Source organism: Gobio gobio (genome assembly GCF_949357685.1).
Source record: "Gobio gobio genome assembly, chromosome: 13".
In the NCBI taxonomy this organism is placed as follows: Eukaryota; Metazoa; Chordata; class Actinopteri; order Cypriniformes; family Gobionidae; genus Gobio; species Gobio gobio.
This window is the reverse complement of record NC_137106.1, coordinates 44,909,341-45,139,742: the sequence shown is the minus strand read 5'-3', so window position 1 is coordinate 45,139,742 and position 230,402 is coordinate 44,909,341. Positions and strand designations below refer to the sequence as shown.

The window sequence follows — 230,402 nt, the reverse complement described above, 5'->3', positions numbered from 1 at the left end:
ATTATCTCATTCCATTTTAGTTAAAGTGTCCACGCCCACTCTGAACATTTTGGCATCCCATTGCGGACGTGAATATAAATTGTGACTTTTTTTAAAAATATAATTCTTGACAATAAGACTACAGAGAATCTATCGTGTTCTGATCTGGCGAAAAACCTAGGACTAGTTTAAAATCCAAACTATTTTGAGCCGATTCAGACGAAATAAGACACTTGAGCCTGCGGCAAAAGGTTCAGGAGTTATGAGCCATTACGTACTTATATTGTTGCAGCGCCACCCTCAGGCCATTTGGGGTAAGCCTTGGTGATGTTTTAGACAGGGTGGGTACTACCAAAGTTTTAAGTCTCTACTACTTATGGCTTGGTTTGCCTGATCACTTTTAGGGGAGAATGCTGATCCTTGAAAATTCCAACGATTACAGTATCAGCGCTACATGCTTGAATCCCTAATGACAATCTACAAATAAACATGCCAACATTTTTGAGTCAAAGTGTGAATACGTATATACAGCTTAGGGACATTTTAAGCAATATTGATTATAATCATACACACTAATCTCGCTGATCAAACACAAACATTTTAAATCAAAATGATAATAAATAAAAGTTCAAAATTAAACGCTTTCAACTATTACTATCATTCTATTACAGTTTTTCTCCATTGGTTTGGCTCATTTCTTGAAACAGAAATTACATTCTCAAAATTGTAAGATCATTTGGCAAAACTGTCTTACAGTTCAGCACAACACTATAGCTCACTTGCAAAAGCTAATATCTCTCCCAAAACTGTTCACTCATGCTTCCGAACTAAATTCCTTTCCCATATAAATAGTCAGTGCCACCAAAATGGCAAAGATCCTTCTCATTGCTTTGGCTCATTTCTTGAAACAGACCGGACGTTCTCAACACTCTTGGTGCTTTTGCCAAAATAACGTGGATGGTTCGGCACAACACCATGGTTCACCTGCAAAAGCTCATACCTCTCCCAAAACAGTTCACTCATGTGTCAAAACTAAATTTCCTTCTCATTTAAACAGTCAGTGCCCCCAAAATGCTTCGTCCCTTTGGCATTGTGTAAGCACTGCAAGTCAAAATGTTTAGATGTTTTGTCACTATGGCAGAGGACCATTGAAATATCCCTCATGTCCACCTTTCAGTCTTAGCCCAGTCCTTCATTTTTGTCTAGCCAACAGAATACAATTGTGTATAAAACTGAAAAAAAAAAAAAGAAATAGGATTTTAGGGTAAGAGTAGCCTCCAAGGTTTGACATCACACATTGCACTCATACTGCCAAGGAAATTGTAACCATTATCATTCACACACATAAAGTAACTTCCATACATCAGAGTATGTAAAAAACAAATCAGAGTACAAAAAAACAATGAAAATGACCGTCCTCACCCTCCTGGCCATCCACACGCTGCTGTTCTCAATCTTACTGTAAACACTTGTAATGTTGTAAAATTTCTACTTTTCTAATGATATAATCTGGGTTTGATTTTTTTCAGAGATATTGTTAGAGTAAAGTATATGAATATATTGACCAAACAGTACACACAAGACCAGTACTGCATATTGATGAAAATATTTATTTCTCTCCACATTTGTAAAATCATTCGATTCATTCATGCATTTTCAAAGGTTTGTTTTTTGTATATCTGCTGAGGTTGGGCTGAATTCTCTGTCCAGCCTCTCTCAATGTCAACCCATGGGTACTCAGTAGAATCGCATCTGATAAATTTGGTACCCGTCTTCTTTGGCCACATCCTACTCCCGGTCTACCTCTTCCTACCCCCCTCTTCCCTTCTCTTCTTTGATTGGTCATCTGAGATGTGTGAAAGTCCTCCTTCATTAGTCTAGTTTCACCTGACTGTCAATTGCTGTAAGAAATTTATCAAATGTTCCAAGGGATTCATATATGGTATTCATGGTATTATGTTTTTGACTAATTTTGACAATTGAACAGACTATTGTGCATGTGATGACTTATACAATGAAATGATGCTGATACGTTTTGGAGCGAACGACCATTAGACTGAGAATCTAACAATCAGTTTAGTTCAACAAGATCTATTCACTTGGAAATTGTGCTAAATGTAGGCTACCTGTACTTAATCATTTGCAAAGATGTACTGAGACATTGAGACATGTACTTAGACATTTGCAATTTGATGAAATGAATGAGAAATGCTATTCTGTTATGAACAATTGCCAAGTGGTTTGGAGATTTGTCCATGTTGTTTTGAGAATGTAATTTCTGTTTCAAGAAATGAGCCAAACCAATGGAGAAAAACTGTAAGCCATAGGCTGCAAAGGTTTATGACTTAATACAATTATACAACCCACAAGTATTACTAGCACAAAAGCCAGCTTGAGTACTGAAATAGTAAAATAATGCTACTTAATGATTCATGTGATATTTACATTAATACTTTTACATGTACATTTAATGCATGTGTATCTGAACAATTTAATCAATTTAATTATTTAAATTTAATTACTTAAAAATGCCATGGTGCTTGTTGGTATTTTTGTCAGGATCAATTGCCTACACATTTCAATATGTCACACTTTCTAAGACCCAAACAAGATAGATAGATAGATAGATAGATAGACAGACAGACAGACAGACAGACAGACAGACAGACAGACAGACAGACAGACAGACAGACAGACAGACAGACAGACAGACAGACAGATATATAGATAGATAGATAGATAGATAGATAGATAGATAGATAGATAGATAGATAGATAGATAGATAGATAGATAGATAGATAGATAGATAGATAGATAGATAGATAGATAGATAGATAGATAGATAGATAGATAGATCCTCCCATTCTTCTTATAATAATGTTAATGGTGATTAAAATACAGTATCTGGAAAATACGATTGTTATTACTTGGGACACTAAATATTAAACTATATTATATCAGCTCATTTCAATTATCATAAAGTCATAAGAGATAAAAATGTTGAAAATATGATTTTAAATGTCCTCATTGTTAGATAAAAAGTCGAAAATACGACATGCTAAGTCATTGTGAGATGAACAGTTATAGAACATAATTAAAAATTATGACTTAAAAATCTAAATTATGATTAAAAGTCCCAATTAAGAGATAAAAAGCTGAAATTAGATTTTTAAAAGTCTAAATTATGCCAAAAACACATACTAAGACATTTAAGAGATGAAATCGTGTTTTTTAAAATGCTTTACATTTTTTGATTCACACTTATAATAATAATATTTACATTATTGTTTACATTTTGTGCAATAGATTTTTTTACATGCGTTTTTACATTTTGAAATCAGTTTTTACAACAGAAATTAATCCATTAAAAACTTACTTGCTTTTCATCTAAAACAAAATGAATTTCCTATCATCACTGTAAAGAAACTGTACAGAAATAAAGGTGACTTGACTACTTCAGAAATGATAAACTGAGGGGAGGGTTGTGGTTAAATGACGTCATGACGGTGCTTTCCGCCTATTGGCCCCTGTACTTCCTTGTTTACCGTCCTGTCCGTGTTCAATAAGCGCTAGAGGAAAAAATATTCATCATTGCTGTTAATGGCGCGTCCATTGTGCGGTCAGCACAAGTGATAGCAGTGACATAATACACCCAGCTATCCATCAAGACAACTTGTTTGAGGTTGTCGTGTAGCGCGCTCGCTGTCCGCTCGTCTTTACAGGATTAGAGAGCGATGATGGCGACCAGCTATAACGCGAAGGATGAGGACGGTCACCACCCGGGATCGGTGGGCTCCGGCGGCCCGGGCTCCGTCAAGAGCAAGAAGCCGGATAACACGGCCTTTAAACAGCAGCGTTTGCCCGCCTGGCAGCCCATTCTGACCGCGGGCACCGTCCTGCCCGCCTTCTTCATGATCGGACTCATCTTCATCCCCATCGGCATCGGACTCTTCGTCACCTCTAACAACATTAAAGAGTTTGAGGTGCGTAACGTCAGCATAGCAACGGTTAAAGAGGCTCGCGAAGGCTCTACTGTCGTGTATAATGGATGTGGTCAGGTGTCAAGTTGTTCTGTGTTGGTTGTGTTGTAGATCGATTACACGGGTGTTGACGTGTTCAGTCCGTGTTACAACTGCGCGCAGAACTACAGCTGGAACAGCACCAGTGTGTGTACCTGCTCTGTGCCCTTCACCCTGGACCAGCCCTTCGAGGTACACACCATCTTCATCTTTCTCACCATCCTTACACTAAATAGAAAGTTTTCAATGCCTCAAACCCCAAAAATAACAATTAGCCCATGGTTTACTCATCCTCAAGTAGGGGTGGCACGGTTCACAAAACCCACGGTTCGGTTCGTATCACGGTTTTAGGGTCACGGTTTTTCGTTGTTGTTTTTTTTAATCGTTAACACTCCAGAAATGTACTTCAGCATATGGTATATATGGCTTAATCATCCACAATTTAGGATACAGTATTACAAAGTTGTTATATCAAGTTGTTTTCTAACTGGCTGTCTATCGAGTCCGACACATTGGCGTAACATTTTTCATGTTAATCATATACATTTTGATCAGAACAATGCACTGTGGCTTTAATTCAGCTGACCTGATTAACACATTTCACTATGAAGTGTAAAATACACGAAAACACAACACTGCTAGAAGTTTTTGCCCAAACTTCAATGGCATGTTTAAATTATTAAAACTGGAAGCATATCTTAACTTTTAAATGTTACAATTATCATGTGAACTACTTACAACATGTTATATATGCATGTGTGTATGAGACAGAGGGGAACGGATAGCATTTGCAGCAGATATATGCTGCCCATCATAAATCAAAGCACGAGACAGACAGGGGTCGAGCAGAACACCAGAAAATGTGACCGAATGGACAATATTTGTCTGTATTTGCAATACACGAGCCACGGTTCAGCTGCGCGAGACAAACACTGCCAGTGTGTGTATGCCAGGTGTATGCACAACGGGCGCGCGCCGCGCGGCTCCCGCTCTCCGCACTGCATCTGCCCTGCCTGCCTGACGCTAGCGCATCCTCCAACAACTCCGGGCAGCCTTCCTTACGTGACCTGACCTGCAGCACTCCACTTTTACTTTACTGTATGTCCACACAAAAGGACACCCACTGTCTGAGGTAACATACGGGCACGAGGATACATTGCGCATGCGTCGAACCGTGCGACGCACACACTCCGAACCGAGACAAGCGAACCGAACGGTTCGTTTTTTTTCCATGTACCGTGCCACCCCTACCCTCAAGTCATCCTAGGTGTATATGACTTTCTTCTTTCAGACGAACACAATCAGAGTTATATTAAAAAATGTCCTGGCTCTTCCAAGCTTTATAATTGGTCCTCGTCCATGGCCATGTAGACCTCCAGCGCTTGCCTGGACAGCAGTGGAACCAAACCATAACTCTTCCCGTTAATAGTCTTGAAGATGTTGGTTCTTATCAAACTTTTCTTTTGTTATCTTCATTTTAAAGGCCCCATACAGTTCAATCCCAGAGATATGGACAGGGTTTCCGCGGGGTCATAAAAAGTCATACATTTAACAATAAGAATTTAAGGCCATAAAAAGTCATAAAAACGTCCGGATTTTCCATACAAGGTCATAAAAAACATTTAGCCACGTCTTAAATTGATATGCTCGTCCGTTAATTTGTTCTTCCATCAAAATGCGCTCGCGGCGGCTATGGCATTAATTTGTTTCGCCTGTTGTATCACACTGGTATCACAGCTTTCCAGAACTACAAGGTCCATGCGGCAGCATACAGACTTGTCGGAAGGACTTTCACAGAAACCCGCGCAAACTCCGAACATACTGTAGTGTGAAATGGTGGTCCAGTGGGTTAAACCATGGAACTGATATGCAGAAGGTTGCTGGTTTGATCCCAGCGGTCACCACCAGTGTGTCCTTGAGCAAGGCACTTTACTCCATGTTGCTCCAGGGGGATTATTTCTGTAATCAGGGCACTGTAAGTCGCTTTGGATAAAAGCGTCTGCCAAATGTAAATGTAAATGTATGTCACTCCTTAGTTTAATTGAAATCATCCTGGCTATCACAATGGGAAAATGTACCTTTAACGATCTATGGCTCGAAGACGGTGCGTTTAGCTGGCTCAAGCCAGACCCGGTTCTACGGGGGTGCTAAGCACCCTCAAACGCACCCTCAGACGCACCCTCAGTTGATACTGTAATAATATTGGCGAAACAGATTTGGCAGATTTGCACATTTGTTTCCTCAGGAGAGCGTCAAATGCATCTATTACAGCGAGTGTTTGCAGCGGTGGGTATTGCAGCCAATGATTACAATCACAGATATAGTTATTGATCTCTTGAACGCGATCAGAATCTCACCGCTCAAAACAGCAGCATTTTTTAGGCTATGCAGTTAATGCAGGCTCGCGAAACCTCTCATTAAAGGGTTTGTTCACCCAAAAATGAAATTTCTTCCATTAATGACTCACCCCAATGTTGTTCCAAACCCGTAAGACCTCCGTTGATCCTCGGAACACAGTTTAAGATATTTTAGATTTATTTTTTGCTATCGCACCAGATAACACGTCGGCAGCGTCACTGTGGCGTCGTGAACGCGGATTCCAACATAACCTGAAGAGAAGACAATGCTTCATAAAGTCTTAGTTTTTGTTATTTTTGGACCAAAATGTATTGTCGACACTTCAAAAGAGTCTAACTAACCAAATGATGTCACATATGGACTACTTTGATGATGTTTTCATTACCTTTCTGGACGTGGACAGCAAAGTGTGCATACACTTACATTCAAAGGACTGAAAGCCCTCGGACTAAATCTAAAATATCTTAAACTGTGTTCCGAGGATCAACGGAGGTCTTACGGGTGTAGAACAACATTGGGGTGAGTCATTAATGGAAGAAATTTCATTTTTGGGTGAACTAACCCTTTAACAAGACACGATGTAGGTAAGATATTTATTGTTGACAGCTTAATTTTTATAACGGAGCTTTGTGAGATCGCGATGAACTGACAAAGCAACAGCGTTTTATTGATCGTAGCGATCTTGGCTCACTTTCGAGGCTACAGTCTGTAACATTCATTGAATAAAACTATTATTTCTAAGAGGACCGACGGCCAATCGCATGCAGCAAAGTTTAGCAAGTGACATCTTAATATAAATGCCACTCTGCTCGAGACAGAAATATCCTCCTGAGACCCAGAATAGAGGTTTTAATTATATTTTAGCGAATTTCTCTGACAACATGCACAGTTTTAAGTCTGTATATTCTTATGAAATAATTATTGCACGTCTTTTTACAATTACATATTGTCCCAAAACACATGAATATACAAATTATATTCAGTGTATAGATGCATTGCATAGAATGGGAATGGCATATGGCCATGTTTACACACATATTGCATAGTAAAATGGTATATCAAATAATTATTTTATATCTTTCATAACATTGAGAATCATCTTTATGCAAAGTTTGGATAAAAAAAGCTTGAAGCATAAAAATTGACTGGTGAATGAAAAAAAAAAATCCCTTTGTTTTTGTCTATTCATGTCTTTTCATTTTCTCAATAAATAGTTCTGGTGTCCTCTACAGAGCAGAGGATATAGCATATAACATAGGATTTTTTTTTAATGCTCCAAACAATGTTATGACCTAAAAAAACTTTTTTTCTGGTTCTCAGGAAGATGATGAGTTAAAATACTAGTAACGCATTAAAGCAATGCCTGTTCCAAAACATTACATTTCTGCTCATTTCATTGGTTCTTAAATACTAATACAGCCTTTATACTTCCACCACTGTGCTTTACAGTTAGGATGAGGTTCCTGTTTTTTTGTAGGAAGTGTGTGGTTTTTGCTTCTCATTTAAACCTGTATTACCATTCAAAAGTTTGGGGTAGGTAATATTTTTTTAAATATTTTTTAAAGTAGATGCTCACCAAGGCTGCATTTATTTAAGAAATTATTGTATTTGATATATCAAACCAAATTAAGTCCATAATGTTGGCTGTTAATTTATAGTTGTATATATTTACTGTATCTGAAGGTCCATTAAGTTGTAATATTTACTTGGTCTGTGAACTGTATAGTGGTGAAATAAATCGCCTAAGTGCTATTAGTTCTCATGTATTATGCATTAGCGTTTTAGAGGACATTTTATTGATCGTACCTTTTTGTATAGTTTAAAATAGAATATTTCCCGCTCATACAACAACAGGTTTCACATCAATTATGTATAAAATGCCTGTGAATAACATAAAAATAGCCCCGGGACAAAAGATTTCGTGGTTTTTCACAATGTTTTTTTTTTTTTATCCTCTGCCATCTTTTCGTTTGTAGAGTAATGTTTTCATGTACTATGGACTCTCCAACTTCTATCAAAACCATAGACGTTATGTCAAGTCAAGAGACGACAGTCAGCTGAACGGAGATAAAAGCTCTTTACTGGTAAGTGTTTCGAGGTAATGCCTATCAATATCTTTTTGATGACCGACTAAAACATGAGTTAAAGTATTTCCTGGCATATAGTTTTAAAAACATTTCATTTTGTTCACAGTTCTGCTGAACTTCTTAAATATGCTTTTCATGAAAGGTGCAATATGTAATGTTTTTATTTGCTTTTACTTTCATTAAATTAACACGCCGACTTTTTGGGACTTTAGCTTATTCACCGTATCCCCCAGAGTTAGATAAGTCCATACATACCATTCTCATCTCCGTGCGTGCCATAACTCTGTCTGACACCGCTAGCCTAGCTTAGCACAAAGACTGGAGGTAAACGGCTCCATCTAGTGCTGCATAATATCATTGCGCCACTGCACCCATGATTATTACGCAGGAATGAGAGTATAGTTCCTTAGTACACAATGTAACTATACACATCACAACATGTAATTGGGAAAATGTTGGTGTTATTTTGTCACTTATTGAGATGTAGGCTAGCTGGAGCCATTTACCTCCAGTCTTTGTGCTAAGCTAGGCTAGCTATGTGTGCGTCAGACAGAGTTATGGCATGCACGGAGATGAGAATGGTATGTATGGACTTATCTAACTCTGGGGGATACGGTGAATAAGATAAAGTCCCAAAAAGTCAGCGTTTTCCTTTAAACAGTTGATGTGTATTGCTTATGATTACGCTTGTCATGACTGGTTTATGCTATGCTACAGATGTCAAGACATTGTTTTTAAACGTTAGAGTCTTTGCTCTGCAGAGCCCAAGTAAAGAGTGTGAACCGTATCGGACAAGTGAGAAGAAGCCCATTGCTCCCTGCGGTGCCATTGCTAACAGTCTCTTCAATGGTAAGACAAATATGTGTTCAGTGACAAGCTTATGGCTCAAACAAACACACTTGTTTATTTAAAGGAGTGGTTGATTATGGTTGATTTCACTTTTTTAAAGAGCACCTATCATGGCATTTAAAATGTTCCAAATATTGTTTTAGAAGTCCCCAACAACAGTTTTGCATGCATGCAATGACAAAAAAGACTTTAGTTTTCTTATAATATGCATTTATTTTTACCTGTTTTGACAGCGATTCTCAAATGATTCCTTTAGTGATTCACTTTTCAAAACCCCGCCTTTACGCGACAATTCAACATCCCTCAGGGCTTTTAGTTCAAAAGTGTGCAGATGAGGAGAAATATTGATAGATTCTCAAATGTCTGTGTCAAATTTCTAATCAGAGGAGTATTTTTTATTCAATACTTCCTCAAAATGCGCAGATGTAGCCTAATCATGAGCGATTGAGTCTCTTATGTGTTGTTTTCAATTCATCCTGGCAGCCGGAGGGCGCTCTGTGCACATGTAGTCCATGTACAGACAGACGAAGAAGAACCATGTGCCATAATAGAAGTCCATAATAAAAGCTTCCTGAGATCGCGAAACATACATTTGACGACTAATAAACACTCAATCGCGACGATGTATGGTTTGTCTTCAAGCCACTTAGTCTTCAAATGCTCATCCTTGGGCAGATGAAAAAAGTTTGCTTTTGAGTCGCACTTCAGAACACAGGGTCTCGTCGCCATGATGTTTTCTAGTTTTCACTGGCGTCTTGGAGCGCAATAAGTGGGCGTATCGTATTCAAATAACTTGACAAGTTGACGTCATCTAGTCAGAGAAAAAGCTTCGGTCTTCTAACGATTCTTAAAAATGACTCAGAGTCGACTCTTACTTTTGAAAGAAAATAACTATATATACGGTGCACTCTCATATTTCAAACTATGCAGGATGTTTTTGTTCACTTAGATCTATGTTACACACTACATGAAAGGTCAATTTTAAAATTCCATGATAGGTGCTCTTTAACTTCAGTTAGTGTGTAATTTTGCTGTTTGAGCATAAAAAACATCTGCAAAGTTACAACACTCAAAGTTCAAAGCAAAGGGAGAAATTTTCTTTTACAGAAATCGCTTTTTAAGAACTACAACAAACGGCTGGTAGGAACTAAAACAAGCTTATTCACGAGTTAGTGACATAACTAACCCTAACATTTACATAAACCCCGCCCCCGGGAACACAACAAAGGCCATGTTGAGAAAAGGAAGAGTTGTAGTCGAGCACATTTGAGAGTCGCTCAAGCTGTCGCATCCGTCTTTCACATTTATTGTAATACAGTACAAACACAAATGCAATAGCATGTCATAAAAGCAAGATGACAACATAAGTTACAACCGTAATTAAACTAAACTAAACCTGTTCTCTCTTCATGCAGCAGATATTCTCTGGCTCTGAAGGATCTTACAACAGTTCCCACACGAGCGATTTATAGATTATCATGACAGAATATGCTAATCAATAACTTGAAGATAGTTAATTCCACATCAGCTCCATAAATTAATCAACTAAGCATTCAGAAACGTCCCGTCTCATTCTACATGTTGTCATTTCTTCTTGAGTCTCTCCATCATTGTCCGACTCCGGTTTGAACATTAAAGGCTGAATAGTTTCTGATATTTTAGGTGTGTGTCTGCGTGAGGTAATCGGAGCTGCTAACACGAGCTCTTGAAGCTCCGCCCTCTTCTTGAAAGTAGGGATGGGCGTATCGATATGAAGTATCAATATATATCGATACTGATGTGAGCATCGAAAAGTATCGATACTCAAATAAAAATACGATACTAAGGTGTTTTTTTTTGTTTCGTTTAAAAAGATTATTTAATGCATACAATACGAATAACCTATGTTACTGAATAGTTGTGTAGTATATAGCTATTTTCCTGCTCATCTGAACCATGATCTGAATACACGCAAATGCTGTAAGACAGAACCAGTCAATCACAGCGAGCGTTCGCACACCGATGACACTGTATTCAAACAGAGCTGCGTTTCCCAAAACTATCATAAGAAACCATTGATGCTTTTGGAAATGCAGCCCAGAACAATGCAAAACATATGTTTGAGTTCTTTCACAATAAACAAATAGAAATTGTAGCCTACATAGTGCATTACACTCTTTAATCTAATGTTAAAAGCTGATATTGATCATGTTCTATTCTGTAACTATATCATGTCAGAATAAAAAGCTTGCATTTTATGAGTGCAACGTCCTGTCACTGGCAGTCCATGAACCATGGTTTATTTTTTACTACAGTGGCCATAGTTCAACTAGTATTTGTACATTTCCATGGTTACCACTACAAGTAAACATATTTTAACCATGTTTAAACAAAAATATGATCTAATAAGTTGCAATTAAGGCATACTGAATGTTAAAATACCTTTCAAATATAATGTTAAGTGGGTATCTTTACCCATTTTACTCCTTAGTAATTTTAATAATTACTAATAATTAAAAAGTTCATTTAAGAAGTGTCGTATTGGTATCGATATCGGTGATACTGGCCTTGAAAGTTTCGGTATCGTATCGAAAACAAAATAAGTGGTATCGCCCATCCCTACTTAAAAGGGGGCTGGAAGCAGCAGCTCATTTGCATTTAAAGGGATACACACACAAATGGTGCATTTTTTTGCTCACCCTCAAAAAGTGACAATTTTAACATGCTGTAAAACATGATCTGTGGGGTATTTTGAACTAAACCTTCACATACACACACATCAGAGACTTATTTTACATCTTGTAAAAAGAGGCAATATAGGACCCCTTTAAAGACATGACGTCCTGATAACACAAATGATGCACTGTGCACAAATGTGCAAACTTTCAAAGTGTTGATAATAAAAAGATATTTAGCCAGAGATTTGATATGTATAACATTTCTTTTAAAATTAATACATTTTTGCATTTTGGCTCTTTATGTCCATGATGCAGATTTCTGTTTAAAATATTTGATCCGTGCATTAAGCTTTGGAGTGTAAACGCAGCATTGCACCATATGAGCCCCCAAATAAATATTCACTGCTTACACAAGCTGCGTGAAACAGACCTTAGGTCTTTCTGTAATTTGCTTCATATTTGCAGATACTTTGGAGCTGTTTTACATCCATCCGAACGGAAGCAGAATAGCTATTCATCTGGTGAAGACGGGAATTGCTTGGTGGACTGACAAACATGTGAAGTTCAGAAACCCAGGAGGAAGCAACAACAACCTCTCCATTGTGTTCCAAGGTACATAAAGCCCAACCCTATAAAGCCTACCACATGATCAAAACCTTTCCTGAAAACCTGTTATACACAATCTACTGTATGCCTTCTGTCTGATTGATAGTACTTTTTAGCAAGTACAGTGTCTTTTAGTATAATTGTACAAACATCCCCCTTCAGCTCGTGCTTCACGTGTCTTTCTGCTGTGAAATCTGCACTGATTTTAATAAAGCAAACGCGAGAATAACTTTTATATTGTTAGTAATATTTCAAGATGAACACTTGCTGGACTGCTTCAATACATTGAGCAATGTGACTATGATTATAACTCTTCATCAGAGCATGATTTTAATGTCAGAATAAGTGGTACAAAGTTATTGCATTTTAAAATAGCCCATCTCTACGTTTTTAAAGTTTCGCTGTCACTCTGTATTATTGCTAACCAGCATTATTCGTCCTCACAGATACAAGCAAACCCGTAAACTGGCGCAAACCCGTTTATGAGCTGGACCCGACTGATTCTGAGAACAACGGTTTCATCAATGAGGATTTCATCGTGTGGATGAGAACCGCTGCTCTCCCCACCTTCAGAAAACTCTACCGCATCATTCAGAAGAAGAAGGACAACATGACCCCAACATTACCGCCTGGAAACTACAGTCTGGAAGTCGCCTACAGTATCCTTCAGACGTTTACAAGAAAATACTTGTTCAGTCTTTCTACTTCCAAATTTCACGTTTAATTCAATGTTCTGAATGAAAATCATTTCAAAGTAAATCTTACACCAATTTTTTTTCATTGTGCAGGGTAGGGATGAAACGATATGGAAATTTAACATCACGATTATAGTGACCCAAATTATCACGGTTATCAGTATTATCACGGTTTTGTTGTTCAAAAAGAACAGATGCTCACATTGAAAACATTTCAACAAGTTTTATATTTGATCAACAAACAAATAAATCAAGCAGCTCTATGCACTTTTTTTAAGCTAGATTCTATTCTGTGGGATTTCCATCCTTATAATGGCCATCATCAATAGCAATGCATAAATAATAATAATGTGGTGTAATATTCTCATCAGTGTTCTATCAGCTATGACGCATTTAAATCTAGCATATTGTGTGTAAGAGACCAAACAGTATCCTAGTGAAATAATGCATATCCAAATTTTCATATTATGTGACAGTTTATTTGATTAAATATCAAAAATCCAAAAGGTGTGCATCATACATGACACCCAGATGAACACTTTACAGTCAGTTTTATGACTGTAAGTCATTCTCTTCAAATGCTATTGTATGTAACTTTAGAGGCGGTCCCTAAATTCGTGGATCTCGAATGTCAAGCCAGCGTTATGCCAATCATATCAGATGCGCTGTGGTTCTGCTGTGTTTGAAACTATTTTCGCTGCTGAAATAGAACAAAAACAGTCAACCACTGTATGATGAATGAATCTCCTGTCTACATCGCACGTTCATCTCTGCTTTGATTTCAGTGAGTGAGAGCGTGTTCTGAACAAAACTCTGACTAATCTGAACGCCTCTGATTATTAGACATTGCATTCATAAACTCAATAGAAACACGTGTGATTGGTTATAATGCGCAACGCGATTATAACAGATGGCTTTTGAGAAGACTGTAAGTTCAATCGCCAAAGTGGCTAGTGTGAGTGACTGTGTTACACACCACAGCCGAAATACACCCGCAAATGGTGGTTGTTAATATCAAGCCCTGATTATTATCCCTTAAATTTCACCCTAGTCTTGTCTTATCTTGTTCGTTCGTCTTTGGCTCAAGCTTCATGTTTTTATTTCCCAGTAGTTTTGGTATTGAGCTCAAAGTCCACTTGCCTTGCGTTCGCAGATGTGAAGTGTTTCCCCTATTACAGCGACTTTCTTCTGGCATGTTCTGCAGACAGGGTGACCATCTTCGATTAAGTTTCCCTCAGGACTTTTGTAAAGGCCAAAATATGACAGCGCCTCAGATTTGGTCCTTTTAGAGGCTGAAAAATCCCCCGAGCGCCGTCACTGCCTTCTGCCATTTCTTCTCATTCAGAAAACAGCGCTGCGCCTGCGCCAGACTGACGCTGACTGGACAAGATTTACAGTGAGTTTTCAAAATCGTGATGATCTCACGCGGTTTTAATGATAATTAAAATTTAAACGATATTACTAACCGTCAGTACATTTTATCATGGTTTATCGTGAAACCGGTAATCGTTGGGGACGATTATCGCACACGCTTATTGCCAGCGTATTTCGCCGCGTCTTTGTGTTCACACCCAAGTGATTTTCACTGGCGATGCAGTGAACGTGCTAATTCAGTAGATGGCGCTCCCCACAAGGTGGTGCTGCGCCACTTTACGCTTCTGACACTCACTTGTCACACAGAAGAAGAAGAGAGACAGTTTTTAAATGCTTGCCAAAACCATTCACACACTTTTGCTAACTAACTTTGACTGCCGGGTAGAAGTCCTCTGCGTAGCTCGCGAACTTGCGGGCTCAGCTGAAGTGCGCATCGAGGGAGCATATCAGCCGCAAAGGGGGCGCTCACGAGAACCCTTCTTTAAGCTTAAATGACGAATGGGACACTCTACAGTCTTGTGGACGCGCGCACGCAGCGGCCATTATAAGTCCACAAGACCGAAAAGTGCATTGATGTACCATTTGGGACAGGGCCTTTGTATACTTACTTCCTCTTCGTCATATTAATGTGTGCTCGGCAAGACCGGTTTTTGCTTGAGCGCCACCAAGTCATGTTTTACTGTTACTTCAGCAGCTCCAGGCAAGTGAACAAAAGCGCCGATCTCATTGGTCAGCCAATTTTTAAAGCGTTTATTAAAAAATTAAGCTTTTACGTCTGGCGTTTTTGGGCGTCGGTGTGCACACTCACATTGGCGGCCTTTATTTAGTCACAAGGCGTTAAACGTCGGTGATAAACGCGCGCGAAAATCGTCCTGGTGTGAACTGGCCTTAAGCCTCTAAACCAGCATTCGCGTTCATAACTTAAAGGGATAGTTCACCCAAAAAATGTCCATTCTGTCATCATTTACTCACCCTCATGTTGTTCCAAACCTTTATGAGTTTCTTTCTTCTGCTGTACATAAAAGAAGATATTTTGAAGAATATTGGGAGCTAAACAGCTGATGGACCCCATTGACTTCCATAGTATGAAAAATAAATACTACTATGGAAGTCAATGGGGCCCATCAAATGTTTCGTTACCGACATTCTTCAAAATATCATCTTTTGTGTTCAGCAGAAGAAAGAAACTCATAAAGGTTTGGAACAACTTGAGGGTGAGTAAATTGACAAAATTCTCATTTTTGGGGTATCTCTTTAAAGGGATAGTTCACCCAAAAACGAAAATGTGATGTATTTCTGCTTACCCCCAGGGCATCCAAGATGTAGGTGTCTTTGTTTCTTCAGTAGAACACAAATGAAGATTTTTAACTCCAACCGTTGCCGTCTGTCAGTCATATAATGCATGTGAATGGGATCTAATTTTATTAGAGTAAAAAAAACATGCACAGACAACTTCAAATGAACCTCTGCGGCTCGTGGCGGCACATTGATTTCTTTAGACACGAAACCATCGGTTTCTGCGAGAAATCGGATGGTATTTATGCTATTATTTCACCTCATATCAGACGAATGTCAGCTCTCCAGACCCCCATAACTTCATGTGAGTAAGGTCAAAATACCGGCGTGATCATAGAAATATATATACGTAGATTCCTCATTCGACCGTTCCGCGCAGGCACTAATGAGGCATCTATGTATATATCTATGACCACGCTGGTATTTTGACCTTACTCGCAGGAAGTTATGGCTGTCTGGAGAGCTGATGACATTCAGTATCAGCTTTCGTTTCTGCTCTGACAGCCGCATGATCAGCCGAACGCAGTGAGTGTGTGTTAGAAATCAGGAATGGAGAGAGAACATTGAGCTTGGGACATCTTCGAACCAAACTTGGGTCTTCAGCCAACAAAGTTTAAATCCCGTCTGGCTAGCGCACTTCCCATCATGTTTATATGTTAGGTCAGTAGGAGGAGAGTAGACGTCTTTTGTGGTTGTTCGAACACATTTATTCACATGAGCATCTACACTATGAAACCAATCCGGTCAAATGTGTTTTCTACTACCTCTGGAAGTGGTAGAAAGTGGGCAAACTCAAAACCTTTTAGACCCTGTTAACACCTGTATTTAGCATCACCCACTTGTGATCCGATCAACCAAAAGGCATCTTAATACCAGGTGTAAACAAGGTTGTGATGTTTGCTAACTGGTTTTTCAAACTTCTTTTTACCCCAAAGCAAAGAATAAAAAAGGAAAGCTTCGTCATGAGTATTTTGGGGCCTTTAAACAGTCTTCTAAATGTGTATGTTGAAATATGACATTCTTTAATAATATGAACCCAGATTACCCAGTGCGCAGCTTTGACGGCCGCAAGCGTATGATCCTCAGCACCATTTCCTGGATGGGAGGGAAGAACCCTTTCCTGGGCATTGCCTACATCACCGTGGGATCCGTGTGCTTCTTCCTGGGAGTCGTCCTACTGATCATCCACCATAAATATGGCAACCGCAACAACAATGCTGACATTCCCAATTAAATGCGACACGAGGCGGCGTGAGTTATCCGTCAGATCTCATGTGGGAAGATGCTCCTGTACACACAGGTGGCCAGAAGGACTGCTTGCTAAATTGTTGTGTATGCACTGGCAGTTTTTAATGATCTGTTTTAAACATTTCTTTCATCCACACCAAAGCTTTATATTGGAAATATGAGCAGTATCTTGATTTTGACACATGAAGTATTTGTGCTAAGGACAGTATAACGTCACTATGGCGTAACTGATGTGACCGTACAGTAGGACTGTATTTGAGTGAATCCCACACACATCTCCAGGTCATATTTTGCCCAAAAAAAAAACATATTTTGCATAAAGACAAAGAAGAACTTCGTATTGACTATTGACATGTTTTCGTGAGCACATTTTCCCCTAAAAATCCACCTTGGACATTTTACTTTTTAGTTTGTTTGTAATTCTTATGTCATGATTATTTAATTATTGATAAATACAAATTCTACTATGGTGTATTCATTATTTATTATTTTTCTGCCATTGTGGTGTTACAATTGTTACATTATTATATGGGGAATTGTGCTTATTTGCACTCACAATGCAAAAACATATACATCATCTTTTTTTCTTTTGATTTTGTGGTGAAATATGACCAGTCTTGACTGGCTGTGTGAGATTCATCCATTTTGGGTATTAATGCTGATGGTACAATCACAACCGTCATGGATTTGAATCAGTGATTTTTATAAGAATATTATCAATATTCTTGATATGATAGTTCGTCATGCAAATCAGCAAGGATTGTTGTGCTGTATTATTTGAAATGCTAAACTGTGATGCTCGAAGCTGATGTGCTCGTTTTTTGTCGTTTCTTCTTTGAAAAGCTGTGCAATGTGTATTTAAAAAGGATCTGTGTGTGTTTAGCAACTGCTAAGAAATCCTTTATCTAGCTCAGTTCTGTGTGTCTGTTTGTTGGGCCAAAGTCATGTCATTTACTTAAAAGAGTTGTGTGATAATAAACGACAAATGCATGAGAGATGTGCTGTGCTGCTTTTATGACCGGTCCTGTAAGTGAAGTATACAAATGAACAGAGCTGGGTAGTAACGGATTATATGTAATCTGGATTATGTAATCAGATTCCAAAATGTATATTATAAAATACTAATAATTAGACTACAGTAACTTTATATAATGATTGCATGGATACATATTATTCACACAATGGCAGTAAATCGATCATAATTTATTGATTCTCCCTAATATTGCTTATATACACATATCAGGCATAACATTATGATCAGGTGAATAGCACTGATTATCTCTTCATCGCAGCACCTGTTAGTGGGTGGGATATATTAAACAGCAAGTGAACATTTTGTCCTCAAAGTTGATGTGTTAGAAGCAGGAAAAATGGGCAAGCGTAAGGATTTGAGCGAGTTTGACAAGGGCCAAATTGTGATGGCTAGACGACTGGGTCAGAGCATCTCCAAAACTGCAGCTTTTGTGGGGTGTTCCTGGTCTGCAGTGGTCAGTAGGCTATCTATCAAAAGTGCTCCAAGGAAGGAACAGTGGTGAACCAGGGTCATGGGTGGTCAAGGCTCATTGATACACATGGAGAGCGAAGGCTACTGTAGAATACTGTAGCTCAAATTGTTCAAGAAGTTAATGCTGGTTCTGATAGAAAGGTGTCAGAATACACAGAGAATCACAGTTTGTTGCGTATGGGGCTGCACAGCCACAGACAGTCAGGGTGCCCATGCTGACCCCTGTCCACCGCCCAAAACGCCAACAGTGGGCACGTGAGCATCAGAACTGGACTATTACATAGAACATTAAGAGGCCACAAAACATTTAATCAGTGGATTTACAGAAATCATATAAATTTTTTTAAAGGAGTGTTTTCTCAACATTGCATATCAAATCAACTCCTGACAAACACATTAATTATTACAGTCATTTAAACAGATTGGTCTTATTTTCAATAAACGTTTTGTTAAATGTTCAGTGAGCGCGTTCAAATAATTATTAATTGGTGCAGTGTCACTAAATAATGTTGATATGGCAACTAGTAAATACATTAGGTTTCATCATCCCGGCATGTGTGGAAAGTTAAACTGTTACAACTAGCCCCACGTCAGGTTGTGCACCGCTCCCCACACTAACCTTGAGAAGTTTAAATTCCATACGGAGAAAAATAATAACTTCTGTACCTCTGCAAGTCACATAGCATGCAGCCATAGGGTTTGACTTATTGGGACTTGCAAAGGTACAGTCAGTTCCACCACATTTGCAGAATAAGGCACTCTTTCCAGGTCAAAAGCAGTTAAACCAGACATGAAGCAAAGTGAAAAGTCAGATACAAGCAAGGATTGATGTCAGTTTTATTGAGAAACTTTCTTTTGCCCTTGAACAATTACAGGACCAAGTGTTGCCTTGCCTTCCCACTGTACACCTAGAGAGAAGAAAGAGCAAAGTTAGGAGCACTTAAAACATCAAAAGCAAGCTTAAAGCAAGAGCTACCGACCTCCATAAGGAGAAGCAGCAATTCCACCATCAGGACCACATGTTGAGTCACAGCAACCACAAACTTGGTCATTTCCATCAGCAGCAAACCACCTGCAACAAGACAAAGCACTTTCAACATGAGCAAAGAAATTAAATATAATAATAAGTGCAACGTACCCATTGGCAAAGGAACAGGATTTGCGCTGAGCGTCACTGGGTGCAGAAGCAATAGTTGCCTTCAGAACACATGTTATGTAGATCTACAAGGGATGACAGACAAGTCAGAAAACCAAAGCAGATGGGAAGAGAAGTCAAATTAACTCTTGTGGTACATACAGATGGACTGGTGCTCTCCTGGAACATGAATGCCTCCAGCTGGAACTGGATCTTGTCAACCTGGGACCGAGGCATGAAGCGGGAGCTGGAAGCTGTAGCCTTGGCATCCACAAAGCACCTGACGACAAAGTCACCACAAAGAGCAACTCATGAATGTTTAAAAAGAGCAAACAAAACAGTCCTATAACATCTAGAGCCATGACCTTACCCATGATTCTCAATGAAGGAATATCTCGGAAGGGAGTTCACGTCAGGCACTTGAGTGGCCACACAGCTGTCCACAAACACACGCAGAGGCACATGATTGTACTGCTTCACAGATGCCTCGATGTTAATAACACCACCCAGGAAATAGGAGTATGAAGGCCTCTGGTAGGACCAATCGTCTACAAAAGAGAAGGAACACCCTAGGAAGAGCCACATTTGCAAGGTCGAAGGTCCAAAGAAAGTGCACTTACCCAGCATGAGCTTCAGGGAGAACATCAAGACTTCTTCACCAACCTTGGTTGAGGCATAAGGGACCCATGTTGGCCTCAAGGCATCACTGCTTACATTGTGTAGCCTGTGGTTCATGAAAGTACCCATTAAATGGTCTCCCAGTTGCACAAGCAGTGAAAGTCACAGAGGTCACTTACCTTTGATAGTGGCATTGAACGCCAACAATTGCACCATCGGCCCGGGTAATCGGAGTACCTGCAAGAGCCTCAGGGGTGTAGGTAAGAGAGAAGGTGTAGACAAGCTCATCCTCATTCATCTGTAAGAGATTGTAGTTAAAACATAAGTTCCTCATCAAGGTGTAATCATTATTATGAATGAGAGAAAGTGCATTGTGCAATACGGTGGACAAACACTTAAAGCAGGAGAAAACAACTGCAGAGCTTAAAACATGCATTGGTATGAACGGGCCTTAAGAAATGTTATGCCAGCTGCCCTGGCAATGCAAATACAACAGCAGTGTGAACGGACGGTCCTTGAAGAGGACTTTGGATATCCTCAATTTGAACAAACCCAATTAAGATTTAGGAGTTCTTACCATCTGCACACTGTTGCAGTCCTGTAATTCATACTCAAAGATGAGCACCCTAGACTCAGAGTCCTGACCAACAACAGAACATCCACCTAAAGACAGACCAGTTGGCTGGATCAACTGACCATTGCTAAACAAGTCCTGCTGGACTTCTACAAGAACCCGGTTCTCTCCGCATTGAACCGCTACGCTGCTGGGAGTCACGGGTTGCCTCAACTGGAAGTCCACCGCCAACTCGCTCTGCACCTCGGGAACGACGGGATACCTCCAATCCAAAGGCTTCACTTCACCGGTAAGATGGCGCCGCCGTGTTCGGTCGCCGTTCAGGTCGCTCCGCTAAGACTTTGCTTTTATTTATTATTCTACTCTCTTTTACTCTCTATTTTTTCCAACGGATCATCTGCTTTGATCTGTTACGACAGCAAAACACTTCTGGAAATTGGTTACTGCTACACTGACCTGTTTCAGGACACTTTCTCCAATCTTCCATCTGATATTCGCCGGGACGCCGAGTTGAACAATGGCCACTCGAGTCGACGGCGAAGATTCAAAAAACACCGCGGGAAACGCGCTGGGATCCGCAACAGACTGAGAAAAAGAGCATTCAGTCCTCCTCTCCCGAGCATTTTGCTCGCAAATGTCCAATCCTTGGAGAATAAGATGGACGATCTTAGAGCCAGGATAAGTTTTCAACGGGACATGAGAGACTGCAACATCTATTGTCTGTCCGAAACATGGCTCACGCCAGCGGTCCCGGATACAGCCGTGACGCCGTCCGAGAACTTCTCTGTTTTTCGGATGGACAGAACAGCCGAGGCCGGGAAATCTAAAGGCGGTGGAGTGTGTTTCATGATAAACAAGAAATGGTGCGATCCTAGGAACATCTCCATTCTTTCGCGATCCTGCTCGCCTCACTTGGAACATTTAACTCTCATGTGCCGGCCTTTCTACCTGCCGAGGGAGTTTTCCTCGGTCATCGCCACTGCCGTTTATATTCCACCACAGGCAGACACGGGGCTGGCTTTATCTGCCCTCCATGATGTGACCAGCGGCTTCATAAACAAACACCCCGACGCTGCTTTCATCGTCGCGGGTGATTTTAACAAAGCTAACCTAAAGAAAGTATTGCCAAACTTTCACCAGCATGTCTCCTGTCCCACACGAGGAGCAAACACACTGGATCATTGCTACTCTCCGTTTAAGAACGCCTACAAAGCTCGTTCACAGCCAGCTTTTGGCAAATCGGACCATGCCGCCATTTTCCTCACACCGGAATATAAACAAAGGCTCGTTCAAGAGCCCCCGGTGAGGAGGGAAGTCAAACGCTGGTCATCCCATTCAGAGATCACGCTACAGGCAGCTCTTGATGACGTCGACTGGGACATGTTCCGCGCGAGTTCTGAAGACGTCAGCGAGTTCACAGAAGTGGCGCTCTGCTTTATCAACACACTGACAGAGCAAGCCACACAAACAATAACTATAACGTCCTTCCCTAATCAGAAACCGTGGGTGGACAGTTCAATCCGCACTGCAGTTAACACGCGCACTAACGCGTACAATGCCGGTCTCCAAACGGGGGATATGAGGGAGTACAAAGCTTCATGTTATGCCCTCCGGCGCGCCGTTAAAGCCGCAAAACTCCGCTATAAAGACCGAGTGGAATCTCATTTCCAACTCAACGACTCCCGGCGGATGTGGCAGGGACTGAGGACCATCTGTGCTTTTGGAACTAAATCCTCTGCAGAGGTGAGAGCTGATCCGTTGCTGGTGAACGAGTTAAACTCTTTCTACGCTCGCTTTGATGGTAATCGCGGCAGCGCGACTCCGGCGAGTGACGCGTCAGAGAGAGTCCCTCAGAGCAGCAACAGTCACGTGATCTCTGTCTCGGAGGAGGAGGTTCGGAGAGCACTCAAACGTGTGGATGTCAGGAAAGCTGCTGGGCCGGATGGTATTTCAGGTCGTGTTCTGCGGTCCTGTGCTGATCAGCTCGCAGGGCTCTTTACATCCATATTTAACGAGTCCCTTGCTACATCTGTTGTCCCCACCTCCTTCAAACGATCCTCCATCATCCCTGTACCTAAGATCAGTAAACCCTCTTGCCTAAATGACTATCGTCCAGTGGCTCTCACATCTTTAGTCATGAAGGTCTTTGAGAGACTCATTAAAAACAACATTTGCTCCTCCATTCCTGACACTTTGGACCCTCTTCAGTTTGCCTATCGTCCCAATAGATCGACTGAAGATGCCATTTCTCACGTCCTTCACTCCTGCCTCACTCACATCGACAGCAAAAGTGGGAACTATGTCAGGCTGCTATTTATTGACTATAGCTCAGCCTTTAACACCATAGTTCCCATTAAGCTAACACACAAACTCCTGGATCTAGGCCTGAATTCTTCTCTCTGCCTCTGGATTGAAGATTTCCTCACTGGCAGACCCCAGGCGGTGAGAGTAGGCCAGTTCACCTCCACCTCCATCACCCTGAGTGTTGGAGCTCCACAGGGCTGTGTGCTGAGTCCCCTGCTCTACTCTCTCTACACCCATGACTGTTTGTCCACACACAGCTCCACCTCAATCATCAAGTTTGCTGATGATACTGTTGTCCTGGGTCTCATCTCCAACAACAATGAGACGGCATACTTGGACGAAGTGGAGCAACTGACATCATGGTGCCAGGACAACTGTCTCTCTCTGAATGTTAACAAGACCAAAGAACTGATTGTGGACTTCAGGAAGAGACAGCATCGGTCATACTCCCCTCTCATGATCAGCGGGACACCGGTAGAGAGAGTGAGCAGCTTCAAATACCTGGGTGTGAACATCTCCGAGGATCTGACCTGGACTACACACATCCAGACACAGGTGAAAAAAGCCAGGCAAAGACTGTACCACCTGCGCCAGCTGAGGAAATTCAGGGTTTCACCAGCCATCCTGAAAACTTTCTATCGAGGGGCGATAGAAAGTGTCCTGACTCAGTGCATCACAGCGTGGTACGGGAACAGCACCAGTCACGACTGCAAAGCCCTGCAAAGAGTGGTGCGCTTATCCGAGCGCATCTCAGGCTCAGCTCTCCCGTCTCTGCAGGACATCTACACCAAACGCTGCAGAGGTAGAGCTACTAAAATCATCAGAGACATTAATCACCCTGCAAACTCTCACTTCACCCTGCTGCCATCTGGTAAGCGCTTCCGTAGCCTGATGGCAAAGACTGAAAGACTCAGGAGGAGTTTCTTCCCCCAGGCCATCAGACTCCTGAACTCAGTCACGTGACTTCACTTCACCCCCGCACACACATAAACATCCAGTTTATACATTAACATCCACATACTGCCATTGCACTGCACTTTACTTTCCTATTGTTACTGCGTAACAACCTGTAATAAACCTTGCACATTATACTTCTTTATATATACATATATATATATATATTTATGTTAACCACTTATTTCTAAGTCTACAGTTTATCTCACTTATCATATCCACTTATTTTTTTATTTTTTTATATTTTTATATTTTAATTTTTATATTTTATTTTTATCTTATTTCCTATTTTTATCTTTTACTTGATTTATTTATAATTCTACTTATGTTAATACTTTTTATTCTAATTTTATTCTATTTCTATTTTAATTTCTTGTAACTGTTATTTGCACTGTCCATGGAGCGGACCTGTTTACATTTCACTGCCAGTTGTATATTGTGTATATAACTGTGTATGTGACAAATAAAACTCTTGAATCTTGAATCTTGAATCTTGGACCCTGCAACAGCTGCTTCTCCTGAAGGCCAAAAGGCTCCTGTGCAAGGCCTCGGGAGGCAGGACCCAAAGGACTCTGAAATGGAGAAGCCACTTGCAAAGGATTCCAGAGTTCTGGAGCAGAAAAGGCAGGATTTCTGAAATCTGGATTTGATTTTGGCCCCATGCTTCTTGGACTTTGACTGTGCATCAAACTTCCCCATGCATCAGGCAGATCAAACACAACAATCACAACCACCACTAACACACCTTTCAGAAGCCCCATCCTAGCAAACTTTGACACAAATGCCACAACACACACCAGTGCTTGGCTTAGCCATTTTGTACAGCTTTGAATGAAGGTGGCTCATCCCCTTTTAGTTTAATTGATTGCCGTTGATTCTCCTCTGGACCTGTAGAGTTTATATGCATCTCTGGGACCTACAGCTCTGCACAATTTGTATGTCTCTCTTATCTGACAAATTGAGGGGGACATTTACATGACACCATTTTCAAATAAAACTTTAAATGCATTGTGTTCATTTACACAACAACAGTGCTTTGTGGCCCTTAAAAATGCAAACTTTTAAAAACAGGGCTTCAAAGTTCAAGTTTTTGAAAATGATACCATTATTGTCTCCATGTAAACTACAAAAACATGCATTTGTGAAAACTGTGACATCATGTGCATGCATATTGCGTGTTTAGTCTATAGGCACGTAGTGTTTCTTTGCAAAGTGTCATCGCCATCTACTGGATTCTCTGCAGAGATTCTCCTAGAGATTTAATCAGATCAACATCATATTTGCACAGTCTAATCTAAAGGCCTTGGTGATGTTAAATTGCAAAGATCTTGAGTTTTCCCTGATGGTCGTGTCAGTGGCGGCCTCACAAATTTCGATGGTTCGCCATAAAACAGGAAGTTGTTGTAACTCGGGCATACAATTTCCGATCTGCCCCAAACTTCACATGTTTGATAAGAGTCCTGACCTGAAGACATCTACATGCCAATATTCAGTTACAGTCATAGCGCCACCTGCGGGCAACAGGAAATGCCTTGTTTTACATTGTGATTAACTCCTCATTGAGATTTAACTATAACATCATCATATTTGGTCATCATATCAGGCCTTGGTGATGTTAAATTGTGACAAAGGCCTGACAAAGTCTGATGTTTCGCCACGACACAGGAAGCTGTTGTAAGTCAGGCATACAATGTCCGATCTGCCCCAAACTTCAGATGTTTGATAAGAGTCCTAGCCTGAAGACATCTACATATGAGTTTCAGAATTAGGCATGGCAAAATGGCTCGATAGCGCCACCTACAACATTTCAACAAAGTGCCCCTCCCACTACGTTTCACGTACAGGTATGAAATTCGGTACACACATGTAACAGCCCAATACCTACAAAAAATCTCCTGGTACAAAATCAACGACACAGAGGGAAGATAGGGAGGGAAGGAAGGGCATGAAAAAGTTAATTGAAACAGTCATTCCTTTGTCCACTTGCCCTCAGCTTCTTATTCTTTAACATCAGCAGTTTATGCAACTGGCCACAGACCTACGTTTTCTCAAATTTTCCACCAAAATGTGATACAAAGAGCAAGAAGAGTTAACAGGACTAAGACTTAAGTTAAGGATGGGACACTAAAATGGACAAATATAATAGACCCCATTTTGAAATGTTTATTTCACAAACCTAATTCACCAACAGTTAGCTCTTCAAACCAGTTAAATATAATTAAAATGGGATGCATTTCCTTGACGCCATGGATTGCCTTCCACATTCTGTTTTTAACCGTTCTGGAAACGGTTTATAGACCCCTTTCATGAGTAAGGTTAAAAGCAACAAAAAAAAACAAGACAAGTTTAAAACATTTTAGACCGCATTTACACCTGTATTTAGCATAGTCCACTTGTGATTGGACTGATAAACGCTTTATTACCAGGTGTAAACAGGCCTGCAGACAGCAACTCCAGTGTGACAGCAACTCCCACCAGTTAAGGGACTAAACCAGCTTTTATTAAAGCACCAGTCTACTTTTCAATAAACATTGGGGCTAGCCTAAAGAAAAAAGGCTGGTCACAATTTGGGATTTAAAATAAATAAGACAATGCAGGTTGATACTCATTTCGTTGCAGATGCAAAAAAGGGAACTCCTGTTTAGTAGTGTAGCCCAATAAATCAAACTGAGAACAGTCATGAAAAATCAATACCAAAGAGACAGTGGAGTTAAGAAGTTTATTAAAACTACTAAAGTCACATGACCAGGGTAACTTCTCCACTAGACACCACAGTTTGCCCACTAGAGATGGTCTTGACGTTAGCATCTCTTCCTGGAAAAGAAAATGGTAGAATCGTGAGGCATTTAAAAACCAAATTCTCATGGTTCCTGAAGTCAGTTTACAACAAGCACTCACTTTTCCTAGTGCAGCTTTGCTCACAGGAGCCAGAAGAGGGATGGCACACTGCTGTACTACAGTGGATGAAGATCTAACAGAGGGGGGAAAGGGATAAGCCACAGAAAGAAAAACACCTAATATTAAGGATTCAGGTAAGGCTGCAGAGCATACGGTTTCCTGTAGAGGAGCCAGTGATGCTGGATCCACAAATGTGAACATCTTCACAACAAAGCGCTTGTAGTGGGTTGGGAACTGAAGACCAGAAGATCCAGCCACCGGAACCAATGAGGTCAGGTAACGGTCATCCTGGTAAGGGCATCTGAAAGGTAAAGAGGCAGTCAGAACTGCCTTACAGCACACTAGATGGATAAAGACTGGCCTTACTCACCCATCAACCAGAAGGTCCCACTGGGGTAGACTGAGTGGACTGGGGGTTGATGTCGCCCAGCAATGTCCAAGCATTAGGACAATGTTGGGGTCGGTCCTCTCCAAAATGCGCACCTCAACATACACAGGCTCCCGCAGGACTTTTGTGACGGGATAATCAGCATCACCGTAGTAGGACGTGTATGCCTCATCCCCTGGGGAAGAAAACCAGCGTTTAACCAGAAACTGCTGCAATCTGGATTTTTAGAAAATACTTGTGCATACTTGGACAGACACTTACCTTCTGCACAGCCTTTGGTGACACATTGACCATTTGCCAGTCTAAGCTCCACCCTGAGGGGTCCAGAAGCCGCTACTAGTGGAGGTGCAGGAACAGTGTTGACCTCCACAACCAGAGCTTCCACAGAAGTAGCAGAGTACCTACACTGGAAGAGAAGCCTAGACAACAAATAGTGAGCTTGTAGCCTTTGTCAAGGATTCATATTTTTTCTAATTAAAAAAAACAACAACAAAACCTACTCAAAATGGCTGTCCCTTGTGATGGAACCAAGTGGTCCAACACCCACTTCATACGAGGAGGTCATTCGGTTCTCATACACCACATATCCACCGTCCTCCTGCAAATAGTAACTGTTGGCATCCAGGACATTCTAAGCCATGCAGAACTGAACCACAAGCAGCTACTCACCATCATGCTTGTGCCACATGCAGTGACAGGGAACTGGTATATAGCAAAGGAAGGTGTAGATCCCACAGGACTGCAAGGTGGGTCGTTTCCACCCAGGAGATGGACTGAATCCAGGCTCAAGCGAGGTAGTGTAACATCTCTTGCCACCACTACCACAAACTGACCATCTCTTATACACTGGACAGTCACTGGAACAAGGTACAAGAGCAGGTTATTACTGAGGAGTGGTTTAACATGAAAACCTTAACATTGACTCACTCTTACCTGCCTTCCCATAGAAACACTGCTGTCCATTAAAGCAGCAGTTGATAGCGTCACACTCAGCACCACTGATACCAGGTGGGCCACATTGGATCTGCTCATAATCAGCTACAGCACATTTGTCAAGGGGCTCTGCCTGCGCCACTGGCTGCTTAGACTGAACCTGCTGAGGAAACTTTTGACTAGCTTGTTGTTGAACCTGCTGAGGAAACTGTTGACTAGCTTGTTGTTGAATCTGCTGAGGAAACTGTTGACTAGCTTGTTGTTGAAACTGCTGAGGAAACTGACTAGCTTGTTGTTGAAACTGCTGAGGAAACTGTTGACTAGCTTGTTGTTGAACCTGCTGAGGAAACTGTTGACTAGCTTGTTGTTGAACCTGCTGAGGAAACTGTTGACTAGCTTGTTGTTGAACCTGCTGAGGAAACTGTTGACTAGCTTGTTGTTGAACCTGCTGAGGAAACTGTTGACTAGCTTGTTGTTGAACCTGCTGAGGAAACTGTTGACTAGCTTGTTGTTGAACCTGCTGAGGAAACTGTTGACTAGCTTGTTGTTGAACCTGCTGAGGAAACTGTTGACTAGCTTGTTGTTGAACCTGCTGAGGAAACTGTTGACTAGCTTGTTGTTGAACCTGCTGAGGAAACTGTTGACTAGCTTGTTGTTGAACCTTCTGAGGAAACTGTTGACTAGCTAGCTGTTGAACCTTCTGAGGAAACTTTTGACTAGCTTGTTGTTGAACCTTCTGAGGAAACTGTTGACTAGCTAGCTGTTGAACCTTCTGAGGAAACTGTTGACTAGCTAGCTGTTGAACCTTCTGAGGAAACTGTTGACTATGTTGACTAGCTAGCTGTTGAACCTTCTGAGGAAACTGTTGACTAGCTTGTTGTTGAACCCGCTGGTCAATTTGCTTTAACATCAGAGGATTCTGGGGCAGATTACTCCACTGTGGAACAGCATGACAAAAAGTACAAAACCACACACAAAGTGCCAGAGATTGAACAGCACACCAGCTTCCTGCCATTGTTCAACAACTAGTCACACTGTTGAGATGATGCCCTTTGGTCTTTTTGTATTCTACAGATTTTGGCTAATTAACAATGATCCCTCCCTCTTCATTAAGAGTCATGATTCTCCAGACTTGCCCAAATGGGAGTTTATGCTACCAGAAAATTCTCATCAAAATCATACGCATGTGATGTAGGGGAGTGCGGGGCACAAACTAACGCGGGGTTATGCCAAGTTCACACTGCCCGATTTTAGCCCCGATTTTGACTCGCCGACAGGTTTTGGGAAATCGCAGACAAATGGCTGAAATGATAGGCAAATCGGTGCTTGTGCACGCGAGTGACAATCACGCAGTGTGAATGATCAAAGACGCGATCAGAGACAATCACCGATGAGTTGCCGACGCTCGCGAGATATTTGGCATGCTAAATATCTGGACCTGTCGGCGATTCAAACTCCTGCTGTGTGAAATGAGTTCTGACTGAAAAATACATCTGCGATGACCGACAGCCAATGAGAGAGCAAGATACAGGGCAGCGGGAGGTTCGGGGAGGAGTTATAGACCAGAATATCCGTATTTTTTATATATATATATATAAGCAGAAACAAAGCACAAACATTTGCTTGACCAGCCGCAGCAGCAGCACACTGCAAAATTATTTATTTACCTCAAACTCTCTTTGCAGAACACAATCCTTGCTCCCTGTGTCTCCCCAACCATTTCCTCCACCATAATCTTTTTTCTTTTTCTCCTTTTTGCTGCAAATCAGCGCACAGACAATTTGGATAGCAAGTTTCTGAACTGCAGTCTATATTTTTAATAACAATTCCAGTCTGGCACAAGAACTCCGGTCTGACGCACGTGTTATCTCGCGTTGTTTCCTTCTCACTTCTTGCGTATGTTTGCTTGTGAAACGTAGTTCGCGGACGGGACAGAGCTGTCGGCGATTTTTCCTTTTGTACAGTCATGCAGTGTGAAACCCTCTGTCGCCGATCCATCGTGCAGTGTGAACACAGCAGTGACTGAATGCTGGCCCAGATAGTCATGCAGTGTGAAAAGAACTGTGATCCGACGAGTTTGAAAATCGTGCAGTCTGAACTAGGCTTTAGTTGTAACACACATGGTTTAACACTTTCCACACATGCCAGGATGACGAAACTTAGAAACTTAGTGTATTTACTGGTTGCCATATCAACATTATTTAGAGAAAAAATAGCCGCAAAATTAAATAATCTTTGGAAGATATTACTGAACATTTATTTAACCATAGCAAAAAGTAAATTTCTTACTTAAGTTTATTTTTCATCTCTGTTTTTTGTGTTTATTTAAAACAAGAAAAATCTGATATTATTTGAATCTTATATCTGTTATTTAACAGTTGAGATTGTTCTTTAATGTTGATCTAACAGCAGAAGACATGAGCCACGGTTTAAATCCCAGTTGCGCAGGTGGGGTGCGTTGAAACACTGCATTACAATGAGCCCCTATTAGAACTACGCTATTATATTCTATACTTTTATGAATTCTTTTGAGAAACCATGAGAAAAGGGTGAATAATGACAGAGTCAATGATCAGAAATTATTCATTATCATTATGTTTTTAACTATGCTGTTTAGCTGTATTTAGCCAAAAATCTGTATAATTTTAATCATTACAAATTAAAAAGTTAATAATTGTATTTTATTGACAAAATATTTTAGTTTGTCTTGTATTTTTTGTTATTATATCAGGTAACATTTTAAGCTGTCATTTGGTCATGTTACAATGTGCCCCACCCATGGGGCATGTTGTCACATTTCACTTCCATTCTTTCGGGGTAAATCAAGAAAAAAAGTATACACAGTATTAATGAAACAAAACCACATAATTGTACTAGACATGTGGAGAATTAATGTGAGAAAAAATAAATACTCTGAACCCCAAGTGAATTTACACAAACTGAGACAGTCAAAAAGCGTAAGGTTGTGCCCTGCTCTCCCCTATATTTAATCCAATTAGTCAGATTTGTCATATTGAAGACAAATAAAAAGGTTCATGCTCAGGTTTGCTACTGGAGCTTGCCCAAAGTACTTTGGGTAGATGTTTGGTGCATTCCGCTTTGCTTGTAGACATGCAGAAATATTAACTAGCATTACTACTTTTACAATATCTTTATATGGCAGAAATAGTAATAGTCTGTAGTTCCAAATTTAGCAACACACTCACAAACCTCCCTAAGCACTTCCCCTTGGGGCAATCCCTGTCGCCAGTTTGAAGTGTTCCACAAGTGGACAAGAGAGGTTTATGTGGACAGACCCTCGACTCCTTGATTATGACAGAGGGGACGAACCTACTCATATATACTTTAATTACAAAATAAATGTAACTGTAATCAGTTACTGAGAAAAAAAAAGTGTAATTAAATTACAGTTACTTATGAAAATGTTAATTATTACAAAGGGGGTTACATCTGAATATTTTCGGTAAAAAGCTAGGATATGTTGAATAATATTAATTGGTTGTTTTGCCTGTGCAGGATGCCTCTTGCCATTTACAGTGGGGGTTTTTTAATATACAATTGCTAGGACCCATTTCTCAATACTTAGGACACTTTTTCAAAACTCTTCACACAGTTCTCCTAACAAACTTTCAGCTCGGCGCAGCAGATAATTTCACATTCAAAATGCACTAAAACTACCAAAACACAATTCTTTCCCCTAGCAAAGGTTTCAACCAACACACACTTTGTCAATCCCCAAACGGACGAGGCGTTTATACTTGACGCACTCGCCGTTGTACTATTCTGTGAAACGACAGAGGGCGACTCAGAGTAATTGTTCTATAAACCATCAGGAAACCGCAGTGAGAGAAGTAGAAGAAAGTAGCTACACAGGTGACCATATTTATTTTAATAAACTTCACCAAAAAAAAAACACACTACAAAAGAATCGTGTAAAACTCAGTAAACCTTGATTGCTAATCATTAATCCAGTGTATGCTTTCGATTTACCCCAAAAGAAAGTGAAATATGACAGCCTGCCCCATAGGTGGGGCACATTAACATGACAGCTTGAGGTTCAGATACAATAAAACAAGACAAACTAAGTCAAAATACAAATTAACTTTCAAATAAAATAATGCCATTTAATCATTAAAACTATACTGACAAACAGTTATACAGAAGTTAAAAACCATAACTTCTGAACATTGACTGTTATTCTTTCCTCAATAGAATAGTTCTAATAGGGGCACATTGTAACAGTTACAACATGCCCCACCTGTGCAACTGGGATTTAAACCCGTCTAGTATCTTCTGCTGGTTAGAGCAGCATTAGAACTCTCAACTGTTAAACAGATTGGTCTTATTTTCAATAAACGTTTTGTTAAATGTTCAGTGAGCGCGTCCAAATAATTATTAATTGGTGCAGTGTCACTAAATAATGTTGATATGGCAACTAGTAAATACATTAGGTTTCATCATCCCGGCATGTGTGGAAAGTTAAACTGTTACAACTAGCCCCGCGTCAGGTTGTGCACCGCTCCCCACACTAACCTTGAGAAGTTTAAATTCCATACGGAGAAAAATAATAACTTCTGTACCTCTGCAAGTCACATAGCATGCAGCCATAGGGTTTCAGACTTATTGGGACTTGCAAAGGTACAGTCAGTTCCACCACATTTGCAGAATAAGGCACTCTTTCCAGGTCAAAAGCAGTTAAACCAGACATGAAGCAAAGTGAAAAGTCAGATACAAGCAAGGATTGATGTCAGTTTTATTGAGAAACTTTCTTTTGCCCTTGAACAATTACAGGACCAAGTGTTGCCTTGCCTTCCCACTGTACACCTAGAGAGAAGAAAGAGCAAAGTTAGGAGCACTTAAAACATCAAAAGCAAGCTTAAAGCAAGAGCTACCGACCTCCATAAGGAGAAGCAGCAATTCCACCATCAGGACCACATGTTGAGTCACAGCAACCACAAACTTGGTCATTTCCATCAGCAGCAAACCACCTGCAACAAGACAAAGCACTTTCAACATGAGCAAAGAAATTAAATATAATAATAAGTGCAACGTACCCATTGGCAAAGGAACAGGATTTGCGCTGAGCGTCACTGGGTGCAGAAGCAATAGTTGCCTTCAGAACACATGTTATGTAGATCTACAAGGGATGACAGACAAGTCAGAAAACCAAAGCAGATGGGAAGAGAAGTCAAATTAACTCTTGTGGTACATACAGATGGACTGGTGCTCTCCTGGAACATGAATGCCTCAAGCTGGAACTGGATCTTGTCAACCTGGGACCGAGGCATGAAGCGGGAGCTGGAAGCTGTAGCCTTGGCATCCACAAAGCACCTGACGACAAAGTCACCACAAAGAGCAACTCATGAATGTTTAAAAAGAGCAAACAAAACAGTCCTATAACATCTAGAGCCATGACCTTACCCATGATTCTCAATGAAGGAATATCTCGGAAGGGAGTTCACGTCAGGCACTTGAGTGGCCACACAGCTGTCCACAAACACACGCAGAGGCACATGATTGTACTGCTTCACAGATGCCTCGATGTTAATAACACCACCCAGGAAATAGGAGTATGAAGGCCTCTGGTAGGACCAATCGTCTACAAAAGAGAAGGAACACCCTAGGAAGAGCCACATTTGCAAGGTCGAAGGTCCAAAGAAAGTGCACTTACCCAGCATGAGCTTCAGGGAGAACATCAAGACTTCTTCACCAACCTTGGTTGAGGCATAAGGGACCCATGTTGGCCTCAAGGCATCACTGCTTACATTGTGTAGCCTGTGGTTCATGAAAGTACCCATTAAATGGTCTCCCAGTTGCACAAGCAGTGAAAGTCACAGAGGTCACTTACCTTTGATAGTGGCATTGAACGCCAACAATTGCACCATCGGCCCGGGTAATCGGAGTACCTGCAAGAGCCTCAGGGGTGTAGGTAAGAGAGAAAGTGTAGACAAGCTCATCCTCATTCATCTGTAAGAGATTGTAGTTAAAACATAAGTTCCTCATCAAGGTGTAATCATTATTATGAATGAGAGAAAGTGCATTGTGCAATACGGTGGACAAACACTTAAAGCAGGAGAAAACAACTGCAGAGCTTAAAACATGCATTGGTATGAACGGGCCTTAAGAAATGTTATGCCAGCTGCCCTGGCAATGCAAATACAACAGCAGTGTGAACGGACGGTCCTTGAAGAGGACTTTGGATATCCTCAATTTGAACAAACAACCAATTAAGATTTAGGAGTTCTTACCATCTGCACACTGTTGCAGTCCTGTAATTCATACTCAAAGATGAGCACCCTAGACTCAGAGTCCTGACCAACAACAGAACATCCACCTAAAGACAGACCAGTTGGCTGGATCAACTGACCATTGCTAAACAAGTCCTGCTGGACTTCTACAAGAACCCGGTTCTCTCCGCATTGAACCGCTACGCTGCTGGGAGTCACGGGTTGCCTCAACTGGAAGTCCACCGCCAACTCGCTCTGCACCTCGGGAACGACGGGATACCTCCAATCCAAAGGCTTCACTTCACCGGTAAGATGGCGCCGCCGTGTTCGGTCGCCGTTCAGGTCGCTCCGCTAAGACTTTGCTTTTATTTATTATTCTACTCTCTTTTACTCTCTATTTTTTCCAACGGATCATCTGCTTTGATCTGTTACGACAGCAAAACACTTCTGGAAATTGGTTACTGCTACACTGACCTGTTTCAGGACACTTTCTCCAATCTTCCATCTGATATTCGCCGGGACGCCGAGTTGAACAATGGCCACTCGAGTCGACGGCGAAGATTCAAAAAACACCGCGGGAAACGCGCTGGGATCCGCAACAGACTGAGAAAAAGAGCATTCAGTCCTCCTCTCCCGAGCATTTTGCTCGCAAATGTCCAATCCTTGGAGAATAAGATGGACGATCTTAGAGCCAGGATAAGTTTTCAACGGGACATGAGAGACTGCAACATCTATTGTCTGTCCGAAACATGGCTCACGCCAGCGGTCCCGGATACAGCCGTGACGCCGTCCGAGAACTTCTCTGTTTTTCGGATGGACAGAACAGCCGAGGCCGGGAAATCTAAAGGCGGTGGAGTGTGTTTCATGATAAACAAGAAATGGTGCGATCCTAGGAACATCTCCATTCTTTCGCGATCCTGCTCGCCTCACTTGGAACATTTAACTCTCATGTGCCGGCCTTTCTACCTGCCGAGGGAGTTTTCCTCGGTCATCGCCACTGCCGTTTATATTCCACCACAGGCAGACACGGGGCTGGCTTTATCTGCCCTCCATGATGTGACCAGCGGCTTCATAAACAAACACCCCGACGCTGCTTTCATCGTCGCGGGTGATTTTAACAAAGCTAACCTAAAGAAAGTATTGCCAAACTTTCACCAGCATGTCTCCTGTCCCACACGAGGAGCAAACACACTGGATCATTGCTACTCTCCGTTTAAGAACGCCTACAAAGCTCGTTCACAGCCAGCTTTTGGCAAATCGGACCATGCCGCCATTTTCCTCACACCGGAATATAAACAAAGGCTCGTTCAAGAGCCCCCGGTGAGGAGGGAAGTCAAACGCTGGTCATCCCATTCAGAGATCACGCTACAGGCAGCTCTTGATGACGTCGACTGGGACATGTTCCGCGCGAGTTCTGAAGACGTCAGCGAGTTCACAGAAGTGGCGCTCTGCTTTATCAACACACTGACAGAGCAAGCCACACAAACAATAACTATAACGTCCTTCCCTAATCAGAAACCGTGGGTGGACAGTTCAATCCGCACTGCAGTTAACACGCGCACTAACGCGTACAATGCCGGTCTCCAAACGGGGGATATGAGGGAGTACAAAGCTTCATGTTATGCCCTCCGGCGCGCCGTTAAAGCCGCAAAACTCCGCTATAAAGACCGAGTGGAATCTCATTTCCAACTCAACGACTCCCGGCGGATGTGGCAGGGACTGAGGACCATCTGTGCTTTTGGAACTAAATCCTCTGCAGAGGTGAGAGCTGATCCGTTGCTGGTGAACGAGTTAAACTCTTTCTACGCTCGCTTTGATGGTAATCGCGGCAGCGCGACTCCGGCGAGTGACGCGTCAGAGAGAGTCCCTCAGAGCAGCAACAGTCACGTGATCTCTGTCTCGGAGGAGGAGGTTCGGAGAGCACTCAAACGTGTGGATGTCAGGAAAGCTGCTGGGCCGGATGGTATTTCAGGTCGTGTTCTGCGGTCCTGTGCTGATCAGCTCGCAGGGCTCTTTACATCCATATTTAACGAGTCCCTTGCTACATCTGTTGTCCCCACCTCCTTCAAACGATCCTCCATCATCCCTGTACCTAAGATCAGTAAACCCTCTTGCCTAAATGACTATCGTCCAGTGGCTCTCACATCTTTAGTCATGAAGGTCTTTGAGAGACTCATTAAAAACAACATTTGCTCCTCCATTCCTGACACTTTGGACCCTCTTCAGTTTGCCTATCGTCCCAATAGATCGACTGAAGATGCCATTTCTCACGTCCTTCACTCCTGCCTCACTCACATCGACAGCAAAAGTGGGAACTATGTCAGGCTGCTATTTATTGACTATAGCTCAGCCTTTAACACCATAGTTCCCATTAAGCTAACACACAAACTCCTGGATCTAGGCCTGAATTCTTCTCTCTGCCTCTGGATTGAAGATTTCCTCACTGGCAGACCCCAGGCGGTGAGAGTAGGCCAGTTCACCTCCACCTCCATCACCCTGAGTGTTGGAGCTCCACAGGGCTGTGTGCTGAGTCCCCTGCTCTACTCTCTCTACACCCATGACTGTTTGTCCACACACAGCTCCACCTCAATCATCAAGTTTGCTGATGATACTGTTGTCCTGGGTCTCATCTCCAACAACAATGAGACGGCATACTTGGACGAAGTGGAGCAACTGACATCATGGTGCCAGGACAACTGTCTCTCTCTGAATGTTAACAAGACCAAAGAACTGATTGTGGACTTCAGGAAGAGACAGCATCGGTCATACTCCCCTCTCATGATCAGCGGGACACCGGTAGAGAGAGTGAGCAGCTTCAAATACCTGGGTGTGAACATCTCCGAGGATCTGACCTGGACTACACACATCCAGACACAGGTGAAAAAAGCCAGGCAAAGACTGTACCACCTGCGCCAGCTGAGGAAATTCAGGGTTTCACCAGCCATCCTGAAAACTTTCTATCGAGGGGCGATAGAAAGTGTCCTGACTCAGTGCATCACAGCGTGGTACGGGAACAGCACCAGTCACGACTGCAAAGCCCTGCAAAGAGTGGTGCGCTTATCCGAGCGCATCTCAGGCTCAGCTCTCCCGTCTCTGCAGGACATCTACACCAAACGCTGCAGAGGTAGAGCTACTAAAATCATCAGAGACATTAATCACCCTGCAAACTCTCACTTCACCCTGCTGCCATCTGGTAAGCGCTTCCGTAGCCTGATGGCAAAGACTGAAAGACTCAGGAGGAGTTTCTTCCCCCAGGCCATCAGACTCCTGAACTCAGTCACGTGACTTCACTTCACCCCCGCACACACATAAACATCCAGTTTATACATTAACATCCACATACTGCCATTGCACTGCACTTTACTTTCCTATTGTTACTGCGTAACAACCTGTAATAAACCTTGCACATTATACTTCTTTATATATACATATATATATATATATTTATGTTAACCACTTATTTCTAAGTCTACAGTTTATCTCACTTATCATATCCACTTATTTTTTTATTTTTTTATATTTTTATATTTTAATTTTTATATTTTATTTTTATCTTATTTCCTATTTTTATCTTTTACTTGATTTATTTATAATTCTACTTATGTTAATACTTTTTATTCTAATTTTATTCTATTTCTATTTTAATTTCTTGTAACTGTTATTTGCACTGTCCATGGAGCGGACCTGTTTACATTTCACTGCCAGTTGTATATTGTGTATATAACTGTGTATGTGACAAATAAAACTCTTGAATCTTGAATCTTGAATCTTGGACCCTGCAACAGCTGCTTCTCCTGAAGGCCAAAAGGCTCCTGTGCAAGGCCTCGGGAGGCAGGACCCAAAGGACTCTGAAATGGAGAAGCCACTTGCAAAGGATTCCAGAGTTCTGGAGCAGAAAAGGCAGGATTTCTGAAATCTGGATTTGATTTTGGCCCCATGCTTCTTGGACTTTGACTGTGCATCAAACTTCCCCATGCATCAGGCAGATCAAACACAACAATCACAACCACCACTAACACACCTTTCAGAAGCCCCATCCTAGCAAACTTTGACACAAATGCCACAACACACACCAGTGCTTGGCTTAGCCATTTTGTACAGCTTTGAATGAAGGTGGCTCATCCCCTTTTAGTTTAATTGATTGCCGTTGATTCTCCTCTGGACCTGTAGAGTTTATATGCATCTCTGGGACCTACAGCTCTGCACAATTTGTATGTCTCTCTTATCTGACAAATTGAGGGGGACATTTACATGACACCATTTTCAAATAAAACTTTAAATGCATTGTGTTCATTTACACAACAACAGTGCTTTGTGGCCCTTAAAAATGCAAACTTTTAAAAACAGGGCTTCAAAGTTCAAGTTTTTGAAAATGATACCATTATTGTCTCCATGTAAACTACAAAAACATGCATTTGTGAAAACTGTGACATCATGTGCATGCATATTGCGTGTTTAGTCTATAGGCACGTAGTGTTTCTTTGCAAAGTGTCATCGCCATCTACTGGATTCTCTGCAGAGATTCTCCTAGAGATTTAATCAGATCAACATCATATTTGCACAGTCTAATCTAAAGGCCTTGGTGATGTTAAATTGCAAAGATCTTGAGTTTTCCCTGATGGTCGTGTCAGTGGCGGCCTCACAAATTTCGATGGTTCGCCATAAAACAGGAAGTTGTTGTAACTCGGGCATACAATTTCCGATCTGCCCCAAACTTCACATGTTTGATAAGAGTCCTGACCTGAAGACATCTACATGCCAATATTCAGTTACAGTCATAGCGCCACCTGCGGGCAACAGGAAATGCCTTGTTTTACATTGTGATTAACTCCTCATTGAGATTTAACTATAACATCATCATATTTGGTCATCATATCAGGCCTTGGTGATGTTAAATTGTGACAAAGGCCTGACAAAGTCTGATGTTTCGCCACGACACAGGAAGCTGTTGTAAGTCAGGCATACAATGTCCGATCTGCCCCAAACTTCAGATGTTTGATAAGAGTCCTAGCCTGAAGACATCTACATATGAGTTTCAGAATTAGGCATGGCAAAATGGCTCGATAGCGCCACCTACAACATTTCAACAAAGTGCCCCTCCCACTACGTTTCACGTACAGGTATGAAATTCGGTACACACATGTAACAGCCCAATACCTACAAAAAATCTCCTGGTACAAAATCAACGACACAGAGGGAAGATAGGGAGGGAAGGAAGGGCATGAAAAAGTTAATTGAAACAGTCATTCCTTTGTCCACTTGCCCTCAGCTTCTTATTCTTTAACATCAGCAGTTTATGCAACTGGCCACAGACCTACGTTTTCTCAAATTTTCCACCAAAATGTGATACAAAGAGCAAGAAGAGTTAACAGGACTAAGACTTAAGTTAAGGATGGGACACTAAAATGGACAAATATAATAGACCCCATTTTGAAATGTTTATTTCACAAACCTAATTCACCAACAGTTAGCTCTTCAAACCAGTTAAATATAATTAAAATGGGATGCATTTCCTTGACGCCATGGATTGCCTTCCACATTCTGTTTTTAACCGTTCTGGAAACGGTTTATAGACCCCTTTCATGAGTAAGGTTAAAAGCAACAAAAAAAAACAAGACAAGTTTAAAACATTTTAGACCGCATTTACACCTGTATTTAGCATAGTCCACTTGTGATTGGACTGATAAACGCTTTATTACCAGGTGTAAACAGGCCTGCAGACAGCAACTCCAGTGTGACAGCAACTCCCACCAGTTAAGGGACTAAACCAGCTTTTATTAAAGCACCAGTCTACTTTTCAATAAACATTGGGGCTAGCCTAAAGAAAAAAGGCTGGTCACAATTTGGGATTTAAAATAAATAAGACAATGCAGGTTGATACTCATTTCGTTGCAGATGCAAAAAAGGGAACTCCTGTTTAGTAGTGTAGCCCAATAAATCAAACTGAGAACAGTCATGAAAAATCAATACCAAAGAGACAGTGGAGTTAAGAAGTTTATTAAAACTACTAAAGTCACATGACCAGGGTAACTTCTCCACTAGACACCACAGTTTGCCCACTAGAGATGGTCTTGACGTTAGCATCTCTTCCTGGAAAAGAAAATGGTAGAATCGTGAGGCATTTAAAAACCAAATTCTCATGGTTCCTGAAGTCAGTTTACAACAAGCACTCACTTTTCCTAGTGCAGCTTTGCTCACAGGAGCCAGAAGAGGGATGGCACACTGCTGTACTACAGTGGATGAAGATCTAACAGAGGGGGGAAAGGGATAAGCCACAGAAAGAAAAACACCTAATATTAAGGATTCAGGTAAGGCTGCAGAGCATACGGTTTCCTGTAGAGGAGCCAGTGATGCTGGATCCACAAATGTGAACATCTTCACAACAAAGCGCTTGTAGTGGGTTGGGAACTGAAGACCAGAAGATCCAGCCACCGGAACCAATGAGGTCAGGTAACGGTCATCCTGGTAAGGGCATCTGAAAGGTAAAGAGGCAGTCAGAACTGCCTTACAGCACACTAGATGGATAAAGACTGGCCTTACTCACCCATCAACCAGAAGGTCCCACTGGGGTAGACTGAGTGGACTGGGGGTTGATGTCGCCCAGCAATGTCCAAGCATTAGGACAATGTTGGGGTCGGTCCTCTCCAAAATGCGCACCTCAACATACACAGGCTCCCGCAGGACTTTTGTGACGGGATAATCAGCATCACCGTAGTAGGACGTGTATGCCTCATCCCCTGGGGAAGAAAACCAGCGTTTAACCAGAAACTGCTGCAATCTGGATTTTTAGAAAATACTTGTGCATACTTGGACAGACACTTACCTTCTGCACAGCCTTTGGTGACACATTGACCATTTGCCAGTCTAAGCTCCACCCTGAGGGGTCCAGAAGCCGCTACTAGTGGAGGTGCAGGAACAGTGTTGACCTCCACAACCAGAGCTTCCACAGAAGTAGCAGAGTACCTACACTGGAAGAGAAGCCTAGACAACAAATAGTGAGCTTGTAGCCTTTGTCAAGGATTCATATTTTTTCTAATTAAAAAAAACAACAACAAAACCTACTCAAAATGGCTGTCCCTTGTGATGGAACCAAGTGGTCCAACACCCACTTCATACGAGGAGGTCATTCGGTTCTCATACACCACATATCCACCGTCCTCCTGCAAATAGTAACTGTTGGCATCCAGGACATTCTAAGCCATGCAGAACTGAACCACAAGCAGCTACTCACCATCATGCTTGTGCCACATGCAGTGACAGGGAACTGGTATATAGCAAAGGAAGGTGTAGATCCCACAGGACTGCAAGGTGGGTCGTTTCCACCCAGGAGATGGACTGAATCCAGGCTCAAGCGAGGTAGTGTAACATCTCTTGCCACCACTACCACAAACTGACCATCTCTTATACACTGGACAGTCACTGGAACAAGGTACAAGAGCAGGTTATTACTGAGGAGTGGTTTAACATGAAAACCTTAACATTGACTCACTCTTACCTGCCTTCCCATAGAAACACTGCTGTCCATTAAAGCAGCAGTTGATAGCGTCACACTCAGCACCACTGATACCAGGTGGGCCACATTGGATCTGCTCATAATCAGCTACAGCACATTTGTCAAGGGGCTCTGCCTGCGCCACTGGCTGCTTAGACTGAACCTGCTGAGGAAACTTTTGACTAGCTTGTTGTTGAACCTGCTGAGGAAACTGTTGACTAGCTTGTTGTTGAATCTGCTGAGGAAACTGTTGACTAGCTTGTTGTTGAAACTGCTGAGGAAACTGACTAGCTTGTTGTTGAAACTGCTGAGGAAACTGTTGACTAGCTTGTTGTTGAACCTGCTGAGGAAACTGTTGACTAGCTTGTTGTTGAACCTGCTGAGGAAACTGTTGACTAGCTTGTTGTTGAACCTGCTGAGGAAACTGTTGACTAGCTTGTTGTTGAACCTGCTGAGGAAACTGTTGACTAGCTTGTTGTTGAACCTGCTGAGGAAACTGTTGACTAGCTTGTTGTTGAACCTGCTGAGGAAACTGTTGACTAGCTTGTTGTTGAACCTGCTGAGGAAACTGTTGACTAGCTTGTTGTTGAACCTGCTGAGGAAACTGTTGACTAGCTTGTTGTTGAACCTGCTGAGGAAACTGTTGACTAGCTTGTTGTTGAACCTTCTGAGGAAACTGTTGACTAGCTAGCTGTTGAACCTTCTGAGGAAACTTTTGACTAGCTTGTTGTTGAACCTTCTGAGGAAACTGTTGACTAGCTAGCTGTTGAACCTTCTGAGGAAACTGTTGACTAGCTAGCTGTTGAACCTTCTGAGGAAACTGTTGACTATGTTGACTAGCTAGCTGTTGAACCTTCTGAGGAAACTGTTGACTAGCTTGTTGTTGAACCCGCTGGTCAATTTGCTTTAACATCAGAGGATTCTGGGGCAGATTACTCCACTGTGGAACAGCATGACAAAAAGTACAAAACCACACACAAAGTGCCAGAGATTGAACAGCACACCAGCTTCCTGCCATTGTTCAACAACTAGTCACACTGTTGAGATGATGCCCTTTGGTCTTTTTGTATTCTACAGATTTTGGCTAATTAACAATGATCCCTCCCTCTTCATTAAGAGTCATGATTCTCCAGACTTGCCCAAATGGGAGTTTATGCTACCAGAAAATTCTCATCAAAATCATACGCATGTGATGTAGGGGAGTGCGGGGCACAAACTAACGCGGGGTTATGCCAAGTTCACACTGCCCGATTTTAGCCCCGATTTTGACTCGCCGACAGGTTTTGGGAAATCGCAGACAAATGGCTGAAATGATAGGCAAATCGGTGCTTGTGCACGCGAGTGACAATCACGCAGTGTGAATGATCAAAGACGCGATCAGAGACAATCACCGATGAGTTGCCGACGCTCGCGAGATATTTGGCATGCTAAATATCTGGACCTGTCGGCGATTCAAACTCCTGCTGTGTGAAATGAGTTCTGACTGAAAAATACATCTGCGATGACCGACAGCCAATGAGAGAGCAAGATACAGGGCAGCGGGAGGTTCGGGGAGGAGTTATAGACCAGAATATCCGTATTTTTTATATATATATATATAAGCAGAAACAAAGCACAAACATTTGCTTGACCAGCCGCAGCAGCAGCACACTGCAAAATTATTTATTTACCTCAAACTCTCTTTGCAGAACACAATCCTTGCTCCCTGTGTCTCCCCAACCATTTCCTCCACCATAATCTTTTTTCTTTTTCTCCTTTTTGCTGCAAATCAGCGCACAGACAATTTGGATAGCAAGTTTCTGAACTGCAGTCTATATTTTTAATAACAATTCCAGTCTGGCACAAGAACTCCGGTCTGACGCACGTGTTATCTCGCGTTGTTTCCTTCTCACTTCTTGCGTATGTTTGCTTGTGAAACGTAGTTCGCGGACGGGACAGAGCTGTCGGCGATTTTTCCTTTTGTACAGTCATGCAGTGTGAAACCCTCTGTCGCCGATCCATCGTGCAGTGTGAACACAGCAGTGACTGAATGCTGGCCCAGATAGTCATGCAGTGTGAAAAGAACTGTGATCCGACGAGTTTGAAAATCGTGCAGTCTGAACTAGGCTTTAGTTGTAACACACATGGTTTAACACTTTCCACACATGCCAGGATGACGAAACTTAGAAACTTAGTGTATTTACTGGTTGCCATATCAACATTATTTAGAGAAAAAATAGCCGCAAAATTAAATAATCTTTGGAAGATATTACTGAACATTTATTTAACCATAGCAAAAAGTAAATTTCTTACTTAAGTTTATTTTTCATCTCTGTTTTTTGTGTTTATTTAAAACAAGAAAAATCTGATATTATTTGAATCTTATATCTGTTATTTAACAGTTGAGATTGTTCTTTAATGTTGATCTAACAGCAGAAGACATGAGCCACGGTTTAAATCCCAGTTGCGCAGGTGGGGTGCGTTGAAACACTGCATTACAATGAGCCCCTATTAGAACTACGCTATTATATTCTATACTTTTATGAATTCTTTTGAGAAACCATGAGAAAAGGGTGAATAATGACAGAGTCAATGATCAGAAATTATTCATTATCATTATGTTTTTAACTATGCTGTTTAGCTGTATTTAGCCAAAAATCTGTATAATTTTAATCATTACAAATTAAAAAGTTAATAATTGTATTTTATTGACAAAATATTTTAGTTTGTCTTGTATTTTTTGTTATTATATCAGGTAACATTTTAAGCTGTCATTTGGTCATGTTACAATGTGCCCCACCCATGGGGCATGTTGTCACATTTCACTTCCATTCTTTCGGGGTAAATCAAGAAAAAAAGTATACACAGTATTAATGAAACAAAACCACATAATTGTACTAGACATGTGGAGAATTAATGTGAGAAAAAATAAATACTCTGAACCCCAAGTGAATTTACACAAACTGAGACAGTCAAAAAGCGTAAGGTTGTGCCCTGCTCTCCCCTATATTTAATCCAATTAGTCAGATTTGTCATATTGAAGACAAATAAAAAGGTTCATGCTCAGGTTTGCTACTGGAGCTTGCCCAAAGTACTTTGGGTAGATGTTTGGTGCATTCCGCTTTGCTTGTAGACATGCAGAAATATTAACTAGCATTACTACTTTTACAATATCTTTATATGGCAGAAATAGTAATAGTCTGTAGTTCCAAATTTAGCAACACACTCACAAACCTCCCTAAGCACTTCCCCTTGGGGCAATCCCTGTCGCCAGTTTGAAGTGTTCCACAAGTGGACAAGAGAGGTTTATGTGGACAGACCCTCGACTCCTTGATTATGACAGAGGGGACGAACCTACTCATATATACTTTAATTACAAAATAAATGTAACTGTAATCAGTTACTGAGAAAAAAAAAGTGTAATTAAATTACAGTTACTTATGAAAATGTTAATTATTACAAAGGGGGTTACATCTGAATATTTTCGGTAAAAAGCTAGGATATGTTGAATAATATTAATTGGTTGTTTTGCCTGTGCAGGATGCCTCTTGCCATTTACAGTGGGGGTTTTTTAATATACAATTGCTAGGACCCATTTCTCAATACTTAGGACACTTTTTCAAAACTCTTCACACAGTTCTCCTAACAAACTTTCAGCTCGGCGCAGCAGATAATTTCACATTCAAAATGCACTAAAACTACCAAAACACAATTCTTTCCCCTAGCAAAGGTTTCAACCAACACACACTTTGTCAATCCCCAAACGGACGAGGCGTTTATACTTGACGCACTCGCCGTTGTACTATTCTGTGAAACGACAGAGGGCGACTCAGAGTAATTGTTCTATAAACCATCAGGAAACCGCAGTGAGAGAAGTAGAAGAAAGTAGCTACACAGGTGACCATATTTATTTTAATAAACTTCACCAAAAAAAAAACACACTACAAAAGAATCGTGTAAAACTCAGTAAACCTTGATTGCTAATCATTAATCCAGTGTATGCTTTCGATTTACCCCAAAAGAAAGTGAAATATGACAGCCTGCCCCATAGGTGGGGCACATTAACATGACAGCTTGAGGTTCAGATACAATAAAACAAGACAAACTAAGTCAAAATACAAATTAACTTTCAAATAAAATAATGCCATTTAATCATTAAAACTATACTGACAAACAGTTATACAGAAGTTAAAAACCATAACTTCTGAACATTGACTGTTATTCTTTCCTCAATAGAATAGTTCTAATAGGGGCACATTGTAACAGTTACAACATGCCCCACCTGTGCAACTGGGATTTAAACCCGTCTAGTATCTTCTGCTGGTTAGAGCAGCATTAGAACTCTCAACTGTTAAACAGATTGGTCTTATTTTCAATAAACGTTTTGTTAAATGTTCAGTGAGCGCGTCCAAATAATTATTAATTGGTGCAGTGTCACTAAATAATGTTGATATGGCAACTAGTAAATACATTAGGTTTCATCATCCCGGCATGTGTGGAAAGTTAAACTGTTACAACTAGCCCCGCGTCAGGTTGTGCACCGCTCCCCACACTAACCTTGAGAAGTTTAAATTCCATACGGAGAAAAATAATAACTTCTGTACCTCTGCAAGTCACATAGCATGCAGCCATAGGGTTTCAGACTTATTGGGACTTGCAAAGGTACAGTCAGTTCCACCACATTTGCAGAATAAGGCACTCTTTCCAGGTCAAAAGCAGTTAAACCAGACATGAAGCAAAGTGAAAAGTCAGATACAAGCAAGGATTGATGTCAGTTTTATTGAGAAACTTTCTTTTGCCCTTGAACAATTACAGGACCAAGTGTTGCCTTGCCTTCCCACTGTACACCTAGAGAGAAGAAAGAGCAAAGTTAGGAGCACTTAAAACATCAAAAGCAAGCTTAAAGCAAGAGCTACCGACCTCCATAAGGAGAAGCAGCAATTCCACCATCAGGACCACATGTTGAGTCACAGCAACCACAAACTTGGTCATTTCCATCAGCAGCAAACCACCTGCAACAAGACAAAGCACTTTCAACATGAGCAAAGAAATTAAATATAATAATAAGTGCAACGTACCCATTGGCAAAGGAACAGGATTTGCGCTGAGCGTCACTGGGTGCAGAAGCAATAGTTGCCTTCAGAACACATGTTATGTAGATCTACAAGGGATGACAGACAAGTCAGAAAACCAAAGCAGATGGGAAGAGAAGTCAAATTAACTCTTGTGGTACATACAGATGGACTGGTGCTCTCCTGGAACATGAATGCCTCCAGCTGGAACTGGATCTTGTCAACCTGGGACCGAGGCATGAAGCGGGAGCTGGAAGCTGTAGCCTTGGCATCCACAAAGCACCTGACGACAAAGTCACCACAAAGAGCAACTCATGAATGTTTAAAAAGAGCAAACAAAACAGTCCTATAACATCTAGAGCCATGACCTTACCCATGATTCTCAATGAAGGAATATCTCGGAAGGGAGTTCACGTCAGGCACTTGAGTGGCCACACAGCTGTCCACAAACACACGCAGAGGCACATGATTGTACTGCTTCACAGATGCCTCGATGTTAATAACACCACCCAGGAAATAGGAGTATGAAGGCCTCTGGTAGGACCAATCGTCTACAAAAGAGAAGGAACACCCTAGGAAGAGCCACATTTGCAAGGTCGAAGGTCCAAAGAAAGTGCACTTACCCAGCATGAGCTTCAGGGAGAACATCAAGACTTCTTCACCAACCTTGGTTGAGGCATAAGGGACCCATGTTGGCCTCAAGGCATCACTGCTTACATTGTGTAGCCTGTGGTTCATGAAAGTACCCATTAAATGGTCTCCCAGTTGCACAAGCAGTGAAAGTCACAGAGGTCACTTACCTTTGATAGTGGCATTGAACGCCAACAATTGCACCATCGGCCCGGGTAATCGGAGTACCTGCAAGAGCCTCAGGGGTGTAGGTAAGAGAGAAAGTGTAGACAAGCTCATCCTCATTCATCTGTAAGAGATTGTAGTTAAAACATAAGTTCCTCATCAAGGTGTAATCATTATTATGAATGAGAGAAAGTGCATTGTGCAATACGGTGGACAAACACTTAAAGCAGGAGAAAACAACTCTAGAGCTTAAAACATGCATTGGTATGAACGGGCCTTAAGAAATGTTATGCCAGCTGCCCTGGCAATGCAAATACAACAGCAGTGTGAACGGACGGTCCTTGAAGAGGACTTTGGATATCCTCAATTTGAACAAACAACCAATTAAGATTTAGGAGTTCTTACCATCTGCACACTGTTGCAGTCCTGTAATTCATACTCAAAGATGAGCACCCTAGACTCAGAGTCCTGACCAACAACAGAACATCCACCTAAAGACAGACCAGTTGGCTGGATCAACTGACCATTGCTAAACAAGTCCTGCTGGACTTCTACAAGAACCCGGTTCTCTCCGCATTGAACCGCTACGCTGCTGGGAGTCACGGGTTGCCTCAACTGGAAGTCCACCGCCAACTCGCTCTGCACCTCGGGAACGACGGGATACCTCCAATCCAAAGGCTTCACTTCACCGGTAAGATGGCGCCGCCGTGTTCGGTCGCCGTTCAGGTCGCTCCGCTAAGACTTTGCTTTTATTTATTATTCTACTCTCTTTTACTCTCTATTTTTTCCAACGGATCATCTGCTTTGATCTGTTACGACAGCAAAACACTTCTGGAAATTGGTTACTGCTACACTGACCTGTTTCAGGACACTTTCTCCAATCTTCCATCTGATATTCGCCGGGACGCCGAGTTGAACAATGGCCACTCGAGTCGACGGCGAAGATTCAAAAAACACCGCGGGAAACGCGCTGGGATCTGCAACAGACTGAGAAAAAGAGCATTCAGTCCTCCTCTCCCGAGCATTTTGCTCGCAAATGTCCAATCCTTGGAGAATAAGATGGACGATCTTAGAGCCAGGATAAGTTTTCAACGGGACATGAGAGACTGCAACATCTATTGTCTGTCCGAAACATGGCTCACGCCAGCGGTCCCGGATACAGCCGTGACGCCGTCCGAGAACTTCTCTGTTTTTCGGATGGACAGAACAGCCGAGGCCGGGAAATCTAAAGGCGGTGGAGTGTGTTTCATGATAAACAAGAAATGGTGCGATCCTAGGAACATCTCCATTCTTTCGCGATCCTGCTCGCCTCACTTGGAACATTTAACTCTCATGTGCCGGCCTTTCTACCTGCCGAGGGAGTTTTCCTCGGTCATCGCCACTGCCGTTTATATTCCACCACAGGCAGACACGGGGCTGGCTTTATCTGCCCTCCATGATGTGACCAGCGGCTTCATAAACAAACACCCCGACGCTGCTTTCATCGTCGCGGGTGATTTTAACAAAGCTAACCTAAAGAAAGTATTGCCAAACTTTCACCAGCATGTCTCCTGTCCCACACGAGGAGCAAACACACTGGATCATTGCTACTCTCCGTTTAAGAACGCCTACAAAGCTCGTTCACAGCCAGCTTTTGGCAAATCGGACCATGCCGCCATTTTCCTCACACCGGAATATAAACAAAGGCTCGTTCAAGAGCCCCCGGTGAGGAGGGAAGTCAAACGCTGGTCATCCCATTCAGAGATCACGCTACAGGCAGCTCTTGATGACGTCGACTGGGACATGTTCCGCGCGAGTTCTGAAGACGTCAGCGAGTTCACAGAAGTGGCGCTCTGCTTTATCAACACACTGACAGAGCAAGCCACACAAACAATAACTATAACGTCCTTCCCTAATCAGAAACCGTGGGTGGACAGTTCAATCCGCACTGCAGTTAACACGCGCACTAACGCGTACAATGCCGGTCTCCAAACGGGGGATATGAGGGAGTACAAAGCTTCATGTTATGCCCTCCGGCGCGCCGTTAAAGCCGCAAAACTCCGCTATAAAGACCGAGTGGAATCTCATTTCCAACTCAACGACTCCCGGCGGATGTGGCAGGGACTGAGGACCATCTGTGCTTTTGGAACTAAATCCTCTGCAGAGGTGAGAGCTGATCCGTTGCTGGTGAACGAGTTAAACTCTTTCTACGCTCGCTTTGATGGTAATCGCGGCAGCGCGACTCCGGCGAGTGACGCGTCAGAGAGAGTCCCTCAGAGCAGCAACAGTCACGTGATCTCTGTCTCGGAGGAGGAGGTTCGGAGAGCACTCAAACGTGTGGATGTCAGGAAAGCTGCTGGGCCGGATGGTATTTCAGGTCGTGTTCTGCGGTCCTGTGCTGATCAGCTCGCAGGGCTCTTTACATCCATATTTAACGAGTCCCTTGCTACATCTGTTGTCCCCACCTCCTTCAAACGATCCTCCATCATCCCTGTACCTAAGATCAGTAAACCCTCTTGCCTAAATGACTATCGTCCAGTGGCTCTCACATCTTTAGTCATGAAGGTCTTTGAGAGACTCATTAAAAACAACATTTGCTCCTCCATTCCTGACACTTTGGACCCTCTTCAGTTTGCCTATCGTCCCAATAGATCGACTGAAGATGCCATTTCTCACGTCCTTCACTCCTGCCTCACTCACATCGACAGCAAAAGTGGGAACTATGTCAGGCTGCTATTTATTGACTATAGCTCAGCCTTTAACACCATAGTTCCCATTAAGCTAACACACAAACTCCTGGATCTAGGCCTGAATTCTTCTCTCTGCCTCTGGATTGAAGATTTCCTCACTGGCAGACCCCAGGCGGTGAGAGTAGGCCAGTTCACCTCCACCTCCATCACCCTGAGTGTTGGAGCTCCACAGGGCTGTGTGCTGAGTCCCCTGCTCTACTCTCTCTACACCCATGACTGTTTGTCCACACACAGCTCCACCTCAATCATCAAGTTTGCTGATGATACTGTTGTCCTGGGTCTCATCTCCAACAACAATGAGACGGCATACTTGGACGAAGTGGAGCAACTGACATCATGGTGCCAGGACAACTGTCTCTCTCTGAATGTTAACAAGACCAAAGAACTGATTGTGGACTTCAGGAAGAGACAGCATCGGTCATACTCCCCTCTCATGATCAGCGGGACACCGGTAGAGAGAGTGAGCAGCTTCAAATACCTGGGTGTGAACATCTCCGAGGATCTGACCTGGACTACACACATCCAGACACAGGTGAAAAAAGCCAGGCAAAGACTGTACCACCTGCGCCAGCTGAGGAAATTCAGGGTTTCACCAGCCATCCTGAAAACTTTCTATCGAGGGGCGATAGAAAGTGTCCTGACTCAGTGCATCACAGCGTGGTACGGGAACAGCACCAGTCACGACTGCAAAGCCCTGCAAAGAGTGGTGCGCTTATCCGAGCGCATCTCAGGCTCAGCTCTCCCGTCTCTGCAGGACATCTACACCAAACGCTGCAGAGGTAGAGCTACTAAAATCATCAGAGACATTAATCACCCTGCAAACTCTCACTTCACCCTGCTGCCATCTGGTAAGCGCTTCCGTAGCCTGATGGCAAAGACTGAAAGACTCAGGAGGAGTTTCTTCCCCCAGGCCATCAGACTCCTGAACTCAGTCACGTGACTTCACTTCACCCCCGCACACACATAAACATCCAGTTTATACATTAACATCCACATACTGCCATTGCACTGCACTTTACTTTCCTATTGTTACTGCGTAACAACCTGTAATAAACCTTGCACATTATACTTCTTTATATATACATATATATATATATATTTATGTTAACCACTTATTTCTAAGTCTACAGTTTATCTCACTTATCATATCCACTTATTTTTTTATTTTTTTATATTTTTATATTTTAATTTTTATATTTTATTTTTATCTTATTTCCTATTTTTATCTTTTACTTGATTTATTTATAATTCTACTTATGTTAATACTTTTTATTCTAATTTTATTCTATTTCTATTTTAATTTCTTGTAACTGTTATTTGCACTGTCCATGGAGCGGACCTGTTTACATTTCACTGCCAGTTGTATATTGTGTATATAACTGTGTATGTGACAAATAAAACTCTTGAATCTTGAATCTTGAATCTTGGACCCTGCAACAGCTGCTTCTCCTGAAGGCCAAAAGGCTCCTGTGCAAGGCCTCGGGAGGCAGGACCCAAAGGACTCTGAAATGGAGAAGCCACTTGCAAAGGATTCCAGAGTTCTGGAGCAGAAAAGGCAGGATTTCTGAAATCTGGATTTGATTTTGGCCCCATGCTTCTTGGACTTTGACTGTGCATCAAACTTCCCCATGCATCAGGCAGATCAAACACAACAATCACAACCACCACTAACACACCTTTCAGAAGCCCCATCCTAGCAAACTTTGACACAAATGCCACAACACACACCAGTGCTTGGCTTAGCCATTTTGTACAGCTTTGAATGAAGGTGGCTCATCCCCTTTTAGTTTAATTGATTGCCGTTGATTCTCCTCTGGACCTGTAGAGTTTATATGCATCTCTGGGACCTACAGCTCTGCACAATTTGTATGTCTCTCTTATCTGACAAATTGAGGGGGACATTTACATGACACCATTTTCAAATAAAACTTTAAATGCATTGTGTTCATTTACACAACAACAGTGCTTTGTGGCCCTTAAAAATGCAAACTTTTAAAAACAGGGCTTCAAAGTTCAAGTTTTTGAAAATGATACCATTATTGTCTCCATGTAAACTACAAAAACATGCATTTGTGAAAACTGTGACATCATGTGCATGCATATTGCGTGTTTAGTCTATAGGCACGTAGTGTTTCTTTGCAAAGTGTCATCGCCATCTACTGGATTCTCTGCAGAGATTCTCCTAGAGATTTAATCAGATCAACATCATATTTGCACAGTCTAATCTAAAGGCCTTGGTGATGTTAAATTGCAAAGATCTTGAGTTTTCCCTGATGGTCGTGTCAGTGGCGGCCTCACAAATTTCGATGGTTCGCCATAAAACAGGAAGTTGTTGTAACTCGGGCATACAATTTCCGATCTGCCCCAAACTTCACATGTTTGATAAGAGTCCTGACCTGAAGACATCTACATGCCAATATTCAGTTACAGTCATAGCGCCACCTGCGGGCAACAGGAAATGCCTTGTTTTACATTGTGATTAACTCCTCATTGAGATTTAACTATAACATCATCATATTTGGTCATCATATCAGGCCTTGGTGATGTTAAATTGTGACAAAGGCCTGACAAAGTCTGATGTTTCGCCACGACACAGGAAGCTGTTGTAAGTCAGGCATACAATGTCCGATCTGCCCCAAACTTCAGATGTTTGATAAGAGTCCTAGCCTGAAGACATCTACATATGAGTTTCAGAATTAGGCATGGCAAAATGGCTCGATAGCGCCACCTACAACATTTCAACAAAGTGCCCCTCCCACTACGTTTCACGTACAGGTATGAAATTCGGTACACACATGTAACAGCCCAATACCTACAAAAAATCTCCTGGTACAAAATCAACGACACAGAGGGAAGATAGGGAGGGAAGGAAGGGCATGAAAAAGTTAATTGAAACAGTCATTCCTTTGTCCACTTGCCCTCAGCTTCTTATTCTTTAACATCAGCAGTTTATGCAACTGGCCACAGACCTACGTTTTCTCAAATTTTCCACCAAAATGTGATACAAAGAGCAAGAAGAGTTAACAGGACTAAGACTTAAGTTAAGGATGGGACACTAAAATGGACAAATATAATAGACCCCATTTTGAAATGTTTATTTCACAAACCTAATTCACCAACAGTTAGCTCTTCAAACCAGTTAAATATAATTAAAATGGGATGCATTTCCTTGACGCCATGGATTGCCTTCCACATTCTGTTTTTAACCGTTCTGGAAACGGTTTATAGACCCCTTTCATGAGTAAGGTTAAAAGCAACAAAAAAAAACAAGACAAGTTTAAAACATTTTAGACCGCATTTACACCTGTATTTAGCATAGTCCACTTGTGATTGGACTGATAAACGCTTTATTACCAGGTGTAAACAGGCCTGCAGACAGCAACTCCAGTGTGACAGCAACTCCCACCAGTTAAGGGACTAAACCAGCTTTTATTAAAGCACCAGTCTACTTTTCAATAAACATTGGGGCTAGCCTAAAGAAAAAAGGCTGGTCACAATTTGGGATTTAAAATAAATAAGACAATGCAGGTTGATACTCATTTCGTTGCAGATGCAAAAAAGGGAACTCCTGTTTAGTAGTGTAGCCCAATAAATCAAACTGAGAACAGTCATGAAAAATCAATACCAAAGAGACAGTGGAGTTAAGAAGTTTATTAAAACTACTAAAGTCACATGACCAGGGTAACTTCTCCACTAGACACCACAGTTTGCCCACTAGAGATGGTCTTGACGTTAGCATCTCTTCCTGGAAAAGAAAATGGTAGAATCGTGAGGCATTTAAAAACCAAATTCTCATGGTTCCTGAAGTCAGTTTACAACAAGCACTCACTTTTCCTAGTGCAGCTTTGCTCACAGGAGCCAGAAGAGGGATGGCACACTGCTGTACTACAGTGGATGAAGATCTAACAGAGGGGGGAAAGGGATAAGCCACAGAAAGAAAAACACCTAATATTAAGGATTCAGGTAAGGCTGCAGAGCATACGGTTTCCTGTAGAGGAGCCAGTGATGCTGGATCCACAAATGTGAACATCTTCACAACAAAGCGCTTGTAGTGGGTTGGGAACTGAAGACCAGAAGATCCAGCCACCGGAACCAATGAGGTCAGGTAACGGTCATCCTGGTAAGGGCATCTGAAAGGTAAAGAGGCAGTCAGAACTGCCTTACAGCACACTAGATGGATAAAGACTGGCCTTACTCACCCATCAACCAGAAGGTCCCACTGGGGTAGACTGAGTGGACTGGGGGTTGATGTCGCCCAGCAATGTCCAAGCATTAGGACAATGTTGGGGTCGGTCCTCTCCAAAATGCGCACCTCAACATACACAGGCTCCCGCAGGACTTTTGTGACGGGATAATCAGCATCACCGTAGTAGGACGTGTATGCCTCATCCCCTGGGGAAGAAAACCAGCGTTTAACCAGAAACTGCTGCAATCTGGATTTTTAGAAAATACTTGTGCATACTTGGACAGACACTTACCTTCTGCACAGCCTTTGGTGACACATTGACCATTTGCCAGTCTAAGCTCCACCCTGAGGGGTCCAGAAGCCGCTACTAGTGGAGGTGCAGGAACAGTGTTGACCTCCACAACCAGAGCTTCCACAGAAGTAGCAGAGTACCTACACTGGAAGAGAAGCCTAGACAACAAATAGTGAGCTTGTAGCCTTTGTCAAGGATTCATATTTTTTCTAATTAAAAAAAACAACAACAAAACCTACTCAAAATGGCTGTCCCTTGTGATGGAACCAAGTGGTCCAACACCCACTTCATACGAGGAGGTCATTCGGTTCTCATACACCACATATCCACCGTCCTCCTGCAAATAGTAACTGTTGGCATCCAGGACATTCTAAGCCATGCAGAACTGAACCACAAGCAGCTACTCACCATCATGCTTGTGCCACATGCAGTGACAGGGAACTGGTATATAGCAAAGGAAGGTGTAGATCCCACAGGACTGCAAGGTGGGTCGTTTCCACCCAGGAGATGGACTGAATCCAGGCTCAAGCGAGGTAGTGTAACATCTCTTGCCACCACTACCACAAACTGACCATCTCTTATACACTGGACAGTCACTGGAACAAGGTACAAGAGCAGGTTATTACTGAGGAGTGGTTTAACATGAAAACCTTAACATTGACTCACTCTTACCTGCCTTCCCATAGAAACACTGCTGTCCATTAAAGCAGCAGTTGATAGCGTCACACTCAGCACCACTGATACCAGGTGGGCCACATTGGATCTGCTCATAATCAGCTACAGCACATTTGTCAAGGGGCTCTGCCTGCGCCACTGGCTGCTTAGACTGAACCTGCTGAGGAAACTTTTGACTAGCTTGTTGTTGAACCTGCTGAGGAAACTGTTGACTAGCTTGTTGTTGAATCTGCTGAGGAAACTGTTGACTAGCTTGTTGTTGAAACTGCTGAGGAAACTGACTAGCTTGTTGTTGAAACTGCTGAGGAAACTGTTGACTAGCTTGTTGTTGAACCTGCTGAGGAAACTGTTGACTAGCTTGTTGTTGAACCTGCTGAGGAAACTGTTGACTAGCTTGTTGTTGAACCTGCTGAGGAAACTGTTGACTAGCTTGTTGTTGAACCTGCTGAGGAAACTGTTGACTAGCTTGTTGTTGAACCTGCTGAGGAAACTGTTGACTAGCTTGTTGTTGAACCTTCTGAGGAAACTGTTTACTAGCTAGCTGTTGAACCTTCTGAGGAAACTTTTGACTAGCTTGTTGTTGAACCTTCTGAGGAAACTGTTGACTAGCTAGCTGTTGAACCTTCTGAGGAAACTGTTGACTATGTTGACTAGCTAGCTGTTGAACCTTCTGAGGAAACTGTTGACTAGCTTGTTGTTGAACCCGCTGGTCAATTTGCTTTAACATCAGAGGATTCTGGGGCAGATTACTCCACTGTGGAACAGCATGACAAAAAGTACAAAACCACACACAAAGTGCCAGAGATTGAACAGCACACCAGCTTCCTGCCATTGTTCAACAACTAGTCACACTGTTGAGATCTTCTTCTTCTTCTTCTTTAAAGTTATTGGCGGTTGGCATACCAATTTGGTGCATTACCGCCACCAACTGCTTGGGGTGTGGAGCTTCAATGCGGATTTATATGCTAATAAAAAAATAAAAAAAAATAAAAAAAAAAATTGTAGTGTTGTTTTTAAATTCTATCAAATAAACCTGTTTCTTTTAAGTACCTAATGAGAACTGGCCATACTGATGGTTTTGATGTAGAAAAAGAAAGTAAACCCTCTACTGATAATTGTGTATAACCTAATTCTTTGACTTGTTCTAATAGTATAGTTCTTTCCATGTTGTATGCTTCACACTCTAGTAATACATGTTCTACAGTTTCTCTCTTGTCACAGTTAATGCATAGTCCCGTTGCGTGTTTCCCTAAACGACTGAGATTATGATTGAGACCTGTATGTCCAATTCTTAACCTTGTGATCACTGTTTCTCCCCTTCGATTCCAACCACCCTGTCTCCTTGTTGTCACTTGTTTCTGTACTTTATATAAAAAACGACCTTTGATCTCCTTATCCCATTGTTCTTGCCATAACCCATTGATTCCTGATTTAATGACACTTTTCACTTCCATTTTACTCAATGGAACTATCCATTGCAGATCTGACTCAAGAGTCTTTTTAGCCAAACGATCAACTGCTTCATTACCCTCTATTTCAACGTGAGATGGGACCCACATAAAACTCACTACAATATTAAGATTTTGTAATCTATATAGACTATGAAAGATTTCATAAATCAAGTCAGGCCTACAGACAGATTTGCAGTTTGCAATACTTATTAATGATGCCATTGAGTCTGAGCAGATAATATATTTATTAGGTCCAACCTCCTCTATCCACGTGAGTGCTAGTAAAATAGCTAAAAGTTCCACAGTGTAAACTGCTAAATGATCTGAAGTTCTTTTAAGTATGGATTTCTGAAAGTGTGGTATATATACTGCAGCTCCCGTCTTTCCTGTATTTGGGTCTTTTGAGCCATCTGTAAATATTTGAATACTATTATTATAATTGAGAGCTAGATATTGCTTTACCAGATCGTTCATCCCACCATATTCCTTGCATTGTTTTAATGTATTTGCGATTTCAAGGTCCACAACTGGTAATGGAAACATCCAAGGGGGAATAGTAGGTAACGCCACTGCACAGCTGTTAGTTAATTTAACTAGTCCCAGTTTCTCGGCTTGTCCGTTTCCCACCCATCCAAAACTATTAAATTGCTTTCTTCCATGCTCCCAACATGAATTTAACACTGGTTTAGTTGGATGACCCTGCTTATGCCCCTGTAAGTTTACCCAATATACCATGGCAAGCTGAAGACGTCTCAGAGATAAAGGCATCTCCCCAACCTCCACCTGTAGAGCTGGGATTGAAGAAGTCTTGATTGCACCACTACATAGGCGGAGGGCTTGTGTTTGGATTAAGTCAAGCCTTTGCAAATGAGATTTTGCAGCTGAACTAAATGCAATGCATGCATAATCCAATGTTGATCTAATTAACGCAATATAAATATGTTTAAGAGAGTTCATACTGGCACCCCAACCACTTCCTACCAGGCATCTCATAACATTGACTGCCTTCTTACACTTGGTAACATTTTTCTGTATATGATCTCCAAATGTCAACTTATGGTCCATCCACACACCTAAAAACCTTATACTTTGAACCTGCTTGATTGATTGCCCATAAAGAGTAATTTGTATTGCAGGATTATTACACTTCTTAGAAAAACAAATAACCTGTGTCTTGTCCACAGAAAACCGAAAACCCCACCTATTTCCCCAATTCTCAACAATGTTGACTGCTGTCTGTAGCTTTTTTCCAACAAATGCTGCATTACGACCCCTTACCCATATTGCCCCATCATCTGCATATAAAGACCTCCCAAGTCTAGTATCAACCTCTGAAAAAACCTCATTAATCATGATATTAAACAAAATAGGACTACATACACTTCCTTGTGGTACCCCATTTTCTATAGAGTAAACTTTAGAGTAAGATACTCCAACTCTTACCTCTATAGTCCTGTCCTTCAGAAAATTCATAATCCAGTTGAACATTCTTCCCCCAATTCCCATGGATTCTAATTTAATCAGAAGACCCTCTTTCCACAACATATCATAGGCCTTCTCCACATCAAAGAAGACAGCAGCTACCAGTTCCTTTTTAGTCTGAGCCTTCCTGATTTCATCCTCCAAGCATATCACCGGATCCATAGTTGACCTCCCTCTACGGAAACCACTTTGTTGTGGTATTAGCAAATTCCTACTTTCTAATATGTAAGTTAACCTGTCAGTGACCATACGTTCCATTATTTTACATAAATTAGATGTTAGTGCGATAGGTCTATAACTAGTTGTTTCACCTTTATCTTTACCTGGTTTCCCAATTGGGATAACAACAGAGTGTTTCCATGCTGACGGCAATACCCCTAACTCCCATACCTTATTATATAGCTGCAGGATCACCAACTGCGCTTGAGGATTTAAGTTTTCAACCATTTTATAACATATTTCATCCTTACCAGGAGATGTTTCTCTGGCTCCTACCAAAGCTCTTTTCAGCTCAAAAAAAGAATAAAAATCATTTCACTGTTGAGATGATGCCCTTTGGTCTTTTTGTATTCTACAGATTTTGGCTAATTAACAATGATCCCTCCCTCTTCATTAAGAGTCATGATTCTCCAGACTTGCCCAAATGGGAGTTTATGCTACCAGAAAATTCTCATCAAAATCATACGCATGTGATGTAGGGGAGTGCGGGGCACAAACTAACGCGGGGTTATGCCAAGTTCACACTGCCCGATTTTAGCCCCGATTTTGACTCGCCGACAGGTTTTGGGAAATCGCAGACAAATGGCTGAAATGATAGGCAAATCGGTGCTTGTGCACGCGAGTGACAATCACGCAGTGTGAATGATCAAAGACGCGATCAGAGACAATCGCCGATGAGTTGCCGACGCTCGCGAGATATTTGGCATGCTAAATATCTGGACCTGTCGGCGATTCAAACTCCTGCTGTGTGAAATGAGTTCTGACTGAAAAATACATCTGCGATGACCGACAGCCAATGAGGGAGCAAGATACAGGGCAGCGGGAGGTTCGGGGAGGAGTTATAGACCAGAATATCCGTATTTTTTATATATATATATATAAGCAGAAACAAAGCACAAACATTTGCTTGACCAGCCGCAGCAGCAGCACACTGCAAAATTATTTATTTACCTCAAACTCTCTTTGCAGAACACAATCCTTGCTCCCTGTGTCTCCCCAACCATTTCCTCCACCATAATCTTTTTTCTTTTTCTCCTTTTTGCTGCAAATCAGCGCACAGACAATTTGGATAGCAAGTTTCTGAACTGCAGTCTATATTTTTAATAACAATTCCAGTCTGGCACAAGAACTCCGGTCTGACGCACGTGTTATCTAGCGTTGTTTCCTTCTCACTTCTTGCGTATGTTTGCTTGTGAAACGTAGTTCGCGGACGGGACAGAGCTGTCGGCGATTTTTCCTTTTGTACAGTCATGCAGTGTGAAACCCTCTGTCGCCGATCCATCGTGCAGTGTGAACACAGCAGTGACTGAATGCTGGCCCAGAGAGTCATGCAGTGTGAAAAGAACTGTGATCCGACGAGTTTGAAAATCGTGCAGTCTGAACTAGGCTTTAGTTGTAACACACATGGTTTAACACTTTCCACACATGCCAGGATGACGAAACGACGAAACTTAGTGTATTTACTGGTTGCCATATCAACATTATTTAGAGAAAAAATAGCCGCAAAATTAAATAATCTTTGGAAGATATTACTGAACATTTATTTAACCATAGCAAAAAGTAAATTTCTTACTTAAGTTTATTTTTCATCTCTGTTTTTTGTGTTTATTTAAAACAAGACAAATCTGATATTATTTGAATCTTATATCTGTTATTTAACAGTTGAGATTGTTCTTTAATGTTGATCTAACAGCAGAAGACATGAGCCACGGTTTAAATCCCAGTTGCGCAGGTGGGGTGCGTTGAAACACTGCATTACAATGAGCCCCTATTAGAACTACGCTATTATATTCTATACTTTTATGAATTCTTTTGAGAAACCATGAGAAAAGGGTGAATAATGACAGAGTCAATGATCAGAAATTATTCATTATCATTATGTTTTTAACTATGCTGTTTAGCTGTATTTAGCCAAAAATCTGTATAATTTTAATCATTACAAATTAAAAAGTTAATAATTGTATTTTATTGACAAAATATTTTAGTTTGTCTTGTATTTTTTGTTATTATATCAGGTAACATTTTAAGCTGTCATTTGGTCATGTTACAATGTGCCCCACCCATGGGGCATGTTGTCACATTTCACTTCCATTCTTTCGGGGTAAATCAAGAAAAAAAGTATACACAGTATTAATGAAACAAAACCACATAATTGTACTAGACATGTGGGGAATTAATGTGAGAAAAAATAAATACTCTGAACCCCAAGTGAATTTACACAAACTGAGACAGTCAAAAAGCGTAAGGTTGTGCCCTGCTCTCCCCTATATTTAATCCAATTAGTCAGATTTGTCATATTGAAGACAAATAAAAAGGTTCATGCTCAGGTTTGCTACTGGAGCTTGCCCAAAGTACTTTGGGTAGATGTTTGGTGCATTCCGCTTTGCTTGTAGACATGCAGAAATATTAACTAGCATTACTACTTTTACAATATCTTTATATGGCAGAAATAGTAATAGTCTGTAGTTCCAAATTTAGCAACACACTCACAAACCTCCCTAAGCACTTCCCCTTGGGGCAATCCCTGTCGCCATTTTGAAGTGTTCCACAAGTGGACAAGAGAGGTTTATGTGGACAGACCCTCGACTCCTTGATTATGACAGAGGGGACGAATCTACTCATATATACTTTAATTACAAAATAAATGTAACTGTAATCAGTTACTGAGAAAAAAAGTGTAATTAAATTACAGTTACTTATGAAAATGTTAATTATTACAAAGGGGGTTACATCTGAATATTTTCGGTAAAAAGCTAGGATATGTTGAATAATATTAATTGGTTGTTTTGCCTGTGCAGGATGCCTCTTGCCATTTACAGTGGGGGTTTTTTAATATACAATTGCTAGGACCCATTTCTCAATACTTAGGACACTTTTTCAAAACTCTTCACACAGTTCTCCTAACAAACTTTCAGCTCGGCGCAGCAGATAATTTCACATTCAAAATGCACTAAAACTACCAAAACACAATTCTTTCCCCTAGCAAAGGTTTTCAACCAACACACACTTTGTCAATCCCCAAACGGACGAGGCGTTTATACTTGACGCACTCGCCGTTGTACTATTCTGTGAAACGACAGAGGGCGACTCGGAGTAATTGTTCTATAAACCATCAGGAAACCGCAGTGAGAGAAGTAGAAGAATGTAGCTACACAGGTGACCATATTTATTTTAATAAACTTCACCAAAAAAAAACACACTACAAAAGAATCGTGTAAAACTCAGTAAACCTTGATTGCTAATCATTAATCCAGTGTATGCTTTCGATTTACCCCAAAAGAAAGTGAAATATGACAGCCTGCCCCATAGGTGGGGCAACATGACAGCTTGAGGTTCAGATACAATAAAACAAGACAAACTAAGTCAAAATACAAATTAACTTTCAAATAAAATAATGCCATTTAATCATTAAAACTATACTGACAAACAGTTATACAGAAGTTAAAAACCATAACTTCTGAACATTGACTGTTATTCTTTCCTCAATAGAATAGTTCTAATAGGGGCACATTGTAACAGTTACAACATGCCCCACCTGTGCAACTGGGATTTAAACCCGTCTAGTATCTTCTGCTGGTTAGAGCAGCATTAGAACTCTCAACTGTTAACCGTGTATTGCTAAGTCTTCGGGCCTATTATAGTTTGTATTATTTTAAAATTTGTTCGGTTAATGTTTAAACATTAGTAGGCCTAATGTTTAATGTACTATGTTGTTGATAATAAAGAAAGGAATATATTTTTATATAGTATTTGTATACCAATATGGTAGCCTACTATCCTATTCAACTCAATGTGATAAAAGAGTTTGATCAAAAAGTAGTCAGATTATATTTACTAAAATGTGTAATGCAATGTAGGTTACTTACTACATTTTTAGTCATGTAATTTATAAACAGTAACTGACTAGTTTGGCGGTGAAATGTACTTTACTTCTTTTGTGACTACTAATTTCCAATTTTTTTTTACTAAGTCAAGAGAGCCTAAATTTTGTATTTATACTGTGGACGGAACGACAAAAATAAAATCAGCAATGTGAGCTTTTATTCAAGCTGAAGTGTAACAAACTTATCAATAATGTTAATAACGGTATAACTATACATTTAATGTTTCTATAGGAAAAAATGTCACTCTGCTACTCGAATCGTCCCTAGGTTAGTAATACGGTTCATTTGAAGGAGTGAATGAAAACGAGTCGAAGTCAGTGTTGGCTGTTCACTCGTTATCGCGGTGCAATGTGAGATTGAATGAGTGCTCTCAATAACGTCCACTATGGTTTCGGACACCACTACAAATGGCTGTCCCCTCAAATAATGCGATTTCGGATCCAGCCGGACAGTTCCGGAAGGAACCGATTCGCTAGAAAGAACCGAATCTCCTAACTGTCTCCTGTCCGGTAGGTGTCAGTAACGCGCTGCTCATTCCGCCCACTCGAGCTGAAGAAGGAAGTGACATTTTCAAGTGTCCTTGTGCTGGTGCGGCTTCCTGAACATTGCAGTCTGAAGGAGAAACCATCACCATGTTTAGGCACTTAAGGGTGAGATTTAAGACCTTTATGTTATTTCTCATTGCATTTATCGTGCGAAAGCGATTGATTGTCTCTTCATAACACAGTTTGATTACATTTGACCAGAATTAGAAACACCGGCGTTAGCCTCGTAGCATCTCTCATGACCTCCTGCTCATTTCTGAAGAATATCAAGGATTTTTGTATATTTTAGTTTATAAACAAAGTAACTGTGTAAGAAATATACAAATGCTGTTGTATTGGTACATTGTATTGGTTCATATGTAAATCCGTGTAATTACATAAAGCAATTTGTCTCAAGCTCGATAAATTGGAGTTTCCTGGAGAGATTTAACGTTACACTGTTTATTATGTACGTGAGGGTTGTGTTTTTTATATTTGTTTTTTGTTGATATATATATATATATATATATATATATATATATATATATATATATATATATATATATATATATATATATATATATATAATATTATTATTATTATTATTATTATTTTATGGGTCACTGACAAATAAGGTTTCTAAGATTAAAAAAAATAAAAATGTTAAGCAAAACGGTTTTAAAATGCATTTTTATGTCCAAATAAATGTATGGTGGTGATTCATATGGGTTTTACAGCTTTTAAGACAACATTAATTCATTATTAAACAAGAGTTCTGGTTTTACCACCCAGAAAATGTCAGGTGGTGCGACCAAATATTCATTTAAAAATAATATACACTTAATGTACTTAGCACTGCTGAAAACTTGTAGATATGAATCATTGTAGTGTCTTAAATGCATATCACATAGTAAATTCGCTTTCCATTTCTTTTTGTGTTGCCCTTTTAGTCCAATTCATATAAACGGACACACTCCTCAATGTGTTCAAACCATAGACTGTAACACCCATTTTTCCATAAGTAGTTATGTTTTTTTTTTAACTGTAAAAATTATTTGTATACATTATGTAAGGGTTTACAGTTATATTTCTTACTTCATTTTGCAATTGCAGTGGGAATTGATACTTTTAAATGTAAATTTGCTGGTCGCACCACCTGACATTTCAAACTCCATTCAAATCCAACAGGCATCAACTTGGACACCTATACAAATGTTTGACCATATGTTCAAGGTTATACATACATTTTCTTAATTCAAATACACATTTTTATAATAACAACTTTTCAAAGTTTTCGTAAATGATTTGTGAATCAACTCTAAGACTGACACTTAAGATTTAGTCCTACACTTCGCTTAAATCATTGAGATGCTTGATAACTAACTTTTTAGCACAGCTTTGAGCCAAGATTTTTTTTACTCTCAAGTCAATTCTTAGCAGTGTTCTTGTGAGTAACTCTCAGATGCTTGATAAATACGGGCCCAGGTTGATTGGGACACTTTTTGCCATTGAGATATATTATATGTAATATATAATAGGATCAGCTCCTAGAGGTCCAGTGTAAAGTTTCAGTTTCCCCCTTTTTTTATTATTTTTTTATTTTATTATAATTCATCAAACAAAACACAGATCGAAAAGAACAGGAACCAGGAACAGTAATTTATACACACAATACAGATTGTCACCATCCACGATACATATTGTTGCATTTTTGTATTGCGTTTTATGTTGTTTTATATCATAGTTTTACCTTATGCAGATGAAATCCACTGAAATAATGAGCGTTGTTGTTGTTCTCCAGACCCTGCAGCAGGTCTCCAGGCGGACCGTATCCAGTAGCGCACGCAGGCAGCTGGAGAATAAAGTCCCTGGCAAGCAGAAGTTGTTTCAAGTTAGTTCTGATTCTAATCCATCTAGACATTTAGTCTCATCCTAAGATTTCACAGGTTTAGTTACTACTAGGGGTGTAACGGTACACGTGTTCGTTCCGAACCGTTTCGGTACGGGGCTTTCGGTTTGGTGCGCATGCGTACCGAATGGTTCCGAGTGCAATCTTTAACAGTTAACAGTCGGCTTGTTTTAAGCGCTGAACACACTTCACGAGTTCCCACACGAACATATTCCACCATTTTATCACGAAATTCAAACGATAAATGCTGTTTTGACGCTCTTTAATGTAGGGCTGGGACGGTATAGATTTTTTCTTACCGCGGTTGAAAAGCAAGAAATTCCCACGGTTCAGCGGTAAACCGCTTTAAAGGGCTCCCGATCGAGTTTTGCGCACACGCACACACCAGCGCAGGCAATTGAACATATAATAAGGAACATGTTTATTTTACATTTATTTTTTTCACGTTTAGAACAGGAACAATTAGAACAGAAATGGAATGATATCTGAAAAAAAAGTGCTGGCAAAACGAAATCTATATGGTTTACATCCCAGCCTTCATATTTTTTGCTGAGAGAGCAGATCAGATCCCGACTGAGAGATCTGAAGATGGAACAGCATAAACAAAGACAAACAAACACATTTCTATTTATCGGTATTGATCAGTAATATATATTTATTTGTTCATGTTTATTTATTTCCCATATTTTTACTTTCAGATTACAGTCGCCGTCATCAAACAATCACTTAAACTATAACGACTTTCGCGCACACCCGCCCATATAATATAATATATTATTTATATAGTATTTATATTTTTAAATTACATATTTTTACAAATTCAGGCTATTAATTTACATTTACAATTTACATCTCGTGTGCGCTTTTGTCTCAGTGGTTAATGAAGACTATTTAACGAAGGCTCAAGGCTATTTAATTTAACAAAGCTAGTCACTCGCTGCTCACACTACCGTGATTGTATATTATGCCACGTTTATTATTTATATTTATTTTTTATATTTGATAACATTTACATATTTATATTATTTTACATATCTCGTGTGGTGTGCGCTTTTGTCTCAGTGGTTCAAGGCTATTTAACGAATACTTTTTAATTTAACAAGGCTATTTAGGCTAATGATTGTATATATTATATATATATTATTTGTTATTTATATTACATAAATAATTTTTACATACTATATTATTATATTATATTAGACCTATTTTTACATATTTATATTAATTTATATATAGGCTATATGCCTATCTCGTGTGCGCTTTTGTCTCAGTGGTGCTATTTAACGAAGGCTATTTAATTTAACAAAGTGTCGCTGCTCACACCGTGATTGGATATTACTTATTATTTATATTTATATTACATATTTTTACATATTCATATTAATTTATATATCTCGTGTGCGCTTTTGTCTCAGTGGTTCAAATATTTAACGAAGGCTATTTAATTTAACCAAGTGTCGCACACTACTGTGATTGTAAGCCTGCCAGACGGATATCTTTTTCGATAGCCTTTTAATGAAATTGGAATTTCAGAATCACATAGCCTACTTATATTTAATTGCCTACTATAGATTATTTATTGATTATATTGAATGAAATTTCGCAGGCCCAGCTTATTTGTAGTCAATCTTTCCCAAACAGAGTTGGAAGAGAGTTAAAACTTACCAGTACTAAGGAGTACTGAGGCAGGTCCAGCTCAGTTTCTTTCTGAAGCAGTGTTTTTTTTCACAAACCCATGGCCCGGGCGGTGCGTTCTTCTGCTTTCATGACTTCTATCTCCCTACCCGCTAATGTCGGCTGCGAAACCATGTGAGAGAAGTGTTAAGCACGTGCAATTAAAAACCTGCTTATGCGCCTGTATTTTATGCTTTAGTAAAATTTAATTCAAATTATAGGCTACAAGACATTACACGGATACAAATGGAATGTTATAATGGAAAATTGCGCTCCCCAACTCGCGAAAGGTCGGATTTGCTCCATCTTTTGATTCAGTTTTGTTTAGAAAACCTTGAATCCATATAAGACACGCATGTCATTAGACACAATCCATGTCATTAGAATCAATGAATCCATGGAATTAGACACAACGTGCGCACATGTGCAGGCCAATGTTTTTTTTTTTGTTTTTTTTGCGGTGATGGCGGTGACGATCTCAGACCCGCGGTAGGCGTCACGTGACCGCGGTATTGCGGTAATGCTGTAACCGTCCCAGCCCTACTTTAATGTGACGTGACTGTATAGGCGCTGTATAGACTAGGGCTGGACCAGAATATTCGAATATTCGTTCGATGGGTTGGTATTCGATTTTCAAATTTGTGATTCGAATATTCGTTGTTGATGTTTTCCGCGAACACCTGGCATCCCGCTAAAAACGGCTCTCATTCATGCTTGCATATGTTTACACTATAAAATCACTATAAAATACCATACTTTTTTTCAATTATCTTATAGCCAAGCCATATTTAATAGCCTCGTTATACTTAATAAATATATTTGCTTCTTCATAGTGTTCCCTGCAGCAGAGCGCACAACTGCACGAGCTTATGTGGCAGAAGCCATGAGCTTGCATTTTGGGTTAAGCTGCGTTCGTTTGACATTGTGGAAAATAGAATAAAAGAATCAAAATGGATTATCCTTTTTACACGTTAGGGATGTGACGTTGAAAAAATGTTCCCTCACCGTTTCCCTCATTGCTGTGCTTGTGCACTTGAGCGGCTGAACGCATGCAGCCCTGCGCCGTTTACTTTCGGTTTGCCAATTCAGGGGCGGGTTGCTTGAATTGTAGGTTCATTAGCTATTATTCTTAATGAAAAGCATAGCAACAAAACAGTACAATGACAAATTCACTTAAATAGGCGCTTTTACATCGCTTTAAAACCAAATATTCCGCGATCATCTTGTGATTTAGCTCCTCGCTCTCGTGAAGAATATGATCTGACTGCTGCTGCTGATGTGCTGAAACGCCCGTTAGCTCAAGTGGCACGTTCAGTTTTTTTATTGGCGTTCACACCGGACGCGATTGACGCAAATAAATATATATTTATATATAAAATTTATTTATTAGGGGTGTCGAAAGATTAATCGCATTCAAAAGTTTGTGTTTACTTAATATATGTGTGTGTACTCTGTTAATTATTATTTATATATAAATACACACACAAGCATGTATATATTTAAGAAAAAAATATTATTTTTATATATAAAACATTTATATTTATATATATTATAGATTATATAAATGTATATACAGTATATAAATGCAAATATTTCTTAAATATATACATGAATGTGTGTATTTATATATAAATAATAATTAACAGAGTACACACATATATTATGTAAACACGCACTTTTATTTTGGAATGCGATTTTTAATCTTTTGACAGCCCTAATAAATATATATATATATGATTTAGAAGTTAATGCAAAAACTGCCTTATGTGAAGCTTATGAGTGTTGATTATTATATCTAAAAATAAATAGTAACTGAATTTAGGCTAATAGTTTGCTCTGTAACCTTATTATAGTAATGTGTAAGGGCTCCCTATGCATTATCTTTAAGAAACTGTTAGTTATAATTGAATTAATTTAAGGAGAGACACAATTTTTTCAGCAACTGTTGAATAAAAATAAATAAAAAGCAATTTTGTAAAACTGCTGTACCGAACCGTGATTTCAAAACCGAGGTGCGTACTGAACCGTCAGTTTTGTGTACCGTTACACCCCTAGTTACTACATCTTTTAATTCCTCTTTGGCTCTTGCTAATGGTAATGTAAAAGTTAAGATTGTAATTTGTTCCCAGGTTCTGGTCTGTTATTGTGGATGAACAGATAAGTACGAAATGATTCGCTAGTAGGGTTCACTTGTATAGTAGGCTTTATTACTAATCATTGCATGTGTCATAATACTGAAATAGTATGAAGTGTCAAATTGTTGCAAAGCTTCACTTATTCTATAACTGCGATTTTCACTGGCTTTGATGCTGGCACATTCTGCTTATGGCAGTCTGCCGCTACATTGAGGCTGGCTGTTGTTATATTATGCTGATATTTTATCATTCTTAAGAATAAAAATCTTTTCTTAATTAAATTGTTTCTATGTGACGGAGATCAATCTTAAATGTTGAGTTTGTGTTGGTGGTCTCGCCTACAGATGTAAAATTAGTTTGAAACTGAATACTTGTATCTTTTGCATTATTCTAACTTCCTAAAGTGCAAACGCAGAATTATGCTTTACACTTGTGGCCCCCTTTAAAGTAAGTGTTGAAGTATCAAATGCTAAAATACTGTTTCTGCTTCTTTCAGGAAGACAATGGCATGCCGGTTCATTTGAAGGGAGGCGTAACAGATGCCCTCTTGTACAGGCTGACAATGGCCCTTACTGTCTTTGGTAAGCTATAAATATTTGGCTTGCCATTTTGGCCTTCATTTGTTATTTGTGCATCATCTGTCTTTTATGTGGAATTTCATTGACATGGGAAGAAGTCATAATGAAGGCACACAACATTAACAGTTTATTCTTATGAAATATAATTAAATTAATTTAATCTTTCCTTTTATTTTTGGCAAGCTAGGTGCTACACTACACATGTTTTACTGGTAAAATTAAAACATTGAGGAAAAATTTTGTAATATTCTTACATTCAAGTTTTAATAATTGTATTATTCTTATTTTGTGGGTTGTGTTGACACAATACCAAAATTATGACTGTGGCACGATACCAGACTAAAATACCTCAATACCGATATTCAGTCCTTCCAGCAAAATGCAGTTTTCTTTTGTGATTGTTGCAGGCAAAAATTCTTGATTTTGCGGCACGTTTTCATAAAAAATGCGATGGAATATGCAGGATTTTTATGCAATGAAATTGCGGGAGCTTGTAAAAACTGCGGTTTGATGGAAAAGAGAAAAAAAAAAGTGATTTCCCCAACACCCTATTCTCGCTAGGCTACTGCCTTAATGTAAAGAGTCATTTCTTATTACGTCCTATGATAAACAAGCATACTACATCACAGAAAATGCTGGGAATATTTAACTTCTCATCTCGTTTTATTTCAGACCTTAGTAAACACATGGCTCAAACTTACAAAACATTGATGAGTCAAACAAGTTCTGTAGCTTTACAAAAGGAATATGCTACAACTTCTGTAAAAATCAATAAATAAAATATAAAAAAATTAAATGTGTGCTTCCTGTTTAACAGAGGTAGCTATACTTCTGTTAAAATAAGTGCTTCCAATACACAGTGCAATCTCTTACTGTAACGTACATTTACATACTACTAATACACTTACAACTGTAAGGTTTTTGAAACTAGTATGATTTAACCCACTGGTAACAAAAAAGTGCAATCTACCAGGGTCCGAAATTAACTTTTTGGCTCACCTGCCACGGGGGACTGGTAGATGAGAAAAATCCACCAGCCAAGCATATTTTTTTTACCGGCCAGAATAATAAACAGCCTTTTTTTGTCACATATACATTCATTTCAGTACATTTAATTGAGATAATAAGGTATTATGTTGAATACAAACATAAAAAATTGTCCAGAGCAAAATTTGAAATGTATAATAAAAAAAAAATCTATATATTGATCAAAATGTAATCAACTTCATTAATAAAGCACTTATAGAAACTGTAGCTGATGACAAGTTCTGTACAGAGTGCAAAAATGCAAACAAGTAGGTTTGGAGGTAGGCTCCGATTGAGCCAGGGACACAGACATGCAGGCAATGTGACATTTGCTGTGTTCATGGTCACGAATGTTCTCAAGTTTCATTGTTTTATTTCCGATGACAAATGAGTTGTTTCTGTTTTTATCTTTAGCATACCAGCGACACACCGAACAACTCATCACGACAGCGTCAGAATCATATTGTAGCCAGCCTCTTGAAACTCCATTATCTCCATACCTCCATTTCTCACAAAACTTTCTTTTTTTTATTTAACTCCCCCTTTTCGTCTGTGAGTTTTTGTTTCAAAGGTTGGCTCACTCCCGGTAAATGTCGCCACATATCAGCTAATATGCAGCAGATAGCTGCAGACCGCAAGTTAGCTGCAGTACTAGCTAGCAACAGACCGTCTCTAGTGCTTCAAGTCTCGCGGCACTGTTTACCTTCCGGCCCCCGAGACAGTGTCGCGAGACTTGGAGCGTAGAGACGTTCTGTGGCTGGCTCCCCAGATTAGTTACTGGCAAACACATTATATTGCATTACTATTTTGGTATGAAAATCACCCGCCAGTGTGGCGGATAGTCTTTTGAATTTTGTCGCCAAACGGAAAATCTACCCGCATTTGGCGCTTGGCGGGTGTTAATTTCGGACCCTGCTTACAACTATAAAGTCGCATCAACTCCTGAATGAAACTACAACAGTCCACTTTGAAAATGATTTGCCCCCACTGGCAACACACCGGGAAACTGCTTTGCGTGGTCTTTTGTGCTTATTTTTACTGGAAAATGAGAATAATTTGTGCATGCTTCATCATGGTTTCACCGCGGGGTTTGCAGCTTTTCGATGATGTTCACGTTGCATAATTACGTCACTTTATAACGTTCCCATGGCAATAGGAGGAAATGGCTGCTCTTGTGTGAAGTAAACGCAACATTTTTCAACTCTCTGCTAAGATATATGACTTTTTTTGCATGAAAATCATTCAAGCCCCACATATTTTGCGCACGGAAATCAGCAATTTATGCTGCGAAAGTGCGGCGTATTTGAAAATGCGGCCCCCGCATAAATATGCGGAGTTTGGCTGATTATGCATTGAATTATGCGATCGCATAATCACGTTTTTTTCCTTCCTACTTAAAATCAATCTGCAGGTGACAAAGAAATTGTTCAAAACAAGTTAACTTTATTGTTTTTGTAAAATATTTGCGGCTTGGTAGCGCATACCTGGGGTCCAAAACTTTCAGCATGTGAATAAACCAGTCAAAGGTTTATGAATTGATATGCAGATAAAATTAACTTTTATTTACAATAGTAATGTGCAAAAAATTTCAATATTCTGCTCTTATTAAATATAGGTTACCATTGTTCATCTATAGTCTCACACTGAACTGACCGACAGCTTCAGTGATTCTAAAAGGAGCTCTTTACTTGTTTTCTGGGTAATTTAGTCACAATTTGAAGAAACGTTTTTGTTTTTCATGAGACTTTGTGACTCCCTACTTTTGTCCTTATATTAGGGAGTGGAAATGGCACAAGGGAAGATTATCAGTGAATAACATTTTTAATTTTGGTCTCTTCCTCACACAAAGCCATCATATAACTTCATAAGACTTCATATAGTTAGCATTGTGATTTGTGTGTATGATGGAGAAACATATGATCAAACTGTGTAAGTATTTCTAAATGTAACCGCAGATGTACAGTTGCTTACAGTTCAATGCCTGTCTTGTTCAGGGCACCGTCATATTGTTTTGTTCTTTGTACTCTTTCCAGTGTTCCATATAAACTGAATCTGTAGTTCTTTCCTTCCATAAACAACAACCCCTCTTCTCTCCTCAGGGAGCGGTTATGTGGTGTATTCACTGATCGACGCAGCACTGCCCAAGAAGAAGAATTGAACACACCTCTCCGTTCATGTGTCTGAGTTGTAAAGATCTCTAATCCTCAGAATTATGTCTTGTCATTTATTTTGAATACAATGGATTAATATTTATTGATTGTACTAATAAAGAGCAATCATTATGTAATAAAAACGTTCCACTGTACCGACAATCTGTGTTTTAAGGTCTCATCTCAACTATATTTTCACTACATATCATTAGGTTTTAAGTCGGATAAAGCAGAATCTTTTCTTCTGCATTGTGACGTATATTTAAGTGTAACGGATCAACGAATAAGAAAAAATGTAGGGTGGAGACTTGGTTCCATGAATCGGTTGTTGATTGGATGTTGAGTTGTGGGTGTGGCTTCTCAAAAGTAGAGGCAAATGAAGGGGTGGACTTTAATCAAGACTAAATAATTGGAGAAGTCCTGCATACCTCGCCAGAAAGAAGTGTCATTTTCAATGAAAGATCCAATGAAAAAATGAAACCCATACATGGATAATTTAGTTTACAGTAAGATCTATAACGTACATTTAAAAAATGTATACATTACGTTTCAATACAGCATCTTCATCCAATTCTTCTTTGCTGAACTGAAGCAAAAGTGTTAAGATAAAGACTGTCTGTACGCACTTATATAGCTGATAATTGTTATTTGCCATACTATGTAGTGTGTAAGAATTCTGTTATGTAGAAATATAGCATCCTATTAGTGTGTTTCGCAATTGTTCTCCATGGACTTTTCTGATGTGTTGGAGATAAAGCATTACAAGTAACTTGAGTTATGTAATCATTACTTTTTCAAGTAACTAGTAAAATATTGCATTACTTTTAAAATTTACAACGAAATATATTTGAGTTACTTTTTCACATTTATTTGACTGACCGCTCTCCTGTCCCCTTGTTGAGAGAAATCAAGAGTAAGTGAAGAGGCGTGTGTAAACATGATGATTATTGTAGTTCTAGACTAAATGTGAGCACTTGCACAAAAAAGATTAAGCATTCATCAAAATGAGAATCAGACTATGCAAACCTCCAATAAGTAAATATTAAATAAAACAAAGATTTTTATGCATTTTATCTACCTTTATTAACCAAAAGCTCAAACGTGCTGCGTACCATGAGAATGAACCTCATTGGTTGTTGCAGAAGAGTAACCTGAGAATGAACCTCATTGGTTGTTGCAGAAGAGTAACCTGAGAATGAACCTCATTGGTTGTTGCAGAAGAGTAACCTGAGAATGAACCTCATTGGTTGTTGCAGAAGAGTAACCTGAGAATGAACCTCATTGGTTGTTGCAGAAGAGTAACCTGAGAATGAACCTCATTGATTGTTGCAGAAGAATGACCTGAGAATGAACCTCATTGGTTCTTGCTGAAGCTCAAACGTGCTGCATAACATGAGAATTAACCTCATTGGTTGTTGCAGAAGAGTAACCTGAGAATGAACCTCATTGGTTGTTGCAGAAGAATGACCTGAGAATGAACCTCATTGGTTCTTGCTGAAGCTCAAACGTGCAGCATAACATGAGAATGAACCTCATTGGTTGTTGCAGAAGAGTAACCTGAGAATGAACCTCATTGGTTCTTGCTGAAGCTCAAACGTGCTGCATAACATGAGAATGAACCTCATTGGTTCTTGCTAAAGCGCAAACATGATGCGTAACATGAGAATGAACCTCATTGGTTCTTGCTGAAGCTCAAACGTGCTGCGTAACACAAGAATGAAACTCATTGGTTCTTGCTAAAGCGCAAACATGATGCGTAACATGAGAATGAACCTCATTGGTTCTTGCTGAAGCTCAAACGTGCTGCATAACACGAAGAATTAACCTCATTGGTTGTTGCAGAAGAGTAACCTGAGAATGAACCTCATTGGTTGTTGCAGAAGAGTAACCTGAGAATGAACCTCATTGGTTCTTGCAGAAGCTCAAACGTGCTGCGTAACACACACAAATGAACCTCATTGGTTGTTGCAGAAGAATGACCTGAGAATGAACCTCATTGGTTCTTGCAGAAGCTCAAACGTGCTGCGTAACACACACACAAATGAACCTCATTGGTTTTTGCTAAAGCGCAAACATGATGCGTAACATGAGAATGAACCTCATTGGTTCTTGCTGAAGCTCAAACGTGCTGAGTAACACTAGAATGAACCTCATTGGTTCTTGCTAAAGCGCAAACATGATGCGTAACATGAGAATGAACCTCATTGGTTCTTGCTGAAGCTCAAACGTGCTGCATAACACAAAGAATGAACCTCATTGGTTGTTGCAGAAGAGTAACCTGAGAATGAACCTCATTGGTTGTTGCAGAAGAGTAACCTGAGAATGAACCTCATTGGTTGTTGCAGAAGCTCAAACGTGCTGCAACACAAGAATACATCTCATTGATTTGCTTCAAAAAGTTTATTATGAAATAATCATTATGAATTTGTGTTAATTGGGAATTTAATCTGTGTATGAAAAATCATGTGGCATGAAACTTGTTATGAAAGATATAAAGGAATGAATTGATATACCATTTTACATTATGCAATGGGTAAAATGGCCATACGTGTGTTCTCCCATTCAATGCAATGTATCTATACACTGGATCTAATTTGAATATTAATGTGTTCTTGAGCAACTTGAATGAAAAAAGAATATCTAATATTGCATAGGAGTATTGATATGTACTTTCCCTATTCGCTTGTGTCTCCCAAAATGCCTGATAAACATGATTTAAGTCCCGGTGTCCTCTACAGTGGACATGTATGATATTAATTGCCGTTTTGTAACAGAATTAGAAACCCCCTAAACATTTTCCAGAGAAGATTTATATCAAACAATTTGAACATTTAATTAATGATAAAATATTACAAAATATATTTCCATTAGAGTGCTAAATTTGATTTCAGTCATGTTTAATGACCAGGGAGAAGTTGTTGTCCTGGTGAAACCTCAAAACAAATGGTAGGCTATCTCTGAAAAGCCTTGAATGTGCTCTTTACAGGACATTCAGACTGGAAACTGTGACATGTATGTGACTATGTCAGAGAAATTCACTCAAATATAATGACTGGCACCCAGGAGGTTATAGGCTATGACGTGAGGTGAATGTATCTCCCTCTACCGGCTGTTTACGACACACTTAAAAGCACACACACTTCACCATCAGCAGCGAAGAATGTGTTTCTAGTTCGCAGCTGTAGTGTGTGATTGAGAAAGCAGTCAGTCTCTCTGTTCAGCGAGCTAAGCGACCTCATTAGAAATAACGAGGCGGTCTAACCGGCAAAACTTTCACTGATATATTTCGCATACACTTCGTTTGAAGTACAGTCAGCTTCGTTAACAAAGTGTTCACGTGCTTGTAGTGCAGATGTGCGACGACACTCAATAAAACTGCGTCGACTGCTTTTCCACTCAGATGTCGAGGATTTGAATAGCCTACAGTACTGAGGTACTAAAATATTACGCTAAATTATTAAATTACGTATGTAAATTAGCCTATTTCACAAATAAGTAGCCTATATTTTTTTCATTCTAATATTTTCGAGTGCCAAACTTTTCCCATGCAGAATCTGAGACATGATAAAAAAAATTCGCAATTACATTTTTTTTTGTGTGGCTTTCATAGGCTACATAAAACGTCCCCATTTCTCATTTAGCCTATACAAACGTAACCTCCCACTGAAGTGGATTTCAGCCCATTCTTCCAGCAGTCCCATATCTTTGACTTAAAAGTGGGGGCTCCATTCTTGAGGAATTTCGTCAGGGAGCAAAGTTGGGAACAACCCCCTATTTAGTGTCAGGTTGTGCCGAGACACCTCCCATTCTCTCAGAGGTTTCCCTCAGTGCTGGAGGAGCGAGAGGAGATCTCATTCTGGACTTCACTTTCCTTCTGTGATACTGACGGACTTTATCAGGTCTGATTACGGTCTCTTTTCTTCTTTAGACTTGCACGGCTTTTGTAATGCACGTGTTCAGTGAATGAAATAAACGTTAAACAAATATTATTTGTTTATGGGAAATCTCCTAGTAAGTTGTGAGGTGTTTGAATATGACATGTTTAGTTGATTTAAACAGAAATTATAAAATTATAGATTTTTTTTAATTTTTTTTTAGCACTGCAGCTTCTCTTCTTTATGAAATCCTGCAATTTGAGCAATATGCAACTAGAGGGGGAAACTTTTTTTATGTTTAAATGTTTAGCAGAAATCGTATTGAGATAATTATTCATTTATGTCGGTCCCATCCAATGTTGGGTGTAATTAGTTACAGTAATTTCATTATTTTTCCCTTGAAAAAGTAACGTACGGGATTACTCTTATTTCTTCTGTAGGTCTTCGTTTTATAGGTTCTGTATTTAATTAGTTAGTTCTAATTGAACTTAATACTGTGTATAGAACAATTATATATAATAGGAAAGTGGAATTAACATCAAAATTTCAAGTCTAACTTTAAATAGACGTTTTTAGGTATCCTTCTCACATTTGTAATACTTTAGTCAGTCAATAAGAATAATTTATGTAGTTTTATATTATTTATTTTAATGAATTGAAAGCTCCGTTTCATGTTGAATCATTAACTAGTCGAGGTCGATTTAGGATTTAGTAATTAAAGTAATTAAATACTTTTTGGAGAGAGTAATATGTACAGCAATCTAATTACAGTATTGAAGATGTAGGCCTAATTAGTAAATAGTAATTCATAACTTTTTTTTTTTTAGAGTAGCCCATCTATAGCCTTATAATCACTTGAACGGTTGTGCATTTTCACTGCACTTGTGTAAATCTCCACGTGGTGGCGCTCATGAGCCGTACTGCAAATCTCCGTCTAAGTAAATCTGTCTAATTGGCATTTACATGTTCATTGTTTAAATGAGTGTTTATACCACATTTAGGCAAGAATAAAATACTAAGTACACCAGGAATGTTTTGGGATGATGATACTGTTAATTAAGATAATGAACTGTGCATTGACTACAGAAATAAAGTTGATTTGTTTCTTCTTCTCTTTGTAGATTAATGAATGAGCTGCTGACTGTGTCTGTATAAACATGAAGACCAGGCTGTCTTTGGCCACTGCCGCTCTCTTTACTCTATTACTGAATTCAGTAGAGGCTCAAGGTATAGTCCATGCGCTCTTTTGGTATTTTTTTTTTACAGTGAAATATATTTTTGGACACCAAGTAATATCTTATATTAAGATGTATTAATACTCAGACCATCCTTAAGTTATATAATTTACTTCTACATAGTTATGTACTTTAGTGTATATATAGTCATAGATTTATAGAAATATAGATATAGTTTAATAAGCTAAGATTTACTAACAAAGTATGTGCTATGTTTGTTTAAAAATGTTACTCTTCATGTGAAGTGTGATTTCAGTGGTCCTAAAGACACACACATACATGCGCACACACATTGTGTTTTCATGTTTTATGGGCACTTTCCACAGACATAATGATTTTTATACTGTACAACTGTATATTCTAACTCCCTAGACTAACCCTACCCCTAAAACTACCCATCACACAAAACTTTCTGCATTTTTACATTTTCTAAAAACATTACTTGGTGTGATTTATAAGCAGTTTTCCTCATGGGGACCCAAAAAATGTCCCCACAAGGACAAGGATTTTGGATATTGCAATCTTTGTCCCCATAACTTTGGACACACACACACACACACACACACACACACACACACACACACACACACACACACACACACACACACACACACACACACACACACACACACACACACACACACACACACACACACACACACACACACACACACACACACACACACACGCACACACACCTCTACAGCATGAAACAAAGCAGTCTGGGATGGTCATCACCTCTTCTACAAGCCACCATAATTACGTGAAGAGTTGAAATGAACACATTATTACAAAAGCATCATTATTAAACAACAGAAAACTGTTCAACTGCTGCCCTGTTATCGATTTTTGCAGTATAAGTTACTACAGGACTTTTAACAGCTCAAAAGTGTTCTTTGTTATGGCAGAATTCGTTCTAATAGACGACAGTTTTTGTTCTCCTGCAGAGACTTGATTCTCTTGAGTCAAACTCAAAAGTGCAGAATTCACGAGTTAAAAAATATGCGACAAAATCACTTAGTTTTGAACTTTTTCACGGCACACTGTGTAGCAGGATCAGGGTTGCCAGATCCCAGGGGGAAAAATCAGCCAGAAAACCGACTCAAAACCCGCCTAAAAGGAATGAAAAAATAGACCGTTTTTTCCAGCGTCCAATCACAGTTAACAGCGACGGGATTCCCATAAAGCGCCTTAAAATAAACATTTTGATAATATTTATTTTATGCTTTAATTTAAAAAAAAATGTATAGTTAGTAGTTAGACTAGTTTATATGTATTATGGGAATATTTAATTATATATATATTTTAATTTTATAAAAAAAAAATATATATAATCTATATGTATATATACACACACATATATATATATATATATATATATATATATATATATATATATATATATATATATATATATATATATATATATATATTTTTTTTTTTTACTTTGTCATTTTTAAGCACTTTGATGATGAATTATTTAAAAAATGTGAGATATAAATCTGAAGAAATTTAAATTTCCATCTATAAGGTAGTTTTGTCTTTTCACTCCCTCAATTCTTTATACAATTCCTCGTACATTAAATTAAAATCCTCCTATTTTCTGGCATTTTCAAAACAGCCCAATTGTGCAGTAAAACGGTATGTACATGTACAATTTACTTCAAATATAAAAATACACATTACTTTAGCTATGCTTTTACTAAATCAGCGACGGTAGTAAAATGGATAAGTGTTTTCTACCACATGATTCGAAGTTGTTTTAGTGTAAGTCGGATATGTAATTAAAGTCGCCACACAGCATCAGTCCAGCCCAGCGACGGCTGTCTCGGGAGAAAATGATGTGAGAACGTGAGGATGGAGTCTGGAAAACCAAATGGAAACTCTCATTTTTCGTTTTTTTTTTTTTTTTTTTTTGGTGCTGTAACAGAATGGAAAGATGTAACACGAGAGGGCTGAACTAGTCCTCAGACAGCACAAAGACAAAGAGCCTTTTTAGGTTTCCTGCAGCCGCTCACGAAAACGCTGAGTTGCAATCCATATGGAAAGTTAATATGCAGTAATGTTTAATGTCAGCACATGTTGCGGAATTACTTTGGCATCTGTTCGGCTTCTCCGGGAGACTCCAACCTGGCAACGGCGCAAGCCAGAAAGAATGCCTGCCTGGCTGGAGGTTATTGACGCGGGGCAGACTTTCTCTCCGGGGGATGAGAGAATTAAGCTCTCTCCTGATGGGCCTCCTCATCCTGAAGTTTCCAGAAACTCAACACGAGCAGACGTTTGTGTCACTTTCGTTATTAAACTGTCAACAGAGTCAACAAAGCTGTCCGATTGCATTATTTCACAGTCCGCTGAGCTGGTGTCTTAAGCACATGGTAGGTGGTGTTTCGTACATGGTTTGCGCGCGCTGGTGCCGTGACACGTCCCGTAAGATGCCTCGGCTTGACGTCTGTGAATCAGTGAAGACTCGTGGTTTCGGAGAAGGGCAGAGGCCTGTTCGGACGCTGACCGTTTGAGTTTGATGCGTCAGGTTGGTGAGCATTCTTTCTCCAGCAGGTCGTGTTATTTGTCGTTTGCCTGGTGTTTTTCCTCCATCGTTTATTTGAAAATGATATTCTGCTGCTCTGGCCTCCACCCTTCTTTTTCTTTGTGCACGTGACACTTTGCCACGTCCTTGTTATCCAGCTGGGCGTGAGGTAGAATTAAGAACAGTAGTGCATGGAAAGAGATGATCAAGGTTTCACAGGAAATATCTGCTCTTATAGATGATAATAAATCTAGAGCCGACTCTGTGGATCTTCATCACCTTGTTGATGAAGAGGAGTAATAAATGCACTGGTTTAATCATCTTAAAAATAAAGGTTCCAATTCTCAACAAGGAACAAATATTCGGTATAAATATCTAAACGTTCTAAACGAGAAGCAAAATGAGAACTAACAGCTTGCTGGCCAAACCCTCTTTTGCCATTAAAAAACTAAAGACACGCAGTGAAAAATGAGCGCTGAAAATTCAGGGTTATTTTTTGCGGCTGACCTTATTGCATTTGCATTTGTAGGAGTTTTCCTTTCAGACGCTGTATTTATCGGAGGAGAGGTTTGTGCTCGTCAATTTACTGGGGTTTGTGTAATTATCCGCCCAAAAATCCTTGTCTTAAACCAGGCAAGATTAAAGGTAGATTGCGCTAGTAATTATGGAAATGATCTAGCTGCGTCTGTTAATTTGCGTGTCGTCAGTAGATCACGCACTGAACTGTCCACTCCCATCGCCACTTTCTTGTAATTGCGTTCTCACGCTAATTTAGTAAATCTGCTCCTAAGTCTTGCTTTCTGAAAAATGAATTAAAATGAGTTTAAACTACAGGACTGTTGAATGCTTGATTCTGATTGGTTGACGAACGTTCTAAGGTGTGCAACTATGGACCCTTTCCACAGATGGCACACCTTAGAATGTTCGTCAACCAATCAGATTCAAGCATTCAACAGCCACGTATATAAACAAAATGCTCAGGGAAATGCACGGCTAAAGTAGTTCCAGGCAGGTCTTGACCGCATTACAATTCAATATCACTACGCCAAATGATTTCTGTTATTTCAGCCGACAACTAGATTGGGTAAACCCAGCCCGCTCTGCCGGCGATTTGATTTAAATCTTTTTTGATTTGATACAAATCTGCAGGGACCAATCACAAACTGACGCGCTATTGGCGGGTTTAACGCGATGACGATAGAGAAGCGACGGCAAGCAGCTTTTTGTTTACATTCAACATGGCGGCCACCGAAGCGCAGCAACCCGTTGATGCCGCTGTCGCTGCTGTTTTAAGAGATTTCAAAGGCAAGTTTTCTTTAAAAAACGGAACAGAAACTTGTCCCGGAACAATTCCTACAAAATAATTATGTGTTTGCCGACCACTCTGCAAAGTACGTCACCCGGATTGTTGGTCTGATTGGTTGAAGGACTATCCAATTGCGTACAGATTCATTTGAACTATGCCCGTTGATCACACCTCTTGTGCAGCAGAAAATACAGAGCAGCCCAGACAGCAAACTAGTGTCGGCCTAGATCCGGGCCAAATCTGGTACATGAGGATTTAATGCGTACCAGATGTGGGCCGGATCTGGGCTGACACTGTGTTGCTGTCTGGGAGACTCCCCAGACTAATGTTCAATCTTAAAAGATTGAGCTTGGTCTGGTGATAGCCAGACAAGCCGACAACAGCAAAAGAAACAGAACCTACGACAACACTGAACAAGCAAATAAATACAGTAAACAACTAATTATTTCCATGTTTTTTGCCACAAAATTATGTTTTACTATGTACAGAAAGCACATACTCCCTTTCTCCCACTCAAACGCACACATACAGCATGGATAGAGAAGCGACGGCAAGCAGCTTTTTGTTTAGATTCAAAATGGCTGCCACCGAAGCGCAGCAATCCGTTGATGCCGCTGTCACTGCTGTTTTAAAAGACACACACTCGCACAGAAATATGTTGTCTGTGCTGCTCTGACGATTTTATCAGTAAAATATTTCAGCAGCTTAAAAGCTACATGACATTTCTTACTAGCGAGGTAATAAAGGTGCTGTTGTTGAAGCAGATAAACTTACAGTTTCGCTATTAGAGACGCTGCTGCTGAACACTGAGAGACAGACTCAGATAATTCACACACACTTAATCTCTCTCTATCTCTCTCTCTCTCTCTCTCTCTCTCTCTCTCTCTCTCTCTCTTATAACTGCATTAATAACTGCATAGTCTGCTATCAGTGGCTCAAGGGATTAGATGCAAAAGAAAATTAGTCCTATACACAAGATTTTTAAGGACAAAACCTGACAAATGTCTCGAAATACACCATCTTAATAATGTTTTGAGGTGTGGTAACCATACACAGAAAAAAAAAGTTGCCTTAAATTTTTAAGTACAATAATTTTGGATGTTTAAGTAATTTCAACTTAAATGACATTAAACTGACTTTAAAAAACAAGTTGAATCTTGTATAACTTAAACAAAAAGTTGAACATTGCTTAACTTATTTTGATTAGTTAAAGCAATGTAAAAACACGTTGTCACAACATGGATTTTTCTAATAAACTGTAAGTAAACTGCCTGTTGTCAATTACTTCTTACTCATGCTTAAAACATGAAAAAATGCCAATGGTGTGAGAAAAATAATCGTGTTTTTCTTGTTTTAAGCATAACTCACCAAACGTTGATGCAGTTTTTCAGAAAACAAGACTTAATATCTTATGTCATTTTGCTTCTCAAGAAAAAAGTTTTGATATTTGTACTGGAAAACAAGACAAAACACTACTTAAGAAAAGACATATTTTACAGTCTTAAAGTATTAAATCTGAAGAAACGAATCAATAAGAACTTCAATCCAAAAAACGCTAAAGTTTCAATCAACCTTTATTTTTAAGTGTGCTAAGCACTGTTGTAATATTGCACTCTGTCGGTAAAACATACTAACGAATTCCTGTGAAATGAAGCATGTTTAATGTCCTCTATTGGTAACATTTTGCATGAGATCACCTGCATTCCCTGTTTTTCCTCTGCATTCTTTGCATTCAAGACATTATCCTGACAGCAGAGATTTACATCAATCATCAGCATTCATGCATGCAGATGTGACATGGATGTTGAGTGCGTACTGTAAGTGGACATCTCATCATCGTAGATCGCCACCGGGTTGAGATGAGATCCACGACGGTTTGATGTAGATTGCATGTCAATGATGTCTACGACTGAATATCATTTTGAAATACATTTGTAGCCTCTCTGTTTTGTCCTTTGTGTACATGGAAACAGTGTGATAAGCAACTTTCTCATGTACACGTGCATGACACTTCGACCATCAGACGAATGTGGATAGATTTTCTCCTCATGTGCGTGATTGTACGTTTTCCTTCAAACCTCCCAATTAGGAGTGTTGTCTTCTGTGTGAAAAGGAACTACACAAAAGTCTGTCACGACAACTTGTGTATTCTTTTTATGAGATTTGCAATGGATGTGTGGCTTTAGTAAAACCCGTTATAGCCTCGTTGGAATATATGTATATATACAAAGCGTATATATAACATATATGTTTAGTTTTGTTTTGACAGAGCCATCTGGACATCTCTGACATCTTGAAAACTCGATTCCATTGTATAATCAATATCTTGGGAATGGATATGATTAGAGTTCTGTTTCCGGTGAACGGGCATGCCTTGTATTGACTGCATTCAGCATGTATTGGATGGTTGTCTGCACATGGATTGGCGTGGATGACGTTTTGTTTGTGATCGGTCTTGAAATGTGTTCTTCTCTGCTTGAGCTGCAGACCATGAGATTCCAGGTTATGCAACTCAAGAAAAGGCCATTTGATCCGAAATGGCTTCCGTCACCCTCTTATGTTGTGTTTTGTCATCTTCACTCTTGGTTGTGTTTGTCTTGCCCAACAATAAACGAGTCAACTTCAGTCCTGAAGTGTTTGTCGTTGGGGTTGTTAAAAATCATCTTCAAAATTTCCTGTTAGTTCCGATATGGCAGTTTCTCATAATCTTGACTCTTTTATCCTCTTGTTTGCAGTGGAGCCTCCTTCAGACTTGAAATTTAAAATCCTAAATGAAAACACAGTGCAAATGTCATGGAGGAGGCCTGCGTCTCAGATACGGGGCTACAGAATACAAGTAATATCGGACTCAGGTGCGTGATGGCAGCAGCTGCACTTATTACAGCATCTGCATGTCTTTTGCATCAGCTTCGACTGACTTTGATATCTCATTATCTGTTCCAGATGATTCTAAAGATTTTACTCTTCCTGCCTCGGCCACAAACACATCAATCACGGATCTAACTCCAGATGTAGACTATTCTGTGTCAATCAATTCATTTGATGGTGCGGAAGAAAGTATCCCTATTCTTGGACAATTAACAAGTAAGTGCACACTCTACACCCTTTCTCTTCTGAGTTTTGTTTGTTAAGGTAAGTAACAATTCTGACTAAATGGCAAGTTTATATCTCTCATAATTCAAACTTCTTTTTTCAGAATTGTGAGATAGAAACTTGCAATTGCGAGTTATTAAGTCCAATTCTGAGGAAAAAAAATCCTTTTTGCATTCAATTCTGACATATCACCCAATTCTGAGAAAAAAAGTCAGAATTGTGAGATAAAAAGTCACAAACTTTTAATTTTTTTATTCAGCAGTCATAGAGTCCTGCACATGACATGCGGACAAAAATATATATTGTGGACCCAAAATGACGGAATTAATTATTGGTCACACTTTAGATTAGGGTCCAATTCTCACTATTAACCAGAGGTGGGTAGAGTAGCCAAAATCTGTACTCAAGTAAAAGTACAAGTACTTACTGAAATATTTACTCAAGTAAAAGTAAAAGTAACAATCGTAATATTTACTTGAGTAAGAGTAAAAAAGTATTCGATGAGAAAACTACTCAAGTAGTTAGTTACTAGTTACTTTCGATCTGATTGATAAGCGAAAACCCTGAATTTCAGGCTACTTGGAGAGCTTTCACACACCTCTCTGTAACACTTTACAATAAGGTTGTATTAGTTAACATTAGTTAATGTATTAGTTAACATGAACTAACCATGAACAACACCTCTGTTCAGCATTAGTTAATCTTTTTCAACGTTAGTTCATAAAAATCCAGCTGTTCATGGTTTATTCATGTTAGTTCACAGTGCATTGACTAATGTTAACAATATTTTAATAATGCATTAGTAAATGTTTAAATTAACATAAAGATAAATAAGTGCTTTATAAGTGCAGTTCATTATTAGTTCATGTTAACTAATGTAAGCTAATGAACCTTATATATATATAATATATATATATGTGTGTGTGTGTGTGTGTGTGTGTGTGTGTGTGTGTGTGTGTGTGTGTGTGTGTGTGTGTGTGTGTGTGTGTGTGTGTGTGTGTGTGTGTGTGTGTGTGAGAGATTAATGGTTAAACAGTGTAAATTAATGGTGTGCTGGGCTAACTAGAGCTCTTTTTAAAACATACTTTGTTCTTATATTTGTATAAGTATATAGGCTATTCTTTAGGTAGGAATAAAATACAATACCGTTTTTATTTGTATGTATTTTCTACACTTCAGACAGGTGTCTGTCCGGATTTGTGTATAAATGCAAGACGTCACATTAGGCTATTCAATTTGTTTCGTTTTGTGAAGAAAAGGATATGTGAATGTGAAGATGAGAACGTTTGTTCGTGGACGTGTTGTTTGGAGGATTCAAACGATTCATTGCTTGCACAAGAGCGCATATGAGGAAAACACTGGGACAGTGTGTGAAATAGTATTATAATAAGGGAAAATTCCCCATAGTTACCAAATGACCGTTAATAGTGTTCAAATATAGGCATCATTGTGACACTTACCGCTACATGTTCTTTTCAGGGTGGAATTCTTGTATGCTGAGAGATGTCAGTTCGTTTTGGTGCACACAACATGCATCGCATTATGAAACTATTCTTTTTAACATCTTGGAGTGAAAACATAGACTGAACTTGAGGCCACGGGCAATCTGCCTCCCGTAGCTCACACACATCTTCCGACTAAACGCGCGCTAATTATAAGCGGGTGATGCGTAGCAACCTCTCGCGAAGCAGCCTCTCCAACGTTTCGCGAGACTTGCGAAAGTCATATTCACTTATTTTAATATATATAATATAATTATTACCATTTGACAGTAACGGAGCAACGCCACCGAATGTAACTAAGTAAAAGTACAGTTTTTTCACAAGAAATTTACTTGAGTAAGAGTAAAAGTTCCCATCTTTAAATCTACTCTAAAAGTACAAGTTACCCAAAAAATGTACTCAAGTAAATGTAACGAAGTAAATGTAATTCGTTACTACCCACCTCTGCTATTAACTAACTATTAACTATGACTTTTGCCTCAAACTCCTACTGCTTATTAATAGTTAGTAAGGTAGTTGTTAAGTTTAGGTATTGGGTAGGATTAAGGATGTAAAATATGATCATATACCCTAAGGCGATAACACTTTTTAATAACTACACGCTATGAAGCATTAGTTAAGCATTAGTAAATAGTTAATTCATCATTTATTAAGCATTAATAGACATTCTCCTTAATAAAACTCCTTAATAACTGGTTCGTAAATAATGTAATACTTAATTTAGAAATTATAAATTGATAATTTATAAAGTATGAAAATACAATTATTAAACACATTATAGATATGCTTATAAATCAAGAATAAAGCATTTATAGCTGTATTTATAAACTGCTTAGTAATGTCTATTAATGCTTTATAAATGATGAATTAACTATTTACTAATGCTTTACTAATGCTTCATAGCGTGTAGTTATTATAAAGTGTTACCAATAAGGCATTTATATGCGTATCCTAGTAATATGCATGCTAATATGCAACTAGTTAATATCGACAATTGAACCCTAAAATAAAGTGTTACCGAATTATTTTATAGTGTGCACAATTTAGTAAAACAAGGAAACAAATTATTATAGCAGGTGCACGTTTACTTAAAAGAGGGATTTAATTATTATATAGTGTGCATGATTTAGTAAAGTAAGGGAATTAATTATTATATTGTGCGCACAATTTAGTAAAATAAGGGAACAATTTGTTATATCGTGCACTGAATTTACTTAAAACGAGGGAACGAATGAGTAAAATGTGCTGATGTATTAGTAAGTCATTGGAACAAATTGTTAATTCACGGCCATGATATACATATTAAGCCATAATGCAACAACCCACAATACTCTGAGAATCGCGTATAGCAATACACTTAAAAACGTTCAGAGTACTTTAGTAAATGCATAGCAATACCCATTCATCTACCCACAAAACTCTAGGTTTTGAGGATTTGCATGAGCAAGGACCATTCATTTTCTTACGAAAGAAAGAGATCTTGAGATCTACTAAGCAAAATTACACAACAAAGTATTGTTAATAATTGGATGTGATAAATCCATTTGCCAAAAGGATTCATAAGCTTTCAAGACACAGACCTAACATCTTCTCCTATTACAGTTCAATCCAGCAACACAAGTGGAACAAGGAAGCCGTCAGAGGCTGTCAGTGAGTATATTCAATCAAACCATTTCTTCATCATTCCAGATACTCTTGTTTCTTGTCACCTATGAAATGGAACTCTATATGCAATGAATTAGATCACATTTTTCCTTTAGACTTTTTTCTTTTGACCACTGTAGGCTTTATGAACTTGTTACAGCTCGCAAAGAAAGATTGCTCAAGCTTGTGGTTGGCAATGTTCAAATTGCCTTTAATTAAAAGCATTAAAATAGAATCAGAGCTTATGAAACATTTTCTTTGTGCTGTTAGAAGTGGCTGTTATAACACAGAGGAGGGCTGAGGTTTTTTCTAGCCTCATTCATTGACTCTCACACACTCAGACATCATGTTTAAAACCAGTGGAAAGGATTACGGTCCTGACCCAATTTCACTCCTTTTCTTGTGAGTCCAAATCATGAGTACTGGAGCCAAACAAAATCCCACTGAGATTCCAGAAAACCAGTTCTCAAGATGTACATTTCACTGTAAAGTTAGTCACGTCTAAAGAAACAGAAATATGTTTATTGAAAGTATCCATTGCATTGCAATGTGGAAATGCTGGAGGACACTGCCAGAGTCATTAATAATAGAGTAAGTGTAGCTGCAAAATAAACACGTGTAAAACAGACAGCTTATTTAACAGCAACAACATTTATTGCTTATTAATGTGTCAAAACAAATAAGCGAAAGGATGAAGACTGTAGCAGATAGTATGCTCTCATGATATTATTTGGCTTTCTCTCATGCCTTTCCTCTCATTTCCTCATCATGCAGAGTGTTCAGTAAGTGCTATCACAGATCTGGTTTTCCTGGTGGATGGCTCTTGGAGTGTGGGAAGAGAAAACTTTAAATTTATCCGGAGTTTCATTGGGGCCATGGCGGGAGCTTTCGACATTGAAGGGGATAAGACCAGAGTGGCTGTGGTACAGTACAGCACAGATACCAGGACAGAGTTCAACCTGAACACGCATTACAGACGGCCTGATGTCCTACGAGCCATTAAAAATCTGCCCTATAAGGGTGGTAATACCATGACAGGTGTGTAAAAGATTTACCATACCATGATTTTGCCAATTAGGAATTGTTCCTGGATGAACATCTTGTTGGTCCTGGAACAAATATAGTCAACATTAATCAACCATTAGGGGATTTGGGGTATTGGTAAAGGTGTAGGTTTTGGGTTAGCTTTAGTGAATAACATTCTCATCAATTTTAACTTTACTTATATAGCACATTTAAAACGAAAGTTGACCAAAGTGCTTACAGTATAGATAACCAACATCATGAAACAAACATGCAAAATAATTGCGGTGACACATAGGTAATGCAGCAACACGTCCTAGGTCCTACTTGGCAAAAATATGCTCACAATGCCATCTATTGTCTGAATTTCAAACATGAGTTTACAGGTATATTTTAACACCAACCCGATTAAAGCGATACTTCACCCAAAAAAAAAAATTCTGTCATTAATTACTCGCCCTCATGTCGTTCCAAACTCGTTCATCGAACACAAATGAAGATATTTTTGATGAAATCTGAGAGATTTCTGTCCCTCCATTGACAGCTACACAACTACACTTTGACACTTCAAAAAGTTCATAAAGAGACCGTAAAAATCATCCTTATGAATTGAGTGGTTTAGTCCAAATTTTCTGATGAGACATGGTCACTTTATATGATGAACAGATTGGATTTAGGCATATGGATTGGTTTTACGATCTCTTTATGAACTTTTTGTAGTATTAAGTTGTCTAGCTATCAATGGAGAAAATGACTTAGATTTCATCAAAAAGATCTTCATTTGTGTTGGTGAGGGTGAGTAATTAATGACAGAATTTATATGTTTGGGTGAACTATCACCTTAAGGTTCCGTAGCGTCATTCAACATGTGCAAATTTGTATCTTGGTGTCTTACATGCTCAACCAGGTGATGCAATGGACTATCTGGTGAAAAACACTTTCACTGAGGCGGCTGGAGCCAGGAAAGGCTTCCCAAAAGTGGCCATGATCATCACAGATGGAAAGTCGCAAGACCCAGTAGGGGAGTATGCCGAACGGCTGAGGAAAATTGGAGTAGAGATCTTTGTCCTTGGTATGTGTCTACACATCTGTTGAATATGCATCTCTAATATGGAACTCTCTTTCAAGCGGCAATTCATGTCTTCAGGTATCAAAGGAGCAGAGGAGGATGAGATGAAGGAGATGGCCTCCACTCCCCACAGCAAACATGTCTATAATGTTCCAAACTTTGACATGATCAATCAAGTGCAGAAGGAGCTCATCACTGAGGTCTGTTCCGGTGTGGAGAAGCAGATAAAAGTCTTTGCAAGCGAGGAGAAAGGTACAACCAACCACAAGCATTCATAATCTAGCTAAACTCATAGAGAATTGACCAGTTAATGGAAGATCTATAAATCATCTACCCATGTTTTTGCAGTTGTTGAACCAGCTTCGAACCTCAGAGTAACTGATATCTCCTCCAAATCCATGAGAATTACGTGGGATTCGTCTCCTGGCGAAATCACAGGCTATAAGCTGCAGGTCTTCCCCTTAATTGTTGGTGCCAAGAAGCAGGAGCTCTACACAGGGCCCACATTCACCTTGGCCAATGTCAGAGACCTGTCCCCTGAGACAGAGTATGAGATCAGTCTGTTTGCCCTCAAAGGTCTGACCCCTAGTAAACCACAAGTTGTCACAGAAAAAACCCAGCCTGTGAAAGTGTCTACAGGTAAGATGCTAACTACTCAAAGGTGTATGGTATCCATCCTGAGTTTAAAAGAATAGTTCCTAGAAAGAAAATGTTGTCATCATTTACATTTATTTAGTCTCAAAATGACCAGGGGCTTTCAAGCTCTAAAAATGACAAAGAATACTTTGTACAACAATTTGACTCCTCCAGAGTATATATTTGGTAAAAGTCGTATAGTGAATTCCAGCCTTAAATCTCACAGATATGGTCCTACTGGTCCTTGCTGATATCTGTTTACCTTCCCAATGCTCATTCCAAAATTAAAATTTCCATCAGACAAATATGTTGTACAATTATGCGTTTTGTGCCCTACAGAGTGTTCCCTAGAGGTTGATGTCCAAGCTGATATTGTCCTCCTGGTGGATGGCTCGTACAGTATAGGACTGGCTAACTTTGCTAAAGTCAGAGCCTTCATCGAAGTGCTCGTCAATTCTTTTGACATCGGACCCAACAAAGTGCAAATCAGCTTGGTTCAGTACAGCAGGGATCCTCACACTGAGTTTGCCTTGAACAAGCACCATGACATTGCAGCTGTGGTCAAGGCGGTCCGCACCTTCCCCTATCGTGGAGGCTCCACCAACACTGGCAAGGCCATGACCTACGTGAGGGAAAAGATCTTCATTTCAGCCCGTGGTGCTCGTGATAACGTGCCGCGAGTCATGGTGCTCATCACAGACGGAAAGTCCTCGGATTCTTTCAAAGACCCTGCCAACAAACTAAGGGATACAGACGTAGAGATTTTTGCCGTGGGAGTCAAGGATGCTGTGCGCACCGAGCTGGAGGCGATTGCCAATGCTCCTGCTGATAACCATGTGTTTGAGGTGGAAGACTTTGATGCTTTTGAGCGGATCTCCAAGGAACTGACCACATCCATCTGTCTAAGAATTGAGCAGGAGCTCCATAACATCAAGAAAAGAAGTATGTGGCAACTTTCGTTTATGGTTTTCTTTCTGAAATTTCTGTTCATACGTATGTGTGTGAGCTTACCATGATTTCTCCAAGCAAGATTAACAGCCTTGATGCTCCTGGAACAACATTCTTATCCAATAACATTTTAGGAATGAGAAAAGTGTAAAGGTTAGGGCTAGGGGCTTCAACAACATTCTTATCAGCCTAGTCTATTCCCTCTGATAGGCAGTTTACTCTGGGTAGTTTTATGGTTAGTTTAGGATAGGGTTCAGACTGTGTTTGTTTGATGGGAATGTTGTTCCAGCACCAACAAAAAATGGTGATCCAGGAACACACCCTACTTCAAAATCACAGTTACAAATATTGTTTCATAACACAAATATTTATGGAAGTACCAAACTCTGGAAACATCTGTTAAGGGCTGCTTAGGCACAATAAACATCATGAGCAATAAATAATCATTATCATCATACTAAAAATAATGCTAAAATATAGCTGAATGCTGCCATTGGGGGGCCAAGCACTTTATTTGGCCATTATTGGACATTTTATTTTTAAACAGAACATTTATTTAGGGAACTTTATAGGTATTGTACATTCATATGGTTAAACTTTTGCCACTCATTTGTTTTGATCAAACAATATTCAAACCTCTTGCATTTTGCTTTACACCGCACACCACTCATACACCTTGATTCGTTTAAGTCTTTAAGTCTTAAAACTACTATATAACAACTTAGGACTCATTGTAATAAAAGTGTGAAATATAGCAATTTTGGATCTAACTGTTACTTTTTAATTGTTTCTTCTATTTTCTATTGCTTTTATGAAGTATAGTTAGAATTTTTGAACTAGTGGTGGCACTATAGAGATAGTCATTACTATTCATTACTACAATTGTGCCAATTTTCACAATTTTCCTACGCATTGTTCATAGTGCTGCCATAGACTCCCATTGGCCAAAATAATAATAATAAAGTAAACTTACAATTCCAATAGGGGCTTTAGCACATTCGGTGCTTGGCCCCTAATTGTTGTTACTCACCACACATTTTTGTCATTTCATGTACAGTTAGAATTTATAACTGCAATGCTTTTAAGGTCCTCCTAGAGAAAATAAGCAAGCAAGCCCAAACTCAAAGCATTGAAAGTCAGAGGATAAACGTATACACTGTAAAAATGTTTGCCTTTAACTTATGGTGTTTCCCACAGGTTTGCTTCCACCAAAGTCGCTAAGCTTCTCTGAGGTGACCTCCAGGAGCTTCAGGACCTCATGGATTACTGATGGAGAGGATGTCCTGTCTTTTCTGGTGCGATTCAAACCAGTGGCTGACATAACTGGACACTACATCTCTTTGGTGATTCCTCATGACTCCTACTCTACAGTTTTGCCCAATCTCACACCTCTGACCACCTATGAGGTTTATGTCATTTCCCAGTATGATAAAGGAGACAGCTTTCCTTTGATAGGCGAGGAGACGACTTTAGAAGGTATTTGCACATATTCAAAGTTGTTTATCTCTGACATACACAACTTTGTTTTGCGTTTGACTGATAACACGCTTTGCTCTCGTAATTCAGAGATAGGCCCTGTCCGTAACCTCATGGTGAGCGAGGAGGCCGTGGACAGCTTCCGGGTGTCGTGGAAAGCTGCTCCAGGAGCTGTGCTGAGGTACAGACTGTTCTATGAGCCTGTGAGTGGAGGAGATAAACTGGAAGCAGAAACCGATGGGAGTCAAGTCACCACTGTGCTGCAAAAACTGCTCCCCGTCACCACCTACCGTGTAACAGTGTACCCTGAATATGCAAGTGGAATGGGTCCCTCCATGGACACTGAGGGCACCACTAAAGAAGGTCAGCACTGTTGGAGGATCTGCTGCTTTCACTCCTGATTCTTTTCTCTTGAAATTCCAAAAGGAGTCATTTAATCTTATATTTGTTATTCTCTCTCAGTTCGGGGCTCTCCACGGGACTTGAGGGTCTTCAACGAGACCGTGTCCAGCATGAGGGTTTCATGGCGGGCTGCTCCAGGCAAGGTGCTTCAATATAATGTGGCCTACAAACCTGATGGTGGGGAAAGGAAAGAAATATTTGTTAAAGGAGACACAACAACTGCTTTGCTGAAGAATCTTCAGCCAGACACCGAGTATGAGCTGTTTGTTAGTGCCCGCTATACATCTGGCCTTGGAGCTCCACTTATGGGAACAGGCACAACTCTGGAAGGTAAGAGTATTTCATATTACAAACAGGGCTTGACATTAACACCCGCCAACCTGCCAGAAGCGTGTATATTTCAGAAGTGGCGTGTAACGCAGTCACCCCTACTAGCCACTTTGGTGGGTTGAATTTGATATATGATATATATATTTTTCATTTGTAGTCTTTTATAAAAGGCATCTGAAATAATAAACTAAGTGCAATGTAATGTTGTTCAAAATATAGATTTTTCGATACATAACGATACTGAAATATTTGAAACTTATTTTAGGCAGATTAGACACACGATACCAGCGTTCATTTGCTCCGGATGAATATTGGTATTACAGGTTGGCCTGTCACGATAACTACTTTTTGTTTCGCGATATATCGTTCCAGAAATAATTGCGATAAACGATATTATTGTCATTTTTAGACTCTTTTATGCCACTGAATATATAATCATAATATAACAACAGCATAATAATGCAAGTAGACCTACACACTTTCAAATGAAAGCCTTTTAATTCTTTAGATCATGGAAATTACGGGGTACAAAATATATTATCCTAAATAAAAAAAAAAAAAATTGAATATAAAGTTAAATAAACATTTTCCCTTGTGAAACGGCTTTAACCCATCATTCTGCATTGACATTTATATGTGCACCGGAACAGGGGATTGCGGCTTTGAAATCGAGTCCATTTGGGCTTATTCTTCCAAACTGTCAGTAGTTGTCAGGAAAACACTATATCGCCTCAAATGGTGCCTTCTTTTCACTTGTCGATAACCGCTCTGTGTATGAAGGAACTGTCCGAGAACCACTTTCGCCTCCGTCACGGAAAACATACAAGATGACAGCACAATCAAGTAAAATGTTGGTGACATTCATTATCATGTAAACATAATAGGCGATATATTGCATTACAAAAAATTCTTGAGGTCATGTACATTGTGCGATATATCAATATATTGATTTTTGTGACAGGCCTAGTAACGGGGCTTGAATTTCGACGTGGGATTGCATGTATTGCACATAATTTTACTCATCCCCACAGATTTTGTGCTAACAACCAAAGTGCGCTCACCTCTAAGGACTAAATTTAGTTTTTTTTCACTGCTTAATGTGCTTACACCAGGGTTTCTCAAACTTTATGATGCCAAGGACCCCCAAATATGATGAACCTTTATGAGGGACCCCCTTCCTAAAATCCATCTATTTTTATGTACAAAAAAAACATTTTAACTGTTAGATAAATAGTGTGACATTATAAATACAACACATTGTTTCCCAACTTAAACTGGATATTATATTGGATGTATAAACCTGAAGTTAAAATGTACTTGTATAAGCCACTTTCACAATAAATGTTTGTAAGCAGCTCACATACTGCGTTAAGAAAACTGCTTTACAACCCCAGTGAGCAAGATAAAGGGGACTATAGTCAGAAATACTCACTAAAGATACAAAGCAAACATATACAATTCTGGAATGTATGCAGCAAGAAAGGAGAGAAACATATAAAAATGAAACAGAATGAATATTCGGTAGACTTTATCCATTTTTGCTTTGTCTTTTTATTCTCTGAAATTCTCTGGGGACCCCTTAGAACCTTCTGGAGGACCCCTGGGGGTCCCCGGACCCCAGTTTGAAAACCCCTGGCTTACACAGTCAAACACACACCAAATAATGTCAAAATGCCAGTCTTGGCGAGTATTCACATAAACACAGTCAGTTATGTTTTAAGTGAATGTAAACAATTGAGAAAGAAAACGCATGTGCATCAGTGTAATGGATCCGTGCATCAGGTCTTAAAGTGACAGCAGCCTAATATTCCTGCTGACAAATTATGAGATACTATTAAAAATATCTACAGTATATGGCAGTTTTTCCCCAATGGTATCGATGTCAAAATTGTGGTCAGTGAAAATGCTGAGTGGCTAGTAACTTTGGAAAATCACTAGCCACAGTGGCTGGTGAGCAAAAAAGTTAATGTCAAGCCCTGACTACAAATGAAGCTTGTGCTTTTTACATTGCAATTCAAATGTCTGATGTATGCTGTATTATTTGAAACAAAAAAAACGATGGGTTATGCATGGTTCAAGAACCCAGATGGCAGTCAGCACCAATGGTTGACTGACATTGCTTTTGAAGGCAGGTTGTCTGCTATATGAGTATGCCAATATATATGATGCAAATACAGTGTAGTGATATCAAATGAGAAATTGAATTTGAAGAAATTATAGAGCTGAAATCAATTTGTGAAAACCAAAAATTTGCATTATCAATTGACAAAGGCTGTCAGAAGATTTTGTCAAATGCTAAAAATATGATAATCCCCAAATATCGGCAGATATAGAACTTTACAGCAAAACGTTAAAACTGTACATTTTAATGGTTTGTTTTAGACAGTGCCTTCTGCTACCCTAATCATTTCTTTGCACGCTTCCAAATCACACTCTTAACAGAGGACAGATGTACTTAAAAGAATTTCAGTATTGTCTGTCAGTTTGAAGTGCACTCCGTAATTTTGGGAACCAAAATGACCTTTTAGATTGTGTCATCTAATGACAGATCTCACTCTGTGGATTCCCCCACGCTGTGGCTTTATACATTTGGTGTGTGGGCAGCAGATGAATTAGCTGAGCTTGTAAAAATTTCCTCACTCATGCTTGGCATTGCATGAATAGTGAATGGAAACAAAACCTCAAGAGATTTTAGTTTTTTTAAAGAAATCTTTTCTAGTGTCTAACCGTGGTCTAGCAATCAGAATTTGTGGTTTTAAACTTAAACCAAAGTTACTCATTTAAAACCACATCATGTCAATATATATATATATATATATATATATATATATATATATATATATATATATATATATATATATATATATATATATATATATATATATATATATATATATATATATATGTATATATATATATATATGTATATATATATATGTATATATATATATATATATATATATATATATATAGATATTACATATCTATATATATATATATATATATATATATATATATATATATATATATATATATATATATATATATATATATATATATATATATATATATATATATATATATATATATATATATAGATATTACATATATATTACATACTGTTTTGATGATGTGCAGCCAGAAGGATTTTTTAGTGATTGCTAGTTATTTCTTAACAAATGACAGTGTCCTGTTACAGTCCGGCTTACATGAGTGGTCTCAAACCACTAAGAGCCAATTGCTTCCACATAAAAATGCTTGTTGTTTTTTTGCCTTCGTAAAAAGTAAAGTCCATGTCTCTCTCAATATTCTCTTGATAAAAAGCATGTCACTGTGAGTTACTGTACTACTAACTTATGGGCTTGCTTAATTTGAGTCACTGCCAAACAATTTAATCCAAGGTTTTTAGCCTAAACGTATTTGCCTTAAAGGGTAGTTCACCCAAAAATTAAAATTAGCCTATGATTTACTCACCCTCAAGTCATTCTAGGTGTATATGACATTCTTCTTTCAGACCAATACAATTGGAGTTATAGAAAAAAATGTCCTGGCTCTTCCAGGCTTTATAATGGCAGTGAATGGTAGTTTGTGTCTGTGTCTGTTTTTGAAGTCCATATAAGTGAATCTGTCAAGATCAAGGAGTTTGTGTGAGAAAAATATCCATATTTAAAATGTTATTAAGTAGACAGCGAAATAATGACACATGCGCAGAGGTTTTGCTCTATCCATATTCAGTTGTTATTCTTTCGCTGTCTACCAGAAGCTAGTTATTTTGCTTTATAACGTTTAAAATATGGATATTTTTCTCACACAAATGCATTGATTCACTTCAGAAGGCCTTTATTAACCCCCGGAGCCATGTGGATTTATTTTATGACGGACAGATGCACTTTTATGTACTTCAAAAACAGTCATCATGGGCTAATTTTAATTTTTGGGTGAACTAACCCTTTAAATGCCCAGTACTTGCTGCACCTCTTTTTTTGGGATGGATTACAAGCAGCGTCATATTAAAAATACTGATTACAAGATCTAACCGGAGCCGCTAGTGATTGTCCATTGCACATTATACAAAAGCACATATTTCAGAGGCTTGTCATTATGAATGCTGACTCGAGCAGCCTTTCAACACAGAGGCGAAGGAAACATTTGACTAATTTCTGGCCGATGACAAGGCGTTTCCAAACTGAGCTTCGTTATACTCCATATCCTGGAGGATAACACAGCTTTCTTTGTTTTAGTTGCCCTCAGCCTCCAGAAAATGGCCAAGCCCAGTCAGGGCAATTAGGAAGTGACCTTAAATAAGGGCTTTAGGGACTTATCAGTTCATTCTGAGGGTGTGAGAATCACATTGCATTTCATGTTCAGCCTACTGTTAAAAATGTCATTATAATAGGTGATTTGCATGTATTCTGAATGCAAAAAAATGTCAACTTGTTCTTCTAAATCAGCCAGTTTGCTCCAGGGGTCTCAGAGTGTCTATGTGTTTTAACATCTGGTGAATGTGGTTGCAGTCAGCATGAGTTTTGTCTCATGATAGTTTTTGTGGAAACTGGGCTTGGGCTATGAGATCTTTGCCAGCACCAGATTATGTCTCTTAGCCAAGAGCGCTGCCCTGTTTTACTGAAAATGAGCTGAATTCTGCGGGAAGAGAGAGAGGACAGAGCTCATTTACTCATCAGGAACTGTCCAGATGGATCCCAGGCAAATTTTGCAAAGCTTAATCAGTGTGCTATTGGAAATAAACTTCTGTAATGTCCAAGTGTAAGACATGCTAGATTGTTTTCGTCAGCTTTGAATGGCAGTTGTTCAAAAGCACGTTCAAGATGTTCAATACTTAATTCTTAGCTTGTGACCACCCAATCTGTTCATTACCTTTCAAAGATTGATTTCTCAGATGTGTCATACTTTATTCCACTCAGTCAGTGGCAGAATTTGCTTTTTCTGAATGTGGACACGGGTGAGAAGATCCGGAAATTAGATCCAGGGCCTGAAATTGGATAAAGTCTATATGAAATAGCTACAAAGAGGAAATCATTGGAAAATGCTTCTAAATTGTTCATGATGTAGTTATTAGTCTGTTTAGTTAAAGTTGGCAACCATGACCAGGCGCTCAAGGTTTGACTGGTTCGATTTAGGCCCTGCTGGTTGATACTGCAACTGCATTCTGTGGGCAAAAAGCATGTGTCTGAAGTTCAAATGCAGCCGTTTAAGCCACATTTCATAGTCTGACGTCGTCATTCTAGTCAGAATATGAGTCTGATACTGCTCCATTGGGCTGTGATAATGGGGTGTTTCAACCGAACCAGGAAAGAAAATTCCTCTGCACTTAATTGGATAGACCTACAACCAATCAGAGCAATGGAGTGAAGCATAGTTGTCAACAGAACTCAACTGCACGCACGCTGGAAGAAGTAGAAGAAGAAGAGTGTAAACGATCTTTGCCGGTGTTATAAAAAATAATTTAAGGATACACGGAGTACTTACCAACACGCTCATCATTTCTGAGAGAAATAGTGAAAGTGAATGCATATACCAACAAGTTCTCCGTTTAGGATTAGAACGAATTCAACCCAAGCGCTCTTTGGTGACGTGGATGCTTACGTTACTGTTGAGCATCTGTCCATCATCGTATAAAGCCCGCCCTGACATTTTGATTGGTCCGAACAGCTCTGGTTCGAGCATGGTTGCTCCACAACGGATCAAGTCCAGACCGAACTTCCCGACCTCAAATGTTGTGGGCGGGACTAAGTTTGGCTGGCATCCATTCCAGGCTACACATTTCAGTCATGACAAATAGACTCTTGGAATAGTTGTAGCATGTTAACGGATATTGTTAAATGTATTTGGTCTTGGCGGACTAGATATAATGGACTTGATAGTAGGGTTGAGTAGTGTTTGATTTCAATTCTGCTTATCGATTCCAACTCTTATCGATTCCTAATTTTGATGCCAATAAGGTAAAAAAACCCACATAATTCTCATTTATTCTAAGTATAACAAATAACATGAACAAAAATCAACAGGCTTAAGAACACTTACACAAGGCACTTTGCCTGTGGTTTAAAAAAACATAGCAAAAGCAACTAGCCTAACTAATATAGATTTCAAGCATTATTAAAGACAAGTAAACACTCAGTAACTAAAAAAGAACAAATGAACAAATTAGCAATAGCACAACTGAACAAAGTGCGATTGAAATAAACCGTGTTTTTAGATTTTCAGGTAATGAGATACTCAAATGTGAAATAACAGTGCACTTTATAAATAAAATATACATTACAAATATAGTTATAAAAGTTATTCAATCAAGAACGAGTTAATTTTCTTGTTGTCTTTTGTTGTTTGATTGACATTTTAGTGTGTATTTGTCCATTTAAGTGCAAAAAGATGCGGAAGAGAACTCAGAAGTTCAGTATCGCTTTTTTATTCATTATAAAGTAATTGTTTTGGATTTGTGTGCAGCAGCGAAAACAGCGCGGGAGTCTTCTTGCGCTTGAATGGTTTAAAATCACTTTTTCCTGTGTGTGCGCTTTGGATGCGTGTGCAGCACAGAAAACAGCGCTTGGGTCTTCTTGCTCTTAAATGTTTTAAAGTCATATTAAAATTCACACAAAGGAATTGATTATAAGAATCAAAATTTTTGTTTGAGTCTGATTTCTGAGCTTAAGTGTCCGATTCCAGAATTGGAATCAATTTTCGATTCCCAACCCTACTTGATAATGCCAATAAATACATGGACACACTGGTGTGAGCATGTAAGATCTAGACAGGTGAAGTGGAGGGTTTTAGAGGAACCAACTTACAGCGAACTCTGAACCAGACCATTTAAATGTTGAGCAAGCAATCTCATTGGCTGAAGAATCATCAGAGATCAATCAGCTTGAGCCATGTAGTAAATCCGGCAGATTGCATGTAAATGACTGCCTGTATAGTTTGAATGAGGATGAACATGTCTTTAATATGTATAAAGTGGTCAGTCAAACTCATACCCATTGCCAGAAGCCATATCACCCTGTAGCCCAAGACTGGTTTCTCACTGAAGCTAAGCAGGGTTGAGCCTGGTTGAGTACCTGGATGGGAAAACTAGGTTTCTGCTGGAAGAGGTGTTATTGAGGCCAGTAGGGGGTGCTCACCCTGTGGTCTGTGTGGTTCTACAGTATAGGGATGACACTATACTGTAACAAGCACCGTCCTTCGGATGCAACACATTAAACCGAGGTCCTGACTCTCTGTGGTCATTAAAAATCTCAGGATGTCTTTCGGAAAAAGAGTAGGGGTGTAACCCCGGCATCCTGGCCAAATTTGCCCATTGGCCTCTGTCCATCATGGCCTCCTAATCATCCCTATATACTTATTGGCTTTATCACTCTGTCTCCTCTCCACCATAAGCTGGTGTGTGGTGGGCGTTCTGGCGCAATATGGCTGCCGTCGCATCATCCAGGTGGAGGTTGCACATTGGTGGTGGTTGAGGAGATTCCCCCCTTCTTTATGTAAAACGCTTTGAGTAGCCAGAAAAGCGCTAAATAAATGTAACAAATTATCATTATTATTATTATAGCCTTGTAGGCAAGTTGGAAAGTTCTAGTCATGGCTTGAGGTCATTTCCCGACCCTGTTCCCCAATGCCTGTCTACCCTTGCACTTTCATTTCGAAGTGAAGGCAAAAAGCCAAAAGAATTACTTAATATGCATGGAGCGGTCAGCCCTACTGTCAAGAGAATGTGTTGGGCTGAAGGACATAGCAGTAGAGAATTTGTCTTGCTTCCAGGTACTCCAAACTTTTCCAAAGTGAAATAATTCAGAATGACAGTCACATTTGTGCTAGAACTCCTGTTCCCAGTTAACATCAACATTGTGCTTGGCTGGAGCACTAAAACAAGGATCAAAGATGGAAAAATAGCATATGTGGAGGTCCAAAATGGTCTGGTTTTAATCTAGCCTCAACACATAACAATATCAGGACAGCGTTAATAAACTCATGCACAGTATTGCGTTGTTGCATCTCCGTTAAGTGACTGTGTTTTCTCTCTCAATACAAAAACACAAACGAATATTCATTAATAGCATGTGTTTTCTAGTAGATGTGCACTGTAGTGCCTGGCATTGGCAGTTTGTCTGCATTTTAATTATCAAAAGCAGCCCGCAGAAGACATTAACATATGATCTCCTTTCCTCTGCGCTCTTTCAGTAAAATCAGACCTCATTGCTGGCTGTAGAACCACTTTAGATCCAGGCAACCTGGCATGGAGTCCTGACTTCTCTGTCTGGTTCATCTTGAATGAGTTAATGGGGCACGCATCACTGTTGGCTTAGTGATTTGAACAAACTCTTAACCCTAACTATTCAACTTAAGTCTGTAAAGCCCCCGCAGAATTTGTGCTACGAACATTAACGGTACCTCATAATGCGAGGCTGGTTGGGGAGAGGTGTGCTGCTGCTTTACTAAATAATCAGACTTTTGCACCTGGTGGGTAAGGACTGAGCCACTCAACACCTTAGCAATGTGCACCACCCCAACCCACCACTCACATATTAATTGTAATGTAAATAAAATGTAATGTAAATATCATTCTTATTGTCCCTCCCAACAAAATGTCCAACCGCCAACTGTCTAAAATATTCCTAAGTAAAAAACCCTGTACAGATGTTCTTGAGGAATTAGACATTGGAGCACTCTCCGGAAAGAAATTGGGACAGTAATTTTCCTAAGCACTTATCTTGTCATTTTCAATCCCTATCCTCCCAGGTCTTTGAGATATCTAGTCCATGTTTAAGCTATGACGCAGAACCTGGTAATTGCACTTTAACTTGGGCTGTTGAATTAGACTGACAAATGGTCAGTTTGCCGTGTTTTAGACGAGCAGAGCTCAACGGGTTTGAGACAGGTGACTATGCTGAGGTCTGGAGAACATGAGGATGGGCGAGGTGTTACTGGGGAAGTTTCACACTGTGGTTTATTCTAGTTGACTACCCTGTCAGCACTCCCACATTTTCATATCATTTCTGGTCCCTCTCCTCTTCTCTCTTCTGCTTCTCTCAGCATACACAACTGAGAGAAAGAGAGAGAGAGTGAGAAGATAGGTAGGTGGTATGGCGCAGATCAAAAAGAAAGCTACATCTGCAGTTTTAGCAGTCTGTGTTTAATGGATCGGGTTTCGTGTTCAATGGAAAGTAGATGTGGTGACAGATGTGTGGCAGCAGGGAAGAGATTATTTTTGCAGACTTGTTTTCCATGGTATGCGTTACTGACAGAGCAAATCAAAGCAATTGAGAGCTACCGGCATCTTAAACAGTGGAGAATTAGATAAATGCTCAGATAAATGCTTAAAGGAATAGTGCACTCAATAATGAAAATCCTCTAGTCGATCCAAACCCATATGACTTTCTTACCTCCGTGAACTACTGAAGGAGAAGCTTAGCAGAATGTCCAAGTTGCTGGTTTCCCTCAGCAAATGTAGACAGAGACCAGGGCTGTCAAATGTATATGTATAAATGTATTATTCCAATTTGAATCCAAAACAATTCATATGACCCCAGCTTAAACACACCTACAGTATTGTGCTGGTTTTACTTGGTCTAATCACTCACTAAGCCTGGTGTTAAAGGGGTCATGAACTGCAGTGTTTTTGTTTTATAATGTTTCCTGGGGTGCACTTTAAATTTTAGCATGATTTTTACATCACAAATTGTCAAAATGTAGAAATTGAGGCATTTTTTCCTACCCTGATTTTAGCCTCTGATTTGAGACTTAAGTATAAATGAGGTGATTGGCTGCTTTGGGTGATTGAGACTTCGGTGTAAACACTCACTGCTGTGATTGGCTGCTGTGAGACTTCAGTGTAAACGCCCGCTGCTGTGATTGGCTGCTGTGAGACTTCAGTGTAAATGCCCACTGATGTAAATGGCTAACATCTTTGCATATGAAATAGCAAAGTTTTACACATGGAACTCTCTCAAAAATAACTCTCAAGGTTAACTAATTGTGAAACGTGTTGATTATAGCATTATAATTAGATCTCATTATCATTATTATCTATATCATATATATCATCATCGCGCTTTCCTGTAGCTCAAACAATAGAGCATGGTGCTAGCAATGCTACGGTCATGGGTTTGATTCCCAGGGAAAGCAAGAACTGACAAAATGTAAAATGTGTACCTTGAATGCAATGTAAGTCGCTTTGGATAAAAGCGTCTGCCAAATGCATAAATGTAAATTATATTTAGATTGTGGCATGAAAGGTTGCAGTGATGAGCATTGTAGCCAATCACAGATATGAATGCAGCGATTTCGTCATTGCAACTCGATTTCTGCACACACACAAATGCTTTCATCATAACTAATAGTGCAAACACAATGTAAATAAGAGATGTGTTGATTCTAACGGGAGTTTTGGCACAAGTCCACAGTTTAAATAACAGATTATTTTCACCCTACTAAGAGAAACAATATGATGTTGTCCGTTTAGTTACTGGTTTAATTTACTGACACATAGACAAACATCTGACTGTATGATTTATTATATCACTGGTCACAGATCAGGCATTAGAATTAACCCAGTAACTTGCATGCTGTGGCATTACTGTTTAGTCCATATTGTAAAAGTCTGTTTGCCAAGCCTGCACCAAAATTGCGACTGATTTACCAAATAATCCACAGTGAAATGGACTGAATACAAATAAATAATGCTCAACTGAGACATTCCCATTGTTGAAAATAAATAAGCACATTCCTAGCTTTAGGATCCTTTGGAAGGTAATGTTATTTTCAGTGCAGTGATCCTGTATCGCTCTTCTCTCCTCATCATCTCACTAACACACCACTGGGCGGGGCCAAAGTTGCAATGATGAAAAAGGCATTGATCTTCTTCTGCAGAGGTGGTCTTTCACCTATCGTAGATAGGCACATTCCACAATGAGTCTTTTTCTGGACTTGGTTACAATAAAAGCTGTTTTGGACTAACAAGGAAGTTTTCAGTTTGGAAACTTACAGGATATTCTTATGTTATGATTACTTCTTATATGTCAAAATCTCAAGGAAAATTTAATTTCTCAGTTCATGACCCCTTTAACTGATTTATGTTAGTTTTTCAAGTTGGTCTACCATCATGACTAGGTATCAGAAACCTCTTTAAAACCATTAAAACACACACATGCCAAAACAGCTTGGCCTGGCTGGATGACCAGTTAACCAAAGTAGCCTGGTTAAACCTGCCTACAGTATTTTGCTGATCTAAGCTGGTCTGTTCAGTCTCTCTGCTTGGCCAAACTGGTGTTAACTGGATTAGGTGATTGGCAAGTTGGTCTCTTAGCCTGTCTTGGTGTAAGAAACTCTTCAAAACACATCAGCCTAACCAGCTTGGCCAGGCTGGTTGACCAGTTAACCAATGTAGCCTGGTTTAAGGTGTTTTTTTTGGTGTATTGGTGCTTCTTTGTAACCAGACCTTGTGAGATTTTGCTTGTAATATGATCCGTTTTTAAGTCTTTTTTTTGTCTTTTTTCTCAATCATTCAGAAATTGGTTCACCTTCAAATCTGGTTACTTCAGATGTCACTGAAAACAGTTTTGTAGCATCCTGGACTGCCGCCCCTGGCAACGTCCGTCTATACCGGGTCACCTGGAAGTCACTCTTTTCAGAGGAAGCTGGCGAGAAAACTGTCCCCGGGGACATAACCACCACTGTTCTGGATGGTCTTACACCGGAGACCCGCTACAAGGTTTCTGTCTATGCTGCCTACAGCCGTGAGGAGGGGCAGCCACTGCATGGAGAGGAGACCACAGATGGTAAGTCCATTCCCGCCTGCATAATGACTTCAGCATATGACCGGGCGCGCTTTACCTCGCTCTGTGTGTCTGGGGTGGGCCTCTCGTCCTGAGGTAACCTACCCCAGAGAGGAAAAAAAACTTGATATACTGTATATAATGTCAGAATATTCCACTGACATGCACATAAACCTCGTTGAAGTATATCTGCCCTACCAATTTGAATGGGAACACCAGCAGTCAACGAAGGGTCTGCAGTCTGCACACAGATTAAACTTAAACTCTGCTACAAGCAAAAGAAAGATATGTGTGGTGCTTGATAATGTGCGTAACTCAGATGAGTTTAGTCGCTTGCCTCAGAAACAAACCAGACTTATGTTTTTCACCTGAAAAATGACAAAACCCACAGACATACACCCAAGACATATCTAGAGACCAGAATATCAAACAGACTTGAGGGTGGGCCAATAAGCAAACACCTTGTAGGAACCACTGAGAACAAAAGTGTTGTCAAAAATATTGATATTTCGATATGTATCGATACCAGCTGCGCGTTCTTGCTCTCGAATTGACACACACCCGCCTCCTGTCACTCACTCGTCTCGTTCGCTCCAGTTGAATAGTGCTTGTATTGCACATAATTTTACTCATTCATGCATGTTTCATGCTTACACCTAAAACACTTGCATAATCTATATAAGTGGAGCACTTATAAATCCAAATTGACTTATTTTTGGTCTTATTGTGCTTAAGCGGTCAAATACATAAGAAATAATTTCAAAAGACCTGTCTTGCTGAGTATTCAGGTAAATACAGTCAGTTTTGGAATGTAAATAGTTGAGAGAAAACACATGTTGTATAGCAGTATATTGGATCCGTACATAAACTCTTAAAGTGACAGCAGCCTAATAAACATGCTGCTATCTGTCATGTTAATCAAAGAACAAAAGACAAAGAGAAAATCACTCTCTGCACTTGATTGAATAACTTTTGTCATTTTAATCGTAAGCATTCATCTATAATGATTATTTTACATTTGGTTACTTTCATTTCTGGAGTATTTCTTATCTGAATACTGATAGACCCACCTGAAAAAATTAAAGCCATGTTTATTTCATTTTTCTGTTTATTCTATTGTATTTATTTGTGCTATCGTTTGCAATTTGTTCTTATTTTATTACTGTCTGTTTGTCTTTTTTTTTTTAAATGTAGTTCAATGATTTAAATAAAGCCTCCTGTGCTGTGTGTAAGCTATTGCAACCAAATTACCCAAATTATCCAAAAAATATGAGATGATAAATTATCTGTATGCCGGTATTTAGTTTTCCCCCATTGTATTGAAAATGGTATCGAATATCGATTTTTTTTCAAAGTATCGTATCGAAGTTGGAAATTCCAGTATCGTGACAACACTACACCCTACATTCTAAAAAGTGTTGGGTTAAAAATAACCCAATTTGGTTTGAAAATGGACCAGCAATTGGGTTGTTTTAACCCAGCAATTGGGTTGTTTTAAGCAAACATTTAACCCAACCGCTGAGTTAAAACAACCCAATCGCTGGGTTAGTCCATTTTCAAACCACCTTGGGTTGTTTTTAACCCAGCATTTTTTAGAGTGTAGCAATGACCACGCAACCACTTAAGGTGTGGTCACATTAACCGTTGATTGTCGAAATCCAGTCATTTTCAATTGGAATACTTATGTAAGGGTGAAAATTTTGGTCACATGAATTCTATGTGCTAAGATACAGAAAGCTGCTTGCTTTGAAAGTAACCTCTGTGAGAGCAGTGCTTTGTGCATTGCTAGACTATTGGCAATGCACAACAGACCTTTTTTTGCCTATGAAAGTTTACCGTGCCATTAGAACTCAGCAATCATATAAAAACGTACAGCTTGAATACTTTGGCACCCTGACACCCACCCTCAACACCCAAGAAAGTTTGTTTCACATCGTTCATGTTTAGTTAACGGCTTTTTTAGAAAAAAACTCTGCATGGTCTCTGAAGTATGCTGGAGGCAAAAACTCTTATACAGAAATGTCTCAGTGTTCATTCCGATATGGAAAAAGTGGAAAAGTGACTATCATTTCCTTTCATAAGCTCAACACCAGGCGTGGGCAGAGCGTCATTGCCATAGGTTTGCGTCATTGCCACTGTTTCCTCTAAAATACCTCCGCACATATGGTGTCGTGTACGGAGGTGTAGGAGTGTGTGTAGTGGCTGATTTAATGATTTACACATGCTCTCAATTATCAAGGGATGCAGGATTTTAACACACTCTACAGCACTTACTGCATCCTCATACTTAGCAATCAATGGAGCAACTCAATCCAGTTTAGAACTGGTTAAGCGTGCTGTAAATTTGTAATTGGATTATCTTGCTGTCTGGCTGTTTATTTATCATCTGTCATCTAAAAAGTCCAGCAGTTGAGCCGAAAAGAGTCTTCTGGCTCAGGTGGCTGCATTTTATTTCTGCCATCACTTTATTCCTTACCTCCTTCAGGACCAACATTAACAGACAGTGTCCTTTTGGAACAGGGATTCTTTGAAAACTTGGAAGTGTTGTTTTCCATCCATAAAACTCCCCATTTGAAAGTATTCTGTGTGTCGATTAAAGCGGACAATTCATTCCTTTCCCTCCTGCGTAAAAACACTCGGTCATAGCATAAAAAGAGAACATTGCAGACAGTCCTAGAGCGTCCGCGTTATGCATGACGTACAGCCGTTTCGGCATGTCTGGTTTTACCCAGTTTGGAGCGGCCTGTGTTAGATCAAGCTTATCTTGGCAGACGCACTTTCATTATTCAGATGGTTTGGTTTTCCTGACCCCTAGGAATTGTGGTTGAATCAGTCCAACATTTAATGAACATTGTCCTTCATTTATCCCCCCGACAGTGTCGGCCGCTGCCAGAGTTCTTACCGTGTCAGAAGAAACAGAGAAGACCATGCGTGTGACATGGAAACCAGCACCCGGCAATGTTGTCAATTATAGGGTGACGTATAAACCTCAGGGTGATACACGTCACTTGGCCTCCAAAGCACCGGGAGGCACCGACACTATAGTCTTGAGGCGCCTGCAACCCCAGACCACTTACGATATCACTGTGGTTCCCGTCTACAAGTTTGGTGATGGAAAAGCAAGACAAGGAGAAGGAACCACATGTAAGTTAATAGAAGATATATGACAACTTGTTTTGGTTAAAGGTCCAAATGTATTTGACTGTGAATATCCTTTCGATAACTGTTTGTTATGTCTGCAGTGTCTCTATATAAAGCTCCCAGAAACCTGCAAACTTCAGAGCCCACTAAAACCAGTTTCAGGGTGACCTGGGATCATGCTCCCGGGGATGTGAAGGGTTACAAGGTCACCTTCCATCCCATTGGAGAGGATGTGGACCTGGGAGAGTTGCTAGTAGGCCCCTACGACAACACAGTGGTTCTGGAGGAGCTAAGGTATGAGACGCCAAAGCAGACACATAAAACACTTAACAGACGTCTGAAGACATGCCCTATAAAACACCTTTAAAGTCAACGTGAAATCAAATGTACACTATTTATCTTCTGAAAGCATGTTAATGGTCTTAGTGGTCGTAGTTTTCAGTCATGTGAATGGCGTGGGGCTGATTGCATAAACTGCTTTGACTAGTCTTACAAGTTCTTTGAGGCTGGACATAACTGTAAGTAAGTTACATAAAAAGTTTGAATTAGTGGCCCCTGGAAAGCAAAACATCCATTGAATTCCAGCACAGGCCTGTCAATGTTCCATCCATTTCAAGCCTCAAATATTTAGATCACCTCCCATAAGGAAAACAATGGTGAACAACAAAGACTATTCATATATAGTTTTATTGAACTGCACCGACACTCTCAGATGAGAACAAAATTTGAACTGAATTAAGCTTGATAATGACACTAAAAGTGCAACACTAGCACTGTGGTTACACTTTATTCCGATGGTCCACTTTAGACACTCTACTAAATATAAGTAACTTTGCAGCTACATGCAACAGCATGTCAACTAACTCTCATTAGAGTATTCGTAGACTGTTAGGTATTAGTACAATACGTTTACATGTAGTTGCAAAGTTACTTATATGCCTATGCCTCTGCGTTTGTTGGGGAGCATCACAATAATGTGTTAGCAGATATTAAGCAGACGGATATTAACTCTTTCCTCGCCATTGATGGAAATGTACAGCTTTCTGTGTTTTCACTGTTATATACGGTATCTATGACACATCTTCTGAAAGAATCTACTGATCAAAACACAGGTGAAGAAGAAGCAGAGACAAGCGATAGCACATGTAGAAAATGTGATAATCAACATTAAATAGCATATAAATCAAAACTATCTAATGTTACTGAATGAAATGTTGACCCAGGACAAGCTACAGGACTGTGAAGCTTTGGCGGGGTTGATCTACTCAATCTATGTTTTGATCATCGTTCTGAAACTGATCTGGATGTAGTCTTTGATAAAAACGAGATTTTCTCAGCTTTTTGCTCAAAATGTTGCTTTTTTTAATGAAACTTACCCATATTCAAGTGTTGATAATAAATGCATGAAGCTAGAATAAAATGGTAATACAATGTATATTTTGTTATATTGCACGTTCAGATATTCATAAAACAAAATATTCTATGTGAAAATGATAAAAAATGCTGGCGGTGACTGGCAACTTTTTAAAAAAGCTGGTGGGGAAAAAGTTAAGCAGACAGTCAGATATCAAGCAGACAGTCTAATACTCATATGACTGCTTGTTGACATGTAGTTGCAAGGTTACTTATAGTTAGTAGATTGTCTAAAAGTGGAGGACCATTGAAATAAAGTGTTACCAGCACTGTTATTGAACGGAACTGAATCAAAATTGAACTGACTTCAGCTGAATAATGACACTTTTGTTTTCCGTAGAGCTGCTTACAGCGGAATTGAAATTGTTGTGTTCATATTCTGGGCTCATCTGCTTGCCTGTATACAGTATTCATCCTCAATTAGGTTCACACTGAAATTGGTCTTTTAAAATCACTATAAATGTCTTGGTACATTAGTATTTAGTACATACCTGGCTAGAGAGGAAAGCCTTGTTGTGCACTCATATAAGGGTGAAATTGTGCTTGATCATCTTTTAAGGTTGATAGATGAGATTGTTGACTGATTGGTGTCACTCTCATTATCTCAGGGCCGGCACCAAGTATACAGTGAGTGTGTTTGGTATGTTTGATGGAGGAGAGAGTATGCCATTGGCTGGAGAGGAGAAGACCACTCTCTCTGACGCCCCTCCACCTCCAACCTTTCAAACTCCAGGTAAGATTTATAAAAAAAAGATTGGATCTCTTTCTGACCCCTGGCACTTTAACCCTTCCAAATTAACCAATCAGATCTCATATTACCGGAGAGCATTCAGGTCGTTATGCACAAAGTAAGTTGAGTTCCAAAACAATTAGCACGCACCATTCGTTCTGAAATATAGGACAAATCTGTTGGTCTGCTATGCATTTAGTTCATCATAAAGACTACATATATAACAAAGCGTAACATTTTAAAGCTCTTTGTCAGTTTGGAATGGGAAAATAGGCAGCTGTCTAGTGCTTTGAGTAATGGCAAATACCTTTCAGCACAGCTAATTGTGTTGTGAAAGAGCAGACAGGGTGACTGCGCCACATGGTAGCCATGTCTCTGCCATCGCAAGAGGTAGAAAGATCTATCTGCTTACAATTACTAATGCTTTACAACTTGGTTAGGAAAAAAATGACATACAGAATGAAAGCTTTGCTCATGGTCTGCTGACCCTGTCTGGAATGTCGCTCCTAATTGGAAACAGATCGGATGGTGAGGGTCGGCCGACCAATACCAGCGGGAGAGGGAAAGGGATATATTCCCAGGCAAGAGATGAGGTGTAGTCATTTGCATGTGACGGACACTAGGAAAAAAAAAAAAAGTTCTATGGAAAAATTGGTACATGGTATACATGCCTTTAAGTTGATTTGGTAACACTTTACATTAAGGTTCCATTAGTTAAAGGCACAATATGTAAGATTTTTGGATTAAAATATCCAAAAACCACTAGAACAATGTTATATATTTTGTTGACTTGTGTTAATTACATTATCCCAAATGTTTCCAAGAATGTCTCAATCCAGAGAAGTAAGCAATTTTAACCCGGACACGGACCGTGCATCGTCTATCAATGACATAATATCCACGTTACCCTCGATTTCCGATTTTGTAGAATCAATGGAAACACCAGAGACACTTTTAAATATGATGTGTTTTATTAGACAGGTGAGCAACTGTTTGGATACTTTCATCGACAGAAAACTAATGATTGTTATGCAGCTCAACACAGTTAGTCTTATTGTTTAAATCTGGTTTTCTTGATTTACCGCGTGTACCATGTTTTACCATGGATAATATGGATCTAGCTCACTGCAGTGTGAACAAATGTCTCATAGTAGCCGCCGCCGAGCGAACGCACAGAGTAGCGTTATAACAACTGTCAACACACTCAAATGTGTGTAATATGATAAAACAGCACTGCGTTACCCCACATACACAAGAAGAAGCGGAAGCGCTCGTCTGCGGCAGAATAAAAGCTCTGTGAAATCAAGGAGTCATCAAGCTACACCTTTGTTTTGAATAAGCGACCTCTTATGCAGTGGTTTTCAAACCTGTCCTGGAGGCACCCCAGCCTTGTACATTTTGTGTCTCCCTCATTTATCACACCTGATTCAACTCATCAGCTCGTTAGTTGAGAATGCAAGAACTAAATTGGGTGTGTCTGATAGAGACATACAAAATGTGCAGGGCTGGGGTGCCTTCAGGACAGGTTTGAAAACCACTGCTAATATATTGTGGCTTTAACTACATTATGAACTGGCAATAATAAATACTAGTAAAGCATTTATTACTATTCTTAGTTTGTCAATTTCAAAATGAACTAATACATTGTTAAAATCAAACTTGTAACTGAGCTAACATGAACTTACAATGAACAGTTGTATGTTTATTAACTAACATGCATACTGTAAAAAAAATGTATTGCGTTTTTAGTTAAAATAAATAACTAACATTAACTAATGGGACCTATTAGTTCATTGAAAAATAACATGAATTTCATAATTTTTTAGTGTTTGGTCTGTGCTTTAGCTTAAATGATAGCAGCACTCAAGATGATCATGTTATCCCTGGTTTAAGGATATCAAAGTTAACATGGTCAATATCACAAATGTGCTTATTTCATTAGTGAACTAGTGAAGAATCTTAAATATTTATTGTTTGTTTAATCCACTTTGAGGTTGTTTCCACTGTTAAATTAAATATTGAATTCCAGATTTTCAATATTGCCTTAGCTATTTTGTATGGAAGCTTGTTTCCATCACAGACTAAAACATTTTAAAAGATAATTGTGTCTCACAATTCTGACTTTATATCTCGCAATTTGCAATTCTGATCTGAAGTTATAAAGTCAGAATTGCGAGATATACAGTAAAGTATTGCGAGTTTTTGTTTATTCTGTGGCGGAAACAAGCTTCCATAATTGTGTGTGTGCAATGCATTGACCAATCATTTGCATGTGTGTTTGTTTACTTGCTTAAAGTATGTTCCTGGCCTTAGTGTTTAGGGTGCAAGGAGTCGTAATTTAAGGGCGTTTTCACACCTACCTTGTTTGGTCCGGATTTTCGGACTTTTCAGTTTGGTCCGAATCAAAATTACAGGTGTGAAACCTCACCCGGAACCACGGTCCGGACCAAGCAGACGAAATTTGGTCCAACGAAAAGAGGTAGTCTCGGTCCGGATCAAACTGAACAAAGGTTCGGTTCGTTTCTAGTGTGAAAGCATTTTCTGTATGGTTCGGACTTTCAGACATTTTACAGGAAGTTCCAGTTTATGTTTAAATATTATAATGTTATTTTTAAATTCAATCTAGGCTACATTGATTATGAAAAGTGAAAATATGCGCAATATGTCAGAAGACAGAAAGTCAAAAATAATTTTAAACGAAATTTTGTATGATTTTGCTTAGAAAGCATTTCTTTAATGGGAATTTCGTTTTGTATAAATTGTATTTTAATTTTAATCAACGTTTAATCAGATAATTGCCTGGATTTAATAAATAAGAAGCAAATAGTCTATAGCAGACAATAATAGCGGGAGCGATCACATGCTTTACACATGAACTGGAGCGGGTCTCAAATAAACCGAAACTCAGCAGCTATTTGCCTCACGAAAATGAGAAATATGTGTATATAAGGCTTGAAATGTCCACTTTTAAACGTAACGAATAAAAAATAGTCAAGCAATGCGCACTGTTTAACGATATGCGTCCGTTCATTCATTCTTGTCAAAGACGCTGACGTCAGACGCACGTCCGTTTACAAACCAATCAATGTCCAGACGCCGCCCACATAGATGATGACGAGTGGACGCAAGTGTGTCATGTGAAGTTCTTTAGTTCGCTCGCATGATTGCAATGTGAAACCAAACCAAAACTAACCGAATGTATAAAAAGTATCAAAACATGAACTTCGGTTCAGACCTTGGTGCGGACTTTCAGGTGTGAAAACGCCTAAAAGTGAGAATTCCACATTACATTTGAGAATGAACACCTGTTTAGGTAATAAATCTCTTTTAAAGCCTTAGATAATTCGGTTTATTGATACTAAGAAATTCACACACAGTGTCAAGATAAAACATTTCATAATAACCACAGCAGTTTAATATATTAGCTGGCTATATCGATTGAGTGTTATCTATCCATGTTTTGTTTTTTTTCTTCTTCTTTTTTGTTGCTTGAGGGAATGATCTATAAATCAGACAATTATGCAACATGTTCTCTTTGAGCAGGGCCAGATGGGCGGCACCTTCCCTCTTTTCCCTTCATTCAGGTATCCGGAGAGACCGCACAATGGGACACAGACCAAGACATCTCTTTCGAACAAAGAGTTTATAGTTTAAAAGATGTTATTTAATATAATATGTAAAATGTATCACCTTTTCAAAATGCCAAATAAACTGTTTTGTCATGCTTTGCATGACTGTGTGAATGTTTTGTGTGTCCTACGCGTCGATCTGCATCCTACAAATCACAATCCATTTTTATCTTTGTGACTGCTTAATACTAGAATTTATTATTATTATTAATTGTATGATAATTAACTGACTGACTGAATTGTTCTCTGGTCAAACAGATGTAATGTGCAAAACCACAGCCCAGGCCGATATCGTCCTGCTTGTGGATGGATCTTGGAGCATTGGTCGTCTAAACTTCAAGACCATAAGGTCTTTCATTGGTCGCATGGTGGGTGTCTTTGACATCGGGCCAGATCGTGTCCAGATTGGTAAGAGAAATTTATCCTGAATCTTATAATAGGGAAAAGGCCCACAGCTAAGCGACACTCGTAGGAAAGAAAAATCTTTGGCAATTCAATTCTTTCCCTTAGACAGCAGTTAGATTCAATGGAGATCAAATGGAGACTCCTCAGATGTTTCCCCTAAAAATGTCTCTTGTAATCTCACATGTGTGCTTTAGAGAGTTCTCAACAATGTCTGATACCAAATTTTGCAATCAAAAGTCAAATCTCAGTATTACCTTAAACATTTCTCATTACATTTTTCCAAGATTAAAAGTCCTGAGCTTCTATCCACATGTGTTTTATAGCTCTTACCGTGTCTTCAAACATTTTGGGAGAAACATCTTTACTATATAATAGAACTTTCTAAAATGGTATCGTCGTCTGTGTATAAATGTGAACACTATTGTCCGTTTGTAGGTCTGGCACAGTACAGTGGAGACCCAAAGACAGAGTGGCACCTAAATACTCACAAAACCAGAAGCGAACTGCTGGAGGCCGTGGGCAATCTACCCTACAAAGGAGGAAACACACTGACTGGTAAATCATATTGTGTTCTGATCTATACGACACACCCAGCATCATTCATTCGTGGTGAAATCCCAAAGTGTGTGTGGAAAGTTTGTAATGTTGTCATCAGTTCTCTAGATTGTCTTTGTATGGCGTAGCATAAACACAGTAAAGCCTGACATAGGAAACAATAGTCATACTTAAAAAAAATGGAACAGTTGATTGAACTTTTAGACTGAATGCATGTGTTTTTTGTTGAGTATCATATTAAACAGATCAGGCTTTTATGGCTCATGTAGTCTGATATTGTGAGAATGTGGAGCTCAAACTCGAGCAGGAAAAACATCGACATTTTATTCAGAGGCCCAAACTGAGCAAAAATATGCAATTTAGTGCAGATGCTGATATTTATATGGCCAAAAAGTAAGATGAATTTCTGAGGCTTGTAATGTAAATCAATGAGATCTTTATAACAGTATAACAGATACTTATATAAAATGCATATAAATATCAATTATCACTCTATATCTGCCCATAATATGTCTTAGTACGATGATATAGTTTATGATCAAAGCTCTGTAGTTTTTATTACAGTGCAAAACAATGACAATTGAGAGATGAACAAATAAACCTTCCTCAAAAGCTGGATGATCATATTTGATACTCACATTTAAACATGATTTTTCTTGATAATCAAGTAAACCGGCTTCAGTCCAGTAAGTGTTCATCTTGAAATATTACTAACAATTTCACAGCAAACAGACACATGAACCATGAGATGGATGTTTGTACAATTATACTAAAAGGCTGTTTACTTGCTTAAAAAAGTAGAAACTATCAATCAGACGACAGAAGCCATGTAGTAGATTGTATGCAAAGTTTTCATCATTTAGAGACCTTAAAAATGTGAGTATCAAATATGAAACAGTATGTTTATAGAGTTAAGGTCTTCACTAGACGTTGTGTCCATGTACTTTTGGCCAGGTTGTGTATTTAGACTAATATTAGCAATATTGCCTTATTCCACAGGCCTTGCTTTAAACTACATCCTTCAGAACAATTTCAGACCTAACGTTGGTATGCGTCCAAACTCCCGGAAGATCGGTGTCCTGGTTACTGATGGCAAGTCCCAGGATGACATCATGGTCAACTCTCAGAACCTTCGGGACCAGGGGATTGAACTATATGCCATTGGTAAGAACAAGTTACCCCATATGGTCAGAAAGTATTTGCGGTCTGATGTGAAAGACACTGGATGATGAGTCACTCTGCAGCCATATTTGCAATGCCTCTGGGCAGCTACTCAATATTGCCAAAAGTTTTGGGACGCCTGTCTTTACATGCACATGAACTTTAATGACATCCCATTCTTAATCCGTAGGGTTTAATATGGAGTTGGCTCACCCTTTGCAGCTGTAACAGCTTCAACTCTTCTGGGAAGGCTTTCCACAAGGTTTAGGAGTGGGTTTATGGGAATTTTCGACCATTCTTCTAGATAGAAGCACATTTGAGAGGTCAGGCACTGATGTTGGACGAGAAGGCCTGGCTCCCAGTCTCTGCTCTAATTCATCCCAAAAGTGTTCTGTCGGGTTGAGGTCAGGACTCTGTGCAGGCCAATCAAGTTCCTCCACACCAAACTCGCTCATCCATGTCTTAATGGACCTTGCTTTGTGCACTGGTGCGCAGTCATGTTGGAACAGGAAGGGGCCGTCCCCAAACTGTCCCCACAAAGTTGGGAGCATGAAATTGTCCAAAATGTCTTGGTGTGCTGAAGCATTAAGAGTTCCTTTCCCTGGAACTAAAGGGCCAAGCCCAACCCCTGAAAAACAGCCCCACATCATAATCCCCCCCCCCCCCCCCATCAAACATTACACCTTTGCATCTTGCACTTGGTGATGAATAAAACCCATTCCATGAAGCTCTCTACGCACTGTTCTTGAGCTCATCTGAAGGCCACGCGAAGTTTGGAGGTCTGTAGCTATTGACTCTTCAGAAAGTTGGTGACTACTGTGCGCCTCAGCATTTGCTGACCCCGCTCTGATTTTACGTGGATTTTAATAGTTGCTGTTGTTCCCAATTGCTTCCACTTTGTTAAAATACCACTAACAGTTGACCGTGGAAAATTTAGCAGTGAGGAAATTTCACGAATGGACTTACACAGGTGGAAACCCATTACGGTACCACGCTTGAGTTCACTGAGCTCCTGAGAGCGACCCATTCTTTCACAAATGTTTGTACAAGCGTCTGCATGCCTAGGGGCTTGATCTTATACACCTGTGGCCATGGAAGTGATTGGAACACCTGAATTCAATGATTTGGAGGGGTGACCTAATACTTTTGGCAATAGAGTGCTTTTTGGGCATCCAAGACCAAGTCCTATCTACTGAATGGGGGAATCCTGCAATCTCAAAAAACTGCTTGCAGAACATATTTCAAATCAGCAACAAAATCTGATATGAACGGTCCCATAAATGATGTTCAAATAGCGTTTAAATATATTATATTTCAGGCTGGACCAACACATATGCAGTCCTAAGCATGTTGATTACCTAAAGTCTTTGGTTTCCTGTAGAATGGACTTTAACATGTTCTGTGATCTCTAGGTGTAAAGAATGCGGATGAGAATGAGCTGAGAACCATTGCTTCTGATCCCGATGACATCCACATGTACAACGTGGCTGACTTCTCCTTCCTGCTGGACATCGTGGACGACCTGACGAACAACCTGTGTAACAGTGTCAAGGGTCCAGGTATGACTGAGGTCAAACAATACGCCTGAGAGACTGTGTGTTGCACTATTACAGTTATATCTCAGAAGGGCAGAATGAAAAGTGGTCTAAGTGACATCAGTGGAACAGCAAAGTTGTTTAATAGGAATGGCTCATTATTTTTTGATTAACCCTTTAATGCATGAATGTTTTGCAAATCATTATTACATATTTGGGTCTTTAGCGACCCGGATCTATATCTAACACATATGGATCTCTACCTGTCGCGATAATATAAAACTCTCCTGATATTACAGTAACAGTTACAGAGGAATACAATAAAGCATATTTTGTGACCTTTTGGAGCATGTTTGAGCATTTGAGCACATGTTGATCACTGTCCTCGTCAGAGCTCATGCCCCAGTACATTCAGCATCTGGCTCATATTCGCCATCTCAAACATATTCTCAAAACTATCATCTTCAAAATCAATGTTGTGATCACTGACAGCTTATTTCACGAGATCCACCATCAAGTGACACGAATATTTGATTGCGTTCAGCACTTGCTCTGCAGTGAATCACTGAGCCATTCCAAGTTTTGCTGCTGCTTTCCTATTCTTTTGTTTTCTGTCTGCGGTAACTACGAGTGAAACGTCACTTCGTCATTTTTTCTTGTTTTATTGTTTATAATGAATTGATTGGGGAATACTAAGAAGGTTCATGTCTAACTATAAAAAATGAATGAGGATGGTAGCGAATGACGTCCCGGGTATGTATGCGTTTAAGGGTTAAAGATTAAGAACATAAGGGCTATAATGGGATTTTAAGGGGTATTTTAAGCATGATGCAAAGTAGAGTACCTAAAACTTAACTGTCAAAAAATCATGGCAAAAAATTATTGTGGCAATGGCAACAGGAAAAAATACAAGATATTAATTATAACAATCATGATTATCAGATTTTTTACGGGTGATATTCTTCATTAGGCTGTTTTATGGAATAGAGCACAACAGCTAGGTTCCAAAAGTTACAATTCTCATACATCAATTTTTATGGTACTTTCAACACAGACCTACCATGAGTTCTGACATTATAATTATCATAAATTATATTTGCAATGCTTCAAGGGATTGTAGTTCTTTCCCTTTTAAAAGATGTTACACAGTCCATTTTTGTCTGATTTTCCTGACAGCTTTGCCCTTTTTTCTAATTTTCAAATATTTTACTTTTTGCTTCAAATTAAATTTAAAATTTTGTAATATGATTTCTCTGAGCTGGATGTTTTGGTTCATGGCAAAGATTTCTACATGGAAACCATGTCTCATTTTTCCTTTGCTACACTGGAAGAAGCGAAAAATTTCCTCAAGAGATTACATTAACTATAACAAGAGGAAGATAAAACGAATCGGTCGAAAGTTCAAAAATATTAACAGTATCTGTTGTTTATTTTAGTTTATTACAGACAGTGCCATTTCTTGACTGGGCTGCTTCTAGCGTGTGTGTGTGTGTGTGTGTGTGTGTGTGTTTTGTTTTGGAGCCTGTCTGTCTGCGCCTGGATCAAGTATCAAGAGTGTCAAAGTTTCATCACAAAGAGGTCAAAGCCTTCAGGGGCTCAGTTTTGTAAAAAGAGGAAGAGAAAAGGAAAGGTGTTTTTTTTAGACCTAGCACTCCATCGACACGTCAACATAATGGCACTGCAATTTAGCCACAATTCACATAAGCAGCATTAGCATAAGAAGATGGATTTTTTTCAATGTTATGAGGGTGATCAGAAATAAAAAATATTTAGTCAATATTGAAAATATATATATTAAAAATGAATGATGGTGTAATAATGATTGTCAGAAAACCAGAAAACATGACACACATGGAAATAGATGGATAAAAACATTACATATTTGAAATATGCATATCATTATTCTAATGCATAACAGTATGAAATTGAACTCTAAAATAACTCTAAAATTCTAAATACGTTTAAAACATTCTAGGAACATCACAACCTTTATTTCGTTTCACAGAATTATGGGTCAGTTTCTGAAACAACCCTGATGACAGTAAACATGTAGCAGTGCAATTCTGCCGTATATGGGGGGTCAAAGGCTAAACCCTAATTACCATCATTACCCCTCACAGGAGGAGGCCCGGAGCCACCCACCGATCTGACGACCTCAGAAGTCACCCATTACTCTTTCCGGGCCACCTGGGTCGGCCCTGATGGACCTGTAGAGAAGTTCAGAATAGAGTATGTGAGCACAGCAGGAGGAGAACCACAGCAGGTATGAGCACTTCATATCTATGCCAAGATGACTATTGCTCATGCTTAGGAATTTGAACTGAAGTAATAAAATCAGTGTGAAACTTATCTGACATTGTTTAGGCTATGCACATAAACAGTGTTGGAGAAAGTTACTTTTATAAGTAATGCATTACAATATTAACTAAGTACTAGTTACTTTTTAATGTGTTACGTTACTTTTTCTCACCTGGCTGTGGCTCGCTGTCTTCCAGGTGTTTTTTTGTGTGTGTGTGTGTTTTAAAGAGAAATAATTTTTTGTTATGCATTCAACAACACAGCCTATATAACATACCCCTAAATTTTCTTTTAAAACACATTTACAATATTGATGTATTCTGAGAACTTTCCTGACCTCTAGAGAGCTAGAGGGCTATATTGAAAATGTTTCATATCGGCCGATTTGAAAAAATTATGCCGATATGCCTTGCCGATATGATAACATGTTAATATGCACCTGCAATAACTCACGTGTGCAAGGAGTGCTATAGCGATAAGACCACGGCAGCAGAGTGTAGTCATTCTTGAAATGAAAACAAGCAAATACATTGCATGTATGTTGATTTATATTGACAGTTTTTAAACGCTGCTTTGAATTTATGAATGTGCATAGGTTTTCACAACAAAACTAGCCCAAAATGAGCACAATCGCGTCTCCCCACTCTCTAGTGCGCGCAGCAGCCTCCACAGCAGCAGAAGCTTCTCCAGGTCCTTGTGCCCGCCCGCTAGAATGTTATGTAGTGGGGGGGGGGGGGGGGGCTGTTGTTACAGTAATAAAATGAAAAAGTAAAAATTTAAGTTACTTCTTTTTCTGAATCAATAAATCAGTAATGATGTCATAAATCACAAGCATGACACTTGTATATTAAATACTTGTACGTACAGTTTATTAATCTGTAATACAATTTTATGAAATGGATGATGAAAAATAATCCAAGGAGCTCTAAAATAATTGTAGATTTTTTTATTTGAAGCTAAAAACAGCATCAACTGATAAAAATAATAGCATAAATAGCGTAACAGCATCAAAAATAATATATATAGGTTACAATAGCATCTGTCTGGCGTGAAGAGTTACTGACTTTATTATTGTTATTTTCAGAGCTTTTAATATACTCTTATTATAAAAAATAACTTTATTAACATTTATTTCTCTTTATCAATTATCATTTCAGAAAGGTGACCTCAGAAATCTGAAACCGAATGAAAAAAAAAGGTTTTACTCAAAATCGTGTCTCCAAACAAAGGGAAAAAAATTAACGGATATCGGTATCTATATCAGCATCGGCCAAAATTAGTTGAAAAATATCGGCATATCGGATATCGGCAAAAATCCAATATTGTGCATCCCTAATATAAACTTTAAAAGTTTATTTTAGTCAGTCTTTTTCCCCCTCGGAATTTGACTTTATAACTCGCAACTGCGAATTTATCAGAATTGTGAGAAATTATCTTTTAAATTGTGTTTTTCCGTGGCGGAAACAAGCTTCCATATGAGTCTAAGTGACTGCGATAGGGAGAAGAGACCGAATTTTAATTCAGTAGTTTAAAAAATGTTTAAGCAAATGAATTAAACTGAAAAGTAACACCACGCATTACTTAATCGTAATTGTTTTACGCTGACCCTTGCGTATTCGTAAAAAGTGTACTAGAAGTATACTATAAGTATGTGTAATAGCCCCCCCTTCCGTATAACATTGAAAACATGGATTTTTGGGAAAACTCGTCATTGCGAGGCAGTGCTGTGTTGTAAATGACAGAAAATCTTGTCAAAGCCATGTTTATAGTGTTAATTAGTGTTAATGCATTACTTTACTCGTTACATCAAAAGTAATCTGATTACATAATGCATGTTACTTGTAATGCGTTACCACCAACCATGCACATAAATGATGCAGAATGAACGAGCAAAGAAGGACAAAGTGAGCCAAAACTAGTCTGGAAACAATTTGGAAAGGCTAACTTGTATTTGACCAAGAAATTAATCGTGTTGTCATTGCAAACCCAGTCGTGTTCTATTCTTGTGTGTTCTCACCTTTATTTTGTTCCTCTATTGCAGTTGTTTGTCGACGGGACGGTGACGACTGTGGTCTTGGAGAGTCTTACGCCACTGACGGAGTACATAGTGAAGGTTTACTCAGTTGTGGGAGAGGAGAGCAGTGACCCCCTCAAAGGCACAGAGACCACATGTAAGTGTGCATTTACCCATAATTTACTCATCATCAGAACTACCAGAGCCAAGTCCTCAACAATATGTGCTAGAACAACAAAACACACAGCAAAACATAATATGAAACAGAAGAAATCCAACAATCGACAAATATTATCACTGTTTTGGAAGCACATATTAATGAGGTTGTGGTTCTGCACCATTTTTAGTTGTAATTGTTTGTTTTGGACATTTTATATGCTAAAATTACCTTAGAGTACCATGGAAATACCATGGTATTTATACTAAGTAATTGTTCACATTGTGTCACAACTTTTTTTTAAAGAAATTAATTCTTGTATTCAGCAAGGATGCATTAAGTTGATCAAAAATGACAGTAAAAACGTTTACATTGTGAAAAAAATCTGCTTTTTTACTTTCTATGCATCAAATTATCCTGAAAAAAATATGTATCATGGTTTCCACAAGCATATGAAGCAGCGCAACTGTTTTCAACACTGATAATAATCAGAAATGTTTCTTGAGCATCAAATCAGCATAAGATAATGATTTCTGAAGGATCATGTGACTGATCAAATTCAGCTTTGATCACAGGAATAAATTACATTTTACAATATATTCACATATAAAACACTTGTAACGATATTTCACAACATACCTGTTTTACTGTATTTTTACTGTGTGATCAAATAAATGCATCGTTGCAGAGCATAAGAGACTTTTGTTTCTGTATAAAGTAAGCAAAAAATTGATATTTTAGTAGCATCTTTACTGTTTAAAAATGACCAGGATTTGCTGATGTTTAGCCAGTCACTGAGAAGATGCAATTTAAATGCTACGCAAAGTACATTGCTGATACATGTGCTAATATTGCTGTACTCTTTTTGCCACATTTAACCCTAATGCCATCATTCCTTTCACAGCGCTCTGAATGTAACCGTGTTTCATACGGCATGATGCTGCTTTGCACCGCAAAGTGTCACTGTATTATTTCATGTACATCCATGTTGTCTTTACACTGAAAAAAGGATTTTCTCACTCAGTACTTTGACTTGTGTTCCAGTACCAGTATCTAAAGGTTCTTAAACCAAGATCACATTTACTTGAGAAGAAAAATGAAAAATTATGAAAAATATATCAAAGTTAACCAAGCTTATGCTTAAAACAAGAAAAAATGGCTGCCGATAGGATAAGAAACATAATATTTTTGTCCCTTAGAATTAAGTTGATTTTTGCAGATATTTGTTCTTGTTTTATGACTAACTTAGTCATTTCGATTCTCAAGTACATGTATCTTGATTTAAGAATTGTTAGATGTTATAATACTATTGTAAGAAAATCATTTTTGTTTGCAGTGTATGTGTCGACATTCGCATTGTCTGTTTGTCTGTCAGTCATTTCCATCACGTGAGTATCCCATGATCATTCTCATCCAACCATCGTCTATCATGGCATTCCATTCCACCTGGTCACGCATCCATCATTCCATCCGGAATGCTTCCATGTTCCCATTCGAGCTTCAGTCCGCTTAGAAGGATAGTCAGGGCTCGAAATGAATAAGAGAAAGAGAGAAAAGTCATGTTCCCCTCTGTAGTGCCTCTCAGTCTCACTGGTTTGAAGAACATGAACATCTACAAAGTGCGCTCCACCACCATGAATGTGAGATGGGATGCGGCCAAAGGGGCCACAGGCTACATGCTTCTCTACAACGCCCTTAACGCCACTGAACCCTCTGCGGAGCAGGAGGTACGGTGATGCCACACATTTTGCCCAGCTTGCTGGCCCAATCTCACTATGTCCACACTGCAAAAATTTTTTTTAAATTTAAAATCACTTAAAGGGATACTTTCAATAAAACTTGCCGTTTTTTGAAATCGTGCCACCTGACTAGAGTAAACAAAGAAAGAAGGCTGTTGTCTTCCCTTTTTCCTAATACCGTTAAGTAGGAAAACTTCAACACCCATAATGCACTGGGCATGTTGCAACCCCGACTAGTGCTCTGCCATTAATACGCTTACCAAAGTCAAGTATGGGTGCATTCAAGTCATGTCGAAAAGATTGTATTTATAAGTTGAACGCACATGACCGCCACCACAATGTCTTAAATACGAGCGGGAAGCTCTGGATCTTCTTTAAGCCCCGATCTTTATGAGTTGGGGGTGTGTCAGTGAAAAATGTGGCAGATACCACAATACTTATAGGTATTTATTTAGCAGTGACATTGTCAAGCGTTTTTAATTTAGCCTACAACAAAATAAGCACGAAATATAATAGCATTGTAAAATAAAAATATAATGCGTAACAATAAAGTTTACAGTGGCTTCATAAATGAATTAAAAACATTAAAAAGCAAAGCGACATGATGCACATTCTTTGTTCTTCATTTTCTAGAAGTAGAGTTTAAAAACCGTGCTGTATTTTTGTGTAGTTAATCAAAGGTGCCGTATGTAAGTTTTTCACTTTACTAAAGCATAAAAATACCATAATATGCTTGCAGATATGTAGGAAACATGCTAAACTCACCCACTTGTTTCTCTGAAAAGCAATGCTAGAGCCAGTTTTTCTACTTTGAAATGTGTGTTTTTGTTTTGGTCTATGCGATACCGCACGCCGCCAGTTTACCCAATAGTATTTCGACACCACGGGTTGTCAGTTGGCGGAAAACACATCGTATTGCTGCAGCCATGGAAGCCAGCAAACAAACTGGGTCAGAGATCCAGAGGTGGACAAAGTACACAACTTCATTACTTGAGTTAAAGTAAAAGTACTACTGGTCAAATATGACTCAATTACAAGTGAAAGTTGTAAAGATAGATTTTTACTTAAGTAAAAGTACAGAATTGCTTGTTTTTAAAAGTACTTAAGTATCAAAAGTAAAAGTAAACATTATTTTATTGTTGCATTGTTTTATGAATCACGCTGTGCCATCGTGGTGGTTTAAGCCAGTCATGTCCATCTGACATGCTAGCATACCTTGAACTCATTTAAATACTTGTTTAAAAGTTACAAAGCTCTTATCAAAGTCGAAATCGTACTAGAAAGGAAAGGTTTCTAAATTGTGTTTTTTTGACAAGATTATTTTAAAACATATTTCTGAAAGGACTTCAGTTAACATTAGCCCAACTACATTTTTGCATGCTAACTAACGTTATTGTCAAACTTTACCTATGCGTTAGCATTGTATTGCCAAGGCTATGGCAACTTGGCGGGCAAATCCATAAAAAAAATATTTGACCGACAATACTTCATACCAGTGTTAAATTTAACAGCAAATTTTGATTTAGTTTTAGTCATAGCTTTTTACTAAAATGCCATTTAGTTTTTGGCATCATTTTGGCAATTTTAGGCATCTGAATTGTTTTCGTTTTAGTCGACTAAATATAATACGATTTTATACATTTTATAAATCAGTACTTTTGCTCTGGCATCTGAGAGATAGCTTTCTGTGTGCGCATCCGGATTGAATTGAGCTCTTTCTCTTTCGTGTCGTTGCCACATGTCTGCTCTTCTCTTTCTCCCAGACTTTCACATTTTTGAGCAATTCAAATTCAGTTCTGACTGGATCTCTTCCTAAATCATCCCTCTCTAACATTTGTCTCATATTTATTCGTTGAGGAAAAAGTAAATAGATTTGTCATCGTGTTTGTCATTCACGTTTTAAAGAAGAAGAAAAAATCATCCACTGACTTTCAAAGCGGCAACATAGAAATTACTTTCTACTTCGAGGACCTTGATAGAAATGTAGCGGAGTAAAAAGTACAATATTTGCCTTTCAAATGTAGTGAAGTAAAAGTAATACATTTCCAGTAAAAGTACTACTCAAGTAAAATACAGATACTCAAAAAGTGTACTTAAGTACAGTATTCAAGTAAATGTCCGCCTCTACCCGACCTAAAAAGCCTCAGCATCCATCTAAAATCCAAGAGCATATTAAAACACGGATAAATCAACTCATCAACTTACAGTGTGGCTTTCATTGTCAATTGTGCTCGCTCCTGTTGCATGTCCTCAAGCTGGCAACCCGCGTGAGAGTCGAGTCGAGTTGAGAGGAGGAGGGGGCGGGGGAAACAACATTCTCTAATATTTTGAATTTGGACTGCAGTACCTATTTCAACCCTACATACCGCACCTTTAAGAGAAGGTACAGTGCCATCTTGCTCCGACGAAAGTGACTTGAACGCATCTGACATTGTAAACATGACTTCCCAACTCGTAAATACGAACTTCCCAGTAGGACTTGAATGCACCAATACGGTGGCGCAGACATGATGTGAGAAGCTGGAAGTCTAATTCACCACTGGTTCCTTCAAGATTTTCCTATGGGATTTTAAAATGGTGTTTTTCAATTTATGTGTAAAATAAAGCATGTGGTAAACATAGCTATACTTTGACGTTTTGTTCTACAACGAAGAATTCATAGAGTAGTAGACGTTTAGCGGGAGTGAGTTACTTTTGGTTTTGGCGGCTGAAGGCTGCAAAGAATAGGAAAAATACGGAGAAAACACAGACGGAAAATATGAAAAACCTTTGTGTTTGTAGTCAACATTTCAAACTGGATGACAACGGACAGTGATTTATGCCAAACGGAGGGGAAAACTGCCATTTTCATGAATTTTCCCTGGAGCTGTCAAAAGACTTTTGCTGACAAATAAATGTGAATTGCTCAGTTGTTCATTTATATAATACTGACATTGTAACAATAACAAACAGGTTGAAAATCGTCATTTTAAGATATTAAGTCCGAAAAATGAATGATAATTATGTGTTTATGCCATAAATATCTGCCATAGGGGGACAAAATAACAAAAAAACTAGATATTTCTTACCCTATTGGCAGATATTTTTGCTTCTTTTAAACATAAACTCAATTAACACTCAAGTAAATGTATCTTGATTTAGGAATGTTTAGATATTTGTACTGACAAATGAGTAAAAAATACTGAGTAAGTGCAGTGCAGTCTTCAATATGAAGACGAATATTTCCAAAATAAGTGCAAAAAGTGTAAATGAAAATAATTTTGGACTTACTGGAAGAGACAAAATGTTCTCATGGAAACCCAGTGGTCTTATGTAGCTCAAATCTGTCAACAACTATGACATACTGTAGCAGAAAGAGGAAATGGAAAGCATTTTTGGAGATATTGTTGATACCACAGGTGGTAGGTCTACATTTAATGGCTTCAAAAACCTCCTTTATATTGCAGCTTTTGGAAAATAACAGCCTATTAGCACTCTGGGGCTTTTTAGCACAGTTTCTCTTTCAAGTATTTCACATAATAGGAAGATCCAGAGGTCTCGACGTCAGTTCTGGCTAGAATCTGAAGTCCACAGGGTTCGTCTCAGAGCGCAGATGTTTCAAAATTGCTCCCCCATTTTTATTTTTCATTAGAAAGAAAGAATATGCTTTGAGATTTTCCTCTGCTAATTATGAGACCCTCTCATAATATCTTCACTGAAAAAAAATCTAAACATCTTTAAATCAAGATGCATTTACTTGAGAAGCAAAATTGTTTCCTTGCTTTCTGAAACATTTATCCAAATTTGGCTATTCGCATTAAAACGAGACAAAAAGACCAAGTAAGAACATGTTTTTTTTTGCAGTGCTGGGATACAGAAAGAAATAGAGGGCATAAATAGATTTTTTTGTTAGGTGCAAAATACTTTCTCTGTGGTTTTGTGTGCGAAAATATATCAGTCAAGACTGAAATCAGACTCTGTACCGTTATAGAAAACTATATAAAGGATTCACAAGTATTTGTGCTTCAACTGCCCTGCTGAAAAGACCAGCATATGTTGTGATTTGGACATTTCTGCACCGTCTTCTTAAATAGTTTAAAGTCCAGATGAAATCAAAATGAACCCAGTTTACTTTACTGACCATGATCCGTCATGTTTTTTTTTTAAGAAAGAAAAAGTTTTTAATTTATTTCGTTTTAGTTATTTTAGTGCACAACTTAAAGGTGGGGTAAGTGTTATTTCAAAACTGCTTTATAAAAGTGTCTCAGGCCGTGGACCAAAACAAACTTGTAGCCAATCAGCAGTAAGGGGCGTGTCTACTAATAATGGGGATAAGAGAGCGCTCAGTGCACGTCATTATTCAAATGTGTCCGAAAAGTAAGACAATAAACTCCTAATATATGTTTGTTTCCTTTGCTTCCTCTTTTCGTGATCGATACGTGCAACCCTCTAATCTTGTCATATTTACAATATGTTCGTTAGTTGGACTGTCGTGCTCGTGCTATCGAGTTGTTCATGAGAACTGTGTTCGTGTTTTTGGGATGTAAGGGATGACATTTTCATTGAACATTCGACCTGGATTACCATAGTAACACACATTGCTTTCACTTATTGATGGCATCGTACCCTCGGGCGGCTGGCACAGCAGATTCCGCTATAGTCGTTACCTGCGTTGTGTACGTATGTGTGGGGCGGAGCTATCAAAATAGGGGCAAGACCCTTTTGGGGTAGGGGCGTGTTTGTTTTGGTGATTTGAAATATCAACATTGGTTACCAGAAAGCAGTTACCCCACCTTTAAACGGAACAAAAATGAGAAATTTTGCATTGGCATCTACTTGAGATAAAACAAATTAAAAACAAATTACATTTGAATTTATTTCAGTTAGTGTTAGTTAGTAAAAATAGTTTTAGTTACTAAAAATCCTGGTTCATCCCTCCTCAAAGCAGCGCTGACCACTATAAACAAGCTTGGAAATTCATGCTGGTCTTATCAGCGAGGTCGTAAGCGATTCTGTCATCATGTTCCCATGAACAAGTCCACCATCCCTTTCATTTGTGATGTGGTTGACCTTCACAGATGCGTGTGAAAGGAAAAGTTACTGATGTCCAGCTGAAGAAACTTCGTCCCAACACGGCCTACAGCGTTTCCGTCTTCGCCCTGCTCGGCGATTACGCCAGTGACCCTCTCAGTGATCAGGGGGTGACCCGTAGGTGGCACTAGGGCTTTCTTCCCCTCAGCAGGGATGATTCGCAGACTATCAGATTCTCATCGTTTGTTTGTCTGTTTTTTTTTTTGGTTTGAATCTCTTCCCTCTACATAGTGCCTCTTCCTCCATCCGGTGAGTTGAGGATTTCGGATGTTACCCACAGCACTATGCTACTGGACTGGGATGCTTCTCCCGGCGCCGTTCGTAAATACATCATCACTTACAAGCCAGATGAGGGAGAGGCGAAGGAGGTAAGGCCATAACCCATACCTGCAAACTCATGGTCTTTTGGCAAAATTGGCCATTCTCACATTGAAATAAGACATTCATGAGATTCTTGATTAGATGAATGGAGGTCTTGACATTAACACCCGCCAAACCGCCGAACGCGGGTGTATTTCAGCAGTGGTGTGTAACGCAGTCACTCCTACTAGGCACTTTGGCATTTGGGTTAAATTTGATATATAATTTATACATTTCTCAGTTGTAGTCTTTTAAAAAAGGCATCTGAAATAATAAACTAAGTGCAATGTAGTATTGTCAAAAATTATGATTTTGCGATACATATCGATACTGAAATATCTGAAATGCTTTCAATACTCATTTTCCACAGAATAGACATGATACCAGCTGCTCTTTCTCTCTCTCTCTCTCTCTCTCTCTCTCATCTCTCCGACAGCGACTGACACACAAACCCGCCTCCCCTCACTCACTCGTTTCATTTGCTCCAGATGAATATTGTTGCTGTTACAGGGCTTGGATTTTTCTATGAGATTGCAAAATTTGCACATAATTTTTGTGATCACACCCAAAGTGCACGTTCGAATTGAGTTCTTTTTCGCTGCTTATTGCGCTTAAACAGTCAAATACACACAAAATAATGTCAAAATTGTGAGTATTCACGTAAGCACAGTCAGTTATGTTTTTAGTGAATGTGAACAGTTGAGAAAGAAATCCAATAGCCACAGTGGAGGGTGAGCAAAAAAAGTTAACCTCAAGCCCTGTATGAATATACACTCTATTGCCAAAAGTTTTGGGACACCCCTCCAAATCATTGAATTCAGGTGTTCAATCACTTCCATGGCCACAGGTGTATAAGATCAAGCACCTAGGCATGCAGATGCTTCTACAAATATTTGTGGAAGAATGGGCCGCTCTCAGGAGCTCAGTGAACTCAAGTGTGGTACCGTGAAAGGTTACCACCTGTGCAATAAGTTCATTCGTGAAATTTCCTCACTACTAAATATTCCATGTTCAACTGTTAGTGGTATTATAACAAAGTGGAAGCAATTGGGAACAACAGCAACTATTAAAATCCATGTAAAATCAGAGCGGGGTCAGCACATGCTGAGGCGCGCAATGAGAAGAAGTCGCCAACTTTCTGCAGAGTCAATAGCTGCAGACCTCCAAACCCTGTGTGGCCTTCAGATTAGGTCAAGAACAGTGTGTAGAGCTTCATGGAATGGGTTTCCATGGCCGAGCAGCTCATCCAAGCCTTACATCACCAAGTGCAACGCAAAGTGTCAGATGCAGTGGGGTAAAGCACGCCGACACTGGACTCTAGGGCAGTGGAGACGTGTTCTCTGGAGTGACCAATCACGCTTCTCTGTCTGGCAATCCGATGGACGAGTCTGGGTTTAGCGGTTACCAGGAGAATGGGACTTGCCTGACTGCATTGTGCCAAGTGTAAAGTTTGCTGGAGGGGGGATTATGGTGTGGGGTTGTTTTTCAGGGGTTGGGCTTGGCCCCTTAGTTCCAGTGAAAGGCACTCTTAATGCTTCAGCACACCAAGACATTTTGGACAATTTCATGCTCCCAACTTTGTGGGAACAGTTTCAGGATGGTCCCTTCCTGTTCCGAACATGGTCCATAAAGACATGGATGAGCGAGTTTGGTGTGGAGGAACTTGTCCTGACCTCAACCCGATAGAAACCTTTGGGATGAATTAGAGTGGAGACTGCGATCCAGGCCTTCTCGTCCAACATCAGTGCCTGACCTTACAAATGCGCTTATAGAAGAATGGTCAAAATTCCCATAAACACACTCCTAAACCTTGTGGAAATCCTTCCCAGAAGAGTTGAAGCTGTTATAGCTGCAAAGGGTGGGCCAACGATTAAGAATGGGATGTCATTAAAGTTCATGTGCATGTAAAGGCAGGCGTCTCAAAACTTTTGGCTATATAGTGTATATATGAAGGGAGCTGAGGCTTTGATTACATTTTCTTACAGTTTTGCAGTGCTGCTTACCGGGGTAACTGCTGTATTTCTGCTTTTAAGTAATTTTGCATTTTCATTTAGCCTGTGTGCTGTTTTTATTCAGACCAATTAGGCTGAAAAGTTAAGGTTTATCATTTTATAAAACTTTTTATTTTTGTCAAAACTTGTGCTATTTGAACTGTAAAATTGTTTAAATCATATTTTTATGGTCATTTTACAATTTAGCATGTTACCATACACATTGGTGTTGTTTCAAAAGAAGGTTGCTACGACTTCAACGACTTCAACTACTGAGATAACCATAGAAAGCATAAAGGGCATTTATTTCAGTAAGGGGGTTTTGAAGGTCTAGTAACAAAGGTAAAAAATTGTTTTGCTCATAATATTTACGTTTTCTGACGACACACATGCGTGTTGGAGGGTCCGCATGCGTCCTGCTGTCCACGCTTTGAGTAGCTCTGCACTTGGGATTAATTGTGTGGACATCTTATAACTCAGCTGTTAAACAACAATCTTGTTTTCATATGTGCAAAGCCTTCCTGGGTCACTGTGGAAGCCTTCCTGTGGAAAGATTCCTGTCTGTTTACACAATTCATCCAGGCAGACAACCAAGAAACAGACTCATGTTGATGGATTTGGGACCTTTTAACAGATCAGCAATTACGTTACACAATTCAGTGGAGACGGCAGCTGCCGAGAGAGTCCAGCTGCTCTCCAGGGATCATCTACCAAAGATTGTGAGAACAGACAGCTGACAAAAAAGATGGAGTTTTGAGTGGCAGGCAGCAGTCTAATGTTTTGGGATGTGTTTTTATGGATGGGAGTTTTTCCCTATGATTTTTTTTTAAACTCTCAGTGGCAGTTTTGGCATCAGTGCTGCTCCACATCCTGGGGCATTAATCATGGCTCTGTGCTGCATAACTCTTCCTTCTGGGATTAAAAGTGTGGGCCTGAGAAGCCCAACAGATGGGGGCAGCTCCTGTTACCTGACAGATGACGAGGATGATACGCGACTGGATCAAAGATCAGGTCAACTTCTGCAGGAACTTTAAGTGCTTTTACTACTATTGAGACACCATTGTTCCTCTTGACGTCAACCCCTCTCTAGCAAAAAATACATCACATGCGCATTGACTAGCCAGTCTGTTCAACATTACTGTGAGTGCTGGCTGAGGAGATATAATAACTGGACGTTTGCTTTCTGACAAAAACGCACACAATCTCAAGCTTTTCACTAAGCGAGTATCCTAAGTCCATTTGTTTATTTTTAAGAGCCTGGTAAAACATCATCCTTGGTTTTCTCCAAACCGCTTGTCCTAAGCAGGCCTTGACATTAACTTTTTTGCTCACCAGCCATTGTGGCTAGTGGTTTTCCAAAGTTACTAACCACTCAGCATTTTCACTGGCCACAATTTTGACATCGATACCATTGGGGAAAACTGCCATATAGATATTTTTATCAATACGATAATTTGCCAGCAGGAATATTAGGCTGCTATCACTTTAATGCTGCGTTCACACCAAACGCGAATAGAGCGTCAGGAGCGAGTGATTTCAATGTCAAGTCAATTGAAAGGCGCGTTGACGTGCGTCTGGAGGTCCTGCGGCGCGATAGACGCGTTTCGCGTGAGTGGTGAGTGGTACTTTATTGCATTCACGCGTTTGAAGCGAATTCGCGCCTGACGTCCATCGCGCCGCGATGAGAAATTGAGCGTCTTGCGCGATACGGGCGTTACACACGAGTGGTGCTTTATTGCATTCACAAGTTTGAAGCGAATTCGCGCCTGACGCCCGAGTTGAAAAATTTGGCGTCAATTCGCGCCGCCTTAACCAATCAGGAGCCTGCTTGCTGCTGTCACGTGGTAAAGTGACGTGATGAGAAACCCCGCATAATTTAAAAATACTACTATTGTGTCACAAAATGAGGTTTTAAGACTTTTTCAGTTGAGAATGTAGTTGTTTAAAGCTCAAATCTGTGGTTTATTTATAAAGAGAGCGCCTATTTAAAAAAAAAAAATAGTCTTGCGGTTTTGGAGTTGTGAGATCCAGGCGATCAGCGGTGCTCATTAACCCGGCGAGAGCAGCCTTTCCTCGGCTAGTCCTTCTGACGTTTGCCGCTGGCTCTGATGTCCTGTAGTGGTTCGTCTTGTGTGGATCTAACAGGCGATCTTTGGTGTCATGAATCTATAATTTGTTGTCTGCCAAATCGTTTTGACTGAGGGCAAAGAGAAGTTTCATAACTTTATTTTTTTAAGGATATTTAAATATACATGCAGTGAAGATAATGTAGGAGTTGCCTGAACCACATTTGTGTGGCTATTAATGCTTAATATATATTTTTTAATGAAAATGAAAAGAGGCAGAGTGGTGTTTTATGACAAATTTCTCCTGGAGCAACTTGAACGCGCGTCTATTTCGCTTCAAACGCACCAATTCGCTGTGGACGCGCGAATGGATTCAGAATGTTCACGCGCCAAACTAGACGCTCTATTCGCGTTTGGTGTGAACGCAGCATAAGACCTGACGCACGGATCCATTACACTGATACACATGCCTTTCCTTTCTCAACTGTTTACATTCACTCAAAACATAACCGACTGTGTTTATGTAAATACTCACCAAGACTGGCATTTTGACATTATTTGTGTGTGTTTGACTGTTTAAGTGCAATAAGCAGCGAAAAATGAAAATATTTTGCACAGGAATTTGAGTTAAATTATGCACAATACGCGCAATCCCACGCCGTGTGAAACACTAACAATATTAATCCGGAGCAAATGAGACGAGTGAGTGAGGGGAGGCTGGTTTATGTGTCACTCGCTGTTGGAGAGATGACAGATCTCGAAAAATCTATATTTTTGACAACACTTAGTTTATTATTTCAGATTACCTTTTAAAAGACTACAATTGAAAAATGTATATATTATATATAAAATTCAACCCATTAAACCAAGTGTGCTGCACAAGTCCTAAAAACTGAAGCCAAAATGTCTTGATCGCCCCGCAGGTGGCTGGTCCCAGTATAGGTCTTAAACCCCGCCCGCACCATGTATTTTATTGGGATGCGAGACAAACTAAACAATCTAATTACACTTCAAATAATTTTTTTCCAAAGATGGTTTCTCTCATTTTAGGCAGTTTTTATCAAGTTCAAGTGTTCGTTTTTTAAAATAAGTTTGCTTTTAGTTAGTCATTTGATGCTATAAAAATGGGTGTGTGACGTTCTGATTGACAGCTTCTCTGAGACACCAACAGACTTTTTCAGGATTTTCAGGAGGAGATTGGAGCTTTAGCTTTAATTTCTACATTTCCATAACTGGTTAACTCACACCAACATAATGAATTGTTCTGCAGTAATCTGTACTGGCAGATACTGCGGAAGTGTGGGGGGGGGGGGGGGGGGCTTGATATCGCGGCTCTACTTCCTGCTCTCTACTGCGCAGACACAGGTCCCAAATCAGTGCAAAGATGTCAGTGCCATATTCGGACATTGACGGCTTCACTTTTCTACAATAGAAGATAGTGAAGGGGCGTCGTCTATCTTTTTTACAGTCTATGCACTAAACTTGTTAGTAGGAGTGACTGCGTTACACACCACTGCTGAAATATGGCTGTTAATGTCAAAACCCTGGTCCTTTGTATAGTCGCACGGATATCTTCTCTCTATATAAATATTTTCTCTTTATGTGTTGCTTGTAAATAGATAAAGACGCTTTTTGCCCACAGAATGTTGTAATTACACCTTCCGGCCAGTACAGCATTACAAGAGGGCATTACTGATGTATTTTATGTCGTAAAATAAAACGTGAAAAATATCTTGAGCTTGTGTTGACCACGGTCCTTATCTTTATATAATAGTTTGTGTTACTGATTATGCTTTACGTCATGAAATTTATAATCAGTAATGGTTTATCATTTGTAAGTAATCTACCCATCTACCCTGCTTACCAGCCAAACCTTGACCTCCTGCTGGATTGTGTGGCCATAACTGCACTTCTCATGTTTCAATTTAGCTTGAAGTTGACGGAGATGTTACGTCTAGAGGACTGGATAATCTCTTTTCCCAAACGGAATATGATGTGGCTGTGACTCCGATTTATGATTCTGGGACCGGAAACCCAATGCTTAACCAAGCCGTTACAGGTAACATCAGGCATAATACTTGATTTTTAAATGTTTTGATATTTTTGATTGTAACTCAAAACTCAACTGTTCTTCCTGTTGTTTTTAGATGTTGTTCCTGCTCCGAAGAACTTGAGGTTCTCTCAAGTGACCCAGAACAGTTTCAGGGCTCACTGGGAGCATGGCGCTCCTGATGTCGCCCTCTACCGCATCGGCTGGACCAAGAGTGGAGAGAACAACTTCCAATATGTAAGACATCAGAGACTGAACTCGAGTTCTGATTCAGCAATGAATCTCCTCCCATAAATGCATTCATATTACATGCAATCATAAGTGTGAAGTATTTGAGTAATGGTGCTTAAATACTATGCTTAAGTATTATTTTGGGGAATCTGTACTTTACTTGAGTTCTGTTAAAAGTTCAGTCAGACGCTAGGTCAACTTTTAAAAGCAAACGATTTATTACTTATCTTCCTTTGAAACCAAAAAACTGTGATTCCTTGTTGCATCGCTGCATCAATAGAAAGAGAGTTATAATCATACGAATATTCCAAGTGCCCAACCAAAGTGAACACTGATCACCATAATGGTGATGTTTTTTTTGCTTGACAAAATGGCACTCAAACCAATTAAAAGTTAACTAAGTGTTAGTTAGAATCACTGTTGGATTGTACAGTGTAATAACCATTGCTGTAGAGGATATATACGTTTCATGATTTAGTCTTGATTATTAAAATCACTATATTCAAATTTCTGCTTTTTAGCTGAAAATATCCAGGTAACAGGTTTTAGGATATTGGCTTTAGTTTAACATCTGCCGTGTCATAGAGTTTTAAATAGTCAGAACATTGAGAAAAAAAGTGTTTTTCACAGGTTTCTTTGCAAAGTTTTTGAAAAATACTATAAAATACACCAAAAATACTAAATTGTGAAAATATGCTGCTTCTTGTTTTCAAAAGCTAAGAAGTGTTATGTTTAATTTTTTAAACTATTAAATACTTAAGTAAATGTTGATATTTTTTACTTTAACCTTTTTTTATAATAATAATTTTAATTCCTTGTCAAAGTTTGGGTAATTTTGTTGTGTCTATATAGTATTTATTACACTTATTTCAGGTTTAGTTATTTTAGTGCATCAACTTAAACAAATAAATAGTTATTTTATTGTAGTTTATTTAATTTCAAGCAACTGATGTGTTTTTTATGGTTTTAGATTTAGGTTTAGTTATCTATAAAAACCCTGATTTTACTCAAGTATTTATTTTGGTGGGGGGGGGGGTAAAATTCTTTACATAATATTTATTATTTACATATAAAATTCCTCAGTACTTTTTACACCGCTGCATTTACATTTATGCATTTAGCAGACGCTTTTATCCAAAGCGATTTACAACTTGGGAGTACAGGAAGCGATTGGTCATGAAGAGTCGACTAAGCGCAACAAGTGCCTGAAATACTGAGTCTGTGTACATTGCTCAGTGTAGCACAGGCTAGAGAGTAGGGAGGGAAAAAGGGAAGAAAGAGGAAAAGGAAGGTTTTAAAAAAATATATATATATATCAGGTTAAGTGCTCATTGCGCTGCATGCAATAGTGATTAGTATCTAGCAATAGTAACTAGCAGTAGTATTGTTTGTATCTTAGTATTGGTAAATGTAATTTAATGTTTAGCAGATGTTCAGTACTGCATGAGTCTAATACCACACTCTTCCTCAGGATATCCTGAGCAATGAGGACACCACTACCGTCCTGACGAACCTGGAGGTGGACACCCTCTATGATGTTTCTGTCACTGCCATTTACCCTGATGAGTCTGAGAGCGAAGATCTTTTTGGCAGGCAACGCACATGTAAGAAATCACAAAATCCATATAATAAGTTCTTTCATATACTGTACTTCAGCCATTTATTCCATATGTGAATTTGACAAACTCTGACTCTTTTTCTCTCCGTACTCAGTGGGCAAACTGGTTACACCCGGTGAGTCTCTTGTTTCCAAGATATGACATTTGTCATTTGGATGCTATATGGATATAATTCGGTTTTAGAATGCAAAACTGAAAGATCAATATTTTTTCTTATAGCTCCTAGTGGACCTCCTCAAAACCTCCAGGTGTTCAACGCAACCACCACCTCCCTCACCACCAAATGGGATCACGCTCCTGGACGAGTCCTGAACTACAGGATCACCTACGTACCAGTTGCAGGAGGAAGACCACAATCTGTAAGGAACATTTCAACATTTTTCTAAGTTGATATTATCTGGCTGATGTATATATTTTCCACTAGCGGCATCAAACGAAATTGCGCACATGTTTCCCAGTGGTTTTGACTGCTTCTGAATGTGATTTGAGTGATTGTAATAAAATATTTTGGACCCTAAACCCTAAAGTTTTTGAACCAAACCAAATCACCTTTCATTTACTCATCCAATACACAAATCTCAGAATGAATCTACTGGTCTCGTCTTGTGCATGCATGTACCTCATAAGTTCAGTCTTAAAGATGAAGATGTGATTAGGATGTAAAAAGGAAAGGAAATATATTAATTATTCAATATAGACATTTTAATTGAATTAATTAGTCGATTAATGAGGTTATAAAAACTGCATATACACTACCGTTCAAAGTTTGGGGTCAGTATGATTTAAAAAAAAAGAAGAAATGAATACTTTTTCAGCAAATGATACAACAGTAAAGACATTTATAATTGTACAAATGATTTCTATTTCAAGTAAATGCTGCTCTATTGAACTTTCTGTACATTAAAGAATCCTCAAATCATTAATTTCCACAAAAAAATTAAGTAGCATAACTGACTTTGACATGTTTGACATGACAAACAGCAAATCGTGTCATGTGACAATGAAGACTGGGGTAATCACATGAATAAATTACAATTTACTATATATTCACATAGAAAACAGCTTTTTTAAACTGTAATAATATTTCACAATATAACAGTTTTTACTGTGTTAAATAAATGCAGCCTCAGTGAACATTAGAGACTTCTTTCAAAAACATATTACGACCCCAAAAATATGAACAGTAATGTACTGTATAATATCAACCACCTTCACACTGTTAACTTATATCTGTAGCTTGCATTATGTCTTTAAATAAATGCTGTCATTGTATTGACATTATATTTGATATGAATAGCTGCACTGGCTGGAACAGCACATTTAATATTCCCTACAGGTTGATGTTATTTCAGTGGCATTGATTGTTCTGGTTTAAGCTGGTCTCCCAGCCTGGCACTTTACCCAAAACCACTCTCAAACCAGCAAACCAGGCCAGGCTTGGAGACCGGCAAATCTTGCGCCGTTTAAAGATGTTTTTGTCTTCGGGATCAGCTATCATCTTACTATTTTCCATGTTTTCGTGGTATCTGAGTGGGTGTAGAGGTGTTGTTTTTTTGTACTCAAATCATTGCAGTGATTTTCTACAGCCTCTGTTTTCTGCATCAAGAAGGCAGATTTATACTGGCAGCAGTCGCAGAAATAACAACATAAAACTGCATCAATGAAAAACAGTCCTATCTGCAATCGTATTTGTGATGTGCTGTTCCTGACATTAATGCAGTTTCCCAGCATTGCTGAGGATTGCTTAAGATTATTTAATGGAATATTCTGGGCTAAAAACAAAATGCCTTTCAGCGACATGGTGCTGATTACCAAATAAAATTAGGTAACACTTTATTTTACAGTGTCATTGTTACATATGTTACATGTAGTTACTATAGTAATAACTATAAATTATGCATAATTACATGCAACTAACCCTAAATCAAACCAAATCCTAACTCTATAGTAAGTGCATGTAGTTACTTAATATTACTCAGTACTTTAATGTATAATTACACTGTAACAAAGACACCTTAAAATAATGTGTAAAGCATGTGTAACATTATAATGGATCTGTGCATCAGGTCTTAAAGAGACAGTAGCCTAATAAACCTACTGCCAAATTATCAGATAATATTAAAAATATCTATATAGCAGTTTTCCCCATGGTATCAATGTCAAATTGTGGTCAGTGAAAATGCTGAGTGGCTAGTTACTTTGGAAAAACACCAGCTACAGTGGCTGGTTAGCAAAAAGTTAATGTCAAGCCCTGATTAACAATAAGGTTTCATTAGTTTACATTTGTTTATGTATTAACTAACATGAACTAACCATTAGTTAATAAAAATCCAGCTATTCATGGTTTGTTCATGTTGGCAAGATTTTAATAATGCATTAGTAAATGTTGAAATTAACATTAACAAAGATTAATAAATACTGTAACAAACAAACTGCTTATTGTTAGTTCATTTCAGTAATGCATTTACACAATAAACACAATTAATTTTCTCTGTCACAGACACAGATTGGAGGAAAGAAAAACACCGTCATCCTGCAGAAACTGACTCCAGATACCCCCTACTCCATCACTGTTGCCGCAGTCTACGCCAGTGGAGATGTCAAAGACATTTCTGGCCAAGGAAAGACATGTACGTGACTTTACTGCATGCTCGGGACCTGTTGAGCTACATTAATGCATTTTCAAATAGTATGTAAATGACACAAATTAGGTCATTGTTGATACGCTGAATAGAGTTTACTGTGTGTTCCCATAGTACCGCTGGGCAGTGTGAGAAACCTTCAGGTCACGGACCCTACGGTCAGCACTCTGAATGTACGCTGGGAGCCGGCTGATGGGAGCGTACGGCAATACAGGATTTACTACCAGCCCGTCACAGGGGGCGCAGAAGACATGGTACGTCCCGGGGCACCTCTTAACTATTATATCATGTTGTCAGAAATACTGGTGTACCTAAGATGTTTTTCTTGAAATTGCGTGACTGTTTCTCATTTGGGGTCACGAACATGCCTGTTGTTGTGGAATGTGTGTACGAAATTTCTGTTACGATTGTGATGTTAGCGGGTCAATTTTGACCTGTAACTTTAATGGCTAAAGGCAGGTGCTCAGACCCAAAATAAAAAAATACATATATATTTGATGTCTCAACTACCCTTTGAGGGTATATATACATTTACAACTAGGCATTTGGCAAACGCTTTTATTCAAAGAATTGTATGTTGTGTTGAAGGAATACATTTTTAGCAGTTCATGCATGTGTATTTTGCTGGGAACTCATGATCTTGTCGTTGTTAGAGCCATGCTATACTGTTTATGCTTCAAGAAAGTACAATCAATTAATTAATACAATTTATTTTTGAATGCATTATACAGTAATAATACAGTAATAATATTCAAGTTTCGTGAAAAAAGTTGTGCTGTCAAATCAATTAATCGCATCAAACATAAAAGTCTGTGTTCACCTAATATTGTGTTGGTCCTCGTTTTGCTGCCAAAACAGCCTGACCCGTCGAGGCATGGACTCCACTAGACCCCTGAAGGTGTGCTGTGGTATCTGGCACCAAGATGTTAGCAGCAGATCCTTTAAGTCCTGTAAGTTGTGAGGTGGAGCCTCCATGGATTGGACTTGTTTGTTCAGCACATCCCACAGATGCTCGATTGAATTGAGATCTGGGGAATTTGGAGGTCAAGTCAACACATCAAACTCGTTGTTGTGCTCCTCAAACCATTCCTGAAGCATTTTTGCTTAATGACACGATGCATTATCTGCTGAAAGAGCCACAGCCAACAGGGAATACCGTTTCCATGAAAGGGTGTACATGGTCTCAACAATGCTTAGGTTGGTGGTACGTGTCAAAGTAACATCCACATGGATGGAAGGACCCAAGGTTTCCCAGCAGAACATTGCCCAAAGCATCACACTGCCTCCGCCGGCTTGCCTTCTTCCCATAGTGCATCCTGTTGCCTTGTGTTCCCCAGGTTAGAGACGCACCCGGCCATCCACGTGATGTAAAAGAAAACGTAATTCATCAGACCAGGCCACCAGGCTCCGTGGTCCAGTTCTGATGCTCTCGTTGGCATTTTGGGCGGTGGACAGGGGTCAGCATGGGCACCCTGATGGTCTACGGCTATGCAGCCCCATACACAACAAACTGTGATGCACTGTGTATTCTGACACCTTTCAATCAGAACCAGCATTAACTTCTTGAGCAATTTGGGCTCCAGTAGCTCGTCTGTTTGATCAGACAACACAGGCCAGCCTTCGCTCCCCACATGCATCAATGAGCCTTGGCCGCCCATGACCCTGTCGCCGGTTCACCACTGTTCCTTCCTTGGACCACTTTTGATAGAGACTGACCACTGCAGACTGGGAACACCCCACAAGAGCTGCAGTTTTGACCACAGGTGTATAAAATCAAGCAACTAGGCTTCTACACTTTGGGATGAATTAGAGCAGAGACTGTGAGCCAGGCCTTCTCGTCCAACATCAGTGCCTGACCTCACAAATGCGCTTCTAGAAGAATGGTCAAAAATTCCCATAAACACACTCCCAAACCTTGTGAAAAGCCTTCCCAGAAGAGTTGAAGCTGTTATAGCTGCAAAGAGTGGGCCAACTCCATATTTAACCCTACGGATTAAGATTGGGATATATATATATATATATATATATATATATATATATATATATATATATATATATATATATATATATATATATATATATATATATATATATATATATATGTATATATATGTGTGTGTGTCTGTCTGTCACACACACATATATTATGTAAACACAATCTTTTATGTTAGATTCAATTTATCACGATTAATTGATTGGACAGAACTAGAAAAAAACAAATGTTTAAAAATCATATGTTTTTCATGGTTGCATTTTATTTTAAGGTGTCCTTTTTACAGTGTAATTATACATTAAAGTGTTGAGCAATATTAATTAGTATTAACAAAATGTACTTACTATAGGTTTAGATTTAGTATTAGGATTTGGTTTAGGGTTAGATGCATGTAATTATGCATAATTTATAGTTGTTACTATGGTAACTACATGTAATGTGTAACAAGGATACTGTAAAATAAAGTGTTACTAGTGTTATTTTTGTAATGTATGAATAGCATTAATGTAAAAGGTTTACTTACCTGATTTTTTTTTCATAGTGTGATTTTTGGCGAATTGTATTGAATCTGATTAGAAAGAGAACATAAAGATTTTTACCCAGAAATGTAATGCTATCAAGGGTTAAGCGTGGTTCTCAGCAGGTTTTGCTTTAGGACAGTATGACAGATGCAACAAAACAAAAAAATCCCATTGACTTACATTTAAGGGCAGAATATCACAGAGACTTAAGATTGCGCTCTTTTGACTTGGACAATAAGCAACCACCAAGCAACAGCCAGGCAATCACTTGGACAAGTGCATAGAAATGTACTAAATACACCTTAGCAAGCTCGTAGCAACGTTTTGTCAACCATTCAAAGCATTGTGCCAGCGACTTTTTCAGAGACCAGACAAACAAAATAAATAATCTGTTTCTTTTATTTATTGTTCTCTTAGGTTCAGGTTCCTGGAATCACCACCAGTACAGTTCTGAAGAACCTGCTGTCTGATACCGAGTACACAGTAACAGTAGTGCCAGTGTACGCACCTGGAGAGGGCAAGCGCATGTCAGAGAACGGAAAAACCTGTGAGTTGATGCAGCTTATTCTTATTTTAGCACGATTGGAAAGGAAAGAATTCCCATATTCATCCATCATATACTCCCCAAACGCACAAAACCTTTTGACAAAGATTTCAATGCAGAAACTACGTGCAGTTTTCTGGCTTTACCATTCAAGTTTTGTACTTATAAATAGAATCTCAGAGACTTGCCCAAAGATTGAGTCAGCTTTATTGGATTGATCACCAAGGGAGGAATACCGATGTGCTGGCAACCCCTTAAATGTGACTCCAGTCTGGGCTTAATGAGTCTTCTTTATGGGGTGTAATGACTGGAGATGCTGGAGCGAGGGCTACAAAACAATCTATTTCACCGAATGGAAAACCCAGGGAGGTGCAAGGACATAAAAGCACCCTTATTTACTGCTGTCAGCTCAATGCTCCTCATTTTGGAGTCAAAGTAACAGATTTTTGTTCCCATCATCTGCATTACTTTGCTTTCCAGTTTTCTTTGTGTGGCTGTGCCCATATACACTACAGACAAACAGACAGTCAGAGAAGTGTTCGTTTTGTTTCAAATCTAGTAATAGTGTTTTTGTTGTCGGAAATCTAAAGCGCTTTCCATAGGCTTTGTGTTTTCCATGTTGTATTGATGATGAAAGCTGAGCACATTTACTATGAAAAGCAAAGAATAAGGTAAAAAGGTTCAACTTATCACCATACTTCCCCCGGTTCATTTATTACATTAAGAATTGCAATCATTTTTGTATAAAAAAAATTCTGAAATGTTATGTTTAAATATGCAAATTAGGCATTATGAAAGCTTGCTTCTGCCACGAAATAAATTCAGTTTGTGAATTAGGACTTTTAATGGAACAATTTTGACTTTTTATAAGTTATAAAGTCAGAATTACAAGATGTAAGAAGATATAAACTTGCAATTGCAAGAAGAAAAGTCCAATTCTGAAAAAAAAAAATCAGCTCACAATTTTGACATTTTCTCAGAATTGCAAGTTTATATCTCAAAATTCTAAGAATAAAAGTCAGAGATAAATGTGCAATTGCGAGACAAATCTGAATTATGTGATATAAACTCTCAATCGCAAGTCAGAATTGCTAGATATAAACGTGCAACTGTGTCATAAAGTCCAATTCTGAGAAAAAAAAGTCAGCTCACAAAAAAACGTTTTCTCAGAATTGCGACTTTATAGCTTATAATTCTGACTTTATATCTCGCAAATGTGAGTTCATATCTCACAGTTCTGTGAAATGCTGTTGCAGTTCTGAGAAAAAAGTCGAATTGCGAGATAAAAAGTCACAATTACCTTTTTTTATTTTTTATTCTGTGGAGGAAACAAACTTCCATAATCATCTACAGAACACTGGATGATATCTTTACCTTGATACTGTCAAAAAACTGCCAGAATAAAATTAATTTTCACATATGATAAATGGTAAATTAAGAAACCCCTCTTTAAAAACCTTCAGAATATAGATCTGTAAAGTTCTGCTGAAGTGAGTGGAGATTTCTTGTTCAGTGCATGAGAAAAAATCATTTTGAGAAAACAGCCTTTAAAGATATGAATTGTAATCTACAGAGAATAGTGAAATAGAATACAGAATAGTGTAAAAATCAAATAAACACACACACTAACACAAAAAACACTTTATGAAAAGCCAAATAGACCAAAATGTTTACAATTGACCAGTGCATGAAGAAAAAAAAAAGTAATTTTTTCTCAAAAGTGTTTTTACCTCCATTGTCCTGCCAAATTTACTGCAGATAAAGAAGTGCTAAATATGAAATATATAAAAATAAGTATTTTTATTTTATTTTGGGGCATAATAAACCCTAGACATTCCTAGGAGTTAGTAGATTTCTTGAGACCAGTGTTGGGTGTAATTAATTAGTAATTAATAAGTAATAAATTTTTCTGTAATTTAATGACAGTTACTTATGATTTAATTGCATTAAATACTGTATGGACTATAGAACAATTCTATATAAAACAATAGTGGATTTAACATCAAAATGTAATTTTAAAATGTATGTTCTTAATGTAACCCTCTCCCTTTAAATACTTTGGTCAGTTCAAAAATAATTTGTGCAATTTTACATTCGATCACAATTTAGATTAGGGTCAAATTCTCACTATTATTAACTATGACTTCTGCCTCAATAAACTCCTAATTATTGTTTTTTTTTTAATAGTTAGTAAGGTATTTGTTAAGTTTAGGTATTGGGTGGTGCTCATGCAGAATAAGGCATTAATATGTGCTTAATAGGTGCTAATTAACAGCAAATCCCAGAAATATATATGCTAATATGCAACTAGGTCATAGTGAGAATCGAACACTAAACTAAACTCTTACCGTATATTGTTAATTTGAAAGAATCAAAAAAGCAGTTCCGTGTCTGTCCTTATATTGTTCAACTGGTCGAGCTTGATATGGGATTTAGAAAGTAGTTAGTAATAAGTAATCCAATACTTTTAGAGAGAGTAATTAGTACAGTGATCTAACTACATTGTCGAAGATGTAATCAGTAGCTAGTAATAATGAATTACCTTTTTTTTGGTAACACTGCTTGAGACTAACCCAAATGCTGTGTATCAAACATATTGAGTTGGCAGTGGTTTCAGTTCACAGACCATTTAACCAAACACGAGACGGGTCTCTCTTGACCCTTTAGAAATGTTTAATTTGATTCTGAGTGGTTGACATTGAAGCTTCCGTTGCTGCTCCTGTGTTTAGTCCTGGATGTTGGAAATCTGTAGTCTTGTAAATAGTTGTACATTTCTTTACCTCTTTAACCACTCGCTTATTTTACTGTCTCTTGTTTTATGATACTGCTCTTGCTCATGTCTGAAACAGTGGTGCGGACCCCTGCCAAGAACATCCAGGTTTACAACCCCACCACAAACACTCTGAACGTGCGCTGGGAGCCGGCCTCCGGAGAAGTGCTGCAGTATCGCATCGTCTACACCCCCGTCTCTGGAGTCCGGGCCGCTGAATCTGTAAGTCCTCGGCTTTAGACTCGCGTGACAGGAAATGCTGCGGTGACAAATGTCCGTCTCTGAACCTTTCGAGTTGTAATCTGTCCCTCTGCAAAGATGTTTGTGTTTTTAAGGTCGTGTAACCTCATTCTCACATGGACTTCATTGCCTGAGAGGGATTTTCGCTAAGCTCCGAAAATCCATAAATGGCTTTTATTGTCGTCAGACCCTTGCATAAAGAAAGCAGCTGTGGGAAATGTTCAGTCTGAACCTGTTTTATTTCAGCACTGGGGAAAACAGAACTGTCTTAACAGAACTAGCTTCTTATCTGCAGCCACAAAAACCTTGTGGAATATTGTTATGGACGCAGAACCTTTTCCGTTACTATGGCCAGTTTTCCAAATCAGTTGCATTGAGTTGTTTTAAGTTTAACCTCTGAAATGCAAATTCTTTCACCTTTTTCCACTGGAATTCTGAAAAAGAGACCCAAGAAGTACAATAAATCATCCACTGGTCTCAATCTTCAGAATAAAGGATAGTGTTGTCAGGAATGAAAAAAGGGAGTTCCCATGTAATTAATTGGGAAGTCAGTGACCCCCATGACCTAGCATTGGGAAGGGCGGTGAAAGGAGGTGATTGCCTGCCACTGTCAGCACATTATTCACTGGTATAACTGCCAGACTATTAACACATCAAAGGAACGTTTCCGCCGCCTCTTGCTTTGCATTGGCTGAGAAAGTGATTGCTAATGATTGGGTTAAGAATCAGTGGTGACACAAACTTCAAGAGTGCAAGAGGTCATCTCTAGAAAAACAGCCAAGCTTCTTTCTCAGGGTGTAATATATCAGAGATTTGAAAGCCAGTGATTCTCTTGTGTGACCATAAGAGATTATAATATACTTTTTTATTTTTGGGAGGTTGGGGCATAACAATTTTTTGCATTCTGACATTTTCCTGACAATTAAACCCCTCAAATTCACAATACTGTGATGAAAACAAATCGTGTTACCATAATGCAAAAACAATCATATTTTATTTCTAATGTATTTTCAGCCACGATAGTCAGAGAGACGGTCAGACAGTCCAATTGACAGACAGACATAGACAGACAGACAGACATACAGTATAGTATACAGACAGACAGATAGACATACAGTGAGGAAAATTAGTATTTGAACACCCTGCTATTTTGCAAGTTCTCCCACTTAGAAATCATGGAGGGGTCTGAAATTGTCATCGTAGGTGCATGTCCACTGTGAGAGATATAATCTATTAAAAAAAAATCAAGAAATCACAATGTATGATTTTTTAACTAATTATTTGTATGATACAGCTGCAAATAAGTATTTGAACACCTGAAAAAAAAAAAGTTAATATTTGGTACAGTAGCCTTTGTTTGCAATTACAGAGGTCAAACGTTTCCTGTAGTTTTTCACCAGGTTTGCACTGCAGGAGGGATTTTGGCCGACTCCTCCATACAGATCTTCTCTAGATCAGTCAGCTTTCTGGCCTGTCGCTGAGAAACATGGAGTTTGAGCTCCCTCCAAAGATTCTCTATTGGGTTTAGGTCTGGAGACTGGCTAGGCCACGCCAGAACCTTGATATGCTTCTTACAGAGCCATTCCTTAGTTATCCTGGCTGTGTGCTTCGGGTCATTGTCATGTTGAAAGACCCAGCCTCGACCCAACTTCAATGCTCTAACTGAGGGAAGGAGGTTGTTCCCCAAAATCTCGCAATACATGGCACCGGTCATCCTCTCCTTAATACAGTGCAGTCGCCCTGTCCCATGTGCAGAAAAACACCCCCAAATCATGATGCTACCACCCCCATGCTTCACAGTAGGGATGGTGTTCTTGGGATGGTACTCATCATTCTTCTTCCTCCAAACACGTTTAGTGGAATTATGACCAAAAAGTTATATTTTGGTCTCATCTGACCACATGACTTTCTCCCATGACTCCTCTGGATCGTCCAAATGGTCATTGGCAAACTTAAGACGGGCCTGGGCATGTGCTGGTTTAAGCTGGGGAACCTTCCGTGCCATGCATGATTTCAAACCATGACGTCTTAGTGTATTACCAACAGTAACCTTGGAAACGGTGGTCCCAGCTCTTTTCAGGTCATTGACCAGCTCCTCCCGTGTAGTTCTGGGCTGATTTCTCACCTTTCTTAGGATCACTGAGTCCCCACGAGGTGAGATCTTGCATGGAGCCCCAGTCCGAGGGAGATTGAAAGTCATGTTAAGCTTCTTCCGTTTTCTAATGATTGCTCCAACAGTGGACCTTTTTTCACCAAGCTGCTTGGCAATTTCCCCGTAGCCCTTACCAGCCTTGTGGAGGTGTACAATTTTGTCTCTAGTGTCTTTGGACAGCTCTTTGGTCTTGGCCATGTTAGTAGTTGGATTCTTACTGATTGTATGGGGTGGACAGGTGTCTTTATGCAGCTAACGACCTCAAACAGGTGCATCTAATTTAGGATAATAAATTGAGTGGAGGTGGACATTTTAAAGGCAGACTAACAGGTCTTTGAGGGTCAGAATTCTAGCTGATAGACAGGTGTTCAAATACTTATTTGCAGCTGTATCATACAAATAAATAGTTAAAAAATCATATATTGTGATTTCTGGATTTTTTTTAGATTATGTCTCTCACAGTGAACATGCACCTACGATGACAACTTCAGACAGATAGACAGACAGACAGAGAGTCTGATAGACATGGACAGACCGATAGACAGACAGACAGTTTAATAGACAAACAGTCAGATAGACAGCTATATAGACAGACAAACAGTCATATAGACAGACAGTCAGATAGACACATGGACAGATAGATAAACAGACAGACAGTCAGATAGACAGCTATATAGACAGGCAGAGAGCTATATAGACAGACAGACAGACAGACAGACAGTCTGATAGACATGGACAGACCGATAGACAGACAGACAGACAGACAGACAGTCTAATAGACAGACAGTCAGATAGACAGCTATATAGACAGACAAACATTGATAGACAGAAAGTCAGACAGACTGACAGAGAGAGATAGATAGATAGATAGATAGATAGATAGATAGATAGATAGATAGATAGATAGATAGATAGATAGATAGATAGATAGATAGATAGATAGATAGATAGATAGATAGATAGATAGATAGATAGATAGATAGATAGATAGATAGATAGATAGATAGATTTAAAAAAAAAATCAACCTACTGTACATATGTTCTTTGTGAGATTCATTCATTAATCAATGTAAAAGTATTTGAAGTATCTCAAATGTCACAAGTTAACAAAGACTCTGTGTCCCTGGTGGTTAATTATTACTTTTTTTATTGTCGTCAGGTCCTTGTTCCAGGGAACACCAACACTGCCCTGCTGCAGCAGCTGGTCTCAGACACACCGTACTCTGTGAGTGTGGTGGCCCTGTATGCTGATGGAGAGGGCTCCTCGGTGACTGATAATGGGAAAACATGTGAGTCTGAGCACAGGAAGCCCTTTATTATGTGCTCATCATGGTTCATTCTCAGGACACAGTGGCATTTGTCCATTGAAATTTCAGGATTTATATTTCTGTATTTATTATTTAATATTAAATATATAATTCAATTGCAACGGTAGCTGCTGAAATTTCAGGAAATCTAATTTCCCAACAAGGATTGTTAACAGTTTGTTATCAGATTTATCATTGAAATTCTTGAGCTATTATCTCCAATTCAAACTCAATACATTATTTCAACTCCATCACATGGCTTTACTAACCAATGCCATTGCACCACTCTACACTTGTGCCAAAATATTTCTGCAAAAAATGACTTTTCCCATGACACTGCTGAGCTCTCTGAGGCATGTGAAGGTTCAGTATGCGAATTATAGCAGTAGTAAGTCATAGGGGCACAAACAGCCCAATTTCTTGAGAATGACCCTCTTGTCTGCCAAAAGCATGATTTTGAGAGGATTTCTGTTCTTCTGCTCGCAGTGCCCCGCAGCGGCCCCAGGAACCTGCGGGTGTATGATCCGACCACCAGCACGCTGTCCGTGAGCTGGGAGCACGCAGAAGGGGCTGTGCTGCAGTACCGCATTGGCTACGCACCCACCACTGGAGATCCCATTGAGGAATTTGTACGTGGTGTTGAATTTTATATAATCATGCAACATGTCATGCAGTTGTATATGTTAACATCAGATATTTATAATCATGATTTTATGAGCCTGTGGACATCATTTGACTGGATGTGTGCTAGAAAGATGATCTTGTACTGCTGTTTTTCACATAGACAAGTGTGCCTGGCAACAGAAACTCTGTCATCTTGCAAAACCTGCAGCCAGACACTCCTTACAACATCAACGTAGAGGCCATTTATCAAGATGGCCCTGGAGGAAGCCTCTCTGGAGATGGAAAAACATGTAAGGATGGTTACACATATTACTGCCTTATAGACAGACAGACAGACAGACAGACAGACAGACAGAAAGATAGTGAGATAGACAGACAGTCAGACAGACAGAAAGAGGCAGACAGTCATTTAGACAGACAGACAGACAGAGAGACAGTCAGTTAGACAGACAGACAGACAGACAGTCATATAGACAGACAGACATATAGACAGACAGTCATATAGACAGACAGTCAGACAGATAGACAGAGACAGACATATAGTCAGATAGACAGACAGAGACAGACATATAGACAGACAGACAGACAGACAGTCAGAAAGATAGACAGACAGACAGACAGAGACAAACATATAGACATGCAGACATATAGACAGTCATATAGACAGACAGTCAGTCAGACAGACAGATAGACAGAGACAGACATATAGACAGACATATAGACAGACAGATAGACAGACAGACAGACAGACAGACAGTCAGACAGACAGACAGAGAGACAGACAGACAGTCATATAGACAGACAGACATATAGACAGACAGTCAGACAGACAGATAGACAGAGACAGACATATAGTCAGATAGACAGACAGAGACAGACATATAGACAGACAGACAGTCAGTCAGAAAGATAGACAGACAGACAGATAGACAGAGACAAACATATAGACATACAGACATATAGACAGTCATATAGACAGAAAGACAGATAGACAGAGACAAACATATAGACAGACAGTCAGACAGACAGATACAGAGACAGACATATATACAGACAGACAGTCATATAGACAGACAGTCAGACAGACAGATAGACAGAGACAGACAGTCATATAGACAGACAGACAGATAGACAGAGACAGACATATTGACAGACAGTCAGATAGACAGACAGTCATATAGATAGACAGAGACAGACATATAGTCAGATAGACAGAGACAGACAGAAAGATAGACAGACAGTCAGACAGACAGTCAGTCATATAAACAGTCAGACAGACAGATATACAGAGACAGACATATAGTCAGTTAGACAGACAGACAGATAGACAGATAGACAGACAGACAGACAGACAATAGATAGATAGATAGATAGATAGATAGATAGATAGATAGATAGATAGATAGATAGATAGATAGATAGATAGATAGATAGATAGATAGATAGATAGATAGATAGATAGATAGATAGATAGATAGATAGATAGATAGATAGATAGATAGATAGATAGATAGATAGATAGATAAAATGCTGTTTCATGTAAATACACACTGGAAAGATGTTTTGGCTCTCATTGAATGTTTCTTTGGCACGTCTCCTTCAGTGGGTCTCCTGGAGCCTCGTAACCTGCGTGTTTCTGATGAGTGGTACACTCGTTTCCGTGTGTCTTGGGATCCTGCACCTGCGCGGGTCAACGGTTATAAACTGGTCTATACACCAGTCGGTAAGACATTTTTTGATTATTTTACCATGTCGTCATTATCTAGACATCATGTTGTAGGTCAGACCGTGACACATGTTCTAGTGAGTTCTGTGTTTGCGTGTTGTTCCAGGCACGGATAACACCATGGAAGCGTTTGTTGGAGATGTAACTTCACATAACCTGCCTAACCTCCAGCCTGGCACAACGTACGACCTGAAGGTCTACGCTCAGTATGACTCCGGCATGAGTGGAGCTCTGGTCGGACAGGGAACCACCTGTACGTGCTTGTTCCTTCCACTGAGAACTTTTACGGACGTGTTAGGAGATTGTTTATAAATGCCTGTTTAAACTGTGGAATGCTGTTTGCCATTGCAGTGTATCTCAATGTAACTGACCTCAGCACATACAACGTCGGCTATGACTCATTCTGCATCAGATGGACTCCTCATCGGGCGGCAACCTCTTACAGACTGAAAGTCAATCCTTTCAATCGTAAGGACACATTCACATTACACCTACTGTTATAAAGGTTCGATAGTCCATATTAGACATTCTACGGACTATAAGCAAAGTCCTTTTAAGACTCAAGTCATTTCACTTCGGCGGCCATCTTTGAAACGCCTCTCAGGCATGCAAGTGCAGCTCCAATCTCTTTGAATGGGGAAACATCAAATTCTCCAAAACTGTTCGCCGAGCTTACGATTAAATTTCATATTTGAAATCACCAATGAAATCTGACAACAACTGTCTCATAAATGTTGTTTCTAAACACTCGAATCATGACAAAAACTGCATTTTCAGCCTGGACAAAGCTAATGCGCATGTACAGTCCTAAGCGCGCGTCTCAGAACGCTGCCTGTTTCTACGGCAGCTGCAGTGATGCGATGACTTTACTAATCAACGATTGGTTCTTTCATTTAGAAGGCGGGGCTTATTCACCATATTGGGCGTTGCACTTTCTCCCATTCATAAGTAACCGGAGTGCACCTTCTTCCTATAGATAAAGACGTAACTTTGCAACTACATGTCAACTAACTCTCATTAGAGTATTAGTCGACTGTTAGGTTATGATTAGTAGTATGAGTTAACATGTACTTGTAAAGTAACTTGTAGTCAGTAGGGGAGCATCAAAATAAAGAGTTAGCAGATATTAAGTCTACTAATACTCTAATGACTGCTAGTTGACATGTAGCTGCACATAGGGCTGTGTAATTAATCGTAGTTGATTTTTACGATTTTATACAACGATTATGAAAACAAGATAATCAAGGTAAAACAACTATTGTGCCGCTGCCACACTCAGCGGTGCGCTTTCGTACCTCCCAAAAAGCTCAAACTTAGCATCCAAATCAGCTGAATAAGTGAGTGTTGTAAAATGTCATCTATTGTTGCTACTGTAGGACAAGTTTGATATTAAACAGTGTTATTAAAAATGCATTAAGACGCAAAAAAGACACTGTTCCTCTGGTGGCTTTCTGTGTGCGTGCTCAGAGTCGAACACCGATAAGCAAAAATGTCAAAAATGTCGGTTATGTCTTAAGTAAACGGACACAGTTGAGAAAGAAGATGCATGTGTATCAGTATAATGGATCCATGCATTAGCTCTTGAAGTGACAGCAGCCTAATAAATCTGCTATAGTCTGTCATTAATGATAGTCAAACAACAAATGACAAAGGAAAATCACTCACCGAATAACTTAAGTAGATTTAATATGGGTTAATCTATATTTAATGTGTACAGTAAGACTATGCAGTGTTATTTTATTATTATATTTTCTGTTGTAGGCTATTATTTATCTGAATACCACTTTAAAAAAAACAACTTAAAGCACCGTTTATTTAATTTGTATTTTCATTCTAGTGTATTTTTTAGGGAGTGTCTATTTACATCTTTTTATCTAAGTGCAAATAGATAAAAAAAGATATGCATGGTGTAATTTCTTAAGTGGCGTAGTCAGTAGAGCGTATGGTTTATGAAACTAGGTTTTGATGCGATCGACCCGGGTTTTGCAGAGCTCGCTCTTCTCCCTTTTCCCATCACGTCACATCGGAAAGGCATTTACTTTCAATAAAAAATGAAGAACATGTTCTAAAAGTGGACATAACGTGCCTAATGACTGTTTAATAATATGACTGTTTAACAAAAAATATTTATTGTGTAGGGTTAGGGGTAGGTGTAGGGAGGGCTTTTATTGTCATATTAAGGTGGCATCCATTTAATAATTTTAATAAATATAATCATTTACACTCTAGGTTATTATTGCATCCTGTTAATTTACAACAATACTGAGGTGCAAATATTATGCATCTGCCAAAATAAAGTATAAATTGGAACTAATTACTAGTTACTCGTATTGCAAAGAACTGCTACATGGTGTAAATAGAATATATCACTATTTTCACTTAGTCTAAATAGCATCGCTAAGACAATTCTGCTCATGTCACAGTGTAAGTAGAATATATCACTATTTTCACTTAGTGTAAATAGCAGCTATCGCTAAGAAAATATACTATTTTCATTTAGCTGCCTTTTTTATGGGTTTTGTTTGTAATTAGTTTCTTTGTTCTTATTGTATTTCTGACTGTTATATACTTTTTTATTTCATTAGGTAACCTTGTTTTTGTTGAAGTATCGATAATTGTGAAATTTCACTAATATTTAAAAGGACTAATCTCTACTGATATTGTGAAATATGACTTTGATCATATTGACCAAAAATAATCGTGATTATGATTTTTGCAATAATCGAGCAGCCCTAGTTGCACAGTTACTTACAGTTAGTAGAATTGCTTGTTTAAAGTGTTACCGTTTGTATAACCTCACATTGCTCCTCTTCTGTGTCATCATTAGCGGCTAACCATGGAGCTCAGGAGGTCACCATCACCGCTGCTGAGAGCCAGTACTGTTTTGACGGGTTGACGCCAGACGCACTGTACAACGCCACAGTCTACACGCAGACCCCCAACCAGGAGGGGCCAGGAGTCAGCGTCAAAGAGCGCACGTGTAAGTCATGACGCCTTCAGAAGAATTCAGTCCCACAGCTCTGTTCTCAGTGTACTCATGGTGTCTGCTTTCTCCGCTCTGTAGTGGTGAAGCCCACCGTAGCCCCAACACTGCCTCCGACTCCTCCACCACCACCCACCATCCCCGGAGCACTCGATGGTAAATACACTGCAGAAAGATGAATAACTTTTGCAAAATGATTTTTATCTTATTGTCAGATATTAATGCAGATCACGGTTGTCATTTGTTGTGTATTTCATTCACTAGCCTACCGTAAGATTTGCTTAAAAATAAATGAATACTTTAATTCAGCAAGGATGCGTTAAATTGATCAAAAGGGAAAGTAAAGATATTTATAATGTTACATGTATATTTCAAATAAATGCTGTTCTTTTTTTTACTAAATAAGGTATCATGGTTTCCACAAAGACATTGACATGTTTTTTGAGCAGCAAATCAGCATATTAGAATGATTTCTGAGGGATCATGGGACACTGAAGACAGTATATTCAAATAGGAAACAGTATAGATGGATGATTAGTATACCTCATTACACTTTGTTCTGTAATGGCAGTGTGTAAAGGGGCCAAGGCTGACCTGGTGTTCCTGATCGATGGCTCGTGGAGCATTGGAGACGAGAGCTTCGCTAAAGTCCGTCAGTTCGTCTTCAGCATGATCGGAGCATTCGATGTCATCAGCCATGAGGGCATGCAGGTAACTGACCTGTCTGCAGTCATGTGACTGACCGCATGTGCATGACTCCCCGACTCCCTGACTGGGCTGTGATTCATTTGGTCTTTTGTCTCATTCTGTGAAAACAGGTGTCTTTTGTGCAGTACAGCGATGGTGCTAAAACTGAGTTCAAACTGAACACCTACCACGACAAGGGAATGGTTCTGTCCGCCCTTCAGATGGTCAATTACAGAGGAGGAAACACCAAAACAGGTTTGTGATACATTGAGCATGTTTACATACCCACCAATTGACTGACAGCTCCCAAAAATCAATTTATTGAATTAACCTTTTAACATGCAAACCAATAAACCAGCAACTCTTTATTAAAAAAATCCCTAGTTATTCCCAAAGTTATTCCCCAGTAGTGACGTCAGAACCTAATCATTCATGTATCTGACTCCAAGTAGCCTATTATATTTGTTATGTGAGATGTGATGTTAAATAACTGCACCACTTCTGCTTCGGCAGCACGAGATGAGAACATTTTATAAAAATGTCTTGGGTCAAGAAAGAGTCAGATTTTGCAGTCTGGATGAGCTTAAATCTGCAGTAAGGGCTCTTTCCTGTTATCACACATGTGCACTGCAATAAGCCAACAAAACACAGGTTACTGTGTTTACATGCCTGGGAAAATGGGTTTAATCTAGCAGTTTGATTGCTTCATGCTTAAACTGTTTAATCTGATAAAGAAAATAAAAGCATGTTTACATGACCACATGCACTGTCGGCATATAAAGCATAATCGGCTTAAGTACCTGCATGTAAGCACACTCAATGTCTTTGTTTACCCTAGCTGGGGTGCGTATCCCGTACAACAACGTTACTCACTGCTTAACTACCATAATATGTTGCATCATTGAAGAAATCAACTAGCTAGTCACGACTGTTTCCCGAAACCGTATTGTCGCAAATCTGTCGAGGACTAATTCTTATTTTTTTTATATTTCCAGATTCAATCACAGGCTCGTTCTAGCTACTAGAGCACATACGCACATGTGCACTCTTCAAAGAAGGTGCTTTAAATCTCTTGACAAACTAAAAGACATAAACGACATTTGTATGTATTTTAATAAAATATATATATTGTACTAAATGTCAGCTTGCTTATTTTGCTCAAGACAAGGATTTATTAAGTCCACATGTCATGCGAACAAGAAACTATGCTTTTAACCACAGGTCGAGATCTGTCGTTGCAACCACGCAAGTTTGTGATGCTGTTTGCGAACGTTCGTTGGAACTACGGTTTCGGGAAACACAGACTCGTTGAACCATGTTGATAACGATGGAACTTGCGACCATACCATAGTTGGCTAACGATGCTTTTGGGAAACGCACCCCTGACAAGCCACAGGACTGAACTTGAAAACATCTGAAGTTATGGCTAACATTCTCCCACAACACAAGCTCAGACTCTTACTCGAATCATACATTTGGGGCCAGATTGACTAAACAGGGAAAATTAGTGGGAGACAGTAATCCCATGTGCAAAGTGCAAAGTTCTGCGAGGGAATCTACTGACAATGTTCAAATTAAAGAACGCTGCCAGAACATTTCCATTATGACCAATGCAAATTAGCGTAGGGTCGCAAACAAGGGAGCCAATGATAATCAGGTGAGGGTAATCTACTAACATCACAGGCACAGTAAATTAAAAATAAAGTGGCTTGGGAAACTATACATTTGGATAACGTCTTCCTCTAGCATTCCAAGTATACACCGATCAGGCATAACATTATGAAGTGAATAGCACTGATTATCTCTTCATCACGGCACCTGTTAGTGGGTGGGATATATTAGGCAGCAAGTGAACATTTTGTCCTCGAAGTTAATGTGTTAGAAGCAGGAAAAGATTTGAGCGAGTTTGACAAGGGCCAAATTGTGATGGCTAGACGACTGGGTCAGAGCATCTCCAAAACTGCAGCTCTTGTGGGGTGTTCCTGGTCTGCAGTGGTCAGTATCTATCAAAAGTGCTCCAAGGAAGGAACAGCGGTGAACCGGTGCGCTGGCACAAGCTGTTAGTGAATCTGGCCCTAAATGTTTGAATTCTGTTCAAAAACAAAAGCTACAAAATAGAAATTTCTTGTTTTAATGTGTGAATGCATTAGGTTCTGCGCTGAAGCATGTTGGGGATAAGGTGTTCATCTCAGACAGCGGTATGAGGAGAACCGTTCCCAAGGTTCTGGTTGTGGTGACCGATGGACGTTCTCAAGATGATGTGAAGAAGAGTGCTACTAAGCTACAGCATGCAGGTAACACAAATCTCAATGATCACGGCCTCCTTTTCTTTATGCGACGTATCTCAAATGACTGCAGGCAAAGCACTGTCCATGCTCCCTAAAGCCTCAGTGTTGTCTTCTCCACAGGCTACAGTGTGTTCGTGGTGGGTGTCGCAGACGTAGACACTGCTGAGCTGAGGAACATCGGAAGCAAGCCAAGCGAGAGACACGTCTTTATCGTTGATGACTTTGATGCATTTGCTAAGATCCAAGACAACCTCATTACGTTCATCTGTGAAACGGCAACATCCTGTAGGAAGTCATTCTTTTAGTCTACATTGTTCACTCTATCATGAAAGACAAGACTAAAACAATTTCCTGAATTCTTTTTTTACAGCGTGTCCTTTGATTTACCTCGATGGATTCACATCACCAGGTCAGAACTTGACTCTCAAATCCATATTTCTGTGTCTTAGTTCATAGTCTTGTTTTCCTCTATCATCACACACTGTTATGCATCTCGTGATTAATGTTTTGATGAAAACGCACAGGTTTCAGGATGCTGGAGGCTTTTAACATCACTGACAAGACGTTTGCTGGCATGAGCGGCGTCTCCATGGAACCAGGCTCCTTCAACAGTTACATTGCATACAGACTCCATAAGGACGCATTCATTTCCCAGCCCACAAAGTAGGTTGGAGCGCAATGCATGCGTTTTAAGCTGCTCCCCTACAGACTGTAATGTAGTCAAGCAATTACAATTATTTTAACCGTCTTCAGAGGGCTTGCAGTCTATGGTCTCTGCAGCTTTTTTTTTCCCCCGAGAGGCATTTCTCTTTGTTTGTTGTTGCAGATATTGGAGACATTTCCAGCGGGAACTCATAAAAAACATTCTCATGATTGACCTTCTCAAACAGAGGAAGACTAAATTCTCCCCCTGCTACTTTTGAGGAGAAAATCGTATTTTAAAGAGTTTTGTTTGGCTTGAGTGAAGTGCAAAAGACAGAAGTCACTGCCAACCGGTTGCTTTTGTGGTAGAAATTTGTCTGGGAAAGTTTTTCTATTTATAGTTGTTACAATAGTGTATTAAACTTTTTTTTTTATTAATAGTATTATTATCAAAATGTCTTGTTAAAGATCTGTATTCTGTAAGTTGTAGTGGACACCAGCATCAGAGTCGGGTTTATTATCGTTAACCAAAACGGACATTTATTACACACATTTTTATAAACTGAAATACAGGTTAAAAAAAAATCATAAAATAAAATATAAAACGGAACTAAAACTGAAAATAAATTAAAATAGTTTTTTTTTAAATAACGACAAAAGCACAGCAATATTAATAAAATGAAACTAGATGGAATTAAAATGAAAACTGAAAATATAAAAACATTGTGAAAAATGTTGAAAGCTAGTTCAAAATATTAAAGAAAAACTATAATATACATAATATTAAAATGACAACAGATTTCTTAAGTAATAATTTGTTAATTAATTTGTTACATTTTCTAGGCACTCAAAGCTCTTCACATAGAAGGGGGAATCTCCTCAACCACCACCAATGGTGGTACAAATGAATAGTCAAGGAAAGTTTATTTATATCGTACACATTTCAGAATTTCATACACATGGTAATTCAAAGTGCTTTACATAGAAAATGAGTTAAAATAATCATAAAAAATTATCATAACATATACAGTACATAGGAAATACAAATATCACAAATAACATATCACTAAACATAACACTAAGAATATATTAAGTGAAGGGCAAAAGACAAGTTCAAGCAGAAGTCTCTGGTTGCTTTAGTGGTAGAAATTTGTCTAGCAAAATTGTTCTACTTATAGTTGTTAGAATAGTTACTTAATGCACAAAAACCCAATAGTGACTGATGTTTCAGAAAGTTCAATTTTTTCTCATCTTATATTAGTGCATCTATTGAAAGTAGGCATTTAAAAACTCTGCAGATTTGTGTGGCAGATTGTTTCATTGGTTCTGTTCCCATTACGTTATAGCGAGCGCCTACAGGCTATTAGTTCAAGAAGCGTTCCTCTGATTGCCCACTGAAGATCTGGTCTGAAGGTCTCTGGCCAAGGCATGCTTGATTCATTTATCTATAATGGTTTTTATTTGTGCGCGGGCAAGCAGCTGTTCAAGTGGAAACATTCTGAGCACCAGAGGAGGGAAAATACTTTCAGTGTGTTGTGATTTCTCAAGGCTGCAAGTCTGTTTGTATTTTTCTCAGCGGGTGGTACATGAATCTGTTCTGCGCTTTTTGATTCATGTCTGGTTTCACGGCGCAATAAATTAATCTGTATAAAGCCTTTATTTTTTTGTTTTCTCATCAGACACATGCAATATTTCCAATTTCATCAAATCTGGAATGATTTTATGAAAATTAAGGCTGATGAAAGGTTTTTTGCATTGCTAAATGAGCTGTATTTTTCTTTAAAGGGAAATCCATCCAGATGGTCTTCCTCCCTCCTACACGCTGATTCTCCTCTTCCGTCTTCTTCCCGACACCGGCAAGGATGCGTTTGATATATGGCAGATATCAGATAAGAACAACAACCCTGAGGTCGGGCTCACCGTTGACCGTAAGCACCATTTTTATCTTCCATGTCTCATGTGTATGTTCATGCAGTCGGTGTCTGATAAACCTCATTTAGAAACTGAGATCCTCTAAATGGGTTCCAGGTTTTAGGGTTGCAGTGATTTATAGCAGTAATTGCTCAGAAACGTACAATCTACCTGTTGCGTCAGGCTCAAATTAGCATGGAAATTCTTTGTTTTGGTGTTGTTTTTGTGTCATATTTGCCTGGGCAGTCAATGCAGAGCCATCCGTAAGTGTGTGTTTGTTCTCAGCCTCCAGTAGAGTCATCTCATTCTACAATAAGGACTCCAGAGGTGAAATTCAGAAAGTCTCCTTTGATAACGAGCTCGTGAAGAAAGTTTTCCACGGCAGTTTCCACAAGGTACAATGATTTTGCTTACTTCGGCTGATTACTTGGTCATGTAAAGGGGTCCTTTCATGCTTTTTTACAACTTTCTTTAGTGTGTAATGTAAGTGACTTAAACTGCAATTCATCGACTGGCCGCTAGAGACAGGCTCCAAAAGGGAGTCAATCCCATAGAAACCCCATGTTAAAATGCCCAACTTTACAGCAGAAAAAAATGTTTACAGCGTGGTTTTGGTTGCTAATTTTCCCTTCATGACAACTGTGAGGGTGGTGAATTTTTTCCAATTCAACGCTCTCCATTGACTTTGTATTGCTTGAAGCAGCCTCCTTGTCATTTCTGACTTATAACAAAAAAACAGAGCAAAGTCTAAAAGCTGATATGTGACAAGGTGTACAGCAAACAAGCTAAAAAAAAACAGAAATAAGTTTTTATAAGCTGTTGACCCAAAAAATGTGCGTTTAAGGAGACAAAAGTGGATACAGGCAAGAATGGGTACATTTTGGGATCCTGACACTCAGTATGCCTCAGTATGCCTATGTGTGCAGTAAACATTTTGTCACTGTTAAATCAAATATCCAAATGTCAGTTTTATATATTATATTTCCTGCTGATTACGTTCCCCTCCAGTGGGTGTAGTTCTCAGTGTCGCGCTCTGTCTCAATTGCCTGTATCCACTTTTGTGTCCTTAAACGATATTTTTTTGGGTCAACAGCTTATAACCACTAATACGTTTTTGGTTCTGTATTTTTTAGCTTGTTTGCTGTACACCCTGTCACATATCAGCTTTTAGACATTGTTCTGTTTTTTGTTATAAGTCAGAAATGACAAGGTGGCCGCTTCACGCAATACAAAGTCAATGGAGAATATGGGGAAAATAATGAACATTCAAGCATGAAAATTTTTCAAGATGCTGAAAAAGGGCATAATATACATAACATTAAAATGATAAAACTGTATAGGTAGCTTTCATAATAAGCCAGATGTCCGTCATTGAATTATGTCTTCTTTATCTTGACCGGATGTCTTGAATGTGAATGTGAATGTGAATGTGAATATGCATATGAATCAAGAGATGGATTTGAACTTGCAGTCTCCCTTTTTAAATACTTCCAGATATAGCACATTAGGAAAATAGTGGAATTTCTCTGGATGAATATTAGTCCCTCCAAAGCAGTAAAGTTTGTTTGGTACAGTATAATGATTTTGGAAGCGATGGCTTGCGTTATAACTCTTGGCTGAGAAATTCAGAACAAGTTTCCCACTGAAGAATCTTGGAGCTCAAAGAAAGATTTGTCACTGTTGATTTTGCCTTTCGCTTTAAATCCCAATGTTTAACGGCCCATATGGTGCGCGCAGAGCTTTAGCCTGTAGACTCTCCAGCCATCATTGTAAGCAAGATCATAGCTGCAGGTTTGTGCAAGAGCAGTTTCCAGTTTGTGGTTCATGAGAGCTGAAAATCATCAATCATTACTATTGAATATTGTAAAAGTGGACGTTAATGATGTTATTTTTATATAAAGGGTTTTGCTTTCTCAGAGGTTATTCTAGGCCCAGTGCATACGCTGAGTCTCTTTAAAGCTAAACATGTCATCATTTTGTCATGTTTGTCCCAAGAGACCGCTGACAAAGTTTGATTTGTAATGTAAAAAACGTCTGACAACCAGGAGACGCTAATTTATACTAGCTGGGATTTGGCAGTTTTGGTCTAGTAAGTGCCTCTTGGCAAATCAGATTTCAAGATGTGCTAATTTTACATCCACACATGAAAGATTTCCCCAGTCTATGTGTGAAATTTGAAAGCACAGTTGAGCAATGGGGGTTCATCTCAAGAAGCCCGTAAAGACCACCAGAAAGTTGAAGAAAATTAAGCCTGTTTCCTATTACTGTAACATTAAAACATTAAGTATTATTTATAGGATCAGTTTCACATTTTAAAATGAAAATTACTCCATGATTTACTCACCCTCAAGTCATCCTAAGTGTATATGACTTTCTTCTTTCTGATGAACACAAGCAAAGTTATATAAAAAAAATATCCTGGCTCTTCCAAGTTTTATAATGGCAGTCCATTGAGTTTTGAAGCTCAAAAAAGTGCATCCATCCATCATAAAAGTTTTAATTTTAATAAAGGGGGTTAAAAAAGGCCTTCTGTAGCATAGACTGCCAGACCGCCTTCCATATTCAACTTACGGAAAAGAGTAACTGAGCGTATGACACCGGACGTAGCGTAAGCGTTTTGAACTGTGAGAGGCGTTACACTTTCTTCATAAGTTGAATATGGAAGACGGTCTGGTGGAAGCTAGATATTTAACTATATAACATTTTAAATATGGATATTTTTCCTACACAAAAACAACGATTCGCTTTAGGAGGCCTTTATTAACCCCCCATAGCCGTGTGGAGCACTTTTATAATGGATGGATGCACTTTTTTGAGCTTCAAACTCATGAGCCCCGTCACTGCCATTATAAAGCTTGGAAACATCAGGATATTTATTAATATAACTCTGATTGTGTTCATCAGAAAGAAGAAAGTCATATACACCAAGGATGGCTTGAGGGTGAGTTAATCATGGAGTAATTTTCATTTTAATGTGAACTAATGCTTTAAATTATAAAGCATTTAAACATCATTATAGAATTTTTCTACAGCGTTGTATTTGCATTTTAGTGTAAAAAAGCTGTAGTGCTGTATTATTGTAACGTGGCATAGTATAATTAGAATCACCAGTAATAATATTGAGAATTTACAAACAAAAACCAGACCTAACACAGACTTTTATTTGAATTTCTTTTGATTGTTTGCATGAGATTCACCCATGGACATCATCACAATGACTTCATTGACAAAGTGATGTCATATAGTGTGCATTTTGGCTTATCTAAGGGCCAATTTGTGGTCCAGGGTTCGTGCAGAAAAGCATTGGTTTGCAGCTGCAGTCTACTGTACGTTCTGGCATTACTGGCGACTTGAACACAAAACAGCAATTCTGAGCTAAGGTTGTGATTAGCTGACCACCTTGGTTACAAGATTACAGACTGGTGACATGCGAAGGAAACCTTTCAGTTTCAGCGAACCCATCAGGCTTTGTAAAGTTGAGACGGTTCTTTAACTGAAAGAATTTATTTCTTCTCTCTCAGGTTTGTTTGTGCTTTACTAAAGGCCTGTTCACACCAAGCACAATGACTGCAATGATAACGATAACTATAAAGTTTTGATACCCGTTCTTATTCTATGAGAATAGAGACATCCACACCACAATTATAACGATAAGGAGGAACAATATAGTTGGAATCATTTTCAGAAAAATCTTTTCCAGCTGATGAATGATAAAAACATTGACAGCCAATCAGAATCCAACTGCTCAAGCAGTTAAAGTGGCATGCGACAAAACTGTAGTGCATGCTCATAAGAAAAATAACGTTATCATGCATTAGACACTAATTTAGACTAGTTAATGTTATAATTATCTTTATTTGAACACAGTGTAGACTACACTGCATGTATCATCATGCGCCATTTGCACTAACAGGCATGAATGATACTTCAAATTATGCAGTTTGTTGAAAATAGGTGTGCTGTTACTCAACTGGACAAATAAAGTAGACAAAAATGACACCCTAGCATATTGTGGACAGTTTTGCATTGGCCATGTCATGGGGTGAATCTCATGAACCCTGTCAAGACCACCAGAAAGTCAACAAAAACGATGTTGCTTAATGAAAGTGAAGCCTAAATGAATCCTTCCTTATTCATCTCAAACGGTACTGACCGGAATTGTGCCACTTCCAAACCACATGAACATGCAACGTCTGAAGGATTATGGATTTGTAACAGTTAATTTCTTTGTAATAGTTAATAACAACCTACAAGCCTTTATTATCAGAATTAGGATACGAGTGTCCACAAAAGTGTGTACACTGTGCCAGTATAGTGTTTATAAGAGTGCTTAGAAAGCCATAGGAAATGAAAACAGCTATTAAAGGGATTCTATGGTCAACCACACAATACCACACAGAACACTGGCCCTTTCTTCAAGCCAGTTCCTTCCTTTTATAAAATCCCTTTGATTATGAATTTAGTAGCTGAAATTAATCCATGAATAAATGCTTTCCGAGTTAGATTTGAAGTTCATGTCATGTGAACGGTTTGGAAGCACTCCTCACATGAAACACCGATTAGACTAATTAATGCTTTTTAGTGTTGATGTGCGGTCACATTTACCATTGCTTGTGAAATTTTGTTAGTAAAATCAAAATGTTTTAAGTTTTCATTGACCAGTGGTTAGCGTTAAGGCCCGTTCACATCAATGGTCAGATTTACTAAACAAATTAGGGTGCGAGCGTAATCCCATAAAAACGCCAATGGGAGTGGAAAGTTCTGCGCGTGATCTACTGACGACACGCAAATTAAAGAACACAGACACAGCCGGATCATTTCCATAATGACCAACACAATCTACCTGTTAGTGTCTGGTTTAAGGCTTTTTTTGGGGCACAAACGCCAGTAAATTGACAAGCACAAACCTTAGTAAATCACCTTGCATGATTAAATACTCATTTAAATACTCTCCTCCCATAAATACTGCGTCTGAAAGGAAAACTCCTACAAATGCAAATATAACAAGTTCAGCCGCAAAAATTACCCTGTCCACACCATTTCAGCGCTCATTTTTCACTGTGTGTCTTTAGTAAATCCTGACAGTAGCTGTTAACAAATCTAGCCCCAAGAACGTGCTTGTTACAGCAGGATGGATTCTGATTGGCTGTAAATGTTTTTATCATTCATCGGCTGGATAAAATGGCTCTGAAAGTGATTCCAACAATACCATTTCTCTGTGCCGTTATCGTTAATATTGAGAATGATTTTAAGAACTATATCTTTATCGTTATCTTTATAGTTATCGTCTTTGGTGTGAACAGGCTTTTAAGGTGCGGTCACATTTACCGTTGCAAAATCCAGTCATTTCAATAGGAATCCATGCAATCAAGAGTTTCGAGTGAAGGCAAAACATTTTTCCTTACTTACGTTTCACTCATGTTGAAGTTGATCACACAAATTCACTACAATGACCAGTGTTAAGGTGCGGACAAATATTCCATTGCTCTGCAAAATTGCACAAGCAAAATTAAGTCTGTTCAAAAGAAATCCACTCATTGGGAGTTTCGTGAGAGGGTGATAAGTTCCCCACACATATTTTGCTTGTGTTCAAGTTGGTCACGCAAAATAAAACTTTTATAAGTGTCTACATGCATCACAACACTATTGACAATGACCTTTTTTTCCTTGTGAAATTTCGCTGAAATATTCTATTGTGACAGCACAGCATGTTGATAAGCTTACAACATGATATTCTGTTAAGCATAAATTGCTAAATAGCACACACAAATGCTGATAAAAAAGTACTTTCAGTGTAAAATGTATTATACTGTAAGTAAAGACACACTGGAAAGAACAGTCCAGGGTTTCATGCACCTCAAATGGAAATGCTATTTGTTTAGTGCATGTATGTACATTTCAGTTTGCTGTCTATGTAGACAATAAGGCCCAGATTTACTAAACAGGGCAAATTAGCGTGAGAGCACAATCCCATAAAAGTGCCGAAGGGAGTGGAAAGTTCTGAGCGTGATCTACTGAAGACATGCAAATTGAAGAACACAGACGCAGCCGGATCATTTCCATAATGACCAACACAATCTTCCAGTTAACATCTGGTTTAAGACGTGCTTTTTTTGGGCGGTAAATAATGCCGCAAACACCAGTAAATTGATGAGCGCAAACCTTAGTAAATCATTTAAATACTCTCCTCCCATAAATACTGCATCTGAAAGGGAAACTCCTACAAATGCATATGCAATAAGATCAGCTGCAAAAATAACCCTGTCCACGCCATTTCAGCGCTAACTTTTAACTGCGTTACTTTAGTAAATCTTGACAGTAGTTTTTTAATGGCAAAAGATGTTTTGCGCTGGCGCAAGCTGTTAGTAAATCTGGCCCTAAGTATCAATGAACCGCTTGGAAGAGACGAAAAGTAAAATTTGAAAATGATTGTTTGAAACCACTTCCTGTCTAAAACGTGAATTTACTCATTGAATTCATAAGGTATAGAGGAAATGGTGGGAGAAGATGGACAGCCAAACGTGCAACTATGAAATGGAGGCAGATAGATATAAGGAAAGTCTGACAGGACAGAGTGAAAGACTAGATCAGAGCAAAATGAAACCACATGGTGGGCATTTTCAGACACCCACAGTAGCCAGAATGGGAGGACTGGAGAAAGTGTGAATGCAAAGTACATGGTACGAAAGAACGAGACAATAGCACTATTTTTTGGCCCTGACCGTTATGACACACTTTCCCCGATACAAATAATGGTCTCTCTTCTTATAGTTTTTGAATTGATAGCGACAGTATTGTATTCTCAGCTTCCCAAAAGCTTTTGAACATATACTATTTGGATAAGCTTCTGAAGCTTTCTATCCAAAGCCTTAACTTCAGACCCCTTCTACTTGTGGGAAGCCAAATGCTGGTTGCCAAAGATGTTGACGGTATTGTGGCAAGAAATATGACCTTGCATTTGGACTGCTCATCTACAAAGTATGAATATCAGATGTATGAGACGGTCAGACTTTTTGACTGAAAAAAGGGGGAAGCAGCACATTAGATGGTCAGCCGCAGAATGACATAATAGCAACATGTGGTGATGCTACATAAAGAAAACGTTGTATTCCCCCTAAAAAAAAGGATGGAAAAAGCATTTCGGTGGTTGCATCCGCATGTAGAATCTCATAGTGTATTCAAAGGGGAAATTACAGATGGTAAACCAGTTAATATTATCTGCTGACATGATGATTCGTATTTGTGTTCGACAATTGGCATGTCTTTGCATAATGAACTAATTAAACTCATTATAGTTGGACAGAAACTGTTATTGGAAGAATTGAGAGCGTAACTCTAAACATAGCTTACAAGCCGTAGGGTTAATGTTGTCATGGGAAAATGGTTGAGGAAAGGATGACTTGTGCGATTTTTTTAATGGTTTTTTGTCAATCAGACAGTTTCGTGAATCTCTTTCATGAAGACTTATGAACCAACCTAAGATGTCTAGAGTACTGAGTAATGGTTGGAATAGCACTACTGAAGTATGTGCACTAATGCCTTTTTATTTTTCAGCTTCACATTTCTATTTCACCGAAAAATGTCAAACTCAACATTGACTGCCAAGAGGTGGCTGAGAAAGAGATCAAAGCAGCCAACAACATATCCACAGATGGCTATGAAGTCCTTGGAAAAATGGCAAAGTCTACCGGTTCAAAGAAGCAGTCAGCCACAGTAAGTGCAGATTGCTCGTTCCCTTCAATACGGTGAAAGAGCTAAACACGCACTAAACTATTAATCCTATGAATCTACCCTGTCATTCCCTTTGTCCCCTCATACTCAATCAGTTGCATGTCCTCCCACCCATTCATGCCTGAACGGATTCGATTCTGTCTGTATTCCTTTTCAACACACTGTTGGGTGCATGCGAGCATGTTTTTTTACTCCCAACTCCCTGCGCTCAATGCGAGCCATCTGTAACATCCGTTTGTGTTCCCATTTTTCTCTCCCTCAGTTCCAACTCCAGATGTTTGATATTGTCTGCAGTTTGGGCTGGACAAGTCGAGACAAATGTTGTGATATTCCAGCAATGGTAAGTAGGGATTATGTATAGATTGTCATCTTGAGGGGTGGGCTTTCTGACTCTCTGAGTTTTTGCCTTCTCTTTAGTCAGTATGATGGCTTTTAGAGAAACCCGATGAACCCTTTGGGGTCTGAGGTGTTTTCTGGGCCCTGGAGGTGTTTTGACATGCCCTGCCTTATTTCCTCATATAACATTTTTCATGGCAAGAGTCTGATTACACTGCAGCACAAACTAATGTATGTAAAAGTTTTTAGTTTTGGGGAAATTATGTTCATGCATGCCAATTAAATAGGGCCATAAAACCCATACTGAATATTTGTTCACAAGACTTTTGAGAACTGGATCTTGTAGCCTACAGTTTTTGCGTGAAAATAATCCTGCCCACTCATTCACAACTGAGGTAACTGAGAAAGTGTGATTGAGTTTTGCAGACTTCACAAAACGTTCCCCCTAAACACAGCTGTCAAGCTTCTGAGCAATTCATGGTTGTTTTTCGATATGCCGGTTGCCCTTTTCCATAATGTATCTTTGCACAGTCCCTTTGCAGCAATATGTCACTGTATTGCTGTCAAGCATGAAAAGGGCTGTCAGTTCAAAGGTTAATCGTCCTTAAATTCAAGCTTAGAGAACTGTTAGGGGAGACACATTAATGCATATTTCACATTATGCTAGTGATGCTAGTAATGCATGACTCGCATCAGACTATGAACGTCCACACAATTGGTGAATTTAAATGAACTTTACACAGTATTTACTCAAAAGTCTATAAGTAACTTGACCATAACGAAAATAGCACTAAAGGGATAGTTCACCCAAAATGGAAAATTCTGTCATCTTTTAGAATCACCCTTTCTGAACCTGTAAGAGTCCTGTCTTCCATGGAGCACGTGTATTTTTGTTATTGTGTTGTACATTTGTCTTCACTGGAATTAAAGGGCTTAGCCAAACCCGTTCATTAGAAGGGAGTGTGCACATACTTTTGTCCATGGAGGGCAGGTAGATGTACAGCATTGTGTTCCTCATGTGGCCAGTGCAGCATTTGTTTTTTTTCTTTACTTAAAATTACTTGTGAAATTTACAGTAACACACCGGCAAATGTGGTTGCCAGATTGTAAACAATGTTTGCAACATTTTAAGATTGAACTTAAATCTATAGTAAATAAAAAGGTGTACATTTTAATAACTGAAATAAACGTCTGTTTTTTACCTTTATAATATAATGACAACCACCATAAAAAACTGGTGAGAAAGCCACACGATGAATCAAAGTTCAAAAAGAACGGCAGATGTAAATATTACTATATAGAAGGTGCACAGTTCACACAACATAAGACGTAACATAAAACTCTTAGTACTTAACTGATAAAGAAAGGTTTTTACCATCAAAATTACAATCATTTTTACCAGTGACTTGTACGTCAAGTCAAGTTGCCTTTATTTATAGAGCGTTTTATACAATACAGATTGTTTCTTTACAGCTTTACAGTGATAACAGGAACATTTTCTGTTCACTGTTGATTCAGTTCCGTTTTAAATCTCATCAATTATTAAATCATTTAATTTAATCTATCAAACAGTTCTGCAAAAAATGTCATCGTCCAGCTCAGTTCAGTTCTCATACAGCAGTGCCAGTACAGTCAGATCAATATAATTGTTGACTGTTAAATGAATATTATGTTATACCAGCTGTCTTTATCTTTACAGTTCTTTTGGTTTTTTTATTTTTTTTAAACTAACTGTTTAGTGTTTAGCATTTTCAGCAGGATCTGATTTATATCTCCATCTCTGTAGCGAGAAGAAGCCAAATGCCCCGCTCTTCCTCACTCCTGCACATGTGCTCAGGACAGCATTGGCCCTGCAGGCCCAGCGGGACCTCCGGTAAGATCATTAGAGTCCCCTGACATTTCTTCTGTCTCTGAAGTCATCATGCTACCGCTGCAAATCTCTCTTTTGATGATGAGGACGAAAAGGTCCAGAGTTCAGGGATGGTGGGATATTTTCCCCAAAGCCCCAGCGCTGTAATTTCAGCCCTGCTCTTTACATTAAGCACAGGAATATGATTATGGGGCCTCTTCTCTCTACACCATTATGCATGGATTGAACATCTGGGATTACCGACGGTTAACAGCACAGCATGAGCTAATGACTAGTGACTTACTCATGGATTCGCTTATAGGTCAGAAAGCAGAAGTGAAGACCATTGGGTAGGCCTTGGACGTGTGCACTTGGAGACATGTCTGTCTTTAGAGCCGATTGATAGTGTCTTATAAAACAATGAATCCTCTGAAATCCACTGCCATTGAGATTCTAAGCATGCTTTGCTTTTTTCTAGGGCGGCCCTGGTACAAAAGGCCCACGAGGTGAGAGAGGAGAGTCTGGCCCCACGGTAAGCTCATCCTTCTGAAATAACCTTCTGATAAATGCCAAACGATATTTGAACAGGTTGCTCCATCAATACCTTAGAGCAGGGTTCCTCAAACTCAGTCCTGGAGGGCCGCTGTCCTGCAGAGTTTAGCTCCGACCCTGATCAAACACACCTTCCTGTGATTTTCTAGTGATCTTGAAGACCTTGATTAGCATGTTCAGGTGTGTTTGATCAGCTAAACTCTGCAGGACAGTGGCCCTCCAGGACTGAGTTTGAGGAACCCTGCCTTAGAGGAACAGTTTCTCTCAGCACTTCTTCCTAGAGTGTTTAACTGGATAAATTAACAGGATTTTAACCCATTCATTCCAGGGTTCAATGGGTCCACGTGGGGAGCAGGGTCCACCAGGCCAGATGGGACCTCCAGGCCCACAGGGCCCTAATGGATTGTCTATTCCTGGTGAACCAGTAAGTAAAACACAAAACTTTGCATTGTGAATTATTGTATTGTACAGCATTTTTGATCATTTTCACAAAACTTTCATGGCCCCCAGAATATTTGAAATCATCTGAAAATGCAATGTAAAAAAAAAAAAAACATTTTTCTTCATGCATTCTTTTTTTTATCAACACTTGAATGTGGGTAAATTGCATAAAAAGCGTCATTTTGAGAAAAAAGCTGAGAAAATCACATTTTGTCAAAGACTATGTCTGGATGAGATTCAGAACGATGATCAAAACACAGATGGAGTAGATCGAGTCCATCAACACCCCAAAGCTTCACAGTCCTAAAGCTTGTCTTGGGTCGACGTTTCATTCAGTAACATTAGATAGTTTTGATTGCCTGACAAGCCAGACCCACATCAAGATGTTGGGTCTGGGAACACACCATTGGCAGGGCTCAATCCGAGGGGCGGGATAAACGGTTGTCTTTCAAATTCCCTCTGCACGCAATAGGATAGCGCTACAACCAACCAGAGCAACGAAGAAGGTCCTTCACGGGACTAGTTGATAGATTCAACTTTCGCCGTATCCGGTCGGCAAAACTCCGAACACATTCTTAAGAATGACTTCAGTGCCGTTCTTTGTTCTTTTCTCAAAGAAAAGCTTAACTCCAAGTCTTCCAGAGTTGCGGCCAAAGCCGATTTGAAAGACCGCTGTTCGCCAGCTTCTTTGTTTACAAGTAGCACGCGGAACTGCCGCAACTCTGCCGTCATTATGTTAAGCCCGCCCACCGACTCTATACACGATGTGATTGGCCTCACCAGAGTTTGGTTTTTCCAGCTCGCAAGCCAACTGTGATTACAATTACAATTGCTGCCGCTAGGGTGCGTCTAGATTTCTAGGCTATCGTTTTGATGCTGTTTAATGTTGATGATCACAATATTTTACATATGCATCTGATTACATGTGCTGTTGCTCATTTCTGCTTCTTTTTCACCTGTGATTTGATCAGGAGATTCAGTACTCTTTCAGAAGATATGTAATAGCGCCCCCTTCCGTATAACAGTAAAAAAAACACAGAAAACAGGAAAATGCTGTCAATGGCGGTGAAAGAGTTAATTAAGATATTTCTAATTCAGCCTGAAACAGTGTTGTTATTGTTACCTTTAAAGGATTAGTTCACTTCAAAATGAAATTTTCCTGATATTTTACTCACCCCCATCTCATCCAAGATGTTCATGTCTTTCTTTCTTCAGTCGAAAAGAAATTACGTTTTTTGAGGAAAACCTTCCAGGATTTTTCTCCGCACCATTGACTTCCATGACAACCAAACGGTTGAAGGTCCAAATCAATGCAGTTTCAAAGGAAGGGCTTCAGAGACTCTGCATGATCCCAGACGAGGAATAGGGTCTTATCTCGCCAAACCATCGGCCATTAAAATAAAAATAAAAACATTTATATACTTTTTAACCTAAATTGCTCATCTTGCGCTGCTCTGCGACGTGCCAAGGATTGCGCAATCACATCGAAAACGTCACACTAGACGCAGGCGGAAGTACCGCCCCAAGTGAATGTGCGAGGACTAATACAAACACCCATTACCAAAAAACACTCCATCTTCAACTTAAAAATCGTCCAACATCGTTGTTTTACCTTTTTTTGTTAAAGGGTGTTTGTATTAGTTTTCATGTACGCTTCGTAAACACGGGGGCGGGACTTCTGCCTACGTCTAGTGTGACAGAGTCTACGTCCCGCAGAGCAGCGCAAGATGAGCAATTTAGGTTAAAAAGTATATTCATTTTTTATTTTTTTTGAAAATGACCAATGGCTTGGCTAGATAAGACCCTATTCCTCGTCTGTACCGCATTGATTTGGACTTTCAACCGTTTAGTTGTCATGGAAGTCTATGATGTGGAGAAAAATCCTGGAAGGTTTTCCTTAAAAAACGTAATTTCCTTTCGACTGAAGAAAGAAAGACATGAAGATCTTGGATAAGATGGGGGTGAGTAAAATATCAGGAAATTTTCATTTTGAAGTGAACTAATCCTTTAAGAAAAGTAAGGTCAAGGTAAAAAATAATAACACATTTTTTATGCATCGATTTGAATGTCAAATCAACGCATTTAAAGGGGATGATGCAGACATTGAATTTGTTTAAAACAAGCTACTTTTTATGCATTGCATTTATGTTCTATTTTTATGTCATACTTCGGCCCCTTTTGCTTAAGGGACACCAATTTCTACTCTATTCGTGGAAAGTGTTTTCTGTTTGTCTTTCTTGGGACATTAAAATCATGGACGTGTCTGGCTACAGTAGTGCATAGTGCAGGTCTAATTTATGACTGAAAGCTTCGGACCCATTTATTTAAGGGAGCCAGCGCTCACTCTGTCATCCACATACAGCCGAGAGGTGCATTCATGTCATGTAACAGAGGAATGAGTGTGAACGCTTGCTTCATTTCTTCCGTTTTCAGGGGCGTCCTGGAGCTAAGGGAGACCCTGGTGACTCAGGTTTAACTGGACAGCGGGTAAGTGCTTTTTAGTTTGAGCTGTTTTTGAGCGGCTTGTGAAATCTAATAAATTGTGGTGTATAACACCTGTGTTGGATTCTGAAAGGTTTCATAAACTGTGTTCAGGACTTTATCAGATAAACGGCTTTATGATTGGATTAAAGCTTAAGCTAAGAAAATTACACCACACTTAACTTCACCTATTAAAAAACGGAACAATTGGCAGACGCAACGCAAGTGCTCTTAAAGCACAGAGCAGAACGATTGCTAACACCTTCATCATAACGTCATTTTATTTCGGACTTCCAAAAGAAATACACAGACAGAAACACAATGTCTGTTCTTATTGCCGTACGGGATGAAGGCATTACTTTGCAAGAAGTTTATTTGTACATGGTCCATTTGGTAAAACCTTCCTTCTCTTCCATGGAAAGGTTGAATTTAGTCATATCCTGACAATATTTGTAATTGCTCAGGTTTGATCCACGAACAGCTACATAGTTGTTTGAAACAACCCCTGTATGTGATGAATGACATAACGTATTTTTCTTTTTTCCAAGGGCCCTGTTGGCGCTCCAGGTCCACTTGGCCCTGTTGGACCTTCTGGTGCAAGGGTAAGAAGTTTTGAAGTGCACCTTGAATTGGTTTGAAAGTGCATGTTTCCAGTTTTAGCTTTGTTAGGCGACTTGTCTTGTCAGACCGATTTAGTCGGTTGTGTTAGGCCCATCTCAAGGGCGTGTTTGAACCTCTCCCAGAGGTAAATCTTCTCCCAGACTCTATTAGCTGTCCATCTTGCACAGTCATGATGACATATGTTTTTGTTCAGGGTCAGCCAGGAAATGAAGGCCCATCTGGACCAAGAGGTCCATCGGGACCAATGGTATGTAATGTGGAAGCTTTTGAATATCTGATGAGTGTGTGTATGTAGCCAGAGAAATCAGCTGAAGTATCTGCCATACATCAAATGAAATGTTCTTCCTTTTGTTAACTTGATTAATAACTAAATTTAGCAAAGTCACACTTAATTTCAATGTAGCACAATACTTAAAAAGAAAATAACAGTGTATTCTTTGTTTTATCATCTTAGACAAGTCCCAGTTGTTTTGAAATGTTGTAATATAAATGCAGACATTTACACATTTTAATATGGCTTTAATGTCCAACTACACTGGAGAAAAATGTGGTGTAGAAACAATTTTCACTCAGAAATTGCTAGTAAATTTAACAAAAAAGTACAAAGTAGCAAGTAACACAATTAATTAAATGTGAATTTTTAAAGTAGAAAGACGGAAATAGTATTTTATTGCAAAATGCTTGTTTTATTTACTCGCTATACTTTTTGGCGCTTTATTTTAAGGTGACATCTTACATTTGTACTTACTATAGTAATAACGACACTAAACCTTAACCTTATAGTAAGTACATGTAGTTAATATAATAATATTACTCAGTAATCGAGTTATTACAGTTGCACTTTATTTTACAGTACATGCACTTATGTAAGTATACATTTCCTAAGAAAGTTCTTTCCTAAGAAAGTACTGGTTTATAAGGTTAATTCTTGGTTAATGTTAGGTTTAGGGGTAGTTTACTACCTAGTTATTACCCAGTTATTGTAATAACCATAATTAGCACATAGTATGTACATGAGGAACAGGACTGTAGAATAAAGTGCTACCATTATTACATGATAACAATGTCATCTTAAAATAATGTGCAAGTGTCCTTTTTGGAGCCACTGTAATTATTACCCATTATGCCATTAGATGTGCATGTGGGTTAACTTTCCCAACTGTAATGTTTAAAAGATCAGTGTTAGTGATCGTGAATGAGTTGGTATTGTGAGTTCAGGCTGTTTATCAGAAACTGATTGTTAAATATGTCATATATGAGTAATTCTTACTGAGATCCATTTTTAGGGACCTCCGGGATCACCTGGAATGCCTGGAAACACAGGAAAAACAGGAAAATCTGGAGACACTGGCCTCGCTGTATGTACATATTCAATGGCTCATATTAAATCTCATTTACTTGTTTTAAAGTTATATATTTGGGGGTGTTGATCAATTCACTATCAAAAGATTACACATGTATATGTGTGCCAGTGAATATATCCCAACCTATGGTCACTGGTTACAGATCTGCTTTGAGTGATTTCTGACTCCTCTTTTCTCATTTGTCAATCACAGGGACCTGTTGGCATGAAAGGAGAGAAGGGTGAAAGGGTAGGTATCACTTTCATATACTTCATCACAGGAGAGCCTCAGTGCAATCAAACTATACTAAACTGAATAGCACACTACAGTTAAATGTACAATCAAGTGCTTTACATGTGCTTTAATATGTTAGTCAACACATCAAAATATGTGTATTTCGTTAAAGCATGACTTTAAAGGGTTAGTTCACCCAAAAATGAAAACTCTGTCATCATTTACTCACTCTTGTGTTGTTCCAAACCCGTAAGACTTTCGTTCATCTTCAGAACACAAATTAAGATCTTTTTGATGAAATCTGTCTCTGTCCCTCCATTGACAGCTACGCAGTTACCACTTTGACGCTTCGAAAAGTTCATAAAGAGATCGTAAAATTAATCCATATGAATTGAGCAGTTTAGTCGAAATTTTGTGAAGAGACACGATCGCTTTATATGATGAGCAGATTTCATTTAGTCTTTTATTCAGAAAATATGGACTAATATTGACTACATACAATACAATTCAGTGGCCGTTTGCTTTAGTAATGTTATATTATTTGCAAAGTTATCTTATATTATCTTACAGTTTCGTAAAAATCTACTGTAACACTACTGTAACATGGGGAACAATTATCACTTTTAACTATTTGTTTATTAGTTTGCATATTGGCTATTTATTAGTACTTATAAAGCACATACTAATGCTTTATTCTGCATGACCTTATTCTACATCCCTTAATCCTTCCCAATACCTAAACTTAAATGCTACAAACTCTACCTTACTAACTATTAATAAGCAGTAAATAGTGTAATAATAATAGTGAATAGGGGTGTAACGGTACACAAAACTGCCGGTTCGGTACGTACCTCGGTTTAGAAGTCATGGTTCTATGTGTATGACAGGTTTATTTAAACCTGTATGACAGGTTTATTTAAACCAGGTTTATGACAGGTTTATGACAGGTTTATGACAGGTTTATTTAAACATACATGAAATAATCAAAACATCACTAACAGGTTCAGTAGAATATAATGAATATATAGGCCAATGTAGTGCATATATTTAGTGAAAGAGTTGATTTCTCTAGTGAATAAAATTCTGTGGACACTGAATGACTGCCTGAGGTAAATGTGATGCGACATGACATTGTTTAGTTTACAAGCAGTTATATTGAGGTCTTAATGCCGTTGAAACACTGATTGAGCGATGACACCACATATGATACGTGACAGTAAGCTGTAATGTATCCTCAACATACCTTAAGATATTAATTCATGTTTATTCTTTAGGAAGAGATGATCGATCGCGTTCACAGATGATGGCGTTCACGCGCACACACCGCGCGGCCACAGTCACGCCACATTAAAGAGCGTCCAAACGGCATTTATCGTTTGAATTTTGTGATAAAATGGACTGAATACTTAATATGTTCGTGTGGGAACTCGGATTGAAGTGTGTTTCGTGTGAAGCGCTTAAAACAAGCTTTTAACTGTTAAAGACTGCCTTCAGAAACCGTTCGGTACACGCGTGCACCGAGCCGAAAGCCCTATACCGAAACGGTTCGGTACGAATACGTGTACCGTTACACCCCTAATAGTGAATATGTGTTCCTCATACTAAAGTGTTACCAACACTAATGTTGCTGCAGCAGAAATGCTATTGCATGTGCAAACACAACTAACATTTTCTTCAGAAAATGTAAAAATCACGTTTGCTCTGCTTTCTGTTTTCCAGGGAGATACTGCGTCTCAGAACATGATGCGCTCAGTAGCAAGACAAGTTTGCGAACAACTAGTCAGCAGTAAGCCGTCTCAGCGAGTTATTTTGAATTTGCCAATGGTTTTGTTCATTTTATAAATGTAAATGTTTGATTTTCTCGTAGGACAAATGAGCAGAATCGATAACATGCTGAACCAGATCCCCAGTAACTACAGGAGCAATAGCCCCGGTCCTGCCGGTCCTCCAGGCCCACCTGGCAACCAGGGACCCCGTGGAGAGCCAGGTCAGACCGGACCCAACGGGTTCCCAGGAAATTCAGGATTGCCAGGGTCTCCGGGAGAAAGTGGTAAGTACGCACTTCACATTGGAAGCAATCAAAATAAAGCATTCCCACTGTGGCTTGGTGGATAAAAAATGGACCAGAATATCATAGAGACTCGAGGGTGGGAAACCACAAACCTCTTAGCTATAGCATATAACAACACCCCGACAACCACACACTTTAACCTAACATTGTGATTCCAAGGTTTGCACATAACACCAGACATTTTCTCTAAGTGTAAACAGTTTTTGTGCAAAGTAGATAATTGGATTTTAATTCAAATCCACCACCCCAACAAAAATTAGTCTAAAAAATGTTTTGATGCACATGATTCTAATAGATTGTCGACCATTTTTACTTAAAATAATCCAGATGTATATACTCTGCGTTTGACGTTACTGCCAATTGCCAACATATGGTTTACATTTTTTAATGCATTTCCCCTTAACATCCTAGGATCGCCGGGAGAGAAGGGAGAAAGAGGAAGTCCAGGCATTGGTACTCGAGGGCAGAGAGGATTACCTGGACCTCCTGGTATGTCTTCGTGCAACCTAACGCCACCTCATTTTAACCGCTCCATTTCACTGCTAATTATATCCAGAGTTCGTGTGCACACTTGTCGTTTCAAGGCTTTCAGATGCGGCCTATCCAAAACCTCCTGATTAATGGAACCAACTCTAATGATCGTTAACAACTGTGATTTCCACATTGAGTCATTTCCATATCACAATGTTTATCATTCTGAGAGTATTTAGGCATGATAGATGAACATGATGATGAATCATTACCAAATGAATGGTCTGTTACACAACTGCTGGTATTAGTTTTTCCAAATGATCAAGAACAACTTTTTTTCCCTGGATTGTTTGGATAGGTTGGCTCGAAAGTGTACTAACCCCTCACCAAACTGTGTTGTGACAGTTGGGATTAAGAGAACCGTAAGAGTTTTTTGAAAAGGAAGTCAGGAGAAGTGTTTGCCTCAATAGGCCTGTAGCAAAAGTCAGACAAATCATTTTTGAGTCTCAGATATGAAAATAATTAGGGTATTTCTCCTTCCTGTGCTGTTTATGTCTACTCTTAGCCTCTTCAAGTATCATAGGTAGAATTGAGAATCAGGGGCCGGATTCACAAAAATCTTCTTAAGAGAGAAGAAACTACAAGTAGTTTGTAAGAATGTTCCTTAGTGCAATTCTTGAAAAAAATCTCCCGATATACTTGAAATCAAAGAATGAACTGGTGTGATGTCATTTCGAACTAAATCAGGCCAAAACGAACTTCATTCGGGAGTTCGAAACAGCTTGCTAAAGCAAACTTTCTGGAAAAGTTTGCTCTGGCCGGTAAACACCTTTGAACAACCATTGGTCTGCGATGATGATGTAATAGGTGGGTGTGGCTCTGGGTCTCCACCTTCTTTGAAATCTCCATCCACTTTCAACTTTGAAATCTTCTTTGGTTCATTTCTTTTTACGCAAGTAAAAACATGAACACACTGGAGAGCTGCTTAACAGTAGAAATTGAAGCTGTAATTGAAAGAAAGATTGACTATGTTTTTTATGTTTAAAACTGTAAAGCTGCTTACTTTTAAACTATCTATTGTATAAAGTGCTAAATAAATAGACATGACTTGACTGGAGTGCTGCAAGCATATCCACAACGCTATGATCAGATGCTTGCTTAACTGCTATTTTCTCATCGCTATTTTCTCATTTTTATAGTGTGTTTATTTTGTTATTGAGTGGAATGCGTGCTGTTGGGATGTTTTTCGCAGGGCACTTATTTTTAAAAGATCTAAAAAGCTAAAAAGATCTTCGTCGTGAGTATATCAGCTCCTTAAGATGTTCTCAAATTTTTTGTTAAGAAGAAAATGACAGGCTTATTTGCCGATTCTTGCTGAAGACTTGCGTTTCGTTTTTTAATGTGTTGTGTATTTTGATTAGTTATTTTTAAAGTCTGCATGAACCAATAGTTGCAATTGTCTTTTCTTGCCTATTATGACATACCTAAGTGAAACGCTTCTGGAACAAGAACAAATGTAGGGCGGGCTTGATTTTGTCTGTGGGGAGTTGATTGGATGGTTGTGGTTTGCTATGGGTGGATCTCATTGGAGTGACAGGTTCCCCCGCCCTCATCATCAGAGAAGAGAAGAGCTGAAGAGGGAGGGGAATTCATTCTGATTCAAGATTACGATGAATAAAAAATGATATCATTTATGATACATTCAGCAATATTCCATAGAAAAACTAAGAATTGTCAATTTTGATTTTAAGCAGACTGTCTCAAGTCTGTTGGCAAGAATTTAAACAAACTAAAATATGAAATTCAATATGGTTCCATTAGCAGTTCTGGAAATAGTATGACAAAACATTGCATTGAATGCAAATTTAAGCGCCAGAGCCGCTGTCATGGCAGTCAGCACACTTATTTCCTGTTGGCTTATTTCGTGAACCAATAGTCAAAATGATTCATTATTACTGTTCAGTTTAAATCTGAAATGATCTCATAAACTGACTGGTAGTGAATTCAATAATAATTGTTGTCTAAACATTGGCCATTCTTTCTAGCTCAAAATAACTTAAAGAAGTGTTAACAGAACCGTAAAGTCAAATCAGATTGGTAAATGCTCTTATGATTACCATTCCTAGAGTCCACAGTTTGAGCAGATTTACCGTGCCAGTTTATTTATATAACACTTTGTACAATACAGATTTTTTTCAGAGCAGCGTAATGGGAATAAAGAGGAAAATAACAGTGTCAATGTTGCAAAGTTCATAAATGATGAAACACATTCAATGTGGATATAAGCATCTCTACAGAAGACAATAGTGTCATTAATCAGCTCAGTTTAGTTGATTCAATATAGCTTGATAACATTGTCAATGTTGCAAAGTTCAGTTATGAAACCACTTCAAAAGCTGATCTACAAAAGACAATAATGTTGTTGTTTACACGTTATTTCGATATAGATCACTTTATTCATTCTTCTAACTATACACTCTCTCTCAAAAAAAAAAAAAGAGTACAAAAAAGTGTCCGTCACTGGGGTGGTACCCTTAAGGGTACATTTAGGTCAGGGGTAGGCAAGTTCGATCCTAGAGAGCTGATGTCCTGCAGAGTTTAGCTCCAAGCCTACTAAGCCACCACAGTATAAAACTCATGGCTTCCAGCATGCATTGCAGCATTGTCACCATTGTTGAGATTCATATGCTGATTCTTGATATCTGTGTGCGTCTAAACTTTTTCCCCCCTTATAATGTATTTAAAAATCTAAATTCAGAAAGTCTGATCTGTGGCAAGAAAGTATTGTTGGTGAATATTATGTATTAATATTTTTTTAGTCAGTGTTGAGTTTAGTCAAATATTTTTCTTCATGATAATTTCTGTTTATGGCTTGTTTTGATTTGAACAGATTATGTGTTTTGTTAACACTGTAACAAAAACCACAAACTCACATAAAAAGCCAAGAGTCAAACTGCCCAACTAAAGGAAACACTGATCACCATAATGGTTACCAAACAATTTCAATAGAACATCAACCTCTAAACCTCTGTTAATTCTCAATAATAGCTTCTATAGATGTCTTTCAGGGTTGGAGCCAAACTCTGCAGGACAGCTTTAGGTAGAGGTAAACAATGCTATAATTGTACCCTAAGGACCAATTGTGTACCTTTTAAAGGAAGGAACAAAATTGTACCTCCACTGTCACTTTTTTTCTGAGAGTGTAAGTAACTTTGCAACTACATGTCAATTAACTCTTAGAGTATTAGGTTAGGTTAGGATTCGGGTTAGGTCTGTTTCCATCTGGTATTAAAATCGGATCTCAAGAGGGTGAGGCTAAATACAGGTATTAACAGGGTCTAAAACATTTAGAGCTTGTCCACTTTCGTTCACTTCCAGAGGTAGTAGAAAACCCTTTCGACCGGATTGCTTTCGTAGTGTAGATGCTTATGTGAATGGATGTGTTTGAACAGCCACGAAAGATGTCTACTTTTCCCCTACTTACCTAACACATAAACATGATGGGAAGCCAACTAGCCAGACGGGATTTAAACTTTGTCGGCTGAAGACAAGATTGGTTTGAAGACGAAAAACTTAAACATTTTCTCTCACCATTCCTGATTTCTAACATTCACTCACTGGGTTCGGCTGGTCTTGCGCCTGTCAGAGCAGAAACGAAAGCTGATGCTCTCTGTGTGTTTTTCCGTCGTCTCTGGTCATGTTCATATGTAAATTGCATGAGCTTATTTTGTCCATTAGATTAAAAGATCTGAAAAAGCCCATACATTTACCCGCCCATAGACCCTCCCCTCCCCTTGAAGAAGTGGTTGAAAGTGGACAAAAGTGACCAGATGTAAACAGAAATGTGCCTCATCTACTTGTGATCCAATTGACTAAATCTTAATACAAACAGGGCCGTAGTAAGGAGACTTTCTGTGGGGAGCATCTAAATAAAGTCTTAGCAGATATTAAGCAGACAGTCTACTAATACTCTAATGACTGCTAGTTGACATGTTACTTATAGTTTTTAGAACATCTAAAGTTGAAATAAAGTGTTTATCCAGCTTGTGTCCCCATCCCACTCAAATTGATACAATTTCTGAATATTACTGAATATAACTAATCGTCTTTTAAACCCCTTGCCTGTTAGGGGCCCATACGAAAGTTGTCACAGAACTTATAAACAACCTGATAAACACAAAAGCCTGGAAATAATTATACTTTCGGTAAACAAGGCGCTTCCACTATCATAAGAAGCAAAGCTGGCCAAAGTGGTAGTTTCCATGCTGAGCCATCATCAGAAGATCAAAGTAATCCAGTAATTAATAGAGGAATTTGTACAGACATGTTTGGTGTTTTGAGCTCAGTCACTCTCGATACAGTCATCCCCGCGCAACACAAAGGGTCTGAATGAATTATTGGCTCCATAGTAACTGTAACAACACTGTCTTCAACAAACACAATTCTACACTTTCTCCAGGGGACACGTTAAATTGCTGTCCAGCATTTGCCGGAACAAGCCTCTCGTAGAAAACTGTAAAGAAGTGGAAGCGTCTCCCTCGTGGAAATGATGCCAAGAGCTCTCTGTGAATGAAATACACAGCCGTCGTATACGTACAGTAGGAGGAAGCTTGCGGTGACTCACTGTTTGTAGTTTGACTTGTGTTTTCTGTGGAGGCTTTATTGGCAACACATGTGCTGACATCAGAGCGCACAAGAGCGAGAGTCAAGGGACGGCATTCCAGTTCGGTTTATACCGTCTAGACAGAAAAGGGTTGGGGGAAAGAACTTACCCCTTCTTCCTTTTAATTAAGCAGTCAAAATATTTAAATTACAGTGCTTGAAATCAGTTTTCTCCTTCCACATCCAGTGAAAAACCTAGAGGCGAAGTAAAGTGCGCTTTCTTACACCTCCTCTGCCATCTTTTTCTCTTTTTTTTTTTTCCCAGGGCCACCAGGGCAGTCTCAGACTGGGCCCCCTGGTCCCTCAGGCTCAGCAGGGCCCCGTGGCCCACCAGGGCGGCAGGGTGGGCCTGGAGTCAGGGGACCACCTGGACCTCCAGGATACTGTGACTCCTCCCAGTGTGTCGGCATGCCTTACAATGGACAAGGTTACCCAGGTAAGCACAGTACGGTTGATTGAAAAGCTCTGTTCCAAAACCTAGTTGAGCTCTTGTCAAGGTGTTTACCTTCTTAGGCAACATTCGGAATGAAACGGAACTGGAACACTCTTTACAGGCAACAACACAAATAAGCATTATACTCTAATAAGCATTAAAATACAAAGTACACACAAATATTGGGCAAAACTGTAAACATAAACCAATTTTTTTTTAGCATTACTTTTCATTTTGCTGAAATATAGGGTATGATGGGAGGGTCACTGAGAATTTGCCAAGTAAGACATGTTACTGGATCAACATATTTTCTGATCCTTTGTCAGAAAAACCCTATCCCTAACCCTAAACCTACCCATAACTTATCCTTAAAATCAGAGGGAATTGATAGGTGGATAACACTGATGTAGAAGCACATAACCCTGACTGTAAGCCTAAACTTGACATAAACTGTAAACTTGTCCCTCAAATCTGATTGATTCAGGTTGATTGTAATGTTGTTCCAGGAACATGTTGTACTTGGTGAAATCACATTCACCAAGATGGGAGATATGCCCCTTAAGAACAATGTGCAAAACTGTAAATATATTTTGATACGATAAGTTATTAAGGGAAATTAATAGAAACATTTGCTCTGTGTGTCATCGTCTCTATAAACGCACACATCACTTTATTTAGTGTTCATGTAAACAGTATTTTCGGATTCATCCACTGGAATGATTTCACTAGGTGTCCTGTAAACGTATTGACACCGGAGAATGTCATCGGAGAAGCGCTAATTAAACATCATTGTTTTAGTTGATTATTTTAAAAACAGAATTGTTTCTGCTGAGGCTGAAAATTCATTTTCGGTTGCCGAAATTTTGGTGCATTACTACTTTTAACGCTTTCCCCGCCATTGACGTAAATTTCTGTCATTTATGAGACAACGCTTCACCACCATTGACAGAATTTTCCTGTTTTCACTGTTATATGTTAGGGTGCTCTATTATGCATCTCCTGAACGAGTACTAAATATCCTGATCAAAACACAGGCGAAGAAGAAGCAGAAATGAGCGATAGCATATGTATGCATATTCACTTGCAAAATGACACATTTATCAACATTAAACAGCATATAAATCAAAACGATCTTATGTTACTAAATGAAACGTCGACCCAGGACGAGCTACAGGACTGAATCCGATCTGTATGTAGTCTTTAGCCCTATTGGTAATTGTTTCTCATGTGGACGTCTGTAAAAATACATTTGCATGCCACCTCAACTCATGGTGGAGGAGCGAGTTTTTTGATTTATGAGCAGATATAAGTTAATACAGCCTCTTATTTACATGAGGTAAACATTATGCTAATTGGTTAATTTAATGTATATTACGATAAACTACTGCCGTAATAACGGCCCATTACAAATGTTATGTGTTTTTCTTCTCTTTTGAGCGGAAATAAAAGATTATTCTTGTAAATACTTTCCATCATTTCAGTAATAAAAGTGTAGGCTAGATCTTTAAAATGCATCCAAATTACAGCGAAGCGCAACGATACGGTGCTCCGCAGTCGTCAAAAAGAATATAAACATTACATTTTTAAGTAATCTCGTTTTTTAATTTAAAAAAATTATTTTATGAAACTTACCCACATTCAAGTGTTGATACATTTTTTACATGAAGCTAGAATAAAATAGAATGTCTGTTCTTTCTTTTGATATATTGCATGCTCAGATATTCATACAGACAAAATATTTTTGGGGCCATGAAGCTTTTGTAAAAATTATCAAAAATGCTGGCGGTGGCTGGCAACTCTTTAAAAAAAACACTGGTGGGGAAAGAGTTAAAGAATGTCTGAAATGTACTTGAACATAACTCCATGAATTACAATAAGTATAGCATTTTTCAAAAAATAATAGCACTAGTAACAATACGCCACTTCTGTCCCATCTTACCCCAAGGGTCTGCTTTTATCTTTTCACTTCAACATAATATTTTTGACTTCACAAATCTAAAATCATGAATGTGTCCACAAATGCACACAAAAACATTGATATTCAACATTATCACAGATCACGATTTTCCAGAGACACACAATTAGATAATTTCACCTCGAAACCTTTCGATGTTCATATCCAGATGAAACGACAAAATCAAATCTTTTATAAGACTATCTAGGTTTGGAACAGAGCTCTAGCGTAAGCGACTAATGATCCGATTGCCACAAGTTTGCTTAACAATATAGCTAATCAATCAAGAACTGCATGTTTAGCATTTGTTTGTTTTTTTTACTCTTGAAGGTAGTCGTTTTGCCTCTGAGATGAACTAACCCGATCTTTAACCCATTCCAGGTTTTGCGTAGTATGCTATCTAGACTGCCTGATCCCTTACCTGATGTTAGCACTCGCTCATGAGCTAATAAGGATAACCACCATGGATATGATTGCTGAATATTTGCTGGCCAACTCTAAAACAAAAAAAAACACTCAAACCAAAGAAAGGACTGGACTGCCACTAACACCAGCTGAGCGCTACTATATCATACTGGAGCCAGTGATGGTTACGTACCCGTGGCCTGTTTGCATCTAGAGCAGCAAGAAAGAGCTTCGTTTTGCTGAGGACGCATGTGAAACTACTAACATTGAGCGTTTACGTTAACAGCGTTCAACGGCGGTTGCTCTTTAGGAGGGTGAAATGACTGTAAATAAACTAATTGTGCCTTGTAAATGTTAATCGATGACACAGTGGGCTAAAGTTAACAGCAGTCATCAAGCTTGCACCTGATAACTCGCTTCTTGCTGACCGCTGACGGTTAATTTTGTCACCTCTGATGATACGTGTAGGCAACGCTCAGGTTACAAATGTAGCGTGTGCCATTAGTGTATGCAACCATGAAGTTTTCGGGTGTGTTTGCAGAGTGCTGCCTTTTTCTTTAATCCGGGGTTTTTTTTTGTATTGTGATTTATAGAATTGTATGATACCTCACATAGATCAGCAAATTTCCACAAATGCATTCTTTTTTTATACATGTATGTTTGAGTAGCTCTAGTTCTAGTGTAGGAGAAAAATCCAACGCAAAGTTGTGGACAACTGGCGAATGGGTTGATATAGACCGTTTTTTTGTCTTTATTATTAACACTTTGCATAAATGAAGAGTTGAAATGACATGTTGGAACCCAAAAGCACATGCTCAGCTGGCCAAATAATATTTCCAAGCAGGCCCCTACCAGCCAGAACCTGAAACCTACGTAGTGCCCATTCCAGCCCAGCCGTCGGAAGATATCGAGACACAGTCGCCCGGTTTACGAAACCAGCGTGGAAAAAGATCGCTATCAAGACAGGAAGCGGAAAGAATAGAAACATAAAGTGAAACTGTCAAAAACTGCATTTAAATCCAGATCATTTAACAGCACAGAGAGGCGGATATTCAACTCTCGTAGAAACCCGTGTGCTTTCCGACGGTTCCACAGTGTGTCTCTGCTTGTAACATAACTGCATTTTGTATTTGTTCAGTAACATGTCCTATAAACACTATGAACTGATTCCTTGCACATTTGAAAGTGTAAACGTGCTTGCTGCGGTGCAATTTGTTGTTGTTCTTTCTCTCTCTCCCTCTCGCTCTCTCTCAAGGAAAATGGCAAACGGTTCAACTTCCTTTGATTCTTAGACCTGGCTTTTGTTTTCTTATCCTAAACCGAATATTTATCTGTTGTATACCAACTCGCTCCAAAAGAGGAATTGCATGCCTGTGTTGTATATTTAGTAAGGACGTTTACAATCAGAATATAGTTGTTTTTCCCAGTGATATCAGTTGAAATGCAGTCGGAATTTGTTGCAAGTCTATGGACATAGAATAGCTTTTTTTCATGTCTGAATTGCACATTGTGAATTCCACAGCCTTATTTTCTTATTTATTTCTGAATCAGAAGAGGCATTTTTCAATAAAACTACTGAAAATGTTTAATTGCTGTTGTCGTCTGTTCTTTCATTTTGAGGTTACATTTAAAATGACATTCAGTTCCTCAGTTTGAATTGAGGTAGCAAAAAAGTTGCTGCTTTAAAGTTTTAAGGACAATCAACTTTAAGTCATTTCAACTTGAATTACATTAAACTGACTTGGAAAAATGAGTTGAATCTTGTATAACTTATAAAAACAGAATTTGCTGTTTTTTCATAGAATTTTTCATAGCTTATTGATCATGTTATATTTTACAGTGGATTGTGATAGAAATGTGAATTAAAATGGCATAAAATAATCAGATTCATTTATTACATATGATATTAACAATCACTGTTTCAATACACTTTGCCATTGTCATAATCATAGTCAAGTTTAGTTTTCTGATGCATATTAATTATGAATATTGTCCAAGATCCAATGTTCTGTGTTCATATATAACAGGGATGTTACACTCTGAAAAATGTATTGTTATGGTTCCATGAAGCACGTTTAATATCCATAACCTTTCCATTGGACAAAAGGTTCATTCACACTTTATATTAGATGTCTTTAACTACTATTTACTATTTTTGTTAAAAAAATATGAACAATGTTCATATTCTATTGCAAAACACTTTTAATGCTACTGAGCTGGGAAACGGGTATGGTTAGGACAGGTTTGGTGGTATGGGTAGGTTAACAAAAGGGTAAAACAATTTTTAGTTAATATAGTGAAGGAGATTGGTTTAATTAACAGAAACTCAAAATATTATGTTATTGGAACCACCACATTAGTTATATAAGTTGATTTGACAAAATGTGATGAATCATGAAAATATTTTTTAAAATAGATATACCATGTAAAAACGTATGTATGTACACAATAAGTGCGCTGTATCAGATAACTAATTTAAATTTTAGTAGTTAATATAAAAAGGGGACCAAAGTTTCTTTATAGTGGAAAAAGGATCTTCAGATTATTAAAATGTAAAATGAAGAAAAAAGAGGTTGTTTTAACTGTTCATTGAAATGTTTTATCGGGAAGAATGAATCTTTTTTTTTGTTTTTTTGTTAGACATATCAAAACTCACACATACACTGTAAAATCTAATTAGTTAGACTTATTTTTGAAAAGCATGCAAACTGACTGCCTTAAAAAAGTAAAGTGAAATAGGAATAATATGTTGTGCTGACAAATGCTTAGTTAGTATAGTTCACACACCCAAGAGTTCTTCTAGTAACTAAAAAATAACTGAGAGAACTTTGTACTTTAAATAAGATGTAATTGTTACCATAGATGTGTTTTGATGCTGAATGTTGAAGTCTGTGTGTGACTCAAGCATGATCAATTGCAAGATATTGTTACTAATATAGAGGGGTTATATCAACACAATTACGAGGTTCACAAGGTGTTTGTGACATAAGTGTTAGCAACAGAAATGTAAAAGATCCTTATTTGACATGAAATATAGTTATGTTATACATCATTCATATAACTGTGATTGCTTGTTGCATCACTGCATTAATAGGAAGAGAATTACAATCAAATAAACTAAGTTTCTAGTGCCCAAATAAAGGGAACACTGATCACCATAATGGTGAGTTCAAACATTTTAGGAAATCAACATCAGTTTATGAAGTTTATGTGATGTTCTCTCAAATCTTTCAGTTGTATTGACAATTCAACATTCAAGATGACTTTGGGAAATCAGTGAATGCAAAATAATTGGACATGAGTTAAAAATCCCCGCCTCAAAACCTTTTTTGCTTGACAAAATGGCACTCAAACCAATCAATTAATCTAAACTTGGGTTTTCTAGAAAAAAGGCATAGCATGTGAATAGCACAGATTACTAGATTTGCACAATTAAGTTAAGATATTAAGTAAAGTTAACTAATAAGTGTTAGTTAGAATCACTGTTGGATTTTACAGTGCACTAACACAGGGTAATTTCCACAACATCTCAATAACACATAAATACATTAATTTATAAAGACAAAACTATTTTCTGTGGGTTAAATTGGGTAGAAGTAGCTCTTTATGGTAACAGTTGCAAGTTGCCACATTTTACAGTGTAATACAGCACTTCAGGCGACCTGTATAAAGCAGTGGATCTTGTATTTCCAAAGAAAACAATAATGTGGAGGAGTTCTTGTAAATGCCAAAGACGTTCATTAAGGTAAGTTTTGTTCTGCTACATTAAAACTGCAAGTAATCACTGTAAGACATCACGTATGTGCTCTGAGATTGATTTGACACATTAAAGGCTCATTGTCACGACACTTCTGTTCGTCTGTTTCACTGGACCTCAAATCATTCCATCAAAATCATTGCCAAAAGTCTGGAATGCTGGATTATATAACTCTCCGTTTCCAATACTATACTAGCGCTTTGACACTGAAAATGTAAAATCTTACATTTCAGTATTTTTCCATCAAAATGTAACTCTCTGATGCTGTTGTCTACTACAGGAGCAAATCTTTTCAAAGCCATTTAGGCTGAAGTGTTACATCCAAACACCCTCATTTTTTTTATTTCTGAAAACATAGATTCAACATGAAGTGGTGTTGAGAAACTCTCAAGGAATAAGGAATGGTTAAAGCTGCGGTCCGCAACTTTTTGCGCTCTAGCGGTTAATAAACAGAACTGCATGCGTCTTGCGGAAAAACATTGCAGCCGGATCTACTTCTCTCTGTTTATGTCTATGGCGAGTCACGCAGGGACTGTGCTCCTCCGCAGCGGTTCCTACCAGACAGGTCTGAAATAGTCCCAATATAAACACTTATTATAAGTGTACCATAATGATTCAGGGTAAGACACAAACACAGTTTGGAAAATGGTAAATTTGGTAAATTTTGAACACACAAAAAGTTACGGAAAGCAGCTTTAACAACAGCCATCATCAGTCATTGAAAAGTCTCTTGAGACATTATATCAGCCAATCCACCTTAGTTTTCATGTAAGAGTGCACGTGTTCATTTGTAAATTGAATGTGTCTGGCTTCCAGAGTCATTCGCTTCCAGGTATTTTTGGCTGTACATATGCTGCTTGATACGCACTCTCTTCTTATTTCCCTATAGCGGCTATAATCAGAAGTCTGGCATGTTTAGGTGGAATAAAAAGCAACATGAGTTAATAGGAAGGCCTAAAAAAGCCATCTTTTCTCCTTCACAATGAACATTTATTCATAAACGTTTCAGCCGAAAAACTCTTTCTAACCCTCAGTTTGTTGGTTTGTTCTGAAGTCCCCCAAGGGGTCTCCTGTTTTAATGGTGTTTCCTCGAATACATGTGCTCTCACTTAGAGCTGATTGTTTTATGTGGGCTGTTTTTTCTCCATCTTAACGAGAGAAAGAAAAAAAAATCCTTTAAATGCGTTAGCCACAAACGTCCTCTACCTCTGTGCACTTCCTCAACTCTTTCATCTGTCTCAAAGGAAAGCGGAGATCTTTGATCGTTTCACCTACTACAATTTTTTTGTTCCGTATAACTCAAAAAAGCAACAAAGTACATCACATTAGTGTGTAATTACAGTACTTTCGAAGCCCAGATAGGAAATGTTTAGTCGCTCAGGAGATTATGTCATAGAAGATGATTATCAAATCAGTTTTTCAATTTACTACACCACGGTTTATGCATCCACACTATAGTGCCCCGTAATTGTGCGTTTAGGTTTCAGGGTAATTGCAGGTTTTTGTGTTTAAATACAGAACAAGAAGCCTGTGTGACATGTCTTTAGGTTAAATATCTAGTATAAATAGCCAGCTGATAGGTCCTTTACATGCAATCTGCTAGCAATCACATCATTTACCACGACTATACAAGCTTGATTCTGCAACCAATGAGATTGCTTGCTCAACTTGTGAGTTCCTCTGAAACCACCTCCCCCAGCTCCACCTGCCTAGACCTGCTACCTACGGGATTTATGTGCGCAGCAGATCTAGTCCGCTATGACTAAATTATTCTAAAACTTTATCAGAGTAGTTTTATTTTGGGAATGGTTTACTTTTACTTCACTACATTCTGAAGCAGAGGTGTAAAGAGCACATGAAAACCATACTTGGATAAAAGTACAGATACCTTATAGCGAAAATGACTCCATTACAAGTTTAAAGTCACCAATTCCAATACGACTTGAGTAAAAATCGTAGAGTATCCAATTTTAACAGTACTTAAGTTATTTACTCATTCTGAATGTAGGCTCAAAGATGCTCTAGCCTCTCGACACCTAAGAGACATGCCAGTGAAAAATCAGAAACAATTGATTTGTAAGATGAGAAATCATGTTTATTTTCTAAACTCAAAATAAAACTGAACACGTCAGCATTGCACACAACAGCCTCTTAAATGTCTACAAAGCTCAAGTGCACAAAAAGGCCATAAGTAAACCAACATCCTTCAGGTCTTGTCAATATAGGCCCGTCCACACGTAGTGGACGCTGTGTACATAAAAAATTTGTATCGTATCAGCTTTTCGTCCAGACGGATCCCGCGTTTTAGGAGCCTGAAATCTGTATTTTTTGAAACGGGGTCCCAGATTGGATAAATCTAATATCTGACACCCTTGCGTTTTCGTGTGTACAGCCAATCCGTATATTTAGCGAAACGTGATGTCATCACACCACGTCCTGCACGGGTAACGACTAGAAGGGATACAGCTACGGGGCACTGGGCATGCACACATCAATATAGTGTCATTTAATTACTGTATTTGCATTATTGTAAGGGTAGGTTTAGGGTTCTGGTAAGTAGCTAATTTATTTATTGTTATTTTATTGTGAGATACCTCACTTCCAACTGTTGTTGTACCCATTTATATACATAATAAAGGCTAGATGTCTTGTCTGCGCTGCTGGCCAATGGAGGTCGACGTTCGCACCTGGTGGCCACACAGTCATTTTAATTCATACAAATTATACGTTTCAATCACTTGGTGGAATTGGCAGACGTTCCCTTAGGTATCATGCGCCGGCGTTCTCGAGTATAAATATGCAGCTATAATGCACGTAGGTGATTTTGAATTGATATTTCATGTCGATATACAATTGCACACTTAGGGTGCATTCCATTCGACAGGGTCCCTATGCACTGTTCACTGCTCCCTACTCCCTGAGCACGGTATATCAGCTGAAGTGGACTTCGCTGACATTAATCGCTCATTTGGAACACCCTGCAACGTCATCAAAGAAAGGCAACGACGGGTGCAGATTATGATATAGCCTAACATAAATTTATATTGTAATATACTTTACTTTCAAATTGAAAACCATATAATAAGCATATACATTTACAAAACACACAGTATAGGCTATCTAAAACATATAATCAAAACATTGTCCATTAGTTTTATTAGTTTACTTATAACCTTTATTGACTATGAACAGATTTGAAGCTGCACCTGTCATTCAATATGAAAATACTTTGATTTGGTTAACTATGTTTGTAGGCTATTCTTAATGGTCTTTGTAGCGGTCTCATCTCGTGCGCTTTCTTTCCCAAGTGCAGCTGCACAGTAAACATTCCTGAGGTAAATAAAGTAAAATATAAAACATGACAGCCCTCAGGTGCTTCTCAACACTTTTAATTTGTTTACATATTCATAAAAAATAATATACAAATGTAACAGTTATTGCCATAACCATTCATAAATACTCTAGTTTGTATAATAGCTAATATTCAAATGCATATGTAAACTCCTCAATCGCAGAGCTGTTTAAAAACTCTTCCAACCAACGGCTCTGCACCATCGTTAGTTCAGACAGGTGATGCACGCGACGCGCAAAGACAGTTGGGTGATTTTCACTCTCTACTTCCTGTGAAGTGATGTATCGATGTTCCCTTCTTCCCTGCACCGTTCGCAGTACCCTTCGGACTGAACATGTTCGCTCCCTTTGGCTTGGAATCTCACTTAAGATGGTGGAATACCCTCTGAAGTCCACTTCGCAGTCCACTTATGGTCGAACGGAACGCACCCTTAAAACTGATCGTAGGGTCTATATATATTTGTAAAACTGGCAAATCTATAGAACAATGCAAGGAAAACTAACTTTACAGCACTCAGAGAGCCCCCTAGTGGTCGGGAGCATTTCCGTTTTGTTGTGGTTTTTTCGTTGTGTTATGTCTTTTTTGTTGTGATGTGGCTTTTTTGTTGTGTTGTGGCTTGATTCTGTTGTGTTTTGGCTTGATTCTGTTGTGTTGTGGCTTGATTCTGTTGTGTTGTGGCTTGATTCCGTTGTGTTGTGGCTTGATTCTGTTGTGTTGTGGCTTGATTCCGTTGTGTTGTGCTTTTTTTCTTGTGTTGTGTCTTTTTTGTTGTGATGTGACTTGATTCCGTTGTGTTTTGGCTTGATTCTGTTGTGTTGTGGCTTGATTCTGTTGTGTTGTGGCTTGATTCCGTTGTGTTGTGGCTTGATTCTGTTGTGGCTTGATTCCGTTGTGTTGTGCTTTTTTTTCTTGTGTTGTGTCTTTTTTGTTGTGATGTGACTTGATTCCGTTGTGTTGTGGCTTGATTCTTTTGTGTTGTGGCTTGTTTCCGTTGTGTTGTGACTTGATTCCGTTGTGTTGTGGCTTGTTTCCGTTGTGTTGTGGCTTGATTCCTTTGTGTTGTGGCTTGATTCCGTTGTGTTGTGGCTTTCTTGTTGTGTTGTGGCTTGATTCCGTTGTGTTGTGTTGTGGTTTGATTCTGTTGTGGCTTGATTCTGTTGTGTTGTGGCTTGTTTCCGTTGTGTTGTGACTTGATTCTGTTATGTTGTGGCTTGATTCTGTTGTGTTGTGGCTTGATTCCGTTGTGTTGTGGCTTTTTCCTTGTGTTGTGTCTTTTTTGTTGTGTTGTGGCTTGATTCCATTGTGTTGTGACTTGATTCCGTTGTGTTGTGACTTGATTCCATTGTGTTGTGACTTTCTTGTTGTGTTGTGGCTTGATTCCGTTGTGTTGTGGCTTTTTCCTTGTGTTGTGTCTTTTTTGTTGTGTTGTTGCTTGATTCCGTTGTGTTGTGACTTGATTCTGTTGTGTTGTGACTTGATTCCGTTGTGTTGTGGCTTGATTCTGTTGTGTTGTGACTTGATTCCGTTGTGTTGTGGCTTTCTTGTTGTGTTGTGACTTGATTCCGTTGTGTTGTGGCTTGATTCCGTTGTGTTGTGACTTGATTCCGTTGTGTTGTGGCTTGATTCTGTTGTGTTGTGACTTGATTCCGTTGTGTTGTGACTTGATTCCGTTGTGTTGTGGCTTTCTTGTTGTGTTGTGACTTGATTCCGTTGTGTTGTGGCTTGATTCCGTTGTGTTGTGACTTGATTCCGTTGTGTTGTGGCTTGATTCCGTTGTGACTTGATTCCGTTGTGGCTTGATTCTGTTGTGTTGTGGCTTGTTTCCGTTGTGTTGTGGTTTGATTCTGTTGTGGCTTGATTCTGTTGTGTTGTGGCTTGTTTCCGTTGTGTTGTGGCTTGATTCTGTTGTGTTGTGGCTTGATTCCATTGTGTTGTGACTTGATTCCGTTGTGTTGTGGCTTTCTTGTTGTGCTGTGGCTTGATTCCGTTGTGTTGTGGTTTGATTCTGTTGTGGCTTGATTCTGTTGTGTTGTGGCTTGTTTCCGTTGTGTTGTGGCTTGATTCTGTTGTGTTGTGGCTTGATTCCATTGTGTTGTGACTTGATTCCGTTGTGTTGTGGCTTTCTTGTTGTGTTGTGACTTGATTCCGTTGTGTTGTGGCTTTCTTGTTGTGTTGTGACTTGATTCCATTGTGTTGTGGCTTGATTCCATTGTGTTGTGACTTGATTCCATTGTGTTGTGGCTTGATTCCATTGTGTTGTGACTTGATTCCGTTGTGTTGTGGCTTTCTTGTTGTGTTGTGACTTGATTCCTTTGTGTTGTGGCTTTCTTGATGTGTTGTGGCTTGATTCCGTTGTGTTGTGACTTGATTCCTTTGTGTTGTGGCTTTCTTGTTGTGTTGTGACTTGATTCCATTGTGTTGTGGCTTTCTTGTTGGGTTGTGGCTTGATTCCGTTGTGTTGTGGTTTGATTCTGTTGTGTTGTGGCTTGTTTCCGTTGTGTTGTGGCTTGATTCCGTTGTGTTGTGGCTTGTTTCCGTTGTGTTGTGGCTTGATTCCGTTGTGTTGTGGCTTGATTCCATTTTGTTGTGGCTTGATTCCATTGTGTTGTGACTTGATTCCATTGTGTTGTGGCTTTCTTGTTGTGTTGTGACTTGATTCCTTTGTGTTGTGGCTTTCTTGTTGTGTTGTGACTTGATTCCTTTGTGTTGTGGCTTTTTTGTTGTGTTGTGGCTTGATTCTGTTGTGTTTTGGCTTGATTCTGTTGTGTTGTGGCTTGATTCTGTTGTGTTGTGGCTTGATTCCGTTGTGTTGTGGCTTGATTCTGTTGTGTTGTGGCTTGATTCCGTTGTGTTGTGCTTTTTTTCTTGTGTTGTGTCTTTTTTGTTGTGATGTGACTTGATTCCGTTGTGTTTTGGCTTGATTCTGTTGTGTTGTGGCTTGATTCTGTTGTGTTGTGGCTTGATTCCGTTGTGTTGTGGCTTGATTCTGTTGTGGCTTGATTCCGTTGTGTTGTGCTTTTTTTTCTTGTGTTGTGTCTTTTTTGTTGTGATGTGACTTGATTCCGTTGTGTTGTGGCTTGATTCTGTTGTTGTGGCTTGTTTCCGTTGTGTTGTGACTTGATTCCGTTGTGTTGTGGCTTGTTTCCGTTGTGTTGTGGCTTGATTCCTTTGTGTTGTGGCTTGATTCCGTTGTGTTGTGGCTTTCTTGTTGTGTTGTGGCTTGATTCCGTTGTGTTGTGTTGTGGTTTGATTCTGTTGTGGCTTGATTCTGTTGTGTTGTGGCTTGTTTCCGTTGTGTTGTGACTTGATTCTGTTATGTTGTGGCTTGATTCTGTTGTGTTGTGGCTTGATTCCGTTGTGTTGTGGCTTTTTCCTTTGTGTTGTGGCTTTCTTGTTGTGTTGTGACTTGATTCCATTGTGTTGTGGCTTTCTTGTTGGGTTGTGGCTTGATTCCGTTGTGTTGTGGTTTGATTCTGTTGTGTTGTGGCTTGTTTCCGTTGTGTTGTGGCTTGATTCCGTTGTGTTGTGGCTTGTTTCCGTTGTGTTGTGGCTTGATTCCGTTGTGTTGTGGCTTGATTCCATTTTGTTGTGGCTTGATTCCATTGTGTTGTGACTTGATTCCATTGTGTTGTGGCTTTCTTGTTGTGTTGTGACTTGATTCCTTTGTGTTGTGGCTTTCTTGTTGTGTTGTGACTTGATTCCTTTGTGTTGTGGCTTTTTTGTTGTGTTGTGGCTTGATTCTGTTGTGTTTTGGCTTGATTCTGTTGTGTTGTGGCTTGATTCTGTTGTGTTGTGGCTTGATTCCGTTGTGTTGTGGCTTGATTCTGTTGTGTTGTGGCTTGATTCCGTTGTGTTGTGCTTTTTTTCTTGTGTTGTGTCTTTTTTGTTGTGATGTGACTTGATTCCGTTGTGTTTTGGCTTGATTCTGTTGTGTTGTGGCTTGATTCTGTTGTGTTGTGGCTTGATTCCGTTGTGTTGTGGCTTGATTCTGTTGTGGCTTGATTCCGTTGTGTTGTGCTTTTTTTTCTTGTGTTGTGTCTTTTTTGTTGTGATGTTACTTGATTCCGTTGTGTTGTGGCTTGATTCTGTTGTTGTGGCTTGATTCCGTTGTGTTGTGTTGTGGTTTGATTCTGTTGTGGCTTGATTCTGTTGTGTTGTGGCTTGTTTCCGTTGTGTTGTGACTTGATTCTGTTATGTTGTGGCTTGATTCTGTTGTGTTGTGGCTTGATTCCGTTGTGTTGTGGCTTTTTCCTTGTGTTGTGTCTTTTTTGTTGTGTTGTGGCTTGATTCCATTGTGTTGTGACTTGATTCCGTTGTGTTGTGACTTGATTCCGTTGTGTTGTGACTTTCTTGTTGTGTTGTGGCTTGATTCCGTTGTGTTGTGGCTTTTTCCTTGTGTTGTGTCTTTTTTGTTGTGTTGTGGCTTGATTCCGTTGTGTTGTGACTTGATTCTGTTGTGTTGTGACTTGATTCCGTTGTGTTGTGGCTTGATTCTGTTGTGTTGTGACTTGATTCAGTTGTGTTGTGGCTTGATTCTGTTGTGTTGTGGCTTGTTTCCGTTGTGTTGTGACTTGATTCTGTTATGTTGTGGCTTGATTCTGTTGTGTTGTGGCTTGATTCCGTTGTGTTGTGGCTTTTTCCTTGTGTTGTGTCTTTTTTGTTGTGTTGTGGCTTGATTCCATTGTGTTGTGACTTGATTCCGTTGTGTTGTGACTTGATTCCGTTGTGTTGTGACTTTCTTGTTGTGTTGTGGCTTGATTCCGTTGTGTTGTGGCTTTTTCCTTGTGTTGTGTCTTTTTTGTTGTGTTGTGGCTTGATTCCGTTGTGTTGTGACTTGATTCTGTTGTGTTGTGACTTGATTCCGTTGTGTTGTGGCTTTCTTGTTGTGTTGTGACTTGATTCCGTTGTGTTGTGGCTTGATTCCGTGTTTTTGTGACTTGATTCCGTTGTGTTGTGGCTTGATTCTGTTGTGTTGTGACTTGATTCCGTTGTGTTGTGACTTGATTCCGTTGTGTTGTGGCTTTCTTGTTGTGTTGTGACTTGATTCCGTTGTGTTGTGGCTTGATTCCGTTGTGTTGTGACTTGATTCCGTTGTGTTGTGGCTTGATTCCGTTGTGACTTGATTCCGTTGTGGCTTGATTCTGTTGTGTTGTGGCTTGTTTCCGTTGTGTTGTGGTTTGATTCTGTTGTGGCTTGATTCTGTTGTGTTGTGGCTTGTTTCCGTTGTGTTGTGGCTTGATTCTGTTGTGTTGTGGCTTGATTCCATTGTGTTGTGACTTGATTCCGTTGTGTTGTGGCTTTCTTGTTGTGTTGTGACTTGATTCCGTTGTGTTGTGGCTTTCTTGTTGTGTTGTGACTTGATTCCATTGTGTTGTGGCTTGATTCCATTGTGTTGTGACTTGATTCCATTGTGTTGTGGCTTGATTCCGTTGTGACTTGATTCCGTTGTGGCTTGATTCTGTTGTGTTGTGGCTTGTTTCCGTTGTGTTGTGGTTTGATTCTGTTGTGGCTTGATTCTGTTGTGTTGTGGCTTGTTTCCGTTGTGTTGTGGCTTGATTCTGTTGTGTTGTGGCTTGATTCCATTGTGTTGTGACTTGATTCCGTTGTGTTGTGGCTTTCTTGTTGTGTTGTGACTTGATTCCGTTGTGTTGTGGCTTTCTTGTTGTGTTGTGACTTGATTCCATTGTGTTGTGGCTTGATTCCATTGTGTTGTGACTTGATTCCATTGTGTTGTGACTTGATTCCGTTGTGTTGTGGCTTTCTTGTTGTGTTGTGACTTGATTCCGTTGTGTTGTGGCTTTCTTGTTGTGTTGTGACTTGATTCCTTTGTGTTGTGGCTTTCTTGATGTGTTGTGGCTTGATTCCTTTGTGTTGTGGCTTTCTTGATGTGTTGTGGCTTGATTCCGTTGTGTTGTGACTTGATTCCTTTGTGTTGTGGCTTTCTTGTTGTGTTGTGACTTGATTCCATTGTGTTGTGACTTGATTCCATTGTGTTGTGGCTTGATTCCATTGTGTTGTGACTTGATTCCGTTGTGTTGTGGCTTTCTTGTTGTGTTGTGACTTGATTCCTTTGTGTTGTGGCTTTCTTGATGTGTTGTGGCTTGATTCCGTTGTGTTGTGACTTGATTCCTTTGTGTTGTGGCTTTCTTGTTGTGTTGTGACTTGATTCCATTGTGTTGTGGCTTTCTTGTTGGGTTGTGGCTTGATTCCGTTGTGTTGTGGTTTGATTCTGTTGTGTTGTGGCTTGTTTCCGTTGTGTTGTGGCTTGATTCCGTTGTGTTGTGGCTTGTTTCCGTTGTGTTGTGGCTTGATTCCGTTGTGTTGTGGCTTGATTCCATTGTGTTGTGACTTGATTCCATTGTGTTGTGGCTTTCTTGTTGTGTTGTGACTTGATTCCTTTGTGTTGTGGCTTTCTTGTTGTGTTGTGGCTTGATTCCGTTGTGTTGTGACTTGATTCTGTTGTGTTGTGGCTTTCTTGTTGTGTTGTGACTTGATTCCTTTGTGCTGTGGCTTTCTTGTTGTGTTTTGACTTGATTCCTTTGTGTTGTGGCTTTCTTGTTGTGTTGTGGCTTGATTCCGTTGTGTTGTGGTTTGATTCTGTTGTGTTGTGGCTTGTTTCCGTTGTGGCTTGATTCCGTTGTGTTGTGGCTTGTTTCCGTTGTGTTGTGGCTTGATTCCGTTGTGTTGTGGCTTGATTCCATTGTGTTGTGACTTGATTCCATTGTGTTGTGGCTTGATTCCATTGTGTTGTGACTTGATTCCGTTGTGTTGTGGCTTTCTTGTTGTGTTGTGACTTGATTCCTTTGTGTTGTGGCTTTCTTGATGTGTTGTGGCTTGATTCCGTTGTGTTGTGACTTGATTCCTTTGTGTTGTGGCTTTCTTGTTGTGTTGTGACTTGATTCCATTGTGTTGTGGCTTTCTTGTTGGGTTGTGGCTTGATTCCGTTGTGTTGTGGTTTGATTCTGTTGTGTTGTGGCTTGTTTCCGTTGTGTTGTGGCTTGATTCCGTTGTGTTGTGGCTTGATTCCATTGTGTTGTGACTTGATTCCATTGTGTTGTGGCTTGATTCCATTGTGTTGTGACTTGATTCCATTGTGTTGTGGCTTTCTTGTTGTGTTGTGGCTTGATTCCATTGTGTTGTGGCTTTCTTGTTGTGTTGTGGCTTGATTCCGTTGTGTTGTGACTTGATTCCGTTGTGTTGTGGCTTTTTCGTTGTGTTGTGTCTTTTTTGTTGTGTTGTGGCTTTTTTGTTGTGTTGTGGCTTGATTCTGTTGTGTTGTGTCTTTTTTGTTGTGTTGTGGCTTTTTTGTTGTGTTGTGGCTTGATTCTGTTGTGTTGTGGCTTTATTTCGTTGTGTTGTGAACTTATGTATGCTTTTTAAATTGTGTTGTGTTATGCACTACTGGGCCACCGTAGAATTTAATAGAATATTACTGTAACATAGTCCACTGGAGGTAAGTTGTAGAGGAACCCAAGTGCAGAATTTGTTAAATCCAGGACGTAAACAGGAATACGATGAACATAGGCTTGGCTTGGCTTGGCATAGAATCGACAAGAAACATGACCTCATCAACAATGGTACAGGGGATAATACTCGACAAACTGACAAAGCAAACATAAGGACTATATATACAGAGACTAGGGGAACACATGACTATGACAACCAATGAACAACCAGAACTCAACCACATGACACGACAGTGAACCAATGAGAACTATGGACACATGACTAGACCAACCAATGAGAACATAGACAAGGGAACCAATCAGAACAAGACACATGAAACTAGGGAAGCACATGACATGATCACATAAGGGCAAGGAGGTCACATGACAAGAACCAGGAAACATGACTTTGAAATGACAAAATAAAAGACATGCAAACATAAACGTGAAACAAAACCTGAAACCAACCGTGACAATTACAAACGTTAGCTGCATGGACAAATGTGTATTACATGGCATGGATAATTCATTCCACATCTAGCCCATCTGTTGAGCTTCTCCCGGTGTATATGATGTGGTGTGTGTCTCTTGGGAATGAGCACCGCACAGAAGCACGCAACCATGAAAATGATACTTTCTCTAGGTGGGAGTTCAGTCAGATTTACAGCTTCCTGTGACAATAAAGATATAGGATTTTCCCAGTGTGTGTCTTGAAACACCCTGTTGCCTGTTTGTAGTACAACTACAAACCAACATTTGGGCTCACATTACTGAGCTCTTTTTAGTGACCATCCTTCAACCCTGTTTATCAGGGGTTCATTTGCCAGAACGTTTATGTCAGTTCTGAGTAGCATCTTTCTCATGGTTCCATATGAGCATTTAAAGGGTTAGTTCACCCAAAAATGAAAATTCTGTCATTAATTACTTACCCTCATGTCGTTCGACACCCGTCAGACCTCCGTTCATCTTCAGAACAGAAATGAAGATATTTTAGTTGAAATCTGATGGCTCTGAAAGGCCTCCATTGGCACAATGGCACTTTACACTCTCAAGACCCTTAAAAGGTACTAAAGCCTTTAGCCTCTACAAAGTCCATCTCACTACAGTAGTTCTAAAATAACTTTATAAATCGGCAAGAATAGTTTTTGTGCGCAAAAAAACCCTAAATAACGACTTACATAGTGATGACGATTTCAAAACACGGCATCATGAAGCTTCGAAGCGTTATGAATCATAATCATAATCATGGGTTTTTTTGCGCACAAAAACTATTCTTGCCGATTTATAAAGTTATTTTAGAACTACTGTAGTGAGATGGACTTTGTAGAGGCTAAAGGCTTTAGTACCTTTTAAGGGTCTTCAGAGTGAACCGTGCATTGTGCCAATGGAGGACTTTCAGAGCCATCAGATTTCAACTAAAATATCTTCATTTCTGTTCCGAAGATGAACGGAGGTCTGACGGGTGTCGAACGACATGAGGGTAAGTAATTAATGACAGAATTTTCATTTTTGGGTGAACTAACCCTTTAATATCAGATCACACTAAACACGTCTCATCCCTGATCTTGTGTATTACATCAGTTGCCAGAGAAAGGAACTGCGTCCTCTTTAGCTTTGTTTGCTATGGCTGCGGCTGCTTTTCTGAAATATTGATACGAACCAGAGAGTTTTCTAGAAGACATGATGTTGTAAAGCATAGATCAAAGCATTATCAGAGCATGCCTTCATAACCCATTTCAGAGGAAAAATAAAGACTTGCTTGAAACAAGCATCGTTATTGCTATTGATCATACACAGGGTTATGATTTGATCATACACAGGGTTGTCTGCTCCTCACAACATTCGTGCTACAGGCATTTCTGCGTCTCGTTGAGGACAATGTGCTATTACTTTTCTTCTAATAGGCTAGAATTATGAATTATTTTCATTTGGCAGACATTAAAACAAGTTTAAAAACACATCCATAACATTTCTATTGACCAGACAGGGCCAGAATATCATAGAGGCTTAAGCAACCAACACACTTGATGCAAACACCGCTCACTCATTTTCCTCAGAAAATGTACAAATATTAGTATTGCAACAACAACCTCTTGATCTCCAGCAGACATGACAGATACTTTCCTTTCCACGTCACATTACACGTAGCTTTTCGCTTCAGAACCTTTAAACTATAGGGATAAAATAGAAACTGTCTGATCATGCCATGGCCGATTTGACCCAGCTGGCAGTCTGCGGAAAATTCCTTTGGATTTAATCATGGCATCATGGGTGAATCATGGAAAAATATGAGGGCAGCACAATATCCTAGGGAATCTAAGGAGCATTTAGAGATATATTTAGTTTTGTCAGTGTTGCAAATCTTTTCTGCCTGATGAGAAGAATGTATACCAACAGTACTAAACAGATACTAAAGTAGATTTCAACATGAATCTCATAAAACCCCAAAATTTCATCTGTAATTTACTCACCTTGATTCATTCATTCAGGGAACACAAGGCATCATTTATAACAGAATGTCCAAGCACACCTTTCTAAATGTGTGTTTTTTTTCTGTTAATAAAGATACACATTTAACAGTGGATCCACACTTCAGTCAATCCAGCACTGCTTCAGATTGAAAAGGTTGAAAAGAAAACTAAATATAGACAATGCTTGCATGAAGAAGTGAGTTCTTCATCAAATTAGTACTTGAAACTCATTTTAGATTTTCCAATAAATGAATTATTGTGTTCTACAAAATATGTATATCGTGTATCGCCAGATTTACTAAACAGGGCAAATCGGGTTAGCCGCAAAAATAACTGTGTCCACACCTTTTCAGTGCTAATTTTTCACTGGTTGTCTTAAGTAAATCCTGACAGTTTTCTGATGCCAAAAGAGGGTTTGTGCTGACACAAGCTGTTAGTAAATCTGGCACAATATTATACTCACACAAAATTGGTTCTTCAGCAGTTCTTTGGGGTTAAGGTGCTAAATAGCACCACTGCCATAAAAAGAACCCGTTAAGCCCCTGTACAGTTCTTTAACTCTCCCTTAGTCTCTTAGTTTAGTTGGGGATAGGATTAAAACAACATTTAAATACAGTGTATTTATTGAAGATAACGTGGTTCTCAATATTTTGCCCCCAAGTCCAAGGAATATTCCAGGGCCCCCACACAACACTTTTTGACCTTTAGAAAAGCACAAAAGTGAGCTTTTGCCATGGCTGTAAATTTCCCATTAATAGCAAACATATGAGAGTGGAGTAACATATCTCAAGAGAATGGGGTGATGGTGGGATGCAACAAGTCAGTTCGGATACTGAGAGCTGTCAGTTGCGGTTTAAATTATGTGGAAGGAGGAATACATTTGGAGGATTAGAGAAAGACAAGACATGGTGATTGACTGTAGTCTGAACTCTTGTAATTCTACATAGCACCATTTGACAAAGGTTCTGTATAGCCCCTTTAAAATGAATCTCCTATGATTACAAGCCAATAAACCACTTTTAGTGCTATTTAGCACCATTTTTATTTAGAGTGTACTATAAGGTATAATATATGGTACATTATATTAAACCACATGGCTCTCTGGAATATAGATCGGCCAATCACTGCATTTTGCAGTCCAAATTTGGTCACACTTCATTTCGAAAGTCCACTTTAGACATTCTACTAACTATGAGTAACTTTGCAACTACATGTCATCTAACTCCCATTAGAGTATTAGTATATTGTTAGGTTAGGGTTAGAATAAGTTGTAAGTAGTTATAAGTAAGATGTTCTTGCAAAGTTACTTATAGAATGTCATCAAAATAGTGTTAGCAGAGCAGACATTCTACTAATACTATAATGTAATTAAAAGGTTACTTGTTTTAAGTAGAATGTCTAAATGGGAAATAAAGAGTTACCCAAATTCATGGACGTCACTAGTCCCTTTTTAGGGGGGCTTCACCCCCCCCCCCCCCTAAACTTCTGTCCAGCCCCCCTAAAAAATGTGTGATTAACCTTTCAAACATATGAAACTGGCGGGAGGCTTCAGCTTCATCCCGTCTATTAATCTGCGTTAATCGGCGTGTTCTTCAATCCGCTGTGGCGTCGAATAGAGCGCACGTCAGAAGCAGAGGTGTGTGTGTTGATCTGAGCCTCATTGGTCTGTCACCACTCATCAATGTCAAAATATTTGAGAAAACCAATCAAATCAGAGTAGGTGGGCTTTATGTTCACACAGGCTGAGCGTGCATTTTAGCAGCAGGACGCGACGTCAAGTGCGAGATTTGTAGCTAAACTAAACGCTTCATATTTCACAGCTGCTTCTTTAAGGCAGAAATGTTAAACAAATGACAAAAATATTCAGGCAAATTAATAAACTTTTGTCTAATTTCGCCATTTTTATTGTAAATAGGCCTATGTAATGTCATTTACAATATAACTAACAAACAAGAAATATCAACAAAGCCGTTTTCTTCAGATTAGGCATTAGATTAATAGTAATCAATGTGTGCATGTTGTTAATTAATAATTCCATTTGTAGCTCTAAGTAGGCTAAATAAAAAAGCTCAGCTTTTTTCAGCCTGTATTGGCATAAGATTAGTAATGAATGTGTGCATATTGTGAATTAATTTAATAAATTCAGAACATCTTAAAATGCACATATGTCGATCATAGAAATCCAAATTTTCTCAAGGGGCCATGCCCCCGAACCCCCCTAGTCTCACATTTGGGATCTCAGTGATTATAAACCTGCCTACATTGTATGATTAAGGGATGTACAATGTGGTCATGCATAAGGCATTAATATTTGCTTTATAAGGAATAATAAACAGCCAATATCCTAATATGCATACTAATAAGCTACTAGTTAATAGTGAGAATTGGACCCTAAACTAAAGTGTTATCATTTTTTTCATACCCTCACTGGGGGCTGAGCCCTCCTAAAATGAAAATCCTAGAATCGCCCCTGCCCAAATGTATTTGTATATTGGCAGTATAATGGTTGTCCCAGGCAGGTGCTAGTTTCATGTCTCTCATGCCAAAATATTATATCTAAAAAATAATTTCAGACTAAAATCAATTGATTGTTTTGTAAACTTCAGGCTCAGACCTGATTATTCTGGATTAATGAACAACTGACTACATGATCCCTCACTTGCTGCGTTTCCAGGGCCAGTCGCGTTTCAAGCCCGATCACACGAAAATGCGTATAAATAATATGATGTTCCACAATGTTGTGGAATGTATATACCAAAATGAGTTTTGTCGTCCATATGGCAGTTTTCGCGTGCATATGATACGCACTTTACGGCGTATTATATGCATGAACCCTCCACCCTCATCCCACCCAAGAGCATGTCATATACACGGCATAAAGTGCGTATCATAAGCAAGCTAAAAACTGCGTACCATATGCACGCCAAAACTAATTTTTTGGCGTGCAAAACTCATTTCGCTGTATACATTCCACGACATTGCACACTCGTACTATTGATACGCATTCTCATGTGATCGTGTTGCTGTTTCTACTGTCACTTCTGGGGCTTGATCGGGCCCGCTGAATACCTTGGTCCAAAGCAGGCAAGCTCGGGATTGAGGAGTGGATACGAACAAAGAAATATTTTAGGCAGAAATATTTATAGGTCTATGCAAAATAATATGCTATAGACCTATCATTAACGTTACCTTAAACATGGTAAATACAACCGCTTGAAGAAATCAGACAAATCATAGGCTATCACAATCGTGTATTTATTTTATCGTCAGTACAATCTCTTTATACCAGACTGTCTGATATTCATATTTAGCTCTGCATATGTCATTAAATAAAGCAACTTTTTCATTTTTTTGGGAGCTTCCTCTGACTGAAAATATTCATATATTCAGTAAATATTCAGTATTGGGACTGTCACTGGAGAGAGTGCTAAAGCTCCTTTAGGTTGTAATTTTGGTGGAAATTTTTAGGAAAGATCATTCGTTCTAAATGTGATGAATACTGTCCTGTGACGCGACTGAATAAATAACTACGTGTGTCCTCTTTCTTTTGTGAAATAACGGTAAATACCACTTTATTTTTGTGTGACTAATGTGCAATCTTGACACAAATGAATTCATTATGATCAATGTATCACTTATTGTTGTAAAACTGTGGTAAAACATTGGTTTAGGTTTTCAATCTTTAAGTAAACTACAAAAAAGGTCGCTTTTATCATGTTCTTTTTGCGATCTCGCTAGTTTCCAGTGATTTCTTTCTAGTTCATTTTCTGATAAAACTTCCATTTGTTGGTGATGGGTTTGTGTGCTGTTGTTCCAGAGAGGCGTGATACAGGTGGGTGGGTTTTAGTGAAACGGTGGCCCGACGGTGGAAACACAGCGTGGTTTTGGGCTAGGGCTACAGGTCCGAGGCTATTGTCCCAGCTCGGCCCGTTCAAAGCCCTGACTCGCACTGGCCCCACCGCTTCCATTAAATTCAACATCATGGTCTTGTATGTACAATACATGCACCCGCCCACCACGCCCACTTTACTACAGCTCTGTATAACTGAAAATGCTGTACATATTGAGAAAGCTGATTTCCAAATAAATCAGCTCATGAATTCTTCTAACGGATGGGCATCACCCTTATAAGGCAAGAGAGATTCTGAGTGTTGAAGTAGCAGGACCAGCGATTTGTTTGGTTGAGACATTATATCTCTTTTGGGAGCCCTGCAGCATTTATTTGAGAAACTTGTAGCTCACTGATCAAGGGCAAGCATGGAAAATGTACTTCACTCCATTTTTTCCCCCTCTTTTTTGCTTCCCATGAAAGATGACACATTGTTTTAGGAACAGTTATTGTTGAACACGTTGTTCAATAATGTTAACGTTACAATCCCAGACATTTTCCCAGGTACCATAAATGTGGTAATTAGGACTTTAATTGGTCTGTCTCAATGAGATTCATTGTGTAATTTTACAAGACCACTGCCATCACTGTTAAAGTCTCTATTTGTATAGTTTTTAAAGGCTTTTTAGAGGTCCAATGAAGATTCTCCACATTCCAGCCAATAATGGATTCATTCAAATACCTTCACAATACTTCACACTTTAGGTTTTTGTTTAGCATAGACTTTTATGGATTTATTTTGGGTTCTCATTTTTATAAAGTAATACTTATTGACTATTAGTTTTTTGTGCATCACTCAAGTACTTCTCAATTAGCCTACATTTCTAAAGCAAACATGACTTCTTTAAGGAACTATTTTATTTCCCAAATTCCATTTACATTTTTCTGGATTCAGTTTTTTCCGTTTAATTGTTTTGGACTCCATTTTAATTGTTAGATTAAAGTGAAGTTATTCTCAAGAGCCAATGAGGTTCATTCTCAAGAACCAATGAGGTTCATTCTCGTGTTACGCAGCACGGTTGAGCTTCAGCAAGAGCCAATGAGGTTCATTCTCAAGAACCAATGAGGTTCATTCTCGTGTTACGCAGCACGGTTGAGCTTCAGCAAGAGCCAATGAGGTTCATTCTCAAGAACCAATGAGGTTCATTCTCATGTTATGCAGCCCGTTTGAGCTTCAGCAAGAGCCAATGAGGTTCATTCTCAAGAACCAATGAGGTTCATTCTCAAGAGCCAATGAGGTTCATTCTCAAGAGCCAATGAGGTTCATTCTCAAGAACCAATGAGGTTCATTCTCGTGTTATGCAGCACGTTTGAGCTTCAGCAAGAACCAATGAGGTTCATTCTCATGTTGTGCAGCCCGTTTGAGCTTCAAGTTAAAGTTATTAGTTATCAAAAAGCATGTCTAATTAATTGAAAACAACTGTTTTAATAATTTTTAAAAAAATGTACTGTAAAACTTCAAATAATAGCCGAGTCCCAAATAGACGCCTGTCTCTTTTAAACGTCTGTTAGTGCGAGAAAGGCAGGCAGAGTTAGCGGAGGCTGGAGAGGGAGAAGTGGAGGAAAGCGACGAGGAGGAGGAATTCGCCCATGAACTTGTAATTGAGAATCGCGGGGATGATGATAGTGATGAATAGGGTAATTTTCTATCACATGATTGCAGTTGCTTTACAGGGTAGCCTTCATTCTTTCTTGTTGATGTGTTTCGGGCAACAAGTTCATACGCTCAATGGATTTTAGCGGTAACTTATATTGTTCTGCCCATTGCTGTCACATCGTTTCGTTTTTTGTGCTGCCAATAATCTAAGACATTTCTTACATTAAATGATTTGTTAAACACATTCAAATTAATTATAAATAAAACGTAATATAATATGGTAACCTCCTACCGTCATGCTTGACAACTCAACACTAAATTAAAGGCCTGTCTCTTATAGACGCCTGTTTCAAATACAAGCCGGTGCAGTTCGGTGATTTGGGTAAATAGAAGCCCGGGCTATTATTTGAAGTTTTACGGTATTTGTATGAAATGTTTTGTGTTGATTCTGTGTTGTGTATTTTAATTATTTCTGGCAATGAAGGCATAAAACAGTAATTTAATTAATCTTTTAATCATATGACATTAAACAAACTTTTTTTGTCAAACAAAGTGCTGCACAACAGAGATTTACTGTTAAAAATTTAAGAATAATTGAGATTATTCCTTAAAAAAGTTTTAATAATAATTTATTATTATTTGTGTTAGTGTTAGTATTATTATTAATACTATAGAGAGACGTCTATAGAGAGGCGGCAGAGGCTGAAAACACTGTGAGCGTCACGCATGCTTCAGTGTGTGTGTGTGGTAAATGAAACCGCGCGCCTGCGCCATTCATTAACACATAGACAAAACATGCACACTGTAAAAATAACAATGGAAAAAGTACTGGTAATTTCTGCCAGTACATTATCCAGTAATTTTACGGAAATTTCCGTTACCCCTTAAAACACAAACTAATGCAATGTGTCAAAAGTCAAAGTACAGGTAAAACACCTGTAACAAAACCAATACGGAAATTTTTACAGTACATTGTGCCCTATTTTTATGGACTTTTTTCACAGTGCAGGATTCATATTTAAATAGTCTTTTTGCGGTTTAATATTCACAGACACTAGTATAAATCACAATTTGATTCAAGTGTCCTGACCTGCTTTTTATTTATTCACCCAATAGGCCCAAATTACATTCATTCATTCTTGCTGATTTATTTATTAGGATTTATTTGAGAAACTTGTAACTCACTGGTCAAAGTTCAGCCATGGAAAATGTCCTTCACTTAATTTTTTAAAAGTTAGTCAAATTGCACTCCCATGAATCTGAAATATCTTTTATTAAAAAGAAGATTCCTCTGATTATTAAAAATGATTTGCTGCTGCCCAGTTGTAGGTGTATGAATCAGGCTTAGGCCGTCACACTTCAGCCATGTAATAGGCTATGATAATTTGTTTGTGCACTGATAAGTCTGCATCATCACAAAATCGCCCATAACAGCTTCCATCTGTGTGTGTCAAATGGAAAATGTTACAGTGTCATTCTGCTAAATGAATCTGGTGTGTTGGTCATTTTGTGGCCACCTCCCTGTTGGTCAGGCTTTGAATGTTGATGGAGCTGTGAAATGATTGAGGGAGTAATGGTAAGTCAATAACTAGGCCATGGCAAGCAGTCAAATAACTCAAGAAGCACCTTTCCTCTTGTTGAGTTTCACATCCAGAATCCGACCCATGTAGCTTGACATTAGGAGGTCATCACATTTCCTCTTGACAATTTTGGCCTTCTGTAACTTGCATACTGCATGAGCTCAGTTTTTGGAGCACTCTCACATAGCTGTTCCCAAGAAGTACAATTTGGGTTTTTATTCCTTTGGTATAATTCAAAGAAGAATGTATTTCATTTGAACAATATATGCAATCGGTTTATGATTATATTGGGATGGTGTTATGGTATTGCTTATATTCCATGGCAGTTTGCACAATTGTCTCCAAACACAATCATGGAGGACTTGAACATAATAAAGGCACTGAAAGAACACATCCTAAAAAAATTTGCCCAATTTAGTTGTCTCTTTGATTTTAGCCTTATGAATCTTGTGGGCACTGCCATAAATTATAGTATGTAGTGTAGATGACACAAATAGATTTTCCCACACTCTTTACATCACTTCTGGTGTCAGCGGCTAGGGAAATATTTTTTATATTTTTGGCTTACATGATTGGCTCAAAACAACCTGGCTGCACAACTGAGCGCCAAGGAGCTGCAATTTACAGTAAATAACAACATACAGTCATTGAGTCATTGGATTACTTTAATGACTCATTTATGGCGTTTCTTTGGAGGCATGGTCACTATGAACTTTAAATATATAAGGCTTTGATACATCAGGTAATGAAATTTAATAGAGAGATTCAATGGGGTTTCATTCACACATTAGAAAGTCTGCTGAAATGGCTTGCAGCGTACAGTAAGTTAGCAGGTTGTGAGCCAAAACACAAATGCCTTGATTCTTTCACACAGTATAATTGATTCAGCTGTGATTCCTAAACATTAGCTATCTTGATCATAGGCTTCTGATCATGTTGTTTGGTCCACTAGGCCAATTTTACAACTGAACCAATTTGAGTGCAGTGCCCAGAGAGTGGTACTTCCTCCTATGTGTTGGCTGCACTACTCAATGAGTGTTGACGATTTCAAGGGTCTTTGACAGAACCTCATTGGTTCTTGAGAATGAACCTCATTGGTTCTTGCTGAAGCTCAAACGTGTTGTGTAACACGAGAATGAACCTCATTGGTTCTTGCTGAAGCTCAAACGTGTTGTGTAACACAAGAATGAACCGCATTGGTTCTTGAGAATGAACCTCATTGGTTCTTGCTGAAGCTCAAACAGGCTGCATAACATGAGAATGAACCTCATTGGTTCTTGAGAATGAACCTCATTGGCTCTTGAGAATGAACCTCATTGGCTCTTGAGAATGAACCTCATTGGTTCTTGCTGAAGCTCAAACGTGCTGCGTAACACGAGAATTAACCTCATTGGTTCTTGAGAATGAACCTCATTGGCTCTTGAGAATGAACCTCATTGGCTCTTGAGAATGAACCTCATTGGCTCTTGAGAATGAACCTCATTGGTTCTTGCTGAAGCTCAAACGTGCTGCGTAACACGAGAATTAACCTCATTGGTTCTTGAGAATGAACCTCATTGGCTCTTGAGAATGAACCTCATTGGCTCTTGAGAATGAACCTCATTGGCTCTTGAGAATGAACCTCATTGGTTCTTGAGAATGAACCTCATTGGCTCTTGCTGAAGCTCAATCGGGCTGCATAACATGAGAATGAACCTCATTGGTTCTTGAGAATCAACCTCATTGGCTCTTGCTGAAGCTCAAACGTGCTGCGTAACAAGAGAATGAACCTCATTGGTTCTTGAGAATGAACCTCATTGGCTCTTGAGAATGAACCTCATTGGCTCTTGAGAATGAACCTCATTGGTTCTTTAGAACAGGGGCGGACTGGCCACTGGCGTACCGGGCGTTTTCCCGGTGGGCCGCTGGACAATGTGGGCTGGCCCGTTGCTACATAAATATATATGAAGAATAAATTATAGTAAATTTACGTAGCCTATATCCCTCCGTCAGCCCAGACGAATGGCCCGCACAGCCCACTTCTCAGTGGTGTAAAAGCGCTCGTCAATGTCAAAATGTTTGCGATATCCAATCAAATTGAAGGAGGCGGGATTTAGCCTACTGTGCAGTGTGCTGTGCACACAGCAGTTGAGCATCGCGGGCGGCACTTGAATGCAAGCCGGTAAGAGCTGAATATGAGCAATATTTCCCGACTGTTAACGATTTTAAAAATGTTAAACAACGGACATTAATTTCCAGGGATGTAAACTACTGCTGACCTTTTAGCATTAATCCAATTGTAATGCCTTTTATGTTATTCGTCACAGAATGCACAAAGAAACATTAGCGTAGGTGTCGCAGTTTTCAGCATATCAGAGGGAATGTTTGTCTTTCTGTTTCCAGGCTTTCTTCAGTAATTTCACAATCATTTTCAAATTATTCATAATACTCAAAATATATTTCTGAAACGCAGGCTTAGCCTACACATATATCATGCTAAAACTGCCAACTTTCATATTAAAGTAATGGAAAGTGTCATATATGAAAATACGTACGTACATAATTTGCTAGTTAGTTCACGTGCATTATTTTACACTGGTAATCAAAAGTTTGAAATAATTAAAACTTTTTAAAATGTTTTTGAAAGAAGAAAGATGTTTTTGATCAAAAATACAGTAAAACCACAAATATTAAGAAATATGAATACAATTTCCAATAGGCCTAGTTGTTTTCTATGAGAATGTGTTGTAAAATGTAATTTATTTCTGTAAAAGCTGACTTTTCAGCATCATTACTTCAGTGTCACATGATCCTTCAGAAATCATTTTAATATGCTGTATTTTTTCATATAATTTTAAAACTCTTTTCCACTATTTGAGCTATATTCCATAAAATTACAGATGTCTAGATACTATAACCACTAGAAAGGCACCCTAAAACAGTCCACATTCTGCCCTACATCCTAAGTCTTCTAGATCAAAGCATTATATACGGCCTGATTTTATTGTAGGTATTGAACATAATAATATTAAACTACAGTGTATGGAAAAGAGAAATCAAAATTTGTATAAAAAAAAAAACTATTTGCCATGTGCACCAGGAAAGACAAATTATAACCTGAAGAAGTATGCCAGTCATTCAGTATGATAAGCATTTCAATAAAACAATTAATATAATTCATATTTTCGTATAAATAGCTTCGGTGTTTAAAATTGCCCTGTGTATAATGAGCTGGTGGGTTTATGGTGAGGTGTGTTGCAGACCGGGTGTGATGGGCCGCTTTGTGCCAGAAAGTCCAGGGCCACTTTTTTGCCCCAGTCCACCCCTGCTTGAGAATGAACCTCATTGGATCTTGCTGAAGCTCAAACATGCTGCGTAACACGAGAATGAACCTCACTCCTTTAACACATTCTGTTTACTCATTTAACGCTACACTGTGTGATATTTTCCCCCATCTAGCGGTGAAAATGTATATGACCATCCAGTGAATATTAGTTTCCTACGGTGGACGATTTAGTCCAAGATTAACATGGCTTCCAGTTCGACCTCGTCCACATTCGACACGGTGCCATCGAGTGTTAAAACGCGAAAGGCGAAGCTTGAATTTACGGGTATGTCCTTCTTTGGCTAATGTACTTTCAAGATGGAGGGGCAACATGGCGACCCGCATTTGAACCCCTCACCCGTATGTATTTTCAATGGCATATTATAAACTTACGAGAATACTTTATTACCTGAAAGAAGTAAATATACATTAATGAGCACATATATTTTTGAAAGAACTAAGTGTTTTTAGCTAAGAATAAACTAAAAAAGTTACACAGTGTAGCTTTAAGACCAAATAACTAAAATGTCCAGATATGGGCTTAAATTACGTAATAATGACGTGATATCAAACGCTCTTCCAGTCTAGACTCTTATGGATGGTAGGAATTCATTTCCAAGATCAATTTTCAGTTTTTGTGTGTACAAATAAACCCTTTGACGTTCTGATGATAGAGTAGAAGTCGTTTTAGTCATTATAGTGTGAATCATTCACACATGACATTCTTGTGCTTACAGCTCCTGTTTTAGAAGAAAACCATTTAGGAAAAGTTCAAATAGCCAAGAAGTGACACCATTTTTATTAATTATCTTCGCCAGTGCATTGTCAGACAGAGACACAGCTGCTTTCATCATTATGAGTATGACATAATGTCACGCGGATGGCATAGGATTTCCTAGGATTCTGTGCTTACTGTCAGTTCCCAGTGGAGACTATCTCCTCACTTTCTCATGGGGAGAATGACCATATATGAGTGTGCTTTCTTAGTTTGACTGATTCATCTCATGGCAATGACAAATGACATTTCTTTCCTGCCAGAAATAGATGTTTTATTATAAAACTGAAAAGAACTTGATGTTGGCTTGACAAATCCTTTAAAGGCCTTCTAGATAGATAGAACAGACAGATGATAGATAGATAGATAGATAGATAGATAGATAGATAGATAGATAGATAGATAGATAGATAGATAGATAGATAGATAGATAGATAGATGATAGATAGATAGATAGATAGATAGATAGATAGATAGATAGATAGATAGATAGATAGATAGATAGATAGATAGATAGATAGATAGATAGATAGATAGATAGATAGATAGATGATAAATTGACAGACAGACAGACAGACAGACAGACAGACAGACAGACAGACAGACAGACAGACAGACAGACAGACAGACAGACAGACAGACAGATAGATAGATAGATAGATAGATAGATAGATAGATAGATAGATAGATAGATAGATAGATAGATAGATAGATAGATAGATAGATAGATAGATAGATAGATAGATAGATAGAACAGACAGATGATAGACAGACTGCCTGCCTGCTAGATAGATAGATAGATAGATAGATAGATAGATAGATAGATAGATAGATAGATAGATAGATAGATAGATAGATAGATAGATAGATAGATAGATAGATAGATAGATAGATAGATAGATAGATAGATAGATAGATAGATAGATAGATAGATAGATAGATAGATAGATAGATTAGATAGATAGAACAGACAGATGATAGACAGACTGCCTGCCTGCTAGATAGATAGATAGATAGATAGATAGATAGATAGATAGATAGATAGATAGATAGATAGATAGATAGATAGATAGATAGATAGATAGATAGATAGATAGATAGATAGATAGATAGATAGATAGATAGATAGATAGATAGATAGATAGATAGATAGATAGAACAGACAGATGATAAATTGACAGACAGACAGACAGACAGACAGACAGACAGACAGACAGACAGATAGATAGATAGATAGATAGATAGATAGATAGATAGATAGATAGATAGATAGATAGATAGATAGATAGATAGATAGATAGATAGATAGATAGATAGATAGATAGATAGATAGATAGATAGATAGATAGATAGATAGATAGATAGATAGATAGATAGATAGATAGATAGATAGATAGATAGATAGAACAGACAGATGATAGACAGACTGCCTGCCTGCTAGATAGATAGATAGATAGATAGATAGATAGATAGATAGATAGATAGATAGATAGATAGATAGATAGATAGATAGATAGATAGATAGATAGATAGATAGATAGATAGATAGATAGATAGATAGATAGATAGATAGATAGATAGATAGATAGATAGATAGATAGATAGATAGATAGAACAGACAGATGATAGACAGACTGCCTGCCTGCTAGATAGATAGATAGATAGATAGATAGATAGATAGATAGATAGATAGACAGACAGACAGACAGACAGACAGACAGACAGATAGATAGATAGATAGATAGATAGATAGATAGATAGATAGATAGATAGATAGATAGATAGATAGATAGATAGATAGATAGATAGAACAGACAGATGATAGACAGACTGCCTGCCTGCTAGATAGATAGATAGATAGATAGATAGATAGATAGATAGATAGATAGATAGATAGATAGATAGATAGATAGATAGATAGATAGATAGATAGATAGATAGATAGATAGATAGATAGATAGATAGATAGATAGATAGATAGATAGATAGATAGATAGATAGATTAGATAGATAGAACAGACAGATGATAGACAGACTGCCTGCCTGCTAGATAGATAGATAGATAGATAGATAGATAGATAGATAGATAGATAGATAGATAGATAGATAGATAGATAGATAGATAGATAGATAGATAGATAGATAGATAGATAGATAGATAGATAGATAGATAGATAGATAGATAGATAGATAGATAGAACAGACAGATGATAAATTGACAGACAGACAGACAGACAGACAGACAGACAGACAGACAGACAGACAGACAGATAGATAGATAGATAGATAGATAGATAGATAGATAGATAGATAGATAGATAGATAGATAGATAGATAGATAGATAGATAGATAGATAGATAGATAGATAGATAGATAGATAGATAGATAGATAGATAGATAGATAGATAGATAGATAGATAGATAGATAGATAGATAGATAGATAGATAGATAGATAGAACAGACAGATGATAGACAGACTGCCTGCCTGCTAGATAGATAGATAGATAGATAGATAGATAGATAGATAGATAGATAGATAGATAGATAGATAGATAGATAGATAGATAGATAGATAGATAGATAGATAGATAGATAGATAGATAGATAGATAGATAGATAGATAGATAGATAGATAGATAGATAGATAGATAGATAGATAGATAGATAGAACAGACAGATGATAGACAGACTGCCTGCCTGCTAGATAGATAGATAGATAGATAGATAGATAGATAGATAGATAGATAGATAGACAGACAGACAGACAGACAGACAGACAGACAGATAGATAGATAGATAGATAGATAGATAGATAGATAGATAGATAGATAGATAGATAGATAGATAGATAGATGATAGATAGATAGATAGATAGATAGATAGATAGATAGATAGATAGATAGATAGATAGATAGATAGATAGATAGATAGATAGATAGATAGATAGATAGATAGATAGATAGATAGATAGATAGATGAAGGCTGTAGGAGGAAGTTTTCACCAGTGGTTTATGTCCTGTGGTTTTCGGCCGCCTCCTACGTACTCATTCCGTAATCAACTGGACACTCTCTTCTGTTTCTTCCCAAAGGACAGCGACTCACTCTTTCTTCTAGGAAACTTCAGCATCCAGACCTGAGACTTCACCATGTTTAGGCTACATCAACATCTTCTGTCCCACAATCCCCAGTTACTCACTGGTGTGAAATGAATTCAGCTTCATGTTTACAGGAAACTGCCCCCACCCCCCCTCTGCAGCAATCTCTGTTAAACCTCTCCACATTTCCATTCACTTTTTTTGTTCCCATTCCTCCCACTCATCCATAGTTACATTCAGAAGAGATTTCCATCTCTTCTCACATTCTCCTTTCGCCCCTGTTCTTACCTCACTCCTTAGGGTTTTTCCTATATAATATATCTGCTGACACAAGTGATTCACGAAAACACTCTTGTGCTCTTCCATATAGTCTCCAAGCCAACCCGCAAATGTGCAACCAGCCAATCACTTCGCAGAAATACTTATCTGCCACCCATTATGCAACGGGTTGCCTCTAAATACCTTTTTTAGAGACTCCTCGACTCTCTTCTCCATCTCTGCACTGTCAATAATGCATCCAGCAATACCAACCGTAACATTTGTCTTGATCCTTGCTCCATGTTTTCCGTTTTGGTCTTGTCTGTCTCTTATTTTGTAATTCTGTGCATGGTTTTTACTTTGAAGTTCTTGTTTTATGTTTCCTATTCCTGTCATTGGTGATTGTTTCCAGGTGTTTATTCTTGTTTCCCTGTTTGTTCTTGTATATGTCCTTTTGTTTGTCATAGTCTTAGTCAAGTCTTGTGCTCTTTAATGCTGTACTTGTGGTTGGTCATAGTTCTTGGTTTCATTTTAGTGGTCTTAGATTTTAGTTTTTTGTTTGGATAAATGAAAAGCTTCGTGTAGATCCTAAACTCTGCTTTCTGAGACTCCCAGCGCAACCAGTGCCAGTGTGATTTAATGAAAGATACAGCAAATAAGCATAATGGATTACACCAGCATCCATAGGCCTATATGATACAGTAACACTTAAACATTTTTACATTAATGCATCCGGTATCATTTACATTAGTGATGCAAAGTCCAATTCATTTCCACGAACCGGTTCTTTTCGGACAGTTCGACTCAATGAGCCGGTTCAAAAAGCCGATTCATAGGTTTCTGACGTCCTCATGCAATGATGCATTTCTTTTATGCTTTTTTATGCGGTTCTCAGTGTCATGTTATATCAAGGAAACATTCAAGTAAAGTAATCTGTGTCAATGCATATTGAAACAATTTACCTTTCATTCACTTAAGTTAAAGGGTTAGTTCACCCAAAAATGAAAATTCTGTCATTAATTACTCACCCTCATGTCGTTCGACACCCGTAAGACCTCCGTTCATCTTCGGAACACAAATAAAAATATTTTTGTTGAAAGCTGATGGCTGAGAAAGGCTTCAGATAGGCCTCCATTGGCATTCAGTACATTTACACGCACAAGACCCATAAAAGGCACTTAAAACGTCGTTACAATGTCCATCTCACCACAGTGGCTCTACAATAATTTTACGATGCGACGACAATAGTTTTTTACGCAAAATTCTTTATTATTTTTTTTTTACTGTATTTTCCAAAAGATGGGCAAAAAACTTACACTAAATCATGTCAAATTATCCATGATATCCCCACGAATGAAAGTTAGAAATTTGGGTCTTTTATAAAGTGAATTTTACATTTAAAAAAATTATTTTGTGTGAAAATAATCAGCAAATGCATTCACGCAAATAACTTTATTTGATCGTTTTTAATATGCATTGACACAGATTACTTTATTTGAATGTTTCGTGAAGTTCAAAACATAATTTCGGGAGGAGTGAACCCATGTAATCTTTCAATTAGCAACGTACACAAACGCAAATTCGGGAGAAGTGAACCCATCTAATCTTTCAATCAACTGCTAAGCATATAAGCAGCCTCCTACCTCCTTCAGGCATCAGTCGTTTGCATCCCTCCACCTCCCCAACTCCACCTACTTACATTCATGTTTACCTTTCTCTTCTTCCTAGCACTAGTAGTCCCTGGGGGGTAAATCTAAGCTTGAGTGGAAGCGGCTTCCTCGAGCCCCTCCACCGCGGACAGCAAGCCAAATACGCTAAAAACCTTATCAGCAAAAGAGTATATGGGTAAACGAACTCGTGAACTTGATATAACATGACACTGAGAAATGCATGAAAAAGCATAAAAGAAATGCATAGTGGCATCATTGCGTGATGATGTCAGGAATCTATGAATCAGCTTTTTGAACCGGTTCATTGAGCCGAACGGTCCGAAAAGAACCGGTTCGAGGAAATGAATCGGACTTTGTATCACTAGTCCCAAATTGTTAGTTTCATTGTTTTGTTTGTTTAATGCTGGAATTTGTTTAAATGTTTAATGTTCAGTGATGCATGCTGTTCTAATATCTTTATAAATGGTATAAATGGACTGCATTTATATAGCGCTTCAACAGACCCATGGCCATCCGAAGCGCTTCACATATTGCCTCACATTCACCCATTCACACACCGACAGCGGTGTCACCCATGCAAGGTGCCATCCAGCCCATCGGGAGCAGCTGGGGTTCAGTGTCTTGCTCATGGACACCTCGACACTTGGTCAGGTGGAACCGGGAACTGAACTACCAACCTCCCGGTTTGTAGACAACCTACATGAACCACTGAGCCACTGCCGCCCCATACAAAAAAGAACACCAAAAATACTTTACACCATAAGAGTTTATTTCATTTCATTCACTTATCACTTATCAGTTTAACTTCAATGCATTTCAACCAGCTGCACCTCTCACTTGCCAAACAAGTACATGGAAATCAGCCATATTTAAACTAGCATTTGCTCATCAAAGATTACTCCATCTGGTTCTGACCTCATGGGGGAGGAAGAGTGTAGATGTAAGTGTTTTCTTATATGTTTTGTCTTTATTGTTTTGAGCTCTGTACATGTTAATATATATAAATAATTTATGTTGTAGAGTTGAAATGTCATGAAGGTTTGTTTGTTTATGCCTTGTCACCTGTTTGTAACTTATGTTTTCCCTAAAATGGTATGTTCCAAAAATAGGAGGAGCCAAAGCCTATAGAAGAAGAAGAAGAGAAAGAGGAGGAGCAAGAAGAAGTGTTTTGAGCCTGTACATTGACATATAGCCAACTGACATTTGTGTATTGCAAATTTATTTTCCTTTGTATTATAATTTTGTATTATTTTTCTTTCTTTTCACTGCTATATATTTAAATCTTTTTCACCTTTGGGAATTAAAACCACTCTGCATTTTTGACCCCTACACTGCAAAAAATAACTCAAAATGAAGGGAGTTTTCGCTTAAAATAAGCAAAATAATCTGCCAATGGGGTAAGCAAAATAATCTTGTTTTTTGTTTGAATTAAGATTATTTTGCCTACCCCATTGGCAGATTATTTTGCTTATTTTAAGCAAAAACTTCCTCAATTTTGAGTTATTTTTCCCCAAAACAAGACAAAAACTTTTGCTTGTCTAGTAAATGCTTCTTAATGTAAGATTTTTTAGAAATTTGGACTGAAAACAAGACAAAAATACTAAGTAAGAAAAGCATTTTTTGCAGTGTATGTCACGTATTTTACACCTCTGCTGGTACATCCTAACAGGTCTTATAATGTTTTCATAGTTAAAATGCATTCTCGTAACGTTGAGAGGAAACATTCTCAGAACAACATTGTTGGAACGTCCGTGTGACATTATCTGTATTTGACTGATGTTCTCAATGGTGAGGGAAAACATCCTTAATATGTTAAAAACGGATGTTTTGAACGTTCAGAAAACTTACAGAAATACTGTTTTCATAACTTAATGGGAATGTTAGCAAAATGTTATAAGAACATATTTTTAGCTGAGATGTCAGTGTATTATACCTGCTTGCCTGTATATTTTATAAAACTTACATTCAATGTTTGTGCCTTATGCATGTCTTGTGACTTCATGTTGATCAAACAAGTAGTAATGTTTACAAAAATGTTAGATGAACCTCATTCCAAAAAACATTTAGCAAATATTATCAACATCATAAGGACGAGAACGTTGTTCTGTGAATGTTTTCACTCAGTGTTACGAGAATGTATTTTAACTATGAAAACATTAGAAGACTGTTCCAGAAAAAAAATTTAAGGAACGTTTTTATATAACTTTTACGTTACGTTAGTGAAAGTTATGGGAACGATCCCTGTTAGCTGGGTCTCTAGTCTTCAATGTCATATTTTTGTGGAAGCGTTTATTTGAAATTGTCTCAACATTATAAATGTCTTTACTCTCACTTTTAATGCATCCATATTGATTTTTTTTTTTCTTACTGAGCCCCAAACTTCTTGATGGTACTGTATATTTGCAGTTCTCAAATATTGTACATGCACTTTTCATGACCTCTGGATGACTACATGGAGAAAAGTGTAACACTGCAGCAACTATTTTGCTTAGTACACTGGAGTACACATTTAGGTAAACTTAAAAATAATACTTCTACTACCCGTCAAACCACAATCAAAATATATGAATTTTCTTGCAAGTAGCCTAAGTAGTGAGCATATTTCAAGAAGTATGTGAATGTAATGACATGTATTGTTACCTTAAATTAATTCCTAAACACCAGCACACGCAGAGTGTATGATGCGTCATTTGTGCTTAAGATAATCATTCATGATTAGTTTGAAAAGCTGTTACACAAGTGTTGGATTGTTTAGAATGTTACAGCACATTCTTAGACTTTCTTAGACAATGCTGTAAACAGTCTGGTTTATGTCTTTGTGAGTTTAGTTATGAGACTAAGTGAGTGTCTCAGCTACAACTGGAAACAAGAATCACAGAGCTTTAGCTCACTAAAGATTTAAATACATAAAAATTACTTTATGGTGTAACCTCATTAATTTAACTAACTGTGCTATCTGTCATTACGGCTTTCATCATTACTTCAAATTTAAAAAACAGTCTTTTTTGTATATCCTATTCATTAGATAGGACACATGATATATACACTCTAAAAAAAAAGGCTCGTAATCATAGGGGAACCTTTTTTAGTGCTATATAGCACCAATTTTGGTGCTTCAGTGGTTCTTCAGCGGTTCTTCAGAGGTGCTATATAGCACCTTAGTCAAAGAACCGGGGAAGAACCTCTGAAGAACCGCTGAAGAACCTCTGAAGAACCGCTGAAGAACCACTGAAGCACCAAAATTGGTGCTATATAGCACTAAAAAAGGTTCCCCTATGATTACGAGCCAAGAACTATTTTTGGTGCCATATAGAACCTTTTTTTTTTTAGAGTGTATGGCACCAAAAATGGTTCTTGGCTCGTAATCATAGGGGAACCTTTTTTAGTGCTATATAGCCCCAATTTTGGTGCTTCAGTGGTTTTTCAGCGGTTCTTCAGAGGTTCTTCACCGGTTCTTTGACTAAGGTGCTATATAGCACCTCTGAAGAACCACTGAAGCACCAAAATTGGTGCTATATAGCACTAAAAAAGGTTCCCCTATGATTACGAGCCAAGAACCATTTTTGGTGCCATATAGAACCCTTTTTTTTAGAGTGATATCTCAATATACTGATGGGAAAGTACAGCAGAATTTTCTTAAGTGAGAATACTACAGCTACAACTTATTTAGGGTAAAAACTGTATTTGGACCCATGTCTTTAATTACTATATACTAACATTTCAATTAGTCATTCGATACAATTCACTCATAGTGTAGGGGAGAGCTAACGGGGTTAGTTGTATCACACATGGTTTAAAACTTTTCACACATGCCAGGATGACGAAACTTAGTGTATTTACTAGTTGCCGTTGCCATATCAACATTATTTAGAGAGAAAAAAATGTGCCAAAATTAAAAAAGATGAGGAAGATGTCACTGAACATTTATTTAACCATAGCAAAAGCAAATTTCTTTCGTTTTTTGTTTGTTTAAAATTAGACAAATCTGATATTATTTTAATCTTATATCTGTTATTTAACAGTTGAGATCGTTCTTTAATGCTGATCTAACCTAGCCTGACAAGCCAGACCCACATCAAGATGTTGGGTGTGGGAACACACCATTAGCAGGGCTCAATCCGAGGGGCGGGATAAACGGTTGTCTTTCTAATTCCCTCTGCACGCAATAGGATAGCGTTACAACCAACCAGAGCAATGAAGAAGGTGAAGCGGAGCTAGTTGATAGATTCAACTTTTGCCATATCCTTGCTTCTTCCTTGCTTAAGAATGACTTCAGTGCCGTTCTTTGTTCTTTCCTCAAAGAAAAGCTTAACTCCAAGTCTTCCAGAGTCGTGGCCAAAGCTGGTTCAAAAGACCGCTGTTCGCCAGCTTCTTTGTTTACAAGTAGTTTACAAGTAGTGCAACTCTGCCGTCATTATGTTAAGCCCGCCCACCGACTCTATACATGATGTGATTGCCCTGACTAGAGTTTGGTTTTTCCAGCTCGCAAGCCAACGGAGAGTTGCTAGACTACCCTGCCTGCAAATTACAGTTGCTGCCGCTAGTGTGCGTCTAGATTTATAGGCTAGATCTAACCAGCAGAAGACACGAGCCAGGTTTAAATCCCAGTTATACAGGTGGGGCATGTTGTCACACTGCGTTACAATGGCCCTGTCCCAAATGGCACACTTCATGTGCACTTTCGCTCTTGTGGACTTACAATGGCCGCTGCGTATGCGTGTGCTTTAAGTCCACGAGACTGCAGGGTGTCCCATTTGTCATTTTAGGTCTCAGAAGGGTGCTCGCGAGCGCCCCCCTTTGAGGTCGATATGCGCTCTTGATGCGCACTTCTGCCGAGCCCGCACTGGTGCGGATTACGCAGCGGACTTCTTCCCGGCAGTCAAAGCAACTACGTCGTGAAAGTCCGAGCTAAGAGGAAGATCGTGAGGGTTTAGGGTGCCATTTGGGACAAGGCCAGTGAGCCTCTCTTCATTGTTTTCACGTGACGTCACACCATTATAGGTACGCCCACCTGGAGGGCAAAACTTTCCTGCTTTGCCCGCCAGTCATTTTTTACCAGTTTTGTAGTAAGTTTTAACGTAATAAGACAGTGATATTAAAAGACCAAATTTAATATACACCTTATTGATGTTGCATACTTTGTACAGGCAAGCAGTTGAACACATAATATTAATGCAACAGGTTTCTGTTGTGTTTTTCTCATCGAAAACCATTATAAAGAAAATGCGTTGAATCATCAAAAAGAAATTGAATTTAATCTTTAAATATCACTGTTATAGTACATTAAGACACTTTAAGGGTGGATTGCACTAATAAGGATTCTTTAGCCTGCTGTCGGTTCATCCTGATCAGCCCTTGAATTCTAACAGTCTTTCTTCATAGTTAATCTGTGTTTAAAATTAAGTGGTCCAACACAAATCAATTTAAAATAAAACCCATATCAGCAAATCCTTGTCAAGCATTAAACTTTGCTTAATTTAATCCTTATTGGTGCAACTCACCTATAAGTGTTTTTCACGTTAAGCATTTTAACAACGTCCCGCTATTTTTAGTTATTGATATACTGCCGTAGGTGATGTATACGGATCACAAATTCCCTAAAACTTACATCTTGTTAACATAATTATTTTAAAAATGGACAGGCGTGTGCTGCAGTTATATGGCTGTTATGCCCTCCTTGGCTCTGTGACAGTCACGTGACTGAAAACTAGAACTACACTATTATAATCTATACTTTTATGACTACTATTGAGAAACCAGGAGAAAAAGGTGAATAAAGACTGAGAGTCAATGTTCAGAAATGATTCATTATTATTATGTTTTGAACTGTGCTAGCGATGTGTTTGTTGTCAAACTCAAAAAGTTTTATATTTTTAATGATTAAAAAATGCCATTATTTTATTTTAAAAAGTTAATAATTGTATTTTTATTAACAAAATATTTTCGTTTGTCTTGGATATTTTTTTGATTATACAGATAACATTTAAAGCTGTCATTTTGGTCCTGTTACATTGTGCCCCTCACGTTACAATCTATCCCACCTGTGGAGCATGTTGTCAAATTTCACTTCCAATCTTTCGGGGTAAATCAAGAAAAAAGTATACACTGTATTAATGAAACAAAACCACATAAATGTACTAGACATGTGGGTAATTAATGTGGGAAAAAATAAATACCCTGAACCCCAAGTGCATTTACACAAACTGAGAAGTTAAAGTTGGAGTTTTGTTGGTGGCCATGATGTTGTGGCCCTCCTCCCCACAGGGTTCGGGAAAAGTTTGATTTGATTATTCACTTCAAAATTCACTGTTTATGTCCTTTTTGACCACTGCAGAGCACTGTATGGTTGCGCTTCACTGTAATTTGGATGCCTTTCTAGACTTGTACTTCTTTAAATGCTGGCAAGTATTTACAAGAGCAATATATTTCATCACCGCTCAAAAAATAAAAAGAAGAAAAGCACGTAAACTTTTGAATTGGGCCGTTATTTACGGTAGCATTGATTCTTATCACACCAAGCATATGACATTTTATTTACAGCACAATCATGTTACGGACCACGTGAGCAGCGCGTTCCCGATCACAAAACTCTCCCCTCCACCGTGAATAAATAACAATCCGGATGCACAAGTTTTAGGTTTTATCACTGAGGTGGCTGCACAATCTGTACAGTTATTTTTACGGACTTCCATGTGAGAAACAGAGGCAAACGGCGCATGACATACGTCACCAAACGTTAGCGATTGGTTATGGCAGATCCAGAGTGGCTCTGGGCAGATCCAATAGTTTTAAACTTCAACAGAGTACCCGCCTTCAAGGAAGTTAACGCTTGTCAATGGAGAGTGGCCAGACTCTGTACAAATGAAATGTAGGAGAGTCTGGTAAGACCAGGCTACCTACAGCGTTTCCCTCAGGGAGAAATGTTTGCATGCCAAGGTAACATCACTCAAACTTTTCATAGCACAGATGAGTGAGATACTGCAAAGCAAGGCACGGAAAAGTTAAGAAACCAAGTACTGCAGGATGTAAAGAAGCATGAAAAAGCACGAGCCAATACCAAAAACAGGACATGACCTGACATACTTGACATCAATATAAACCTGAACTCAAGAGTGATCTTGAAATTAAAGAAAGTGGATCTCATTCACTAACCATGTGTACACACAAATGTGTGTGTAACTCACTGTAAAAAAAACCTAAAAAAAAAAAAAAAACAGGAATTACCTGGCAGCTATTGACAAGTAACTTACTTCACATCTTCACGCTAATTTGAATGTGTGTAAAAATGTTTATAAAATGCTAATAATTTGTTTTAAGTCCTCCTGTTGTGAAAATCAAGTTTGTAATTATGTCTATGTGGAGTTTTTAATATGCGTTAAGACAACCCATGTTCAAATTCATTAGTCAACACCATCGCTGAGTATTTTCTCCTTAAAACTGCAGTGAACCAAAGACAATCTCAAAAACACGGTTTGAAATCTCTGGTGTTTCTTACATCACAAACAAATTTTTAACCAATCACATCAGCGTGTGGGTTGGGCTTTAGCATATCATTAACTATGACCGTTCTGAAGCAGGGGAGTCTCAAGAGAAGCCAGGTTATCCCGGTATATTTTCCTGTTGATATTAAAAAATGTGTACATTTAGCAATATAGCGGGTGTATGATGTATATTATGATGTTTTGATGAACTATATGCCTTTTTCCACTGACGTTCTGAGCTGTTCAAAGCGTTTCTAAGGATGCTGATTTTTAGAAGGCAACTGTCACTCTGAGATGGCGATCGGGAACATAGTTTGTGTAACATTAGTAACACATTATTAGCTGTTTGACAACACAGTCAAGCAAAAGGCTAATTATATTAATTACCGATATCTGTCCAACGTTGTAAAGAACGATACCATTGTGCAGGGTTTACTACAGTAAAGTTGTCCGAGTGAATCTCTAAGCTGGTGTGAGTGGAGGTGGGGCTAACTAGCATATCATTGAATCAACTAAATGAGGCAAGGATGTAGAGTTACATTCAAGACGAAGAATTTTGTTTTCACAGGAATCTTTGTGTGTCCTGTGCTTAATTGTCTATATACCTTTTCATGTATTAATTCTAATTATTTGTTAATATAGTGTGAAATTATGTTATATAATATTTAAGTGTGCAGATGCGTGTTAATTGAAATGTTTAAAAGTGTAATTAATTCAGAGATTTGTGAGCTCAGAACTCCACTTGTAGAAAGCATTTAGCATTGCGTATTTGGTACATACGTACGCATGTTTATATTTAATGTTTAATTCTGTTCATTTAATGCTGATTGTTTGATTCCCTGGAAAAAAATTGATTATATTGAGAAATGTAAATGTGAAAAGTGAATTACAAAAAAGAATTTGAGACATTTATGCACTTTTAGATAAAGTAATCTCGTCAAAACTTCACATGCATCTAGTTATTTTGCCAGTCAATCGCGGTGAAGACCCTACTGAAGGAACTGACTCGTGGGTTCATAGTATGAGATATCTCCCTCTTTACGATTCTTCCAATTTTCTGCCTTGCTACTGCATTTGCTGAAAGGAACCTAACAGAAGTGATAATGGAAGTTAATATTTAGAATCGCCTGGCTGTTTTGTTAAGCAAAGGTTAATAGTAGTCCGTTGACAGTAACATGTTTTCATCTTGGGATACAAATGAATATTCTTTCACCACTAAAAATTTCCCCCTAATGTTTGTAGTTTAATAGTTAGAATGTCATATGGCCCTACTAATTTGGACATGTTAACCTAAATGGTTTTATTCATAATAAGAAAACATGCAACCTACATGCAAGTTTTCCGATTTCACTGTGTCAATGCTACACGTAGTTTTAAAGGAGAAATGCAGGTGAAGTAAATGTTAAACAAAGTGTGATATGCAATACTGTATGTATTGTGAGCAACACCTCTGAACAAACAATGTCAATGTCGAACACTACTGTCAAACAACACAGCCAAGGCAGTTGTGAAATCTGGCATGGGAGGTGAATGTGGGATTACAACATGTCCCTCTATAGACAGAATCCACTTGTTCGCAGACCACACAGTGTCTTCTCCAATAATCAAACATAAAAGAATTCAGTTGCAGTATAGTCATTTCTACAGACCCTCTTCACTTTTTTCCGGTGGGGACTTGAAAATGAACTGCATGACATCTTAGAAATGGTACTTTATTTGGAAAACAGTGCTGCTGCAAGAGTTGCCTTATTTTTTCAAATTAGAGTTTTCCTGTACACAATGAGCTTCAAGGCTTCTTTCAGAACAGCTTTAATTTGTTTACTCCACTTCATCAACTGACCTCTGAAGAATTCTAAGAGTCTCTCCCTTTTTATCCAAGTCTTCATTCAGTCTGGAGTACAGGAAAGGGTGGTGAAATGGGACAGTAAGAACGTAAAAGACAGGAGAAATGGACACTTTTTACTTGTGTCAATAATGCTGTGGGGTGGTTCTGTATTTGTGTCCTCTCAGTGTTTTGTTTATGTGATTGTCATTAGCTCCTTTACACTGCCCTTAGCACTTCGGACCCACTTTATATTAGGGGGCCTTAACTACTATGTACTAACATTTTAATTAATAATTTGATACAATGCACTGATTGTGTACATACATGTTTTTACATTGTACTTACATTTTTAAAAAATACCTGCGTGTAATTACATCTGTAATTAATTTCTGTAGTTACGTTTGTAATTACACAGCTGACACTTCCCTTACACCAAACCCTACCCTTAAACTTACCCATACCACCACACCTGTCCCTAACTCTACCCGTATCCCACCTCAATATCAGCAAAGATGTTTTGCAATACTATTTGAACACAGTAAGTACATTGTACTTATTTTTTGATGTAAGTACATAGTACTTAAGGCCACCTAATATAAAGTGGGGCCAGCACTTCTTAACTGAATACATCCACCATCTCTTTCCTCTTTGGAAGCTGATGATTCACCCTCTGGGTACTCCTGTGGTTGCCAACTAATACACCCATAACTGTCAATTCTAGTACATTTTGGCAGCTGATGGCTGGTCATCATCACTTGTCAGAGAGCATCTGGGCTTCCTCAGATGGGAGATCATATTGCCTCTATTGACATGCTCTATTATGGTCTTCAGCTGATTTAGTAAAGTATCCACATCCAATCATTTCTCCCTCCTCAGTTTTGTCTAAAAAGTTCCCAGGACATTTCTGTGTTATGTCTTTTGCTACTGCTATCCAGTCTGTCCGTGTCGGGTTCAAGGATTGTTCTCTCATGCAATCGCCTATGCTATCCACCATGTGTTGGCGATCTTCTGGCTCTGGCCACATTTGAGAGTGGGCCTCATTTTGTACCATGGCACCTGGAACCTGTCCAACCAACCACTGTTCTCACACAGAATGGTTATTTGACTGGGGTCAGACACAGTGCTGGACAAAGAAACAGTTTCTGAGTCAGGTGAAGAGGTGGCAGATTGGAAAGTTTGAAAAAGTACTTTGAAAAGTAATGCATTACAATATTGCATTAGTTCCTTAAAAAGTAACTAATTGCGTTACTTAGTTACTGTCACAATCACAAGTGAGAGTGCCCCGATTACCACCTGAGGGCACTCCACCCCGGACTGT

The 230,402-nt window shown here is 38.9% G+C and overlaps 6 protein-coding genes across 6 annotated transcripts; 3 read left to right on the top strand and 3 right to left on the bottom strand.

Annotated features, from left to right (window-relative positions):
* Positions 1 to 3,505: 3,505 nt before the first annotated feature.
* Positions 3,506 to 19,132, top strand: tmem30aa (transmembrane protein 30Aa). The gene is made up of 7 exons (XM_079833848.1): positions 3,506 to 3,963; positions 4,072 to 4,191; positions 8,334 to 8,441; positions 9,206 to 9,293; positions 12,416 to 12,562; positions 13,003 to 13,215; positions 16,962 to 19,132. Exons 1-7 carry the CDS (start codon positions 3,715 to 3,717, stop codon positions 17,153 to 17,155), a joined length of 1,119 nt encoding a protein of 372 aa, XP_079689974.1. The 5' UTR covers positions 3,506 to 3,714; the 3' UTR covers positions 17,156 to 19,132.
* Positions 19,133 to 27,139: 8,007 nt separating this feature from the next.
* LOC307136032 (zona pellucida sperm-binding protein 4-like) lies at positions 27,140 to 33,902 on the bottom strand (the record flags this gene model as incomplete). Its single annotated transcript, XM_079832778.1, has 8 exons — positions 27,140 to 27,229; positions 27,310 to 27,457; positions 27,527 to 27,719; positions 27,806 to 27,963; positions 28,045 to 28,142; positions 28,214 to 28,401; positions 28,478 to 28,582; positions 33,899 to 33,902. 8 exons carry the CDS (start codon positions 33,900 to 33,902, stop codon positions 27,140 to 27,142), a joined length of 984 nt encoding a protein of 327 aa, XP_079688904.1.
* Positions 33,903 to 40,861: 6,959 nt separating this feature from the next.
* On the bottom strand, positions 40,862 to 47,624 carry LOC307136031 (zona pellucida sperm-binding protein 4-like; the record flags this gene model as incomplete). Its single annotated transcript, XM_079832777.1, has 8 exons — positions 40,862 to 40,951; positions 41,032 to 41,179; positions 41,249 to 41,441; positions 41,528 to 41,685; positions 41,767 to 41,864; positions 41,936 to 42,123; positions 42,200 to 42,304; positions 47,621 to 47,624. 8 exons carry the CDS (start codon positions 47,622 to 47,624, stop codon positions 40,862 to 40,864), a joined length of 984 nt encoding a protein of 327 aa, XP_079688903.1.
* Positions 47,625 to 54,583: 6,959 nt separating this feature from the next.
* LOC307136030 (zona pellucida sperm-binding protein 4-like) lies at positions 54,584 to 59,019 on the bottom strand (the record flags this gene model as incomplete). Its single annotated transcript, XM_079832776.1, has 8 exons — positions 54,584 to 54,673; positions 54,754 to 54,901; positions 54,971 to 55,163; positions 55,250 to 55,407; positions 55,489 to 55,586; positions 55,658 to 55,845; positions 55,922 to 56,012; positions 58,819 to 59,019. The coding sequence occupies 8 exons, from the start codon at positions 59,017 to 59,019 to the stop codon at positions 54,584 to 54,586; spliced, it is 1,167 nt and encodes a 388-aa protein (XP_079688902.1).
* Positions 59,020 to 63,502: 4,483 nt separating this feature from the next.
* cox7a2a (cytochrome c oxidase subunit 7A2a) lies at positions 63,503 to 74,027 on the top strand. Its single transcript, XM_079833521.1, has 4 exons — positions 63,503 to 63,610; positions 65,286 to 65,375; positions 69,699 to 69,783; positions 72,906 to 74,027. Exons 1-4 carry the CDS (start codon positions 63,593 to 63,595, stop codon positions 72,962 to 72,964), a joined length of 252 nt encoding a protein of 83 aa, XP_079689647.1. The 5' UTR covers positions 63,503 to 63,592; the 3' UTR covers positions 72,965 to 74,027.
* Positions 74,028 to 76,766: 2,739 nt separating this feature from the next.
* On the top strand, positions 76,767 to 188,171 carry col12a1a (collagen, type XII, alpha 1a). The gene is made up of 66 exons (XM_079832663.1): positions 76,767 to 76,855; positions 77,953 to 78,058; positions 84,635 to 84,751; positions 84,843 to 84,983; positions 88,097 to 88,144; positions 88,913 to 89,176; positions 90,069 to 90,233; positions 90,309 to 90,482; positions 90,579 to 90,869; positions 91,206 to 91,808; positions 93,012 to 93,290; positions 93,381 to 93,653; positions 93,753 to 94,022; positions 105,539 to 105,808; positions 108,683 to 108,949; positions 109,048 to 109,240; positions 110,968 to 111,092; positions 114,977 to 115,126; positions 115,559 to 115,678; positions 116,678 to 116,842; positions 118,252 to 118,398; positions 120,495 to 120,637; positions 122,714 to 122,843; positions 124,419 to 124,570; positions 129,640 to 129,769; positions 129,884 to 130,020; positions 135,999 to 136,128; positions 136,217 to 136,356; positions 137,822 to 137,954; positions 138,064 to 138,084; positions 138,189 to 138,328; positions 140,470 to 140,599; positions 140,726 to 140,865; positions 143,543 to 143,672; positions 146,519 to 146,661; positions 149,991 to 150,120; positions 150,625 to 150,767; positions 150,923 to 151,052; positions 152,366 to 152,485; positions 152,595 to 152,741; positions 152,840 to 152,956; positions 155,316 to 155,468; positions 155,553 to 155,627; positions 156,043 to 156,182; positions 156,290 to 156,413; positions 158,309 to 158,452; positions 158,567 to 158,731; positions 158,817 to 158,855; positions 158,971 to 159,109; positions 160,874 to 161,016; positions 161,285 to 161,394; positions 168,554 to 168,712; positions 168,993 to 169,070; positions 170,853 to 170,939; positions 171,394 to 171,447; positions 171,796 to 171,891; positions 174,342 to 174,395; positions 174,938 to 174,991; positions 175,204 to 175,257; positions 176,297 to 176,368; positions 176,567 to 176,602; positions 178,307 to 178,373; positions 178,455 to 178,637; positions 179,070 to 179,147; positions 184,057 to 184,227; positions 187,428 to 188,171. Exons 2-66 carry the CDS (start codon positions 77,989 to 77,991, stop codon positions 187,571 to 187,573), a joined length of 9,339 nt encoding a protein of 3,112 aa, XP_079688789.1. The 5' UTR covers positions 76,767 to 76,855; positions 77,953 to 77,988; the 3' UTR covers positions 187,574 to 188,171.
* Positions 188,172 to 230,402: the final 42,231 nt, after the last annotated feature.

Excerpts from the sequence above, each read along its gene's own strand:
- tmem30aa (XM_079833848.1), top strand. The coding sequence starts at position 3,715 with ATGATGGCGACCAGCTATAACGCGAAGGATGAGGACGGTCACCACCCG. Across the intron at positions 4,192-8,333 it reads CCCTGGACCAGCCCTTCGAG|AGTAATGTTTTCATGTACTA; the intron begins GTACACACCATC and ends TTTCGTTTGTAG. Across the intron at positions 13,216-16,961 it reads CAGTCTGGAAGTCGCCTACA|ATTACCCAGTGCGCAGCTTT; the intron begins GTATCCTTCAGA and ends ATATGAACCCAG.
- cox7a2a (XM_079833521.1), top strand. Across the intron at positions 65,376-69,698 it reads GCAAGCAGAAGTTGTTTCAA|GAAGACAATGGCATGCCGGT; the intron begins GTTAGTTCTGAT and ends TGCTTCTTTCAG. Across the intron at positions 69,784-72,905 it reads AATGGCCCTTACTGTCTTTG|GGAGCGGTTATGTGGTGTAT; the intron begins GTAAGCTATAAA and ends TTCTCTCCTCAG.
- col12a1a (XM_079832663.1), top strand. The coding sequence starts at position 77,989 with ATGAAGACCAGGCTGTCTTTGGCCACTGCCGCTCTCTTTACTCTATTA. Across the intron at positions 146,662-149,990 it reads GAGTCCGGGCCGCTGAATCT|GTCCTTGTTCCAGGGAACAC; the intron begins GTAAGTCCTCGG and ends TATTGTCGTCAG. Across the intron at positions 150,121-150,624 it reads GACTGATAATGGGAAAACAT|TGCCCCGCAGCGGCCCCAGG; the intron begins GTGAGTCTGAGC and ends TTCTGCTCGCAG.